Genomic DNA, 229,215 nt, shown 5'->3' with positions numbered 1-229,215 from the left:
CTGCGCGACAGGCACAATGGGTCATATAACGCATTAGATAAACCTTATTTTGGGTGTGCAGGATAAATAAGACAACCTGACGGGTGTACACCGATCAATACTGGTTCATATTGTGTATGCAGATACGTAAAACGTGCAAGAGGGAAACCATTATGTGCTTATGAGAGTTGATGGCAGCAGACTGTATTATTCGTTTCGGACCTCTTGATAAGTATGTAGGTGTGATTACACATGTCAATCACATTGCGATTACGGGGAGCATGGAATTCATGCCTGAGCCTCAGGACGTGCGCTAGCAGCACATGTCGGGTGTTTCAAGTGCCGACTTCGCGTCTCAATATCTCGGGATGTAATGGCAATATTGCAATGCAATCAACACCATTGTGTATGTGCTTTGTCATGCTATGGATTGCTGAAGAAAAAATATAGGAGGTCCATTTAAAAAAAACATAAGTTTGTGTTAAAAAACACATATGCTTTCGTTTTAGAATGTTTCCAAATATGTACATTCATGGGCCCCAGCCCTACATTGATACATTGATACCGGTGAAAGCCGTTTTCCAATAGCTGTTATTGTTCCAGAGATATTTTGGGTGGACAAGATAGCTGGGACACCCTGTATATTCATAAATATAAAAATAAAATAAGTGTTATAAATTGTCTAAGATGGCATACTGTCATATTACAATACACTGTTAGACACATTGTCTAAGAGCCTATATTTCTGGCAGAGCCTACCACTTTGTTTCATTACTGAGTACACCATCTTGACTGAATGGTGTACTCAGTAATGAAACAAAGCAGCAATCTCTGCCAGAAATATAGGCTCTTAGACAATGTGTCTGATAGTGTATTTTAATTTGACAGTATGCCATCTTAGGCAATTTATAACACTTGAAACACTTGATAATGGCACTTTGAAGCTGAAATCATGATTGTGTAAGTGTAAATGTAACACTGTAAATAAACAACAGTCTAATGGCAGTACTGACTTTAAAGAAATATATTATGACTGTGGCCCCACATTATGAAAAACAAAAATTATTAGACTATGGATGTTTTGTTTATTTTTCTGCACATTCTTCCATCTTACACCATCTGCACACACTTCTATCATGGAATGCAGAAGCTGCCGAACTGCCACTATCACATCTGCATGATGTCCTCTTCAGTCGATAAGCATGCTGTTTGTCATCCATGCCTGACCACCCATCCTATGCCCCTTTTTCAATGAGACCATTGACCACCAGTATGGGAGGATGCCCTCCTTCTCTGTTACCTCTCAGAGTTCACTTTTGGCTACTGTTCCAATGCTTAACTTCATGCCACCTGAAGCATTCCCAATGTCACCTTGGCTTTGTGTGGCAGCCCATTTTCATCTTGGACTTCATTCCCTCCCCAAGGACATTACTCCAGATTCAACATATCACTGAAAGTTTCTCAGCTTTTGCTCGCAACTTAGTGATAGCACCTTTATGTACAATGATGGCTCTAAGGAACTGTGTTGGTTGTCCCTTCATCATTGGCACTGACTATTTTCTGTATCGACTTCCAGAACACTGCTCGGTTTTTACAGCAGAGCTTGTCACCCTCTATCAGGACACCCAGTATATCCAGTGAAAAAGGCTTTTTAATTGTGTTGTATGCTCTGATTCTCTCAGTGCCCTTCAGAGCCTTTGTGTGCTGAACTCAGTCCATTGGTTAGTGCAGTGGGTTCAAGAAAGCTTCCACTTTCTTGCTGTTGAGGGAGCCACTGTGATGTTCATGGGGGCACCAGGTCACATCAGTCTGATGGTAAATGAGGCTGCTGACACTGTTGCCAAGGCTTGCAGTCCTTCTACCTCATCTGCTGGCTCACCTAAATCCTTCAGATGATCTCCATGTTGCAATCTGTTGGCAGACTGTGTCACTTTGGCATCACCAGTGGTCTTTTCTTCACGGGAACAAGCTCCAGGGAACTAAACCTCTCTCAATGGCTTTGTTGACCTCCTCTTGGCCCGAGGAGAACTTTTAGCTAGGTTGAGTATTAGGCACTGTCTTTTTTCCCCCACCACGTTTTGCTCATTGTCACCAGTCTTTGACAGTTTGCCATTTCCTGACCCAGTGCCCCTTTTTTTAATCACTTAGGTTCCAATGTATATTTGCCGTCAGAGTTATTGGCCATTTTAGCGAATGGCACATGGGCTGTTGGTCACGTTTTACTTTTTATCCAGCATAGAAATGTGGTGAAGGACATTGGTTAGGGACCTCCGTTTTCCCTGCAGGATATTTTGTGGATCTTTCTCCAAGGGGAAGTTCTAGTTTCTAGCTCTTTTTCCTTCCATTGATTGGGTTTAATGTAGAGTCACTTTTTAACTTCTTTTACTTATTGGTATTCTAAGCTTATGACAAGGGCACTTACGACTTCACTTGTTTTGTGCCCTAAAAAAAAAAGAAAAAGAAAATCCTCATACCTATGATATTCTCACTATTTGAACACTACCACCGAAAGTCCTGCATACTCCAAATCCACTACCTCATTCCTCATATCCTCATGCACAACTACTCTTCCTTTGAGTTCAAGGTATACAAACAGATCCACAGCACAGCCTTGGGCATCTGTATGGAACCTTTATTTGTCACCTTACTTTGGGCCGTCTGGAAGGATCCTTCTTAGCCTCCCAAAACCTCAAACCCCGTGTCTGGGTCAGTTTCATTGATGATATCAATATGATCTGGACTCACAACCAAGACACCATGTCCTCATTCCTCCATCTTAACACCTCTCTCCATCCACTTCAGCTCATCCTCCTCAACCCAACATGCCACCTTCTTGGACGTTAATCTCAACCTGGCTGATGGTTCCATTCACACTTCTGACCATATTAAACCCCTAGGCACTAACAGAACCTGCATTTTGACAGCTGCTACCAAAAAATCACTTCCATGCAGCCTGGTCACCCAAGAAAAGTGTATCTGCGGTAACGAATATCCCCATGTCCGGTATGCTAAAGGTCTCATGAAGGCATTCACATACAGACACTACCCCCAACCCTATTGTGCAAGCAGATTTCCTGTGCCATATCCTCACACACTGTAATCCTCCTCATAAATCAGCATATAAGGAGCACCACCCTCATCACCCAATATCGCCCTGGACTGGAGCAATTGCATCATAATCATCACCAGAAATAAGAGACATCCTACTCAAGATCCTTCCCAACCTTCCTATCCCATTGCCCACCCAACCTACACAATATCCTGCTCCATACTTATGCAATTCCCACTCCAGGCCTTTTGCCACAGGGCCATATCCCTGTGGGAGACACAGGTGGAAGACCTGCCCAATCAATCCACACAGCACTTCCAACTCTAACTTTGTCACAGGCTTATTCTATCCCATCAGTTGCAGGAACACCTGTGAAAGCAGTCATGTCATATAACAACTCTGCTGCAATCACTATGCAGCTTTTATGGAAGCATGACAAGCAACAAAATGAATAGCCACTGCCAAACTTTGGCCAAGAACGAAGTTGACAGTTCAGTGGCACACAACATGCTTAAGTTCAATAGCTACTTCACAACCCCCACCATACGGATCCTTTCATCCAGCACCAGTCTAATTGAACTACTCAGGCGAGAGCTACCCTTGCAACACATCCTTCACTCCCATAACCCTCCTGGCTCCAATCTCTGCTAACCCAATGTCCCCACAGTTTGTATCCAACAATTTTCCCTTCCTCTGTCCTGTCACCCCTTCCCAATCTGCACCTCTATGTCATCTTCATCATGTGCCACATCTCACTGGTTCCAGTACTCATGTATCATGTGCCTAGCTCATGTACCTGCCACCCTTCCTACCGTCAGTCCTAGCCAGAAAACGTGCTGCTTCCCTCCGAGCAGTTAACTACCCATCTCCAACCTCCCTCTCTTCTTTCCCCGTGTGTGTGTGTGTGTGTGTGTGTGTGTGTGTGTGTGTGTGTGTACTGCAGCTCATCAACTCATTTATTTCAAAGCTGCAAGTTTTCTTTCTCTTCCCTGTGTGCCTGTAGACAACTCAACACTTCTACTATTTGGAGAGGGGTCTCCTTTACTCCTAAATTATTTACATTCTGCCAGAACTGTCCTTGCTATATTAAGACTATTTAAATTTGCCAAAAAGAACCCATGCTATAGCCACTCTTCTGTTTATTTCTTTTCCAGTTCAGCCAGTCACTGTATTCAACAAAAGACACAAAAGTGTATTACTGCTTCTATGACTACATTGTTATTATGTATTATTTATTTTATTTTCAATGTGTAGGTTATGCACTAGAATGATTTTAAGGAGTTTCGGCTGAATTTACATATTGCTTACTTTTAATTTATGTTGTAACATATAACCTATTTGATCAATCACCAAGATACTGCAGGTAGATGTAGCAGTTAACAGTAGCTGTTGTGTGTGGAGATTATGTCTCCATATCTATAACTGCATAATACGAATTAGAGTTTTATTGACTGACATAATGGTGTATTTAGTCTGTGTGTCTAACTCTGCCAATTTTTGTCATACAGGCTGTCATCAGTGATCCATGAATTCGTCTCACTGATACAAATAAAAATATGTACTTTCATTTTTGTTAGCATTAACAGTTCATGTGTAATTTGATTTGTGCTAAGCATAAGGGCCAGTCATTTCATAAACTGCGGTCACCAACAGTCAAAGCTACACAAGGCGTTACCACAAAAATGGCCTACAGAACTCTGCCTTCTTATCCCAGAAAGTCCCGCCGTGGAATGCAAATGCTGAAACTCCAACTGATGTATCCACCTCCATTGCACTAAGCCCTGCTTTTAGCTCTGTTGTAGAGTCCATTCACATTTTACCTGAGCACTTTGGTCATCCTCTCATAAAGTGACATAGTAGCTCAACTGAACAAGGATTAGGGAGGAAATTGATCATGCCTTTGTTGAAGAAAGCAAGCTAGCATTCCCCTGAAATGATTTCGAGAAACTTTAGAACAAGATAGTTAAAAAAGGATTTAAAAGCTGCTCTTCCTAGCTATGAAGCCAGAGTCCCGACTAATTTGTCAGCTTTCTCAATCCTGATTTCATCAGTAATTATGGTGTGAAAAAGGGAGAAGTGAACAGGAGAGTTCCTCTCCAGCCTTAACATTCTGTTGTACAAACAAAAAGGAGTAATAGTTTAAAACTTTCATAATTCTGGATGTAGAGCATTTGTATTTGGTACTTCACAGTTGAAGGTAACATTGGAAGAAAGTGCTAGTGCTCAATTTAGTAAGGGTTAGTCTTACACTGAGCAACATGGTGCAGTGGTTAGCATACTGAATTCACATCCTGATTTAGGTTTCCCATGATTTTCCTAACTCGCTTTAGGCAAATTCTGGGTAGTTCCTTTGAAAGGGCATGGCAGATTTCCTTCCCCATCCTTCTCTAATCCAATGGGGCCAATGACCTCGCTGTTTGGTCCCCTCACCCAAACCAACCAAACAGCCTTATCATCCTATCTCTAGTTTTTCTCCACATTACTTTATCCTGTACAAGCCTCTTCACTTCCAAATAACTGCTACAACCTACATCCTTTTGAACCTGGTTATCGTATTCATCTCGTGGTTTCCTGTACAGCTTTTACCCCCCCTCCCTCTTCCCTCCAATACTAAACTGGTGATCTCCTGATGTCTCAAAATGTCCTATCAACCAATCCCTTCTTCTGGTAGGTTGTGCCACAAATTTCTTTTCTCCCCAATTCTATTCGGTACCACCTCATTGGTTACATAATTGACCCATCCACTCTTCAGCATTCTTTTTTAGCACCACATATTAAAAGCTTCTATTCTGTTCTTGTCTGAACTATTTATCATCCATCCATACAAGGCTACACTCCAGACAAATACCTTCAGAAGACACTTCCTAACACTTTAATCTGGGTTTGATGTTAACAAATTTTCGTCTTCAGAAGCATTTTCCTTGCCATTGCCAGTCTACCTTTTATATCAGCTCTATTTTGGCCCTCATCATTTTATTTTACTGCCCTAATAGTAAAATTCATCTACTACTTTTAGTGTCTCATTTCCTAATCTGATTTTCTCAGCACTGCCTGATTTAATTTGACTACATTCCATTACCCTTATTTTGCTTTTATTAGCATTCATCTTATATCCTCCTTTCAAGACATTCTTCATTCCCTTCAACTGCTCTTCCAAGTCCTTTGAAGTCTCTGAAATAATTACAGTGCCATTGGCAAATCTCAAAGCTTCTATTTCTTCTCCCTGGACTTTAATTCTTTCTAAAAATTTTATTTGGTTTCCTTTACCGTTTGCTCAGTGTACAGATTGAATAGTATTGGGGATAGGTTACATCCCTATCTCACTCCCTTTTCAACTATTGCTCCCCTTTCATGCCCCTCAACTCTTATAACTGCCATCTAGTTTCTGTACAAGTTGTAAATAGCCTTTTGCTCCCTGTACTTTACCCCTGCTATCTTCAGAATTTTAAAGAGTGTATTCAATTCAACAGTGTCAAAGGCTTTCTCCAAATTTACAAAAGCTATAAATGTAGGTTTGCCTTTATTGAACCTGTCTTCTGAGGTAATTCATAGGGTCAGTATTACCTCTCTTGTTCCTACATTTCTCCGAGTCCAGATTGAACTTCCCTGAAGTCAGCTTTACCAGTTTTTTTCCCATTCTGCTGTAAATAATTTGTGTTAGTATTTTGCAGCAATGTCTCATTACACTGATAGTTCAGTAGTATTCACACCAGCCAGTACACGCTTTCTTTGGAACTGGAGTTACTACTTTCTTCTTGATGTCTGACAGTATTTCGGCTGTCTCAAACTTTTTGCACAAGAGGTGGAATAGTCTTCTACTCCAGGGGCCCTGTTTCAACTTAGGTCTTTCAGTGCTCTGCCAAATTCTTCTGACAGTGTCATATCTCCTATCTTATGTCTATCTATATCCTTTTCTCTTTCTCTAATATTGCCTTCAAGTTCATTTGCCTTGTATAGCCCCTCTATATATTCCTTTTATCTTTCAGCTCTCCCTTCTTTGCTTAGTACTAGTTGAGCTCTTGATATTCAAATGGCTTATTTTCTTTTCTCCATTGTCTCTTTATTTTTCCTAGAGGCACTATCTATCTTTCCCCTAGTTATATAAGCTCTTATATCCTTACACTTGTCCTCCGGCTATTCCTGCTTAGCACTACCTGTCAATCTCATTTTTTAGACATTTGTATTCCCTTACACCTTATTCATATGCTGCATTTTCTTCTTCCATCAAATAAATTCAGTATCTTCTGTGATACTGAAGGATTTCAAGAAGGCTTTGTCTTTTTACCTATTTGATCCTCTGCTGCCTTCTCTATGTCATCTCTCAAAGCTACCCATTCATTTTCTATTATATTGCCCTCCCCTGTTTCATTCAATTGTTGCGCAATGTCCTCTCTGGAATGCTCAGCAACCTCTGATTGTTTTAGCATATCCAGGTCCCATCTCCTTAATTTCCTACAGCTTTCCAATTTCTTCAGTTTTAGTCTGCAATTCATAAATAATAAATCGTGGTCAGAGTCTACAACAGCAAGCTCCGTGGTTCATGGGGGGAAACACACTGAGTTAATTTTTTAAATTTCATTACCAAATACCAAATTTGATATTTCATATTCAAGAATTAATTAAAGCATATGATCTTAATAACTGATGTATCATGCCGTCACTCATACATGCAATTTGGGTTATGCATTTCATCATCTACCTAGATCCTCTTTATTGTCAGTACATTCCCCCTTTGTTCTTGTTCATTCAGTCATTAAAGGAAGCCTGATTTGACTATTAAAAAACGAAGTGAGTTGAATATACAATAATTTTTGACACTTATCTAGTGGCAGTTCTTGTCCCCTAAGATACGTTCAAGGTTCTTCAAATCAGCAACAAAACAGGAACTCAAAAAAAGCATTCAGAGGCTAAAATCCTAGAATGTGCAACAGATGATCAAATATCAAATTATCTAATAAAGTATGTGACTGAGAAAATAATTGTATCACAGCTGGATTAGCAAACTTCTCATGCAGAAAAAGAATACTTCCACAAAAAATAGAAGTAAGCAAATTACAGCTAGTATACAAGAAAGGTGGCAACTTAATCATAAATCAGTAAATTAATATACAATTGTTTATGGACAGTAGAGTAATTAAATTCCTAGAGAAACACACTCAGGTTTCCAAAAGGCAAACCTGCAGGAGCAATTATTTTTAATCCAATGTAGGTGCATTGGATAAAAGAAACTTGACATGTGCTGTGTTTCTGGATTTTTCTAATGCTTTCAACATGGTCGCCCTCACAGCTCTGACAGAAAAACGTAAAAGTTGTGGTACACTTGGAGATGCAACAGACTGAATAGAATTATTTGTTGGCAGTGGACAGCAGTACATGACCAGAGAGACTGAATGCAGATCTGAAATCAGGACCATAATGAATGGAATCAGGAAAATAATATCAAAGGCAGAGAGAAGGAACAAAAAATACTTTATGCTAATGACATGAGAGTAGTAAGTGTAAGAAAAAATCTGGAAACACTTAAATGAAGTGCTTCCATGTCAAGAAATACGAAGTGGCATCAAAAAGTATTGAACAGTCTTCTTTCTCAAGTAAACCAATGAAATGCAGGAGACTTCCCTCAGTGAAGTGCAGAAAGCATCAGTTGCTGGCAGTTGGCCTATTGGCCTATGATTGAGGATTTGTAATGAGCACTTATTACATTCCATGAAATTGTAAGATGATGGATCAAGTGGAGCAACGATATTGCATCAAATTTTGCCAAAAGCTTCAAGAGGATTTCAGGAATTATGTCATGATCAGCTCATGGATAAAGGAGTAATACAATGACTTCAAAGATGACTACATGGTAGACAGGTGCTCAGCAAGCCAAGTGACAATGTAATTGAGCAAGTGTGTGCTTTGGTCATGATAATAATAATATAATAATAATAAAGATTTTATTGTCTTTAGGCCATTACAGCAATTGACAACGTCAAATGAAGTTACAATTTATAATACAGTGTGATAAGGTATTGACTACTGAAATATTTTAGCTTATATTACAATAAATGTACAGTGGGTCATCTGTTGGATTACTGCATTTTACAGTTGAAGAATTCATTGATATCATAGAACGGGTGGGCAATAAACCATTCATGCAGTCTTTCTTTGGATGTATGTTCAGGAAGATCCTGTATGGCATGTGGCAGCTTATTAAATAGCTTGTGCCCTGTGACTTCATAGCTATTTATTGATTTTGATAGTCTGTGGTAAGGCGTGTATATGTGTTTGATGCTTCTTGTGTTGTAACAATGTACATTTTCTCTATGTTTCACATCTTGTAGGTTCTTCTTCGTAAAGATTAAGACACTGTATATATAGAGGTTTATTACAGTCATAATTTTTTGTTTAGTAAATAAGGGTTTGCAGTGAGCCTTATGTGAAGAATTTGTAATTATCCTAATGGCTTTCTTCTGCAATAATAGGATGTCATGTGTATGACTACAGTTACCCCACAAGATAATGCCATAGGATATTATACTCTGGAAAAATGCAAAATAAGATGATCTGATGTATGTTTCAGGTACACAATTTCTGAGTTGTCTTAATAAATAAATTACTCTAGATAGTTTACTACTAAAATAGTTTACATGTTGGCCCCAGGATAACTTTTCGTCTAAATAAATTCCCAGGAATTTAACAGAACTAGGGTCATCAGATAGTGGCTTGTCTCTTAGAGTGAAGATTATCTGCTGAGTTTTATTTTCATTTAGCAGGAAACCATTTGCTCTGAACCAATATGCTGCATGAGTGAGTGTATTTTCAGCACAGGTTTTAAGATCATTAAGATTGTTACTGCTATGGAGAAAAGTCGTATCATCTACATACAATACAGTGGTGGATCTAATAAACGAGGGGAGGTCATTGATCATTATCAGAAACAGGAAGGGCCCCAGTACAGATCCCTGAGGCACACCTACTTTAACATTTTCTATGTTTGACATTTCCTTACCAACACAAACTACCTGTTTACGGTTGTTGAGATAAGCTTTTAATAGTCTGAGACTGTTTTCTTTGATGCCGTAGCATTCTAGTTTCTCTAGTAGTGGCATGTGCTCAACACAGTCGAAAGCCTTGCTTAGGTCACAGAATGAGACCTGAGCAAAGTCTTTGTTCTCAAAAACTTTGAGGATGTAACTGACTACCGTGTTGATTACATCAATGGTCGACAGATTCTTCCTAAACCCATATTGTGTAGCATTAATTACTCCTAGATTCTCAAAGTGAGATGATAATTGTTGGTATATGATGCATTCTATTACCTTGGAGAATACGGGTACTATTGAAATAGGCCTGTAGCTAGATGGAGAGTCATTATCTCCCTTTTTGTATACCGGGACGATCCTAGACAGTTTTAACTCATCAGGAAAATAACCCTCAAGTAAGCACTTGTTTATGCAATGGGTTAAGGGGTAGAGAATGCGGTCACACACTTTTTTTAGCAGGTTGCATGATATGCCATATATATCTAAGCTATCAGATGATTTCAGTTGTTTTATGAGCCCTTGTACATATCTAGGCGATACTTCGGAGAAGGTTACCATGCTTGTATTTAGTGACTGTCTACCCCAATTTTGGGAGAGTAACTCTGATGGACTAATGTCTGGTTTGATAATTGCGTCTCCTATTTCTTTCACTGAATTAATAAAAAACTCATTGAGTGTTTGTGGTGGGATATTAATTTTGTCTTTTTTAGTATCTCTGGCAGCACTGTTAATTACTTTCCAAGCGGTTTTGCATTTATTGGTGGAATTATGTATGCTGTTGGCATTGTAGGTTTTTTTGGCTTGCAGGATGGCTTTTTTGTATTCATTCCTGCATTCCACATAGGCTGATTTGGCACAGTCAGACTTCATACTATTGTATATGTTGTACAGTAACAAAACTTGTTTCTTTAGATCTGTCAGCTGTTTAGTGTACCATATATTTGGTCTGTTTTGAGATCTGGATTTGTGGCTGCTGTCCATTATTTTGATTTTCTTTATGGGAATACTATGGTTAAATAGGGTCAATAATGCATTAAAAAATCTATCAAATATTATTTTGGCTGGCAGGTCATTACTTGATGTGTAATGTCCATCGACACTACAATGGCCAAACCAGTCTCTGTCAGCAAGGGAATTATGAAATGTGTTAATTTTATCCTCAGTTATGGGTCTGGTAATCACAACTGTTGGGACAGGTCTGTTTGCATTGCTCCTATTGAGGGGAATTTTACTTGCATAATTTAGAGATACGGAGTCATGGTCAGAGAATGGGGACACTACAACTTCGCATATGTTTTCAGTGGTCTTGAAGTTTACAAAGATGTTATCTAAACATGCTTTGTTTCTTGTGGGCCTGTTATTAACATGATGTAAATTGTATTGTCTTAGTAAGTTTTCCAGATCTGCAACACTACCCTTACATTTAGTAACATCAAAATCAGCATTCAAATCACCTCCTATTGCAATATCATAGTGTAGCCATTTAATATTACTTAATTCACTCAATAGCATGTCCATTTTTTGTAAAAATATGTTAATGCTTCCCTTTGGTGATATGTACATAGATACTACTATTAGCTTATGACTATTAATGATTATACCCGTAACTTCAAAGTGCTGTTCATCACACAAGGAATTTAGGTCTAGTTTGGTTATTGTACAATTGAGTGACTGGTTGGAATAAATTGCCACACCACCTATAATGTGCTCTTTCCTACAGTAGCTATTTACTATACTAAAATTGTCAAATTTGGCAACTGCAAGTTCATTCTCATTAGCCCAGTGTTTACTCAGACAAAAAAATATCAAACTGTTTATCAAGACCAAACTCATTTATGATAAGTTCTTTATCTTTCAGTCCTTGAACGTTAAGGTAACATATTTTAAGATCCATGCTCTTATTGCTTACACACTGAACACTATGGTGATTGGTTTTCAAACGTTTTTCAGGGCTTATCTTTTGGATTTCTGCCTCTTGTTGCCTTTTACTAAAAAATTGTTCACTTGGAGTGGTAGCACATCTACTGTTGTATACCTACTCTTCCCTCCTTGTGATGATATTGTAGATGAAGCTGCTACTAGAGGAATTGATGGAACTGCTGTTATGGTGTCTGGAGGCACTGTTGTGGCATCAGGTGACTGAGGAGATAAGGTGGTTGCTTCTTCTTCTGCTGCTGTTGAATCTTGCTGGTGAAGTGTGATAGGTACTGCTGCTGCTGCTGCTGCAGGCGTTGTTGTGGCAACTGGTGACAGTGGAGATTTGGATGTTGCTTCATCTTCTGCTGCTGTTGAATCCTGTAAATGAAGTGTGGTAGGTACTGCTGCTGCAGCATTTGTTATGTGTGCAGGTACAATTGCTGCTTCCACCTCAACTTCTACTGCTGCAATAGAAGTAACCATTTCTTCAGGCTCTGCTTGCGTCAAGCAAGGAACTGGAAGAGCAGCAATTACTTCTTGGTTGTCAGATGCTTTCAGTATCATGCTGATGTTTTGGCACAGAATCTTCTTGCCTCTGTTATTAAGGTGCATGCCATGTCTCTTGTAACAGTCTCTTTGCAAGGAGTCCATACTTATAAAATATGCATTTTGGTAGGCCCTGCAAATCTTTGAGTATTGCCTGTTTGCTTTTATGATTTCCACGTTCACACATGACCATTCCGAAAGGTCATGCCTATGTGGAACTCCGACTACAAAAACTGATTTCTCTCCTGTTGAATTTAGTATTGCCTTAAGGTTTCGTGTTGCACTGTGGAGGTCGTTTTTATATACATTATTGGCTCCAGCTATGACGACAATATGACGATCATTTTCAGTTTCTATGTTTCTAACGAGTTCTTGGATGGGTGCACCTGGTTTGACAATACTAGTTGCTTGTATACAATGACTGTAACATAGTATTTTTGCGATCTCACGTCCATGGCTATCAGAGAATATTTTCACTTTGAGTTTGTCTCCCGGCGGGGTCAGGGTTTTTCTCTGCCTCGTGATGGCTGGGTGTTGTGTGATGTCCTTAGGTTAGTTAGGTTTAAGTAGTTCTAAGTTCTAGGGGACTGATGACCACAGCAGTTGAGTCCCATAGTGCTCAGAGCCATTTGAACCATTTTTTTGAGTTTGTCTTCGCGTTTATTGTGGAAGTTTCTGCTCATGTGCTTGTCACTATATAGATTCAGCGTGTTGTTGTCGTCACAGTTTTCCGTGGATTCCACATTTATATCTGGATCTAGTGCATGAAAACGGTTTTTTTTGTTACCACAGTAATTCTACAGTCACTGGGTTTCACACGACCAACCCTTTTTGGCCTAGTAAACATATGTTACCTTGTTGTTTCTGCCTTTAGGCCTATATCCACTTCAGAGCACTCATTTATTGTAGGTAGGACACTGAAACTGCTTTTATTGCCGCGGTTCATTCCATTCGTTGTATTTATCACCTTTTTGCTTCTTTCTTCCATGATCATGCTAGTCCTGTGCTCCCAGTTCCGTGTTTTACTTGCTTTGGCGATCGGGATATTACTCGCCTTTTTCAGTTCGGAATTTTCATTTTCTAAATGCACAATGTCCCACCTTAGTACTATTTCACTGTTATAATTTACGTATGTTCTGTTTTTCACCACACAACTATAACTTTTGTTCTCTTTCTCACTACAAACAACTGTACCGGACGCCATGTTCAAGACTGTACATTGTTTCATGGAAAACTGCCATATCACAGTACAAGAACTTGTGACTGAGATAGGGGTGAGTACTGAATTGGTACATTCAGTTTTGACCAATGATTCATGCATGAGGAGAGTGTTCTTGAAATTTGTACTCAAACAACTGGCAATGGAGCTGAAACAACACAGTCTAGAAATCATTAACACAACATTCCTGTGTTTAGTCAGGCACTCTACTCCCAAACAATACTCTGTATTATTGTTGAATATTTCCCATGCTGAAAATTAGCCCTGAAAGAAAAACAAGTTGAGTCAAGAAAAGACATCATGTAAAATACAATGGTCAGCTGATCACCATTCCTAAAGATGAGTTTGAAAATTGTTTCCAACAATGACAGAAGTTCTGAAAGAAGTGTGTGCATTAGTAAGGCAGCTATTTTGAAGAGAATTAAGATTCTGTACCTCCAAATCAACAAATGTATTTCTGACAACCAACAGTTCGATACTTTATGAACACACCTTTTAACACAGAGCAGTGACACAGGAATGACATGTGTAAAAATGAAGATTTCATATACATATTTATAGACGAAACAAGTCTGGATGAAACAAGTCTGGAAGGCTTCTACAAAATTTTTAGTAATTACATTACACAATAAGCTCCAATGTTGTTGTTGTTGTTGTTGTTGTTGTTATGGTCTTCAGTCTTGAGACTGGTTTGATTCAGCTCTCCATGCTACTCTATCCTGTGCAAGCTTCTTCATCTCCTAGTACCTACTGCAACCTACATCCTTCTGAATCTACTTAGTGTATTCATCTCTTGGTCTCCCTCTACGATTTTTACCCTCCACGCTGCCCTCCAATACAAAATTAGTGATCCCTTGATGCCTCAGAACATGTCCTACCAACCGATCCCTTCTTCTGATCAAGTTGTGCCACAAACTTCTCTTCTCCCCAATCCTATTCAATACCTCCTCATTAGTTATGTGATCTACCCATCTAATCTTCAGCATTCTTCTGTAGCACCACATTTCAAAAGCTTCTATTCTCTTCTTGTCCAAACTATTTATTGTCCATGTTTCACTTCCATACATGGCTACACTCCATACAAATACTTTCAGAAACGACTTCCTGACACTTAAATCTATACTCGATGTTAACAAATTTCTCTTCTTCAGAAACGACTTCTTTGCTATTGCCAGTCTACATTTTATATCCTCTCTACTTTGACCATCATCAGTTATTTTGCTCCCTAAATAGCAAAACTCCTTTACTACTTTAAGTGTCTCATTTCCTAATCTAATTCCCTCAGCATCACCCGACTTAATTCGACTACATTCCATTATCCTAGTTTTGCTTTTGTTGATGTTCATCTTATATCCTCCTTTCAAGACACTGTCCATTCCGTTTAACTGCTCTTCCAAGTCCTTTGCTGTCTCTGACAGAATTACAATGTCATCGGCGAACCTCAAAGTTTTTATTTCTTCTCCATGGATTTTAATACCTGCTCCGAATTTTTCTTTTGTTTCCTTTACTGCTTGCTCAATATACAGATTGAATAACATCGGGGAGAGGTTACAACCCTGTCTTACTCCCTTCCCAACCACTGCTTTCCTTTCATGCCCCTCAACTCTTATAACTGCCATCTGATTTCTGTACAAATTGTAAATAGCCTTTCGCTCCCTGTATTTTACCCCTGCCACCTTTAGAATTTGAAAGAGAGTATTCCAGTCAACAAGCTCCAATATTTGCTGCAAATTAAATAATGTAATATTTCTTACGAAACAATGTACAATGTGCTTCTGTGCACAGTTAACCAAGGTCTTTTTCAATCATAGTTACAGTATGGGGAAACTTTAGCAGCAATAATATAAAGACAAATTATGTATTACAAGAAAGTCCAGTAGAGTCATTCTAAACAATAATAATAAAAAACAAATTTTCCATTCATGTACATAATTAAAAAATATTTTCATTAATAAAGGGTAACATATTATTAGAAAAAATTCAGATGCCTAATCTCTCTTCAGATTTGCTGGAAATTGTTGTCTCAACAAAACGTTTTAAAGTTTTAACAAGAAACAGAAAAAGAATGAAAGGCACAAGAGACATTTATCTGTCAATGAATCAACTGTCTGTATGAAAATTAATGAATTATGGACTTACTATGAATGTATTGACTTTATCAGCTTCTGAAGTTACCAAAATTATTAAATGTACAAAGCCCATGTTTAACACCACAATGGCAATTTTCTGGAACCTATCTATATCTAAACCTACATACATACTCCACAACCACTGCATAGTTCATGTTGGAGGGTACCTTGTACCACTAGTCTTTTCCTTTCCTGTTCTACCTGCAAATAGACGGAGGTGATAAAAGTCATGGGATACCTCCTAATATGGTGTTAGACCTCCTCTCACATGGTGTAATGCTCAACGCAACATGGCATGGGCTCATCAAGTTCTTGGAAGTCCCCTGCAGATAATACTGAGCCATACTGCCCTTATAGGCACCCATAATTGTGAAAGTGTTCCTGGGGCAGGATTTTCTGCATGAACAGATGTCTGAATTATGTCACATAAATGTTCAAATGGATTCATGTTGGGTGATCTGGATGGCCAAATCATTCACTCAAATGTTCCAGAACATTCTTCAAACCAATAGCAAACAATTGTGGCTCAGTGACATGGTACGTTGTCATGAAGCCCATGAATGGCTGCAAACGGTCTCCAAGTAGCTGAACAGAAGAACCATTTCCAGTCAATGATTGGTTCAGTTGTGCCAGGGGATTCAGTCCATTCCAATAAACACAGCCCACATCATTATGGAGCTAATGCAAGCTTGCACAGGGCCTTATTGACAACTTCGGGTCTATGGATTCATGGCTCTGTGCCACACTCGAATCCTACATCAGCTCTTTTTTTTATCGATTATTATTTTTTATTCTGGATGTATCCCAATATCTGTCTTCCTCTACAGCTTTTACCATCTACAGCTCCCTGTAGTACCAAGGAAACTAATCCCTGATGCCTTAACTGGTGACCTTTCATCCTGTCCCTTCTTCTTGTCAACGTTTTCCATATGTTCCTTTCCTCGCCAACTCTCCAGAGGACCTCTTCATTCCTTACCTTATCTGTCCACCTAATTTTCAACAGTCTTCTCCCTAGCACCACATGTCAAATGCTTGTATCCTCTTCTGTTCATGTTCTGTCACAGTCCGTGTCTCACTGCTGTGCTCCAAACAAACATTCTCAGAAATTTCTTCCCTAAATTAAGATCTATGTTTGATACTAGTAGACTTCTCTTGGCCAGGAATGTTCTTTTTCCCAGTGGTAGTCTGCTTTTTATGTCCTCCGTGCTGTGTACATCATGAGTTGTTTTGTTGCCTAGGTAGCAGAATTCCTTAACTTCATCTATTTCATGATCACAAATTCTGATTTTAAGATCCTTGCTTTTCTCATTTCTGCTACTTTTCATTACCTTGATTTACTCTCAGGCTATATTCTGTAGTCATAAGACTGTTCATGCCATTCAGCAGATCCTGTAGTTGTCCTTCTGTTTCACTTATAATAGGAATGTCATCAGCGAATCTTAATATTGATATCCCTTCCCCCTGAATTTTAATCTGACTCTTGAACCTTGCCTTTATTTCTGTCGTTGCTTCTTCAACATGTAGGTTGAACAGCAGTGATGGAAAACTACATCCCTGTCTTACACTCTTTTTAATCCATGCACTTCGTTCTTGGTCTTCCACTCTTATTGTTCTTGTTCGGTTCTTGTACATATTGTACACTCCCTGTCTTTCCCCTATAGCTTACTCTTACTTTTCTCAGGATTTCGAACATCTTGCACTATTTTAAACTGTCAAATGATTTTTTCAGGTCAACAAATCCTTTTTTCTTTAGTCCTGCTTCCATTATCAACCTCAACGTTAGGACGGCCTCTCTGGTGCCTTTACCTTTCCTAATGTCAAACTGATCGCTATCTAATAGAATCTCAGTTTTATTTTCCATTATTCTGTATATTATTCTTGTCAGCATGAACTGTTTAGCTGATTGTGTGATAATTCTCACACTTGTCAGCTCTTGAAATCTTGGAAATTGTGTGGATGATGTTTTGCTGAAAATACAATAGTGTATTGGCACCCTCATACATTCTACACACCAACGTGTTAATCATTTTGTTGCCACTTCCTCTAATGACTTTAGAAATTCCAAGTGCTTCTATACTCTGATTCTAATACTGGATCCCCTATCTCTTCCCCGTCAGGTGCTGTTTCTTCTTCTGTCATATCAACGGATAAGTCCTCCCCGTCATACAGGCCCTCGATGTACTCTTTCCTCCAACCCACTCTCTCCTCTGTATTTAACAGTGGAATTTCCATTTGACTCTTTAATGTTACTGCCCTTGCTTTTAATTTCCCCAAAGGTTGCCTTGACTTTTCTATATGTTGAGTCAGTTCTTCCAACAATCATTTCTTTTTCAATTTCTTGACATATTTCATGTAGTCATTTTGCCTTAGCTTCCCTGCATTTCCTGTTTGTGTCTTATATTTCTGTATACCTGAATTTCCCTACACATTTTTGTACTTCCCTCTTTCATCAATCAGCTGAAGTATTTCTTCTTTTACCCATGGGCTTTCGACAGTTATCTTCATCGTACCTATGTTTTCTCTCCAAATTCTGTAATTGCCCTTTTTACAGGTGTCCATTCATCTCCAGCTGAACTTGCTGCTTAGCTATCCATTATTGCAGTATCTATAGCCTCAGAGAGCTTCTAGTGTATTCTTCATTCCTTTGTACTTCTGTATCCCACTTTTTTGTACATTATGTCTTCCTGACTAGTAACTTAAACTTTAGCATACTCTTTATCATTACCAAATAGTGATCTGATTCTATATCTGCCCCTGGGTATGCCTTCCAGTCCAATATCTGATTTTGGAATCTCTGCCAAAGCATGATGTAATCTAACTGAAATCTTCCTGTATCTTCCAGCCTTTTAAAGTATACCTTCTCCTCTTGTGATTCTTGAACAGATTATTCACTGTTACTAGCTGAAATTTATTGCAGAACTCAGTTAGTCTTTCTCCTCTCACATTCCTAGTACCAAGCCCATGTTCTCCCATAAAGCTTTCTTCTACTTCTTCCCCTACAATCACATTCTGATCCCCCCCCCATGACTGTTAGATTTTTCTCTCCCTTTACATACTGAATTACCCATTCAGTATACTCAAATACTTCTTCTATCTTCTTTTGTTGGTCGTTTAAACTTTTTCTAATGCTTACCTCCTCCTTGGCAGTCTCCTTCCAGACATCCAAATGGGGGAGCATTCCAGAATCTTTTCCCAATGATGAGATCATAATGCCTGATTTTTTTTTAATAGAGTGGTCTCCATTGCCTTCTGCATCCTCATACCATTGATTATTATTGATTCTTCAACCTTCTAGGGCCAGTTCTGCACCCCAAGGGCAAGAGATTGCCCTGAATCTCTTTCCACTGCTCCATCCTCTTTGACAATGTGGTTGGTAGAATGAGGGTGTCTTCTTATGCTGGAAGTCTTTGGCTGCTAATGCTAATGATATTTATTCAAAATTTAAGCAGTGGCAGGGTTTGAACCTGGGACTGAGAAAATTTTGGTTACTAATCAAAGGTGCTTCCCCCTAGACCAATGACTGAAATCACAGCTCGTCTGACCAGGTCATGGTTTTACAGTTGTGTAAGGTCCAACCGAAATATCCTGAACTCAGGAGAGGCACTGCAGGCAATTTCATGCTGTTAACAAAGGCACTCACATTGGTTGTCTACAGACATAGCCCATCAATGCCTGATTTAACTGCACTGCCCTAACGGATGCATTTGTCATACATCCCACATTGATTTCTGCAATTATTTCATGCGGTGTTTCTTGTCTCTACACAAATACCACTGCTCTAGGTCATCAAGCAAAGGCCATCGGCCATTGTATGGTCCATGGTGAGAAGTAATGCCTGAAATCTGGTATTCTCAGCACACTCTTGATGCTATGGCTCTCAGAATACTGAATTCCCTTAAATGTCCCAAATGGAATGTCCAATGCATCTAGTTCCTATACCATTTCATGTTCAAAGTCTGTTAATTCCTGTTGTGCAGCCATAATCACATCAGAAACCTTTTCACATGAATCACATGAGTACAAATGACAGCTCCACCAATGTACTGCTCTACCCTGTGTACATGATGCTATTGCCATCTGTATATGTGAATATCACTAGCCCAAGACAGAGCAAGGGAGAAACAACTGTTTGTATGCCTCCTTATGAGCCCAAATTTTTCTTATTTTATCTTCATGGCCCTTACACAAAATGTATGTTGAAAGCAGTAGGATCATTCTGCACACAGCCTCATACACCAGTTCTCTAAATTTTCTCTGTAGTGTTTCACGAAAAGAACGTCATGTTCACTCCAGTGATTCCCATTTGAGTTAACAAAGCATCTCTAACATTTTCATGTGGATCAAACCTACTGGTAACAATTATGACATATTTCCTGTGAATTGCTTCGCTGACTTTCCTTAAGGTCAGGGAAAATGCTTTACCAAACTTGAGGAATTTTTTTTTTTTTTTTTTTTTTTTTTTTTTTTTTTTTTTTTTTTTTTTTTTTTTCATGTATCCAATTCTCAATAAAGTGGCCCTTGTGAAAATGGCTCTGGTACCTGAAGAAAACTACAGATGGAGCTAAAACTTGGAAGGAGTTCATGCAGGTCATTTAGGTACATTCTGTACAAATTTCAACATAAGTTAAGGTATTCAAACTGGGAGAATCTTCCAGAGTGGGTCACTCCAAATAGAATGAACTTAACATAAAATATTATGTTTTGTATGTATGTGCTGTAATCACCTGAATGAAAGTGTAAAACCTGAGTACAAATCTACAGATAAATGGATGTAATATTACTAATGATATTTTTCAATTATTCTTTTAAATTATAACATGTAGGCTAAAGTAAGACAGAAGTAAGCTGTTTTCTCCTGTATCAAAAATACACACTCTGTTAATGAAGCAGTCAAATGGGAGAAAATAAAAACCACACGCTCAAAGTCTTAGAATCACTAGAAACAGCATATCATAAGTCATTTAACATTGAGAGACATAAATTGTGATGCTGAAGTTCATGTTACAACATTTTAATGTAATTTCCTGCTGTATAATCACTAAGCAGGACGGCTTGCAATTGTTATAGGAATCAACCAGACAAAGTCTATCAATAAAATAAGTAGGAGGTCCTACCATGAAAAAATGAGCAATCGGATTATTCTGTGAAGCATATAGATAAACATATTGAAAAGGTAATTCTCAAAGAATTTTACGTTTACATCCAAACACAGTCAGTATTCAACTGCAATTGTCACCAATAAAAACTAGTTTTAGATTTACTGAGAAACACATCTTGTGACACACAAAATAAAAGTAATTTTCATACAGGCTATTCATTCTCATTAAGGCTCAGTGTAAATTTCCTTATTACAAAGTAAAAAGAAAAGTAAATTCCTGGGAGGTATAAAATGATAAATAGGAATAATTTCTTTAACAATTTATTTTATTTCATTTCATTTTTATTTATTTATTGGTCCATTTCATTCATTACATACTTAAACAGTACATTGAATATAGGACAAGTCATAATTGCAAAAGGAGCAGAAACACACACACACACACAATGTGGCTTGTCAACTTCTCTTTCCTATTTGATTGCCTGGATTCTGGGATTCAAAACTGTTGTATATTCATAGCAAAAAATATTGTTAAAATTAGCCCAATTTGGTTTAAACAATATTATTATTTTCTTTGATTTGACATTTACCAATATAAATAAATAAAAAAAAAATACTAGCAGAAAAACAGATGTTGATAAGTGTAAGTTGAAAAGTAGGACTGTTTCAAAACAAGTGAGATTTGGTGAATTGAGAATTTGATGTATAAACAATCAAAAGCAAATGGCCCTGATTAATTTTGTGCAAGTATACCATTAATAATGATAGTTAAACATTACTGTAACATACAGAAATAATTAATAGTAAATCATTGCTCTATTCCTGAACCTGCTTCACTGGCCCACTTATGTTCAACCTGCTTGTAAACAATATTGATGTCAGTGAGAAAGACAAAAAAATACTATGTGCGTATGACATGACACTAATGTACATAGAAAAAAATCTGGAAACACTCGAAAGGAATGTGTTTATGTCAATAAATAGCACAGCCCAGTGGCTTATACAAAATGACCTAATTTTAAAACAGACAATGTTCATGGCGTTCACAATTAAGGAAAAAGAAGATCACGCAGATATATTCGTAGATGAAACAAGACTGGAAGAAGTTACCACTATTAAATTTTTGGAGATAATAAGCTTCAATGGACTCAACATATAGGTAATGTTTGCTGCAGTTGTTTGTTATGAAACATCTTGCACATTATGCCAACAAGGAGCTTCTATGTACAGTGTGCCATGCACTATTTGAGCCATACCTACAATATGGATTTACTGTTTGGGGATATTCCAGCAGCAAAAATTAAAAAAAAGAATATTTACATTGCAAAAAAAAAAAGCTGTTAGGACCATCTTGAAAGGAAACAAAGAGACACATGCAAAACTGTTTTCCATAGTCTAAAAATACTGACATTTCCATCTCAATACATTTACAAAACAATAATATCATTAATAAAAGGAAATGCAGTACTAGAAATAAATGCAAATGCTCATGCATATGAAACAAGAAATAAAGGCAAGCTGAGAAGTATACAACACTGACTGAGAGTTGCTGAAAAAGGTCCTCGATACTCAGGTGTTGAATTCATAAAGTGCCTTCCAAAAAGTTTGCAGGACAATATGAGCAAACAGACATTCCAAAAATTTTTAAAGGATTATTTAATGGATAAATAATTTTATAGTGTAGAAGAGTATATGTATCAATGAATGAAAAATGCTAGTATTACTGTTATAGAGGTACTTGAACTAATTGAACATATTATGATATGTAGATTACATGAGAACATGAATAGTGAGGGAAAAATGTAAATATGAGTATAATGTACTCTGTAAATAATTTTCTGGGTCTAAAAAATGGGTAAAAATGTATGCAACATTATTATAAATTTGCCACTTCGATGTATTAAATTATAATAAATAGGTTAAATATTGCAATAAAATAGGTTTAAGTTTTCCTGTATTACAAGTACACACTTGGTACAAGATGTAATCAAATGGGGATAAATAAAAATCAATCTATCACAGAATAAAAACAAAAGTTATGGCATATCAGGGCAGACAACCACTAAGAATTAAAAGAGTCTTGAATAATGAAATCTTGGAGCAGGTAAAACATTTTAAATATTTAGGATGCTACATCATTTACAAATATAACCATGACATGGACCAAAAATTAAATAAATTTACTTCCATAGAGGAACCATCATAAAAAGTTTACAGAACAAAGCCAAGAAAGAAACCTAGCTGAATTTCTTTTAAAACAGGAGCAGTATGAACTACTCATGAAAGTAAAATTTGAGTGACAACAAGACATGAAGAAAGTAGATTACAGGGTCAATAAATGAGATTTCTAAGAAGAATGGAAGGATATAGAAGGGAAGATCAAAACAGAAATGAAGATGTAATGGAAGACTCAGGAATATACAACCCAAATGAGAAAATAAAGGAAAACAGAGAAAATGGAAGGAACATATAGACCATATGGGTGGAGAAAGGTTACTGGTAAAGACTCTAAATTATAAATGCACCGTGAGAAGAAATGTAGTAAGACTATTTAAGAAATGGTATCATAACAGGCAGTTGGGTTAATACATAAAGAGAAGATGAAGAAGAAGAAGCAGCCATTTGAATCATTGTGTTATGTGTGAGTTATTCCTGGCACTCATCTTTATTTCTTTGAATGGAATTGTTTCTCTTTCATATCAAATATACAGAGAGTTAGCAGGGGACAATAAATTGAGAAAAGCTTTGGATTAGAAGCTATTCCACTTAAAACTGGAAGTTATTTCATTTAAGTTTTTAAAGTATAATTTCATTATTTGCCAGCCATACAACAAGCATTTTGTCAGTTGATTAAATATATTCATTTGCTTATATAATATGATGTCATCAACATTTGGATAGAGCATGTACTTTACTGTTGGCCTGGTATTTTTTTTCCTCCATAAATTAGTAACATCAATATGCTTTTAACATACTTAATATTTAACAAAATATGTTAATGAATCTGTGCTTGTGCTTGCCACATTATATTATATTCTGTATGATTTTTTTTCATTTATTTCTATGGAATGATAATGCAATATGTAGACACCATTGTAGCTAAAGCATCTTGTCCTGCAAAGAGGGACTCTTTTGATTCATAGTAGTGGTACCTTTTTTATGCCTTTGGTGTTATCAGTTGAAGCTGAATGTTGTGACTGAGTGCTCAGCTGGCCTACAGATAAAGTCTAGTTTAAATAAAACATGATGAAAGGTCAACTGCCTCAAGCAACAACTGTTTTTCACACTTATGTCAGGCTTTTACATCTGCCTTCCAAACAGCCAAAAGTGAAGTATGACGCTGTCATTGTAGGAGCAGGTTAAGTTACATTTGTTATTTTGTCTTCAAGCACTTTTTCATGTTGCAAACTTGAGATGTCATCATAACATGCAGCATTATGATAGATTTACTTTGTTTTAATGTCTCTAAATGAGGAACCCTATTTTAAGTTTTCAGAAATGGGTCCAATAACAGCAGAGTTTCACATTTTACATGAATTTGACCAGGTTTTTTTGTGTCAATCTAACACTGAAGTTTTCTTAAAACAAGTAAAACTTTGACATGTAGTTTCTTTTTCATAACAGTTTATAATAATTTCAAGAAAGTATCTATGTTACATGACATGTGGAAATCACCTAAACATACACCATATGTTATATTTGTTAAGCAATTCTAACTGTATTTGTAAAGCATTTGGAGGAAAAAAAAAATAAAACATTGCACTTATAAAGATCAAACAGGTATATTACCAATATAATTTCAAACTGATATGGTAAGTCATAATCAGACAAACTGCTGATTGGCTTTATGTATACTTTATCAGTATTATGTTTTTAGTCAGCTTCTTTTTTAAAAACATAAGCTATAAAAGTCCAAACAAAAGACATAATTCGTGTGAAAATGTAAAACTCTGAAGCTACAGAATCCATTGCTGGTTATTTATTTTTCACTTCTTACAGCAGTATGGGACATAAACTAAATTTAGGATCCTAAAAGAAAGTTTCTTCAGCATGAATAAGTTACTCTCATTCCTCATCAAATCAACAAGAATGTAAAAATGACCCACAAAATGTATGAATAACTAACAAACACATTATTTTATCTATTGAAAAACTTAACTTCATTCCACTGCTCAGCTATTTGCACAGCACTGACCAGTATATTTTTCATACAGTGCTCACATGGTAAGTATATAGTAGGAAATAAAATACATACTTTGTCATGGAATGTGATACACTCAATGGTAATGAACCTTTCTAAAAACTGTGGACCACCAATGCATGACATCATATTGAACAGAATTATTAATGATCTCTCCGAACAGTTAAAGGAACTGGACATTAATATAAACTGATGCAGAACAAATAGAAAAAGGTGAACAGATGGTTTAGGGACAACACATTGATTGTGGATGAAAAATCAAGACACAATTTGCATGAACTACAGCCATATAAGGAACAAACTGGGAACCATTCAAGCAATAGGACTTGGGCAGTGTAAGACAGACCTGTCACGTCAAACCATATTTTTAGGAGTATGAGTCAGTGCACATTTAAGTTGGGAGAAACATACCAAATTATTGTTAAACAGAAATATTAAGTCAGTATTGATATTTTCTAAAAAGGCTTAAAAATTACTCTAATATTGAAAAAGTGTTACAAACCTACTTTGCACACAGTCATAGCAGATTAAGATATGATATAGTGTTTGGGGAGAATCCTAATCTGGGTAAACAATCATTTATACTCCAAAAGAGAGCAATAAGAATAATCAAAGGAGTTAAACATAATGAATCATGTGAGTATATTTTCAATGAATTTAAAATTTTTACTCTCCAACCTATCTGTATTTACGGAAGTATACTTTTTTTGGTACAGTAGGAATTCTCAGTGTTCAGCAGAAACAAGGAATACAAATGATTTTCATAGGGAAATATTTGCAAAAGACATGTACTGAGAAAGCACTGTTCAGTGCATTACCAAAATAAATAAAAAGAGTATCAGAATTCATCATACTTAAAAAAGAATTAAAAATCTTGTTATTTAGAAACAGATTTATAGTTCTGAAAAGTACTTGAATCATTGACATTAAAAATAATGCAGCTTATTCCCTTCATTATAATAAGCTGAAGTGCTCAAGTTAAAAATAACTATATTTGCAAAAATATAATAAAAATTATGGCTGTATGCTCATTTTTATTGTGACTGTTGCTGTGTGTGTTCCTTCATAATGTATTGTATTTTTTTGATCCAGGCAATCATAGTATTGTACAGTTGTACATATGATATGGACAGGTCAAGAGAGGATATTTACAAGTAATTTTTACAAATTGATTTTTACATTATTTTGTAGTGAGGAAATTATCTATCTTAAATAAAACAATCAATACAAATCTTAGAATTGTACAGTTGTACATATGACATTGGACAGGTCAAGAAAACATGCAAGTAATTTTTAATAAATTGATTTTACATTATTTTGTAATGAGGAAGTTATCTATCTTTAACAAAACAGTAAATACAATTGTTGTATAGTAAAATACAAACAGCCAATACAAATATAATAGTAAAATAATCCAGTATATTTCATAGACATGCACAGTATATAATTTTCAGACCTAATTGAACATTTACTATAAAATTGTTTACAATTTTAACCGCTTTCAAAAAAATGATCAACTGCATAAAAGCATTGGTCCAAGAGATATTTTTTTAACTTATGTGCGAAGGCTCTTGGGTTCTTTGTTGCTTTGATTTCATTTGGTTAATTATTATACATTTGTATCCCAACATTTAAAACACTTTTTTGGTAGCAGGTAGTTCTGGACTGAATCATATGTAGGTCAGATAGTTATGAATATTTCCATTGAATTTTAATGTGCAGTCATTGTTTAACAGGCATGACTTGACAAATGAGATGATATTATAAATGTAAGCAGAGGGCAGTATCATAATGCCATTTGTTTTGAAATGTTGTCTGCATGATTCATTATGTCTTAGGTCACATATTATGCGTATTGCCTTTTTTTGCATTTTGAAAATATGTCTACCCCCAAGTGAGTTCCCCCAAAATATGATTCCACACGGTAATGTAGAGTGGAAGTAAGCATAATATATATGTATGAGAACAGATTTTTCAAGTATCCTTAAAATGTAACATACAGTTAATAACTTTTTAGAGATATAATTTGTGTGTGTCTCCCACTTAAGATTTTCTTCAAGCCATATGCCAAGAAACTTGACAGAGTCCACACACGTAAGCTCTTGGTTATTTAGAATCACATTGGGCATCTCTTGTTTTTAGGATGAGAGTCTGAAGTTGATGTTCGTTGTTTTCTGTATATTTATAATCAGTTTGTTCTCGTTGAACCATTTGCTGAGTGACGACATAAGCGGTTTAATTTTTTTGTTGTGGTCCTCTGTATCAGTACCTGTTATTAGTATACTCGTGTCATTGGCAAATAGTGTGGTATGTCCTTTAGTAAGCTTTGTGCTTATGTCATCAACATATAGCAGAAACAGCGTGGGTCCCAGGATTGAGCCTTGTGGCACACCATATCTAATAGGCATTGTGTCAGAGGAGTGGACGGTACATTGATGGCTGGTTGTATTCTTTTTTTCAAAATTAATTTCAACTTTTTGTAATCTGTTTGTCAGGTAAGATTCTAACCATTTGCTTGCAATTGTACAGAATAGTATGTTATTAACTGCATATAATTGTAAAATTATTTCACATACACTTATCTGTGATAAATATATCATTGTATCCAAGAAAAGTTAAATCAAGAAAACTAATGAATTATGGACTGTACTTACCTTTGGGAAGTGAAATGTTCAGTACCGTTAATGGATGTATATAAAAGTGATGGCACTAACCTAGCTTTCAGAACTATCATTTCTTCCTTTGAGCGGAGCGAGGGATAGGTTGGGGAAGGTTAAACAGGCATTGTAGGTCACTCAAGCCCCAGGATGACAATGACCCACTTCTAGCAATTACGAGGGTAGACCACATTCCGTGTTATAGTATATAATTAAATTTAAAACCGATGCTTCAAAAAAAAAAAAAAAAAACAAAAAAACAAAAAAAAAAAAAAAAACCACACACAGAGAGAGAGAGAGAGAGAAAGGGGGGGGGGGGGGGAAGACAGACCTCATGCCTCCTATAAAGAGGAATTTTTTGCGTGTAGTTTGAACAGGGGTACATTAAAATACAGTCCCTTTTGTGTCGAGCTTTGAGGTTGAGGTGAACATAAGGATCTTAGCCTGTACATCTTTCTAATGTAGATGTGTATATTTATAGTAATATAGTCTGGATATAATAGAGGGAAACATTCCACGTGGGAAAAAAATATCTAAAAACAAAGAAGATGTGACTTACCAAACGAAAGCGCTAGCAGGTCAATAGACACACAAACAAACACAAACATACACACAAAATTCAAGCTTTCGCAACCAACGGTCGCTTCATCAGGAAAGAGGGAAGGAGAGGGAAAGATGAAAGGATGTGGGTTTTAAGGGAGAGGGTAAGGAGTCATTCCAATCCCGGGAGCGGAAAGACTTACCTTAGGGGGAAAAAAGGACAGGTATACACTCGCACACACACCCATATCCAACCGCACATACACAGACACAAGCAGACATTTGTAAAGGCAAAGAGTTTCGGCAGAGATGTCAGTCGAGGCAGAAGTACAAATGCAAAGATGTTGTTGAAAGACAGGTGAGGTATGAGCGGCGGCAACTTGAAATTAGCGGAGGTTGAGGCCTGGTGGATAACGAGAAGAAAGGATATACTGAAGGGCAAGTTCCCATCTCCGGAGTTCTGATAGGTTGGTGTTAGTGGGAAGTATCCAGATATCCCGGACGGTGTAACACTGTGCCAAGATGTGCTGGCTGTGCACCAAGGCATGTTTAGCCACAGGGTGATCCTCATTACCAACAAACACTGTCTGCCTGTGTCCATTCATGTGAATGGACAGTTTGTTGCTAGTCATTCCCACATAGAAAGCTTCACAGTGTAGGCAGGTCAGTTGGTAAATCACGTGGGTGCTTTCACACGTGGCTCTGCCTTTGATTGTGTACACCTTTCGGGTTACAGGACTGGAGTAGTTGGTGGTGGGAGGGTGCTTGGGACAGGTTTTCCACCGGGGGCGGTTACAAGGGCAGGAGCCAGAGGGTAGGGAAGGTGGTCTGGGGATTTCATAGGGATGAACTAAGAGGTTACGAAGGTTAGGTGAACGCCGGAAAGACACTCTTGGTGGAGTGGCAGGTGATCGGCATGAAAGGAAGTGCTCCATCGCAGCGAGGCCCTGGACATGCAGAATATTTGTGTATAAGGAAGTGGCATCAATGGTTACAAGGATGGTTTCCGGGGTAACAGATTGGGTAAGGATTCCAGGCGTTCGAGAAAGTGGTTGGTGTCTTTGATGAAGGATGGGAGACTGCATGTAATGGTTTGAAGGTGTTGATCTACATAGGCATGAAGCTCTGCCTGGACATCAGGAATGGGATTATCTTGGCAAACTTTGTATGTGGTGTTGTCTGAAAGCTGACGCAGTCCCTCAGCCACATACTTCCGATGATCAAGTACCACAGTCATGGAACCCTTGTCCGCCGGAAGAATGACAATGGATCGGTCAGCCTTCAGATCACGGATAGCCTGGGCTTCAGCAGTGGTGATGTTGGGAGTAGGATTAAGGTTTTTTTAAGAAGGATTGAGAGGCAAGGCTGGAAGTCAGAAATTCCTGGAAGGTTTGGAGAGGGTGATTTTGAGGAAGAGGATGTGGGTCCCGCTGTGGCGGAGAATGGAACTGTTCCAGGAAGGGTTCAATTTGGATAGTGTCTTGAGGATTTGGATCATTAGAAGTAGGATTAGGATCATTTTTCTTCGTGGCAAAGTGATATTTACAGCAGAGAGCACGAGTGTAGGACAGTAAATCTTTGACAAGGGCTGGGAGTGGGGCTGAAGGTGAGGCCTTTGGTTGGACAGAGGTTTCAGATTGAGAGAGAGGTTTGGAGGAAAGGTTAACTACTGAATTAGGGTGTTGTGGTTTCAGATTGTGTTGATTGGAATTTTGAGGTTTTGGAGGGAGTGGAGCTGGAAGTGGGAGATTGAGTAGATGGGAGAGACTGGGTTTGTGTGCAATGAGAGGAGGTTGAGGTTTGTTGGAAAGGTTGTGAAGGGTGAGGGAGTTGCCTTTCCGGAGGTGGGAAACCAGGAGATTGGATAGTTTTTTGAGGTGGAGGGTGGCATGCTGCTCTAATTTGTGGTTGGCCTGTAGGAGGATGCTCTGAACAGCCAGTGTGGATGTGGGAGTCTTTCCTCTCCCACCCTTGTAACCATTGATGCCACTTCCTTATACACAAATATTCCGCATGTCCAGGGCCTCGCTGCGATGGAGCACTTCCTTTCACGCCCATCACCTGTCACCCTACCTAAAACCTCTTTCCTCATTACCTTAGCCAGCTTCATCCTGACCCACAACTTCTTCACTTTAGAAGGCCAGACATACCAACAATTAAAGGAAACAGCCATGGGTACCAGGATGGCCCCCTCGAACGCCAATCTATTCATGGGTCGCTTAGAGGAAGCATTCTTGGCTACCCAGGCCTGCCAACCCAAAGTTTGGTACAGATTTATTAATGATACCTTCATGATCCCCCCCATGAACCATGGACCTTGCCGTTGGTGGGGAGGCTTGCGTGCCTCAGCGATACAGATGGCCGTACCGTAGGTGCAACCACAACGGAGGGGTATCTGTTGAGAGGCCAGACAAACGTGTGGTTCCTGAAGAGGGGCAGCAGCCTTTTCAGTAGTTGCAAGGGCAACAGTCTGGATGATTGACTGATCTGGCCTTGTAACAATAACCAAAACGGCCTTGCTGTGCTGGTACTGCGAACGGCTGAAAGCAATGGGAAACTACAGCCGTAATTTTTCCCGAGGGCATGCAGCTTTACTGTATGATTAAATGATGATGGCGTCCTCTTGGGTAAAATATTCCGGAGGTAAAATAGTCCCCCATTTGGATCTCCGGGCGGGGACTAATCAACAGGATGTCGTTATCAGGAGAAAGAAAACTGGCGTTCTACAGATCGGAGCGTGGAATGTCAGATCCCTTAATCGGGCAGGTAGGTTAGAAAATTTAAAAAGGGAAATGGATAGGCTAAAGTTAGGTATAGTGGGAATTAGTGAAGTTCGGTGGCAGGAGGAACAAGACTTCTGGTCAGGTGACTACAGGGTTATAAACACAAAATAAAATAGGGGTAAAGCAGGAGTAGGTTTAATAATGAATGGGAAAATAGGAATGTGGGTAAGCTACTACAAACAGCATAGTGAACGCATTATTGTGGCCAAGATACATACGAAGCCCACACGTACTACAGTAGTACAAGTTTATATGCCAACTAGCTCTGCAGATGACGAAGAAATTGAAGAAATGTATGATGAAATAAAAGAAATTATTCAGATTATGAAGGGAGACAAAAATTTAATAGGCATGGGAGACTGGAATTCGAGTGTAGGAAAAGGGAGAGAAGGAAACGTAGTAGATGAATATGGATAGGGACTAAGAAATGAATCATAAAAGAAGGTTGTATACATGGAAGAACCCTGGAGATACTAAAAGGTATCAGATAGATAATATAATGGTAAGACAGAAATTTAGGAACCAGGTTTTAAATTGTAAGACATTTCCAGGGGCAGATGTGGACTCTGACCACAATCTATTTGTTATGACCTGTAGATTAAAACTGAAGAAACTGCAAAAAGGTGGGAATTTAAGGAGATGGGACCTGGATAAACTGAAAGAACCAGAGGTTGTACAGAGTTTCAGGGAGAGCATAAGGGAACAATTGACAGGAATGGGGGAAAGAAATACAGTAGAAGAAGAATGGGTAGCTTTGAGGGATGAAGTAGTGAAGGCAGCAGAGGAACAAGTAGGTAAAAAGACGAGGGCTAGTAGAAATCCTTGGGTAACAGAAGAAATATTGAATTTAATTGATGAAAGGAGAAAATATAAAAATGCAGTAAATGAAGCAGGCAAAATGGAATACAAACGTTTCAAAAATGAGATCAACAGGATGTGCAAAATGGCTAAGCAGGGATGGCTAGAGGACAAATGTAAGGATGTAGAGGCCTATCTCACTAGGGGTAAGATAGATACTGCCTACAGGAAAATTAAAGAGACCTTTGGAGATAAGAGAATCACTTGTATGAATATCAAGAGCTCAGATGGAAACCCAGTTCTAAGCAAAGAAGGGAAAGCAGAAAGGTGGAAGGAGTATATAGAGGGTCTATACCAGGGCAATGTACTTGAAGACAATATTATGGAAATGGAAGAGGATGTAGATGAAAATGAAATGGGAGATAAGATACTGCGTGAAGAGTTTGACAGAGCACTGAAAGACCTGAGTCGAAACAAGGCCCCGAGAGTAGACAACATTCCATTGGAACTACTGACGGGCCTGGGAGACACAGTCCTGACAAAACTCTACCATTTGGTGAGCAAGATGTATGAAACAGGCGAAATACCTTCAGACTTCAAGAAGAATATAATAATTGCAATCCCAAAGAAAGCAGGTGTTCACAGATGTGAAAATTACCGAACTATCAGTTTAATAAGTCACAGCTGCAAAATACTAACACGAATTCTTTACAGACGAATGGAAAAACTAGTAGAAGCCAACCTCAGGGAAGGTCAGTTTGAATTCCATAGAAACACTGGAACATGTGAGGCAATACTGACCTTACGACTTATCTTAGAAGAAAGATTAAGGAAAGGCAAACCTACGTTTCTAGCATTTGTAGACTTAGAGAAAGCTTTTGACAATGTTGACTGGAATACCCTCTTTCAAATTCTAAAGGTGGCAGGGGTAAAATACAGGGAGCGAAAGGCTATTTACAATTTGTACAGAAACCAGATTGCAGTTATAAGAGTCGAGGGACATGAAAGGGAAGCAGTGGTTGGGAAGGGAGTAAGACAGGGTTGTAGCCTCTCCCCGATGTTGTTCAATCTGTATATTGAGCAAGCAGTAAAGGAAACAAAAGAAAAATTCGGAGTAGGTATTAAAATCCATGGAGAAGAAATAAAAACTTTGAGGCTCGCCGATGACATTGTAATTCTGTCAGAGACAGCAAAGGACTTGGAAGAGCAGATGAATGGAATGGACAGTGTCTTGAAAGGAGGATATAAGATGAACATCAACAAAAGCAAAATGAGGATAATGGAATGTAGTCGAATTAAGTCGGGTGATGCTGAGGGAATTAGATTAGGAAATGAGACACTGAAAGTAGTAAAGGAGTTTTACTATTTGGGGAGCAAAATAACCGATGATGGTCGAAGTAGAGAGGATATAAAATGTAGACTGGCAATGGCAAGGAAAGTGTTTCTGAAGAAGAGAAATTTGTTAACATCGAGTGTAGATTTAAGTGTCAGGAAGTTTTTTCTGAAAGTATTTGTATGGAGTGTAGCCATGTATGGAAGTGAAACATGGACGATAAATAGTTTGGACAAGAAGAGAATAGAAGCTTTTGAAATGTGGTGCTACAGAAGAATGGTGAAGATTAGATGGGTAGATCACGTAACTAATGAGGAAGTATTGAGTAGGATTGGGGAGATGAGAAGTTTGTGGCACAACTTGACCAGAAGAAGGGATCGGTTGGTAGGACATGTTCTGAGGCATCAAGGGATCACCAATTTAGTATTGGAGGGCAGCGTAGAGGGTAAAAATCGTATAGGGAGACCAAGAGATGAATACACTAAGTAGATTCAGAAGGATGTAGGTTGCAGTAGGTACTAGGAGATGAAGAAGCTTGCACAGGATAGAGTAGCATGGAGAGCTGCATCAAACCAGTCTCAAGACTGAAGACCATAACAGCAACAACAACAACAACCTCCTACCCTTGTAACCGCCCCCGGTATAAAACCTGTCCCATGCACCTTCCCACCACCACCTACTCCAGTCCTGTAACCCGGGAGGTGTACACGATCAAAGACAGAGCTACGAGTGAAAGCACCCACGTGATTTACCAACTGACCTGCCTACACTGTGAAGCTTTCTATGTGGGAATGACCAGCAACAAACTGTCCATTCACATGAATGGACACAGGCAGACAGTGTTTGTTGGTAATGAGGATCACTCTGTGGCTAAACATGCCTTGGTGCACGGCCAGCACATCTTGGCACAGTGTTACACCGGCCGGGTTATCTGGATACTTCGGATCACTCTGTGGCTAAACATGCCTTGGTGCACGGCCAGCACATCTTGGCACAGTGTTGCACCATCTGGGTTATCTGGATACTTCCCACTAACACCAACCTGTCAGAACTCCGGAGATGGGAACTTGCCCTTCAGTATATCCTCTCTTCTCGTTATCCGCCAGGCCTCAACCTCCACTAATTTCAAGTTGCCGTCGCTCATACCTCACCTGTCTTTCAACAACATCTTTGCATTTATACTTCTGCCTCGACTGACATCTCTGCCGAAACTCTTTGCCTTTACAAATGTCTGCTTGTGTCTGTGTATGTGCGGTTGGATATGGGTGTGTGTGCGAGTGTATACCTGTCCTTTTTTCCCCCTAAGGTAAGTCTTTCCGCTCCCGGGATTAGAATGACTCCTTACCCTCTCCCTTGAAACCCACATCCCTTCATCTTTCCCTCTCCTTCCCTCTTTCCTGATAAAGCAACCGTTGGTTGCAAAAGCTGGAATTTTGTGTGTATGTTTGTGTTTGTTTGTGTGTCTATCGACCTGCTAGCGCTTTCGTTTGGTAAGTCACATCATCTTTGTTTTTAGATATAGTAATATAGTCTCTTATACAGATTGTTTAGCCAATGAATGTGGAATGAGAATGATGGCATGGTTCACATTATCCAAGTTACTATATTTTGATGGAAAGGAAAGGAGATTTGTGCTCAGGTAGACATTTAATCACAATCAGCATACTTATTTACTTTTTCGTGTCCGGAGATTTGTTTCAAAGGCTCTCAGCCCAATGTCTGGCCAAGTCCAATATTTTTCTCTTCTCAAGTCATAGTTCATCAAGGGTACACCTTGTGGGGCAGATGGAACACTGTAGAAGGTGTTCCATATCCTGAACTTCACCACAGTCGCATTTGTTGTCTCCTTCGTCCTTAAAGCCCCATTTGACTTAGTTCCATCAACAATGCACCATTTTCCAGTTGAACTGGTTTCCTACATAATTCAGTTTTCTTTTAGTTACTGCCCTAATTATTTTGCTGCTGTCAGATTTTAGTAATTTAAAGTCTTGATATCTCTTTGAAGATTATAATATTTTAATTATAATGATGCAACCCTGATTTCCATTGCTTAATATATTTCACCTCCCCCCCATGAACCATGGACCTTGCCGTTGGTGGGGAGGCTTGCGTACCTCAGCGATACAGATGGCCGTACCGTAGGTGCAATCACAACGGAGGGGTATCTGTTGAGAGGCCAGACAAACATGTGGTTCCTGAAGAGGGGCAGCAGCCTTTTCAGTAGTTGCAGGGGCAACAGTCTGGATGATTGACTGATCTGGCCTTGTAACATTAACCAAAACGGCCTTGCTGTGCTGGTACTGCGAACGGCTGAAAGCAAGGGGAAACTACAGCCGTAATTTTTCCCGAGGACATGCAGCTTTACTGTATGATTAAATGATGATGGCGTCCTCTTGGGTAAAATGTTCCGGAGGTAAAATAGTCCCCCATTCGGATCTCCGGGCGGGGACTACTCAAGAGGACGTCGTTATCAGAAGAAAGAGAACTGGCGTTCTACGGATCGGAGTGTGGAATGTCAGATCCCTTAATCGGGCAGGTAGGTTAGAAAATTTAAAAAGGGAAATGGATAGGTTAAAGTTAGATATAGTGGGAATTAGTGAAGTTCGGTGGCAGGAGGAACAAGACTTTTGGTCAGGTGATTACAGGAATATAAATACAAAATCAAATAGGGGTAATGCAGGAGTAGGTTTAATAATGAATAAAAAAATAGGAGTGTGGGTTAGCTACTACAAACAGCATAGTGAACGCATTATTGTGGCCAAGATAGACACAAAGCCCATGCCTACCACAGTAGTACAAGTTTATATGCCAACTAGCTCTGCAGATGACAAAGAAATTGAAGAAATGTATGATGAAATAAAAGAAATTATTCAGATTATGAAGGGAGACAAAAATTTAATAGTCATGGGTGACTGGAATTCGTCAGTAGGAAAAGGGAGAGAAGGAAACATAGTAGGTGAATATGGATTGGGGCTAAGAAATGAAAGAGGAAGCCGCCTGGTAGAATTTTTCGCAGAGCATAACTTGATCATAGCTAATACTTGGTTCAAGAATCATAAAAGAAGGTTGTCTACCTGGAAGAATCCTGGAGATACTAAAAGGTATCAGATAGATAATATAATGGTAAGACAGAGATTTAGGAACCAGGTTTTAAGTTGTAAGACATTTCCAGGGGCAGATGTGGATTCTGACCACAATCTATTGGTTATGAACTCCAGATTGAAACTGAAGACACTGCAAAAAGGTGGGAATTTAAGGAGATGGGACCTGGATAAACTGAAAGAACCAGAGGTTGTACAGAGTTTCAGGGAGAGCATAAGGGAACAATTGACAGGAATGGGGGAAAGAAATACAGTAGAAGAAGAATGGGTAGCTCTGAGGGATGAAGTAGTGAAGGCAGCAGAGGATCAAGTAGGTAAAAAGACGAGGGCTAATAGAAATCCTTGTGTAACAGATGAAATATTGAATTTAATTGATGAAAGGAGAAAATATAAAAATGCAGTAAATGAAGCAGGCAAAAAGGAATACAAACGTCTCAAAAATGGTATCGACATGAAGTGCAAAATGGCTAAGCAGGGATGGCTAGAGGACAAATGTAAGGATGTAGAGGCTTGTCTCACTAGGGGTAAGATAGATATTGCCTACAGGAAAATTAAAGAGACCTTTGGAGATAAGAGAACCACTTGTATGAATATCAAGAGCTCAGATGGCAACCCAGTTCTAAGCAAAGAAGGGAAGGCAGAAAGGTGGAAGGAGTATATAGAGGGTCTATACCAGGGCAATGTACTTGAAGACAATATTATGGAAATGGAAGAGGATGTAGATGAAGATGAAATGGGAGATAAGATACTGCGTGAAGAGTTTGACAGAGCACTGAAAGACCTGAGTCGAAACAAGGCCCCGAGAGTAGACAACATTCCATTGGAACTACTGACGGCCCTGGGAGACACAGTCCTGACAAAACTCTACCATTTGGTGAGCAAGATGTATGAAACAGGCGAAATACCTTCAGACTTCAAGAAGAATATAATAATTGCAATCCCAAAGAAAGCAGGTGTTCACAGATGTGAAAATTACCGAACTATCAGTTTAATAAGTCACAGCTGCAAAATACTAACACGAATTCTTTACAGACGAATGGAAAAACTAGTAGAAGCCAACCTCGGGGAAGGTCAGTTTGAATTCCATAGAAACACTGGAACATGTGAGGCAATACTGACCTTACGACTTATCTTAGAAGAAAGATTAAGGAAAGGCAAACCTACGTTTCTAGCATTTGTAGACTTAGAGAAAGCTTTTGACAATGTTGACTGGAATACCCTCTTTCAAATTCTAAAGGTGGCAGGGGTAAAATACAGGGAGCGAAAGGCTATTTACAATTTGTACAGAAACCAGATTGCAGTTATAAGAGTCGAGGGACATGAAAGGGAAGCAGTGGTTGGGAAGGGAGTAAGACAGGGTTGTAGCCTCTCCCCGATGTTGTTCAATCTGTATATTGAGCAAGCAGTAAAGGAAACAAAAGAAAAATTCGGAGTAGGTATTAAAATCCATGGAGAAGAAATAAAAACTTTGAGGCTTGCCGATGACATTGTAATTCTGTCAGAGACAGCAAAGGACTTGGAAGAGCAGATGAATGGAATGGACAGTGTCTTGAAAGGAGGATATAAGATGAACATCAACAAAAGCAAAACGAGGATAATGGAATGTAGTCGAATTAAGTCGGGTGATGCTGAGGGAATTAGATTAGGAAATGAGACACTGAAAGTAGTAAAGGAGTTTTACTATTTGGGGAGCAAAATAACCAATGATGGTCGAAGTAGAGAGGATATAAAATGTAGACTGGCAATGGCAAGGAAAGTGTTTCTCAAGAAGAGAAAATTGTTAACATCGAGTGTAGATTTAAGTGTCAGGAAGTTTTTTCTGAAAGTATTTGTATGAAGTGTAGCCATGTATGGAAGTGAAACATTGACGATAAATAGTTTGGACAAGAAGAGAATAGAAGCTTTTGAAATGTGGTGCTACAGAAGAATGGTGAAGATTAGATGGGTAGATCACGTAACTAATGAGGAAGTATTGAGTAGGATTGGGGAGATGAGAAGTTTGTGGCACAACTTGACCAGAAGAAGGGATCGGTTGGTAGGACATGTTCTGAGGCATCAAGGGATCACCAATTTAGTATTGGAGGGCAGCGTAGAGGGTAAAAATCGTATAGGGAGACCAAGAGATGAATACACTAAGTAGATTCAGAAGGATGTAGGTTGCAGTAGGTACTAGGAGATGAAGAAGCTTGCACAGGATAGAGTAGCATGGAGAGCTGCATCAAACCAGTCTCAAGACTGAAGACCATAACAGCAACAACAACAACAACCTCCTACCCTTGTAACCGCCCCCGGTATAAAACCTGTCCCATGCACCTTCCCACCACCACCTACTCCAGTCCTGTAACCCGATAGGTGTACACGATCAAAGACAGAGCTACGAGTGAAAGCACCCACGTGATTTACCAACTGACCTGCCTACACTGTGAAGCTTTCTATGTGGGAATGACCAGCAACAAACTGTCCATTCACATGAATGGACACAGGCAGACAGTGTTTGTTGGTAATGAGGATCACTCTGTGGCTAAACATGCCTTGGTGCACGGCCAGCACATCTTGGCACAGTGTTACACCGGCCAGGTTATCTGGATACTTCGGATCACTCTGTGGCTAAACATGCCTTGGTGCACGGCCAGCACATCTTGGCACAGTGTTGCACCGGCCAGGTTATCTGGATACTTCGGATCACTCTGTGGCTAAACATGCCTTGGTGCACGGCCAGCACATCTTGGCACAGTGTTGCACCATCTGGGTTATCTGGATACTTCCCACTAACACCAACCTGTCAGAACTCCGGAGATGGGAACTTGCCCTTCAGTATATCCTCTCTTCTCGTTATCCGCCAGGCCTCAACCTCCACTAATTTCAAGTTGCCGTCGCTCATACCTCACCTGTCTTTCAACAACATCTTTGCATTTGTACTTCTGCCTCGACTGACATCTCTGCCGAAACTCTTTGCCTTTACAAATGTCTGCTTGTGTCTGTGTATGTGCGGTTGGATATGGGTGTGTGTGCGAGTGTATACCTGTCCTTTTTTCCCCCTAAGGTAAGTCTTTCCGCTCCCAGGATTGGAATGACTCCTTACCCTCTCCCTTGAAACCCACATCCCTTCATCTTTCCCTCTCCTTCCCTCTTTCCTGATAAAGCAACCGTTGGTTGCGAAAGCTGGAATTTTGTGTGTATGTTTGTGTTTGTTTGTGTGTCTATCGACCTGCTAGCGCTTTTGTTTGGTAAGTCACATCATCTTTGTTTTTAGATATAGTAATATAGTCTCTTATACAGATTGTTTAGCCAATGAATGTGGAATGAGAATGATGGCATGGTTCACATTATCCAAGTTACTATATTTTGATGGAAAGGAAAGGAGATTTGTGCTCAGGTAGACATTTAATCACAATCAGCATACTTATTTACTTTTTCATGTCCGGAGATTTGTTTCAAAGGCTCTCAGCCCAATGTCTGGCCAAGTCCAATATTTTTCTCTTCTCAAGTCATAGTTCATCAAGGGTACACCTTGTGGGGCAGATGGAACACTGTAGAAGGTGTTCCATATCCTGAACTTCACCACAGTCGCATTTGTTGTCTCCTTCGTCCTTAAAGCCCCATTTGACTTAGTTCCATCAACAATGCACCATTTTCCAGTTGAACTGGTTTCCTACATAATTCAGTTTTCTTTTAGTTACTGCCCTAATTATTTTGCTGCTGTCAGATTTTAGTAATTTAAAGTCTTGATATCTCTTTGAAGATTATAATATTTTAATTATAATGATGCAACCCTGATTTCCATTGCTTAATATATTTCACCTCCCCCCCATGAACCATGGACCTTGCCGTTGGTGGGGAGGCTTGCGTGCCTCAGCGATACAGATGGCCGTACCGTAGGTGCAATCACAACGGAGGGGTATCTGTTGAGAGGCCAGACAAACATGTGGTTCCTGAAGAGGGGCAGCAGCCTTTTCAGTAGTTGCAGGGGCAACAGTCTGGATGATTGACTGATCTGGCCTTGTAACATTAACCAAAACGGCCTTGCTGTGCTGGTACTGCGAACGGCTGAAAGCAAGGGGAAACTACAGCCGTAATTTTTCCCGAGGACATGCAGCTTTACTGTATGATTAAATGATGATGGCGTCCTCTTGGGTAAAATGTTCCGGAGGTAAAATAGTCCCCCATTCGGATCTCCGGGCGGGTACTACTCAAGAGGACGTCGTTATCAGGAGAAAGAGAACTGGCGTTCTACGGATCGGAGCGTGGAATGTCAGATCCCTTAATCGGGCAGGTAGGTTAGAAAATTTAAAATGGAAATGGATAGGTTAAAGTTAGATATAGTGGGAATTAGTGAAGTTCGGTGGCAGGAGGAACAAGACTTTTGGTCAGGTGATTACAGGAATATAAATACAAAATCAAATAGGGGTAATGCAGGAGTAGGTTTAATAATGAATAAAAAAATAGGAGTGTGGGTTAGCTACTACAAACAGCATAGTGAACGCATTATTGTGGCCAAGATAGACACAAAGCCCATGCCTACCACAGTAGTACAAGTTTATATGCCAACTAGCTCTGCAGATGACAAAGAAATTGAAGAAATGTATGATGAAATAAAAGAAATTATTCAGATTATGAAGGGAGACAAAAATTTAATAGTCATGGGTGACTGGAATTCGTCAGTAGGAAAAGGGAGAGAAGGAAACATAGTAGGTGAATATGGATTGGGGCTAAGAAATGAAAGAGGAAGCCGCCTGGTAGAATTTTTCGCAGAGCATAACTTGATCATAGCTAATACTTGGTTCAAGAATCATAAAAGAAGGTTGTATACCTGGAAGAATCCTGGAGATACTAAAAGGTATCAGATACATAATATAATGGTAAGACAGAGATTTAGGAACCAGGTTTTAAGTTGTAAGACATTTCCAGGGGCAGATGTGGATTCTGACCACAATCTATTGGTTATGAACTCCAGTTTGAAACTGAAGACACTGCAAAAAGGTGGGAATTTAAGGAGATGGGACCTGGATAAACTGAAAGAACCAGAGGTTGTACAGAGTTTCAGGGAGAGCATAAGGGAACAATTGACAGGAATGTGGGAAAGAAATACAGTACAAGAAGAATGGGTAGCTTTGAGGGATGAAGTAGTGAAGGCAGCAGAGGAACAAGTAGGTAAAAAGACGAGGGCTAGTAGAAATCCTTGGGTAACAGAAGAAATATTGAATTTAATTGATGAAAGGAGAAAATATAAAAATGCAGTAAATGAAGCAGGCAAAAAGGAATACAAACGTCCCAAAAATGGTATCGACATGAAGTGCAAAATGGCTAAGCAGGGATGGCTAGAGGACAAATGTAAGGATGTAGAGGCTTGTCTCACTAGGGGTAAGATAGATATTGCCTACAGGAAAATTAAAGAGACCTTTGGAGATAAGAGAACCACTTGTATGAATATCAAGAGCTCAGATGGCAACCCAGTTCTAAGCAAAGAAGGGAAGGCAGAAAGGTGGAAGGAGTATATAGAGGGTTTATACCAGGGCAATGTACTTGAAGACAATATAATGGAAATGGAAGAGGATGTAGATGAAGATGAAATGGGAGATAAGATACTGCGTGAAGAGTTTGACAGAGCACTGAAAGACCTGAGTCGAAACAAGGCCCCGAGAGTAGACAACATTCCATTGGAACTACTGACGGCCCTGGGAGACACAGTCCTGACAAAACTCTACCATTTGGTGAGCAAGATGTATGAAACAGGCGAAATACCTTCAGACTTCAAGAAGAATATAATAATTGCAATCCCAAAGAAAGCAGGTGTTCACAGATGTGAAAATTACCGAACTATCAGTTTAATAAGTCACAGCTGCAAAATACTAACACGAATTCTTTACAGACGAATAGAAAAACTAGTAGAAGCCAACCTCGGGGAAGGTCAGTTTGAATTCCATAGAAACACTGGAACATGTGAGGCAATACTGACCTTACGACTTATCTTAGAAGAAAGATTAAGGAAAGGCAAACCTACGTTTCTAGCATTTGTAGACTTAGAGAAAGCTTTTGACAATGTTGACTGGAATACCCTCTTTCAAATTCTAAAGGTGGCAGGGGTAAAATACAGGGAGCGAAAGGCTATTTACAATTTGTACAGAAACCAGATTGCAGTTATAAGAGTCGAGGGACATGAAAGGGAAGCAGTGGTTGGGAAGGGAGTAAGACAGGGTTGTAGCCTCTCCCCGATGTTGTTCAATCTGTATATTGAGCAAGCAGTAAAGGAAACAAAAGAAAAATTCGGAGTAGGTATTAAAATCCATGGAGAAGAAATAAAAACTTTGAGGCTCGCCGATGACATTCTAATTCTGTCAGAGACAGCAAAGGACTTGGAAGAGCAGATGAATGGAATGGACAGTGTCTTGAAAGGAGGATATAAGATGAACATCAACAAAAGCAAAACGAGGATAATGGAATGTAGTCGATTTAAGTCGGGTGATGCTGAGGGAATTAGATTAGGAAATGAGACACTGAAAGTAGTAAAGGAGTTTTACTATTTGGGGAGCAAAATAACCGATGATGGTCGAAGTAGAGAGGATATAAAATGTAGACTGGCAATGGCAAGGAAAGTGTTTCTCAAGAAGAGAAATTTGTTAACATCGAGTGTAGATTTAAGTGTCAGGAAGTTTTTTCTGAAAGTATTTGTATGGAGTGTAGCCATGTATGGAAGTGAAACATGGACAATAAATAGTTTGGACAAGAAGAGAATAGAAGCTTTTGAAATGTGGTGCTACAGAAGAATGGTGAAGATTAGAGGGGTAGATCACGTAACTAATGAGGAAGTATTGAGTAGGATTGGGGAGATGAGAAGTTTGTGGCACAACTTGACCAGAAGAAGGGATCGGTTGGTAGGACATGTTCTGAGGCATCAAGGGATCACTAATTTTGTATTGGAGGGCAGCGTGGAGGGTAAAAATCGTAGAGGGAGACCAAGAGATGAATACACTAAGTAGATTCAGAAGGATGTAGGTTGCAGTAGGTACTAGGAGATGAAGAAGCTTGCACAGGATAGAGTAGCATGGAGAGCTGAATCAAACCAGTCTCAAGACTGAAGACCATAACAACAACAACAACAACAACAACCTCCTACCCTTGTAACCGCCCCCAGTATAAAACCTGTCCCATGCACCCTCCCACCACCACCTACTCCAGTCCTGTAACCCGGGTGGTGTACACGATCGAAGACAGAGCTACGAGTGAAAGCACCCACGTGATTTACCAACTGACCTGCCTACACTGTGAAGCTTTCTATGTGGGAATGACCAGCAACAAACTGTCCATTCACATGAATGGACACAGGCAGACAGTGTTTGTTGGTAATGAGGATCACTCTGTGGCTAAACATGCCTTGGTGCACGGCCAGCACATCTTGGCACAGTGTTACACCGGCCGGGTTATCTGGATACTTCGGATCACTCTGTGGCTAAACATGCCTTGGTGCATGGCCAGCACATCTTGGCACAGTGTTACACCATCTGGGTTATCTGGATACTTCCCACTAACACCAACCTGTCAGAACTCTGGAGATGGGAACTTGCCCTTCAGTATATCCTCTCTTCTCGTTATCCGCCAGGCCTCAACCTCCACTAATTTCAAGTTGCCGCCGCTCATACCTCACCTGTCTTTCAACAACATCTTTGCATTTGTACTTCTGCCTCGACTGACATCTCTGCCGAAACTCTTTGCCTTTACAAATGTCTGCTTGTGTCTGTGTATGTGCGGTTGGATATGGGTGTGTGTGCGAGTGTATACCTGTCCTTTTTTCCCCCTAAGGTAAGTCTTTCCGCTCCCAGGATTGGAATGACTCCTTACCCTCTCCCTTGAAACCCACATCCCTTCATCTTTCCCTCTCCTTCCCTCTTTCCTGATAAAGCAACCGTTGGTTGCGAAAGCTGGAATTTTGTGTGTATGTTTGTGTTTGTTTGTGTGTCTATCGACCTGCTAGCGCTTTCGTTTGGTAAGTCACATCATCTTTGTTTTTAGATATAGTAATATAGTCTCTTATACAGATTGTTTAGCCAATGAATGTGGAATGAGAATGATGGCATGGTTCACATTATCCAAGTTACTATATTTTGATGGAAAGGAAAGGAGATTTGTGCTCAGGTAGACATTTAATCACAATCAGCATACTTATTTACTTTTTCGTGTCCGGAGATTTGTTTCAAAGGCTCTCAGCCCAATGTCTGGCCAAGTCCAATATTTTTCTCTTCTCAAGTCATAGTTCATCAAGGGTACACCTTGTGGGGCAGATGGAACACTGTAGAAGGTGTTCCATATCCTGAACTTCACCACAGTCGCATTTGTTGTCTCCTTCGTCCTTAAAGCCCCATTTGACTTAGTTCCATCAACAATGCACCATTTTCCAGTTGAACTGGTTTCCTACATAATTCAGTTTTCTTTTAGTTACTGCCATAATTATTTTGCTGCTGTCAGATTTTAGTAATTTAAAGTCTTGATATCTCTTTGAAGATTATAATATTTTAATTATAATGATGCAACCCTGATTTCCATTGCTTAATATATTTCACCTCCCCCCCATGAACCATGGACCTTGCCGTTGGTGGGGAGGCTTGCGTGCCTCAGCGATACAGATGGCCGTACCGTAGGTGCAACCACAACGGAGGGGTATCTGTTGAGAGGCCAGACAAACATGTGGTTCCTGAAGAGGGGCAGCAGCCTTTTCAGTAGTTGCAGGGGCAACAGTCTGGATGATTGACTGATCTGGCATTGTAACATTAACCAAAACGGCCTTGCTGTGCTGGTACTGCGAACGGCTGAAAGCAAGGGGAAACTACAGCCGTAATTTTTCCCGAGGACATGCAGCTTTACTGTATGATTAAATGATGATGGCGTCCTCTTGGGTAAAATGTTCCGGAGGTAAAATAGTCCCCCATTCGGATCTCCGGGCGGGGACTACTCAAGAGGATGTCGTTATCAGGAGAAAGAGAACTGGCGTTCTACGGATCGGAGCATGGAATGTCAGATCCCTTAATCGGGCAGGTAGGTTAGAAAATTTAAAATGGAAAGAAGAATATAATAATTCCAATACCAAAGAAAGCAGGTGTTGACAGATGTGAAAATTACCGAACTATCAGTTTAATAAGTCACAGCTGCAAAATACTAACGCGAATTCTTTACAGACGAATGGAAAAACTGGTAGAAGCGGACCTCGGGGAAGATCAGTTTGGATTCCGTAGAAATGTTGGAACATGTGGGGCAATACTAACCTTACGACTTATCTTAGAAGAAAGATTAAGGAAAGGCAAACCTACGTTTCTAGAATTTGTAGACTTAGAGAAAGCTTTTGACAACATTAACTGGAATACCCTCTTTCAAATTCTAAAGGTGGCAGGGGTAAAATACAGGGAGCGAAAGGCTATTTACAATTTGTACAGAAACCAGATGGCAGTTATAAGAGTCGAGGGGCATGAAAGGGAAGCAGTGGTTGGGAAAGGAGTGAGACAGGGTTGTAGTCTCTCGCCGATGTTATTCAATCTGTATATTGAGCAAGCAGTAAAGGAAAGAAAAGAAAAATTCGGAGTAGGTATTAAAATTAATGGAGAAGAAGTAAAAACTTTGAGGTTCGCCGATGACATTGTAATTCTGTCAGAGACAGCAAAGGACTTGGAAGAGCAGATGAATGGAATGGACAGTGTCTTGAAAGGAGGATATAAGATGAACATCAACAAAAGCAAAATGAGGATAATGGAATGTAGTCCAATTAAATCGGGTGATGCTGAGGGGATTAGATTAGGAAATGAGACACTTAAAGTAGTAAAGGAGTTTTGCTATTTAGGGAGTAAAATAACTGATGATGGTCGAAGTAGAGAGGATATAAAATGTAGACTGGCAATGGCAAGGAAATCGTTTCTGAAGAAGAGAAATTTGTTAACATCGAGTATAGATTTAAGTGTCAGGAAGTTTTTTCTGAAAGTATTTGTATGGAGTGTAGCCATGTATGGAAGTGAAACATGGACGATAACCAGTTTGGACAAGAAGAGAATAGAAGCTTTTGAAATGTGGTGCTACAGAAGAATGCTGATGATAAGGTGGGTAGATCACGTAACTAATGAGGAGGTATTGAATAGGATTGGGGAGAAGAGAAGTTTGTGGCACAACTTGACTAGAAGAAGGGATCGGTTGGTAGGAAATGCTTTGAGGCATCAAGGGATCACAAATTTAGCATTTTAGGGCAGCGTGGAAGGTAAAAATCGTAGAGGGAGACCAAGAGATGAATACACTAAGCAGATTCAGAAGGATGTAGGTTGCAGTAGGTACTGGGAGATGAAGAAGCTTGCACAGGATAGAGTAGCTTGGAGAGCTGCATCAAACCAGTCTCAAGACTGAAGACCACAACAACAACAACAATATATTTCACTTAATTAAGCAATATAACTATTGTTTCTTGTAGAAACATTTTGTAGTAATTTATAAAACACTGTATAATTTCTTTTAAGATTTGTTTATTAGTATCATAAGATATTGCAAAATTCTAGGTATATAGTAAATGAAGTATAAAAGTGCAAAACACTCAAAAATTTTCTCTAAGATTTGTACAGTCATGACATAAGATAAGGGAAAATCCTAGGTATAATGTAAACAATGGCACGTGTAAAGACATTTCACTAAATAGTGATGGTTATTAACATATTCCACAGAATGCCCTTTGCAATAAATAAATAAACAAATACACTATTTTTTCATTAAAATAAAACCTTGTCTTACATGAGTGGCTGAAGCAGTGGTGTGATTCACAGGACATAATGGACTTGTATGTGGAGCATATCTACAAAAGGCTGGCTGTAATGTCTGCATTTTAGAGCGGCGGCATGTTGTGGGAGGTGCAGCTGTAACTGAAGAAATCATTCCTGGTTTCAAGTTTTCACGTGCATCCTATGTTCTCAGTCTTTTGAGACCACAAATATACAAGGATCTTCAGCTTGAGGTTTGTATTCAAATACTCACATATTGTTTGTAGTAATAGAGACTATACTGATATTTGTGCAGACATCCCTGTGCAACATTTGAAAAAGTGGGAGGGGTGCAGAAGTTGCTATTTTCTTTTATATCCAATATTACGTCAATGAACATAGTAAAGCAATTTGGAGATTCTGAAATGCCATAATGCTCATTTTTTTTTAAATTTATTTGTTGGCATACTCCAGTTCTATCAAGGGCTTTTCTTACTTCATCAAAGACAGGGTCAACTGTGAAAAAAACCAACATTGCTGCAACCACTGTGCAGCATTGTACATGAGCATGACATCTAGCAAGCTATCTGTCCATACGAGTGTCCACCACTAAGCTGCGGCCAAGGGGCAGTCAGACCACCCACTTGTGAAGCATGCCATGCAACACAGTATTCTTGAGTTTGCTTCACAGCTCATGACAACTGGAGTCTTCCTACTACCACACTGTCCCCTCATCGTGCCTGCGCTATAGGATCTTTCCCCACACCTACCCTGCTATCCTGTCCCCTCCCCATATCATGCCTTTTCTGCACCCCTACTACCCACCACAGCTATCACTTCTCACTGCACAACACCTGGAGATGACGGTGGTCAGGTGTGTGTGAGTTGTGCTCGGTTTAATACAAACATAAAATTGCATAATTAAACAATGTAATGATAAATGCAGTTTTGGCTAGATAAGGCCAATAAATCCTGCCATCACCTGCTCTAGCATGCTGACATCAATCGAAATTTTGAAGATACCTTGGACTGTATATTTTACTGTAACACTCTGCTAAACACACATCAGTGAACATCAAAATTATACATATACACTGTGCAGCACAATTAAAGGATCCTTTTTTTCAAGATTCTGTAATTTTCTCCCGTTGCAGTGCAGAAGTTAGTAATTTGACTCAATTGTGTGTACACCCTTCCTCTGTAGTGGTGCAAAAATGTGGCACCCTATAATTTCACCCTCATTCTCAGCAATGCTTCAAACAGCACAGTATCTAAACAGGAAAAAAAAGGCCAGAGCTCAGAAGTTCATGTCAGGTTTAAGGTGGATTAGTGATGTCACATTGGCACCAAATATCACCACAGTTCTGCTCAAGGCCACTGCAGATGTGTCACATGAAGCGAAGGTTGTCACACCCCCTCTTACCACATTTCACACCTTCTCACAATGCCTGTGTGGTGGAGGTCAGAACCATGATGCCCAGTTTTTAAATCTCACGGTTTTCTTGTGGGTGGCCAAGGAAAACATTTCAGACATGCCATCACTCAGAATCAATGTGAAAAGACCTCAGGGGGTGGCATAAAGAATGCCAGTGAAACAACCCATTACCTTGGGGGTGTTGATTCCTACACATTTTGCGGTTGAAAACAACAATCACAGTTTGATAGGCAATAAGATGATGTTCTTGACAGTCTTTGACATTGCTGATAACCCACAGGGTGATTCAACTCATCTCTTAGGACATTGTGGAGCTGCAATCCCGTTGAACATGATCCGACCCTTTTGAAGTGTAGCACAACCACAGATTTTGCTCTGGTATACAGGATGGAACCATCAGGGATCTTCTGAAACAATTTGGTGAAATTTGAATGTGACCTGAAGCAACAAGGATGCTTCTGCTGTCATATGCCCTCTTGTGGTGTGAGCACGGAAGTGGTGGGGGGAGGGGGGGGGGGGGGGGGGGGGCTGGTGTAGCAGGCGTACAACATTGAGACATAATGAATAAAACAACGAAGTTCCCATTATCTGGCTAGCAGCTTTTCATGTGATGGCCCCTACTTTCTGAGAAAATCAATGTTGAAGTTTTATATGTTAGACTTGTTTCAGCAAAGTGAGCATAGCATTGCATAGCATCTAAAGTTCTCGACTGCCACACTGGCAGCACATGTTTAAATCCTACCTTTGTATGGTTTTTCCTTCGAATTCATCATATAGAATATCATTAAGTAGTAGGTGTCATGCAAAATTATTAAAAAATAGTCATTTTTGCCATACATGTCAGTAATTACAGCAAACTTTCTTCAAATGTGTGTTCTGTTTGTTACTGGATAGATTACACAATTATTATTACTCACAACCACTTGTTGTTCTAGAACAGAATTGTGGATCATATTTGTTGTAGTAACTGAAACACAAGTTAGTAGAGCACCACACGTCTACTGAAAGCTACTGCTTTGCAGGCACATGGATTTCTCAGAAAAGATAGTGGAAAATACACTTTGTTTTAACTCAAAATGGATACTATTTTTTTGACTAGCTTTGGTGTGACCCATGCATATTTTATCATCCCTGGGAAAGTTGATGTGCTAAATTGATGCAAAATTGAAGAATCTATTTTTATGGAATCTTCACTCAAAGTGATAAAGTTGAGAAAAAAAGTACGCAGACAGTATTTGCACCCATACTGCCAGCATGGTATCCACAAACCTTAGCTGTTGTACTACACTTGCTTTGTCAAAAATTTGGTAATGTTATAAGTGTAGGATGTACGCATCAAACTTCAGCGTTCATTTTCTCGGAAACCATGGGCTGTCACATGAAAATCTGCTAGCTGGGTATTCTGGACAGGACCTTCTATAACATATCTAAGCTTCATCAAAATCCATGACTAACAGGCCTGATAATCCCACTGTAAAACACCCAGTTCAGCAGCACCCTCTGTGTCACCCACACACTTTTGTTGGGCTCTTTAAAATTTTCCTATGCAAAAACAACCATTCACCAATTCCTAGGTTCTGGCATTTTAGATTTTAGATTTTACATGCAGGTAGCAAGTGCTAGTTCAGTGATGTAGTGCAACTCTGCTGAAGTGTGTCAAAACAGTTGCCTGTTGCACCTGCAGCCAAGAATCAGTGAATGGCTGTATCTCTACAGTGACATTTTTAAAGTGCCTGACAAAGCTGCGTGGGTGACACTGAGGGTGTTGCTCAATTGGGTGTCTTAGAGGGATTTTTTGCCATTTTATCCATGTACATTTCAATGTTGGAAGCCTACATGAAACACCCTTTGCTGCTTCAGACTAGGGTGTTCGTAAAATATCGATATATCACTATTTTTTCCAAAAAATATTGATATATATTGGAGATATTTTTTCACTGATACATCAATATCAAAATTGTAGTATTGAATGCCAATATTTTTATTATATATTGTATTTTTTCTCAATTTTTGATAAATATTTGAAGTTGTTCTTTTAAAATTGTAGTAGAACATAATTTTAGTTTCGCTGTGTGAAGGAGTCTCACTACTTTTTGAGCTTTCATCACATCCAGTATTTCTCTTTGACTGTGTGAAGCAAATATAGATGGTACAAAGAAGAAGTCTGATGGCCCTGGGGGGTGGTGGTGTGAATGGAATAACAATATAGCCGATATGAAGAAATAGCACATCAGTTGCATTAAAAAACAATTTTTAATGCAACTAGTGTGGTACTTCTTCACATTGGCTTTCTTCAAAAACAGGTGTTGGAACTGATGAACAAAAATCTAAATGACAAGACGGGTCTTTGCAGCGGACAGAAACATGTGAGAGGAAATGCTGATGTAATCGGCACTCGGCACTACCAACAAAAACTGTAACTTTTATCTCCACCATGTAATTTTGACACTACAGCTGTTAGGTCTCTGGCATTTGAAGAAGTGAAAAAACAGGGAAGTTGACATGAAGTGTTCCAGACAAATCTGATATGTGATGAAACCGAACAATGAACCATCAGACATCTTTTATTGTGCCACTTACCTTTATTTACCATTGTTAGCAAAGTGGTTGTCACCAGGCGTGAAAGTGCATCCTTTTCCTTTCTATACTCGCTCTAAGGGGGATAAGCAGGCTGCCAGCTTGTTGATGTACAGAATATCTAATAATAAATCAGTACTTAAATATATAGCTCTAAATCTGGCAGTATATTTACAATTTTTTCCCCTGGTATGTTAATTTTTTTGCTGTCAATACATTGATAATTTTTTTTATATATCAAGGGCCAATAATGATATTTTTTTAGACACTGATTTATTATATTCCCAATATCTTTAAAAATATTGACAGTCCTACTTCAGGCCACATTCAGATTTCATTGAACATTTTGAAAAGTTCCTCATGGTTCCACCCTGTATACCATATCAGAAACCATGGTTGCTCTACACTCAAAAGGGTCAGATAACTTTCATTGGGAATTGCAACCACCTCAGAGAGTGGTTGAAGCATTCACCATTTATAAGCTGCTTTCTGCAGCAAAATGTACCTAGGCATAATTCAGCAGTTTTTAATAATACATATTATCCAGAAATTTCTGATGCTCTGTGACAATAAGTATATCAGGGTCCAGATTTCTAATTAGAACTTCAAAGCTATGTAGTTTCTTCCTAACTCATCTGCTTTTCAATGAAAGATAGATATAGTTCTCTCTCGTGAGCAATGGCCTTTATGAGGTACATATGATTTACGCAGATTGGGACCGTCTCATTCAAAATGGTTCATGTGTGTTGGTGCCCTAAAACAAACCATTGTTGTCCATTAAAGAAATCACTTCTATGACATGACTTTGCCTGCATTCTTGTCCTTGAGTGAATGACATTTGTGGTAGTATATTGCCTGTTTAGTGTCTTGTACAGTCTATATATAACACAGAGAGACAGAATTTAATTAGCATGTGATCAACTGTAGGAAGATTATGAGTACACAATGAATGCATATAATTGATAACTGGTTTAGTAACAAACAATTTTTATGTTTAGAATCATGGGCTGAAAGTGTATGAGCGCAATCCAAACTTGTACACACCACTGAGACCAGATTTCTGGAAATCAAACAGTCCTCGATCTCTCACACTTGGTCAAGATGACAGCTATAATAAAGAACAAATTGCTAAATTTTCACATCTTGATGCAGAGGTAAGTTGGTTATTGCCTTCACTTATGTGCACATCACTACACAAGTGTTATTTCCTTGTTGTTATTTACATACTGGAATAACTAGCAAATAAACTCACAACTCAAAATATCACAAAGTAATGTAACCCTATATAGATATGAATAATTAATTGTATGCACCACACATCACAGAATGACAGTTGTGATAGGGGAGGTACAAGTGTGCTCCCCTCCCCTCCCCTCCCATCACACATATAGACATACACACACTGACTGTATTTTTAAACATTTTGAAACATATTTTCCTTAGTCTAACAGAGTAAGATGATGCAGTTGTTAAGACACTCATTTCAGAAGATCTGTGGTAGTTTCAAATTCCCATTTACACATCCAGATGTAGCTTTTTCATGGTTTCTCTAAACTACTTATGGCAAAGTTTGCAACCATTCCTCTGAACAAGACGTAACAAGTTTCCTTCCTCATCTGTCCTCAGTCTGAGCTCGTGCTCCACATTCAAAAAATTCATTGTTGACAGAACCTCACATTCCATCCTTCTTTATTTTGATGTGGATGAGGAAAAGAGATAGCAAGAAGACCTGAAAATGTATTAACAGAGAATGAAATACAGTCCAGAACTATTGGCCAAAAAGACATCATCAAATAGATCACCCAACAACATCTTGTTATTAAACTATTTCTTCTGATACTATTGTTACTATGATTAATAATTCTTCTCATTTTAGTGCATTTCTTTCCTTCCAAATTACCTTTCTCTCATACTTCTAGTGAAACAAATACTGAATTTTTCAGAAGCACCAGTTGCAGATCTTTGACCAAAATTGTCTAAAACTTTGGTGCTAGATGTATTGATGAAAAACTAATAACCATCACTATTGGGTTGGGAAACACAAAAGTTGATGGTATTAGCTGTTTACATCCCACCAGCGAGACATTTTTGTAGAATTGAATGGAGAATTGTTGTGGAAAATTAAACATTGATTTTTTGTCAGATAGAAGTGGTTTCTAATGTTAGTAGGTTTGTACACTGAACAAGCTGTGAAAGAAACTAAGGGGAAATTTAGCAGTGCAATTAAAGTTCAAGGAGAAGAAATGAAAACTTTGATATTTTTGTATGACATTGTAATTCTGTCAGTGATGGCAAAGGACTTTGAAGAGCAATGGATGTAATGTATGGTGTCCTGAAACGAGATTACTAGATGAATATCAATAAATAAAACAACACTAATGATTTATTTATTTATTTTGTCATCCATTGTCCAGTTTACATTTAATCAATATCATCAGTGGTTGATACACTGTTTCTTATAAAACATATAACTAATGGACTGTAGATTAATTAAATCAAGCAGTGCTAAGGAAATTAGGTTACAAAATGAGACAATAAAAGTAGTAGATGAGTTTTGTCATTCAGGCAGTAAAATAACTGATGATGGCCAAAGTGGCGAGAATATAAAATGTGGATTGACAATAGCAAGAAAATAATTTCTGAAAAAGAGTGATTTGTTAATATCTAATACAAATTTAAGTGATAGAAAGTCTTTTTTGAAGGTCTTTGTCTGGAGTGTAGAATTGTATGGAAGTGAAATGTGGACAAAAACCCACTATTTAAGACAAGAAGAGAACAGAAGCTTTTGAGATGTGGTGCTACAGATAACATGGAAGGTTAGATGGGTAGATCAAATAACTAGTGAGGATGTACCAATTCAAATTTGGAAAAAAGTTATGACACGGCTTGACTAAAAGAAATGAATCAGTTGATAGATCATAGACTAAGGCACTGTGAAATAGTCCATTTGGTAATGGAGTGAAGTGTGTGGGGTGAGGGCTAAAATTGGAGGGTGAGACTTAGACATGAATACAGCAAGCAGGCTGAAATGGTGTGGGTTGCAATAGTTTTGCAGAGATGAAGAGATTTGCACTGAATATAGTAGTGTAGGAAGCTGCATCAAACCAGTCTTTGAATTGAAAACCACAAAAACAGCACTAATCAAGGACCACTTCTCTTATCAGCTACCTTGTGTGTCACCTGGTTATTCTCTCTGGTTTTGTCTTGGATTTGCCTCTCTGCTGCTCTTGATCTTGTTGCCATCGTTGTGGCAACTGCTTTCATAGCACCTCATTATTGTATGGTTGTTTGTCCTTGTCTGGGTTCTGTTGTCTTGTAGTCTGTGTGTTGTGTTTCATTCTCCATCCTGGGTGGCTCCACCTATTTCTGCATTCATTGACATGCACACTGGTATCCAGCTACCATGTATACAGCACCACTATAGTTGTTGGTGTGTAGTTTTGGGTTATTTGCCACAACAGTGAATTTCCCAGTGTTGGGTTATTTGTCACAGTAAATTTCCCAGTGATAACTGAATGACATACTGCAACAGCCGCTGACACTTTGTCTATAGACTCGACTATCTCCAATTATTTAGATGTAAAAGTGACATTAAATGTTTTGTTTGATCATAATGGCCAATTTTTAACAATTAAATATGTTGAACATCTAGATTCAGATCATAGAAGGAAACCAGGGTACATCCAGTGAGGGTCACACCATCACAGGGAGAAAAAAAAAACAGTCTGAAGAAAGCTAGAAAATGTAACGGATATTGACTAGTAGCAGGCTACCCTAAGCTATTTGTCACAAAATCTCAAACTTAATTTGCAGTTCAGCACTGTTCTTGCAGCTGAAAATACTAGATAGTTCTGATTGTAAGTTTTAAAAGTTTCTATTACTGTTTTACCTTCAGTTTATGATATTTTTCCATGTGTCATCAGCCAGTGTCAAAAACCACTAAAAATGTGGATATAGAATGTACTAACATGTATCTGGATGTTACATGACAGATAAATAATTTGTACAAGTCTCATGCAAATTATACTTGTTAAAGATGCAAGTTATAGGTAGTAGGCAATTATTGAAAAATGTTAACATTAGTATTTTGGTGGAAAATTAATATAGTGTTTACAGTAATTTTGAGTTTTATTTTTTAATAATATGTGCTTCATTTCCTCCCTCCATCACCCTTCAACAAAATAGAGTTGTTTGACTGTACCTCAGATTATGGGTACATTCTTGAAAGGAATGTACTGCATCATACAATCATAAACAGTGACTCAATCATAGTGACTGGACAAAAATTATGAGAAGACTGCTGGGAAAAGATTTATGAATTAGACTGTGCCCACAGAAAATTTAACTCTTTGTTAAACATATTCCTACAGCATATGAATTCTGTTTTCAGTTGAAACACATGTGGATAAAACTAAATGAAAGTAGGGACTAGGATGGATAACTCTTGTGATTAAAGTACTTTGTGCTAGGAAGAGAGAGCTGAATTTGATTCAGAAGAATATGTGTAGTCTAGGGTTGAAATTTGATTATGACTAGTATTGTAAAATCCTTCAGTTTTTATTTAAAAAATGAAACACATGTGCTATGTACAAGAGATAAAACAATCCAAGAATAAATCATAAACAGTTTTCATTATTATTAACAAAAGACAGACAAAAATAGTAATACAAATGAAGCAGAATTTCTTGAAAATTTTTGGGGCTAAGATGATGAAAGATTTCAGTCACAGCCCCCCAAGTTCAATGACTACTTCTCAGGGAAATATTGCATCTGGTAGTAAACAACCAAATACAGATGCATTATATTTACTTTTGGCAAACACTACTTACACCAGCAATATACATTAGTTTCAAAAAATGAACCCTCTAAGAAGATTACAAAATTCATCGAGTCACTCAAATGCAGTATTTCTGCTGGGTATACCAGTGTTTCCAGCATAATATTGCAATGTTGTGCGGACTGCCGTTAAGCTCTCTTTGTACTCAGATGAATTTCCTGAGAGCCTGAAATCTTATGTAGCCATCTATAAAACTGGATTGAAGAAAAAATGTCTAATTAGTTTTTGAGGAAGCGGCCTATGACTGAATACTGACTCATTATTCTGAGCAGTACTACTCAACTGCCTCCCAGATTGGCTTTTGTAAAGTATTCTTCACAAAGAATGCTATACAAGGTGTCACAAATGAAGTCCTGATAGAGATAAATAAGAGAAATTAATCTGTTGGTATTTTCTGTGACCTTCTCCAAACCTTAAATTGTGTGCCACCTCTTCTGCATGCCAGCAATGAATACCCACTGTGCTTTAGAAATAATAGAAACACATACCTCTGTATATGTATTAGAAATTAATAGAAAATGTTCCAGGAGATAAAAAAGTAGCAAAATCAAATGATGGAAACTCCAAGTAGGAATATCAACAATGTAGTAAAAGATAGATTGCTACTTCCTGTAAAGATGACACATTAAGTTGCAGACAGGTGCAGTTAAAGATACTTACACATAAGCTTCCGGCCACAGCTTTCATCAGAAATTGAGAAATATGCACCATGCACTCACACAAGCAAGCACACCTCACATACACGAAACTGCCAACTCTGGTCACTTGGGCCAAAAAGCCCAGGCTGTTGGGCATTCTTGCCTGAGCTGCTCCAGTTGGCAATTATGTGTGTGTGTGTGTGTGTGTGTGTGTGTGTGTGTGTGTGTGTGTGTGTGTGTGTGTGAGGTGTGCTTGCTTGTCTGAATGAATGGTGTGTGTGTTTCTCAATTCCGTCAAAGACTGAGGGTGGAAGCTTGTGTGTGAGTGTCTCTTAATATTTGCTTGTCTGAAACTTAACATATAATCTTTATGATAAGTAGCAATCTGTCTTTTCCTACATTACTAAAAAGTAACAAAAGATCAGAAGTTGCTTGGGAAATTTTTCCCACATAGTTTGTGATTTCTCTTGCAGTACATTCCTGAGGATCTTTCCTCATTGAAGGAACTAAAAGACATGAAGTTTGAATGAATAAAAATAATTTTTGAACTTCATCATCGTCCACTAAAATGAAGCTACTTGAATGGTCTAAATTTAAAATAAATGAGGCTATTGTAATGTTATTATTGTTAAAGTGATTGTCAATGTTTCAGATTTATGCAGAGTATGAGCAGCATTTAATGAAGATTGTTAAGATTGTGGAGCCATTCTTGGACACATCTCCAACAGATATTGGGAAAATATTTAGTGAAAACACGTATATAAAAAAAATTCTGCATGTCCTGTCAACGCCAGTGTTAAAAATTGCTGGTAACTTAATACATGCTTTCAAAAATGAGTAGTTTATATTTCTTTAGACTGCAGTTGAAAATCATTCTGGGTGTTCTGTAATCTCAGCCTAGCCCCCTAATGCTTTCATTGAATATAGAAATGTGTGCACTTCAGTTGGATGCTAATGCAATTTTCTGTACTGTTACATGTTTCTGTACATCACTCAGCAATCACCTGCAGGTGGATGGCTCTCTCCCTTCATTTTCTTATACCTCATAGAGTTATGATAGTATGTTATTAAAACATAAATTTTCTTCTGTATCTAGCCTTGGTGCAAACTTGAAAAAGGAACACGTTATGAAGTTCCTAATTATAATTATCTGTTCCTTTATCTCTGGTAGTAGAATATTGTCATTAGAATCACAGATAACTGAATAACTTCTTTTATACAGGATGAACATTACTAAAACTGAAAAACTGCAGGAATGGGTTCCTGAATGGAAGTGTAGCAAAAAAGATCCTGTGAACATGACTGCAGAAATGGACGGTGTGCGTGCAACAACAAATTGTCCTTTAACACAGTACAGAGCTGAATCGCATCCACATCACAACAAATGTTCAAAGTGGCCTCCATGGGATAAAGTGCATATGTTCACACATCACAACATGGATTTTTGCACTTTGGCTAATGCCATATTGACAGTCCACTTGCCTAGAGCTTGTCCTATGGTTCGTCCCAATACCCTGTAGACCCCAGTCCTCCAATCTGGTGTGCACACTGTCCGATGCCTTCCTGTATGTTCATCTGTCTGAAAGGACTCATGATCACACAAGTGCACAAAAAGGGCCTGAAATGTTGTGTGATGTGGTTGGCATCTGTGAGAGTACTGGTTTTGGCATAGCTATTTTGCCTTTCGACCATTTCCATCTGCTTGGCCATACATGAACATCATCTTTGCTTGTTTGTGACATGAGTATCAGACCATTCTGCTCCTTACACTGTGTCAATCACACAGCCTGCAACACACAAGGAACTCACAGAATGTGGGCAGAGGAACTTTCATTTGTCAGCGCCATCTATCATGGCATTAATGCATTTCTGGACACATGTCCGTTGAACCTTTTTTCCTCAATTTCCAGTAAGGAAACCATCCCTGCAGTTTGTCGATTTTACTAATGTTCATCCTTTATATGTCTCATCTTCTTCAACACTCCATATAATATCATGGGAGCATTTCCCTTCTAGAGCTAAATATTAATGTTCTGAACAAAAATAATTATATTTACGCCTGTATTTCATTGGATGTTTGAAACTCATGGCATCTGCATGTTAGTCATTTGAGTGTACCCATTGATCATGGAGATTCCAGACAGCTACAAACAAAGTGCAAGTTATTAGTGACAAAAAGGCAGCTTTGTCACACAGGGTAAAAGACAAAATGCATTTGAACTTTTTTTTTAAAATGATAAAGACATTTTCTCTTACCACTTCAGGGACCTGCCTCTGTACAAATTCACCCAAGATAAAACAAGATTATAAATATGCCATTATTGATAAAGTTGATTTGGTGGATGTGAAGATGTTTCCCAAGAGCTAAATATTACAGAAGTTACGAGGGGTGTTTGAAAAGCCCGTGTAAAGTCCGAGAGATGGCACAACTGGCGTGTATTGAGGTTATGTTTAGTTAGTAGCATCTTTGGAAAGAACGCAACTAAGTTTCAGCCATATTGGTCTATTTCTTGTGTTTGGCATTCGTGTGAATCTAGGAAGTCGAGTGATTGTGAAAAAAGGACGAAAAAGAATTTCGTATGGTGATTAAACATTACTTTATGAAAGGCAAAACACCTCAGGAGACTAAATAGAAGCTTGATAAGCATTATGGTGACTCTGCACCTTCAATTATAACAGTTTATAAGTGGTATCAAAATTTTCAGAGTGGCCATATGGGTACAAAAGATGCTGTATGTTCTGGACACCCTGTGGAGGTTATGACTCCAGAAATCATTGATAAAACCCATGATATGGTGATGAATGACAGAAGAGTTGAGGTGCGTGAGATTGCTAGTGCTGTGGGCATCTTGAATCAATGGGTACATAATATTTTGCATAAACTTTTGGACATGAGAAAGCTATCCACAAGATGGGTTCTGCGATTGCTCACACTTGACCAAAACTGGAATCATGTGAAGTGTTGCAAGGATGGTTTGCAGCTGTTCAGGAAGAATCCGCAGGACTTTAAGTGTTGTTTCGTCACTGTGGATGAAACATGGATACATTACTATACTCCTGAGACCAAAGAAAAATCTAAACAATGGATTACCAAGGGAGAATCTGCACCAAAAAAGGTGAAGACCATTCCTTCGGCCAGAAACGTTATGGCGACTGTCTTTTGGGATTTTCAAGGGATTATCCTCATTGACTATGTGGAAAAGGGTAAAACTAGTACAGGTGCATATTATTCATTGTTATTGGACTGTTTGAAGACCGAGCTGCAAGAAAAATGCCGGCTATTGGACCACAAAAAAGTCCTTTTCCATCACGACAATGCACCAGCACACACCTACGCAGTTGTGGTCGCAAAATTAATGGAAATAGGATTCCAACTTGTTTCACATTCCCCCTGTTCTCCAGACTTGTCTCCCTCGGACTGCTATTTTTTCCCCAATTTGAGGAAATGGCTGGTGGGACAAAGATTTTATTCAAATGAAGAAGTGATGCAGCAACTAATAGCTATTTTGCAGACTTGGACAATTTCTATTATGCGGAAGGGATCAACAAATTATACAGCGCTGGATGAAGTGTATAAGTCTAAAAGGAGGCTGTGTCAAAAAATAAAAAAGGTTTACCCCAAACACATAAGTAGTTTTTATTTTTGTACGGACTTTTCAAACGCCCCTTGTACATAAACCTTCCTGCATCTCAAAGGAGTCATAAGTATACACTGAAGGGCTTTTGTTAGGGGTGGGGAACCATGGGCAGTGATATATGACTTTGATATCTACGACTTAAGCATGGTTTGTTAAAGTATCCAAAATATATCTTTCTGTATTATTAACATGATTGTGGATATCACCTTTTTGAGTTAATGATTCTAATTATACCTTTTTATGATTAAAGGCATCTCATCCAGTGAGTTAGGAAATAAGGCTAGATAATATTAACAAATTTCTTTATGTGCCAGCAATGTTAAGCTGATGTTAAATATGAAAAATCTGAAATGTGGAAAAAAGAAAAAAGGAATTTTTGGGAGGGGGATTCATATTGAATAACAACAAATATAACTATCAAAAAATTCTATTTATCAACACTTATCATTGTGGAGAACACTTTAAAAAAAGCTTTATTCAACTTTGATGCCATCTATAAAGCTGTTGGTTTGAAAACATTCACATCTGATCATGTTAATGACAGGCTGTTGCTTTTTTGAGGTCAGCTGTCATAATTAAAAGTGAATAAGATGTGTTTTAGAAGCTGCATACCTTATTACACAGTCATGCCAACAGGATTGCCAAATTCTCAACTCTTTTAATTGCGTGAGTTGCTGCATTGCACCCCACAGAGATTGAGAAAGTGCCAACTTTTGGATAGGACATATTTTTTTACCTTGAAATTTCCTTTTTTCCTTTTTCTAATGCATAAAATGACATTTTTTGTTCTTAGCGTTGCATTTGGACCCACAGATGAAACATAGATAAGCATACATACAGTACAACATGACTATTTTTCAGTGTTCCCCTGGGATATAAACTTTAGCAAGTCTTGCTTGTCCTTGGACGAAAAGTAAACTACCATTGTCAGCAAGATATGCAACAGGGGATGGGGGCAGGCGGCGTGGTCCCTGTGGGATTTGGGATGGATGTCAGCCAGATATATTACAACCATGTATGTGTGTATTGTTGATGAGACACGAAAGGAGTATCCTGGCAGTTGGTGCCAGACTTTGAGTTTTAGACCAGTCTTTATCTGCAACTCCATAAGGCCCAGAAAAACTGGGGATAATTTCTGCAATGTTCTCTCAAGGTTCGTCTTTATTTGTAAGAATGAATTTTGCTCCTCAGTTGGAGTAGTGTGAACACTCAAATATATTTACAAACAGAATGTCATCAGCATGTTATGCCCTTAGAGCCTGCCATCTGTGTGTAACAGACAGCATCTTTTAGTTACATGGTATTCATATTTACAGTTAGTTCTTAACTATGGAACTGTTTTCTGGGGAATAAATGAACAAAATCTGACACAGTTTTCATATTTATAACAGAAGGTTAGGCGACTGTGTGTGGGTGGCAGTTCCCTGCTGAAGATGAAGGCACATGTGCAGTAGAAGAAGATCCTGGTGAGGTTACAGCAACTTACTTATTAATTCTTTATTAATTTATTCAGCTTGGACAAACATTCAGGTGCATCCTCACCTCTGGCAGAGTTTGGTGTTCTCACACAATATTCCAGCACTGTAGCAGCCGGGAAGATAGTAGCAATGAGAGGTTAACAAACACTGCACAGGAGGCAGAGCACTGGGCTAGCATCATTGGTATGCTGGACTGAGTCAACAATGATGGCCCAGAACCAATTGTGGCTCTCTGCAGTGCAAATTATTGGTTGTGTCAACAGGTATTGTGGTATGCCACAATGTTGATCAGAGCCTAACTCAGAACCATTGGGTGGAGAGCAGTGGCAGTGGGACTCCAGCATTGGTGGGCTGTCTCATAGAAGTGCCTGTAGAGTGCTGTCTGCCAGGGCATGGGCAGTCATGCAGAGGGTGGATTGCAGCCAGCAGTGTCCTGGTTATAGCAAAGAGTCCAAAACCATGCTGGACACAAACGGAGTGCAGCTATGTTGCCCAGCTGGCCGAACAATGATGGACCAGTTCACTCGGGGTTAAATGCTCCACCTCCTTGCTGACTTAGTGGTAATGGCTGTGTATGTATGTTATACCAAATCATGGCGAACAGAGGCAGTGACTGGTTGTCCTAATTGGCCATGGGTTGGACTTTAGTCCTTCCTGGAGAGTGGCTCAGTGATGGTACGCATGTTCTAACATAGTGGCAGTCGCTTCCGTTAATCACACAGTTTAGTGACCAGCACTGGCTGTCTCTAACTGTGGCCTGACTACCTCTGTGATATTTGTTTCCAAGTACTGTGATAATTTATCCCATTACTAGTTACAGAAAAGAGGCTGTAAAAATAATAACAAAAAATAAAAACCAGATTAAAGATCTGTTCAAAACACTGGGGAATTTAACTACCCCTTTGAGTATGTTCAATCAGATACATTTTTATGTCTAATGTGTGAATAAAATAATCATGAAATACAAGCTGATGACAATTTAAACTTCATCTGAAAAAACATTAGTCACAAGGCTGCACTAGTCTTAAGAATTATCAGGGTTTGTACTTAGTTGCCCCATGTTCTTCATCTCATCAATTAAAAGAAATGTAAGTTTCATTTCATATCTCATCAATGCAACACTCTTTAGAAATTAAATAGCCACCATGAAGTGAAATATTTCCATACAATAAACATAAGCAACTCATTGACAATAGTTTCTTGTGATGAGTCACTATGTTCCAATTCTGCTTCCCCTTCTCTCTCCATCCCTTCCCACATCATTACTCACTATGAGCTGGCCACTTTCTCACTGCTGAGGCATGATCATGAGCCAGCTCACATGAGCAGATCGGAAAAATGGCATGCAGTGTACTTCCAGCTGTCTGGCCTAATGTGGCAGAAAGTCAAGCAGGATAACAAAAATAGGCAGGTAGGCTGAAGTTCTGTAAGTTCTCTCTTCTGACCCCAGCTATACCATTCAAAACATCCTTTTTTGTACTAAAATCCAATTTCATTAACATTTTCTAACTTATTACGTAATATGAGCTAGTTAGAAATGTTTATTATATACATGCTGCACCCTTCAAAAATTATTTCAAGAAACATGAAATGATCTTCATTATAAAGTATTTGTATGATTACACACATGTGAAAAGCCACATTTAACAAAAAAGATGAAACTTATACGTTTGAGGTTTTAAAAAGTTTTTGATAGATGACTGTTTCCCTCCTTTAGCCCTCTTCCCTGCTGCATTATCTCTCCAATTACACAAACAGAAAATATCAGCTGGCATTGTTTCTTCCTGCTCACTAATATACTGCAGTGCCACCTCAATCATCCTGAACCCTTCCAAATGTGGGATGAAATTTCTCCTGTCATCTAAGTTTGCCTCCTCCTTTAGTGTTACTTCCCTCCGTCACCATTTCCTTGATATCATTGTCAGTTAGTTCATCAATTTCATCATTTGCCACCAATTCTGTGATGTCCTGTACATCAACATCCTCACAGCCCTGTAAATTTTTGAGTAATGAAACTATATCATCATTTTCATCTTTGACTTCAGTTTCACACATAGATTCAAAGTTAAAATGTCAGCTGTGATTGTGTAAAAGAATTTTCCAAGACTTTGCAAGTGATTTGTTTGGAGTATCTTCTCATGCTTCAGTGAACCATCTTATGACATCTAGCAAGTAAATCCTCTTCAGAATCGTTACACAATCTTTATTATTATCAACTGCTGGTATCAATAAACAGAGCAGATGGCAGCAATACTTCTTCTTTAGCATTTCGAGGATGCCCTGGTCCATCAGCTGACAAAGAGCAGTCATAATTGGTGGTAAAAATAATGTTTTGTTTATCTTGATGTGTGAGTTCACTATCAGCACAATGCAAAGATGCATTATCAAGGAGCAGCAGAGCTCTACTCAGCAAATTGTTGTGTTTCAAATATTGCTCTACAGCTGGCATAAATTCACTTTGGAACCAGATTTTAAAGATTTCTGAATTTATTCATACTTTCTTTTGGTGGCAGTAATATAGGGTTACTGAGTCCTGATTTTTCAGGTATTTGAAAACTGTAGGTTCCCTATTAATGTAAACCTAAGCCTTGGTTGCCAGTTGCATTACTGTAAGCCAAAAATTGTGCAACTACTTGCCAGAAAATCTCTCCTCATCAATTAACTTTGAAAGACAATCTCTAAACAATGACACAGCCTCTTCATCAGTGGGTAAGGCATCTCCACTAATGGTAATCTGGGTATTACCAAATGTTTTTTTCCACTTATCCAGCCATCCATCACTGGAAGTAAATTCTGAATCTTCTCCTTCTCTTTGCAGCTGAAATTGCAATGCTTTTTCCTCCAATCCCAGTGATAGGTAAATCTTTTCCTCTTATATGTTTACCACAAAAGTAAAGCTTGCTTAACTTCTTTGTGCTTACTTTTATTCCATTTCCATTAGCTTGGGAGGCACACCACTTTTCTATTTCTGCTTGATTTTTCTTCCATACTCCTACAGTATTTTCTCCTCTCCTAACTCCAATAGTGTGGCTGCTCCCCCAGAATCTAGTCAGATTACAGCACAGTTCCTGATGCATAGTCCCTACAAGTTTTTTTAATCACCCATTTTGGATTCTTTGAAAACACAGAAGATGGCACAAAACAAAAATTTAATAATGCAATGCAAACACTTCGAATGTCTGATAATGCAACTGAATAAACAAAGAACACAGGTTGCCAACAGAGCTTCTGTCTACACGTGTTCACTGTCATTTGTGAACTTGGGAAGAGAGCTTCTAAGTATCATTTGTTGAAGAGTGGTTCTGATAATTTGTTCAATATTAACAATACCATATGTACCTTATAATTGTGGCACCTGATGTGCTAGAAGCACAAAAGACACATAAAACATTTTGAAAGGCCACACAGCATTATAGCCAGTACCCACACGCTACAGCTTTGGAAAAGTACAGTATGTACAAGAAATGAACCCTGATTTTATGATGGAGAAATATTAGTCTGCTACTAATTAAGTATGCTGGATAGTATAGAAGCTGGATAGTCACAGGCTAGATAGTCGAGAGCCTACTGTATGTAAGAAAATATTCGACTTAGTTATTTCAGACTGGCCTTCATAAATTCTTCCACTTTAAAGAAGTAATATTTTTCTTTGTCTCTGATTCCTCTTCTATTTGACTTTACACTTCTAGGAACCTTGTTGCCTAGAATGTACTTTAGACTGCCATGTCCTCTACATAGCCATTGTTTAATTATGGAAACAGCACTGGAACAACAGATTTGTTGATAATTAATGTCTTCTTTTTTCTAAAATTATGTAAATTTTCATGAATAAAATACATTGTGTTGTGAAAATGAATAAAAGGTATTTCCAGGATACTGAGCTCCAGAAACAGATGTTTATTGGTGATAGAGAGAAGCACTTATCTCATTACCTTAATTATTCTCTTCTGCACAATAAATAGCTCTCTGTGGAGGATGCCCCATAATAGAATGCAGTATGTGAATATCACATGTACAGGTGCAAAGTGTGTATAATTTAGTATTTCTATATCACAGACTTTACGGAGGGTATTAAATGCATAGCACGAACTGCTCATTCTATTTCCTAAGTATTTTATGTATGTCTCACCACACAGTGTAATCTATCCACACTTTAAGAAATTTAGTGGTTACCTCTTGGTCTATAAATACAGTCCCTGGCCAATTTATAAAATACACTACAGTTTTTAAGCAAATTTTGTTTTATGTCTAACAAAATTTTTTTAAATACATAAATTGTGATAAAAGAATTATGTGTAGTCTGCTTCATAACTAGGGTGACAAAACAAATAAATAAAACATAGTATTTGTTGAAAATATTTTATTTCAATAATTACAACAAAAATTAAAATATTGTGTGAAAGTGAAAACATTAGTTTTACTATCTTGTTAAGCCACCTTTTGCAGCTATGTGGGCCATAATAGAATGTGGCATGCTGTTGATGCAGGACTGTACTGTGTTCTACATTTGTGAATGATGATACCACACATGGATGATCTTCTCTAACAACTGTGTTTTTGTTGTGATGACATCCTTTGCCAACTACCTCTTCATTATTTCCCATACATTTTCTGTGGGGTTCATGTCAGGACTATTACCTGGCCAGTCTAACAGAGGAATATTTTGTTCCTTGAGAAAGGATTTAACTGACCTGGCTGTGTGACAGGGAGCTCCACCCTGCATAAAAATAAATGGTTCCCCATTTGGGAACCATTCTCTGAGCTGTGATATTAACCATTTTTGCAGGATTTCCTTGTACTATTCTTGTCTCATTATGCCTTTACCCATGTAAAGAGATTCTGTACCTGTGCCACAGGTGACAGACCAAATCATTACCTTAGTTGCATGTTTTACAGTCTGAATAATGCAGCTGGGATGAAATTTTTCTCCTGTTCAACAGCGCACATACGAGATTTGTTAGTTAAGATTTCAAACATGCTTTCATCACTGAAGCATACCTGTAAAAATCAAGAAACATAATTAATATACTATGAATAAATGTACATAGGTTATATCATATCATAAATAATAATTTTAAAGTTAAATTACCAATCTTCAGAAGTCACCATCCTTATCACACCACTGTTTAGCCCACTTCATACACTTTGTCTTCATCATGGCTAGCCCACTTCGTATGCTTTGCTTTCATTGTGGCTAGCCCACTTCATATGCTTTGCTTTCATTGTGGCTGTTAACTTTGGTTTTCTAGCAAGTTGACAGGCCTTGAAATCAATAGCCTTCAACTTTCTGTGAACAATGCATTCAGATGCATTCACATTAGCCTCTTCCAGTTGAGATTTTATCTGTTTCATTGTTGAAAATCTGTTTTCTGGGCAAATTCTTTTGAGAAATCTTTCTGACCTTGGGGTGAAAAATTGTTTTCTTCCACATTCATACTTCTTTCTGGGACTCAGGTGAAGAGCTGAAAAATGACAGGATCACTATAATCACAGAAATGAATTTGGATTTAGTGACATTGATGGGTGCCCTATTCACTGTGAATAGTATAATGAGCACAGCCAGTCGTATGAGTGGCAGTGCTGGATTCCCAGTTGTGATGTTTTTTATGGACATGAAAGTTTGTTTTTTGTGTAGAACTTGATTGCAAAGTTAGCATCAGCAACAGAATGACAAGGGTGAAAGAGATGCAGCACAGTGTGGTGCCAACAACCATGTAAGAGTTCTGCTGTTGAAGCGTCATGAGTGGGCATAGTGCAACAGATGTCCAGGGACAATAACAGGATATTTTTCTTCACATGTGAAAGATGGAATTTGGACAGCTGAGTCTTGAAAGCGCAAATGAAATGTTTGGCTTCACTGTTCAATCGAGGAGAGAACATTGTCTTTGGATAAGCTGAGTTCCATTTTGTTGGCAAAATTGTTGAAATTATGACAAAGAAAATTGTAGGCCATTGTCCATAACAATTTTTCGTGGAAAAACTTTTAAGCAAAAGATAGAAGTGAGTGCATTGTTAGTGCTGCCATTAATAGTGCAATGCATTCAAATGACAAAAGTCTTGTGTCCTACATGATAACACACACTCAATAACTGATTGTCCCAGGCTATAGTCAATTGGCATTTATTTTAATTCCTCATAAAATTGCAAAACTACAAAATAATAATAAAAAAAAAAACTATTGACTTAGTGTGCTGCCTGAACTCCACCACAAATTAATGGTTGATAAACAATAAAGATTTTTATTCCCTGCCCTTTGAAAACACTTGAAAGATAATAAGTTCCATAGAAAATCATGATGATGAACTAGTTCACAACAGGAATAAGTCTTTCATGTAAACCAAGCAAGGTGGTGCACAGTGGTTAGCACACTGGACTCACATTCAGGAGGATGACAGTTCGATCTCACATCCGGCCATCCTGATTTAGGTTTTCCGTGATTACCCTAAATCACTCCAGGCAAATGCCGGGATGGTTCCTTTCAAGGGGCATGGCCAACTTCCTTCCCCACTCTTCCCTAATCCGATGAGACCGATGACCTCACTGTCTGGTCTCCTCCTCCAAAACAATCCAACCCAACTCTTGCATGTAGTTAGCACTGGCCCCTATTCAGGAAATGAAACAAAGTCTGTTCAGGTAGTATAGTGATGGAAACTACTGAGCACAGTTGACAGGTTAGTTTCCACACAAGAATAGCAATCTTGGGGCACCAAGTCCACTGGAGGCTAAGTCTGAGGAGGCAAAGTTCCCTGGGTGATGGCTGATTGCTCGTTATGGGTAAGGTGTGATATCCTCCAGATTGGACCAGTGTAGGCACTGTGTGGTGTAGATCCTGGTGGTTGCCCTGCTTTGGAATTTCTCACCGTGGCTCAATGGACTGAGCTGTCAAAGACCAGCACTATCCCAAATACATGCCCAGCAGAGTGATACCCACTCAAAACGTGGGTGGCATGTGATTCACAGAGGCAAAGTAGTGCTTCACATTGTGGTGCTGTTGTTCTGGATGCAAACACTACTGATCTTGGGGCTGGTACCTCTCACGGCAAATCTAGCACACATAACTTCATGGTGCCAGCAGGAGCTCCACTTCAAAGAGATTGATGTGTTTCGGACACAGTCCAGCTTGTTATGGTTGATTCACTGTGTATGTGATACTGTTGCCATCTGAGTCTGTGATGGGAATGTCTCCTGCAGAGCAGGAGCGTGGGCAGCTTGTCGGCTGTTACCTCTGATGCGGGTAGCTGTGGTCACAGGCGAAGGCCTTGGTTACATCATCATCCCCCCCTCGACCTCCCCCCACCTCCCATCCCCAGTGAAAAGAAGGTGGAGCCATCTTGATGTCAGATGTCATCTCCCATGAGGGAAAGGATGGCAGTGCCATCTTGCAGACTGAGGTCCCAGCATTGATGTGGCATTCTTTTTGCATGTGCAACCATGGAGCCAGCGGAATCTGATCAGTGGCCTGTATAGATGATTCTGTGGTGGACCATGTTGCCATCCAACTGAGGAATTTTGTTATATGGACCAAACAGATGTGGCTTAGAGCATAGACTGCAGACCGACAGGCTACATCTTGCAGAGTCTTCTCTCTGAAAGTAATGGAATAACATGAGTTGGATATCATTCACTGAAAAGGAGAAAACTGTCTGCTAGAAGAAGATGAGTGCTCCTAAAGTGCCTATGACTTTGGAAGGAAAAATTAATTACACAAAACACTACTACAGTTAATAACAAAGTCTACATATGTCTATGGTGCAGAGGTCTAGTCTTGGCAAAACCAAGTTGGTGGTGGAAGCTAGATCTGGAGCCTGTAGAGAGATGTCTGCAGAAGGGTGAGCCACCCCCAATCCTAAAGCAATGAAATCAGCTTCTCTTTTATATGAAACAAAAGCAAATATGGAATCATTTACTCCATGCAGTATTATTGCTGTAAACAAATATCAAGCAAAATATGAGCAACATACTTACAATGCAACTGAAAGAGTGCAATACACACAAGTAATCATAATCAGGAACACAATGCACTGAAACTAGCTTTTGTGTCATGTCATGTTAGATGATTTTTAGGTTTTGTCCTGTGCTAGAGTGCAATTATTATCATTCAGTAATGGCCACTTAGTCTAAATTGCGGTATTTGGCTTTACAAATAAATAATTTTACAGTCAAAAGGTGACCATAATGACATTCACAAAATTTTACATGGCTGCCAACCCCAGCTATGAATAGTTAATCTTACAATATTCTGAAAAGGAAAGGTGCTACTCACCATATAGGGGAGATGCTAAGTCACAGATGTTGTTGTTGTTGTGGTCTTCAGTCCTGAGACTGGTTTGATGCAGCTCTCCATGCTACCCTATCCTGTGCAAGTTTCTTCATCTCCCAGTACCTACTGCAACCTACATCCTTCTGAATCTGCTTAGTGTATTCATCTCTGGGTCTCCCTCTACAATTTTTACCCTCCACGCTGCCTTCCAATGCTAAATTTGTAATCCCTTGATGCCTCAGAACATGTCCTACCAACCGGTCCCTTCTTCTTGTCAAGTTGTGCCACAAATTCCTCTTCTCCTCAATTCTATTCAATACCTCCTCATTAGTTATGTGATCTACCCATCTAATCTTCAGCATTCTTCTATAGCACCACATTTCAAAAGCTTCTATTCTCTTCTTGTCCAAACTATTTATCATCCATGTTTCACTTCCATACATGGCTACACTCCATACAAATACTTTCAGAAACGACTTCCTGACACTTAAATTTATACTCGATGTTAACAAATTTCTCTTCTTCAGAAACGCTTTCCTTGCCATTGCCAGTCTACATTTTATATCTTCTCTACTTCGACCAGAGGCACAACAAAAAGACTGTCACAAATAAGCTTTTGACCAACAAGCCCTTTGTCAAAAACAGACAACACACACACACACACACACACACACACACACACACACACACACACACACACAACTTCAGTCTCTGGCTGCTGAAGTCGTACTCTGAGAGCCAGAGACTGCAGTCATGTGTATGAGTTGTGTGTGTGTGTGTGTGTGTGTGTGTGTGTGTGTGTGTGTGTGTGTGTGTGTGTGTGTGTCATCTATTTTGGACAAAGGCCTTGTTGGTCAAAAGCTTATTTGTGACAGTCTTTCTGTTGTGCCTACCTGTAACTCAGCATCTCTGCTGTATGGCAAGTAGCAACTTTCCTTTTCATAATATTGTTACATGCCATGCTGGATTTTCCATCATTAGAAGTAGTTAATCTTAGTTTTTTATGGAGATACCTAGGATATATTACTTTGCAAGGTCACAAAAATGTTTCCAGTCAAACACATTACCTCTAGACTACAAGGCCCCATACAGAAAAATGAAAAATATTATTTAATATTCATTTATCAAAAAGGAAGGATTTTAGCACCATATTTTCCTATATTTGAAGTTCACATATAGGACTCTAGGAGTGCTGCTGTTACTCTCTACTTCTGAATCACAACATGGACAGTACATAACTTGTATTTTGGTGTTCAGTGGCAGCTGCACTAGACACAGTGCCCAATTCATTCATAATGGATCATCAAGTAATACATCTTTAAAGTAGCCAACAGAAGATCTGATCTAGTCCAGTGTACCATCCAGACTGTCAGACATAGCACCTGATTTTGTCATTTGGCTCTTGTTTTTTTGCATGCATATGCCATGCCCGTATTTTTCCAAAATAAATGAGAATTAGCTTTGTGCTGAAAGCACTGCTAGAGTCACCTAATGTAAGAAAAAGAAAGATATGCATTAAAAAATTAATATTGAAATAAAAACAATTTAGTCATGTGAGGTTATTGAAGAAACTGGATAGTGACAATTTTTAGAATTGTCTCAGAATAGGCTACAACAGTTTCATTACATTGCTATGTCAGATGACTCTGTTCATTTTGAAGCAAAACAGTGTCGTGAGAGGAGCAGGTAGTGTTGAAGAAAGACTAATTGACACTTTTAGATACTTGCCTATTTGAAGAAGTTATGCAGATCCAAAATGCAGAACTGCAGCTTCACGGCAATTATTTTCAGAGGTAATTCCTGAAATCATTTCCACAGAAGGACTTAACATGCAAAAGGAGAATTTTTAATAATATATTTTCATGAGTAAAACAAATAGTGGGCAGTGTTTCGAATTTTGACAGTATGCTTCTGAATATTTCAGAAATAAATTATGCTGAACAGGGAAAATGCAGATAAAATTGTCCTAGGATGCTGTTTCCTGCATATTGAGATGGACCACCAATAGGTATATTCCAAATAACTGTGTTGACTACATAATGTTGGCAGCAAAATACACCTTTAAAGTTTAATCCAGCAGCCCAAAGACAACAAACAGAGGATACAAAAAATGTTAGAAATATATTTACTGATTACTTTGATAATGTGAGTAGTGCATCTTTTCCAAGAAAGAATGGCAAATATCCTAGGTGAAATAAGAAGTAGGATGGGAGACAAGCATGAAATTTTTATGTGCCTCATCTTCATTACCACAGATGTCTGCACCACTTCTAATCACAGTGTGCTCTTCACTTGAAAGTTAAATACTCATAGCACCACAGAGATGGAACATATATTATGTTACTGTCGGTAAAATTGGATTGTCTGTAGCACCCTTAACAATGTATTTGGAATCAGTGGGAGGAGGTTGGTTCCTCTGCTCCCCAATAAGAATTCAGTCAAGGCATTGTGAGCAAACTGCATTATGACTGAACTGCCATTACAGCAGAAACTGAAAACAGGTTCAATTGCCATTGCTACACAAATATGAAGTGAATAAATCTTTTAATAGTATACAGGGTGTTACAAAAAGGTACGGCCAAACTTTCAGGAAACATTCCTCACACACAAATAAAGAAAAGAAAAGATGTTATGTGGACATGTGTCCAGAAACGCTTAATTTCCATGTTAGAGCTCATTTTAGTTTCGTCAGTATGTACTGTACTTCCTCGATTCACCGCCAGTTGGCCCAATTGAAGGAAGGTAATGTTGACTTCAGTGCTTGTGTTGACATGCGACTCATTGCTCTACAGTACTAGCATCAAGCACATCAGTACGTAGAATCAACAGGTTAGTGTTCATCACGAACGTGGTTTTGCAGTCAGTGCAATGTTTACAAATGTGGAGTTGGCAGATGCCCATTTGATGTATTAGCACAGGGCAATAGCCGTGGTGCGGTACATTTGTATCGAGACAGATTTCCAGAAGAAGGTGTCCCGACAGGAAGACGTTCGAAGCAATTGATCGGCATCTTAAGGAGCACGGAACATTCCAGCCTATGACTCGCAAGTGGGGAAGACCTAGAACAACGAGGACACCTGCAATGGACAAGACAATTCTTTGTGCAGTTGATGATAACCCTAATGTCAGCGTCAGAGAAGTTGCTGCTGTACAAGGTAACGTTGACCACGTCACTGTATGGAGAGTGCTATGGGAGAACCAGATGTTTCCGTACCATGTACAACATGTGCAGGCACTATCAGCAGCTGATTGGCCTCCACGGGTACACTTCTGTGAATGGTTCATCCAACAATGTGTCAATCCTCATTTCAGTGCAAATGTTCTCTTTATGGATGAGGCTTCATTCCAACGTGATCAAATTGTAAATTTTCACAATCAACATGTGTGGGCTGATGAGAATCTGCACGCAATTGTGCAATCACGTCATCAACACAGATTTTCTGTGAACGTTTGGGCAGGCATTGTTGGTGATGTCTTGATTGGGCCCCATGTTCTTCCACCTACACTCAATGGAGCACGTTATCATGATTTCATACGGGATACTCTACCTGTGCTGCTAGAACATGTGCCTTTACAAGTACGACACAACATGTGGTTCATGCACGATGGAGCTCCTGCACATTTCAGTCGAAGTGTTTGTACGATTCTCAACAACAGATTCGATGACCGATGGATTGGTAGAGGCGGACCAATTCCATGGCCTCCACGCTCTCCTGACCTCAACCCTCTTGACTTTCATTTATGGGGGCATTTGAAAGCTCTTGTCTACGCAACCCCGGTACCAAATGTAGAGACTCTTCGTGCTCATATTGTGGACAGCTGTGATACAATACGCCATTCTCCAGGGCTGTATCAGCGCATCAGGGATCCCATGCGACGGAGGGTGGATGCATGTATCCTCGCTAACGGAGGACATTTTGAACATTTCCTGTAACAAAGTGTTTGAAGTCATGCTTGTATGTTCTGTTGCTGTGTGTTTCCATTCCGTGATTAATGTGATTTGAAGAGAAGTAATAAAATGAGCTCTAACATGGAAAGTAAATGTTTCCGGACACATGTCCACATAACATATTTTCTTTCTTTGTGTGTGAGGAATGTTTCCCGGAAGTTTGGCCGTACCTTTTTGTAACACCCTGTATAGTAATACAATTTGTTATTTTTATCCTTTAAATTTATGAAAGTCTCTAACTACTCTACATAATAGCACTTTAATAAATACCAGCTATTGTTTATGACGATACTACAGTAATTAGTTTTGTTGCCCTAGGAAATCAAACTATTATCACTGCATGACAGTTAATTACTGCAAACATGGATATTCTATCATTTCTACAGTTTCGGATGCACTAAAAGTAACTTCTAACTAGCCATTACTAAATAGCAGTTTTTCAGTAATTACAGTGTCAAATTTACCTGCACTTGCAAGCTCTATCAATGTTTCCTACATTAGTGTTGCTAACAATTAGCAATGTGATTAATGCTTAAGCCAGCTAAATTTAACCAAATAGATTAAAAAGAAAACAGTTTCTTTAAAAGAAACTACTGCCCACTCACTTACACCAAATAATCTCTGTTTATCTCCTACTGGTAGCTTAACATTTACTTGACTGCTTTGGTATGTTCAAAGAAAATCATTCCCTACATGTGTTAGTAGTGAGTTACGTTATTAATTTTCTTTAAAACTGATTGGCATTTATAGTTTATTGCATTTATGGTAAGGGCACTATAGATGATTCGATTTGGTTGAGTCAGGCACAATAACAGGTTGCATGGAATTTTGTCTCACTGAATGCCTGTCTGGTTTTGTCAGAACTTTAATGGCTGCACTATCCAGATCTGGCCATCTGTAGCCACAGTCTTGGATTCCGCAACCTCAGATTCTGCTGTTGTGGATTTCATAGAACTTTGCAAAGTTCTCCTAATTTTTTTTTTGTTCAATCACACACTCAGTATTGCAATGTGGACGCACCAAATCAAGCATATAATAATAATTTAAAAATAAAATAAATTAAATGAAAGAAACCGAGAAAATGAAGGCACTAGAACCTGATACTAATTCAGCAACCACAAAAAAGAAATTAGAGAATATGAGGACTGTATACAAGAGAGAGTGTTTAGTAGCAAGAATAATATTTACAGATATCAGAGATTTTTTCTGAAAGCAGCTGCAGGGAAAATGCAGTGTTCTATTTTATAGTTGCATAATCCTTTCAAGTTGCCATGGACCTTGAAATGGCAACCTGTCTTCCTTTAGCACTAACTGCTTTTCTCAAGACACTGCTCTATTTAACAAACAATGAAGTCATTAAACATAGCAATGTTGTTCATTCTCAGATAATTGTGAAAAATCATCACCCAGTTTCTTCATTAACATCAGATGGGTAACTGATATCTTTTATTAACTACTTTGTAACCCACCTCTTTCTTTTTCTTATATTAGGTGTATCTAGCAGTGTTATTAATTTAGTGCCATTTCACTTCACTTTCCATGCAACAGGAGACAAGATCCATGAGTATGTGTGTTCTTCATGGAAACTGAAAGGTGACTGAGAAAATCAGGCCCTACAGTTGGCAGTCTGTATGTGGAAATGGACTTTGTCAGACTGAGCACACCAGATAGTTGTAGTGCACACTAGATGCAAACTTGTTGAATATCTTTGCACCAGAGTACAAAATCGACTCCGAAGACTAGACAGGGAGACAATGTTTGCATGAAAACTGTGTATTTTTGTGTCTTGTGTTGTGCTTGTGTAGATCACAATTTTACCTGGCACTGATTTTTACTATCAGCAACAAAGCCATTAAGGAGTTGGCCTAAATGTATGTGGAGGTGAAAGTAAGAATTTCAAATCCTTAAAAAAGTTCTTGCAAGGTGTAGGCCTATAGGTGTCTTCTTTATTCAATATTCTTATTACTTCTTTCTGCTAAATAAATTCTTCATTTACTATACGGACACCAACCTAGTTGATAATTCCAAGGCCATGAGAACTGAAAATATGCCAAATGAGCCAACAGTATTAGCCTTATGTCATCACAGAGAGAGATACTTTTAAGGTCCTTCTGAAATTAGCTTGGTCTTTTTAATGTACAAGCTGACTCCAGTTTAACTTGTTGTTCAATTGTACCCCAAGGAATTTTACAATGGATATTCCATTTAGAGTATTTTGCAAATTCACTTCTTAAATAGAACATATTAATCATTAAATCATTAAAAAAGTAACTCTTCTAGTTATGTTAGTATTTCAACCAAATAACCAAAATTTTGTAGTGACTTGATAGTGCTTTTCTGATGTGCCAGTGTATGCAGTAGTAATACCCAACTATAGAAGCAGAAGTGAGTAAGTGCCCTATAACTATACACCCATATTTTTTGTGAAGTAGCCTGTAACACAATGTCAAACCAGTTTTTGGAAATAAAGTGTTCAGTTTGGCTCCTGTAAAGGTTTTCTGCTGTAACAGTATTATACAACTTGAAAAACTAAAATGCAAGTGTACTGTAACAAAACAACAAAAATTAACCTGTATGCATTGCTGTGACCTTGATAAGGCTTTTGATTAGATAGATGACAACATTTTACTATGGAATCTAAAACATTGTGAAATCAAAACCATCCCCCTTACATGGATAGAGTCAGATAGAGTCATAATGACTAGAAAACAAAGCGCTAAATTAACAAATGATGCCATATGAATTGACTAAGGCCAAAGGATGTAAACATTAACTATTAAGTTTCTTATGGTTTAGGACTTGGCCAACACTTGTTCTTTCCCTGCATGGATGATTTACCAAAATGTTGGAGAACCCTTCAAAAACTATTATGTTTGCTAGTGATGTAACTATATTAATAAAGTGTCCAAACATATCCACATTATGCACATTCCAGGTCACAGTGGAACGTACTTAAAATTGGTTCAAACCATTCCAAACAGTTAACCCATGAGTGGGTGTGTCTATGTATAAAGTGCGCCAATCGTAAATCATGTTGGCTTTTACCATTCCATTGTTGTTTTACATTCCTATATTGCTTCAGATTACACAGTGATGTTGTGTTGTCATACATCCAAGTGAACATCAGTAATATAAAATAAACAGATTGATAGATGAAAAAAAAGGTTATGATCTGTGCTAGAAAATGGCCCAGATTAAGAACTAGCAGCACACATGCACAACAAGCCAGTTGTGTATGAGATAATTAGTAATCAGATAAGTAGCTGGATGGGGTGTGACGCAACTGTGCTGTTTAATGCTTCGAGCAGGTCATGCTGTGTGGTAACACTTGTACTTGCCAACAGACCAATATAATGAAAGTTTATTTTATTATTATGTGCAATTCTGCAAGAGGCTAATGTGGTTTTGTGTATTTAATGCTCTGTGTTGAAATCACGAGTCATGCACATTTTAGAGTATTCTAGAAGGTGCAGCAAACAAAGGTGTGTGCAATTCTGTGTGTGCAATTCTGCAAGAGGCTAATGTGGTTTTGTGTATTTAATGCTCTGTGTTGAAATCACGAGTCATGCACATTTTAGAGTATTCTAGAAGGTGCAGCAAACAAAGGTTCAAATTTACAAATTCTATTCATTCCTTTTCATATGATTTCACAAGTAGTAAAGTCCAGGATCCAAACAACATTAACACTTTACTTCTGTTGGATTTGTGCAGAAGGAAAAATAAAAATATGAGAATGTGTAGATTTTGCACATGGCTTCAGATTCAAAAACGTATCCATAAAATATATGTTTCTAGTTAAGGAAGCAGTGAGTGCAAATGTAACTTTGGCCTTTTTTAAGAAATGTTCAAAACATTGAGAATGTGTGCCAATATATTACTGTTCTTCGGAGCTGCAGAAAGAATCCAGCAACCACTGAAGTAGTAGGGAGAGTGGACATTATTGTGGATTTGGCATTAGCTTTATCACCATACTACAGCAAGAACCCAAAAGGAAATAAGCAATTTTAAATACAGAAATATTTTATTTTGTATTATAACAGAAACTCATTTTCAGTCATGTATTCTTATGTAGGAACATTCATTACTTATCAAATAAAAAAGTTGAATGTTTATTGCCAATGATAAAGACTAAAATGATGATGTTGAAGACTTAATATCCTGGGATTACAGATGCAAAGGAAAAAAAGGTGTATTTACACTACTCAAGCTCCTATGAGTATAAAATACAGAATAGCTGAAAACGATTGTGAAAAACTATGCATCTGTGAAATAAAATGAATACCCAGAATGTGAAACAGAAAAATTATCATTAATAACTGTGAAAATTATTGAACATCATTTAAGAGAAAGTTATTTTGCACAATTTATTTGTTTATCTAATTACAAATGCATACGTTTGAGAATGTGAATGATATTGTTACTAATAGGTTTCTAAAGAGAAATGTTATGTGTTTTGTTTATTGGTACATAAAATCACTTACAGACCTACATCTACATCTACATCTACATCTACATACATACTTTGCAATCCACCATATTGGGCGTGGCGGAGGGTACCTTGTACCACAACTAGCATCTTCTCTCCCTGTTCCACTCCCAAACAGAACGAGGGAAAAATGACTGCCTATATGCCTCTGTACGAGCCCTAATCTCTCTTATCTTATCTTATCTTTGTGGTCTTTCCGCAAAATGTAAGTTGGCAGCAGTAAAATTGTACTGCAGTCAGCCTCAAATGCTGGTTCTCTAAATTTCCTCAGTAGCGATTCATGAAAAGAACGCCTCCTTTCCTCTAGAGACTCCCACCCGAGTTCCTGAAGCATTTCCGTAACTTTGTGTGATGATCAAACCTACCAGTAACAAATCTAGCAGCCCACCTCTGAATTGCTTCTATGTCCTCCCTCAATCCGACCTGATAGGGATCCCAAATGCTCGAGCAGTACTCAATAATAGGTCGTATTAGTGTTTTATAAGCAGTCTCCTTTACAGATGAACCATATCTTCCCAAAATTCTACCAATGAACCAAAGATGACTATCCACCTTCCCCACAACTGCCATTACATGCTTGTCCCACTTCATATCACTCTGCAATGTTACGCCCAAATATTTAATCGATGTGACTGTGTCATACACTACACTATTAATGGAGTATTCAAACATTACAGGATTCTTTTTCCTATTCATCTGCATTAATTTACATTTATCTATATTTAGAGTTAGCTGCCATTCTTTACACCAATCACAAATCCTGTCCAAGTCATCTTGTATCCTCCTACAGTCACTCAACGAAGACACCTTCAAAAAAATGGCCCTGAGCACTATGGGACTTAACTTCTAAGGTCATCAGTCCTCTAGAACTAAGAGCTACCTAAACCTAACTAACCTAAGGACATCACACACATCCATGCCCAAGGCATGATTCGAACCTGCGACCATAGCAGTTGCGCGGTTCCAGACTGTAGTGCCTCGAACTGCTCGGCCACCCCGGCCGGCGACGACACCTTCCTGTACACCACAGCATCATCAGCAAACAGCCACACATTGCTCTACACCCTATCCAAAAGATAATTTATGTAGATATAAAACAACAGTGGACCTACCACACTTCCCTGGGGCACTCCAGATGATACCCTCACCTCCGATGAACACTCACCATCAAGGACAACGTATTGGGTTCTATTACTTAAGAAGTCTTCAAGCCACTCACATACTTGGGAACCAATCCCATATGCTCCTACCTTATTTAGGAGTCTGCAGTGGGGCACTGAGTCAAAAACTTTCCAGAAGTCAAGGAATATGGCATCCGTCTGATACCCTTCATCCATGGTTCGCAAGATATCATGTGGAAAAAGGGGGAGTTGCATTTTGCAGGAGCGATGCTTTCTAAAGCCGTGCTGATGCATGGACAGCAACTTCTCTGTCTCAAGGAAATTCATTATATTCGAACTGAGAATATGTTAGAGAATCCTGCAACAAACCGATGTTAAGGATATTGGTTTGTAATTTCGAGGATCCGTCTTTCTACCCTTCTTATGCAAAATACCAACTTTAGAAATATTATATTACTTTGCAAATTAAATATGTTTCTTCAAAAAATATGGCTCTAAGACCCGATAACACTATTTTTAGTTTTAACCATCTTTGTGTTATACAGTGGTCTATGGAAAAACAACTCTGTATACAAGAGTGTGAAATGAATAAAACATTGTTTAAAATGTTTGATGCTCTGTGTCTCACTTTCAATATATTTCAGTTGAGTTTTTGTTCTAAAGAATGCCTCAGTTGTAGAGAAGTAAGGGCAATGTTAAATGGATTACAGAAATTAAGGAAGATGTAAGAGATTCCAAACTACAGCAGGTATATAAAAAAAACATAACAGACAAAACCAAAACAGACAAAACCAAAATACTGCAATACACACAAGCCAGACTACAAATGAAATTCAATAAAAATACTACACAAAGGATGAACTCAAATGAAGAAAGGAAAAAAATATCTGAAAGAATGAAACAACAAGAAAAGAGCCCTGTATATAATAATAAATTATAATAATCCTTTTTATAACCATTTTGTTATTAAATTAAAATGTATTATTGAATAAAAATAATGCCCTATGTAACCTTCTTTATAACTGGCTGTACTGGTCCAATAAAGGCCATAAAATATAAATAATAATAATAATATAGTAGTTGTTAAATATAGGTGTGTAAGAGTAGTGTAAGACGAAGAGCAACAACATTTTTCAATGTAGCTATTTTCCTGATGACACACACACACACACACACACACACACACACACACAATGTGACATGTGCTGTATTTTGTATTTGTTGTTCCACTTAAAGGAATAAACGAAGTACACTGTTTGAAGTAATTATAACTAGCTGCATTTGGAACACATATTTATTGTCACCTAAACTAAGCAGCATGACACAAGCACAGTCAGACCTATTGATACCTCCATTTCTTAATAAAGCGAACATTATCCATAGAGCGTCCACAGAGTCAGTGCCAGTCTTTGAGCTCATACTTAACACTCTTCTCTCCTACAGGACTGAACGTCAAATACAAAATAATATATATACCAGCTCTGCATTCTAGTTCTGTGGAAGCATTCATTGCTGACTGGTCTCCTTGCCATCCCCAGCCAATGGCATCATTTAGATGCAAGGTGGAGAGTGTGGGGTCAGCATAATGTTTTCTCAGCCATTTATAAACTTCTCAGACATTGGAGCCTCTGCTTCTCACTCAAGTATCTCCTTCATTGGCATTGCAAGGCTTAACACACTATTTTCCAGTCCTCTCATCAAGAAAAAATCCATAGTGGTACTAGGAGCTGATCTTGGGTATTTTACATGATAAGCAGACACAGTGAAAACTCAGCTACAGAGGTGACATAGTAAAAGTATACATCTGGTTGATAACACTGAGGAGGACAATGTGGTCTGTAGTCCTGTTGAGTGTCATACGATCTGTGGCTGCTGAGGGGAAGTAGTTGTGAAGAGTCCCAAGTTCCTCCTCTCCGCCAGGGGTGACCTCAGACTTCAACAAGAAACCAATGACATTTAGGAGACACGGGTCAGCATGGGAGTATGGGTGATCACAGAGGTGGAGATAGTGTCTGTAACTCTGTAGAAGCAGATATACATTTGTTGGCATACAAATGAACTTGATGTGGCTTATTCTTCTTCTTGTAGGACATGGCAGACTTAGGCAAACCATCATTCTTTAAATATGGTGCTCTTAGGTTGCTTTGTCCCACTATCTTTAGCGTAGCTGTAAATCTGGTCAATGTTTCTCTTCAATTATTGACCTTCATAATCAAGCTCATAATGAATATGTAGCTCACATAATCTTGTCACAAATCTGTCTCTGATTCATATATGGTTTGTTTGACATAAACAGACTACTTGCTTAGGTTAAAAGTCTCAGAATGAATCAGAGAATATGGCTTATTTTTCTGTAATGTTCATTTATGTGTTAGAAGGTCACACAATTTCTATTCTAATCTTTATACTCTGACCATGGAAACACTGAGCAGGTAGTTGTTATGTTGTGCTTTTTGGTGATTTTCTGTGTTGGTGAAGATTTTTTTAAAAATTTGCTAGTGATGATCCTGATGTGGTGGACATGGCACAAATAGCAGCCTTAATTTTTGCTTGACCATTTTTGCTGGATTATAAGGGTGATCTTTCATGATTACCCAAATAATGAAGAAATTTTAGAGGAGAATATGCATGTCTGTCACACTCACTGCAAGATTTGGAGACATGTTTGATAGCTATTTTGATATGAGGTCAGTAAATGAAGGAACAAACAATACCCTCAATTTTAATAATCCTTACATGAACTAGATGTTGATCATTCATAACTGTTTCCCATAGTGTAACTGGAATACCAACACAATGCTTGAACAGTACACAATCAACTACTAATGTACTTAGTTTCTGGTAGCTTGTTTCCAGCACATGCCATGTTTGTTGCTGCCTCCAGAAGTTATACAATCATCCACAAATTCTGGTTTTCCTGTGCATCTCTATCCACATATTCTGCTCCTATTAATAGTTGCCTGATTTATCACAGTAGAAATTTACTGAATTCACCATGAGGTATTTCTTGTTCAATTGTGATGTTGTGAACAGCTTCTTTTTTTTTATAACACTTCAATAGAAATGTAGTCTGCATTTGTATTTAATTTCATCAGTTTGAATACATTGTAGAAGTGAGGAATATCATCAGAGTAGTTTGCAATTTGACTAATCCATAACACAGTTAATGATTTCTCTGTTGTAGAATTTGTGCGCATTGCTTATGGTCACCTTTCAGCATAAAATGACATGAATGTGTGTAATAGAAGAATTTTTTTACAACCTGTACAGTTGCCAGTGCCTTCTTGTCTGAATGAGATAACTGTTGTTCAGTAGTCACTAATATATGGCTCTTAAAAAGTACTTGAAAGAAATGTAAAAAAATTGAATTACCATTACAATATGAATATCTTCAAACAGAAACTCATTACTACACAAAATTTTCAAGCAGAACACAACTCCAGATTCTGATTGCTATTTAAAATATTTTTCTTCTTTTTCTGCTAACTAGGGTGTCCCCCATTTGTCTGCTTCATACCAAAGAGGTATTGGACCAACTGCTGTCCCATCTCTTTGGAGGTCATCCACTTAGGCATTTCCCTTATAGTCATCCATGTTTACAAATTTTAGCTAGTCTTGTGGGATCCATCCTTTCTACATGATCTTCCAATTTCTTTTCTTTGTTTTCATCCATTTACAGTACCTTCATTGTCACTTCCATTAACTCTTGTTTTATCTTTTTTGTTTCTGTTCTATTTTCTGCTGTATATGTCATAATTGCAAGCACCATTGTTTTATATATTTTTATTTTCTAGTCAGTTGTCATAACCTTTTTTCTCCATACAGTATTTTCCACGAATCTGGCCACTCTTATTGCCCTTTGCCACTTGGTTTTTTACTTCCATGGTTGTCTTTAAAGCTGGTGATAATTGTCCATAGATAGTAACAGCTCATCACTTGTTCAATTGTCACACAATAAGGCTGTGATATTAAACTCTCTAGGTTTCTCCACAATCTGATTTAGAGTGATAATAGCATCAGCTGTGCCCATTTTTTCTGCATCGTTGTGGTTTTTTTCCTATTTTTAATCCTACAAGAAAATTCTCAGCATGTTTGTGAGACAGATGAAAAGAATAATATATGACAGATATATAAAAAATTCTGAAAGTAAAATGAAAACCATTTGGAATATTGTAATGAGAGGAACAGCAGCAGAGCATGCAGTATTGCAAAATGTTGACAGTTCTGAAAGCACAGCTGTGTTATTATACCACAAAAAAATTACAAGTAAATTTAGTTCATATTTCTCACATGTAACAAAAAAATCTCATACCTCAAAATGAACCATGGTTCTTGTTGTTGGTGGGAGGCTTGCATGTCTCAGCAATACAGATAGCCGTACTGTAGATGCAACCACAGTGGAGGGGTAGCAGCCTTTTCTGTAGTTTCAGGGCAACAGTCTGGATGATTGACTGATGTGGCCTTGTAACATCACTCAAATAGGCCTTGCTTTACTGGGACTGTGAATGGCTGAAAGCAAGGGGAAACTATAGCCGTAATTTTTCCCAAGGGCATGCAGCTTCACTGTATGGTTAAATGATGGTGTTGTCCTCTTGGGTAAAATATTCTGGAGGTAAAATAGTCCCCATCTGGAGCTCTGGGTGGGGACTACTCAGGAGGATGATGGTATCACCAGAAACAAAACTTGCATTCTACAGATCGAAGCATAAAATGTAAGATCCCTCAATCAGGCAGGTAGGTTAGAAAATTTAAAAAGGGAAATGGACAGGTTAAAGTAAGATATAGTGGTAATTGACTAAATTCGGTGGCAGGAAGAACAAGACATCTGGTCAGGTGAATACAGGGTTATAGATACAAAATCAAATAGGGGTAATGCAGGAGTAGGTTTAATAACGAATAAAAAAATAGGAGAGTGAATAAGCTACTATGAACAGCATAATGAATGCGTTATTGTAGCCAAGATAGACACAAAACCCATGCCTGACATGTAGTACAAGTTTATATGCCAACTAATTCCGCAGATGATGAAAAGATTGAAGATACGATACGGATTATGTGATAAAAGAAAATATTCAGATAGTTAAGGGAGCTAAAAATTTAATAGTCATGGGGACTGGAATACAATAGTAGGAAAAGGAAGATGAACCACCCTTTCCTAAAATTATCACAATAAACTGCAGTTGACTATTTGCCTTCTCTATCACAGTTTTCAAATGCTCTTTCCATCTAATATCACTTTGCAATTTTATGACCAGATATTTAAATGACTTGACTGTGAAACTTCCTGGCAGATTGAAACTGTGTGCCAGACTGAGACACAAAATCGGGACCTTTGCCTTTCGCGGACATGTGCTCTACCAACTGAGCTACCCAAGCGCAACTTACACCCCATCCTCACAGCTTTACTTCTACCAGTACCTCGTCTCCTACGTTCCAAACTTTACAGAAGCTCTCCTGCGAACCTTGCAGAACTAGCACTCCTGATAGAAAGGATGTTGCGGAGACATGGCTTAGCCACAGCCTGGGGGATGTTTCATATCAGCGCACACTCTGCTGCAGGGTGAAAATGTCATTCTGGAAACATCCCCCAGGTTGTGGCTAAGCCATGTCTCTGCAATATCCTTTCTTTCAGGAGCACTAGTTCTGCAAGGTTCGCAGGAGAGTTTCTGTAAAGTTTGGAAGGTAGGAGACGACATACTGGCAGAAGTAAAGCTGTGAGGACGGGGCGTGAGTCGTGCTTGGGTAGCTCAGTTGGTAGAGCACTTGCCCGCGAAAGGCAAAGGTCCCGAGTTCGAGTCTCGGTCGGGCACACAGTTTTAATCTGCCAGGAAGTTTCATATCAGCGCACACTCCGCTGCAGGGTGAAAATCTCATTCTGGAAACATCCCCCAGGCTGTGGCTAAGCCATGTCTCCGCAATATCCTTTCTTTCAGGAGTGCTAGTTCTGCAAGGTTCGCAGGAGAGCTTCTGTAAAGTTTGGAAGGTAGCAGACGAGGTACTGGCAGAAGTAAAGCTGTGAGTACCGGGTGTGAGTCGTGCTTCGGTAGCTCAGATGGTAGAGCACTTGCCCGCGAAAGGCAAAGGTCCCGAGTTCGAGTCTCGGTCGGGCACACAGTTTTAATCTGCCAGGAAGTTTCACTAACCTGTTCATTCTACGTACTGATGTGCTTGATGCTAGTACTGTAGAGCAATGAGCCACATGTCAACACAAGCACCGAAGTCAACATTACCTTCCTTCAATTGGGCCAACTGGCAGTGAATCGAGGAAGTACAGTACATACTGACGAAACTAAAATGAGCTCTAACATGGAAATTAAGCGTTTCCGGACACATGTCCACATAACATCTTTTCTTTTCTTTATTTGTGTGTGAGGAATGTTTCCTGAAAGTTTGGCCATACCTTTTTGTGACACCCTGTATAGAGAACAACAGTGGTCCTATCACACTTCCCTGAGGCACTCCTGACGATACACTCATCGTCGAGGACAACATACTGGGTTCTATTATTTAACAAGTCTTCAAGCCACTCACATATCTGTGAACTTATTCGATATTCTCATACCGTCATTTAACAGCATGCAATGAGGTACCACGTCAAATGCTTTCGAGAAATCTAGAAATATGGAATCTGCCTGTTGCCCTCCATCCATAGTTGGCAGTATATTACATGAGAAATGGGCAAGCTGAGTTTCACACAAGTGATGCTTTCTAAAACCATGCTGATTCATGGACATAAGCCTCTCACTTTCAAGAAAGTTTATCATATCGATCTGAGAATATGTTCAACGATTCTGCAGCAAACATAAGTTAGGGATATTGTCCTGTAATTTTGCATGTCATTTCTTTTACCCTTCTTATATACTGGAGCCATCAGTGTTTTTGTCCAGTCACTTAGGACTTTGTGCTGGGTGATAGATTCATGATAAAAGCAAGCTAAGTAAGGGGCCAATGACATAGAGTATTCTCTGTAAAATCGAACTGGGATTCCATCCGTGCTGGTGATTTATTTGCTTCCAAATCTTTCAGTTGTTTCTCTACACCAGGGATGCTTATTAAATGATTTCTTGCAAGTAAAATTTAAAGCTTTGGCTTTCATTTTGCTATCCTCAACTGACACACCAAACTGGTCAACAAGGAAGTGAATGGAAGCGTTAGACCCGCTTAGCAATTTTACGTAAGACCAGAATTTTATTGGGTTCTCTGCCAGATATTTGGCTAAGGTGTGATGGTGGTAGCTGTTGTATGCTTCACACATATCTCTTTTAAAAGACTTGCAAATTTCTACTAACCTTCTCTTGTCATCATTTGTGCGTTCCCTTTTGAACCAAAAGTGCAACAGCCTCTGCTTCCTCAGTATCCTTCAAATTTCATTATTAAACCATGGTGGTTCTTTTCCCTCCTTAATCCACTTACTAGCCACACAACTCTCCAGACAATGATTTACAATCTGCTTAAACTTTGACCATAATTCCTCTACATTCATCTTACTGGAATTAAGTAATGCCAATGCACTGTCTAAGTGAGATGCTAATAACCGATTACCTGCTCTTTCTGGTAGAAACACCCTCCTAGCCTTCTTGACTGATTTATTAACTTTTGCAATCGTAGTTGTTATAATGACATCATGAATGCTAATCCGAGTTTTTATACTGACAATGTCAGTAAGGTCCAGCCTATTTATAGCTACAAGGTGTATGATATTTCCAGTGCATATGGGCTGCCAAGCTAGCTACTCCAGACATTTTTCAAAAGTATTTCACATGACTATTTGTCTGTACACCCCACCATGAACCCATAGACATCCCAGTCTATACTCAGCAGGGTAAAGTTGCCTCCAACTAGTATTGACAATCTGGGTATTCATGGGCTATTGACCATAGACTTTCTTTGAATGACTCTAGAACTGTCACAGCAGAACCAGGTCACTGGTAAAAACATCCAGCAATTAACTTGGTTTCACCAACACCACTTATACACCACCAAATGACTTTGATACCATACTCATCTTCAACCTCAACAGGGACAATATTTTTGTAATTTCCAATGAACACTCCCCCTCCTATGACCTCTAATCTGTCTCTCTAATGTACATTCCATGACTCGCTAAATATCTCAGAGCTTTCCGTTTTGGTTTTCAGCCAGCTCTCGGTTCCAAGAATAATTTGAGTGCAAGAACTTCTCTGGAGGGCAGTAAATTTGTGAACTTTATTATGATTACTTTGACAGTCTACTGATAAAATTTTGACCTCAAACTACTGCCTAGCCTACAAAAACCTCATATGCACTCCACAAGTACTCGGCTACCCAAGCAGCTGTTCCACTTGTGTAGTGTACCCCTGACCTATCACGGAGTCCTTCAAATTCCCACACAATAATACAGGTCTAAATATCTGCAACCAAGACTGTCACAGAGTCAATGAAGCTTTTGGTTGAGACCCTCCACTTGGCTCCAAATCAAAGGACTTTGATCAACTCTGGAAATACTGCAAATTGCAAACTCTGCTTGCACCCTGCACATGAGGCCAGCAGTCTTTACCACCTCCACCAGCCACCTGTACAAACTAAGGATCACTTCAGAACCCATGCAACAGGATCGTTGGTGCCAACATGAGCCACAACTTAGAGATGACTGCAGCCTTCACACTCTATAGCCACAGGCAAAGCTGCCTGCACATCTTGGATGAGGCTCCTTGGCAGACATAGCAAGTGGAAATAGGCTTTCTTTCCAGCCCTGAATGCTATTTGCATAAGGGGCTCCATAATGCGTGTTAACATTGGAGCTTCCAATAATTAGTAACCCCCCCCTCATCTCATGTGCCTGCTCAGACCCTTCTGAAGGGTCCTCTGTCCACTCACAGGGTGAATGGGTGAGTCCAGGTGCCCAGTCTTAACATGGGTCCTGGATCCAACGTGTAGGGTGCCCTAGGAGGTGCTTCGGAGACAGAGCCTGTGGGCACAGCAAGCAACACCTGAGGTGTCCCATGTGATTCACCACATTCTTCAATAGACCTCGAGGCAATAGCCTGCAGGTAGCTAAAAGCACATTCAGCTGCTCACAAACTGTGGCCAGCTCTTCCTGCATCCACATGCAGCATGCATACATCATAGCCATCTTAGTAAGACTAACTCAAGAAGCAAACTATAAAAGCAGACAGAATTCTACATATGCAGCTTGCTACCCTCCTGATTTGTCACCAATGGAAGCTGATGTGTTAATGAGCTATGTAACTGGCTGTTGAGTGAGCAACTATTGTGCTACAGAATGAATGAATTTAGACTTACAAAAACGCAAAATTAAACCTCTTCAAAAATGCACAAAATTTAATAAATATACTCTGAGAAAAACACAGAAAAAGATAAACACTTAACTTGCCACTCTGTAGTGGTACTCATTCATCAGCTGAGAGCTGGAGCCTGACTGACTGGCACACTAAATGAATAGACAGTTACTTTCAAAACAAAACAAATGAGCAACTACTGTGCTACAGATTGAATGAATGTACACTTACAAGAACACAAAATTAAACCTCTTAAACACAAACACACACATGAAATTTAATAAATATACTATGGGAAAAAGATAACACACTTAACGTGCCACTCTGTAGTTGCACTTGTATGTCAGCTGAGAGCAGGAGCCTTATGGATGAAGGAAATGGCGTATTCCATATTCCTAAGTTTTCAAAAAGCATTTGACATAGTGCCTGACTGTAGAATGTTAAGAAGGTTTGAGCATATGGAATAGGTTCCCTGATGTGTGAGTAGTTCAAAGGCTTCATAAGTGACAGAATTCGGTACATTGTTCCCAACGGTGAGTGTTCATCAGAGACAAGGGTATTCTCAGGAGTGCCCCAGAGAAGTGCAATATGATTGCTAATATTTTCTGCACACATAAATGATCCGGCAGACAGGGTGAGCAGAAACCCATGGTTGTTTGCTGATGATGCTGTGGTGTATGGTAAGATACTGTCTTTGAGTGACTGTAGGAGGATACTGTACAAGATGACTTAAACAAAGTTTCTACTTGGTGTGATGAGTGGCAGCATGCTTAAAATGTGAGTTAATTCAAATGAACAGGAAAAAAAGTCATGTGACATTTGACTACAGCATTAGTTGAGTGCTACTTGACACAGTCAAGCTGATTAAATATCTAGGCATAACGTTGCAAAGTGATATGATGTGGAATGAGCATTTGAAGATTGTAGTAGGGATGGCAGATGGTTGAATTCAGTTTATTGGGAGAATTTTAGGAAAGTGTGGTTAATTTTAAAGGAGACCACATATAAGATGCTAGTGTTAGTATTTCTTAGGTACTGCTCAAGAGCTTGGGATTCTCACCATGTCGGGTTAAAGGAAAACACTCAAGCAATTCAGAGGTGGGCTGCCAGATTTGTTGCTGGTAGGTTCAGACAACATAAAAGTGTTACAGAGATGCTTAAGGAACTCACCTGGGAATCCATGGAAGGAAGGCAACATTCTTTTCGAGGAAAACAATTAAGAAAATTTAAAGAGCTCACATTTGAAGATGACTGCAGAATGATTTTACTCCCGCCAATATATAGTTCATGTAAGGACCATGAAGATAAGATCAAAGAAATTAAGGATTGTACAGAGGCATACAGACAGTCACTCTTCCTTCATCCTATTTGCAACAGGAACAGGAAAGGAAATGGCTGGTAGTGGTGCAAGGTATCCTCAGCTGCACACCGTAAGATGGCTTGTGGAGTATGCTTATATATATAGATGAAGATTTCAAGGAATCTCTTTGCAAATCTCTATATGCCACTGAAGAGCTTCATTACATTAGGAAAATTTTGTAATACAGTATCCATGCAGTGTTGTGAAATGGTAGGTACGTTTGTTGCACCATAGACCCACACATTCAGGACAAATTAAAACATTTGTTGGTGTATTCAGTGTTAATACATGATCAAATTCTTCATCTTCTTTCAAAAACAAAAGGGGCTATCTGAAGTTCTTGAAATCCCTATACACAATTTCTATACTATTTACAAGTATCTACAGCTGATGAATATTCTACTTTAAGAGCTTGACAATATCCACAACCATGAAAAAGATTTCACATTACTTTCCATTTCCTCCACCTTGCTCATTTTACCAAACTTGATTCTTTCACAAACCAAGCATTGAACTAGACTCTTTTTCGGACTCTCTTTCTAAAGGTGACTGTACTAAAATGGCAGTATAGTACTAACATTCATCTTACCACATTTCATATACTCTATTTTTGTGTATCCTGACCATGCTACAGGATAAATTAAATTGTATTGGAATCCTATCCTTACGCTTATGAATCAACAAATGGCAACCAGAAAATTACTAAAAAAATTTAATCTGCTTACTGGTTTGGTATGGACCATCACAAATTCCTCTCCTGTGCCAACCTCTTCATCTTAGAGTAGCACTTGCAACCTTCATCCTCAATTCAATTATTTGCTGGATGTATTCCAATCCTGTCTTCCTCTACAGTTTTTACTCTCTACAGCTCTCTCTTTTACCATGTTAGTTATTCCCTGTTGTCTTGATAGATATCTTATCATCCTGTCTCTTCTACTTGGCAGTGTTTTCCACATATTCCTTTCCTCTCCGATTCTACACAGAAACACCTCATTTCCTACTTTATCAGTCCACCTAATTTTCACCATTTGTCTATGGTACCAGGTCTCAAATGCTTCAATTCTTCTTCTGTACTGGTCTTCCCACAGTCCTCCTTTCACTACCATACAGTGCTGTGTTCCAAATGTACAGTCTCAGAAATTTATTCCACAAATTAAGGCCTATGTCTGATACTAGCAGATTTCTCTTGGCCAGAAATGCCCTTTTTGACAGCATTAGTCTGCTTTTGATGTCCTCCTTGTTCCATCTGTCATTTGTTATTTTGCTGCCTAGGTAGTAGGATTCCTTAACTCCATCTGCTTCATGACCATAAATACTGATATTAACAATGTAGGAAAAGACAGATTGCTACTTACTATGAAGAAGACATGTCAAGTTGCAGACAAGCACAAATAAAAGACACTCAAATACAGCTTTTGGCTACAGCCTTCATCAGTAAAAGAGATGCACACAGGCACCACTCACACACACATACACACACACACACACACACACACACACACACACACACACACACACACACACACACACACACACACACACACACAACCAAGCATACCTCACGTGCACATGACCACCAACTCCAGCACCTTGGATCAGAAGTAGCAATCTGTCTTTTCCTACATGTTGATATTCCTACCTGGAGTTTCCATTGTTAAGTTTCTCGCTGTTCTCATTTCTGCTACTTTCCATTACTCCATTCTATTAACTGTAAAACGTAATGACACAGTTGTTCTTAGCCACATCGTGATGCCTTTTGGAGTAATGTATTCTGCTGTCTGTTGTATTGTCATTCCAAAGGTTTCAGTTTTACACATGTGACAGTTTCAGAATAGTAATCCCTTGAGACAATTATCCAATCAGTTATGCCCATTCACAAGAGAAAAGATTTTATATACATATGATGAAGGGAAGAAAAGTTCCCTCAGAATGTATGATCTACCAATACTGGGTTTTGAATGGTGCTTCCTCCCTTACAACACCTGTATTTCATGTTCTTTTCTTCTGTTTTCTTTCTCCTAAGAAAATAATTTTTATTGACTCTAAATTTATGTATCCCTGTGCCACTTATTTCTGTTTCTTTTGATGGTAATTTCACATTTATTTTCTCTTGCAAACATTGCTAATACTCAATCTTAACATTCATTTCAAAGAACTCTGAAAGATTTCTTACAATGAGAACTGCATTTTTACTGACTCTTCTTGGTAGTTTTGTCTTTTGTATCACTGATACAAATGAAGAATTAAGCATTATCTAAAAGAATTGTTATAGTCAAACAATGGAAAATCCAGGATAGAATGTAACAATATTATGAAAAGGAAAGTTGCTACTCACCTTATAGCGGAGATGCTGAGTCTCAGATAGCCACAACTAAAAGACTCACAGAATTATAGCTTTCGGCCATGAAGGCCTTCGTCAACAAATGAGACGCATACTTGTACACACACACACACTCATTCAAACGCAACTCACACACATGATTTCAGTCTCAGGCAACTGTGGTTTCAGCTGCCTGAGACTGCAGTTGTATGTGTATGTGTGTCTGTTGTTGACGAAGGCCTTAATGACCAAAAGCTATAATTGAGTGAGTCTTTTTGTTGTGCATATCTGTGACTCAGCATCTCCACTAATTTTTACAGTTAAATCTTCCATTCTCTGAATGAGCCTGACAGAATTTTTTATGTAGTATGAAAATATTATAGTTCATTTATCTAAAAACATTAATTATGTTATTTTGATCATTGCTTCAGGAAGACAACTTCTGTCATCTGCCAATGACTTTCCTGCTCTATGGGACTTCATGACAGCTCCTGCTGGTAAAATTTTGTCCCGCTGGTTTGAATCAGAGCCTCTGAAAGCAACTTTGGCAACTGATTCTCTTATTGGATCAATGGTTGGTCCACATACACCTGGAAGTGGGTGAGAACCTTTTCATGTATTTAATACATTAATGATAATGGTCATATTAACTGATACAAACAAACTATGCATAAAAGTTATAATTGACAGTAAATGGCACAAACCTAAAGGATGAACATGATTATGTGTAACGTTGTTTCTTCAGCTTATATCACAGTGTGTAACTTACACCATTATTTCTATTTGCAAGATAGAGAGTTCTTCTGTTAGGTACAGACAACATATTGAGATGAACTGTGTAAAATATTTCTTGTACAAGTATAGAAGCTCATGCAATATGCCATTCATGGTACACAAATTGTGGATTTCTACTAGAAGTCAACAAGAAAATCATCCTATTAACATTTTCTGTAATCTTGCCAAGGCATCGGATTGTGTAAATCATAAAATTCTGTTATAAAAATTAAAATGGTATGTGGTCTTCTCCTTTCCATGAATGAAGACTTATCTTAACAAAAGAAAATTTATGGTCACAAGGAAATAAGGTAAACCCAGAGTGGGGGAACATGTAAGTGGTGTTCTGCAAGATTTGGTGATTGTTCCACTCTGTGCTTAGTCTACAGAAATTATGTATCTGGTATGTTGGAGGATTCTTCAGAACCTTTAATGTTTAGTGATGGCACAAGTATATTGATAAAGGGCCCAAACCCTGCCAGGGGAATAATGGAACAGTCTTACACATAAAGCTTTCAGCCACATCCTCCGATCCCTGCAATGGAAGCACTTCTTTGCCACTAATCCCTTCAACCAAAACTACCCTAATTCCAATATTGAACCCTGCCACTTTAAATTCATACCACCATCCAACTGTGATCCTACTCCCGCCCAACTAACCACCAGTTGGTCACCATCCAGGAATCCCTTACCTCCAACTTAACCTCACCATCCTTCTCCAGGTTCCTTCTTCAGAACTCCAACATTTCAGTAAAAGAAACAACACTGATACACAACCTCAAACCAAATCCTGACCTACATCCTGTCTGCAGACAAAGATTCCACCACTGTTGTTGTGAATCACAACGACTACCTAGCAGAAGGCCTCCATCAATTATCTGACTCCCCCACCTATAAACTCTGCCAGAGCGACCCCATCCCTGAAATCCAACACAAACCCCAATCCCTGCTGAGAGCCATAGGACCTTGCCAGAAAATCTCCCCTAAATCCATTTCCCTCCTCACCCCTATGACATCCTGCACACTCACCTTCTACAGGCTCCCTAAAATCCACAAACCCAACAATCTCAGATGCCCCATTGTGGCTGGTTATTGTGCCCCCACTGAAAGAATTTCAGCCCTCATTGACAAACACCTCCAATCAATTGTCTGTAATCTAGCCTCCCCTGTCAAAGACAACAACTACTTCCTTCACTGGCTCTCCATCATCCCCACCCCTGTACCTCCTGGATCCCTACTCATCACTGTTGACGCCACACTGACATCCCTCACGCCCATGATATTATAGCTATTGAACACTATCTTTCCCAACATCCTTCAGACTACAAACCCAATACCTCAGTCCTTGTGCTTCTTAATAACTTTATCTAAATGATTAATGGAAAATCTCATATTAAGTAGTGAAACAAATACTAACAAAGAGATAGAGGGGCTGACCAGTACTTACCTCAGCTCAATATAGGTGATAGATTCACAATACAGAACAGAAAATTTACATTCCTAGCTTTCAGAACTTCGTTCCTTCATCAGGGAGGAGAGAGGGGAAAAAAGGGAAGAAGGGAAAGTGGATTCACTTACTCACAACCCAGGTTATGAAGCAACCGGGAAAGGAAAACAGGGAGGGTAGCAAGGATGGAGGCATGGTTGTCAGAGGGAAGCCAAAGATATTCTACTGTTAAGTACTGTGCCAGCTTCAAACCAAAGAGGATGCATACAGAAGTAAAGAGGTATATAGTATAAAGATAAACACAACTATGTAGGATGAAAAGATGCGTGAATGGATAAAGAGGAGAGGGGAAAAAGAGAAGACTGAAGAGTAAATGGGACTGAGGTTGGTTAACATAGGTTCAGTCCAGGGGGATGGCGGGATGAAAGGATGTGTTGGAGTGCAAGTTTCCATCTCCGCAGTTCCGAGGGACTGGTGTTGGGTGGGAGAAGCCAAATGGCACATACATTGTAGCAGGTTCCTAGGTCCCTAGAATTATTATGGACGGCATGCTCTGCTACTGGGTATTGGACGTCTCCTAGGTGGACAGTTCGTCTGTGCCCATTCATGCGCTCAGCCAGTTTGGTTGTCGTCATACCAATGTAAAAGGCTGTGCAGTGCAGGCATGTCAGCTGATAAATGACATGTGTTGTTTCACATGTGGCCCTGCCTTGAATTGTGCATGTTTTACCAGTAGCAGGACTGGAGCAGGTGGTTGTGGGGGGCTGTATGGGGCAGGTTTTGCAGCGGGGTCAGTTACAGGGGTAGAAACTGCTGGGTAGAGAAGGTGGTCTGGAGATATTGTAGGGTTTGACAAGGATGTTATGGAGGTTAGGGGGGTGACGAAAGGCAACTCTGGTTGGTGTGGGGATAATATTGTCAAGGGATGATCTCATTTCAGGGCTTGACTTGAGAAAGTCATATCCCTGGCGGAGTAATTTGTTGATGTATTCAAGGCCAGGATAATATTGGGTGACAAGGGGGATGCTTCTGTATGGTCTGGGGGTAGGAACATTGTTGTTGGATGGGGAGGAATGTATTGCTCTGGAGATCTGTTTGTGGACAAGGACTGCAGGATAGTTGCGGGATAGGAAAGCACTGGTCAAGTTATTGGTGTAATTGTTGAGGGATTCGTCACTGGATTGCCATGAATACCTAGGCTGTAGCAAAGGGAGTGTTTGATGTGGAATGGATGGCAGCTATCAAAGTGAAGGTACTGTTATTTGTTTGTGGGTTTGATGTGAACAGAGGTGTGGATGTGAGCTTCAACAAGATGAAGGTCAACATGCAGGAAGGTGGCTAGGGTTTTGAAGAAGGACCAGGTGAAATTCAGATTCGAAAAGGAGTTGGGGTTATGGAGGAAATTAAGGAGTGTTTCTTCACCATGAGTCCAGACCACAAAGATGTCATCTATAAACCTATACCAGGCCAGGGGAAGCAGCTGTTGGGTCTTCAGGAAAGCCTCCTCCATGTGGCCCATGAAGAGGTTGGCATAGGACAGAGCCATCCTGGTTCCCATGGCCGTTCCCCTGATTTGTTTGTAGGTCTGGCCTTCAAAAGTGAAGTAATTATGGGTGAGGATGAAGTTGGTAAGTGTGATAAGGAACGAGGTTTTTCGAAGATCATCGGGTGGGTGTTGGGAGAGGTAGTGTTCAATGGCAGAGAGACCATGGGTATGTGGGATGTTTGTGTAAAGGGATGTAGCATCTATGGTGACAAAGATTTCAGGTGGGAGGGGAGTGGGAATGGATTTGCGGCGTTCTAGGAAGTGGTTTGTGTCTTTGATGTAGGATGGGAGTCTCCAGGTGATAGGTTGGAAGTGTTGGTCTACCAGAGCTGAGATACATTCTGTTGGGGCTTTGAAGCCTGCCACAATTGGACGGCCAGGATGGTCCTCTTTGTGGATTTTAGGTAATGGGTAGAAGGTAGGGGTATGTGGCTCAGGTGGAGGGAGTAGGTCTATGGAAGCCATTGTGAGGCCTTTTCCTTGTTTTATTCCTTCTTAGTATTACTATTTTAATTTCAGTTATTTAATTTCCCTACCCACTAGTTACCCACTATGAAGGAACAAAGTTCCGAAAGCTAGGAATGTAAATTTTCTGTTCTGTACTGTGCATCTATCGGCTGTATTGAGCTGAGGTAAGTACTGGCCAGCCCCTCTATCTCTTTGTTCGTATTTGTTTTACTAACTTTATCCAAAGCCACAACTACTTCTCCTTTGAAGGGAAGGTATATAAACAAATCTATGGCACAGCCATGGTCACCCACATGGCGCCCTCCTATGCCAACCTTTCTATAGGATATCTAGAGAACTTCCTAGCCTCCCAAAACCATACCCCTAGCCTGGCTCTGGTTCATTGATGGTATCTTCATGATCTGGACTCAGGGCCAAAACACCCATCTTCATTCCATCACAGCCACAACACCTTTCCCATCCACTTCACATGGTCCTCCTCAACCCAGTGTGGCATCTTCCTAGATGTTGAACTCCTACACTCTGATGGCTTCATTCACACCTCTGTCCACACGAGACCCACCAACTACCAATACTACCAGCATTTTGACAGCTGTCATCCCTTTCACACCAAAAAGTTCCTACAATATAGCTTGGCAATATGGGGACATTTTCTTTCTGCAATGTCTGCTTGTGTCTGTGTATGTGCGGAAGGATATGTGTGTGTGTATGCGCGAGTGTATACCTGTCCTTTTTTCCCCCTAAGGTAAGTCTTTCCACTCCCAGGATTGGAATGACTCCTTACCCTCTCCCTTAAAACCCACATCCTTTTGTCTTTCCCTCTCCTTCCATCTTTCCTGATGAAGCAACCGTTGGTTGTGAAAGCTTGAATTTTGTGTGTATGTTTGTGTTTTTTTGTGTGTCTATCAACATGCCAGCACTTTCGTTTGGTAAGTCACATCATCTTTGTTTTTAGATATGAGTATATTGTGTTTAGTTGACAACCAAACGTCTTAACAGAAGCTACCACAGTTACCTATGAATTCTTACACTTTTGTGCTAATACATATATATTATAATCTGTAATGCTATTTGTGGTTAACAACAAGAGCAAATCTGTGATGAACCATGTAGCTCACAACTACAGTGCTGAAACTAAAAATAATTTTCATATTGACTAAGCTTAACTCTCAAAGTGTCGGAATGGAGTTTTATACTGTGGTGCAAAAGTCAATAACAGGTTGCTGGTGGATGTAAGGCAGGAAACTAAAAATCCTGTAATATTCAAAAACATAAATGAATAACTCGTTAGTCATTCCCACAACTCATCAGAATATTTGTTCTCAGGAATGTAAATTCCAATTAATCCTGATATTTATAATGGATAGATCTTGGCTTCCAATATATAGACAACTGATAATGTCCTATATGGAGTTACTTAAATACTTTGTTTGAAGTGTTAGATAAAAGCTGCATCAGAATAGTTGGTCTGTAGGACAAGGAGCAATATTCCCCTTGCCCCTTCCGTCCCCCTACCCAACCTGAAGAAAAAGTAACTCCTCTTCTCCTACCAACATGTACAATGGACCTTTCCTTGGTGGGCTGACTTGCGTGCCTCAATGATAGAGATGGCCTTACCATAGGTGCAATCACGATGAAGGGCTATTTGTGAAGATAGCAGACTAACATATGGTTTCTGATGATGGGCAACAGACTTTTCTATAATAGCAGAGACCATGCAGTTCTACCATGTGGCTTATTTAATTATGTTTATTGATAAAAAATACACTTGAAGACAAAAAAATGTAGAGACAAACAATTACAATTTCAGAAAAATTGAATGATTTTTTCAAAAGAAAGTGCTTCAAAAATTGAGCAAGTCAGTAATGTGTTAGTCCACCTGGGGCAATAAAATGAGGCATAGAGTATCTTCAACATATCACTGTGCTATAAGGTTGCCTTGGATGGCACCCAAAGAGGTCCTGTTATGAAAAGAAATGACACCCCAGACCATCACACCTGGTTGTTGGGCCATATGGCAGACAACACTCATATTGGTATCCCACTGCTGTCTGGAACATCTCCAGATATCCTATGCTGCATTTTGTTGCCCTTCATGGCAAGCCATCCTGGCCTTACATTTCAACAAGATAATGCCCACTCACACATGGCAAGAGTTTCTACTGCTTGTCTTCGCACTTGCCAAACTCTACCTTGGCCAGCAAAGCTGTTGGATCTCTGTCCAGTTAAGAATGTTTGGAATGTTATGGGCAGGACCCTCCGCACATCAAGATTTTGAAGATCTAACACATAACTCGGACAGAATTTGGCATGATATCCCTCAGAAGGATATGTAACAACTCTATCAATCAGTATCAAGCCCAATAACTGCTTGCATAGAGATCAGAGGTGGATTAATGCATTACTGACTTGCTCAATTTGTGAAGCTCTTTCTCTTCAATAAATCATCCAATTTTTCTGAAGTTATGATCTTTTTTTAAGTGTATTAAGAAGGTAAAATAGTCTCTCTTGTTGGATCTCCAAGCAGGGTCTACTCAGGTGGATGTTATCATCAGGGTAATCATATAAGTAGGTTAGGGAATTTTAAAAAAAGAAATGGATAGGTTGAAGTTAGATATACACTACTCAGCCAGAACATTATGACCACCAACCTAATAGCCATTATATCCACCTTTGGCATGAATAATAGTGGTGATCCATCATGGCAATGAAGCCATAAGTCCTTGTTAAATCACTGGAGGGAGATGGCACCAAGTCTGCACACACAAGTCACCTAATTCCCATAAATGCCAAGGAGAGGGGCAATGACATCTGACACTACATTCGATCACATCCCAGATGTGTTCAATCAGGTTCAGATCTGGTGAGCTGGGGGGCCAGCACATCAACTCGCACTCACCACTGTGCTCCTTGGACCACTCCACCACACTCCTGGCCTCAATGTCATTTTGCATTATCTTGCTGAAAAATGCCACTGCTGTGGGGAAATGTGATCATCATGAAGGGGTGTATGTGGTCTGCAACCTGTGTACTCTCATGATGCCTTGCACGAGCTCCACTGGTTTCCTGGATGCTCACATGAATGTTCTCCAGAGCATAATGGAGCTGCCGCCAGCTTGTTTCCATCCCGCAGTACAGGTGTGAAGGAGCTGTTCCTCTGTATGATTCACACCCTCTCATCAGTGTGATGAAGAAGGTATCATGATTCATTATATCACGTGATGCTCTGCTGCTGTGCCAACATCCAGTGCCAATGGTCATGCACCCATTTCAGTCTTAACTGCTGGCATTAACATTGGCACGTGTACTTGTCATCAGATGCAGAGGCCCATTGTTAGGAGTGTTTGATGCACTTTGTGTTCAGACACAACTATACTCTGCCCAGCATTAAAGTCTGATGTTGGGACCACCACAGGTCACCACTTGTCCTCTTTTACCAGTCTGCCCAGCTTACAACATCCAGCATCTGCAATGAGGGGTGGCTGCTCAATCTCATGATGTCAGGACATGATTTCACTTTGGTTTCATCGTGTTTTGAACACACTCACCACAGCACTCTCCAAACACTTGACAAGTTTTGCAGTTTCTGAAAGGCTCATCTCAAGCTTCTGGGCCATCACAATCTGCCCTTGGTCAAACTCAGGTAGATCACACACTTTGCCTGTTCTACACACAGGCAGCACGCTCACTGATACTACATGCACCATGTGTGTGTGTGTCTCACTACAGTAATTCCTCACCAGGTGATGCTGCTATCGCTTGGACAGGTTTATATTGATAGTAGATTATTCTGGCTAATGAATGTGTGTAGTGGGAATTAGTGAAGTCTGGTGGCATGAAGAACAGGACTTCTGGTGGGGTGAGTATAAGATTAAAAATACAAAATCAAATGTGGATACTGCAGGAGTAGGTCATCAATGCTCAAGAAAATAAGAATACAGGTGAACTACTAGGAGGACCACAGTGTACACATTATCATAGCCAGGATAGATATGAAGCAAACACCCACAGCAATAGTACAAGTTTATATGTCACCTTACTCTGTATATGATGAAGCTATTGAAAGATGATGAGATAAAAGAAATTATTCAGATAGTTAAGGGAGATGAAAATTAAATATGGTAGATGACTGAAATTTGAAGGTAGGGAAAGGAACAGACAGAAAAATCGTAGTAGGACATACACTGGGAGAAAAAAATGAAAGGGGTAGCAGTCTGGTCAAATTTTACACAGACCATTACTTAATCATTGCTACCATTGTCATAAGAACCATGAAAGAAGGTTGAATATGTGGAATGGACATGGATTCACTTGAAGATTTAAGATAAATATACTGATTTAACAGAAATTTCGGAACCAAGTTTTAAACTACAAAACATGTACAGGCAGATGCACACACTGACCATATTTTATTGGTCCGTACTGCAGATTAAATATGAAGAATTTCCCGAAAGATAGGAAATTAATGCGAACGGACTTGGATAAGTTGAAACACCCAGAGGTTCTTGAGAATTTGGTAGGGGATGTTAGGCAAATATTGACTGAAACAGGGAAAGGGACTAAAATAGAAGATGAGAAACAAAATAATGAAGGTAGCAGAGGAACAAATAGCAAAAACGGACAAGGCTGAAATCCTACGATAACATTTGAGATACTGAATTTTTATTTAATAAAACTAAAAATTGTGGAGGAAGGAAGCAGTGGCACTTATTATGATTACAAGGAACCTATCCAGTTTAAGGCCAAGTGGTAGGTAATGCTTATATCATCAAGCTCTGTTATTACAATTATGCTACAAAAGTTATCTGCAATTATTGGCAATTTTTGTAGTGTATCTGTAATGACCAAGCTTGATGTTACAAGCATTACCCACTACTAAACCATAAATTGATGGTGTTTTTCTGTAATCATAATAATTGTCCCCAACCCCTTCCTTCCACATTTGTAAGTTTTATATTTATTGAGCTAGTTGTAATTTTTATCTGGTCATATATTACTTCTAGGATTTTTTGTTAAAATTTATTTACTGAGCTATTTCAATTTCCGTCACTTCCTGTGTTCAAAATTTAGTATGGAATGTGGCAGCTGTGGCATTATTAGTACAATGTGAGTGCTTTACTATCATCTACATACATGTGTAAGTTATATAATAGGTGTACATTTTTAATAAGCTTTTTCATATAATCGTTATGCCAGATGTGATAAGCACTACTGTCACTAATGCCACCTACTGGCAAAACTGTTTACCTTGTACCATGGTCACCTGCCTGTGTGAGTTTGGGCACAGATGGTATTATTGAACAGAATAGAAAATGACAAGATACTTTGTATTGATTTTGTACATTTTTCAACTTCACTGCGTCATTGCAGTGTATGCGTTTTAATATCTTATCTTGTATTATATATATTGTATTGTATTGTATTATGTATTGTATATACTACAGATTTGATGATGGAATTCTCCCGAAGCATGTCATGATTTAATAAAAAAATTATTTTGGTCTCCATGACATATGTATTACCATTTACTGCCAAAGGCAGTCACACACCTCCTGGGAGGCTTTTCGTCTAAAGTGATAAAAACACTTCCTTATGAAGATGTGTCATGCAAAAACTACTTCAAAATCATGAGTATTTATGCTTGTTTTCTAGTCTGCACAACTGTGGAACTCCATTGAAAGCCTTCTGGAAACCAAGAAATTTTCATTTCAATGACTGTGTATGTTACGCATTCTTCATGTGGGCCTTCTTAACAGTTGTAACTGTCTGCACTCTCTTTCAGTTACATCAGATGCTCATTATCATTCCACAAAACTTGAACTAACTGTTGCTAAAAGTCATTCATTTTTCTTGAATATTCAATACAGAATCTTGCTGAAGAGAAATTATAACAGATAAAACTTGCTAAAAGCTGAAAGTTAGTGCTGAAAAAGAGACAATACCTGTGAGTTGAGAAAGGTATACATTTTACAACATATGAATGGAATGTGTAATTGTTCCCATACACCTCACATATCTTTATCTTCTCTCAGAAAGAGCCAAAATATATTTCATCTTAAATATTTTTCAACATCTTTTATTTACTTATTTCATGTGCATTTAAATAGAAAATATGCTTCAGCAGCTTTCTGAAAGTCTAAAATTTATTTTGCATTTTAGTTGTTCTTTCCATACTTGATTAAATGGAACCATTTTCTGTCTAAACGTACTTTTTACTTGATTTCAAATTTTGAAGGCTTTTTATTTATATTTTATCTCTTAAATATGTATAATTGTCTCTGATACCTTTCCATATATCAAGAACATCTTACAGTCGAATTTTATTCTTGCAATGAATTATAAGCATTTTATTATTGCTAGGTATGTTTTGATTCATCACATGCTTGGCCAAGTGAATGGGAAAATTGGTGCTTGGGGCTACCCAAGAGGGGGCATGGGAGCTGTCTCAGAGTCACTGGCATCTGCAGCAAAGTCATATGGTGCTGAAATCTTTACTTCTCAGGTACTATGTAGTGCATTAACACACTGATAATTTCTTAGAATGCTTTTATAATTTTTTTTAGTTTTCTGTATTATTCTATATAATGGTAGATGTTATGAAATTTTGACCTAGAAATATTCTTGCATGTTCTATCTGGTATGCAACAACTTCAGTGATAATGTTTTCTCTGAAAATCAAATGTATCATCTACACTAAATGATAACACTTTCTTTTTCTTTCTCTAATAATTTTTAAGAACTGAATCATACTAATGCAGTCAGAATATGAATTTTCTATTGGAGAAATATGGTTATTAAATATTTCAGGTGTTTTTTCTCTCTCTTACCTGGTTTCCATTAGTAAAGCAATATTTGGTTTAGTCCTATTTCCCAAATTAAATTTATCAGTGTCTTCTTCAATTTCTTCATTGATTGTTCTATTATGGCATGATCTACTAATGATGGTCTGTCAGTTATTCAAGATTTTCTAATTATTTCTTACCTTAAGGTAACCCCTTCCTACTGCAGTGAAGTAACAGTATTTTCCTATCTCACAAAATGTAGAAACATAAATGAAACAGCCACATCATGTACACCTCTACCAAACTGAGGCTAACCACATAGCCACTAAAAATGTTGTACACCTCGCCACTGACTTCAAAAGCTGCTTCAGTACCTATCTTGCGTGATTTGTTTGTTTCCATCCTGGACCATCTCCTCTGGATTATGCAGGTGACAATTGTCCCTCCAGTATATGCTTAGTTCTTGCAGCCTTCCCAAACTAAACCTCAGCCTGTACCCTCTCCAAACACCTAACCTCACCCTTTTGTCTCTTCTAATTTTGCACCCCATTTGTCCACTATCTAGACCTTGTGATATATCTCTTTCTGTGGCCCCTTCCCTCCTGCAACCCCCCCCCCCCCCCCTCTCTCTCTCTCTCTTTCTCTCTCTCTGTGTCTTTTTGTTGCCCTAACATTTTACCACTTCTAAGTAGATAAGTAGACACATTTCCTTCCTCTCACATCTGTTAGCCTGCACACCCACCCATAAGGAGTGAGGATCACTTCAGTCACAAGCAAGTGTATTTCAATGTCTATGTGGTTGTGTGTACTTAAACTGAAAACACAGCTGTAGCTCAAAAGCCACTGTACTATTCAATGTGTCCATGTGCTGCACATCAATCCATTACAGGTGAATGGTGTCTACCTTCGTTTTTGCTAATTTTTTGATTGAAGGAAACCAGCATGCACCAGCAGTTTGAAAATCATGTAAACTTTGTTTACCTTGTAGTCTTCTTTTAGCAGTATGTGAAAAAAAAGGTCACCTTCACACTATCTAATGTATTATACCAACAATTGTAATGGCCTATAATTACTTTGAAAAACCCGCTGGTCTTTCTTTAACATCATAAAACTGCTGTTTTTATCTAATATTTCAACAGCAACATATAGGCAACTTTACACAGATTACTAGCTGCTGTCTAGGTACTGGTAAAGTTAAAACTCATTTGATGTGAATGTTAGTGTCTACTGTGACTATAAATTCTATTAAGTTATAGAACAAGCAGATAATAAACTATACTCTTGTTTTGATTATTTGGGGATTTACAATTCCCTATGTGGTGTCGTCTTCTGGCACCTTCTTAAAGATTTTTGTACCAGAGTGTAACTTATTTTTCAACCACAGACAGGGATAAAACAGTAAAGTCAGATAGCATGATTGGCTGGAAACCACCAAGGGACAGGATCAGGCACCTAATTGGAAAGGCCTTTCCTAAGTCTTGTGCACACTAGCATCTTTCCTTCACAAAGTAGTGTGAGGTTTGTGTATCTGATCTGAGTAGGTTACTGTAATTTTGTGTGTGTGTGTGTGTGTGTGTGTGTGTGTGTGTGTGTGTGTGTGTGTGTGCGTGTGTGTGTGTTTGTGTTTGTACATACTGCAGTGACACATTTGCAGTGTGCAATGATGACAGAAGGGAGAGGGTGAAACCTAGTGCACACACATGGCCTTTTCCTCCCAAATAGCACCAATGAGACCACCAAGCTTGACATCCCCAATCGATGGATAGTTCACCATTGACAGTATCATATGCCCTCATTCAGTGAGACACTGTAAGGAAGTTTGGAATTTAATCCAGGAAATTGGTGCAAAATCTGGTGATCAGGAATTTTATGCCACGAGCCCACCTCCCCTTTGCTGGAAAGACAAATGGCAAAATTGGCAACAGCACAAGATGTACCTGGGTGGTTACCCATCCGACTGCTGCCCATGCCTGGCATAGTTTAACATTGTTGATATGACAGGAACTGGTATATTCAATGAAGCAAGGCTGTTGGCCAAACAGGAACGAATGGGCTATATGGAAATAATTTTTGCTTTTAGTGCTGTGGTTGTGAATCCCATATTTTTCTTATATTCACATCAATATTTATAACAAAAATTATGGGCGTAAATGTATTGGAATAAAGTATGAGACACATATAATCCCTGAAACAGTTTTAGCAAGATGTTTAGATCTAAACTCCATGTAACATTCTTACTGTATATGTCTGTGGAGTAAACATTTTTTAGCTATATTTTACAAGAAGAATATGCCATATTACTGAGTGAAAATATGCAAATAATGTCAGAAATCCTGCCTATATATCAGTATAATGAGAGATATTTCTAAGTGCATAGTAGGTAGGTTGGACAATATAATGAAAAGGATAGAAAAAGACTGTTGGAAAGGCCTTTGTCAAAAATAGACAGCACACACACACACACACACACACACACACACACACACACACACACACACACACACACACACACATGTGCAAACACAACTCACACACAGTCTCTGGAGTTGGAGCCAGACTGTGGGGAGCAGCACATTATGGAGGAGACAACCACGTGAGAGTAACGAGGAGGCTGGGGTGGAGAGGGGGAGGAATAGCAGAGTAGGGGTGGGGGACAGGAAAGTGCTGCTAGGAGTGTGCAGGGATAAGGTGGAGAGTAGGGCAGCTGGGTGCAGTCAGGAGGTTAGACAGAGAGTGGAAGAGAGTGGGAGGTAGTGGAGAAAGAGAGAAGTAAAGAAGACAGGGTGCATTGGTGGAATGAGGACTGTGTAGTGCTGGAATGGGAATGGGCTAGATGGATAAAAACAATACCTAATCTTTGTTAGTGATTGGAATGGGAATGGGCTAGATGGGTAAGAACAATGATTAACCTTCATTAGTCACTTTCCTTACTCATCTAGCCCATGCCCATTCCAGCACTACACAGCACTCATTCCACCAATGCACCCAGTCTTTTTACTTCTTTCCTTTTCTGCTAACCCTCTCCTCCCCCCTCCTCCCCCCTCTCTCTTCCCTGCCCACTGTCTAACCTCCTGACTGCACCTAGTTGTCTTACTCTCCACCTCCTTTGCACACTCCCAGCAGTACTTTACAGTCCCCCACCACTACCCTGCTATCCCTCCCCCTCCCTGCCCCAGCCTCCTCCTAACCTCCACCCAGTTGCCTCTCCCATACCGCGTTGCTGTTCACAGTCTGGCTCCAGCTGTCAGGGACTGTGGTCGTTTGTGTGAATTGCATTTGCATGAGTGTGTGTGTGTGTGTGTGTGTGTGTGTGTGTGTGTGTGTGTGTGTGTGTGTGTGTGCTGTCTATTTTTGACAAAGGCCTTGCTGGCCGAAAGCTAACTTTCTGAGTGTCTTGTTGTTGTGCCTTTCTGTGATTCAGCATCTTCGCTATATAGTGAGTAGCAACTATCATTTTCATTATATTGTTACATTCCATCCTGGATTTTTCCATTTTTTGGCAGGTAGATTTGAGCTTTTTGATAAACTTATCACCATTTGCTGATGCCTCCTCAGTCTATTATCCACCTGGATGCCTACTGTTCTAATGCAAGAACACTGTAATTTATTTCGCAAGCAGTACACACACATGGAAGACAATTAACAATACATGAGTGGGTGACAGAGCCATGCACTCTGTCCTATATAAACATTAGTTCCAATAGGGGAGAGCAGCCGGCAGGCTGTGGCACACAATTGCTGTCATATTAGCAGGCCAGATGGCCTCTAGTGGCTGAATCACATACAAATTTCATGGACAAACTACACTCCTGGAAATTGAAATAAGAACACCGTGAATTCATTGTCCCAGGAAGGGGAAACTTTATTGACACATTCCTGGGGTCAGATACATCACATGATCACACTGACAGAACCACAGGCACATAGACACAGGCAACAGAGCATGCACAATGTCGGCACTAGTACAGTGTATATCCACCTTTTGCAGCAATGCAGGCTGCTATTCTCCCATGGAGACGATCGTAGAGATGCTGGATGTAGTCCTGTGGAACGGCTTGCCATGCCATTTCCACCTGGCGCCTCAGTTGGACCAGCGTTCGTGCTGGACGTGCAGACCGCGTGAGACGACGCTTCATCCAGTCCCAAACATGCTCAATGGGGGACAGATCCGGAGATCTTGCTGGCCAGGGTAGTTGACTTACACCTTCTAGAGCACGTTGGCTGGCACGGGGTACATGCGGACGTGCATTGTCCTGTTGGAACAGCAAGTTCCCTTGCCGGTCTAGGAATGGTAGAACGATGGGTTCTATGACGGTTTGGATGTACCGTGCACTATTCAGTGTCCCCTCAACAATCACCAGTGGTGTACGGCCAGTGTAGGAGATCGCTCCCCACACCATGATGCCGGGTGTTGGCCCTGTGTGCCTCGGTCATATGCAGTCCTGATTGTGGCGCTCACCTGCACGGCGCCAAACACGCATACGACCATCATTGGCACCAAGGCAGAAGCGATTCTCATCGCTGAAGACGACACGTCTCCATTCGTCCCTCCATTCACGCCTGTCGCGACACCACTGGAGGCGGGCTGCACGATGTTGGGGCGTGAGCGGAAGACGGCCTAACGGTGTGCGGGACCGTAGCCCAGCTTCATGGAGACGGTTGCGAATGGTCCTCGCCGATACCCCAGGAGCAACAGTGTCCCTAATTTGCTGGGAAGTGGCGGTGCGGTCCCCTACGGCACTGCGTAGGATCCTACGGTCTTGGCGTGCATCCGTGCGTCGCTGCGGTCCGGTCCCAGGTCGACGGGCACGTGCACCTTCCGCCGACCACTGGCGACAACATCGATGTACTGTGGAGACCTCACGCCCCACGTGTTGAGCAATTCGGCGGTACGTCCACCTGGCCTCTCGCATGCCCACTATACGCCCTTGCTCAAAGTCCGTCAACTGCACATACGGTTCACGTCCACGCTGTCGCGGCATGCTACCAGTGTTAAAGACTGCGATGGAGCTCCGTATGCCACGGCAAACTGGCTGACACTGACGGCGGCGGTGCACAAATGCTGCGCAGCTAGCACCATTCGACGGCCAACACTGCGGTTCCTGGTGTGTCCGCTGTGCCGTGCGTGTGATCATTGCTTGTACAGCCCTCTTGCAGTGTCCGGAGCAAGTATGGTGGGTTTGACACACCGGTGTCAATGTGTTCTTTTTTCCATTTCCAGGAGTGTATGAAGAGCCCCACACACAAAATTGCTAGTTACAGCACTCTCCTTCCCTTGCAAAAAAGTGAACAATGTGCTGCTCATTTCTATTTCTTCTGTGGTTGACATAGGTTGTTGAATCATGTGACATGCTGCCACTGGTGTGTGGGGTCGGAAGTGGCGTCAGCACAGACAGGTTCGGCACCTGTCACCCTGTGAGAGGCCATATGGTATGACAGGCATTACTGACACAGCTTACGGTCCACATCCCATGGAGGTTGTGGTGAAGGAGGTGGAATAGGTGGCACGGACTGCAATGGGGGTGGCAGGGGCAGAGGCACCATCTGTGACAGCTTGGGACATGGGGTCCTGCTGTGCCCCTCCCCCAACCCCCCCCCTCCCCCCCCCCCCCCGCCTTCCACAGCTGAAGGGGGCACCTACATGAGAGCATGAGAGGAGACAGTTGTGAAGATATCAGCACTGGCAGCAGAGAAGGCAAGGGCATTAGCCATGACGAAGGAGATGGCCAGGTGGACGAAGGGTGTGGAAGTGGCAGAGGTCATAGCTGGTCTATCTATCATGATGCCCTCCTCTCAACCATGTGGATGACGCAGAGGCAACAGCCATGAGTGCACTCAATTACCCCGACAGCCATAACTGTGAGCCCAGACAGCTGTGCCACGATAGAAGTGTTGTGGTGCCTGGCGCCGTTGCCAGCAGATAGCCTGGTATCTGGGCAGAAGGCTTGGCATCAGCCAAGGCAGATGTGGCAGAGTCTGGGGCTGACAACCACGCAACAACTCTACTGGACTCTTATCACCAACAGGGATGAACCTATAAGAACTGAGTGTCCAGTCAAAAGCTACTTCCAGTGATACATCTAAAACATATTTTTTCATCTGAGTCTTAAATGTTCATACTAGTTATTTTGCTTCCCCATTTGATTGAGAGTGGAAAGGAGGAGCCATTACATGGTGAACACCACTTTTTTTTATAAAGATTTTCAGATTCCTGAGATATGAACTGAGGTTGTTACCCATAACTAGCTTGTATGGAAGACCTTCCATTTCCTGAGATATGAATTGAGGTTGTTACCTATAACTAGCTTGTATGGAAGACCTTCCATTGTAATAATTTTTGACAAAATTGAAATGGTTGCTTCTGTTGAAGCAGACAGACAACACACCACCTATGGGAACTTAGAATAAGCATCAGTTACAACAAGTCAGTAGAAATTCGAAAACGGCCCCTCAAAATCTACATGAATTTGTTCCCAAGGCTGCTGAGGATCTGGCCATGGTGACAAAGAAGCACAAAGAGCTGCCTGATGAGTGGCAAGAACTTATGCTATTTCCCCATCAATACCTGGACAAAAAACATGTCTGCATGCTAATGCTTTTGTACATGATGCACCCCAGTGGTTCAAATGGTGTAAAATAATTTCTCAAAGAATCAGAAGCATGGCCCAGAGGTTTGTCTAGTCAACCATGCTGCACCAAAGAAACAACTTTACTTAGAACAGGATCAGTGGCTGCAATTTTAGTGCTAGTAATAGGAAAACCATAAACAACATTTTGAGCTTCCATGTCTAAATGAAGCGATAGTAATTCCTCTTTGTCAGACTTTGGATCCCGAACAGTCAGCAAATGCAATAAGGTGTCAGCATTTGCCTATTGTCCCATAGGTCAAAAATGTTTCTCATAACTGTATCACAACAGGAAAAGAGCCCACCACTGTAAGCAATGTGTGACTTTGTATGGCAAGGATGCCAAAGAGCTAAAAATAGATGCCAGTGGTTTGAGTTTGTCGTCAACTGAAACTTAGGCCCATATAGAAAAACATGAATTTTTTTATAGTGTACATAATAAGAAAAGTCTCTCTCTCTCTATCTGAGATTAATACTGTTGCACTGAATTCAAAGATCTGGAGGCATATGGAATAGGGTGTTCAGATCCATTCGCATACTTATGAGCAAGTGTGGCACCAAAGCCAAACTGAGATGCATCCATTGCTAACACATGTGCTGGCCTGGCTGAAGAGGGACCACGCAAGAGGATGACTGCAGCTAAGATTTCAACTACATTAATGCCCAGTCACAAGCTGAGGACCAATGGGAAGGAACACCTTAACGTAATAATGCTTGGAGTGGTTGTCTCACAGTAGCAGCATCCAATATGAATTTGTGGTAGTATGCAGCAAGCAACACTTCAAAACCCAAATAAATAATGGATAGTTGAAAAAACTGTGTCTTGTCCAAATTGCAAGTTAAACCTGTAGACTATAAGACTGAAAACAGAGCATGAAGGAACTGCACGTGTTCCTTCATAGAGGCACCAGACATTACTGTGTCATCTAAATAGTTGATGCAGTCTGGAACCGATGCAACAAGTTGCTCTAAAAATCACTGAAAAATAGCTGGTGCGCTTGCTACACCAAAAGGCAAACACTGATATTCATAACGACCAAATGGGGTATTGATAACTAGAAGGCTTTTAGATTCCTCATCAAACACAGCTCTAAATATGCCTTTGCCAAATAAATCTTTGAAAAATTATAGCCCCCACCCCCGTCTCAATAATTTTTCTAGCAGCTCGTCAGGGCACAGCAAAGAATGGGTACAGTATCAATAACTGACTGTGCATTAATAGATTTTTTTTTTAATCACAGCAGAAGTGTATCTTACTGGTATTTTTTTTACTATCTCCAGTGGTTTGACCATTCACTGGAAGAAAAAGGGCAAATAACATTGTTGTTGTTGTTGTTGTTGTTGTTGTAGTGGTGGTGGTGGTGGTCTTCAGTCCAGAGACTGGTTTGATGCAGTCCTCCATGCTACTCTATCCTGTGCAAGCTTCTTCATCTCCCAGTACTTACTGCAACCTACATCCTTCTGAATCTGTTTAGTGTATTCATCTCTTGGTCTCCCTCTACTATTTTTACCCTCCACGTTGCCCTCCAATACTAAACTGGTGATCCCTTGATGCCTCAGAATATGCCCTAGCAACCGATCCCTTCTTCTAGTCAAGTTGCGCTACGAATTTCTCTTCTCTCCAATTCTATTCAATACCTCCTCATTAGTTATGTGATCTACCCATCTAATCTTCAGCATTCTTCTGTAGCACCACATTTTGAAAGCTTCTATTCTCTTCTTGTCTAAACTAGTTAGCATCCATGTTTCACCTCCATACATGGCTACACTCCATACAAATACTTTCAGAAATGACTTTCTGACCCTTACTTCTCTTCTTCAGAAACGTTTTCCTTGCCATTGCCAGTCTACATTTTATATCCTCTCGACATCGACCATAATCAGTTATTTTGCTCACCAAATAGCAAAACTTATCTACTACTTTAAGTGTCTCATTTCCTACTCTAATTCCCTCAGCATCACCTACTTTAATTTGACTACATTCCATTATCCTTGTTTTGTTTTTGTTATATCCTCCTTTCAGGACCCAGTCTATTCTGTTCAACTGCTCTTCCAGGTGTTTTGCTGTCTCTGACAGAATTACAGTGTCATCAGCAGACCATAAAGTTTATATTTCTTCTCCCTGGATTTTAATTCCTACTCCAAATTTTTCTTTAGTTTCCTTTACTGCTTGGTCAGTATACTGATTGAATAACATTGGGGATACAACCCTGACTCACTCCCTTCCCAACCAATGCTCCCCTTTCATGCCCTCGGCTCTTATAACTGCCATCTGGTTTCTATACAAATTGTAAATAGCCTTTTGCTCCCTGTATTTGAACCCTGCCACCTTAAGAATTTGAAGCGGAGTATTCCAGTCAACATTGTCAAAAGCCTTCACTAAGTCTACAAATGCCAGAAATGTAGGTTTGCCTTTCCTTAACTTATCTTCTAAGATAAGTCATAGGGTCATTATTGCCTTAGTCTACAAATGCTAGAAATGTACGTTTGCCTTTCCTTAACTCATCTTCTGAGATAAGGCCTAGGGTCAGTATTGCCTCATGTGTTCCAACATTTCTCTGGAATCCAAACTGATCCTCCCTGAGGTCGGCTTCTACCAGTCACAAATAACATTAAGGATCAAAAATGATCTAATTCTGCTTTTACTTGATCCCCTAAAGTTAATGGTATGGCGTGGGCCTAGAGAAAAGGGTGGCAGGCAGAATGTTTCATTGCATCATGAGCCTGAAATTCTGTTGTTATGGAACTTTATCATAAACCAAATGAACTTCATCATCAATAGAGATTCCAAACAGTTAAAAGCATCCAAACCAAACAGATTTTCAGTGTAAGCATTGTCCACAACTAGGAATGTTAATGATCAAACCACAGCCTTGCAAGTCACAAGTGCAGAAAACTGTCCAAGAATGAGAATCAGTTGTTTTTTATAACTCACCAGACACTGGAGTCAGAGGGGGCAGAACCCAAATCCACATAAGTCTGAGAATTCACCAATGTCTCTGCTGCACCCATGTCCATCTGCATTCTCAACAGTTTGTTAAACACATGTACTTCAATATATAACTTGCTATGCAACACCGTCACTGCTGATACACTGTTCACAGTCATGTTTGCCTCATCCTCACTCAGATTTGGAAAGGAGTTACATACAGAAGTATTGTGTCCTTTCTTGTGGCATCTATTACACATTGCCCAGCACTTGGGACATGCAGTCCATTTGTGTCAAATGAAGCAATATGGGCATGAAGGCAGTGGAGCACGAAGGTGACACTTAAGTGTTGTGGGCAGTTGTTGTCGCAGACAATGAGGACCTATACAATGCCAAGATATCTCTGGACTGCTGCAAAGGCATCTACATTCCCTAGCAAACTGCCTAAAGGCAGGGAGGGATGATAGGAACTGATTTCTTTAACTTCAGACCAGTCTTCTGTCTGATTACTTGCAACCCATGAAACTTCATATTACTAACTTATGTTCAATACTTCTGTAAGTGAAGGATTTTTGCACTCTAGAGCCCACTCTCAAACTTCCCTGTCAGAAGCAAAATGTATGATTGCATCATGAACCACCTGACCTGCATAAGATTCCTTACGAACACTTGTCACAAAATTACAATGGCAGTTAAGTCCATGTAGTTCTTCTGCCCATGCTCTGTATGACTGTTTTGGCTGATTTTGGCAGTGATAAAACTCCATATGAGCAGCAATAATGTGAATACATTTACAGTGATAGGTAGAAAGTAACTCACACAGCCGATCAAAAGAAAGGCTTGCAGGTTCTTGTAAGGGGTGATCTGACACAGCAGCTGATACATGCAAGGTGAAATCCATGACCAAAGAAAAAAGGGCCTTGCACAAGTTTATGTCTATTACCTGAAATGCTGGAAATGTTGCCACAGGCATGTTTGATAAGCATTACAGTCTACTGCTGCATCATCATATGCAGGGAATGGTGCCGGATACGTTGTTTGTGGGGTCGCAGATTGTGCCATTGTAGTCATTAAACTGGAAATAGCAACTGTCGGCACCTGCTGACACAAGTGGTCAGAGGAGCCTTGCATTCCGACCTGTATAGACATTAGTTCCATCAGGGGGCACAGCTGGCAGGTAGTGTGAACTATAAAGAGGCGCACAGACAAAATTAGTAATTAGAGCACCTACAAATTTTGCACACAGGGATTCATGTAGTGTATGCTCATTGATGTCTGCTTCTAGTATGTGTTAATCTTCTTTGTGATCTAGTTGTGAACCTGTTCTCATTATTCTCATGGCTGCTTCTGATGTAGATCAGTCATGAACTTTGAGTATGGATATAAAACAGAAACTCCAAGAGGAAGACAGCAAGTGGAATGCATCCAGCAAATAATTGAGGATGTAGGTTGAAAATGCTAGCCTGAGATGAAAAGATCGGCACAGGAGAACACTTACGGTGGGCTGCATGAAACCAGTCAGAAGACTGGCAGGGAGGAAAAAATAAAAGAAACCACTACAGGTTTCTGCAATATTTCTTGTAGTGCATCTTGATTAAACCAAACCCCCTGTATTAAATGGAACTCTTTTCCTGGTACATGTATTTTTGATCCCAGAATTTCGAGATATTTTTCAACCTCCTATGTATCACTTCCTTGATGACCATGAATATAAAATGAGACTAGTTATAGCATGCACAGAGATATTTAAGCACTCATTTTTCTATTCTCCATTGCAATTGGAGCGGGAAGAAGCCCTAACTGTGGTATAATGGTGAGACTCTCTGCCATGCTCTTCACAGTGGTTTGCAACATATGAATCGAAAGGTAAAAGTTATCCACCCTTTCTCTTGGTATCCACTGTAATTGTTCCTTATTCATAGTGGAGGTAAATGAAAACAGAAGGTAAAAAAATAAAAAATAAATGAAATGAAGAAAAGAAGAAAGCCCAAATATTGAAGCAGATAGAAAAAGTTTTATGTCTCACAAAATAAAACAAAATCCAAGTGTTGTACTGTAATATCAATGAAATACAGGGCTATTACAAATGATTGAAGCGATTTCATAAATTCACTGTAGCTCCATTAATTGACATATGGTCACGACAGACTACAGATACGTAGAAAAACTCATAAAGTTTTGTTCGGCTGAAGCCGCACTTCAGGTTTCTGCCACCAGAGTGCTCGAGAGCGCAGTGAGACAAAATAGTGACAGGAGCCGAGAAAGCGTATGTCGTGCTTGAAATTCACTCACATCATTCAGTCATAACAGTGCAACGACACTTCAGGACGAAGTTCAACAAAGATCCACCAACTGCTAACTCCATTCGGCGATGCATCTGTAAGGGGAAATCAATGGGTCGGCCTGCAGTGAGCGAAGAAATGGTTGAATGCGTGCGGGCAAGTTTCACGCGTAGCCTGCGGAAGTCGACGAATGAAGCAAGCGGGGAGCTAAACGTACCACAGCCGACGGTTTATAAAATATTTTGGAAAAGGCTAAAGCAGAAGCCTTACCGTTTACAATTGCTACAAGCCCTGACACCCGATGACAAAGTCAAACGCTTTGAATTTTTGGCGCGGTTGCAACATCTCATGGAAGAGGATGCGTTCAGTGCGAAACTTGTTTTCAGTGATGAAGCAACATTTTTTCTTAATGGTGAAGTGAACAGACACAATGTGCGAAACTGGGTGGTAGAGAATCCTCACGCATTCGTGCAGCAAATTCGCAATTCACCAAAAGTTAACGTGTTTTGTGCAATCTCACGGTTTAAAGTTTACGGCCCTTTTTTCTTCTGCAAAAAAAAACGGTACAGGACACGTGTATCTGGTCATGCTGGAAAATTGGCTCATGCCACAACTGGAGACCGACAGTGCCGACTTCATCTTTCGACAGGATGGTGCTCCACCGCACTTCCATCATGATGTTCGGCATTTATTAAACAGAGGATTGGAAAACTGATGGATCGGTCGTGGTGGAGATCATGATCAGCAATTCATGTCATGGCCTCCATGCTCTCCCGACTTAACCCCATGCGATTTCTTTCTGTGGGGTTATGTGAAAGATTCAGTGTTTAAACCTCCTCTACCAAGAAACGTGCCAGAACTGCGAGCTCGCATCAACGATGCTTTTGAACTCATTGATGGGGACATGCTGCGCCGAGTGTGGGAGGAACTTGATTATCGACTTGATGTCTGCCGAATCACTAAAGGGGCACATATCGAACATTTGTGAATGCCTAAAAAAACTTTTTGAGTTTTTGTATGTGTGTGCAAAGCATTGTGAAAATATCTCAAATAATAAAGTTATTGTAGAGCTGTGAAATCGCTTCAATCATTTGTAATAACCCTGTATTTGTAATTGCTCTAACTACACAATCCAGTCACATTAATGTGACTACCACCTATGTTTCACATTGACATACAATAACCAATCACAGATGGCATTTAACAGCACTAGCAGTGAGGGTCAATGTGGAAAACACTGCAGTCAGTATCATAATGTGGAAATGGATTTACCTGACATCCAAAAGGACAAGATCATTGACTTTCAAGTCAAGGGTGGAAGCATTACTAAAATGGCTAAGTTTGTAAACTATTCATGTACTGTCTTGGCAAAATATACCATGCCCGTCAAAATGGCACTATCCAAAACCAGCACTGCAGCAACCATGATGCAACACAAGCCATAGATGATAGGGGTGAATGATGGCTATGGAGATATGTATGGGTGAATGGACATGCAACTGTTGAGCAACTGACTGCCCAGATGAACCAGGGGGCTACCAACAGTGTCTCAACAACTGTTCTGCTAATGTTGCTGTGTATGAGCTTCCTCAGCAGGCACCTGGCTTGTGCACCCATGCTGACTGCTGTTCATTGCCGATGAAGGCTTGATTTGCATGCCATTACCACAACTGGATATCTACTGAGTGGTGACAGGTGGCCTTTACAGATGAATTACATTTTGTGCTCCATCAGTCAGACGCTTGTTGCAACATCAGAAGTGTCAAGGATGGAATTTTACAGCCTAAGGAATGTTTTCATGGCGTTACAGATGATTTTGTCATTCTAGAAGGCACAATGGATCAAGAAAAGTACATTTCTATCCTTGGGAACCATGTCCACCCTTACCTGCAGGTTGGAACAGTGGTGTCTACCAGTAGGAAAGTGCAACATATCACACAGCCCCATACTCCCCTGGCCACCAAACTTTCTGGATTTAAACCCAATCGAGAATCTGTGGGACCACCTGAATCACACTGTATGTGTCATGGATCCTCAACAGAGAGACCTAGAACAGTTGGCCACAGTATTGGAGTTGGCATGGCTCCATATCCCTGTGGGTAACTTCCAAAGCCTCATAGACTCTCCATCTTGCAACAGTCCAGACAGCAAAAGGTGGTTATTCAGGCTTTTGACAGGTGATAACATTAATGTGACTGGACAGTGTACATGGTGAATATACTGTACAATCTGACAACCATTCTGCATCTATACACTGCCTATAACTGTGTGTCTCCAATGCACTTTCTGGCTACCCACATGTACCCATCTTCCAACCCCCACTAAAACAGAGTTTTTTACCATACTATCAAAAGACTGCAGTTTCAACAACAAAATTGAAATCAATTAAAATGTAGAAAATATTAAAAACACCTTTAGGAGCATGCTTTCACACATATTGAAACTGCATATTTCAGTTAGGTATCACACCAATCAGTTCCCGAGAAATGATTAATTGTATTTTTTCATTTTCTATAATTATGATAAACAAAGACAACATGAAATGGAAGCTGTCTGGGATGTAATTAACTCTGAGAGGGTCAACAAAAAATACACACAAAAACAAATTAAATAGAAAATATGAAAGTGAATAACATAATAATTACAGACAAAACAAAAATTGCCAACATTCTGTATAATAACTACATAGATACAATGGAAAACCTAAAGCACACAAGCAATAACCGGGGAACTCATCAGACCACAGTGAAAGATAAGCCATGCCACTCAGTATTTCTGAAACCAGTATCAAAACAGGAAGTGACAAAGGTTATAAGGAAAGCTTAAGGGAAAAAAGTGTGCTGGACATGATGAAGTATCAGACTACCTAATCAAGCAGGTGGCTATGGACATAATTACACCACTATTGGATATTGTCAACTGCTCATTCCCAGAAGGAATATTTCCTGATCAATTTAAATTAATTAAAGTAGTACCAGTATACAAAAAGGGAAAAAATGATGAGCCTAATAATTATAGACCAGTATCCTTGTTATCAGGCTTCTCCAAAATATTAGAAATGCTCATGGTCAACAGACTAACTGCTTACCTGGAAGAGCATAATACACTAACTCACCAAAGCATGGATACCAGGAAGGGAAATCAACAGAAACAGCAATTGAATCATTAACAGAATTTATTGTACAGGCCTTAGACAACCAGATGGTAGTGTCTGGGTTTTTTCTTGACTTATCCAAAGCACTTGACACAATTAATCATGCAGTCCTACTCAAGAAACTAGAGTATACTGATATTTGTGGACAAGCAGCAGACTGGATAACATCATATCTCAGAAACAGGAGGCAATATGTGACCACTGACTACACAAACAGATCAGAAGTTATAAGCATTAAGTATGGAGTACCTCAAGGATCTCTTACAAGACCCATCCTCTTCAGTTTATTTGTAAATAACGTACAAGTGTGAAAATGAAAATAAGATACTGTATGCAGATGATATGACTGTGCTAAATTTTTGCAACAACTTAGAAGCAATGGAGAAAAACACTTTCATGTCAGTCAGTAATACAGCACAATGGCTCATGGACAATGCACTGATTATTAATCTGAAAAAAAACTATGGACATGGTTGTCAACATGAAACAAGAGGAAGAACACATAGATTTTTTTCTAGGTGAAAAAGATCTGGAAAAAGAAATGTCAGTTAAGTTTTTAGGCATAACAATAGAGAGTGAGCTAAATTGGAAGCAGCAGATAAATACTGTATCCAACAAGCTAATCTCAGTGATATTTGTAATGAAACAATTGATTCAATATGCACATGAAGACCTCTTGTACACTGTATATCATTGACACTTTGAACAATACATGCAATATGGTATCACAGTATGGGAGAACTCAACCATCACCTGAATGAAAAGAATATTCACACTTCAGAAGAAGACATACAAATTATATTGAAAAAGAAGCAATGAGAATCTTGTGGAAACTGTTTCAAAGAACATAATATTTTGATGTTTCTGTTACTGTATATATTCAAGACCATTGTGACTGCATGACAAGATGCCACATAACTGGAGACCAGTGAGAGCGTTCATTCTCATAACATGAAGAATAAAAAACAACTACGGTGCACTTCACACAGACTTCAAATTTTTGAAAAAGGACCTAAATATGCTGGTATAAAATTCATACTGTGAGTGATAAACATCACGTAAAATATTAAAAGAAACTATAATTACAAATTAAAAAGAAACTAAGCTACTCATGTACAATATATGAGTCACAAAAATGTATTTTTAGCTCTGGTGTAAATCAGTTAGCATTATGTCACACTCTGTAAACTATTGTATGTTATTTCTGTGAAGCATATTATATTTATATTGTCTAGAAGTAATCAAAATGATGTGTCCTATATTACAAGTACTTTATGGAACCAAGGAAAATCACAATCACTTTATCTCTCTGTAATGATATGTGTGCCACATCACTTTGAATCAATCTTCCATTGCCTTTTCATGTGGCGAATTTGAATCTCGTGTTATCATAATAAATTTAAACCATTAATGATAACCTCATGAAGCAGCTAAAAACAGTTTTAATAAGGTTACACAGACTTAACTGGAGAATCATTGTTGTGGAGACTTTGATATTGATTTTTTATCTGATCGTACTGACTGAGGGCACCCAGAGTTGTTGATGTCCATATTTGGACTATTTTACACAGTAAAATTCCCTACAATGACTGGAGGACACAGTGCAACAGCTTTTGGCAGTCTGTTTTTAGACCCAACAACTTACAGTGTTTTAGCTGTAAATCAGGAGTCAGTGGTTTATCTGATCAGGATAGTTAGCTGTTAAAAATAAAATTTACTGATGAGAGAGTTACAGATTGTAGAAGAAACATATTGTATTGCAAAATCATAAACGTTGAATCTATGACAGTCCATTGAGAGAAATTATGGGAAGAAATTTATAAACAAGACAATGTTGATTGAAAATTTAACTCTCTCTTGAACATATTACTGTGGTACCTTCAGTTTTCCTCCCAAACCAAATATGGGCGAAACTGAACAGGAGCAAGGATAAGAGGTGGGTAAATCATTGGAATATACACTACTGGTCATTAAAATTGCAACACCATGAAGGTGACATGCTACAGACACGAAATTTAACCGACAGGAAGAAGATGCTGTGATGTGCAAATGATTAGCTTTTCAGAGCATTCACACAAGGTTGGCGTTGGTGGTGACACCTACAATGTACTGACGTGAGGAAAGTTTCCAACCAATTTCTCAAACACAAACAGCATTTCCTGGTGAAACGTTGTTGTGATGCCTCATGTAAGGAGGAGAAATGCCTACCACCACATTTCCGACTTTGATAAAGGTCGGATTGTAGCCTATTGCAATTGTGGTTTATCGTATCGCAACATTACTGCTCGCATTTGTCAAGATCCAATGACTGTTAGCAGAATATGGAATCGGTGGGATCAGGAGGGTAATACTGCTGGATCCCAACAGCCTCATATCACTAGCAGTCGAGATGACAGTCATCTTATCTGCATGGCTGTAACGGGTCGTGCAGCCATGTCTCAATCCCTGAGTCAACAGATGGGGATGTTTGCAAGACAACATCCATCTGCACGAACAGTTCGACAATGTTTGAAGCAGTATGGACTATCAGCTTGGAGACCATCACTGCGGTTACCTTTGTTGCTGTATCACAGACAGGAGCGCCTGCGATGGTGAACTCAATGATGAACCTGGTTGCACGAATGGCAAAACGTCTTTTTTTTTTTGGATGAATCCAGATTCTGTTTACAGCATCATGATGGTCATATCTGTGTTTGGTGACATCATGGTGTATGCACATTGGAAGCATGTATTCATCATCACCATACTGGTGTATCACCTGGCATGATGATATGGGGTGCCATTGGTTATATGTCTCTGCCACCTCTTGTTCGCATTGATGGCACTTTGAACAGTGGACGTTACATTTCAGATGTGTTATGACCCATGGCTCTACCCTTCATTTGATCTCTGGGAAACCCTACATTTCAGCAGGATAATGCACGACCGCATGTTGCAGGTCCTGTACGGGCCTTTCTGGATACAGAAAATGTTCGACTGCTGCCCTGGCCAGCACACTCTCCAGATCTCTCACCAACTGAAAATGTCTGGTCAATGGTGGCTGAGCAACTAGCTTGTCACAATATGCCAGTCACTACCCTTGACAAACTGTGGTATTGTGTTGAAGCTGCATGGGTGGCTGTACCTGTACATGCCATCCAAGCTCTGTTTGACTCAATGCCCAGACATATCAAAGCCGTTATTACAGCCAGAGGTGGTTGTTCTGGATACTGATTTCTCAGGATCTATGCACCCAAACTGCATGAAAATGTAATCACATGTCAGTTCTAGTATAATATATTTGTCCAATGAATACCCATTTATCATCTGCATTTCTTCTTGGTGTAGCAATTTTAATGGCCAGTAGTGCAAGTATGTTGTGCTAGGAAGAGGGAGCTCTATGTAATTCAGAGAACAAACAGTGATCAGGATTTGACAATCCTTTGCAACCAATCAAAAAATAAAACTCTTCTACTATGCTCAAAAATAAAACACTCCAAGAAAAGACAGAAATTATTTGGAACTTTATTAAACAAGAAACAAACAAAATATTGACCCAAATGAAACTGAGCCCCAGAAAATAGCTCTGGCAGAATTAGTGACACTTTCAAATTATTTGCCACTAAACTCAATGATTACTTCATCACAGTGAGAAAATACAGATGCTTCAGATTCACTTGTGCAGACACTACATGCATCACTAACAGACATTACTTTAAAAAATACAGCCACATCTGCCCCTGGAAATGTCTTACAATTTAAAACCTGGTTCCTAAATCTCTGACTTACCATTATATAATCTATCTGATATATTCTAGTATCTCCAGGGTTCTTCCATGTATAAAACTTTCTTTCATGATTCTTGAACCAAGTGTCAGCTATGATTAAGTTATGCTCTGCGCAAAATTCTACCAGGCGTCTTCCTCTTTCATTTCTTAGCCCCAATCCATATTCACCTACTATGTTTCCTTCTCTCCCTTTTCCTACTCTCGAATTCCAGTCACCCATGACTATTAAATTTTCGTCTCCCTTCACTATCTGAATAATTTCTTTTATCTCATCATACATTTCATCAATTTCTTTATCATCTGCAGAGCTAGTTGGCATACAAACTTGTACTACTGTAGTAGGTATGGGCTTCATGTCTATCTTGGCCACAATCATGTGTTCACTATGCTGTTTGTAGTAGCTTACCCGTACTCCTATTTTTTTATTCATTATTAAACCTACTCCTGCATTACCCCTATTTGATTTTGTATTTATAACCCCCTATTCACCTGACCAAAAGTCTTGTTCCTCCTGCCACCGAACTTCACTAATTCCCACTATATCTAACTTTAACCTATCCATTTTCCTTTAAATTTTCTAGCCTACCTGCCTGATTAAGGGATCTGACATTCCACACTCCGATCCGTAGAATGCCAGTTTTCTTTCTCCTGATAACGACGTCCTCTTGAGTTGTCCCCACCCGGAGATCCGAATGGGGGACTATTTTACCACTGGAATATTTTACCCAAGAGGACACCATCATCATTTAATCATACAGTAAAGCTGTATGCCCTCGGGAAAAATTATGGTTGTAGTTTCCCCCTTGCTTTCAACCGTTCACAGTACGAGAACAGCAAGGCCATTTTGGTTAGTGTTACAAGGCCAGATCAGTCAATCATCCAGACTGTTGCCCCTGTGACTACTGAAAAGGCTGCTGCCCCTCTTCAGGAACCACATGTTTGTCTGGCCTCTCAACAGATACCCCTCCGTTGTGGTTGCACCTATGGTACGGCTATCTGTATCGTTGAGGCACACAAGCCTCCCCACCTACGGCAAGGTCCATGGTTCATGGGACTCTATAGGTACACCCTTAAAATATCTTTGTAATAAATCAATGACTTTCGGCATATTTCCTGACCAATTTAAATATTCTATAGTAACACAGATCTACTAAACTGAAGATAAGCAAACCACATCTAATTACATGCCAATGCCACTCCTTCCTAAGTTTTCAAAAGTGTTTGAGAAACTGACTTATAACAGAATACTGACAAATTTAATTGAGTGAAACTTCATTGCCTCCCAATTGGTTTTTGTAAAAGATTCTTCACAGGGAAAGCAATGAAATACCTCATAAATCAAGCACTGTTAGAACATAACAAGACAACTTATCCTGTTGGCATATTCTTGTAACCTTGCCAAAGGTTTTGTTTGTGAGAATAAAAAAATTCTACCTGGCAGACAAAAGTGTTACAGCATTATGTACTGTAAATAAAAGTCATTTGCCTTGAAAAATAATATAATAATCAAATAACATTTAGCCTCCCTCCAGGACGGGCATGAGTGTTAGCACACCACTTCCAGGATCTGGGCAGGCTTGCTGGCTCCAGATTGAATCCACATGACAAATTAATGATGAGGGCTGTTGTGTAGGCCATCCTGGATGTGGTTTTTAAGCAGTTTCCTATATTAAGTTAGGTAAATTTCAGGCTGGTACCCATGTCCTAACTGATTTACATTATTTGCAAACATTTTGAAAGCATTCACGAACTTTCACAAGAGTAACACTAAACACAGATAGATGGGATACGCAGATTCTGTCCAAGGGCATAAGTGGTGGTGAAAGGAAGGGAATGTGCCCACCGTCTAACATTAACAGTGCCAAATCTAAAACTTAACATGGTGACTCTTTGTCAATATGGAATAAGGACAAAATAAAATATAGAAGAATGTAATAATATTAGACTACAAATAGCAGGCAAACAGTATCTATACAGTATAACTTTGGAGACAACCCCTTTTCTCAGAGTAGCAGCTTTCTTTCTAATCTACCTGATTAAATTTCTGTAACATAAGTGTGAATAGCGCTAAACAGTGTAGTGATAGTTTATTGTTGAGATTGTAACCAAATTAAGTTTCTATAATTTCTTTGCTTTTGCTAATGTCTACCTTTACTTGTTCCACATCCCTGAAGGTTCTCCTTCTTGAAGGGATGTATGGCACGCAACAGCAAAACTGCATAATGGTGCTAGAAAATGTAAAAAATGCTACATTAAAATATTTTAAAAGATATGTACTTTACATGCTTTGCTATTACTAAGATTATCTGCTTGGTTAAAAACATTTACAGCATTACTAATAAACTAAATTATTTGTGTTACTCTATCAGATAATTTATAATTTTTTATCTCATGTAGATAATATATTCCTCATTTTCATATTTAGGACGATATGGTGGTAATCTTAGTACACCTGTGGTCAAGCTACTGTTTGCTCTGTTTTATCCACATATGTTCAAAATCTCTTAACCATCTGAGAAAAACAGCTGCAAAATGTGAGGAACAAAAAGCATAATGAAACTGGTAACAAGATTTTGGCATCCTGAAATGGGTAGACGTGTCATACCATCACCTCACATCCAGTAAGCAATAAAATGGTTCATCATCTTGCTGAATAAGGACAGATTACTAAAACACCAGAAAATGGCAAGCAGTAAATTATTCTCCATATTGTTATACAAGGATAGACTACAATAATAACTCCCAGAAACATTACACTTTTTGTCAGCTTGGAAGACTCCAAACAATTGATAGTGAGTCTCTGCTGCCCACTGTAGACTCAAAAGCTCCTCTTCATGACATGTTTGTGATATTTCAACACTCTCAACAAATATGTCCATGAGATCATTCTTGAAGGATTGAGAGCTGTGGCACTATCACCAATCCAGTTAAGAAAACATCATTAGGTAAGGGATAAAACATGTTGGATGCTCCCTCTCTTATATTAATCAAATGCGAGCAATGCCAGTTTGAGAACATTTCTCCACATATGTGACATATTGGTTCACACCCCTTCCTCTACCCTATCTACAGATACATTGCACTTGGTGCCTTTGGTCCCCTCTCATCTTCATGCCCAAGCAGCGACTTGCGTTGCTTGGGCCTTAAACCAGGCCTGACAATGAGAGATAGAGTCCATATATTGTTGATATGTATAAAAACCATGGACACACATCAGCTGACTTGAGATAGCACTTGAAAAAACTCTTGCCATGGCAGAGGTTACAGAAGTTTGTTGGAAGAGGAGCTACATGGTTACAGTGCAGTCAGAGAACTCTGCTTTTTACCCCAAAATTGGTGCTGTCACACAGACTGAACTCCTGACACTTCTCCTAATGTTGAGATGTGAACAGTTTAATAACTACATTAGAATATTCAACTTATCTCTGTGCACATTTTGTTCTTTTGTAATATACTTGGCCAGTCATTTTTCTCTTATGCTGCTGAGTGAGTAATTTGTACATGAAGTGTTGTTTCTAATATTGGGAGCTCCAGTTTTGTCTGGCATTGTTAGTACAGAAATTTAGTTTTCTCAACAGGTTACTGGCCAAGTCCCAGTTAATTCAGGTCTAACAGTGTGATAGTTAGTGTGTGGAATGCCAAGTGTTTGACATTAATTTCAGCAACTGGAAATCTAGGAATTAAAGCCTGTTCATTGAATTCAAGTTAACTGAGTTTTGTTGAAAGGCTCTACATGGAAATAGTGAAGTTTATTGAAGGTGACACAGTTGAACAAGGTGCACAGAGGAAGGTTCGATTGTAAGGATATCGGAAAAATGGCGGGCAGAGTAACTCACCTTTGATACAATGACTTCACTCAACCACACTGAGTATGCCAAGGACAAAAAGATTGCTTATGATCTGTGAAAATTGTTAACTCAGACTACAACATCAAAAGATATAGCCACAAGAATATTAGGAAAAGTATTACGAAAAGCATAGTTGCTACTCACTGTATAGCGGAGATGCTGAGTTGCAGATAGGCACAACAAAAAGACAGCACAACTCACACAAACATGACTGCAGTCTCTGGCACTGAGCCACACTGCAAACAGCTTCACGAGGTGGGAGATGCATATGGTGGTGGAGGTAAGGAGGAGGCTGGGGAGGGGAGGGTGGGGGATGGTAAAGTGCTCCTTGTAGGTGCATACAGGGATGAGGTGGAGAGAGGGTAGGGCAGCTAGGTGCAGTAGGGAGGCTAGATGGAGGGTAAGAGGAGGGGGGGGGATAGTGTAACAGGAGGTGGGTGCATTGATGGAACAAAGTACTTCGTAGTGCTGGAATAGGAACAGAGATCCTTCCCACCAACAAGAGCTTTCCTGAATTGTACAGATGGGGACTCTCCCTCCAATATACCCTATGTTCCCCTAACCCTCCTTTCCTCAGCCTTCATTAGTCTTCCTTATCCTATAGCCCCAAACCTGTTCCCATTCCAGCACTACACAGTCCTCTATTCCACCAATGCACCCACAGTCTTTTTACCTCTCTCCTTTTCCACTGTGTCTAACTTCCCGATTGCACCTAGCTGCCCTTCCCTCTCTTCACCTCATCCCTGTATGCTCCCACAAGCAGCACTTTGCTGTCCCCCATCCCTATCCTGCTATTCCTCCCCCTCCCTGCCCCAGCATTCTCCTTACCCCAATCACCCAGTTGCATCACCCATCATGTGCAGCTGTTCACTGTGTGGCCTCAGCTGCCAAAGACTGCAAACATGAGTGTGTGTATGTGTGTGTGTGTGTGTGTGTGTGTGTGTGTGTGTGTGTGTGTATGTATGTTCTGTCTCCAACAATGGTCTTTTGGCTGAAAGTTCATTTTCTGACACTCTTTTTGTTGTGCCTATCAGCGACTTACCATCTCCACTATATGGTGAGTAGCAACTGTTCTTTTCATAATACTGTTACATTCCATCCTGTTTTTTCCATTGTTGAATATTAGGAAAGGGATAGATTGCTACTCACCATAAAGATGATACAGTGAATTGCAGACAGTGAAAAGACTCTTTCAATCAGAGCCTTCATCAGCAAAGAAAACACACACACACGCACACACACACACACACACACACACACACACACACACACACACACACACACATTCAAACAAACAAGCACACTTCATGCAAGCATGACTGCTACTACTGGCAGCTCTGACCAGAATATGACTGTCATCTGAATAGTAATCTGCAGTGGGCAGGAAAGAGGGAGGGATAGCATGGTATGGGTGAGAGGAGAATGGAACACAGTCTGGCAGGGTGCGCAGGGAGCAGAGACTGCCAGGCACAGTGTCGTGAGGTCGGATATTGAGGAAAAAGCTTCCACTTCCTATTTTACTCCTATCCCAGGCTTATCTTACCCTATAAAATGCTGGGCCACCTGTAAAAGCAGCCATGTCATATACCAGCTCTGCTGCAACCATTGCACAGCTTTTTATTTTGTTATGACTACCAACCAGCTGTCCATCAGGATGAATGGCCACTGCCAAACTGTGGCCAAGAGCAAAGTAGACCATCCTGTGGCACAACATGCAGCCAAACAAAATGTGCTTGATTTCAATGGGAACTGCACAACCTGGCCCATCTGGATCCATCCCTTCATGACTTGAACCTATGGGAACCTTCTGTCCCCACATCCTTCACCCAACAGTTGCTGCCCCTTGTGGCATGAGTGTGAATGTGTGTACATTTTCTTTGCTGAAGAAGGCTTTGGCCAAAAGCTATAATGTGTAACAGTTTTTTCCTTGTGCCTTTACAGTGATTAACAATCTATCCTTTTCCTAATATTGTTGATAAACCAGGAATTTCCATTATTTGATATTGCAAGCAACTTTTACTATGAGAGACTTTGTTAATACTGATATGCTCAAAAAATCACTTATTGAAGTCTGGCTGGTTAGTATGTCATCTGAAAGCAATAGACCCTACTACTGCAGAAACTGATTTCGTATGCAGTTTGCTGCTAAGAATGCCTGCAGAATTTTAAATTATTGTTGCTTTCTTGGAGACTATCAAGCATGCAATTAAACTGTGATCTGTAAAATATACTATTAGGGAAAGAACCAAAAGATAATGGACTGAAAGGTGTAAAGAGATCATTAAATGAAAGACTGGCTACAGTATAAAGCAATAAACATTACTCAAAGTATGTTTTATGCAAACAATAAATCTCAGACCAAATTCATCTGCTATAGATGTGAAAAATTATGTAATATTAGAGCACAATGTAAAATACTACTACTGCAAATCATAAAATTAACTGCTCCACAAATGTTGCAGCAAATTTGCCATAACAAGTGGACATTAGGTAAGTAATCTTTTGTAGCTGTTACTGGAAGTTATGCAGATAACAATGTGCAGTATTGAAAATGTAGCATTTTGCGTTGATATTCTTCGATAAATGATTCACAGAGTTCTTGCAATATCAGATATGTATTCAGTCTCAAACTATGGATGACTCCCTCTATCATCATCATTGTCAGAAGTTATCCAAAAGCTATGTAGTACTTTATTTTTTTGGCCAAATTATGTCATGGGAATGCCATGACATTACAGAATTTTGGTACACTACCAGGGATTATGTCTATATTTATAAAGGAAGAAAATTGGTTACAATGTTTATTTGTTAAATGGTGAGTGAGTATCTTATTTCTCTGTTACCTTTCAGCATCGAGTTTCCATTTCCACATCAAAATAATGTCCGGTAGCATACTGAAGTTTCATGACTTTTTGGTGTCCTCATCACATAATTTGTCCAAATAAATAAAGTGCTTCACAGCCTAAGTGTTAACTCCTGATGATGACCATGGAGAGGTACTTGCCAAAAGCTTGATATTCAATACATATCTGATGCAAGAAGAACCCTGAGAAGTATTTCTTCAAATGTGCAGTGTTTACCTGGAGGAGTAACAAACTATTTAGTTAATGAATTAGTCCTTCTTACTAATGTAAGGAAACTTGAAAGTCCAATTATAATTAATGTTGCTAAAGCAGATAAGTTTTTGTTAGCACAGTAGGTTGTGGAAGATGATATTGAAAGCACAGTTTGTGGAAAGAAATTTTGAATGAAAATAGAAGATACCTCTGTTGTTATCAAACAACCTTTTGTTCATATGTACTATATAAATGGCTGGCAATTGTTTTAAATTGTGCTTCTAAGGAATTATGGTATAGCTAATTAGAAACCAAGCTATTTAAGTATTTCAAGATAGGTTTTTGTTCCAATGGTTACAGATTATGTTGTCCTGAACAAAATAAAACTGTTTGTAGAAGGGATAGAATTTTTGTAGAAAATAAATTTCTGCTTATGTTTAAAGGCAGAATCAGTGATGACTCCATTGTAAAGGAGGCCATTGGAGTTGATGAGATAGTCCACAATAAAGCAGAATATCTAGAATATTAGAGGGAATCTAACTCCAACAGAGCTAAACAATCAGATTGAAGAAATCCAGATCTAATGACTTCATAACAGATGTAAAAAAAGAAACTGTGCTATTATTTACCAGATTAATAAGAAAAACTTGATACCTGCACTATTAGCTTGAACATAAAAATTAGTGCGAGGAAATTATATCTGAATTTTTAAGATGCTGATAATTGATTTGATGAGGAAATATGGACTCTCTTGCAGCAATGAAATGTGGACATATACACCACTACCATTGAATGAAAGAGACTTTGACAGTCAATGATTGTTCAAAGGAAAACGTGACACGTGGAAATATTGAAACACTCAAGACACATTTAGTTGTCACAAGTTGTGCACATAAACATGAAGTGGCTATGAGGAGACCTGTGCACCAGTTGGTTGACTCATTACATTGACTACTATTTGTATTCTGGTAAATAAACATGACTGTTTTGTGGAACAAATGCATATACAGACTTATTTTCTACATGAGAAAGTAGTGAACGGATTTATATGAAAGTTCTGCAAGATGTAAAGAACAAAGAAGAACTAGTTTGTGAACTTAATAAAGCCATATATTGACAGAAGTGGGCATCAAGAGTGTGGGATTTGTACACATAATATCTTTAAGAAGGAAAATAGTTTTCAGCAGTCTACAGCTAATATATGCTTATAGAGTTGGCAACTTTGATGGCACAGATATTTTTATCTGCTAATACACGTTGTTAATATTCTGATTGCTGGGAATTGTGAAAAACAAACTTGCAGATGCTAAGAATAAACTAAAAATAAATTTTGAGAATGAGTGTACTCAGTGAGTTAAAATCTTTCTTGGGAATTTATATACACAGAAGCAATGGGAATTATTCCTTAATCAATGTACTATACTCCAAATCTCACTGAGAAGATTCAATATAAAAGTCTCAAAACTTATTGGATAGCAATGAATGTCAATTCTAGTGAAGGGGTTCACACAGACACTGTTGAAAATAAACCATACAGAAAGTCAAATACTTATCTGATTTATGCAATTACAGACACAAGACTAGTTATCAGTGAATCAAAATAAAACTGCAGAAAGATATTTGATGATTCTGTAACAAAGGTCCACAACAAGATACATATGACAGGTTTGTGAATTGTTGTATATTGGGCTCCAGGAAGACATACATGTATTTCACTATCTTTAACAAAAGCCAAATGTGTTGCTTTGACAATAACTGTAACATGCATTCATGAATGAATTTATGGATGCATTTCTTGAAGATTTTACAATCTCTGTAGAAACTCAAAAAATAATTTTAGAAAATAATAAGTTGTGCATATGCCTGTAAGAAAACCAGCAACACTGATGTCTGAAGCCTGTGTATATTAAGCTCAATTTTACATGTCAATTTAATAACAGCTGGGTGAAAAGTATATCAACTCTTTTAAAAAAAAATAATGTATAAACAAATATTTTGAGTAAATAATCGAACAGTCTGTTTTAGGTTAGGACTAATGAAACTGGGGGAGAACTGATTTGTGTATCTTTTTGTGATTTCTGTTCAAGATCTTCTAACCACTCATGCTTGTTTTCTGCATCATATGTCTTTGACCACTCATTTTCCTGTTGTGATGGTAAGCGGGTAATCTGTAAACATGTTTGCAAACCAAGCAATTGTTATGTATAAAACAAGAGCTTCAATTGTTACCTGGGAATAGAAAAACAGAAATTTAGTTCTTACAGCAGCTATTAAATGCCTCATTATCTTATTGGGACTGGATTAATGTCATTCAATGTGTCCCTGATTGGTATGGTGCTTGATAGAGTAGTTCAGTTGTCACCAACCCCCAATAATGTGATCAAACATGTTATTGGTATTTCCAGATACCTCTTAGTTGTTGTTCAGTAGGTGTTATGACCAGCTGCAGTCACTGAAAAAAACCTTAGCTTGTAAATTTTGACTGATGCATTTCTGTAATAAAATAATCATATTTTTTGCTCTTGAATACCTGTACATTCATCATAGTTTGTTCTATTATGACAGAATTCTCCTTTATATGAAATAACTTTAAAGTGTGTCACAGGATATCATATCATTAGAAATTAAGCATGTATGAATTTACTGAGACTGAATTAACAGTTTTGACTTGACAATTGTTTGCTCCCTTCTTTTCTCTCTAGTAAAAATTTTAAGAGGTATATTGCGAGCTTTTGTTATATCCCCCCCCCCCCCCCCCCTCTCTCTCTGCGTTATTAATGCTATCACTAATTTGTTCAAGGTGACCAATTGGACTGCTTCATTCATAAAATATTACATATCCAAGGGAAAAAGAGAATCATGACTGCTGTCAGTATATTAGATTTTCATTAGGAAAATATGTATGTATGGGGGGAAGGAAAGTATCAACAGTGCTTTTCTTCTGGTTCACTTCACAATTTATGCAAAACTACTGCTGTACTAAGGATCCTCTGGATAACGTATAGAATGATAAATCTGTATAAAATCTCTTAAACTGTGTAGTCTCTTACTAACAGTTTTGAATATTGGTACTATCTGCAGCAATATTTTAGCCTTTGAAGAGCTCACTGAAAATATTAAATATGCTCTTATTGGGACTGTACTGATTGAATCTTTGGTAACATTACCAGTGATATAATACATAAGACATATCATTGAAATAAAAATTTATTGCAACATGTATTAATATATTCACATATGGCATGAGAAACAATTAATTATGCACACATGATGTAAATACAATATAATTGTATGCAAAAATTTCATATACGTTTGCAACATGAAAACTCCTGTCTAACAAATATCTCCATGGGACACTGTAACACAGATTTTTAAAAAATATCTTGTGTGCAAAATTTACTTTTTCTGTTTATAATCACAAACAAAAATATTATAACAACTTCACTTCATTTACTGATACACTGAATTTACAGTTTTCTCTTGCACAAAATTAAAAGGAGCTGTGACTTAGCCCTGTGAATCCAATGAACACTGCTACATACGTCAATATACTTCTTGTGACAGTTGCCATGGAAATCTTCACACCAGACCAATGACAACACAGCCCTGTACATTAAAAATGAATGTATCAATAATTTGAGTAGATATTCTTTTTTCTCACATGTGGCATGATTACAGTAAAGATAGTTTGAGACATTTTCACCATTTAGGATAGCTGATCACATTCATACTAAGAAATAGAAAACATTTTCACAGACTCCAATGACAAATTATATCCATGTAGAAAATGGAAAAAGCAGTTGAAAAAATAGTTGTTGATCTTCTCTTACATATTTCTTTTTTTTTCATTTTGTTTTACTGTTAAATATTCTAATTTATTATCACTGTCATTTCAGATTTTAAATTGTCTGTGAAAATGGGATAATTTTCTGTGCAATGTAATAAATAAATTAGATTTTGATGAGGTACAGTGTTTCAGACAAGCAGTTACTAGACCATGCACTAAATATGAATACAATTCAGTAACTCATGGATATAAACTCCCTTAGCATACTTCACTGATGAAAAGCTTTTTCCAAATATATTTATAATTCATGAGAATTCAGTAAATGTCAAATGAACTTCATCAACGTATGTTTTCCTCATCTAGCTCCTCTCTTGTGGCCTTATCAGCAACAGCACAATAAACTCCTCCTACAGATGCAGGAAAACATGCATGTCAACTGACATGCAGAAGTTGATCCGTGAGTGATAGCTAATACCTCTTGTGACTAGTTATTGTACACTCTCATACAACCACCTGTTCATCTCTATCAAAACTCACTCAACTCTGTAAAATCTTAAAAACAATCAGTGCTGTAATTCTGCACAACAATCTATAGCATCTACTAGACAAAAAATACACATATGTATATATGAAAGACTGTGGGTGTAATATATTTTTTGTTCAATTATGTTCTCTGCATCAAGAAATTGGAAGTCTTTCTCAAAGCTAGAGAGCATTGTTATAAATTCACGAAGCAAGGTACTCACATGAAATACAAGTACAGACATGATGTACCATATCTCATTGCTTAGATCCACTTTCAGAGTATTGTCTTACTTTAAGGCAAGCATTGTAGAGCAGTTCATTAAGTTGATGCACCTTTCTGCTCACACTGTATCTGACTACGTATTCTTTTCAGTGTTTCCTGCCTACGTTCTAACTCTTCATTTTTTGAATCATATTCAGAAGCTATATTTGCTATATCTTCAACAACTGATTCCCAATCACTAGGTAAAACATTAGCTTCTTGTTTGGCTGCTTCTACACTTTCTGTTTTTTCTTCAGGGTTGAAAGTCGCTTCTTCCAAAGCTGGTCTTCTCTTTTTCTGTTCTTTAAACCGCCCTGATCTTGACACTGATAATCTGCGTCTTGTAGGCTGCTCACTGTTGTCAGATGAGAATGGGGACCATGATTTATCTGTGAAAAAACTTAAGAACTTTCGCCCTGCCATGGTATTGTGTTATGAGCACATATAAAAAATCAAGTTTTTTTCAGTTTCAACTTCACTGCAAATGTAGCACACTCATAAACACTTGTGATTACAGTACTGCAACTACTGATGTAACAAGCTGCAGTATATTATCTTGACAGTTTATCTTATCTACCTGCTGTTGCCTGATAAGATTCACTGAGACAAGACACTTGAATCTGTCATTAATATGTAGGACCTACATCATGGAAGGTCAGATGTCTTGAATATGTTATTTGCAATAGCTCTTCACTTTGAAATCAGTGAAGGCATGAGTGAAAAACAATGTTAAGCTACAATCACACTGTTTTTTTAATGCATTGTAATAACAGCATTAAATAAATTTTTTGTAAATTTTTATATGAATGCTTTACCTTTTTTGTCCTTTAAATATATGCATGAAGGCTGCAGTGCCTACTGTTTCTTCTTAATCATCACCATGATTTTCTTCTTTTTCTACTTCTACTATTATTGCTCCTACTACTACTACTACTACTACTACTACTACTACTACTTCTACTACTATCACTATTATCACCACCAATGACACTCTCATAGGTAGTAGCATCATGTGCAATACTTTCACAGTTTACTTCTAAAATATATATTATATTGTGACCTAAAAGAAATAATTTATCTCTTCTATCTATAATTATAGACTAAATATTAGAAATGAGAGTTTGGTGCTAGCCATACTAATTCAGGCTCATAATCTGCAGAGTAAAGTAGGGAATAAATTTACTTATTATGTTGAGCTTTCACAGAGTGATAAGTACTCTTAAACAAAAATACCATTGATCAATTGATTGATTAAGCAGTTTTGATTATGTTCACATGTCAATTTTCAGCACAAATCTCAATACGTAAGTGCTTTAATTAACTTCCTTTTTACAATCTCTGCAACAGATTAGATGTTGAAAAGGTCTCAAATGACTTTGTATGATCATATATACAATTTTAGTCCAAACAACTGACATGCACAAAATGGGTTTCTGTATTTACTGAACTGTGATATGGTGATTCTTCTAAATCAAAATTATACACTCAGATCAATTAATTTTAGGCTGTTTGTGAGTAAAGGTGTGAAAATACTGTTAGGTAACTGTGAGATATGGTTAAATTCAGTGTGTTTTCAATGGAAACCAGGAAAACTGTACTAGAACACTTGAGAAGGCCAAGATATCAGATTATCTACAGGAGTTATCTTTGGCTACCAGTAGAGGATTTGACACCTGCAATATACATAATAATGTAGGGAACAGTTCGATAGTTTTTGTTGAATGCAGCAAACACTGGCATTAAAGAGGTTTAAAACTGAAGACTGCAAATATATCACTATGTGATAAATCAGTAGAGATGTTGTCATAAGTTATTCAGAAGTGAAAGGGAAGCGTTAGAATTCACAAAAGATGTCTAATGTTGGGGATTCTCCAAGTCCATGGCTGGCATTCAGGGTCATCACAGCAAATATACAACTCCTTTACACTCATCAGTGTATCACAACATGCAACTTTCAGACTGATGGTGCATGCATACATTTTAACTCTCAATAACTTTCCGTATCACTTCATACAGATAATTCTACCAAGAAATACATAACTGGAACATTGTGGATAAAAATTATCAAATGCAGTCATTAAAAATTTCATATAATGGTAGACTCTACCCATAGCTTTATTATGGTGTGAAACTGTGGGGCTGTGCTGCAAACACACATCTCAATGTAATATTAATGCTGCAGAGAAATGCAATTATCCTGAGGCATTATGATAGATAGATTATGGTACAGATAGATATGGGATTCTTACCAAGTGGGGCCAATAGAGGAAATAGAAAATATCTAAAGAAGAGCACAATGTTTCATTACAGGTGCATTTAATAATCATGAAAGCTTAATGAAGATGCTCAAGCATTTCCAGTGGGAGATGCTGCAAGAAAGGTATTCTGCATCACAGTGTGACTTACTGTTAAAAGTTCCAAGAGCATACATCCTAAGAATGGCCAAAAATATGGTGGTCAGTCAAAAAGTTTACATTCAAAGGTTGTACAGTCCAGAATTGGTATGCCAAGCAGGTGAAATCACTGTGAGCATTGAGGCAATCATCCCACCAATGCAGCAGGTTGAAGATACCTATTTGGTAAAACACCATATCCTGCTGCATGAGGATGTCCATAAATGCCTGCTGCACATACTTGTACAACAGGAAACTTTGGCCCTTGAAGGTCTTTTTTAAGGGACGAAGGTGTGATAAATACATGGGAAGGGATCAGGACTAGATGGCAGGTGCTCAAGTTTCAACCACTTGAGTTGGTGTAATGGATGAGGCTGGCCTCCCAGAATGACTAGTGTCTTGTGTCTAATTTCAAATAGCATGGAACTTAGTGCAACATTCCACAATGGTGGTTTTCAACAGACATGCTGCACTATGACATTCTTCATTGTCCAGTGGACAGCTACCAGTATTTGTCCTTTGGCAGTCAAGAATCAGATAACAGCATCTTGGTCCTTTTTGGATGCATTTGATAGTAATGTCATGATAGTACACATTTCCACATTTACCGCAAACACATCGGTGCTTGTATATCCATGTTGGAGTCACACTAGGTTGCATACATGCTGCACCAATGCCCTCAAATTGAAATTTTTGACAGGCCCTTATATAGTACTTCCTCATACATAATCTTGTCAAAATACCATGAAGATAAACTTAGAGATAGTTGAATCCACATGGAGGCCTAGTGGCAATCATTTTTCCTGTGAACCATTCACAAATGGAGCAGAAAAGAGAGAAAATGACAGTGGTACACAGAGTACCCTTTGTGACACATTGCAAGGCAGCTTGCAGAATGTAGATGTAGATACAGATGATTTTTTTTATTGAATTTTCTCTCTGACACAATAAGCCATGTTATACATAAATCATTGAGGGTTGAAGTTGGCTCCTCCAAATTTCTGAGTGTTGTGCTTTCCTATTAGGCTTATTACTGAAAATCAGTACAGGTGCACATCTCATAATATATGATGATGATTTCAAATGCATTGAAAACATCTGAGGAATAGTATCAGTCTTATTGAGTTTGAGATATATAATATACAGTACTTCTTAAGTTTACTATGTTACATAGCACTAACTATTAACATTTTCTGGAGTTAGGTTAGTCATTTTCTTTTGATGTTTCCTAGAAAATTCTGACAACCTCTTGTTCTGATTACAGGCTGTGGAAAAAATATTGCTTGACAGTTCAGGTGAAGCAATAGGTGTCATTACAACAGAAGGAAAAGAGATTTTAGGCAAAATTGTGCTCTCAAATGCAACTCCTCATATTACTTTCTTACAGTTGTTACCATCTGGAGTTTTGCCATCTCAGTATGAATCAGCAATTCGAAGCACTGAATACTCATCACCAGTTACAAAAATAAATGGTAAGCTAGACTACAGCATTTTCTTCTATGTGTGGCCTGATTACTGAGTACTGATTAATGGAACAGTTTGGGTATAAAATTCATGTACAAAAAATTTCATGCTAATACTTATTCTTGAATCATTGTGTTCAGCAGACCCCATGATGAAGAAGAACCTTCAGAATGGGGAACAAATCACTATATAGGTTAAGAAACTGAAGTAGTTATTAGAAAGAGGATTAATGAATTATCTGCCATTATATTGCTGTAACTATTTGTACCAGCACAGGCTAAACTTAACACAATAAAATTGAGAGGAATACTGCTATTGTAAAAACAGCTGCTGTTTCTTCAGTTATATTAAACAGTTGTTGTTTATCTCCTACTGCACCCATGGTACAGGGGTGGCCTCTCTGAATAGTAATCAAAAGTCCTCAGTCTCAAGTTCAAACCCTGCAACTGCCTAAATTTTGAATAAAAATCATCAGCAGTGGTGGCTGATGACTTCTGGCTTAATGTTACCCTCACTCCAACAACAGCATTGTCAAAGAAGGCAGAGGAGAAGACTGAGTTTCAGGGCACTCTCTTGTCCTTGAGGTGGGAAACTACCCCTAAAAGTAGAAGAATCAACAATTATCAAGAGCATGGAGATGCAGAAGGCAATGGAAACCACTGCATTAATGACAAGCAATGTAATTGAAAAAAGTGTCATGATCATCTCTCCATTGGCAAAAGATTCTGGAATACTCCCCCATGTAGATCTCCGAGAGGGACTGCCAATAGGGAGCTGACAATGAGAGAAAGACTGAATAATCAGTGAAAGAGATGCTGGAGTTAATGTTTATGTGAGATGTGTTTGCTTGTGTGTGTGTGAATTGTGCATGTGTGTGTCTCTCTTTTACTAATGAAGGCTGTGGCCGAAAGCTATACATGAGTGTCTTTTAATTGTGCCTGTCTCCAACTTGATGTATCTTCTTTATGGTAAGTACCAATCTGTCTTTTCCTATGATGTTGATATTCCTACCTGGGGTAACATTCTATGAGTTGAGGAGTGGAATGTTAGGAGTTTGAACTTGGTATAGAAGTTAGAACATCTGCAAAGGGAAAAGTTCTCAGGCTAGATATAGTGGACATCAGTGAAGTAAAATGGAAAGAGGACAAGGATTTCTGGTCAGATGAATAGAGTAATATTAACAGCAGCAGAAAATGGTATTACAGAAGTAGGATTCATTATGAATAGGATGATAGGGCAGAGAGCGAGTTTCTATGAACAGTTGAATGATAGGGTTGTTCTCGTCAGAATTGACAGCAAACCAATACTGACAATGATAGCTCAAGTATACATGCTGATGTTGCAAGCAGAAGATGAAGACACAGAGAAAATATATGAGGATATTGAACAGCTAATTCAGTATGTAAAGGGACATGAAAATCTATTGGTCATGGGGGACTGGAAAGCAGTTGTAGGGGAAGGAGCAAAAGGAAGAGCTACAGGAGAATATGGGCTTCATACTATGAATGAGAAAGGAGAAAGACTAATTGATTTCAGATGGTAATAGTGAATACTCTGTTCGGTAATCACAAGAGGAGGAGGTATATTTGTAAAGGGCCAGGAGATACAGGAAGATTTCAGTTAGATTACATCATGGTCAGGCAGCAATTCTGAAATCAGATATTAGACTGTAAACACACCCCAGGGGACAGATATAGACTAAGATCAAAATTTGTTAATGATGAAGACTATGCTGAAGTTTAAGAGACTAGTCAGGAAGAAACAAGGCACAAACAAGTGGGATACAGAAGTACAAAGGAATAAAGAGATACATTTGATGTTATCTGAGGCTATAGATATTGTGATAATGAACAGATCAGTAGACAGTCCAGCTGGAGATGAATGGACACCTCTAGAATGGTAATTACAGAGGTGGGAGAGAAAAAACATAGGTATGATGAAGGAAGCTGTGTAAAGGCCATGGGTAACAGAAGAAATACTTCAGTTGATTGATGACAGAAGGAAGTACAAAAATGTTCAGGAAAATTCAGGTACACAGAAATATAAATCACTTAGAAATGAAATAAATAGGAAGTGCAGGGAAGCAAAGGCAAAAAGGCTGCATGAAATAAGTGAAGAAATTGAAAAAGAAATTATTGTTGTAAGAACTGACTCAGCATATATAAAAGTGAAGAAAAAAACAAAAAAAGAGGAAAATGTAGAACTGAGGAAAATGTTAAAAACCCCCAAAATATTAGAAAAACACATGTAATTGGCATATATGATTAAAAAACGCAATTCTTGCGAATACTTTGTATAAAATCTGTCTAAGTGAAGGAAATTAAATGTACAATATAATGTTTATACAATAATTTGTGGTAATGAATTTCATCAGTTCTTAAAAAATCACAAATGTGTAACAGCAAATAAAAACTCATCAAAAAATTAAAATTGGTATCTGCTGCAATGTAATCAAGCTGTTTTCTGACATGCCATGACTACAAATTACATGTTCAAAACATGTTTTTGAGAAATTATTGTTTACACTCACCCAGAAAAAAGCAAAAATTGATGAACATGAATTACACCAAAAACATCGCAGCAGCTAAGCCATTAAACCATAAGCATAGATGCAGACATCTGCTTAATGACATACTTTGACACCATTGCTATTATTGTTTAATGCTTTTCTTATGAGCTGCACTTCATATGTTCACCACTGTTAAAGTGTTATTTTATACTTGACGAGATAAACAGAGACTGAAAAAATGAGTTTGCTTCCTCAATTGACATTACAAGCTTATTAGAAGTTGGCTCAGTGAATTTTTGTACACTGTGTAAAATGTAAATTTGAAAGAAAGCTCATAATGATGTGCTACAGTTTCACTTCAAGCCCTCTATCACTGCTGCCAATCTTTACGATCCGCAGTGTGTGGTGCAAAGCATATGCTGTATACATGAGTAATGTATGTAGTTGTTGCAACTGTATCATGTCAGATTTGAATGCAGAAGTCTTTAAAATGTAGTATCACAAAATGCTTGTACTATTTCTGTGTGACATCTCTGTCATAGCACGTATCATCTGCTTGAAAAGTATATTTTTAGCACTTCACAAAACTCTTTCACACCTACTTGCACACCCGTTGTTGGAGGGTCACTCCCTCTTTCTACACACCCAGTATGTGAGTTCATTTTAAGTGTGTTAGTGTGGTGTGGTGGCTGCACTACTGGCTGTCTTAACAGGTCACCAGCCAATAAGAATTCACTAGCCGGAAATGGGTGACCTCTTCTTCCCTCTTTTTTTTTTTTTTTTTTTTTTTTTTTTTTTTTTTTTTTTTAACCAAGCATAATCTTCAAGACTCATTGTTGGAATTTAAAAGGTTGATGATTGATTTTGTTGCTGAATACAGTACATCAAAAATATATGCGAAAAGATGAGACCGAGCTATAAGTGGCACAAGAAAAGGTGTTGTCTGGGCCCCTTCACATATTGGCTGGGTCTGGAACACTTCGGTCAACTGCCTTGTTTTTCAATTACCACCGCAACCTTGCACTAGTTGTATCATATTTGCACAGCGAAGCTAAACATTGCAAATTGTATTGGTAATACTGATCATGGCTTACATCAGCATTTTGTCTCTTACATCTCCCATCTCCACAATGGCCTAAAATATTCCCTTCATTGTGCCACCACCTGTGGTGCAAACCATTGTCTTTTGAGTCACTTATAACTTATTCAGTCACATCAAATGTCAATAGGAAGGAAACAGGACAAAGTCAAGCGAGACGTCAAGTAAGAGCTTAGAATTGAGGTAAGCCTTACTAGCAAGAAATGTAAAATCAGGGAATTTTTAGCGTTGATCTTAGGGGTTTTTCACAGCGGCTATGAATTTATGGTGTAGAATCACGAGAAACTTAAAAGATTGGAGAATATGAAATCAAAGTTTTTCTCTGTATTCACATTGGTGTGTAGAATGTATGAGACTGGTGATATACCATCACACTTTCAGAAAAAAATGATCCACACATTTCTGAAGATTGCAAGAGCCAATAAGTGCAAGAATTATTGCACAATTGGCTTAATAACTCTTACATCCAATTTGCTGACAAGAATAATATACAGGAGAATGAAAAAGAAAATTGAGTATCAGTTATATGATGATCAGTTTGGCTTTAGAAAAGGTAAAGGCACCAGAGAGGCATGTCTTATGTCATGTTTGATAATGGAAACAAGACTGAAAAAAAAAAAAATCAAGACACACTCATTGGATTCATCAACCGAGAAAAAGTGTTCAGAAATGTAAAATAGTGCAAGATATTCAAAATCCTTAGAAATTAAAGAAAGGTTCAAGAATGGGATTAACATTCAGGATGAAGGGATATCAATGATAAGAACCATTGATGACACTGCTATCCTCAGTGAAGGTGAAGCAGAATTACAGGACATGTTGAATGGAATGAAGAGTCTAATGAGTACAGCATATGGGCTGAGAGTAAATTGAAGAAAGACCAAAGTAATAAGAATTAACAGAAATAGAACAGTAAGAAACTCAACATCAGAATTGGAGATCATGAAGTATATGAAGTTAACAAATCGTGCTACCTAGGCAGCAAAATAACCCACAACGGACATAGCAAGGACTACTTAAAAACCAGACTATCACTGGAAAATGGGTATTCCTGGAGAAAAGATGTCTACTAATATCAAACATAAGCCTTAATTTGAAGAAGAAATTTCTGAGAACATACATTTGGAGCACAGCATTATATGCTAGTAAGACATGAACCATGGAAAAACTGGAAAAGAACAGAATTGAACAATTTGAGATTTGGTGCTACAGAAGAATGTTGAAAATTAGGTGGACTGATAAGGTTCTCTGCAGAATATGTGAGGAAAGGAACATACAGGAAACATTGACAAGAAGGAGGGACAGAATGACAGGACATCTGTTAAGACATCAGGGAACAGTTTCCATGGTATTAGAAGGAGCTGTAGAGGGTAACTGCACAAGAAGACAGGGATTTAGGCTGAAATTGCTACTCTGAGATGAAAAGTTTGGCACAGGATAGGAATTCATGGTGGACTGCATCAAACCAGTCAGAAGAGTGATGACTCACTGCCCCACAACTTACTGCTCTGTCAGAAATATCAATATCCGAATAACTTAACACTCCTTTTCTCCTTTTCAATCATGTGTACAGCCCTAACAGAGGCTTTCAGTCTGTACAGAAGCCTGAAATTGGAGTACCAACAACACTGGTTAACTTCAGTGGTCAGTTTTCAAGGATACAAGCTTCCTGAAACTTCCTGGCAGATTAATACTGTGTGCCAAACTGGGCCTCAAACCTGGGAGCTTGGTCTCTGCTGGAGAGTGAAGGTTCATTCTGTATACATTCTTCTGGATGTCATAGTCATTCTGATTACTTTTTTGCAGTCAAAACATCTCTTTCTTATGTATAGCTCTGTAGTATGCAAAAATTCTCCTTTAGAATTTTTCACCGTATTATTTCCCTGATTCCTTAAAAATATTGTGCCCACAGATTTTCCTTTCCTCTTTCACTCAGCATCTGTGTTTTTATAAGCTTCAAAAAACACGAACAATATAAAATGTTCTTGTCTAGAACTTTCTCCATTTGCCAATAAGTGCTTTTTCATCATGCTTTTTACTTGCAGGTGAGACAAAATATTCTTCCTCTCTTAAATTTACTTCAGATGTAATATTTCTTAATCCTATGACATTAACAGTTCATTCAGTACTTCTACTTGCATTCTCTTTGCTGAAAACCGTTAATGAATAAACAGGAACTTCAGTGTTAACTATCTTCAATATTCATTTAATGATTGCTGTGGTAACACAAAGGCATGATACATTATTGCATTTCATCTCAAGTCACCTTCTTCTTACTTTGCATAAGTACCGTAAATTAAATAGTTTTAGAAGGTATTAAGATTTGTAGTCTGAATGTATACACATATTAATTTTGGGTCAACCAAAAATTTAACAACCCAGTGATATTTCCTTTGTTAGTATTCTCTAAAGCATTACTCTCTCAGTGTACAACCCTTCCCTTCTTTCCTGTGTTTATTCACCACCTACCAACTTGCACATGCTCTGACTTCTGAGCCACACTGTATCAACAATCTCATCTGCACATAACACATGGCTAGGTGATTGTGCAGATTGTTGGTGCAACATCTAAGGCACCAAATTCTTCCAACCCATAATTTTAATTATTCCCATTGATCACATTTCCTCCCTCATCCTCATGTGCTTCATGTTTTCCACACCTACAAGTGCCACACATACTTGTGAACCTTGACCAAACCAATCAATTTTCCCTCTTTCTTCCCATGTCCCAATGCAGGCATACTCCTATACTTTATCTGTTCCTTTTCTCCCATGATTTTGTTTGTTTTTAGGTATTAGTACAGATTTATATCACATCCCTGAAATTGAAACCCTTGCTTTCCAGCATCTGGAGGAGCATCCCAGACACCACCTCCATAAGTTATCCAATCTGCCAACATCCTACTGCTACCTTGGGCAGTCCTATCCCACCCATTGTGTTGCTCCTTGTCAACCTCTCAGAGCATCAAAATCCTGCCTAGCTGACCTTTTCAACTTGCCACATCCCCCAAAATTCCGTACCGACAATCCACTAAATCCAGAACCGAAACATTCTTAGAACACTGTTGTTAACGTTTCCATCAAAATCATCAGCCCAAAAGAAGTTTAAATCCTATCCATAGGCCTCAGCTTTAGCACTACACCCAAATTTAACCACGTTGGACTTGTCAAAGACCAACTCTCTTTCACCCGATCCCTGTAATGGAAACGCTTTTTTGCCGTCAATCCCACCAAACAAAACCAACCTATCCCAGTATTGAACCCTGCCTCTCCCAGTTCAAACCACCATGCAATCATTATCCCCCTCCTCCTCTTACCTATCACCCCCTTCCAGGAATTCCTTACCTCCAACTTGCCCTCACTATGCTTCACCCAGTCCCTTCTGAGAAATACAATCTCAAAACAATCTGATCTAATTATTCTACATTCAGACAAAGGTTCCACCACCATTGTTATGAAATGCAGTGACTAGCTGGCAGAAGGCCTCTGCCAATTATCTAACTCCTCCACCTATAAACTGTGCCAGAGTGATCCAATCCCAGAAGTCCAAAAACCTCCAACCCCTGCTTAAAACCTCAGCCCCTTCCCAAAATCTCCCCTAACTTCATTTTCATTCTCACCCGAATGACACCCCACACTCCAACCTTCTACATGCTCCCCAACATCCACAAACTGAATGATCCTGGGTGTCCCATTGTAACTGGTTAGTGTGTCACCTCTGAAAGAATTTAGTCGCTATTGACCAACACCTCCAACCAATTGCCCAAAATCTAGCCTTCCATGTCAAAGTGACCAACCACCCCTTTACCAACTCTCTGCACTCCCCTCACCTTTTCCTTCTGGATCACTACTCATCACTGATGGGGTCAATTCCCTACACATAAACATCCCTCATGCCCATGGTCTTGCCGCTATTGAATACCACCTTTCATAACATCCTTCAGACTCCAAGCCCTTTACCTCATTCCTCATACACCTTACCAACTTAATTCCAGCACACAGCTACTTCTCCTTTGAAGGGAAGATGTACAAACAAATTTGGCATAGCCATGGGCACTTATATGGCACACTCTTAGGCCAACCTGTTTATGGGCCATCTAGAGAAAATCTTTCTAGTCTTCCAAAACGCCAAACCCTTAGTCTGGTTCAGGTTCATTGATGATATCTTCATGATCTGGACCCAGGGCAAAGAAACTCTATCCCCATTTCTTCAGTCTCAACATGTTCCCTTCCATCTGCTTCTCCTCAACCCAGCATGCCACCTTCCTGGATGTTGATCTCCTCCTCTCTTGTGGCTCCATCCCCACATTTGTCCATGTTAAACCCACCAACCACCAACAGCACTTGCATTTCAACAGGTGTCACCCCTTCCACACCAAAAAATTCCTCCCTTGCAGCCTGGCCACACTGAGACACCTTACCTACAGTGACAAGAACTCCTTTACCCAGTATGCTGAAGGTCTCAACAAGGCCTTCAAAGACAGGCATTATCCCCCAGACCTAATACACTAACAGATCTCCAGCACCATTTCTCCACACATCCCAAATACTCCCACCAACCTCAAGAACAAACTAAAAAGGAGCACACCCTTTGTTACCCAGACTGGAAAAATTGACCACATTCTTTGTTGGGGCTTTAATTATCTATCATCATGCCATGAAATGAGGGCCATCCTATCTGAGATCATTCCCAACCCTCCTAATGTGGTTCTCCATCACCAGTCCAAATTCAACAACATCCTAGTCCATTCCTATGTCACTCTCGCTCTCAATCCCTTGTTGCTGGGACCATATTCCTGTGAAAGGCCCAGGTGCAAGACATGCCCAATCCACCCATCCAGTACTTCCTATTCCGGTCCTGTTACAGGCTTACCCTACCCCCATCAGAGCTTGCACACCTGTGAAAGCAGCCATGTCATATAGGAGCTCTGCTGTAATCACTGTACAGCTTTTTATATTGGTGTGACTACCAACCTGCTGCCCACCAGAATGAACAGCCATCGCCAAACTGTGGCCAAGAGCATGGTAAACTACCTTGAGGCACAACATGCACCTGAAATATTGTGCTTCATTTCAATGGCTGCTTCACAACTGGGGCCATCTGAATCCAACCCTCCACCACTAGCTTTTCCAAACTGTGTGGATGGGAGTTATCTTTACAACACATTCTCTGCTCCCAAAATTATCCCAGCGTCAACCTTCAGTAAGTTACCATTCCCACATCCCCCACTCAACAGTTTCCAATCCCTCTGTTCTATTACCTCCTTCCTATTCACATCCTCTCACCCTCACTGTGTATTACTCTCTGCCAATGCCTGTCTTTCCCCATCCCTGCTCCTTTCTTTTTTCCTGCTCTGCTACCAAATTTCTGTCCCCCTCACATCATCCTGCCTCAAGACTCCCAATGTTGTGCCTAGTGGCAGTCTTATCATGCCTGCACCTAGTCCCTGCACACTTCACCAGACAGTGCTCTTCTCTCCTCCCCCTCCCTCCCACCCCCCTCGCCCCTACCCTCCCCCTCCCCCTACCCATACCCATATAGTGCTACCTCTCCCTCTTCCCTGCCCCACTCCATATTGTTACTTTCATTCAGTATGACTGTTACATTCTGGTACAAGCTGCCAAAGATGGAAAACACGTGTGTGTGAAGTATACTTGCTTGCATGAATGTGTGTATTCTTCTCTGAAAAAGGCTTTGGCCAAAAGTTAATTGTGTAACAGTCTTTTTATTGTGCGTGTCTCAACTCAGAGTGTATCTTTATGGTGACTAGCAATCTATCCTTTTCCTAATGTTGTCAAGTACGTTAGTAAGTCATTTGACATTGTGTGTTGCATGTGTCAAGTTGTTACTGGAGGAGTTTGTGACAGTTTGATAGTGAGTTACTTTGATGTTGTGAATTATGACTAGTGGATTCAGTCTTGTGGTTAAGGCTGAAGACATGTTGTCTAAAGTCAAGTACCTTCAGTTATTTGGACATCTGGATTTATTGCAGAGTATGTGAAGTGTCAGGTATGTGGTGAGGATATGAAGTTCACCAAAGTTGCTGTGTCTCAGGGCAGGTACCAGTACATGTGGCATTGTTGGTGGGATAACATCTGGCACTACATCCATGGGGGTTCCTTGTTCAAGAACACTAGGTTGGCCATACATGACGACATTTTAGTGAAATGTAGTTCTTGCTATTGGTCATCCACTAAGTCCTGTGCTCATGAGGTGGGTGTTGGTAAGCATTGTGGTTTAGACAGCTTTTTGTTTTTTTGAGGAAGTTTGCTCAGAATTCATTAAGTTGGGGGAGGGGAGGTTGCAGTTGACATACATGACTGACACTTCAGAAAAATGAGGGGTGGCCCTCAAGTGGATCTGTGGCTGTGAGAGGTTGTTATGTCAGGGACTGGGTGTTCAGACATTGTTTTTGGGTTGTTGAGCAGTGGACAAAATGGATAATAGTAGATTTAATTGAAGATTACATTGAAGGGGATTCACCTACAGTTTCCAATGTATTTCCTCCTTATGGGGATTTAGGGAACAGGAGGTATCAACATTTAGTGGTTAATCATTGCATTGAGGTTAATGATTAGGTTACTGGGGCACATACAACTACAAAAGTGGGGACAGAGGGACTGTTAGATCCATGATAGGGAGAAGGAAGAGGCTTCCTTCCATCTCATAGTCTCATTTATATGAGTACTTCTGGCAGAAGAGTGAACTGGATAATTTTTCATTCCTTTTGCTGTTTCTTGAGGGCTGTGGGGAAAACATATAGGATGAAGGTTTTTAGTTGATCAGGTGTTTGATGGCTGATGGGGGCATTCAAATGGTTCAAATGGTTCTAAGCACTATGGGACTTAACATCTGAGGTCATCAGTCCCCTAGACTTAGAACTGCTTAAACCTAACTAACCTAATGACATCACACACATCCATGCCTGAGACAGGATTCCAACCTGAGACCGTAGCAGCAGCAGGGTTCCGGACTGAAGTGCCTAGAACCGCTCGGCCACAGCGACTAGCGGTGGTGGCGTTGTTGGTGTGGTTTGCTGTGGGGGTAAGAGGTGTTTAGAGCAGTTTAGGTTTTTTATTTGGACTCTTTCCCCCCCCCCCCCCCCCCCTTAGGCATGGGTGTTGTTATTTTTTGTTGGTTATATTATGGTTTGGGTATTGTGTTTAACATGGATATTAGTTGGGGGGTTGCTGTTTTAAGGGGGGGGGGGGGGGGGGGGGTGAGTGAATTTTGTTTGCTCACACATTAGACTTCATGTTAGTTAGAAGGTTGGATAACTGATCTGACGATTTTAGTCTGTTGGTTTTCAGTATTGTGGGCTTCATTTTAGCCATATAGTTCAATTGAAATTTGTGTTTCTGGGTTTTTTGGAGTTGTGAGTGTATTCCTGGTGTCAAAGTCTTCGTATGAACTATATAGGTCAAGCAAAATTTGTGATGCCTATGTAGTCTCTAGGCTTCCATGTGACTCATTTTTGGGTTAATATTTGTTCTTGCATTGTGTTGTCATTCTTATTGTCATATATTTATATTTTCTCTGGCCAAAACCCCCTACTTCACGTGGTTGTCATGTTAGTTTCATTCTATTGCCACAGTTAAATATTTTGCTTGTGGTTTATATTTGTTTATGGATGTAAGGGATTCCATATTATAAACACTTGAAATAGGTGTGTCTGCCATCATGATCATGTCTCAGGTCAAGGTCAATGGGTGCTGTTGTGATCTTCAGGTTTGCTACTATTTCTTTACCTATGTTGAGGATTCCTTGGTAGGGATGGTGCTGCAGGTTATATCGCACAGAGAGTCTTTGACAGATGTGAAAATAATTGCCGGTGTGTCCTAGGGAAATGTGTTGAGATCTTTAATGTTCATGTTGGATATTAATGACAAGGTAGACAATAGTAATTTGTGTTTGAAAATGATGTAGTTATCTGTAATGAAGCAATCAGAAAAAAAAAACTGCAGTCAAATCTTAGTAATGTTTCAAAGTGGTGCGTAGATTGGCAACTCACTTTAAGTGTGTAATTGTATACTTCACAAAATGCAAAAATTTTAGTGTGCTATAATATAAGTCTATCTATAATCTTATTGACCTGTATTCTGCTCTTGGTATCTGCTTGTCCACATTGTCTGCTCCTGAGCCATTATATGGTACACTGATCAGTTTTTAAATGACAAATACAACACTGTACAAGTTAACTTGAAATCTTTTCACATTTATTGGCACCAGTAATATTATGATAATCACCTTAATTTGTGGATTTATATAGTTTGCGTATTACAGGTCAGCACATCACTTCCACAACAAGTGATCTGACAGAGTGGCAACATTTTTACATTCCATTTTCACTATCGAATTCTAACTAATAAACAACATGATATTAGTTTCAGTATTTAGTCATTACACATAGTAGCTGTTCACTTTGTATATCTGGACAGAAATTATCTTGTAACATGAAGTTTAGAATTTGATAACTAATTGCATACTGGACCTCAACATATTTGTACATTATGACTGATAGTGGCCAAGATGTTGGCACATAGGCCTCTTAATACAGACTCTACACACTTTAATGTGCAACTGACTGCAAGATTTTAATAATGTGAATGAGTATGACAGGCTAATTGAATCATTGTCCTGCTTAAGTACTTATAGATGTGCATAAGAATAACAATCAAATTCTGTTGTTATATTTTTTATATCACTATGAAAGAGAGGAAAATCAGAGGACACAAATTATAGTAAGCAAAACAGCAGGTCTGTTTAACTATGAACTGCACGATTAGGAAAAAGATACAGTTATAAGTTATTATTTACGCTTCCATGTGGGTTGGCAGAGTTCATGAAATGTAACCAAAAAATGAAATTTTCCAGATGTTATAACTGTATCAGCAAACCATTGTGAAAAGTGTGGTAGACAGTATGTCCCATTTTACCAGTTGTTAGTGCGTCCACCACCGTAGCTGAGTGCACAGTGTGCTGGCTTGTCATGCCAGGGGGGGGGGGGGGAGTGGAAGGGGGGGCAGGGGGGAAGAGCCAGGTTCAATTCCTGGCTGGGTTAGAGATTTTCTCCACTCAGGGACTGGGAGTTTGTGTCATCTTCATCATGATCATTTCATCTTCATCTACATACAAGTCACCAAAGTGGCGTCACCTCAAAAGACTTGCACCAGGCAATCAGGTCTACCCGCTGGGAGGCTCCTGCCACACAACATTTCATTTCAGTTATTAGGACTTTTTCCTGTTCCATTGCAACGAAGCCAAACTTTATGCCTGTGGGAGGCCACAGATTTTTTCCAGTGAGTTGTCCAACATGATGGGTGAAGAGTGTCAAATGTATACCAGTAACACTGATGCTGGAAGATCAGAGGAAGATGCAAATGATAGTTGCCCTGATTCCAGATGGTAGTGGCATCCAGATTCACATCCAGCCCATAGCAATAGACATGCAGTGACTGCTGATTGCCTCATGATCATATCACAAATTAACATTAATATTGTGCACAATTTCACATTTGTAACAACCAGCTACCATTTTCTGGAAGCTGTGCTATGTAACAGGGTGTCATTTACGAGACTTCCTCTCATCCCTCTTCACCAAACAGCATGTTTCTAATAATGTAGTGACTGTTGCAAGTTGAGGAGTGAATTAATAATGAGAGACAATTCCCATATGACATCATTGACAGTTGTTTGTGAATGTCACTTTGCCAGTAATCAACACATAGGATCAATTGTGGTCATCATGCTGTTACAAAACTAATACTTTCTTTGGTACAAATGGGAATTTTTGGAATTGGAAAAATCTGGGCTACAAAAGCTATGGAATTGAATTTCAAAAATAACCATTAATTATGATTAAAATATTCTGCAATGTGAGTATTTGAAATGTGAGTAGTTTCTCAAATAAAATGGTTTTGGAAAAAGTAAAATGTTTATGGACAAGTGGAGAATGAGGGCTTTCAGATGAGCCATATAAACAAACAGCTATATGTTCAGTGACCTCCACATGCTCCTTACAAATCTTAAATTATGAACATTTGGCCCAGAGAACAGTGTCACAGAACTGCTGAAAAACCTGAACTGGCAGATGCTTAAATACAGATCCTGAGAAAACCTGCTTACAAAGTTACAAGTAAATGTATTAAGTGAGAAATATAGAAATATATCAAATCACTCTTCATTATTCCAGAGACCTTTTCACATCTCAAACATCAGTGCTGAGGTGCTACCACCTCTGTAGTGCTGTTTGAGTTTTGGGGGAATACCAAGTGGGCCGAGGCGTGACCAGGAATTTGCACTGAGGAGGGATTTGTACTAGTGTAGTCTGTGCAATTATGCAAAGCCACTGTGCAAGGGTGGCATAACAAGTAGCACATCTACCTAGTGAGCAGGAGACCCAACTTTGAATCCTGGCCTTTGTACAAATTTTTGATCGTTACTTCAGACTGCTTATATACATCATACAAATGTATTACATCCCCTATTATTGCTCCCATAGTTGCTGCAAAGACAAGTTAGACTAGTTGCTCTGTGCACAGAGGCATTTAAGTAACCATTTTTCCTGTGCTCCTACAGTATTCCCCTGTAAATACATGTGTATGCAGAGTCAAATTTGTTGCCATCTGGCAGCTCTGAGCCAATGCAACCATAATTAAATTTTCTTCTCAGATTGTGCTGGCACAGCTTGAGAGACTTCATTACTGCTGCAGTTGTGCTTGTGCTCAAATATTATCAGCTTCAAACAGTTCACAATTTTATATAGATGAATATGAAATACTTCTTCTCTCAATGGTAACAAGGGATATTGCTTGCCCATGCACCTTGATATCAGACATCAGATTGATGACATTTTTGACTGTTCTTTAGCCATATTGTTCTGTCATGATGTTATTTGGCATTGTCACAGCATGTGCATTTATTTGGTGGTGCTCCACATTACTCCGAAACCAGGAGGCTGCTTGTAAAGGTTACACAATGCCCACACAGCACGGCAACTCATGGTAATACTGTGACTGCCATCCCAGCTTGAAGGCTCACTCTGTGGGAGTGATATGTTACCCCATACTCCATACATGAATGGAATAGAAAGTAAACATAACATAACAAAATATTATGTGAAAAAAAATTACTTCTTCAAGATAATACATAGGTACACTATATCTGTATGGTTTACTAGTAGAGAGTAGTAAACAAAGGCACTTTGCTGTGGATAGAGTAAAATCCCCATACTGGGCATTAAAATGTTATGAGCCCATAACAGCAATATTCCATGTGTAGACAGAGTAATTTATTGTAAATAGTCTTCACGGGTTTGCCACTGGATGACGTGCAAATGCCAAAATAATTCCTTGGAGCAACTGTCCAACATCTTCAGGTTGTTGTACCTTGCTGGTGGGTGTATATAGAACAGGTGCACGAAGAATGCACAGGCGCGGAAATCATGGATGTGCAATGATCTGCAGATAGATGGCACCATATTCAAATGCCCTCACAGAGTAGCCCTCCTGCGCTGTGTGTGCTGTACTACACTATGTTAACTAACACTGCAGCCAGATGTCACTCACCAAGGAAAAAAAGAAAAGAGAAAAAAAAAAACAGGCCAATGTTATGACGGGCCTGTTATCAAAAAAATCTGCAGGTCATTGTGCATGCATTATTTCCATGCCTGTGCATTCTTCGTGCTTGTGTTCTATGTTCAGAGCGTCAACATGTGGATACCGTTGGTTGTACCTAGCCACCAGCAAGGTACAATCACCTGAAGATGTTGGACAGTTGCTCCAAGGAAATATTGTGGAATTTACACAACATTATCCAATGGTAAACCTGTGAAGACTATTTGCAACATATCCACTGTGAAAGCTTGAATAGTCACAGAGTAGTGTATTGTTTCAAACATAACATTTTTTTAATAAACCCTGTAAATATTTCATGATGGCATTGATATGTACAATTTGTGCAATTACCTTTATTTCAACGAAGCCAAACTTTATGCCTGTGGGAGGCCACAGATTTTTTCCAGTGAGTTGTCCAACATGATGGGTGAAGAGTGTCAAATGTATACCAGTAACACTGATGCTGGAAGATCAGAGGAAGATGCAAATGATAGTTGCCCTGATTCCAGATGGTAGTGGCATCCAGATTCACATCCAGCCCATAGCAATAGACATGCAGTGACTGCTGATTGCGTCATGATCATATCACAAATTAACATTAATATTGTGCACAATTTCACATTTGTAACAACCAGCTACCATTTTCTGGAAGCTGTGCTATGTAACAGGGTGTCATTTATGAGACTTCCTCTCATCCCTCTTCACCAAACGGCATGTTTCTAATAATGTAGTGACTGTTGCAAGTTGAGGAGTGAATTAATAATGAGAGACAATTCCCATATGACATCATTGACAGTTGTTTGTGAATGTCACTTTGCCAGTAATCAACACATAGGATCAATTGTGGTCATCATGCTGTTACGTGAGGAGCCATAAAAAACTATGACTGTACATTTCTGATCGTTAACAAAGCAGGATACATTCTTATCATTATCCAGTCCATTTGTTACCATTACTATATAAAGCCCAGTAGAACAAAGCTTGTACATACACTGTGCAGATTGTACCATGCACATTCCAAGTGTTTTTGATTTTGCCAGTGCTTCAAATACTCACATTTCCAGAATAACGTCATAATGAATGCACAATGTCAGAGTATATGCTTAATAAATTGTGAGATATATTCTACTAACTTCATTCACTGCTCTGGCAGTTTGCAGTGGTGTATTGAACATCATGATTTGGGTCAAGAGTAGAGTGGCCAAGGAGAAGGCAGAGGAAGAATCACTCTTCTAACAAAGTCTGGGTAATAGCTGGTGTGTGACGAGTGCAGAACACGTTACGATGCTCAAAATATAATGAACATAACAGTAAAGGTAAAGCAGACTTATAGTATGTTCAGTTAACACAATCATTATGATTCCTGAAGTTTTCCTGGCATAATGAGTATTCCATGGGATTTCATTGTTGCAGCTGGATGATGTCAATATCTTGCCACAGCATTTTGGCTGAATGTAATAGCACAACCATTCCAAGAAAATCACTACATATCTTTTTAGTGCAGTTGATAACAGGGAAATTAAGGACTTGTGGCCTATAATTTCCATGATGCAATGCCCTCTAGTTAATTTTGTTTGACAATGCCTGTCCCCACACTGATGAGGCACTGGACAGTGACAACGAGTAGAGTAACCAACAAATTTTACAGATTTCTTAGAACATTTATGTTATATTCTGCATTCTATGTGAAAACTTTGGGACCTGCAAATCTCATTGAGAAATGAGTGAGACAGATACTTACAAAAGTTCTGAGCTGTCTTGTGGAGATCACTCCAAATGGATGCAAATTATAAGAGGATACTTCTAAAAGTAAATAACATTTACTTTTCCAGACATTTTTACTCAAAATAATGTAAAAATCTTATTTTACACCATGTTTTTGTATCTTAGCAGTTTTTCTACGTAGTCATCACTCATATTTAAACATCTGTCATTTTCCTCCACAACCTTTCCTATGGCTTCTGCATACCCATTTGCTACCAGGTTGTTGAACCAGTCACTGGCATCCTCTCTCAGTTTCTGGTCATTTCCATAGTGCTTAACACCCAAAAAATCCTTCCATTTAGAAAAAGATAGTAATCACTGAGGACTAAGGCAGGGCTATAATATGGATGTTTGGAAACTTCCGACTTAAACCATTGAAGCAAATCCTTCATCGATGCATCAGAATGTGGTTGAATATTATCATGAAGAAGCACGATGCTGTTGGACAACACTTCAAGCTCTTTGTTTTGAACAATTTGGCATATTCAGTGAAATATCTGATGCTATTCCACTGCATTTATGGTCTTTCCTCTGAGCATAAATTTGACGAGTAGGGTGCCCTTCTGATACCAAAACACTTTGGCCGTAACCTTTTCCATGCTCTTAATTTGTTTGGCTTCTTTTGCCTTTCTCTGTGGTCATGAATGATGTCATCTCATTCACTGGCACTTTGTTTCTGAACTTTTGTGCAAAATCCTGGTCCTGTCTCCAATAACAATGTGGGTCAATAACTCCTCACCGCCCTTGTCATGCCTAATAAGAAAAGTCAGCACTGCTGCCATTCAACACTTTTAAAGTTCATCTTTCAAAAGTTGTGGAACCAACATGATCCACACTTTTTGACAGCCCAAATAATGAGTACAATTTGGTAGAGAACTGACAATGAAATTTCAGGAAAGCACATATTCTGTTTATCAATACAGAATCATCTGTCCTATTTAACTTCTTTTTCAGTCCTTGACATGGGTTTGTCGGTCACTGTTTTTCATCATGAATATTCATTTGTATGTAATTAAATCTGATGTATCATTTTCAAACTGAAGCATCAGTCATCGTATTTCCATAAATTTCAGTTTTCTGCGCGTAAATTCGATAGAGTGAACCTTTTTAGCTTTCAGAAACCATACCACTATATAACTGGTGGGACTGTTAAATCTGCCACACTTTTTAAAATAAAAGAAATAAAAAGTAAATAACCACTCCTACTCACTGTTAGCATCATACTGTTGCCATCTATTTGGAAGATCTGTGCTGTGGCATAGTGGCAGGGGCTGGGGGAAGGGACAGGGGGAGGGGTAATTGTGCAGCTCTTCAAATCAAATTGTTCTTAGTTTTAGAATGACCCCTCATACTCTGTTGTCCATGATGGACAAACTAGCTGCCAATCTATTAGTACACATAAGATGATGCAATATCTACCTACATAGACACTTCACAAACCACTTTATGGTGTGCGTCAGAGGGCACCATGTACCACTACCAGTTTTTTCCTTTCCTATTACACTTGTAAATGGATTGAGAGAAAAATGACTGTCTATATGCCTCCTTATGAGCCATCTCTTATCTTGTCTTCATACTCATTATGCAAAATGTTCATTGGTGATGGTAGAATCATTCTGCAGACAGCTGTGAAGACCAGTTCACTAAATTATTCCCCTTCATCATATTGTTTCTATTTTTTGTTGTGCTGTATATATTAATGGCTGTGTGTTTCTGTATCACGTAAATAATGCAATGTTTGCAAGATGTTGGTACTGTATTTTTAGTGTCTCAGTTACATGATAATAAAAACTACACAACATGAGTCAATATCTCAGCAATTGTCAGGCAATCTGTTTTGGTGGTTTCTGGCAAAACTTGTACAGACATAATAATTTCATGTATATTTGTAGGTATTAAAATTTTGTACAAAAGACATGAAAGCACTCTATGATTCGTAAAATTGGTAACTTACATCTTATTAATGCAACACTAAGAATCATGTAATATCTCAAGTGTAATTTTTTAAAATATTACATATCTTAATGTTTCTGTTTCTCAGTGATGTCATACACTGAAATGTGTCTGTATTGTTGTAGTGGCCCTCAGTCAATTGCCAGAGTTTATCTCAGATCCCAGCACAGTTGGAAATAAGCCAATGCCGTTCCACAGATGCACGATTAACCTTAACTGTGAAAATCTGGACGTTCTCACAAAAGCATATGAAGCAGCAACAAAAGGAAAAATTTCAGAGAGGTTAGCACTGTACCAAAATAATACAAACAAGTTATTTGCTTTAAATTCAGTACTAATACTAACCTTCATAAGTGTGGTTGTGCACATTAAAAGTAAATTGGAGAATACAAACTGTGTAGATTTACTAATTTGTTGAGAAAGCAGGCTTTCCTGGCAAATTTCACTAATGCAATCTTCTTGAGTTGTCAGCTAAGTTGCTATGTTGTCTTGTAGCACTGCTTCAAGTTGCCTGAAGGTGACCTAGGAACAAGGAAGCATTTAGCAGCAGAGAGCCACAGTGGAAGAAGACTGTTATAAGTTATAAGCTATCAGAGAAATTCCTTTTTCAGATATAGAAAAACTCAACTTACACATTTATACACACACAGCTCATGCATACATGAGACAGCAGTGGCTGTGTGTGTGTGTGTGTGTGTGTGTGTGTGTGTGTGTGTGTTTGTTTGTTTTTCCTACATCTGAAGAAGGACTTTCTCTGACAGCTAATATCTAATAATCTTCTATGAGTGTGACTGTCTGCCACTCGATGCCACCTCTATGTCCATCTCATACTGGTGTTATTCCATTCTGGATTTTCCATTGCTTAAACTTGTTGAAACATTACTTTCAGAAGACATTGCCTCTCATCTAACTCAAAAGATTTCATTTGGTTATCATTCAATTAGGCTACAGAGACATGTATACATAACTACATACACTGGGCAATTCATGATATTCACAGCATGTATGATTACCTTGTTCTATTTGTGCAATTTAATTTATGCCCAAAAATGGAAGGTTTCCTCTTTTACTGCCTGCAAACAAGTTATTTAAATTATCTATCCTCCTGTTTAGCTTTTTTCTGGAATTTCTTTGTTGTATGCTCCTTGAGTTCTAAATGGGCATTTTTGCTCCAAAACTCTTCTCTTTTATGTTTGTAAACACTGTCAAATCATAATACAGCCATATTTCGCTTGAGTGTTTTGATAATTAAGATTTTTAATCTTTTAGTTTCATATTTAGCTTTTTTAGAATCTTATTTTCAGAACACTCTTTCTGCAATAAAACCTGTGGTGTTTCCATAAATTCCTATTAATAATGGAAATACATGTTATGAAGAAGAAAGAACATGATTACTTACTCAGTGGTCAGAATGAATTCTGTTGGAAGTCTTATTTATGGTCTACATTAAATTGGTTCACTAGTTGCATGAAACATGCTGCCAGGTGGATCTATACATAAATATGAAATGAGAAAGTCATTTGGTGGTGACTGGTCCTTGTTGTCAACATTGATTCTCTGGGTATACTGAAAACAACTTATATCAAAAATGTATAGGGTGACACAGAATGAATCTTTCACTCTGCAGCAGAGCATATGCTGTTTTTAAACTTACAAGCAGACTAGAATTGGGTGCTGCACTGGGACTAAAACCCAAAACCCTGCCCATTATGTGCAACACTTCCACTGATTGAGCAATCAAAGTATAATCCATGACCTGCCCTCATAGCCTCACCTCCACCAGCAACCTCACCCGCCCTCCAAACCCACGGGAACTCCCTTGCATCCTTTGACATAAATTATAGAAAAATTGAATTACTGCAAGAACAATGCCCACCTACTGAGTATCAATTTACTTTTTGAGTGTGATCACTGTGCATGATGGTCTTTTGTCCTGGTAATAGGTATTTAAATTTCTTAAACATCCATACTATTGCTAATATCTCTTTTTTGAGTTATGCTATAATTCCTTTCAGTATGTGTGAGCATACGGCTTGCAAATGCTACAGGTTTTTGTTCCACTACAACACCAATAGTGTTTCTTCATACAGTTGGGCCCCAAGGCCATGATCTGAGGCATATGTCATGAGATGAAACAGTTGGCTACTATCAGAATGCACCAGTAATTTTGCTGACACCAAACTGTCCCTGACAGCTAAGAAATTGGCTGTGCATTCTTTTGTCCATCACCACACTGAATATTGTTTCAATATATTTGCCATATGTGGCACATTTAGAACTGATTTGTTAAAAAAATTTTTGTAAAATTCTGCCATCCTTAAATATACCTAGTTGTTGTTCATTGGATGGTTCCAAACACTTGCGAGTTCTATCTCTCTTACTTAGGTCTGGTCTTATTCCTTCTCTATTTATCAAATGTCCTAAAAATTTAACGTCGGTCCTACTGAATAGAGATTTGGAAAATTTCAGTGTATTTTCCCGTGAATATAACGAGATATGAGTTTATCCAATAAGTAAATGTGATCTTCCCAGATTTATGTTATTAACATTATGTCTTCTACGTATACCAAGATATTGTGTTTCAGATCATCTCCAATTGCCTTATTATGAACGCTTATGAAGACCAATACTAAGATGTTCAGTCCAAACAGTAGAACCCTGAACTGATAAGCTCTACCCTCAAACAGAATTGTTGTATATTTGTCTAACATCTTGCATACTCCAATTTGCCAATATCCTAATGTTAAATCCATAGTAGTAATGTACTTCACCCCTGCAAACCTTGTCAACTGCTCATGTATCATGGGCAGTCTGTCTCTTTCTGGTCCTGGTAATCTACTTAATGTTCTTGGGTCAAGTGTAGTCTGCTGTTCAACTGGTTTCTTAATGACAACCAGTGAGTTATTATAACAACTGTTAGATACTTCTATTACATCCCAATCTATGATCCTATTAATTCAGTGTGCATCAGACCATACCCTCCTCTGGTTTTAGTTTATGCATCTCAACCTGGGATGTTTATTTCCCAAGCACTGGAGTAAAACTTTACATATAATTTAAATTTGTGGAGCCGAACACTGAAAGTTTTTAATAAGTCTTACTATTAATAGTATTAATATGTTTCAGTTTTCTATCATCAGAATAAGTACAACTTTTCACAAATGTGCCTCTACTTTTTGAATTCCCCTCATATATCTGTACCTGTATGTAGATGATTTTGTAAATAAGCTTTACCTATAATGTACTTTTAAAGATATAACAAGGGATGGCTTTTCTGATAGTGCATACGCATCAATAGTGAGTTTCGGCATTAACATCTATTTATAAATAGCTGTTTAACCATGCATAACACCACGGTCCAAGCTAGTAACATATTTAATTCTACTAACCCCCTAAGACATCCCCCCCACTGGTAAAAGCACAAATCGCACCCTGTATTAATTTCATGTCATGCCATGTCCTTTAAAACTACTGATGTCTTGTATGGTCCCACACATAAAGGATCTTGAGGTTTTATCTTTAATGTGCATGTAAAATCTGTAATTGTTCCTGGTTTCAACAAAAATATCCCTTTTTGACTGGTTAGCAACTGAATAATGTCTACGTTCTCCTGTGCATTAAGTCCTGATGATTTATCAATATTAGCTGCTACATCTTTCACTGATATTGTTCCTACATATATAGTGCTCACATGTATCTCTGTTAGATATATCACAGTTTCTATTGTGAGCACTACATTCTCTTGACTAGTTTCCGTGCAATCGAATGACAAAGATTGTAGTTGCTGATCATCACCATGTGGAAAAGTTATTATCCCATTTATGTGTGCCAACAGAAAACTGAATTAAGATTTCCGCCAGTACTGATTTACTATTTGTCCTGTAATTCCGATTAACTTCACTCTAGCGAACACCAGCCTCAAGAATACATACATCAAATTATAAATCATCAAAAAAATTCTGGTCCACAAAGCAAATTTCACTGCCTGAATTCATAATTACACCTACTGATACCTTGCCTATCATGCCATGTCACAATACATTTTTTAAAACAAACAGTTTAGATACAGCTGTTATAAATTTATGTCATATCTTGCAAATAGAACAACATGAAGATCAAGCACTTCTTAAACACATTCAATGGTTAGGAAATAGGATCAGTGAATTAAACATCAGGTGGAAGCTCCACAGAGGGATACTGTTTCACAAAAGTCACTTTTTGAGTAACAGGTTGCTATGTACTGAATTAATAACATGGCACATACATCTAGGATATGGCTACTTTGGCCCTAAGAAATGTACCATGCACTTTAGAAAATATTATTACTTTAAAAATGTGCACTGACAAGTTAAAAATTTTACGACAGTTTAAGACGTCACAATGTGAAAATACAGATGATGAAATTATACACCTTACTTCATCCCATAATACCCAGTGAGTTATGGGGTTTAGAAGCAGAGGACTTCTACAGTCTAAAACAAGTCGGGAGACTGGAACATTTATTATTGGATAACAGTACACTGTTTATGCCAAGGTAATGTAAGGAGTTCCTAGCATGGGAAAAAGTCAGTCATATCCTTATATCCCAGTACCAACCACAGGCTAACCCCACCAGAAGTGTGATGCAGGAATTAGGATGGCTAAGTCGAATGTATTGTGCTGGTAAACTCTCCCAGTGGATTTAGATGGTGACTGATTTTGAAAGATTACTGAATGAACTCCTCCAGTTCATTACCCAGTTGCCACCCACAGAGATTTTATGTGAGCAAATCAGAGGTGAACCTTTGCCAAAAAAAAAAACCAACTGGCCCAAAGAGAATGTGTTGATTACTCCAATATCGCAGTCAAATACCAAAAAGACATCAATTAAAGCAAATAACATGAGAAAAAAAGGATGGGAAAAGAACCCCAATAGTGTACAAATTAGAGGGCTTGGTATTAGTAAAGAAGCATAATAGAAGTTCAAAGAATGAAGGACTTACTTCCAAGTTTCAGCATCTCTACAAAGGGATACATAAAATAACACAGGTACCTCAGCCAAAAGAACTGTACTCACCAACCCGATTACAAGGAAAGGAAAAGGGATGTTTAACGAGCAAGATTTAAAATCCTTTGTTGTCAGTGAGAGATAAATTCTTCATTACATTATGTTAAAATTTAAGGCAAAGTGGAATTCAGTGAAACCCCACAACCTATTTAGGGAAGATTAGGTTAGAGGGTATGATGTCAAATATAGGCAAGGGATATTCAATGACAGTCCATAAGTAAAGGAATGAAGAGATGAGTTACGGAAATTAGATAGTAATCAAGTGATGAACTCTTACCTGAGCTGAATGAGATGACGAATATGAAAGTCATGGTTGATATTAACCCATGAGGTGCCTCGTAAAGGAGAATTAAGTACTAGTGTTGCAGTTATTAAGAAAAATAGTTAAGTATATGTCGGTAATATGCTAAATGATGACACTATTAGGATCAGAGCAATAATTTTCTGTCGGTTGTTCTTTTAAGACACGGACCTTCTAGACTTTTTTTGTTAGGATATTAATCGAATAGAGGATAATATTATGTTATCTGCTCAATCAATTTTGATTAAAGGTACACTATATTGGTATTGACTGGTGAGCATAAAGGAATCATTAGTGGATGAGAAGGTGTAATCTAAGACTATCAAGAATAGTATCCCCTGGTTTCTATCTGAAAGAGTCTACAGGCCTGTATATCATAGTTCAAATTTCATGAATGGAACCCTTTGATTACAGTAATGACAGTGATAAATGTGACTAACATAAGTGACCCACTAGGTGTGGATATGTACTAAATAGTGAGAACATTATGAAATAACTGTGTGTCTAAGAACCAGGGGATCTTAGTTGTTGGGGACTTGAGGGATAATGAGCTTATATAGGCTGTTACATGAAGAGTGGTTTTATGAACATATAGTTTCTATCTAGAGTAATGTATGATGTAATTGGGGAGAAAAGATGTAGGGGAATATGCATATGTTATGCATAAATAAGAAGTAATTGAATAAGTTACAAGATACCTTCACTTATTATCAACAAATACTTAAGTAGACATGATATATATAAAGCTGAGAGTTGACTCGCGAAAAACTAGGTGTAAGTAATAATGAGCTGTAGGTAAAAGAAAATTAGGTTCTGTTCAAATTGGTGTGGTGATGATTTATGCTGGAGACTTTTTTCCTGGAGTACCCAACAGCTGCTTGTGACATCAGAGCAGGCAGAGGCTCAGAGTCTGCAGAGCAGTGCAGTGTGACATGGAACTCCATCCATGGTAAAGTTCTTGGATCTTGGGACTCGGTAACTAAGGAGATCTACATACAACAAGGAATAAAATCTGACTTGGAACTGTAAAGAGAGTCAGTTCATGTTATTATCTGGTCATACGAACTTATTGTTGATTGAAAGTTAAAGTGATTTGTAATTGGGATAATAAACCCTGTTTTTAAATCTACCAGCACCTGTTACTACATAATATTAGTTATTTCACAGGAAAAGTCTGGTGGAAGGTGGGTTTCCTCTGAAATCAGCAAGAAGATCACTTCAAGAAGAAGAAAACTCTTGCAATATGCTCACAAATATTAACCTGCAGTCATTGAGCTAAAAGTAGCTTTAATATGTTCGCTGTGAATAAACAGCAATGCTTATTCAACAACTAATGATGAACTACTTCCTTTTTAAATTATGAGTTCATGTTTCATGAACTCTTCAACTGAGTAGCAACCTGACTCACTCTGTCAACAGTAATTTATCAACTTCCTTCATCTTCATAATGTGCAGTAAATCTACAACATTTTTTATCACAGAAAGAATGAACTGGAATTAGGAATCTGTAACAGGCAAATATGAAGAAGTTAAAAGATCAAAATATCCTAGTTATCAGTGTCTAAAAGGAAAATATGGCTGTATTCATATTTGACAGGGATTATAACTAGAGAACAGAAAAGTTATTGAATAAAACATTGTTACAGATCAGAAAAATCTGACAAAGAAGTTAAAGAAAGGACACTAAATAATAGCATACATAGTTTAAATTGCTTGTTTTTGGATAGTAAAAAATGAAATCTTACTGTAGTCTACTTTATGGGTGGAAATGAAGCTGCATAAACTCAATAGGGCAATGCTGCATGTTGTGAATAACATAAATTGTCCAACGTATAAAATGTGTCCTGTACCCTAATGAAATGATTAACAAATTCATGAAATCTTTTTGAGTTTTCAAATGAGGAGCTCTGAGAGTTTCCTACTCATCATCTTCAGATGACTTGATACATTGATTCAAAACAACTGTGCCACGTGGCTGATAACCCAAGATTTCATCAGTGAAATTTTCCAAAAAAGTCAGCATTCTTGTTAGATCAGTAAATGTATCCTGTGTGATATACCCCTCTTTTCGAACCTCCCATAACCTGACTCTATTCCTCAAAAGGAAACCAAAAATTTTGAATACTAGGATAGTTGCTTCTATTTTAATTGTGTCTATTTCAACTCCTGGAGGTTAGTACTGGTCAGCTGTTCTGTCTTCCAGCAACAAAGGATGGAGAGAGAGAGAGAGAGAGAGAGAGAGAGAGAGAGAGAGAGAGAGAGAGAGAGAGAGAGAAGGAGGGAGGAGGGGGCAGTGGGGGGAAGGGTATAGAGGGGGTGAGGCAGAGAGCTTAGCAAAATATTTATGTAATTATTGTTGTTTCTCTTGTACAAATATTTTAATATGTGCAGTACACATTTTCTTAAATGTTCTTTTCTGCAGGTTCATAGTCATTTCCAGGTTTAGAATAGTACAACGTCTGTTACAGAGTAGGGTTGAAATTGTTGAGACTAAAAGTTGGTGTATTATAGCTTCCCGTAACAATGGAAGACATAGCTGTCCTGTACTGTTGGCCGATACAACATCACTTCACATGTGGCGCCAGCGTAGAGTGACACGTGCAGTCTGCATTGTGTATTTTGCTGCTAGGAAATTATTTAAATTTGGTATTGTAGGTTGTGCTAGTGTATTCCATTGGATGCAAAACTCTGAGGCCTTCCTCATGCATACATTCTCATATGGCTCAAGACAAAAATACAGTAAACTCAAACTGATGATGTAATTTGTGCAGAAATATCAAATCCTGAAGAAGATTGATTGCTGTTTGATATTTTTACCAAAAATATGATGCATGGTCTATACAGTGCTATGAAGCCACAATCACCATCATGCATCGCAGACAAAAAAAAAAAAAAAAAATGATCAAGAAAGTATCCCAGAGAATTCATTCATGAAACTCACACTGTTGATGATGGCTGTCCTCAATACAGACACTGCATATCAGCTCATGGAGGTTGCACAGCTACTCAGAATGAGAAATTCTGATCTTAAATTGATGATGGATTGATTGTGCCACATTTACGTTCGTTATCAAAAACATTTAAAGTGCATATCAATGTGGAACATTGAAATTCCATCAAATCAATAAAGTACATACATGAATATGTCAAAAAAAGACAGTGGTATGGCAGCATTCATGTTGATAACCCCGATGTGTGCACGGACGAAGTTGTTCACTTTCTGACAGCTTGATGTACCAGCAGTAATGAGTCTGTGTGAGGCATACTGAGTTTCCTGATTCACTGCCAGTATCCCAATATTGTTCATCTTAGTGCTCATCTTGAAACTGGACAAAGAATCTGTTTCACAGAAGAAAACACAAGACATGTTGTTGCTGCACCAGTGTACACAACACTGACTGCATTTTTTTGCACTGTGTGAAGATCTATTTTCTAAAATGTTATTGTACTATACATGGAATGTGACACTGAAAAACTTCTGATGACTTAAACAAGGCTGAAGGATTAAAGGCTGCCAAAATCTGTATTCTTGTGACACATTGGGTCCTATTTAAATAGTACATCCAAATAATGCCAGATGCCTCTATTTGAGGATGCTGCTGATTAATATCCAAGGTCCAACTTCATATGCAAATTTGGGAATGATCAATTACCTAAAATGCCAGATGTACAGAGAAGCTTGCAAAAACTTTAATTTGCTGAATAATGACAAACAATGGAAAATTACATTGAAGGACCCCTCTGTCAGCAATCATCTGCAATAAACATAAACATTATTTGTTATCATTTAGACCATGTGCTCACCATCAAACCCCAAAGATCTGTGGAAAAAATTCAGAGAAGACTTGAGCAAACACATTTTGCACTATATTCATACAATTAGCAATGATAATCATCTGGTTTCCAAACTACATTTTCAATGAATGCTGATGAATTGCTTGCATTTGTCAAAGCTAATAAACAACTATTAGTTTCAGATCAAAAATTGGCCTATGATACAATTACGAATTCAGTGGTGGCCTGTGGTAGATGCAGTATGTTTTTCCTTGAAGCAGCTGGCAGCAGAAGGAAAATGTTCCTTATCAGCTTGCTACTAGCTTAAATTTGCTCTCAAAATGTGATTGCTTTGGCCCTTGCATCATCATGTATTGCATCTACATGATTGGATAGTGCCCAAATTGGCACTGGATATACAATTTTCCAAAGCTCAAACATAACATTTCCAAAGATGGCAAAAGTGCTGCGAACTTACAAATTAATTGTTTCCTGGGATAAATGCACCCTGCAGTGCTCAGTTTCTAAAATTTTAGGTGGCAAATCACACTTCTTCAATCATACAACCACTCTCCCTCCCCCTCACCATCCACCCATAAAAATCACAAATTTCATTTTTTTCAAATTTGTGGTAAAACTTACAATGAGAAATCATTTTTTACATAATACTGTTCTGAAATTCATGTTTTGGTCAAAGAACAAAACAATAAGATTTAATATAAATGACAGGTGCTACCATCTGTCCCAATAGCCATGTCACTTTGCTCTCTAGTTCTGCTTGATACATGCACAAGTCTGTAATCTTCGTAACTACCGAGTCATGTTTTCAACTGCTGCCAGTTGAAAAGTTCAAAAAGTTTGAGTTGCAATGTAGACGGTTGTTGAATGTGTCTTTAGTATTAATTATTTCTCATTGGTTTTCATAACATAAGATGTCGCTACGCTGATCACTGAGGTGACTGACACAGTCAGAAACAAAAGGCAATACAAACCGATGACAACTTCCGAATGCAGCTCAGCATATACTACACACACACACACACACACACACTCTCTCTCTCTCTCTCTCTCTCTCTCTCTCTCTCTCTCTCTCTCTCTCTCTCTCTCTCTCTCTCTCTCTCTCTTCACTGGTGCTGATGCAGCAGGAAAGTATGGTTACCTTGTGATGTAATAGGTGTGTATCAATGAGTTCAAAAAATATTCTCTTGGAGGTGCTGAACTGCCATTCCAGAGCATTCCAGCAGAAATTAAGCCCCATCACCATGGCACGTAATAAATTGCTTGAAGTGCTTGGTTAGACTCTTCAAGATCTATGAGCAAATGCAAACTCAGTTGGTGGAGCTCTCTTTTTATTTGCAGGCAACTTCCAGCAGACTCAACTCATCAAAATTAACATCCGCTGGTTAATTCAGCACTTGCCTCAAAGCACTGGATCTTTGGAGACATGCAGAGACACATATTAAAGACTAATATGTGCATAAATTTGCTGCACAACACATCAACTATATTTCCAAAATGGCTACTGGGCATTGGTAATGGAAAAATACCAGTTGATCCAGAGACGAAAAAATATCTATCTTTTTCATTGAACTTTCGTGTCATTGCTCCATCCCTCACACAATTAATTCAGAGAGTTTTCCCACAAATTTCTTGCAATTACAAATATCATCAATGGCTTTGTGAACATGCTATTTTTGCAGCAAAAAAAACACCAATGTCAATGCAATCAACTACACAATCTAAGAACAAATGTACACAATGCTCCATGCTGTGTACAGCAGAACACGGTTGGTTCCATATTATTCCCTTATACTTTTATTGGCCTAATGATGATAGGATGATGTTTACTAATAATTTTTACCTTAAAGCCAAATGTTTGCATTAAAGGATGGATGTTGGCTCACCACGTTACTTCTTATGTTAATCTGAAGATGCACCACAAGGGCAAAACATATAATTGCCAATAAATGGATAAAACAACTACCAACCAATACTGTCTTATTTCAACAAAAAGATCAACATCATGCCTTTCTTTTTGTTTGACCCTTTCTTTGCATGTCCCTTTTCTAATCCATTATATATGGAAACATCTCTATATGTCTTTCTTGCATCCACAGTCCCAGATTTGCACCTGGTGGCCAAAACTGGAGCTATTTTTTTTACCAGTGTGAATTAGTTTTACATTAACAAGTTATAATATCTACCAAGTTTCAATGGCATACAACAATTTCAGCCCACGCTGGACCTCTGCGAGGAACTTCATTTGAGTTATAAACAGCCGGTATAACAGAATTCTGTAATTAACTATGCTGTTGTCATCGTGATATTACTGTGGAAAGGTCAATGTTCCTTCCATGCATCAGATTCTATAACATCCATGGGGTACATTATTTTCAGAATAAAAGTGCTTTATGTCAATATTGTGTAACATGGATTGAGATGCCTGCTCAGTTCTGTATTCAGAAAGTAATAGTTCTCCATAGTGCACTGTCACGATTGCTCCACAAGGTTGTCATTGAGAAGGGATGCCAACTCACTGCACTCCCAGTTATGAACATTTTGAAGTTTTCATAAGAATGTCTGGACCAACAAGGCACTAGCTTTCTTATAATATCTAGTCCATACAACAAATAGAGCTGATTATGGATTCTAGTCAGCCCTACTTTGTGCATGTTTGAAGCCCATGATCATAGTTGGGCAGGAATAAGTTCGGTGGACACATCTTCAGATGCAAAAATACTATGTGTAACTGGGAAGCATCAACTGACACTTATAAGGGTTACATCCTGAGTATCTTTCATATACCTGTTTCCTGTCACAATGCATAGCCAACCATAACTGGTTGGTGCAAAGAACTTATTTTTATATAACCATAGTATACACTAAATCATGAGAATAAAAAGAACATAGCTAAAGATTTCATATAATAGACTCAGTTAATCTGAGAGTTCAATAGGAAATTAACAACAGTATATACCAAGTGGTGCAAGAGGAAAGGAAATGCCTCTGAATCTCGTGTCAAAAAAAAAAACAAACAAAAAATGGCTCTAAGCACTATGGGACTTAACATCTGAGGTCATCAGTCCCCTAGACTTAGAACTACTTAAAACTAACCAACCTAAGGACCATTCCATGTAGGCTTTCACCTAAGGACATCACACACATTCATGCCCAAGGTAGGATTCAAACCTGCGACCGTAGCAGCAGTGCGGTTCCGGACTGAAGCAGCTAGAACCACTCGGTGCTTAGGACATTTGACTACTGTCATTTTCCATTTTCATATATTTCAATTCTTCTCAGTTGCTATTCATGAAGTATTGGATCTGGTAATTCAGTGGAAAAGATCTTGCACTGTTCAGTGTTGTATACTTCTAATCATGTCAGTGCCATTTCCAAATCATTATAGAAGCTTAGACTCTGAAAAAACACTGTTTCATTTGGTATTTTCATTCCTAGAGTGCAATTTGTCTTTCTTTTGCACTTTCCTTCACTTTCAAAGTGCTTCTGTGTCACAAGCATATAAATTATGTGATGCAGATAACAAAATGTAATTTAATAGTCCAGAAGCCAAGTGTCATATTATGATCTAATAGAAATTTTAAAAAGTTGGGTAGTTTCTACTGTGTTTCTTTCTTTGTCTTAACTATGCAAAGTTTTCAAAATTTTGTCAACTTTAGAATATTTAATGAAGTACCTGTAAATCTGATTCTCTTAAATGGACTAATTTCAATAATTACAAATTGTTTGCAGGCCCTTGATAGAAATGGTGATACCATCAGTTCTTGATGACTCCTTATGTCCAAAAGGCAGCCATGTTTGTCTGCTGTTCACTCAATACACTCCGTATCACCTAGCTAATGGCCAAGTGTGGGACAACACAACAAAGGAGAGATATGCAAAACTGGTAAGGGCTGTTTCACCTACTACTGCTACATCTCAGTAAACACATAGCACTTTGATTGCCTCAGTAATCACATTGTGCCACTCCAGACTCCACTGAAAATATTATGTAGGAAACTGGATCTTGATTTAGAAAATTTTGTGCATTATAAAACAATTTTAAACTATTCCTAAAAAACAAAAAAAAAAATGCGTTGGAGTTTGTAACAGGCTGTCAGACAAGAAAGTAAAAGTTTAAGCAGTTGTTTTAACAATTTTTGGTGTTTCTATCAGCCTCATAATCTGAAATACTGTCAACAATGACCTGGCACTCTATTGTGACTACCTGCTTCCCTTTAATGTTCCCTCCCAATTCTCTCAGCATTCTGCTCTCATCTTTTATGCTTCCTGATTTTAGTTCTTTCTACTGTTTTCTTTCAAGTTAAAAATCATACATTCCCTTTTTCCTTCCACAGAGATCAAAACTTCTGTTGCTAACCCAGCCTGGTAAATTACTTTCATGTACATCCAGCATCTAAATCTATACTCTGTTGACCACTGTGAAGCACATGGCCAATATTGCTTCCAATTATACACATATTAGGGTTTCTTCTTGTTGCATTCATGAACGGTGAGTGCAAAAAATGACTGCTTAAATGCCTTTGTGCACACTGTAATTAGTCTAATACTGCCTTCATGGTCCCTTTGGGAATGAAAGGTAGGGTGCTGTTTATATTCCTAGATTTATCTCAGTGCTGGTTCTTGAAACTTTCTATGCAAGCTTTCACTGGCTAGCTGATGTAAATCTCAAGCTTCTGCTAGTTCAGGTTTCCCATTCACACTCTTTGAGAATCAAACAAACCTATGACTATTTCTGCTGCCCTTCTTTTCACATGTTCAGTGATACAAGGTGCACAAGAGCTTTGTAAACAATCTTCTTTATAGACTGACTGCATTTTCCCAATGTCCTTTCAATGATCTGAAGTCTGCCACCTGCTTTACCTATGATTAAACTTGTGTGACCACATTATATACCCAAAAATTCTTACATCCAGGTATTGGTATTTATTGACTGATTCCAATTGTGCCTCATTGATATTGTGGTCATAGGGTACTACATTTTTAATTGCGTGAAATGCACAGCCGTCATTCCTGAACATTTAAAGGAAATTCTCAATCTCTGCACTACTTTGAAATCCTATCAATATTTGACTCATTACTTGAGCAGCATTTTGCATATACAGCAGAGTCCCATTAATCCAAACACTGGTAAGCCGAACATTCGGTTAATCCGAACATGAAAAATGTTAGTCTAAGTATGGAAAACTGTGTGATAAACTGCTGTACACACACACTATTTTAGTTTACACAGTACAGTAAACATCTATTAGAAAAACTGGCAAGAAAACATTAGGGTTAAACATTGCATAACAATGAAGGAAAAGCTGTCAAACTTACTAAAATATAGCGGACATTTTATCCCTATTTTTTTAAATGACAAAACCTCAGTCATTGTTTTTTTGGTGTAATGAAGATTTTATATGATGCATAGTTCCGCCATCATCTCATAAACATCAAATCAGCAGGTGTAGCAGTGGGCTGTTGCTCCACTTCTTCCTGGTCTTGAGTCACAGCAGCAACTAAATCAGCATCAGTGATGTTCTCCACACATGCCCCATCGCTGTCATCCACTCTAGCTGTCACATCCTTCACTAGTTTCTTCACATCCAAGGACTGTCTCTCATTTGTAATAGATTTTCCTCTGCATTTTCAACTAAGTTGTTCTGAAATTTAAGAAATGACCACAGTTTTCACCATGATTTTCTCAGAGTATTTTCTGAATATTCTGCCATGCCTCAGCAGCCCAATAAATAACATCCTTCACACTGGACTTTTTCATTTTTTCCACTAAAGGAATGCTATCATCTTGGATCATCATTCTCAAAAATTGTTTCTGTAAATCAGTTTTAATGTTTGCAGTGTGCCCTAGTCCATCGGCTGTAAAAGTGGTGTAACATTCAGTGACAAAAATTTTGCCACAATTTCTCCATCACATAATACCTCAGTGCTGGGGTTAAATGGCACATTATCAATCAAAAGGATTGCACGGGAAGACAAATGATTTTCCTTAGGAAACCATTGAACAGAGGGAGCAAACTGGCCATGAAACTATTCTCTGAACAGCTTACCATCCATCCATGCTTTTTTCTGGTTGCGATAATATACGGACAGGGACTTTGTGTTGCAGTTTTCAAAAAGTCTGGGCCTAGCAGATTTGCCGATCAGCATTAAAGGCAGCTTGTGATTACCATCAGCATTGCTGCGTGCTAATAAAGTCACATGATCTTTGAACATTTTAAAACCAGGAACATGGTCTTCTGCATTTGATGCAAGGCTTTTTGTTGGAAATGCCCTAAAATTAAGGCCAATCTTGTCAGTGTTATAAATTTGTTGAGGAGAATACTTTCCCTCTCTTATCATTTTTGCAAACTCACCCAAGTATTCCTTTGCTGCATCATGGTCAGAAGAAAGCTTCTCTCCAGTAATTGTTAGTTGACGGATTCCATGACATTTTTTGAATCTGTCCAACCAACCTGTACTCGCACTAAAAGACTGATCACCCATTCATTAACTTGTTCAGGTGAACAGCCTTCTCCTGAACCAGTGCTCCACTCAAAGGAGTTCCCCTTCCTCATTCCTGTGTCAACCAAGAGCTTCATCCACTTTCTCGTACTGGGACTGTTTCAAAGTCTGCCGAATTTCTAGTGTTTTTCCCTAAGACATTGTACAGGCCTGTTCAAGCTTTACTCAGTTCTTCTTCCAATCACAAATGGTTGCTTTACCAACACCTAGTTCAGTTGCCGGTTTAGATACATTCTCACCATTGCCTATCCACTTCAAAGCATTCAGTTTTTCTTTGAGAGTTAATGTTGTATGTTTCTGCTTACTCATGATGAAAATATGTACACCACTACACCTGATCGAATACAACTGTTACTCATGCCAGTGATAGATAACTAACATAACCAAGCACTTTGTGAGCCAACTGCCAGTGCACTGACCTCAGACACTACAAAGGTCTCAACAATGCACAACAACAAGGGCAGGGAGTAAGAGTGAGCCATCATTCCCACACTTGTTCCCATTTGTTACCATGGTGTACCTACTTATCTGCTTGGTATACTTCATTCTAGAAACTCGTCACCGTAATTCCGGCTAATCCGAACAAATCGGTAATCCGGACAAGATCCGATCCCAATTAGTTCGGATTAATGGGACTCTGCTGTAGTACTACAACACATGTGAAACATCTGAGGTTAGTGTTATTATTGTTTTGCAGGTCATACATGCATATCCAAAATTATGGGAATTATATATAGTATTATTTAGGGCTCTGTACTTGTTCCATTATTATTAAACCCATTTTTCAACAATATGAAAGGTAGTGAGAATTAACAATGAAGTATTGTTTGCTGACGACAAGTTGTCAGTAAATGTAGAAAGAGATCAGGAAATGATTGAAGGAAGCATGTTTATTTCAATAAATAACACCAAGTGATGGCTCATAAAGAATGTCTCAGTTATGAATCTAAAAAAAGATTATGTTCATCGCACTCACCAGTAAAGAAAAGACAGATCACATGGATATATTTAAACATAATACAATACTAATAGGTAGCCTTTCAAGAGTTTTGTATATTATGTTACAGAATAAGCTCCAATGGACACAACATAAGGATAATGTCTACTGTACATTATGCATTGTAATGTTTATTATGTAACAGCTTGCACATTGTGCAATAAACAACTTCCATGTGAAATAGTCAGTATTCTTTTTGAACAATATTTACAATATAGAATTACAGAATAGGGACTCTCCAACATCAATAATACAAAAAATTTTTGTTTTGCAAAAAATGGGTATTGTCCTGTCGGAGTAACAAACTGAATGAACACTCTGGAACACATAATACACTATAGAATGATTAAACACCTCAGTGTCTGCTGCTTCACTCATGTTTGTGTAGTAATTACAACAAAAATAATTTTATAAGCATATATTAGGCATACTGAAAAATTAATATACACTCCTGGAAATTGAAATAAGAACACCGTGAATTCATTGTCCCAGGAAGGGGAAACTTTATTGACACATTCCTGGGGTCAGATACATCACATGATCACACTGACAGAACCACAGGCACATAGACACAGGCAACAGAGCATGCACAATGTCGGCACTAGTACAGTGTATATCCACCTTTTGCAGCAATGCAGGCTGCTATTCTCCCATGGAGACGATCGTAGAGATGCTGGATGTAGTCCTGTGGAATGGCTTGCCATGCCATTTCCACCTGGCGCCTCAGTTGGACCAGCGTTCGTGCTGGACGTGCAGACCGCGTGAGACGACGCTTCATCCAGTCCCAAACATGCTCAATGGGGGACAGATCCGGAGATCTTGCTGGCCAGGGTAGTTGACTTACACCTTCTAGAGCACATTGGGTGGCACGGGATACATGCGGACGTGCATTGTCCTGTTGGAACAGCAAGTTCCCTTGCCGGTCTAGGAATGGTAGAACGACGGGTTCGATGACGGTTTGGATGTACCGTGCACTATTCAGTGTCCCCTCGACGATCACCAGTGGTGTACCACCAGTGTAGGAGATTGCTCCCCACACCATGATGCCAGGTGTTGGCCCTGTGTGCCTCGGTCGTATGCAGTCCTGATTGTGGCGCTCACCTGCACGGTGCCAAACACGCATACGACCATCATTGGCACCAAGGCAGAAGCGACTCTCATCGCTGAAGACGACACGTCTCCATTCGTCCCTCCATTCACGCCTGTCGCGACACCACTGGAGGCGGGCTGCATGATGTTGGGGCATGAGCAGAAGACGGCCTAACGGTGTGCGGGACCGTAGCCCAGCTTCATGGAGACGGTTGCGAATGGTCCTCGCCGATACCCCAGGAGCAACAGTGTCCCTAATTTGCTGGGAAGTGGCGGTGCGGTCCCCTACGGCACTGCGTAGGATCCTACGGTCTTGGCGTGCATCTGTGCGTCGCTGCGGTCCGGTCCCAGGTCGACGGGCACGTGCACCTTCCGCCGACCACTGGCGACAACATCGATGTACTGTGGAGACCTCATGCCCCACGTGTTGAGCAATTCGGCGGTACGTCCACCCGGCCTCCCACATGCCCACTACACGCCCTCGCTCAAAGTCCGTCAACTGCACATACGGTTCACGTCCACGCTGTCGCGGCATGCTACCAGTGTTAAAGACTGCGATGGAGCTCCGTATGCCACGGCAAACTGGCTGACACTGACGGCGGCGGTGCACAAATGCTGCGCAGCTAGCGCCATTCGACGGCCAACACCACGGTTCCTGGTGTGTCCGCTGTGCCGTGCGTGTGATCATTGCTTGTACAGCCCTCTCGCAGTGTCCGGAGCAAGTATGGTGGGTCTGACACACCGGTGTCAATGTTTTCTTTTTTCCATTTCCAGGAGTGTATTAAAGATCCGATTCTTTTTCTATGCAAGTCTAAGAAAGCTGCTTTGTCATGGTGACTGTTAAATACCTTTCTTTGATTCAGTTCACAGATTGCCACACCTTCTAAACTGTACTTCTGACCAGAAAGTGATTCAGTTAACTGGAGCAAAGGTTTTTGTTAATTCTGCCTTTTGAATTCTCTTGTTCATACTTCCATGGAAACTTTAATCCCAAACACATGTTTCTCTATTTCTAACTGAGAAGTCACATGTCAGTTTTCATAGATTTAGATTTAAAAATGTTCTAATATAATGAAATATTTTCATAAAAATTTTCATGCTCTTCAGGTTGAATTACCAAAAACAATGAAATACACATTTTATTATTTCTAACTGAGAAGCCAAACACAAGCCTTAGCTTCAAAAATGCTTTCATAACGAAATATTTCCATAAAAACTTTCATGTCCTATTTCATCCCCCTTATGGACTGAATTTCCAAAACGACCGAAACACATATTTTTTTTACTTTTAGTTGACAAGTCAAACACTAATTTTTATAGATGTAGCTTTAAAAATTCTTTAGGAGTTATTTAATAATGATTTATTTTTTAAAAAACTTTCACCCACTATTTCATCCCCTCAGGGGTTGAATTTCCAAAAATATTTTTTAATGTCTGATCTAGAAACCAAATATCAATTTTCATAGATCTAGCTTCAAAATTGTTTAGTAGTGACATTTTTTTAAAAAGTCTTGCATCCTCTATTTAATCCCCTTAGGTCTGGAATTTCGAAAAATGCCTTCCTAAACAATGTCTACAGCATAAGATCAACAGCCTCTACAAATTTCAAGTTTCTATCCTTCACGGTTTGGCATGGTGCAGATGAGTCAGTGAATCAGTCAGGACATTTCTTTTTATATCTTCTCTGCAACTCCCCTTTCTGTTCCATTACTACTGGTTATCAATACTCATAGCAGTCAGAGCAGCAATAGTGTCCTGTTATTTTCATAAAGCCTCATTGGCATCATGTTGGGTAGATAACACCTCACTACACTATCGTCTGTAAACTCAGTATGAACTGGGGGTAGTGTGAGGATAATCTGAAATGGAGCTTTTGAGTGTATGGGCTCAAAACACACATGGACCAGTCACAACTGTTGGCAGTGAGGTGACGCAAATTCAGTGTCCTCTGGTGGCGTCTGTAGCACAACCTGGGAGTGTCTGGCAAGCCTTCTATAGCTGCAACTCATGACGACTGGTTTAATGTTACTCCTGGGAGATACGAGCAGCATGTGACATGCTTTGTGTGGTCAGTGAAGACTCCAGCAATATCAAATTCTTTCTCCCTTAATTGCACACTGTCATTGTATAGTATGGGTGTGGACAATGGGAATGATATCTGTGCCATGGTGCTGTTGATGGAGTTGGCTGGGATATGATGACAGATCATTCCAACCCACATTCTAACATGCATCTTGCAAAACACCAGACATCTGCCAAGAAACTGAGAACCTCCATCCAACGGCATAGGCGGGTGCAGCATTGGCGCTGCTGAGAATCCTGAAAGCTGTATGGCTGATGCAAGCTCAGTATCCATGAGTGATGTCACTGTGAACAGGAAAATATGCTGTGGCTGCAGCAACAGCTGCATAAGTAGCAGCAGCTGCATAGGTGGGCAGGGGTCAACCTCCACAGCAGAGCCATCTGATGATCCATGCACCTGAATGTCAGGCAAAAACAAGGGCTGCTTGGAGAGACAGCAGTTTGTGATGCAGGCATAAGTTCTGAAACATGAAAATCTAAGGCAGTAGCACAAAATCATAAAAATGTAGTTGATTTTCATGCAGTCAGGAGGTGCCTGTTTTGTTGCAAACAGTTTGATGAGCCAGATTTCCAACTGTCAGGCTTGTTAACAATACGAGAGAAAACTTTGACCTTTCTGTGGAACTTTGTTGCTAAGTTAGCATCAAAAACACAGTGCCAAGGCTGAAAGAGATGCGACCAGAAAGAATTCTGCTGGTGAAGCATCATAGTGCAATAGGTTCTGAGAAACAACAAAGCATTTTCCTTTGACTGCAAAGCATGAGGTTTAGACATCTCAGCCTTGAAAGTGCGAATGAAATGTTCAATTCACCATTCGACTGAGGAGATAATGGTGCTGTTTGGATATGATGAGCCCATTTTGTTGGCAGAGCTGTTGAAATTCTGAAGAAGAAACCTGCGAACCATTTTCTAAATCAACTGTTGATAGCAAACCTTCTAAATAAAAGCTTTTATAGCACTAGCACTATTGTTTAATTCACTGGAATGACAAATTAATATCTACTATACGAGGTGCATTCAAGTTCTAAGGCCTCCGATTTTTTTTCTCTGGACTGGAAAGAGATAGAAACATGCGCATTGTTTTAAAATGAGGCCGCGTTCATTGTCAATACATCCCAGAGATGGCAGCACCATACGGCAGATGGAATTTTACCACCAGTGGCGAGAATGAGAACTGTTTTAAATACTTAAAATGGCGACGTTTTCCTTACTTGAACAGCATGCAATCATTCGTTTTCTGAATTTGCGTGGTGTGAAACCAACTGAAATTCATCGACAGTTGAAGGAGACATGTGGTGATGGAGTTATGGATGTGTCGAAAGTGCGTTCGTGGGTGCGACAGTTTAATGAAGGCAGAACATCGTGTGACAACAAACCAAAACAACCTCAGGCTCGCACAAGCCGGTCTGACGACATGATCGAGAAAGTGGAGAGAATTGTTTTGGGGGATTGCCGAATGACTGTTGAACAGATCGCCTCAAGAGTTGGCATTTCTGTGGGTTCTGTGCACACAATCCTGCATGACGACCTGAAAATGCGAAAAGTGTCATCCAGGTGGGTGCCACGAATGCTGACAGACGAGCACATGGCTGGTCGTGTGGCATGTTGCCAAGCAATGTTGACGTGCAACGACAGCATGAATGGGACTTTCTTTTCATCAGTTGTGACAATGGATGAGACGTGGATGCCATTTTTCAATCCAGAAACAAAGCACCAGTCAGCTCAATGGAAGCACAGATTCACCGCCACCAAAAAAATTTCGAGTTACCGCCAGTGCTGAAAAAATGATGGTGTCCATGTTCTGGGACAGTGAGGGCGTAATCCTTACCCATTGCATTCCAAAGGGCACTACGGTAACAGGTGCATCCTACGAAAATGTTTTGAAGAACAAATTCCTTCCTGCACTGCAACAAAAATGTCTGGGTAGGGCTGTGCGTGTGCTGTTTCACCAAAACAATGCACCCGCACATCGAGCTAACGTTACGCAACAGTTTCTTCGTGATAACAACTTTGAAGTGATTCCTCATGCTCCCTACTCACCTGACCTGGCTCCTAGTGACTTTTGGCTTTTTCCAACAATGAAAGACACTCTCCGTGGCCGCACATTCACCAGCCATGCTGCTATTGCCTCAGCGATTTTCCAGTGGTCAAAACAGACTCCTAAAGAAGCCTTTGCCGCTGCCATGGAATCATGGCGTCAGCATTGTGAAAAATGTGTACGTCTGCAGGGCGATTACGTCGAGAAGTAACGCCAGTTTCATCGATTTCGGGTGAGTAGTTAATTAGAAAAAAAATCGGAGGCCTTAGAACTTGAATGCACCTCGTGTGAATCAATGATAATCAGCCACTGTGTGTTCCAGAAAAGACTGGCAAAATCGTTGTGCATGAATTGCCAATGACCGTCAGATCAAGACCAATTTAAAAATTCCAGATACTGTCTGGTTACCCACACATGCATGACAGTGGGCAGTCATCTGTTCTACCTGCTTGTTAAACATGAGACACATGCAACACTGGCATGGTAGCTGCTTAGTTCAAATTATCACCCAATGTCCTCTACATAACAGTTCCCAAAAATGTTGCTGAAATGATGTAGGAATCATGACTCACATTTGTTCTTTAGGAGTATGCAATAAAATTACACCATTCTGAAGAAAAAGACTGTTGCAATGCACACAGTATTTATGTAATTCTGCATCTGAAATTGATTTCAGATTACAATGCCAAACCATTCAAATGTAATACTTGAGCAATCATAGTGATTGATCAGTGAAGTGCAAGATCTGCCAACAATCAATGGAAAAAGCTTTCAGTGCATGTGATTCAGACTGATCTATTTGAAGACAAGAAGCTTCTGATGCCTCAAATTCCAGATCATTTCCCTTAAGTAAGAAAGCCAGAATGTCTGCTTCTGCATGTTCTGCCATAGGTCAATTAAGAATTTCATATTGGTGTTCTGAAAGAAATATTGACCAATGTTGCAGCTTATTTGCTGTGTTATCAGTCATATCTTTCATCGGATGAAAAAGAGCAGTCACCAAATTGTGATCTGTCACAAGAAAAAATTTTCTACCATGCAGATATTCATAAAATTTCATGACACCATAGATGATAGCCAAGGCTTTCTTTTCCAGCTGACTGTAATTGACTTGGGACTTGTTCAGTGCTTTGCTCATGAAAGCTATCGAACATCAGTGTTTCTGATACTGTAAGATAAAACTGCTCCCATTCCATGTGAAGATACATCAGTTGCAAGCACTACTGTTTTTGCAGATCTAAATGAATAAAGTAAGGCTGACAAAGCAAAGCATTTTTCAACTTTTGAAGTGACTGAATTCTCCAGTCCATTGGAAATGAACATTTTAATGCCAGAGGTGGTGCAAGTGGGCAGTAATTTGTGTTGCTTTCAGAATAAATTTGATATACGTAGTAGGTCAGTTTTCCCAGCGCTGCCTGTAGTCCTCATACATTTTTAAGAAAAGGTAATCTTTGGATGGCCTCTGAATACTTTAAATGTGGGACAAATGTTGTGGGCTTCAGTGAGATGTCCCACATGTTCAATTTCAGTATCGATAAATGAACACTTCTGTAGAGTAAACTTAAGACTTGCAATGGTTAAAACTTGAGAAACAGTTTCCTAATTTTTGAAATGCTGTCCCATTGTTTCCAAATAACTTGAATGTCACAGGATTTGTTCAAGAAAGCATTAAATAATGAATGATCAGATATGCTTCCACAAGGAAGATGCTGGTATTGATATAAGTCGATGTGTGTAGTGTGTACTGACCACCATAATTTCCTTCATTTCCTCATCCAGGGGACGCTGATGGAAAGCACTGGCTAAATCAATTTTTGAAAAGAGTTGCCCACTTAATAAATTATCCATAAGCCCTTCACTACATCCATAAGCCCCTCAATACATAGAAGTGGGAAAGAATCAATGACCATTTGAGCATTAACTGTTGCTTCAAAGTCAGCACAAAGTCTGATTTCCCCATTCAATTTCTTTGCAATAACTAGAGGAGATGCGCACTCACTTGCAGAAACATGTTTCATGACACTAATTTGTACAAATATGTGAGTTCAGAAGCAACTTCACCATGAATAGTATGAGGCACTGGATGTGTGCAATTAAACTTTGGTTGACATTGTTTTTGAGTGCAATCTACACTTGAAATTCTGTGCATGTCCCAATGTACAGTCAAACAGACACTGATATTTTTCACGCAACTGATGAGTGCTGGCATGGAAAACCTGCATATCAATAGCATTCACATTGTCCTGAACATCTAATGCAAACACATTAAATGCACCCATGCTGAAAATATTGGGACTCAAGCACGATTGAACTACTGTGAATGGCACTGATGAAGTCATATTTTTATATTTTGTTTTCAAAGTGCATGTCCCACAACTGCAAGGTGCAGACATGATTTTTGTAACTGAGGGTGTCCCAGTCACTCATAAGTAGTTTGATTAATCAGTGTAACTGAAACTCCAGCAGATATCTGAAATGGTATGGATTGTTTGCAAATCTGTAAATAAATGAACAGTCTGCAGTTTATCCTCTGAATATGATTGTCATTTCTGATCTTTGGAAGACTACTTTTATCTGTTTTGTGAAAGAGAGAACCATTTGCTGTCTGTCCATGTGAGGACATGATTTGAAATAGTGAATTTTGCACTCTGCACATTGCTTTGCAATTTGTGTGCTTGTGTCTACGGCTCCAGTGACTATTGCCAGGAGGAGCAGGTAAAGATTCAAAATGTGAAATCATATTAACCTTCATTTGATCAAATATAGACTGAAATGGAACAGAGTTTGCTCTATGCTTCTTTTGCAGGCACTGACTTGTGTCAGTGTTGGTATTCCATCTGCCTGAAGAAGCAATTTTTGTGATAATGCATGACATAAGACTTGACACAAGACTTCAGAGTGCGCATATTTGAAGTATAAGTGGCTGGGCACCTCACGCCCTGCTTATGTAATGGCTTGCAGCTTTTTTCAACTGTAGTTGTGGTGAGTGTTGCAATAACGGGCACATTTAGGTCAAGTTCCACAAAGTATTTTACTTCCACCGTTTCAATTACTTTAAGTACATCATCGAGACAGGAATTGTGAAGCATTAGAATCTCAGTTCATATTCTGTTGTCCACAAGGCTCTGAATAATAGTGCTGTGAAGAATTTCATCTTAAAAAGAAGCTACACAATTGCAGTTAAATTTACAGTTCCTAGTCACACCCTTGATCAGTTTCTTGTAAGATTGATTACACTGCATACAAAAAAATTTGAATTGAGCAACAGCTACATGAATATGCACTTCAAAAAATTCATCTAGCTTCTGGAGAACTTCCTCATAGGGTAGGGTTTAGGGCTCTATTTGAAGGAACAAATTCCTACACAAATTAAGTAGTTGCATGCCTACCCCTTACAAAAGAAAGAATGTTGTCAGCCACCCGTAATTTTGTAGGCTGTGACATGTCTGTCAAGCTGCATGTAGTACTAAATCCAGAAGTCTTGTTTTTCATCAAAAGAGTAGAAGGGAAGAGGTGGGATTCCACCAGTTTACTTACTCTGTTTAGCAAAGATTGGATTTGTCAGCTCTGAAACTGAATAAGTGGAGTGACTGTTTGCTCTTCAGAAGTTACCATTGTGTACAACATTAAAATCACTTTGTCTGAATAGATATAACAAATTTAGAAACACTGTAATAATGACAATAATAATAATAATAATAATGCAAAATTGGACCAATATAGACACTTTCTTCTCCTGGCCATTTCTAGAAAAGAAAAAATATTATTAGTTCTGCTGAAAATAAATGAATCATTGGTTAGTTCAATATGCAGAGATGTCATATCCTTTTCCATGCTTCCAAGTGATCACCAATCACAAATTTGTCACCAAAAATGACTGTTGCTTCCATTGGTCCAGCAAGGTAAATGAGCTCTCCCGAACACATCAAACAAAACAGAATGATTGAAACATAATGGCATTTATTTACAATACACTCAGTATCAAGGGCACATAAGTTTGTATCCTTAGTCTCTTTGCATCCTGTCTCTTTGTTCCATTAGTACTGGTTATCAGTATTCACTAGTAGTCAGAGTAGCAGCAGCATTTCGCTTGGTTTGTAAAATTTCATTGGCTTCATGTTAGGTTTGTAAGATCTCATTGCACTGTCATCCATATGCTCTGCATGATCTGACAGTAGTCTGAGGATCATCTGAAGGTAATTTGTAGGGGAGACTGAATGTGGTGGTGGCTCAAAAAAAGACACCCAGGTCAATGAAAATTGCTGGCAGTGAGTTGATCCACTGGAGCTGCGTGTAGCATCACTTGGTGGCCTGTGGTGTGCCCTCTTTAGCAACAGCTCACAGCAGCTGGTTTAAATGTCTTCTGTGGAGATACGAGTGGAGCATGACACACCCCATGTGGCTGATGTACTGTAGATACCATCAATACCACAGTGGGTGTTAGGACCATCTTGAATAAGAAGTACACTAACTAATGCATAATTGTCTCCAAAAACTAAAAATATTTTAATTTCCATTTACCCTTGCAGAACAAGAGTTTCATTAATAAAAGATTATGCATTAATAGAAAAAAAATGCATTAGACACCAGCTGTGATGTATACCAAGCAGACTGAGATTTGTTGAAAAAGATTTGCATTTCTCAGTTGTGGATGTGCATTGTTCTGATGGAAAAAGTGCATCACCTTCCTATCAAAGAGATGTCAGAAGACAGAGATAACTGCCCGTGCAATGTAGTGGGCACTGGTTACTTTACCCTGCAGAAACACCAAATGGGACTGTGATCTGTAACTTATAGTCCACCACACCATGAAGCCTAAAATAGGATGTGTTGCTGCCTGTGAATACACTTTGGAATAGCCAGCTCACCAGGTCTATGCCACACACAGTTACATCCATCACTCGCATACAGACAGTTCCTATTCTCATCAGTGAAGAGAGCAGAGTGCCATTCCACTCTCCAGTTAATTCTTCAAGACACCGGAGTAGCCATGCTTGATGCTGCCATGGTGTCAGTGGTAGCCTGGACAGAGACACATGTGATCATAATCCTGCTGTGAGCATATGGTTCCCAATGGTCCCTGATGACTCAACAGGTGCAACATGTGCCCATATTTCATCTCTGGATGATGCCCAGGTGACCACTGCTGCTCGGACAATCCTTCGATCTTGACATATGTATGTACTACATACATGCCCAGAACCCAGTCTCCAGGAGTGGGAATTCTCTACAGATGTACTGCCAATAGCAGCAATACACAACTGATAAATTGTGCTCAACATGTGCATAAATTTGTTGGTACAACCACCAGCTTCCTGCAGGCCCACAGTGCAACCTTGTTCAAATGGCTGAAGCTGTTCAACAGGAGTACATACTCATTGGTGGAGCTTTGTTGTATCCTTGAATGAGCGTTGTAACTCAGTGCAGTTACTGATTGCAGGGTCAAAACAGAGAGTACACAGATAGAGTGTGCACAGACAAGTGTCCCCTGAGGTGCATTTGAGCACTGATGATCATTACAAATGAATCACTAACACTACATCTCCTCACTATGCCCATTTATACCCTGTTGCCATTGAATACAGTCCTTGATGGTGATGAATTTTTATTTTGCATTGTATGAAGAAATTATAGTAAGCTAAGTTGTCCTGTATTATAAGTAAGCACTTTGTGCATAATGTAGTCAAATGAAAATAAATAAAAGTTAATCACTCAGTGTGCATAATGAGCAGCAAGGGTCCCAACAAACTTCCTTGGGGCACAAATGTAGTAACTTCTAAGTCACTCTATAACTTTCCATTCAAGATAACATGCTCGTTGCTAACAATAAATCCTCAGTGTATGCACAAATTTCATTTTATACTTGATATGATCATAGTTTCACTTAAGAGAGGTGGTGTGGTACAGAGTCAAATGCATTTCAGGGTCAAAAATACTACGTCCATCTGACTGTCTTGATTCATGGCTTTGCATTAAGCTTGAGCTGACAACGTGTTGCAACGTTCTACAACAGATGGGTATCAGTGATAACAGATGATAGTTTTGTGGGTCACTTTTATTACTCTCTTGTATATAGGCATGAACTGTGATTTCTTTAGGGACTGATGACCTCAGCAGTTTGGTCTGTTAGGAATTCACACGCACGCGTGCGCGCGCCCACACACACACACACACACACACACACACACACACATTTTGAGATTTCTTCCAAACACTGGGCACAGTTTTTATTCATGGCATCTACAATCATGGTTATGAGAGGGATTAACTAAGCTACAACTTCTGTATAGAATCTCAAAAGCATTCCATTGGAGCTCAGGCCTCATTCAATTGTGTGATTTTAGCTGTTTTTCATTGGCACTGCCACCAATATCTCTGCCTCTCATATTTACACTGGTGCAAAACTTAAAGTGGGTCAGTAAGCATGGATCTTCCTGCATAAAGGAATATATAAAAAAGGAGTTCAACATATCTGCTTTTGCTTTGCTACCATCAGTTTCATATCATGAGCCATCCATGAGAGTCTGGATGCTAACTTTTATGACAGTCTTTGAATATAATGTGAATTTCTTTGGGTTTTGCAAGAAGCCTTTCAATAAGACTCTGCTATGATAATCACTGAAAGCGTGTTCCAGGAAGATTTGTTTGGATTCCGTAGAAATATCGGAACATGTGAGGCAATACTGACCATACAACTTATCTTAGAAGATAGACTAAGGAATGGCAAACCTACATTTCTAGCATTTGTAAACTTGGAGAAAGCTTTTGACAATGTTGACTGGAATACTCTCTTTCAAATTCTTAAGGTGGCAGGGGTAAAATACAGGGAACAAAAGCATATTTACAATTTGTACAGAAACCAGATGGCAGTTATAAGAATCAAGGGGCATGAAAGGGAATCAGTGATTGGGAAGGGTTGTAGCCTATCCTCGATGTTATTCAATCTGTATATTGAGCAAGCAGAAAGGAAACAAAAGAAAAAATTGGAGTAGAAATTAAAATCCATGGAGAAGAAATAAAAACTTTGAGATTCGCAGATGACACTGTAATTCTGTCAGAGACAGCAAAGGGCCTGGAAGAGCAGTTGAACGGAATGGACAGTGTCTTGAAAGGCGGATATAAGATGAACATCAACAAAAGCAAAATGAGGATAATGGAATGTAGTCGAATTAAATCAGTTGATGTTGAGGGAATTAGATTAGGAAATGAGACACTTAAAGTAGTAGATGAGTTTTGCTATTTGGGGAGCAAAATAACTGGTGATGGCAGAAGTAGAGAGGATATAAAATGCAGACTGTCAATGGCAAGGAAAGCATTTCTGAAGAAGATAAATTTGTTAACATCAAGTATATATTTAAACATCAGGAAGCCATTTCTGAAAGTATTTGTGTGGAGTGTGGCCATGTATGGAAGTGAAACATGGACGATAAATAGTTTAGACAAGAAGAGAACAGAAGCTTTCAAAATGTGGTTCTACAGAAGAATGCTGAAGATTAGATGGGTGTACCACATAACTAATGAGGAGGTATTGAACAGAATTGGGGAGAAGAGAAAGCAGTAGATTCTGGGAGATGAAGAGGCTTGCACAGGATAGAGTACAATGGAGAGCTGCATCAAACCAGTCTATGGACTGAAGACCACAACATTAACAACAACAACAATAGATGGGGAATGACGACCGTCCAGAGGGAAAGTTCATCAGTACAATTACAGATCACATTCAGAAAGTGTTGAGTGAGTATGGTGTGGAAACTACCTTCAGACCAACCAGGAAGATAAAAGAATGTTTATGATCAGCAAAAGATATAAGACATCCTTTGGCTACACCAAGAGTATATAAAATTTCTTGTAGTTGTGGACTGCTTTATAATGGTGTCACAAAAAGAAGTGTTAATACCTGCCTGGTTGAACACAAGAGGAACTGCCACCTGGGACATACAGATAAATCATCCCTAGCAGAACATCTTTACAAAGAGAGTGATTGTGAAATAAAATTCACTGACACAAGTGTCATATTGAAAACATCGCATTGTCATCCCCATATGTCCAGAGAGGCTATTGATATTTATAAACACAATAACAATTTTAACAAAAATGAGGAAGGTGTTAAATTAGATAAAATTGGGATGTCAACATTGCAATGTAAGAATGACAATTAATGACCTTCAATCGAGAATTTTGGCATTACCAGAGATAATCTTGTAGCTGACATCATGTGATGGACTGTGGTATCCTCTACAGTGCCCATATATTCTGTTGCAGTTCTCCACTTTACCCCTGAAGATGTCTTCTGCAGTCAGAGAGGAAATCTTAGGAGAATGTTTTATACATTGGCCACAGCCTATTAGCTTGGAAGTTTAAGGGATGACAATTGACTAACTTGTTAATGAGTCTGAATGCAGAAGGATTGTAGCTACAATCTATTATGTTATATAGGTCCCTATATATTTTGCACTAAATTTCTGAGCAGATAAACAATGTGAGTGAAACTGAGTAACTTCCTAGAGCACTGAACAAAACAGGTTGCAATACGTTACTAACCGTTCACACACAGCTTCTGTAAACTTCAACACAGGTTGTCTGTGTGCTTATTAGTGGAATCTGAAAGCATGAAAGCAGTTCTCCATATACCAGCAGTTAAAGTAAAGAAAAAAGTGTGTACAAACAACATAACATACAAATTTCAGTGTTTAACATTTGTACTTCCTGTGACTGAGTGCAAAAAAAATCATGAAACACTGTAGCCAATGGCTGTACACTGAGGTTATCACTGCCCTTACACATATTAAAAGAAACAAATGTGGATAAAATTACTAAAATTGTTGTCAGTCACACAGCTAGGAAGAAACCTATAAAATGACACTCATTCACTCACTCACACTGACCTACAAAATCACTCTGTCTCACAGGCCCTAATGCAACAGAGAAGGGTGAAGGGTGCTATACATGGGATTACAACAGACGTAAAAACACAGAAGAGTTAAAAGAAAGGCACAGGCAAATGTGACTGGCTGACCACTTACAAAAAACATGGGTGAGCCAGTCACCTTGTTAACACATTAAGAATGTCTCCCGAAAATTTGTGGAAACGAGTTGGACAGATCATAAAACCTTAAAATTCTAACCACATTTATTTCATTGTTACTTACAACAGAGGGTAGATCTGCTGGCAGATCAGCTGCTACCCTCTGGTCTGAAAATAAAACACAATCTATAAAATGTGGCACACAGTGATATGTACACCACAAGCACCACACATTGGAGAGTTGCCACACAGTCTTCTTATACTGAACAACAAACAATGGTAACACTTGTCAAAAATGAAGGATTAGACAAAAAATTGTGAAAAACATTTCTTTCCCCAGATCATTACACGATGGCCAAAAATGTTCATGCATACTCCGGTTTGAGAAGCTGTGCTATTATGTACAATCTAGCCAGTGCTTTGTCAGCTAATTTTCTAAACTTCAGCCTCAGTTCCTCTACATGCTCCTGTCCAAAGTTAAATGGTTTCAAGTTTCTCTAGTTTAACAAATATGTAAATATTTCTTCTTGCCTCAGGTACACTTTGCATGAGAGAAGTTCAAAAAAATAACATAACAGGCTCTCTGTGGAAAGGTTTGTTCAGGAAATTCAAGGGGTACACAAAGTTTTTAAGGTACTGGTACATTTCTGTGTAATTGCCACAGTTGTCTAAACAAGTAAAGTGGCTCCTAGACCCCAGGTCTAGGAGCCACTTTACAACAACCTCCTGAACATTAGCATTGGTATTGAAGACGCGGCTGTCGAGGAACCTACCTGATGGCCAAAGAGTTGAAATTCACTTTGTTTTTCAAAATATGGGCTGCATGGAAGGTGTTCTAATACAGTCTATAGCAAACATGGTACCAAATCACATGTAATTTAGACTGTGTGTGTTTGGGCATTGTTGTGCTGCAAGTGTTCCAGTGTGGCAGGCAGCATTCATAGTCTCTGCAAGAGTGAGGAAATCAACCAGCAGCACACCCTGTGTGTCCCAAAAGACTATGTCATAACTTGCTTCATGGATAGTGGTATTTTGTACTTGTTGGTGCTTGCTGGGTGGATGGGGGTCAGCATGACATTCCTGTTTCCTTGACTCAGGTTTCACATAATTCAGCAACATTTCATCTCCTGTGACTGTATGGTGGAGGAATGGAACACCCTCTACCTGTAACCACATTAAGTTCTTGAGAAGTGACACTTTTTGCATGGCTTATCATCTGAGAACTGCCCTCACATACAATGATAACAGATCTTCTGGTAGTCCAGTGTGTTTTGCACAATATTTCAACTCTTTGACATGGCACATATTGTCATCTGAGGTAAATGTACTTTGTCAATCTGACAGTTACCCATCTCACATGTCTGTTCTGCCCCAATCAAATTCATGGCATGAAAATAACACCTTTTCTCACAACATTTCTCCTGTCTGTCAAGTTTCCACTATTTAGTGATGAATGGCAGCTGGGGGCATTCATTTCCTTAAAAATAAAAATAAAAAAATTACATTTATACTTCACTTGTCAACCACATACCTGTAACTTGAAAATGTTTTTCTAAGTGCGGTGGCATAGTTGCATGTATCAGGGTGTTTAAAAGCTTTGATAATATCTTCTATTTAGACACGGTATTTAATTTTCATGGGGTATATACACACTCATGATAGCTCGTGTTACCTTACTTATTGAACCATTCTCATAATTTGGTAACTGCCTTATGGTCTCCAATACTAACGTCAATTTGGACTACCCCATGAGGTCAGGTATATTTGTTGCCATTAGATGTAATGTAATTCCACCATGAATGGGCTTCCAATCAAACTGTTCTAAGGAATTTTCATAGAAGTATTGTTTCACAGCCTGTTTTGCCACACTAATCATGTACAAAACTGTAATGATCCAAATCAGTTGTTAGATGATTAAAGTCTCCTCCAGTGATGACAGTGGGACTGGCAAACACCCTCCTGTAACCCAATACTATTTTCACTAAGCGTACTACAGCCACCTTTGACTCAAACTAACATATCCACTAGACATCCATCTCCTTCTTTACCTTCTATTACCCTACAAAAGAGAGTATTTAGTAATGAGTTTGGGTGAACAGCATAGCTTTCTCTCTCCATAATCTAGTGATTAAAAATAAAAGATGAATTCTGTGGTTGATCTCTACTTTTTCTTTAAACATTGCTTCATACAATTGTTGGATAATGAGTTCTGCTCTCACCCAATAAACATTAAGTAAATGTCAAGTGCTGTATATTGAGCAAGCAGTAAAGGAAACAAAAGAAAAATTCGGAGTAGGTATTAAAATCCATGGAGACGAAATAAAGACTTTGAGGTTCGCCGATGACACTGTAATTCTATCAGAGACAGCAAGGGACTTGGAAGAGCAGTTGAATGGAATGGACAGTGTCTTGAAAGGAGGATATAAGATGAACATCAGCAAATGCAAAACAAGGATGATGGAATGCAGTCAAATTAAGTCGGGTGATGCTGAGGGAATTAGATTAGGAAATGAGGCACTTAAAGTAGTAAAGGAGTTTTGCTATTTGGGGAGCAAAATAACTGATGATGGTCGAAGTAGAGGAGATATAAAATGTAGACTGGAAATGGCTAGGAAAGTGTTTCTGAAGAAGAGAAATTTGTTAACATCGAGTATAGATTTAAGTGTCAGGAAGTCATTTCTGAAAGTATTTGTATGGAGTGTAGCCATGTATGGAAGTGAAAAATGTACGATAAATAGTTTGGACAAGAAGAGAAAAGGAGCTTTTGAAATGTGGTGCTACAGAAGAATGCTGAAGATTAGATGGGTAGATCACATAACTAATGATGAAGTATTGAATAGAATAGGGGAGAAGAGGTGTTTGTGGCACAACTTGACTAGAAGAAGGGACCGGTTGGTAGGACATGTTCTGAGGCATCAAGGGATCACAAATTTAGCATTGGAGGGCAGTGTGGAAGGTAAAAATCGTAGAGGGAGCCCTAGACATGAATACACTAAGCAGATTCAGAAGGATGTAGGTTGCAGTAAGTACTGGGAGATGAAGAAGCTTGCACAGGACAGGGTAGCATGGAGAGCTGCATCAAACCAGTCTCAGGACTGAAGACCACAACAACAACAACAACAACAACAACAACAACAAGTGCTTTTAAGCACAGCAGTCACTGTCACAAAGAAACAAGTACTGAATGAAACATCCCATTTGCCTAAAATGATTTAAAGTATATGTAGTAATAGTTCTGTGCACTTATGTTAACAGGTATTCGACAATATTGAGGAATATGCTCCTGGATTCACAAAGAGTGTGATTGGGAAAGAAATTCTGAGTCCCCCAGACATTGAAAATGAGTTTGGACTCACTGGTGGTGTAAGTAACAATCCTTTCATAATTATCATTTTGCTTTTCTTGTTGTCATTTTTGTCTTATTCATATCTACATTTTAAAACAGAAAAAATAAAGCAACTCATGCCACACAGTCATTACACCATGGCTTGATGTCTGTTGTGATATTACTTAATAATCGTGTTAGTAACAGAAAAGGAATGGCTCAGATGGGAACAGCTACAGCAGGAATAGCAAGCTGAAAAAATCATAAAAGCTTAAAGACCAAACCTCCAACAGCGTCATTTGGGAGAATAATAAAACAGAAAGAGGAAGTGATTGTATGTGTGGTTGAACACTGTGTACATACTTTTCCAGCCCAATAAACCATTTTTGTGTATCCTACACTATGAGTTTATGAAAATAGTTTAAGATTTCTTTTGGTTAAAATGAAAATGAAGTAGTAAGAGTAAATTATAATTGCAAGTGTATTACAAGAATGTAATGATTTACAGCAATTATTGAATTGTCTTAGACTCATGATACATGAAACTTTTGATTAGATATTTTGATAGCCAGTTGCAAATAAAACAAAACAGTGCAAAAACTGAGGCAATACAAAAATAATAATAGAGGTAGGTATAAGTATAATAGAGGAAATAAACATTTTCACAAGGAACTTAAAATGACCTATAGTCATGAGATATGAAACCTATCCTTGGTCAGTCAACACAGTAGGGAGATTTAAAGAGAAGGCAAAAATGTGATGATAGTAGAACATTCAATACAAGTGACTTACTGGATGGAAGCATTTTACAACAAGCACAGGAAATGTCTCAGAATCTGATCTTTCTGCTGTACTTTGTTGGGGAGCAAATGAGGTCGTATAGTCATTACTAGTTTACCTTCAGGTACCATATTAATCAACAGAACAAAAGTACTGTTTTTGTCATTTCCATTACACTGTTCCCAAAAGTAGAGGTTTTGTTTCTAACAAATAGGAGTAGCTGGTTGAAGAGTAGGCTGTCTATCTCACGCATCATGACTTCTGCTCAATCTTTGGTTCATGAGACAAATGTTTTGTGTAATACTTTGTATTCCTCAGTTTAATGCAAACAGGTCTAATTTTTTGTAACAAAAGGAACAGTTTCTAAATTGTAAGCACAAGGCCCTGTTATATATTTTGAGCCCCATGTACAGTGATGTCTGAGCATAAAGCAAAAAGTGATGCGAAGGAAATTTGAAGTTTTCCTTGTGACGAGTTCCATAGCTATGCTTAAAAGCTCCGTTTTAAGCACAGCTATGGTACTCATCACAAGGAAAACTTCAAATTTTCTTCACATCACTTACAGCTTTATGCATTCCAATGATGTAAACTGTACAATTTTTATTAAAGTGGCTCTTCCCACATTTATTGTGACTGCATATGGTATGATCATCAGGTCCAGTTCTCAAGAAAATAAAATAAAGTACATAATAATAATAATAATAATTTTAACATGTGGGTACCTTCACTGTACTACTCATCAGTATGGTATCGACAAAATATTTACAGTGCACATTCATAATCGAGTTACAACACAACCTTAATGTTATTACAGTGGCTTCACCTTATTTAGGCAGTGGACAGAAAATATCTCTCAATATGTAAAACAAATAATTGAAAGTTCACATTGGCACAATACATAACCAGAGTACGGATTACTGACTTGAAGAAAAAGCTCATAAAAGTTAATACCAGTCACTAGTTCAGTTTAATATATTAGGTAAGTCACATGGATATACTGAGTGTGTGAATACAGATGTATTTGTCCATAGATGTTACCCCTAAGATTTTCGAACTCAGACTTTCAAAGAGACGTTAGCAAGTTAGAAGCAGGAGTCAGACTCATTACATAGATTTTACTTGTGTATCACTAAGGTTTCTGGGGCCAGACATTCACACTGATGATAGCATGTTAAGAGCAGTAGGCAGACTTATTTCATAGATGTTACTCATATATCAACTAGCCCAGAACTGCAGGTTTTCTGGTGGTGTTTGCCTATAAAGACTGACATATGAATATTTTAGTATTTCTGAAACTACTTAGGGTTTGAAAAACTGCTAGGTTAGATTTTTCCGGTTGGCTGAGCTGTATTTTCCAACAAATAATTTGGTTTATAGAATATGTAGTTGTTAGTAAAGTTAATGTGAATTCTCTAATTACAGGCACAACAGCCATACTTATAATTATTAACAATAAATTAGGCAAGTTCTTAAATAATGGCTTAATTAATTACTGGAGGGTGTTATTTAATCCAGGAAAATTAGAGCAACAAAAGTATAATGGTAGATGCAAGATTTTAACAAGTACAGTGGCTAAACTTACAATAGAAGTTTTGGGTGTGTTCAGACTTTAATATTAGTTATCTGGTAAATTAATTGAAACACTGTAAATTCTGGATGCTTGTATTTCTAATGAGTAGAGTCAATATTTCTCAGATTTAAGTATTAGCTCAGTCCATATCTCCTATTACATGCTATAGTAATAATTTCAGTTGTCAATTACTTTTAATTAACATTAGCAAAAATAAATGGACTATTGGGATCTGCACATTGAAAACTGTAGTTTGCATAATTATCCTACATGAAGCACAGTCTGACTAATATTTTGAAAGATTCAGGTGCCTGTTATACAAGGTGAATGGTAACAAAACCAACAAACTGCAGGGACGGATTCCTGACTGAAAATGGAGGAAAAAAGTCCGGTGAACATGTGTCCGGAAATGCATTGTTGCCACAGTAGATAGCTGATAATGACAGTTCATCTAATCACATCATGTTTTCCTGGAATGCTGCAGGCTGTTTGACTGACCCAATATACTGTAAGCAGTGGAATGGCTGAGTATTCATGTTGGGAACAAGCCAAGGTAATGTTTGTGTACGACCAAGCATATGGAAACAGTTGAAAGGCAGCACAGCTATACCAAAACAAGTACCCTCACACACACCAACTACATCACACAACATTTCAAGCCAGTGATAAGGATAGTATTGGTTGTCATGCAGGATGCACATAATCGTACACCATGTTGGTGGGCCAGTTGCCTGGAGCTTGTACTAGAGTTCGTATAAATATCCTGCAGAACTTGGTCCTCCAGATCTAGTGTATGCACAGTCTACCACCCCCCTGCATGTTTGTCTGCCTGAAAGGACCCGTGATCATGCAAATGCCCAAAAAGGAGTTGAAATGTTGTGTGAAGGGGTTGATGTCTGTGAGGGTACTTGTTTTGGTATACCTGTGCTGCCTCTTGACCATTTCCATCTGCTTGGCCATACTCAAAAACCATCTTAGCTTGTTCTCAGCATGAATACTGGACCATTCTGCTGCTTACAGTATGCTGCGTCAATCACACACTCTGCAACATACAAGGAACACACTTCATTTGGTCAGAGGAACTGTCATTCATCAGTGCCATCTACAGTGACAACAATGCATTTCAAGACATGTTTATAGGACCTTTCCTCCTCCACTTCCAGTCACGAACCCATCCACGCAGTTTGTCAATTTTATCGACATTCACTCTGCATAACGGGGAAAGGCTGTTACCAAAAATCTCTGAAAGTTCTTGCCCAATTTGCTTCAAATTTCTACATTCAGATGAAACAATGAAAAAAGTTAATGAAAAATTAAATACCTAGCAAACAAAATACTTCATCAGTACAACAAAAAACCAGCCAAAGCTGCAAATTTCACGTTTTTTTAATCACTCAATGACCAGTTTCAGGCCAGGCCCATTTTCAAATAATCGTAACATAGTCAAAAATGGTCTTTCTGAAAATGCAAAACCCATGTCAAAAATGTGCAAATGAACAGTTACAGGGCTTACAGATAATTATAGCATGCTGGAAGTTCAAAAATATTTCATAGTAAACTGACTGTAAATCCTATCAAGAGTATAAATTATTATAGCAGCTATACCCATCTTGAAGATACTACCATTAGAATTTGCTAGATCGGGGATGAGTGAACGCTTGAGAATTTGACAGAAAATGATTGCAAACTCTTATTTTTTGCTTGGGTGGTGCAGTGGTTGGGAAGGGAGTAAGACAAGGTTGTAGCCTATCCCCGATGTTATTCAATCTGTATATTGAGCAAGCAGTAAAGGAAACAAAAGAAAAGTTCGGAGTAGGTATTAAAATCCATGGAGAGAGAAATAAAAACTTTGAGGTTCACCGATGACATTGTAATTCTGTCAGAGACAGCAAAGGACTTGGAAGAGCAGTTGAATGGAATGGACAGTGTCTTTAAAGGAGGGTATAAGATGAACATCAACAAAAGCAAAACGAGGATAATGGAATGTAGTCGAATTAATTCGGGTGATGCTGAGGGAATTAGATTAGGAAATGAGGCACTTAAAGTAGTAAAGGAGTTTTGCTATTTGGGGAGCAAAATAACTGATGATGGTCGAAGTAGAGAGGATATAAAATGCAGACTGGAAATGGCAAGGAAAGCGTTTCTGAAGAAGAAAAATTTGTTAACATCGAGTATAGATTTAAATGTCAGGAAGTCATTTCTGAAAGTATTTGTATGGAGTGTAGCCATGTATGGAAGTGAAACGTGGACGATAAATAGTTTAGACAAGAAGAGAATAGAAGCTTTCGAAATGTGGTGCTGCAGAAGAATGCTGAAGATTAGATGGGTAGATCACATAACTAATGAGGAGGTATTGAATAGAATTGGGGAGAAGAGAAGTTTGTGGCACAACTTGACTAGGAGAAGGGATTGGTTGGTAGGACATGTTCTGAGACATCGAGGGATCACCAATTTAGTATTGGAGGGCAGTGTGGAGGCTAAAAATCGAAGAGGGAGACCAAGAGATGAATACACTAAGCAGGTTCAGAAGGATGTAGGCTGCAGTAGGTACTGGGAGATGAAGAAGCTTGCACAGGATAGAGTTGCATGGAGAGCTGCATCAAACCAGTCTCAGGACTGAAGACCACAACAACAACAACATTTTTTGCTTAGTTGACATTGTTACATATGAAATACACCCTGAAGATATTTTACTCTTTTTTTCAAAGTTACTTTTATTATTAGAGTCCACAGTGACATACAAACACTAAGGCATGTCGTGGATATAGTACCAACAAAAGTCACTAGATCACAGGCTCATCAAGAAATTGAACAGAACCTGAGATTTTCTAAACTGTGACATAAACTGCTCAAAATTTTGAGTCATGCTCAAACACAGCCCTACTTGACACAGTGAAAACTGAGCTGAAACTTTAGAAAATGAATTTTCCAAAAACACAATGAGATACTTATCGCAAAATGCAAAAATACATGGCACAACTAGTTGTATTTTCATACAGGGAAAATAAAAGTTTGTGAAAATTAGTTATTACTAAATATTTGGTTTGAATTGGTGTATGTTTGCAAAAGTCAGAGTCCCAGACTCTCATTTTTATGAATGCCAAAGGTGGGGATGTATTCATTTGTCACATTCCATTGATACTGAGTGATTGAAATATGCCCTTTGATTTAAAGTGATTGCAGGTTCCCATGTGGCTTGCAATTGCTATGAGTATCAATAAGGCACATGGTCAGTCACTTTGTGTTGAGGATATTAAACATCCCAAGCACAGCTGGGTATTGCAGCTAACAAAATATAAAAATATGTTGTTTTCCTTAAGCCATTATGGTTCATTATTTTCATGTCATAATAAATATAAAATTTAAATAAAACTATAGAAAGTTACTAGACCTTACAATTACTAGACCTTACAATTACTAGACTTCTACACTACACCCTCAGCTACCAGCTTCTTCATTAGTATGACAGAAATGTTTTGTTCTTTAACAGCACTCAGAACCATTATAATCTTCAAAAGCAACTTCCTTTATGTATTTTGAGAATTACTTTGTACTGCTTTAGGAAAATGAAGTCCAGGTACTCTCCTTCTAATCCTGTAAGTAGGAAATTGAAGACAGCCAGTCTGTACAGCCCCCATGTTAGGCCAAAAATATTGAGGTAGAAGCTAAAATCTTCACATTACTGTAATTCACGAAGTAGCAATGATCCATCACTGCTGATCTGTCAAGTTGTAGCAAGTGGGTGTACCATTAATGTTCTGATTTGATACATATCTCATGAACAGTTCAACATTAATTCTCAACGAAAATGTGTGTTCTGTTACTTGGGCTCCAGCTGCATAAAATTAAGATGGAGTCCACACATAGGTAAACTAATCAAGAAAGTCAGTGTAGAATGTTTCGCTCTTAGAAGAATCTCTTAGTGTGTTGCCCTAAAGAAAAGTTTTATTTTGCACATTTTCCCTCTCCATCATCTCAAGGAATTATTGGCCATGTCATTACCTACTTTACATATTATTTTTATTGCTGACTTTCACAGCATAAATGGCTTTATTGACTTCAATAAAATCATTTACGCAGTGGACACCAGCAGTAACAATATTGTGCAAAGTAAATGACCACACATTGTCAACACTTCTTCACAGATCGTGGAATTCTTCTGCTCATTTTCCAGTAAATTTACTTCTTAGTGATTTTCATTTCTGATGACAGAAATCAGTTCCATCTGAATTGTGATCTACACAATCATAAAGCAAGACACAAAAATAATATCAATGTAGAATTTGTCTCCCTGTCTACAGATATATTTGCAGACACATCTGATGTAAATGTATTCATCAAGCTCCCTTCAAACAGAAAGCAATAATCTGAGAGTCCTCGCAGAATACTTAAAAATGCAACATTAGCTACTCCTCCTACAAATTATCAGATTATCAGATTCAAGGACTGAAAATTACTTTTAGCTACATGGCACATAGCAGTGTCCATTGTAAAGATTTGTGTGTTGCCTCTATTGTTACAGCTGTAGGTAACAAAGTTATTTAAAAATAACGATGTATGCAAGCAAATATTAAGCTAAAATTAGAAGATGCTCATCAGCTATGTAATATAACTTAAAAAGCTGCAGCTTCTTCAAAAGTAGCGATTTTCCTACAAATTAGTTACATTACATTTAGCTGGCATAACCACAAATAGTACTAGGCAGTATATGTTTACAGTTATTACAATGTACTGATTAAGTTTCCACAATTTGATTTTTTATTAGTGGTCGTATATCTCGATTTGTTTCTCATACTGCGTGAGGTGGTGCAGTGTTTAGCATAGTGGAGTCACATTTGGGAGGATGGTGGTTCAAATCCCTAATCTGGCATCTAGATTTAGGTTTCCCTTAATTTTCCTCAATCACTTCAGGCAGATGCCAGGATGGTTCCTTCAAAAGGGCATGGTTGATTTCTTTCTCCATTCATTCATTCTCAACAGAATATTTATCTTTAATCTTTCTTCCTTCACTCATTTCTCACCCATGAATGTTCCCCTTCTTGATAGAATCTACAATCAATGAATGAATGAAAATATGAATGAATGAACATATTTTTGTGTTCTTTATTGAATTCAATGACTGAATGCAAAGAAAAATAAATAAAAACAATAATAAAAATTATCCAAAATGCCTTTGGAAAACTACATAGAATTTTCAAAATGAAGTTTGCAATGTGTCTGAAAAGTACAGTCTGAGATCAGTGAGCATTACCAGTTCTGACTTGTGGCAGTGAAACATGGATTTTCAATGTGAAAACCACTTAACAACTGAGGGTTGCTCATTGGCTACTGGAGAGATGCATATTAAGCTTTAGTAAGACACACAGAAAAGTAAATAAATGTGTTAGGGAACAGACTGGAGTGGATGATGTGACTATGATATATGAACCAAAAATATTGCTTGCTGGATTCCAAGAGATAAGAAAAATCGATGCAATGACAGATCAGTCTGTTCATTCAAAATTCACTGAAAATTTCACCAGTATTCTCATAAACATTTAGTGCTGAAATGCATTCCTTTATTAGAAATTCCACTAACAGAGCTAATATATAAGGAGCATTCAAAAAGAAAGAAGCCAGAGTCTGGAATGTGCAAACCAGTGACAGGAGTGTAATATCGTGGTGTGTGTAAAGAGGTGTGGTTCCAACCAGAGAGTGGAAGTTCACAGGCCATCATTAGAGGGCACGTGTACACATCACATGGCTATACAGACCTAGCAGCAGCATGCATCAATCATCCAACCCTGCCAGTTGCATTGCAAACAGTGACATGGAGGTGTCAAAAGAAGAGCAAAGAGGTGTTCTTCGTTTTCTGGCAGCGGAAGGAGTAGGAGGAATGGACATTCATCGACGAATGTCACAAGTGTACAGTGAACATTGGATGTCCCTTGCAAGGGTCAAGGCACGACACAAGCACTTCACGGAAGGGCAAGTGTCATTAGCCAATGATGCACAGTCTGAAGCACCACACTACATTACTGATGACATCATCCAGCTGGTGGATGCACTCATTACCCAGGACTCCCAAGTGACAGTGAAAGCCATGGTCACCATGGTCAGATTGAGTGTGGAAGTGTTCACACCATCATGAAGGAACGACTGCACATGCGCGAAGTGTGTGCCCAATGGGTGCCCCACAGTCTTCAACCACACGAGGAAGCATGTTGAATGGCCCACTGTCTTGCTCATCTGCAGTGCTATGCTCAGGAAGGGAATGCATTCCTGGCACAAGTGGTGGCTGGACATGAGTCATGGTGTCGTCACTTCAAACCAGAATCAAAACGACAAAGTCTCCAGTGGAAGCATCCAGGGTCACCACCACCAAAAAAAGCCACGGCCATCCACATGAGTGCAGGAAAGGTTATGCTGACATTCTTCTTTGACCTAGATGGCCCCCTATTGATTCACTTCCTGTCGCACAGGACAACAGTGAATGCCCAGCATTACTCGCAAACCTTGACCACCTTTCGTCAAGCGATCAAATCAAAATGACCAGGCAATCTCACCTGCTGGGGTCATTCTGCTTCATGACAATGCAAAGCCTCATACGGCTAACACAGCTGCGGCACTCCTGCAGAAATTCAAATGGGAGGTTCTTGGCCACCCTCCATACAGTCTGAACCTCTGCCCCTGTGTTTACACCATTTTTGGTCCCCTTAAAGAGGCTCTGAGGGGCAAATGATTCACCTCGGACGACGACATCCAGCTGTATATGCCGAACTGGTCGACATCGCAGCCCCGGGAATTTTATGAGACAACTATTCACCGCCTTGTGTCAAAGTGGGACAGGTGTCTCAACAGCCACGGTCAATACTTCTAACATATAGGTACTGGTTTCTGTAGTTATGCCGCCGGTTCATTTCTTTTTGAATGCCCCTTATAACATTCAGAAATAAAATTATAAAACCTATGAAATAAACCACTCATTACTTTTATGTTAACCATATTGCCATTGACAAGAACACAATTAATATACTGATTAGATAATTATATGACTTTATTGGAAAAGTCTTGACATGTGATAAGAAACCAGTATATAGAGCAGATTAAATTATATGAATAAGAACTAGCACACTCAACTCTAGAAATAAATCTATTTTTAAAGATTTATATCTCCTGTAATGCAGGCGCCACTGGTGATGGTCATGCAATCGATTCTAGTCTAGCAATAATAAATAAAACAGCGGAAACTCTGGTAGGAATACCTCAGGCCAAGATGTTGGATTTGGCAGTCATGAGTGCATGAGGTGTGCTTGCTTGTGTGTATGAATGGTGTGTGTCTCTCTTTTACTGATGAATACTGTGGCTGAAAGCCTTATGTAATTGTCTTTTAATTGTTCCTGTCTACAACATAATGTGTCTTCTTTATGGTAAGGAGCAATCTGTCTTTTCCTAGATTGCAAATAATAAATAAAAGGAATCACCATTGGGCAGCTTAGGTAAAATAACATATTTCCATTTTTTTCCTGTTCTCTGCTCTTTTAAACAAATACAATAAAAAACAACCAATGCTTATTTATCTTTCAGAATATCTTCCACGGGGCATTATCACCAGATCAGTTACTGCTAGGGAGACCAGCCCCCGGAGGAGGTGGGCCCTCTGCGCCAGCAGCACCTTTCACTCCTGTGCCGCGCTTGCTGCTCTGTGGCAGTGGATCCCACCCAGGGGGAGGCGTAATGGGGGCTGCAGGGCTCATCGCAGCCCGCAGTGCTATTCGCCTTCTGAAAAAGTCTTAAACTGATGGATTAAAAGATTTTACAGCTTTTCTGTTGTCATACATGTGGGTCTTGCTTACAGTCAGATACAATGAATCATATTGTGGGCAGACAAGAACTGAAATACACGGTACATCTGAGACCATATAGCTTGAAAACAACTTTTAAATGCAAAGTTGCTAAATCTAGTTGCTCTTAATACCTAGTGTTTCTTGAAGGCTATTTATTTAATGAAAAGCTGAAGACTGAACCTCTATATTGTGTAGAAAATACATTCATGATGCAAAATACATCTGTGTGCAAAACTTTACATATAATGTTACCTTAGGAAAGAAATAACAGAGTTTCAACTTCTTTCACCTTCATATTTCCAATTTCCCAATAGTGCTAGATCATCCAGTGAATTTGAGTGTGGAAGCTTAACAATACCTTCACAAGCCATATTATTTCCTAGCAAGTGAAACAAAAACTATTCAAAACTGCCATCCCAATGATAATTAATTCCTCTTATTGTCTATGATTGTATGTTTTCTTTGAAAGTTCATTCTGGTTAAAATCGCTGCACATGTGATAATGCTCAATCAGAAAAAAAAAAGAAAAAAAAAACAAAAACAAAAACAAACAAAGGAAACTTATTAACAAGTTTCAAAGGCAAGAGTGCTCTACCAATAAATGACTGTCAATTTGTGAATCATTTTGCCAGCATACAGTAAATCACCACGTGAAAACAAATTATAATTCAAGGTATTGTAATGCTCACTCTAGGATCAACAACATTTATTGAACACAAATAAACGTTCAGTAACAACAAATTAAAATCACTACTACAACTACTACTACTGCTGGTGCTACTACTTACTACTACTACTACTACTCCTCTGTATGTATATGCATTGAAATTATACCATTACATAAAGTTCCACTTACAACTTGTGATGGTGGAAGTGACACACTCATCAGCTGAAGCACTGTGCAACAGTGGTGATTGTGACTCACTTGTGGAGGGGAAGTTGGATAACTGCAATTGGAGTGCATCCACTGGCAGGTGGCCTTGTATTAGCTCATTGTGGATGTTCAGATGACAGGACTGCATTAGTGTTGGCTTTCCCACAGGAGGCACACATGGGACAATGTTATGCCTATCAGTACATCTGCATCTTCCACTTGCAGATCTGTTGGAGTTACTACATCACCCCAACCCCAGCCCCACCCCAAACCCCCTTGAACTGGCATGTAGGACCATTACCTACCCAGCCTGTGCAGGGAAGGTGGAGCACCTTGCAAGGATCTGGAGTCTTATAGAAGTGAGGCAGGTCCTGGGCAAGTCCTTCAGCTCTTGGGAAGGAAGAGACAAACCATCAGCCTCTGTGACCCAGGAGTAGAGAGACCTACAGTGTGTTTGCAATGGTGGTGAATGTGGACTTCCCAACAAGGAAGGCCGCAAAATATGCCCCTGATAGACTGATTTTAGAAACACATTTGTGGCCTGAAGATTTTGAAAAAAAAGTTCATCTGGATGATGCAGTGGATAAGAATCAGTGTTCGTTTCAGCATTAATGGTTTGCTAAAAGGCTTCACTTGACCAAAGACAGCTCCCAAGCTTCCTAACCACCACTAACCAGGTTAAATAAATCAATAAATACATAAGAAACAGTGAAGCCCACTGACTGCAGGAAAGTGGGCAACGTAACTACTTGTTGTTTTAGCCTGTCTAATCCAATCTTAAACTCAACCTTAATGGCCAACAGAATCGGGCGGGCCTTGCAAAATATTAGACTTACCGATGACTATGACAAAGAAGACCTAAAACTGAGCTGCCTTCCTCAAATATGATTCAAACAGCATCACATACGAAGTGTATCAATGGCTGCACAGGGTACTAACAAGCCAATATAGTTCACTTCAAGATGTAATGGAATTCTAAAGGCTGAACACACATGACCAAAAATGTACTTGGCCAGAGGATCAACCACAATAAAAAGTGAAGACACATGATAATAAGTCACCATCAACTGCACACCACCTAAGAATGGCTTCTCATGGTGGCTGTTCACCCACAGTTTTGATTATACCTGGCTGAACAAGGGCGTGCCCACACTAAAGTACACAGACTGGTTAATGACTGAATAGAAAAACCACCGGAATGTCTTGTCCTGTTGAAGGTAACAACATTTTATGATGTGCCAGCACATGATTACTGCTTGAGTTTTATTAATTTGAATTGGCTGGGGTCACTGCTTGGCATCACTTGTGAACCAAGTGATATAACAATGGATTCACAGACCGCAAAAAGGCCCATTGATGTTCTGGACATTTGCCTGAAAGTGAAGTTATAGACATTATTGATTTACTTCTTGAGCTTCATTGAATGACTGGCACCTGCAACTGCTGCAACATTGAACTAAAGTGCTCAACCAGTTCCCAGCATTGATTCATATGGTCCTGCCAAAGCTCAAGAAATTTTTCATGTATGGTAGCACTTGACAAGCTAATACTGGAATCTTCTCATTGCCAATACAGTAACCCTCACTCTAAGGCAAACAACATTTACTGAGCACAAATAAACATTCTGTAACAACAAATTAAAAGTGCCTTCGTGGATGGATCACTTAGGACCACGTGTAATCAACATTTGTTGGCCTTCCTTTTCACCCAGTATTCTTTCATACACAACGAATGGGCTATCTTTCATTGCATAGACCACGTATGTCGGTTAGTTTTTCTGTCTTCTTCCTCAAAACCCCATGTGTTTGTGATTTTTCTGATTTCATTTCTGTCATGTAGATTTGGAGACCCTAATTCTCTCAGGTCTTTTTCCGTCTGTTTGTACCAGTTCAGTCTTGTAGTTTTGTTCTTTAAAAATGTATGGAATTTGTGCATCAACCTGTTTGAGTCCATTCTTTTTAAATGACCCATGAATTGGATTCTTCTCATGTGCATCATGTCTGTTATTTTGGAGATATTTTTATATATTTCTGCATAGGGTTTTGGATAACGCACACCATCTTTAGTTCTTGCTCCTAGAATTTTCCTCATTCTTTTACATTCTTTCACTTCCAATTTCCCTTTTAGTGTTCTGTGTTGAAGATTTCGTGTCTCAGATGCGTAGAGAGATTCGAGTTTAATTACTGTTGTGTAATGTTGTATTTTGCAGTTCCATGAGAGACTCTTTTTGTTGTAAAAGTTTTTTGCTAACTGAAAAGCCGTCTCCATTTTCTGGACTCTTGATCTGACAGATTTCTTTTCATTACAATTTTCTGCAATCCATTCACCAAAATATTTAAATTCTTTTACTCACGAGATGTAGTTATTACCAATTTTGAGATCAGAAGGTGTCTCTTTGATGTCAGCCACAAATTTTGTTTTTCTAAATGAAATTTCTAATCCTATTTTTGCTGCCTGCTCTTGTAATAATTCTAGCTGTTTCTGTGCATCAGTAATGTCTTGGGCAATCTTTGCCATGTCATCATCAAATGCTAAACAGTCTAATTCTATGCCCTTATGTTTTGGTCCCAGTCTGTGTGCTGGTGAACCTCCTTTTCTCCATTCTCGAACAACTTTTTCAAGAGCACAATTGAAGAGCACTGGGGACAGTCCATCCCCTTGTCATACTCCTGTGTCTATTTCAAATTCTGTGCTGAATTCTCCCATAAATTTTACTTTGAATCTGGTCCCCCTAAGTGTTTCTTTTATGATGTTTGTTGTCTTTTGATTTAGTCCAAATTCTGCTAACACTTCAAAAAGGGATTCTCCATCTATACTGTCATATAATGTCTATTATTCCACAAAACCAATTAATAATAGTTCTCAGAATGAGATTTTCACTCAGCAGAGTGTGCGCTGATATGAAACTTCCTGGCAGATTAAAACTATGTGCCGGACCGAGACTCAAACTCGGGACCTTTGCCTTTCACGGGCAAGTGCTCTACCAACTGAGCTACCCAAGCACGACCCACGCCCCTTCCTCACAGCTTTACTTCTGCCAGTACCTCGCCTCCTACCTTCCAAACTTTACAGAAGCTCTCCTGTGAAACTTGCAGAACTAGCACTCCTGAAACATCCCCCAGGCTGTGGCTAAGCCATGTCTCCGCAATATCCTTTCTTTCAGGAGTGCTAGTTCTGCAAGGTTTGCAGGAGAGCTTCTGTAAAGTTTGGAACGTAGGAGGCGAGGTACTGGCAGAAGTAAAGCTATGAGGACGGGGCGTGGGTCATGCTTGAGTAGCTCAGTTGGTAGAGCACTTGCCCGCGAAAGGCAAAGGTCCCGAGATCGAGTCTCGGTCCGGCACACAGTTTTAATGTGCCAAGAAGTTTAATAATAGTTCTTTATGGAAAGTAATATATGTAATAGTTCCTGATTGAAATTGACACAAGTCCAAGCACTACCACGTCCACTGCTTCACAACCATAAGACTGAAATTACATTAATAAACAAAGTTCTGCTTATTTCTTGTGGTAACGGAAACCCTACATTCAGCAGCCAGATCACTGTTTTGCACAAGCCTAAATTGGTCCAGGTAAACATCAACAGCAACTGTAGTTGACCCCTAGAAGTGAAGTTGGATATAACAACTGGGGGTGAGTCTGCTATTGGGCAGCTTTATATTACGTTGGAGCATTAGTTCATAGCATTTTCCATAAGTTTAATAAACACAACAGATACAGATAACGGAGACTTTAGTCATCAATAATATATTCTCCTTCACTACAACAGTTTGCTAATGCTGGGATAACTTTTCAATGCAGCGATTGTAGAAATCACATGGTTTTTAGGTGAAGAACTCGTCGAGCCATGTTCAGAATGCATTTTCCTCTGGAAAGGTAGTTTCTTGAAGGTTGTTCGACAGTGGAAAAAGTGAAAATCTGAGGGTGCAAGGTCAGTTGAATACGTAGGGTGTGAAACGACTTCCCTACCCAACTCCTGTATAGTGTTTTTTGTCAGTCTCGCAGAATGCAGGCGGGAGTTATCGTGGAGTAGCATCACTTCATGCAGTGTTCCTGGTCATTGTTTTTGGACTGCCTCTGTATGACATCAGAGTTGTTGACAACAAATGTCAGCACTGATGGTTACACCTCAGGGAAGCAATTTGTAGTACACCACACCATTGCTGGTCCATCAGATGCATAACATTTGTGGATGCGCTGGTCTTTGTTCGTGAAGCTGCTGCTTTATTTGGTCTCAAACATTTCTTGCTTTTCCTTATGTTAGCATAGAGACTCTATTTCTCATTACCAGTAGGACAGGAATGGTTGGTACTGTTCACAAACCAACTGATGACAAGCAAGCAGAGATACACTTATGGTCCCTGCTGATTTTTGTGATTTTGGCTTCAAGCATGCAGTAACCATACACCCAATTTTTGAACCTTCCTCATTGCATGCAAATGTTTCATGACAGTAGAATGATCACAGTTCATCACATTTGCCATTTCTTGAGTACACTGATATGATCATTGTGGATTAATGAGTTCGAATGATCTTCATAAAACATTGAAAACTAATGTCAAAACAATCCTCCTTAGAATGAGAAAACAATTTTCTTGCCATGCTCTGTCCAATGACATTATCACCACACACAGCACAAATGTTTCTGGCTGCCTCCGCAGCTGTCACCCATCTGTTGAATTCAAACAGAAGAATATGTCAGAAATGATCCAATTTCTCCATTTGACACTCTATTTTCTAGCACTCATAGCTCCACTCACTACATCCAAATGACAAACGTAAACTCAAATAGCAATAGTGAACTACAAATAAAAAATGACGATAAATTAACCCATAGTAACAGGAATACCAACACCCAAAACAAAAATGCTACCATATTATGCACCAACCTAATATTTGCTCACAATGGAATTTTACATGATCGGCCCACAATAACGTTAGCTCTCCCACTGAAGGTGCCCTCACCGAATGTGGCCAATGTTAGTCACGTCATCTATATCTTTCATTTGCATCTCTGGCAGCGTTACCAAACAAGAGACATTCTGAAACTTTTGAGATGTAATGCAAATTCCTGCTTTTCTGAAAACTTATCTTGAAAGACTCCTTAACATGATTCCCTGAGAAAGTCTTTTCTTAAATAATGCTTCACAGACAGGCAAGATACCTCCAAGACTCAAAATTACATTCGCAAAGTAATTGTCTCACTTTTTTCTTTGATCTATGACTGCCTCTCCAAAATTGCTTTCTAAACCTAAGCATGAATAACCTCATATTAATTATTCTCCAGTTTGATTATAGCAATGTGTCCTCCATTCTCAGCAAAGAAAATGAACAAGATTATTTCAGCCACACTTGCTGCTTTTCTCTCACTTACTGATTGCCACTTCAACTTTGCTTCAAAAGTTACAATCTTAGATATCATTACTAATTGACCTAGATTAAATGCATTTAGCATCTACAGGGTGTTTCACAATTCATGTTACACACCTCTAGAGGTTGTAGAGGGGACTTAGTAGAACAAGTTTTACATAAGAACCCTTGTCCAGAAATGTCATCCAACAATGCTAAAGTGCATCAAAGTTTTAGGTGTCTGCACCTGTAAATGTATGTATGTACAGGGTGATCCTGGTAAGGGCACCTATACAGGTAATGAATGAATTGAATGTTACAAGCAAAAATTGTTACAATACCTCTACAGTGGAATACATGTAGTGATATTGTTGTTGCAAAGATTGTAGGGTAGGCAACTTTTAGAGTTGGTAGTATGGACCAAAACAATAAAAAAGTCAAGTAAATATAGGCTATAAAATGCACACCATAAGAGCTATGTGCACTTGTTCCGTAGAGAAGATGTGTTTCACAGTAGTGAAGGTGAACAAATAATCATAGCTCCTCAGATATGCATTTTAGAGCTCATGTTTACTGGACATCTTTTCCTTCTTTTGATTCATACTACCTCCTCTGAAAGTTGTCTACCCTACAGACTTAGCAAAAACAGTACCAGTACATGTATTCCACTGTCAGAGGCATCAGAATGGTTTTCACTTATAACTTCACTCATTCGTGTCCAGTGGTTACCTCAAATTGATACATCCTACAAAGTTTGTAGCATCATAATGGAATCACCCTACATTCATTTACAACTGCCAGTGCTATAACTTTGATGCTCTGTAGCATCACTGGGTGACATTTCCAGACATGGGTTCCTATGTAAAACTTGTATTAAGTCCCCTCTACAGCCTCTAGAAGTGTGTAACATGAATTGTGAGGCCCCTGTATATACTGAAATGCATAAAATGCATTGAAATGCATAAAAAAATTTAATTTCTTGAAAAGAAGGGCACTAAGTGGCTGAAACCAGTTAAGAAATTAAATTTCTTTTATACAGCTGAGGATGGATAAAATATTAGATTTGGCATCTGTTTACTGAATCATAAACATTAATTACATGTATTTAGCATCTGTTGATTGAACCATAAATACTAATCCATTTCCTGGATTAGATTCTATATTATACTACACAGCTAAAATGGTCACCAATTACAGATGAAGAGACAAGTTGCCTATATAATGGCTTCCAGGGGCAAAAAATTACATTTTCACTACTTTATATAATTATTGACCAAATTTAAAATGCTGATATAATCTATTCATTGGGGGATGTAATCTTATATCAAAGCATTAACACAATAAGCCAGTTATTAAAGTTAGAAGCTGTGTATATGACTTGATGCAGCATAACTCAGAACACACAAATTACTCAGACTATATTCACCTAGTATCTAAGAACAGGAGCACTTAGCAACTTCCAAAAACCTTCACACATAATTTCACACCTTTTCAAAACTTTTTCTGACCGACACCCTCCACAAAACAATGAAAGGAAAAAAAGTTCATTGCTAAATATATTTTCACTGTTCATGCAGTGAAACTTCAGCAATGGACACAACATTTTAAGCTTTTACTTCTTTACTACAAACTATTTGCAACACATTTTGCATATAGTATCTACACGTACCACTGAATACGCCCGCAAAATTATATCATTGTATGACACATATTTCAGAAGACATGATATCATGAATACTGAGATGGATGAAAATCTAGCTTTTTAAATATGGGTTTGGGGGGCTTCCGATATCAACTGATTGCAAACCTTCCAGAAATGAATACTGTCATGAGGTCTTAGATATGACCACCAATTGAATCTCAGAAGTACACACAAAATTAACTTTGCAGATCTTCTCTTTCATCATTTCAAAAAATGAAACATGTTTTCTTTTTTATCTGTCAGGATGGGTCCCTGGACCATCTTACATAAATTTCTCTTAGGTGACAATTCATCTAATTAATGAAAGACCACACTGACAGAAAGAGAATTGTCCAATATGAAATAATAAAATATTATTACCCCAAAACATATGGTTGTTGGCAGCTGAATACAAAGTGAGCAAGGCTCCCTTTAGTTCTAACATAATGAAAGTTGCAAAATAAATTTTTGGGATGCCGCTACTCCATGTCTTCATATAAAATATAACATTGGACCAGAACCTGATAGTGATACAGATACAAATAAAGGAAAAAAATTCTTACCTATATTAATGGAAAACCATAAATAGTGCAATCAGAATCTTACTTCAAATCTAGTACATCTAAAAACCTGTATACACTGCATCTAACCAAACCAATGGACTTTATGTTACTGTCTTTAATACTACTTCATAGCAAACTTGATAAGAAAATGTACACAGTAGTAAATCTGAAATCAAGTCACCAATGCGCAAAGCACACAAGAGGTTCACAATAAACAGTGAGGAAATGTACAGCTGCCTGGAGAGCAAGTAACCTGAGGTAAGTAGTGAAAATGTAAAATGCATGGACCAAATCTTCTAACATATTAAAAGCATATTGTCCCCATTCCAATTAAAAATTTCTTATGATGATTTTGAAACAAAAGTATGTAAAAATTTGCAAGTTGAGAAGTATACATTTGTTTAAAAAAAGCTACGCAGATATCATTTGATATTTCTGTGGATAAAAGCTATGCTAGTTTCCTGTTCATGAGTAGAAGGCAGAGGCCTAATTTTCCAAAGACAGTGCAGAGAAAATATACGTCCATGGACTTGTATTTCCACTCACAGATACACCTGTGATGTGTTTTTGTTATTGTTCTTATCAACAATGAGAGTATTTAAGGTGGGAACAATAGTGTAGGAACAGGGAAGTTAATTTTTGTGATGGTTTCCACTTTTGAACACTACAATTGATGGCTTCCCAGCAGGGAAGTTCCCTAGATGTTTGTAATAAATATTGTATTTCCCTTTGTGATATATAGACATAAATTCCCAGACAGAGCAGGCCTGTGGACAATTTTTGTTACACTTTACAACTAAAATTTCTTGTGAATATCTACAGTTGTCTTTACATAATGGTCTCCTTTTATTGCTTTTCTTTTCTCCGTAATATCCGACTTCCTCTCTGGAAACTTTAATATGTCAGTGTGGTGAAATAAGTTAAAAGAAATACCCACCACTGATCAAACCCACTATATTTCAGCACCTCCTCCAGCTGCTTTAAACGTGTCTGAATACTGCTGATACAAAATGTCACAGTCCTCAGTTGTTTTCTCACAGAATATACCTCATTTACATTCAGAGGTCTGATAATAGTGTTCCTGGATTTGGAGAAAGCATACGAGAGTGTTCCATGGGCTAAAATAAGGGAATGCTTGAGAAAACATAATGTTCCTGCTTCATTAATTAAAGAAAAGTTCAGATACTGTATGAAGGTTGTGAAAGCAGTGTACCAGTGGGAGGTGAAAGATCAAAATACATTAACACAACAAGAGGTGTTCAGCAAGGCAGTTCACTTTTCCTGTCACTCTTTACTACATTTAGGAATACAATCATGAAAGAAATTAAGAGTAGTAGAAAATGGAGACCTCAAAGCTTTTGCTTTTGTTGATGACATCACCTTCTTAGGAGAGATGGAAAGGCTGAAGGTTCAGAGAAGACTGGACTACTGAAATAAAAAATTTAAAGAATTAAAGTTGACTGTGAGTAACAGCAAGACTTTGGCAATGAAGAGGGGTAACATCATACCGCAAGGAGAGAAGGTTTGGTGTGTGAAAAGTTTCAGTTATCTCGGTAGTGTCGCATCAAGTGATGGAAATGCCAAACTAGAAGTTTTAAACAAAGCAATAAAAGGATCCAGGTACTTCCACCAACTATGAAACTTAATCTGGGAAAAAGGAAACCCTTTAAGAGCTAAACAGACCAAGTATAACACCTATCACCTGCCAATCATGACACATAGTCTAGACACCTGTGTTATAAATAAGAGAAAACAGAGTCAGATACAGGCATGTCAAACGAAGTGCCTTAGGTCAGCTCTACAAAAAAACCAAGAGAGACAGAGTCAGAAATGAATATGTAGAGAGAGAACTGCAGATGACACAGACAATGGAGGAAAGAATTAGCACTGCAAGATTAAACTGGTTAGGTCATGTGAAGTGAATGCACCCAGCTCAAACTCCACATCAGTAGTTGCAGATGGAGATACCAGCAAATAGACCTATTGGGTAGCCTACAAAGAAAAGGACATATCAGGTTAATGATCTCAAGAGGAGAGGGGTAACATGGTATGCACTGGAGTGAGGCAACGTATCCCAGGACAGAAATCAATGGAAGCACACTGTTCACAAAGTTCCTAACCAGCTTGCAGGAAGGAAATTCTGATGATGATGATGATGATTATGATGATGATGATGATGACATTCAGAGGTGTACACTGCATGTTGTCAATTAATCTCAAAAATTACTCTGGGGAGCAACAAAAAAACAAAAGTATTTCTTGGCAGTCAGTATAAGAACAATAAAAAAACTGAAGATAATCACTCATCTGATGTACAGGATACACTTGACTGCACATTCACAAGGGCGGGGATGTGGGCTGTTGCACAATTCATGCAATGCATCAAGATGAATATAGTTACACACAGTAAACAAATGAAACAAAGAATCAATAAAGTTCTTAAAAACACACAAATACAGAGAGAGGGAGACTGGGGGAGGGGGGGGGGGAGGGGGGGGGGAGGGAGAGAGACAGAGAGATGATGTGCACATATTCTATGACAGGTGTTAAAACTTAAAATATAAACAACACTCAATAACAATAAACAAAAAATTACAGCACAAACGTGTGACTGGTCGATTGCTAATTGCAATGTATTGAACTAAGCACTTACCCTTACAAAATATTAAACCTTAAACCTTTCAGGGTGGAGTCCAGACAAGCGACAAAATGCTAAAATATTTATCACTGTTGCCTTGTTGGCTGCCCCCTTGCCAGAATATAAATGGATATGACACACAGAATCAAAATGCCCTAAAGCACATCATCACTGATTTTGAGATTGTGGCATGTAAGCATGCTCCTGACGTCTGTTCACATTATGACGAACTAGATTTATCTATATCTATAGCCTGACATTGTTTACACAAACATTCACAAAAAGCAGAATATCCAATTTCTCGGATATCCTTTACCATATGGGCCCAAAGCACAAAGCATTATTTGTTGCTCTGCACTGCGTATTTGTCACCTAGGGTTGACAACAAGATTTAGTGTGTACATCATGTAGACAGAAGTAATACTTCATAAGCAGAGGTGTATTGGCAGTTTTATCTGAACCTCAAGCCACAGAATGTGCTTAATGAAAATGGTGATAATAAGGACAATGAAGAATTGGAATCAGTCATAACTGAGTGCGTGCCACATTTAGCATCAGTTCTTTATGTTCTGATTCGAGTTTCATATTAATTACAAACTTTACAACTGTCAAAAGACACCAGTGTCACTAGCTTATATATGGAAATTTTGTGAATTAACAGTAATAACAAATATAATTTTAAATATTAATTAATGTTTCATAACATACAGTGCATACATTTTTTCATAGGAAGTATAGGATGTTGAGACATGATTAAAAAACAATTCAGACCTATGAGATTGGTGGTAGGTCTATAAATTTTATTCTCACAAACATCTACTTTTCTCAAAACCTTGTTTCCGTGCTTTGGGCCCTTATGATTCCCATTGCCTCATGTACAATGTAAGGAACTCAATATGTCACAGGTGCCACAGAGGGGATCACTGTTCTGCTGCATACAAAAGCCACGTGTGAAGGCACTACAACCTATATGGAGATGACTTGAATGAGAAGGGCACTAAAGAGCTTGTGGTTTAGTGCCCTAAACACCCATAGTGTCACATCACTGGAATGAGAAACACCTAATCCACAAGGCTGCTTTCATCATCTGCAATTTGTTATTCCTCACCTTCAGTCACTTTTCCTCCCACTGTTGCATGACTTTCTACTCAACAATATGTTAGACATTTACAGCCCTTCTAGAGCAGTGGTAGTCAAACTTTTTGCTCAAAAGCCAATATTGACATTTTGGAGTGGCACCTCTCGCCGCATGTGTAACAATCTTATCATTAATTCGTAACCTACAGTAATTGGTATGTTATTAGCCCCCAATAGACTAGCTACAGTAAGGGTGTGAGAAGTTGGGGACTGGCATCCAAGTACTGATCTTTAAAAGTTGGCACCATTCAGAACATGTGCTGAGTGTTATCCATTTCACATTGCTGCCACCCTCGGCAACACTGTTTGTATGACTAACTGTTATTGTGTTGCCTATGAGCCAGTGAGTAATAACAGTATCTGTATTTATATTTAAATGTATTTTGCAATATGAGACATGATCACACAGGTTTACTAAATGTTTTGAATATTATTTTTCTTGTACTCAATGCATTGTATTACAACAGCTTCAATTCCTTCCTATAAATATGTACCACACCTGAAGACGATCATCTCTATAATGTGCATTCACGAAGTGTTCAGTACTGGAAGACAAATGATAAAACATCCCCCTCTGTCACATGCTGCATACCCACACTGACTGCACTACTTTTCTTACAGATTCCAACCATCTTTTAGCTTTCCTTTGTTTGCTTAGAATAGACTTGCCAAATGAGCTCTTGATATTCACACAGATGCTTATTTTTCCTCCAAAGTTCTCTTTAATTTTCTTATGGGTAGCTCCTACCTTTATCCTAGCCATACATACTTCTACAAATATACATTTTTCCTTACCTGCTTAGCCATTCTGCATTTTCTACCACACTCATTCTTTAGACGTCTGTATTCCCTTTTGATCTGCTTCATTTTATACTTTCTTTCATCAATTAAAAGTCAATACCTTGTGTGTTATCCAAAGATTTCTACTGGACCTAGACTTTTTTGCCTTTTTTATGCTCTACTGCCTTCACTATTTCTTCTCTCAGAGCTATCCACTCATCTTCTATTGTATTTCTCTCTCCAGGTTCATTCATTCATTCATCCATTCATTCCTGTATTTCCTTTGAAATGCTCAATGTTCTTTGATTCTTTTAACTTATCCTGGTCCCATCTCCTTAATTTCCTACCTTCATGCAATTTATTTGGTTTTAATCAGCTTTTCATAACCAGTAAATTACAATCATAGTCCACATCGCCCCTGTAAATGTTTAGTGTTGAAAATCTGGTTTCAAATTATCTGTCTTATCATTAAATCTTCTGGTGTCTCCAAATCTCTTCCACAAATACAACCTTCTTTCACGATTGTGAAATGTGAATTTATAAAAGAAAGATTTAAAAATCAAACTATCAGCGGTTTTGTTTCTAAAATTTGTCAAATTTAAAGCAATTATAGGCCTCCTACAAGATCAAGATAAAAATTCTAATCTTAAAGGAAACAATATTTGCTATAACAGTTTTTGGAAGGTAGCACTAAACAAGTCACAAAAGGACTTGATACTCACAAACAAGTATTGATAAGTTATTCCACGGAACAAGCAGGCTACAAATATTTTTGCAGATACCAAGAGTAAGGAAATGTGTTTTATATGCTTTTGTGTGAGCTGGTGGTTCAATAGCTTCAGTGCAGAGACTGGGAATGGGTGTCATCCCAAATGCCCCTTTTACCGTCCTAATTCAATCATAGGGGACCGTGTCCAATACTTTAGTGTATGATCATCTGCAGATAAATACTCTGTGCATCCATAGACAAGCTGGGACCATACAAAGGCGCAGTGACAAGATACAGTTCCTGTCCCCCACCTTCCCACGAAATTCACTTAGAGGTGAATACGACCTACAGATGAAGCCAACAATAAAAATTAAACTTGTATGTCAGTAAATATAAAATTAGCATTTTGGTTGGCAGCAATTTCTGCTTATAACTGAAGCAAATTTTTGCATCCTTGAAGTTGCTATCAGTCATGTCCTGTCCTAAGTTTCCGCAAAGGACTGGAATGTCTTGTAAATTGAAAAAGTTCATGGCATATCCTCGGCTACATTAAGAATGAAAGAGTGACAGTGTTCTCTGTTATGGCTGAATTAGGTTCATCCACACAGTGAATAATAGAAAATCAGAAAAAGAAACAGGGGTTTTTTTTTTTTTTTTAATGAGGGTTTCTGTTAACTGGAAAAAAATCTATAGAAAATTTCAAAATACATGAGAAGAGCCTTTTTTATCTTGAGTCTGCCACAGTTATTCAGAATCATCTTTGACAGCCAATGGGTGACCAGAAGGAACTTGAACTGCATTACTAGTAATTATCAGTTCATTCAGGCTCCTGTAACAAACAGGAAATGGAAATGCATTCAGGTGTCATGAAACACTCACTGGAAATGTCATGATGCTTCTCAGTCAACAGGAGAATGGTGTAACAGAACTGAAGATCTGGCAGAAGCACCGAGACACTTCATTGGCACTAGCAATGTAAAACAAAATATTGGAAATTATGGCTCAAACTACACACGGGGCAGTAAATAAAACTTTCTCCATTTTATGGAATGGTGACAGACTCAATGACAGACATGGCTGGCCAGAGACATTTCACCCTTTTTGTGCAAGTTGTGTTGCCCATGAGATGAAATAAAAGGATGTTTTCTGGTTTGATAGTTTTCTGTCCTCTAAGGCACAAATGTGGCAACACATACATCCTTCCAAGACTTTCAACTGGAATTTAGTTTCTGTGCACCCACTGTCTTGATGGTGCAGCTAATATGTATGGGCACAACAATAGTGTGGAGGAAATATTTTTCCAAGACCAGCCTCTGCAGTAATCATTGTTTGGCTCCATCACTAAAGGAAATTTGAAGAAGCTATTATCAATTGTGCAATGTCTTGTTAACTGTGAAAAACATCTCAAATGTAATTCTGGATTCCACAAAAAGGAAAGATGTGAATTCAGATATTGAGCTACCACATGGCGTCAACAAGGCAAATCCAAACCCTAAAGTTCAATGGCTGACACCAACTTGTCTGACCCAATGAGCTGTGAGGGTAAAATCTGACACATTTCAGGGACAATTATGATGTGTCCAGAAAACAGTGACAGAAGTACTACTCTCACAGTCCAGGCTGGACACTCGACATGCTAACTGATGGGAGCAACACTAAAGGAGTCTGCTATTTACAGTTGCTCCCATCAGGCACCACACTGAGTGTCAGCTTGAACTGTGGGGATAGTATCTAATGCAGCTAATATGTATGGGCACAACAATAGTGTGGAGGAAATATTTTTCCAAGACCAGCCTCTGCAGTAATCATTGTTTGGCTCCATCACTAAAGGAAATTTGAAGAAGCTATTATCAATTGTGCAATGTCTTGTTAACTGTGAAAAACATCTCAAATGTAATTCTGGATTCCACAAAAAGGAAAGATGTGAATTCAGATATTGAGCTACCACATGGCGTCAACAAGGCAAATCCAAACCCTAAAGTTCAATGGCTGACACCAACTTGTCTGACCCAATGAGCTGTGAGGGTAAAATCTGACACATTTCAGGGACAATTATGATGTGTCCAGAAAACAGTGACAGAAGTACTACTCTCACAGTCCAGGCTGGACACTCGACATGCTAACTGATGGGAGCAACACTAAAGGAGTCTGCTATTTACAGTTGCTCCCATCAGGCACCGCACTGAGTGTCAGCTTGAACTGTGGGGATAGTATCTAATGCACAGAGCTCACTTGGAGATGAAAGATAGTCAAGTCTTGTGGTGCTACATGAAGCAGGCTGAACTGTTTGAGACTATTTTTTATATGGCAGTCTATATCAAAGTATTTGGACTACGCAAAGCATAGGCCAAATTTCTAAATAATTCAGTCTTAATTCAGCTGAAAAGAAGTACCCCGTAGACATTACAAAAGCAGTGCTTCCAAATCTTAGGACTGCAGAAGCATAAAATTTTATTCGTGGCTGTCAATCCGCAGATGTGAAGCATGTTTTAAGAATGGAAATAATCAGTCATCAGCTGCACAAATTTTTATTAAATTTACTTCTTTATTAGTTCTGGGAAATGAATTTGCTGTCCTCAGAAGATCATACAATACATCACAAAGCAATCATCAAGCAAACTCTGGATGGCAGAGTCCTACAAAAAGTGGGAATACAATAAGAATTTAGAGATCACCAGGGCTGGATCACAATTAACATCAGATTAACAAAAATAAGTGTACAGTAATAAACCTTCAATAAAATTTTAGATAGTACTGTCAAGCACTTAAAAAGTAACATAAAAATGCAAAGATATAAAAAAACCACAAGACACATGATAGTTTGACTAAAAGATTTCACTTACATAAGTAGCAATGAGTGCTAGTGTGCCTAAAAGCTTATGGAGACTAGGCACAATGAGGGCACTCATGTATGTAACATATGTCAAACATAATTGAACATCAATCTTAAAGAAATGAAACACCATTGAGACCTTTGCCACACACTAATCAAGTGTATAAATTTTTTTACACAAAAATGACATAGCTTGTAAAAGAAGTTGAAGGATGAGTACAATGATCAGGTTTACTTAATAATCAGTTGATGTTGGTGCTGCTAGCCAATGGAGAAGCAGTGCTTCCCAGTACCTTTACATAGATGCATCCATTGTTTGATCATTTTTTCCTCAACCTTGTTATCTAGTCAAGGTGTCTTAGTACTTTTTAATGTAATTTATTTTTTATATATTTTTTAAATGTGATGGCTAATCAGAGTCGCAGGCCACCTATTTGTATAATGATCTGTGTGCCTAATACATTTTTCCTACATTATGCCGTTATCTGGCTAAGGTTTTGAGTCGCTAACACAGATGTGCTGTATTGTAGCTAGTATTTATAAGAGCTGTAGGCAGAGGTCCTAAACAGAAAGGCAACTTGTAAATAAGCACTGGCACTTCATGCTCGACATTGAGTCAGACATCTCAGCCATGGCGGGCCCACTTACTTGTGTTGCTGAAGACTCATAACCAGCGGCTGGCCTCTATGTCAAGATATGGAAAGTTCAATGTACTCCTCTTCTCCATTGGCCCATGGTGGCACCATTAGCTGATTTTAAATAAACCTGATCATTGTACCCATTCTTCAGCCCTTTTTACAAGCTATGTCACTTTTGTCTAAAAAAATTATACACTTTATTAGCATGACATAAGGTCTTAATGGTGTTTCATTTCTTTAAGATTGATGTTCAGTTTCGTTTTACTAATGGTATAGACACAAGCGCCATCATTGTTCCTAGTCTTCATAAGCTTTTAGGTGCACCAGCGCTCGTTGCTTCTCATATGATTGAAATCTAAGAGTTAAACTATCAGTCTGAGAGTTAGTTTCTCAGGATGGGGCAGGATAAGGTTACGATTGTGGACGGCGCCCTAATCAATTCCTCTCGGTTGCACAACAAATAGGTACACTTTATTTACAGCAATTAAAATTTTAAAACAATCTCTTAAAAAAACACAATTGACTGTATGACGGCTGAAGGCCCTATCACAGAAAAAAAAATTTCACAATTTTAGGGCCGAAGGCCACTAACAACAACCTCACACAACAAATGGCTGAAGGTCTGAATTAGAAGTCAGAAGAACAATTCCAAATAGCACATATTAAGATAAATACTTCATTTAAAAACAAACTGTAACATGGCTGAAGGCCTTATTATAAAAGAAGTGAAATTATTACTGGGCTGAAGGCCACAAACAATTTCAAATAACAAACGGCTGAAGGCCTGAATTAGAAGTCAGGAAAAGAATTCCAAATAGCACACATCTGAACAAATACCTTGCCTTTAAAACAAGTTTGCTTTTAAAAACTTATTGTAACATGGCTGAAGACCTTATTATGAAAGAAGTGAAATTATTGCTCGGCTGAAGGCCACACACAACTTCAAATAACAAACGGCTGAAGGCCTGAATTAAAGGCTGAAGAAAAATTCCAAATAGCACATATTAAGATAAATACTTCATTTTAAAACAAACTGTAACACGGCTGAAGGCCTTATTATAAAAGAAGTGAAATTATTACTTGGCTGAAGACTACAAACAATTTCAAATAACAAATCGCTGAAGGCCTGAATTAGAAGTCAGGAAAACAATTCCAAATAGCACTTTTAAAATAAATCCCTTGCTTTTAAAACAAGTCTGCTTAAAAAAAAAAAAAAAACTTACTGTAACATGGCTGAAGGCCTTATCATGAACAAAGTGAAATTATTGCTCCGCTGAAGGCCACACCAACAATAATTAGAAAATTACAAATATCCTTAAAACAAACATCACAATGTAAGGAATCAGGACAAGCGATTCTCAGCAAGTGTTCCACGGGTTGGCCTGGGAAGGTAACTCAAACATAAGGTAAGGTGAGACAGGCAGCCAAGAGCTGTACTCCCGTAACAGGATGGCAATTCAAACCAGAGGCAGCTTAAGTGTTGACCGACCGACTAACCAATCTGCCTAACATCCGATCACCAGTGCAACGATGGAATATTTTTAAGCCAAGGGAGCAGAGACAGGCAGCACTACATCTTCAGAAAACACCCAAGGCCGAAGGAAACACTAGAACCAAGGTAGACCTCCCCCCCCCCAAAAAAAAAAAAAAAAAAAAAAAAAAAAAAAAAAAAAAAAAAAAAAAAAAAAAAAAAAAAAATATATATTATGTACAGTATAATACAAGAGGCTGTCGAACTACATGCCATGTCGGACAGCATCAACATGATGAGGAAAGGTACACTGCTGGAAAAGTACACTAACCTCCAGGGTAGGTAACTGGGGCGTTAGCAGCCAGAAGGCAGAAAATATCGCTGGTTGCATTTCACTAATAAGAATAATACTAAATTCAATGATGAATAACAAACAGAGAAAGATGGCTGCAATATTTCAAAGCCTCAGAACACTTCGCTCGTTGCCATCAGGTTCAGCGGCCTTGGGAGCAACAACCCACCAGCAATGGTGAGATCTCAGAATAGTCAGGGTTGCATTAGCAGTTAACACATCACTCAACTTAAATGTCCAGGATTCAGTGTGCAATGAAGTTTACACTCTCGCAGCTACCCCTACTCGATCTGGCAGTAGCAGCACGTCGCCAGCGGCCCCGGCTTGCCATTGCACTGCACGGACCTGCTCGCTGCTGCGCCCCACCTGAACTGATGTCCATTCACAATCCTCACCAAATCCAGTACGTAGACAGCATTAAAATAACTGCTCATTCAAAATAACAAGATACACACGCATCTGGGAAAACAATTCCAACAACAACTCACAATACCAAAACCAGTTACTGTGAAAGAACATGGACAAATTATAAGTCGGCACAAAAACAGAGAAGCAAGAAGCGGTCGGGAGACCAAATGCACGTCGTCCGCTGCGACGACCGATCGAACGACCAACCAACGGTCATCCCCACTCAAGTCAGGCATGGGAAAGATCCAAGTACAAATTGTCGACTGACAACTTATTGCCATGAGGGCACTTCGACAGGCGAACACACACACACACACACAGTGAAAATTGCACTACCCGAATATCACGGTCCATTCAACTAAAACTCGCTGAATCCAGTCCTTGATGTGGTCATGCACTCTCGTGCCCACATCCTTCCACCGGACAGTACATGTGTGTCACCAGCGGTCGGGTGAGTACTGGCTGTCCGGACCTCACTGCTGCTCCGTCTCAACTCCCCTCGCTTGACACACGATGACCCGGAAATACTAGAGGCCACTCCAAAGATGGTACCACAGTTCGTGCTATCGATAAGTGCTGGTGCTGCCACTCACGGACAGACAAGATGAGCAAACGTAGTGGCGCCAGTGAACACACTAAGAAAACAAGACACCACTATTGCTATTACAAGATGCCAAGCTCTGAACAGCATCAACACGAGCTGCACTCAACTCACAGTCTTTTGGCGATAATCATCATATGTCTCGTGGGTTTTTAAGATCTCCACATTTTTTATGTTACTTTCTAATTGCTTGACAGTACAATGTAAAATTTTAAAGAAGGAACATTTATCATCTGTTTATTAGTGTACTCTTATTTTTATTAATCTGCTGTTAATTGTGATCCATCCTTCGTAATAACTAAATTCTTATTTTGTACCCATATTTTTGTGGGACTCATCCAGAGGCTGCTTGATGGTTGCTTTCCAATGTAAGGTTAATCAAATGATCTTCCGAGGATGGCAAATTAATTTGCCAAAACTAGTCCAGAAGTTCCTATTCTTAAAATTGAAGAAGCATTTGAGACACTCTTAGAGAAAGCAAAAGATTATTCCAAGAACTTAAATCTGGAAGATCTAAAAATTTCTCATGAACAAGTAAAATACCAAGAAGAATGAAACATTGTCTGTTCCTTGAGAATTGTCTCACAAATGAAGATTTAAGAATAGTGTGTTTGAAATTCTTGGCCTCTTTCTGAATGAGATTGATTGATGGTACAACAAAGGGGATCTAAAGTTACTATCCCATCTCAAAGAATAACTTGTTACACTCTCTTAAATAAATCCTCCAGCTACACTATGTTTGGAAGAGTTAACTGCACTACACAGACAATACACAGACACACAACAGACTTTATCCTACAGAGGCTCCACATACAGCTCAAAATGCTGTATATCATTAGAGCTAGTATACAACCATGTAATGTATCCTCTATTGAAAGACAACTTATTGCTGATCATGGTAGAGTTAAAGAACTGTTTCACAAAGTTATTTGCCTGATGATCCTCATTATGACAGTTCTGCTACTGTCGGCATCCTCTGAGAGGTCATCCAGCACCTTGTGAGGACTTAAAACTTGCTTCAGATTAACAATGACACAGCTGATACTCACCCAGCCAGTCCTCCTCCTTGTTCATCAAGACAGTGCTGGGGAAATTTATCTTATGGTTGTCATGAAATAATAGGTTTCCCAAACTGTGGAAAAGAGAGATATGTTTGGAAATATGGATGCAAAATGGCATTAGAAATGTCAGAAAAGAGAGAACGAAGAACTTGTGAAAAATATTATTTCCAGTCAAGAACAAACATGCCAATTGGGTTTTGAAATGAAGTAAGGAAATGTACTCATTCTGCACTAAAATAATAAAAAAAGACCAGGAAAAGACGTGTTACATTCTATGGACGTCTAGAGAGAATGAAAGATGACAGTTTAACAAAGATCCAATGCAGGGAAACAGACAAATCAAATGGGTAGGGACGCAAGACAAAATGGGACATATTCAACAAAGACAAATTTAGACTAGTAGTCAAGAAATTCAAAGATCTTCAGGTAGATAAAACAGTCAGAAAAACAAATGCAGTCAAATGGTCATGCAAGATGGAAAGAACTTATTTGGAGAAAATTAAAGTGTTTTGAGGTAGAATGAAATAAAAGATAAATAAATAGCTATTATTATTAATAATAATAACGATAAACAGGTTTATTGATGGCTGATTGTTACTGTGGTCTACAGTAAATCTGAACTATGGTCCATAAGTTGTCTCAGAGAAAGGTAGAACTGCCGTGTTTCCAGCTACTTGATGCCATTCTCAAAGTTAAAGGAATGAAATTGTTCCCAAAAACAAAAAAAAACAAAAACTACTCTTTCCAAATAAGCCTTGAAGGCCCAACAGTACCGACCAGCCGCCATATCATCCTCAGCCCTTAGGCATCACCAGATGCAGATATGGAGGGGTATGTGGTCAGCACACCACTCTGCTGGCCTTTGTCAGTTTTCATGACTGGTGCCACTACTTCTCATAAGATAGCACCTCATTTGGCCTCACACAGGCTGAGAGTAGCCTGTTTGCCAACAGCACTCGGCAGACCCGAACAGTGACCATTCAAGTGCTAGCCAAGCCCGACAATGCATAACTTAGATAATCTGATGGGAACCACTGTTACCATTACAACAAGGCTGTTGGAATTTCAAGAAGCAGGACTTGTACAACTGGGCTCATATTTATGACTTATAATGAATTTTTTCTCTTTCTGCAACAACAAAACATCGACTGCCTAATCCCTTTCTACATTATCGATATACATATTTGATTCCCAGTTTTGCTGAAGGATGTCTGTTTAATTCACACTAAATGTAATCAGTGAGTAAGATTGCTTGTCTCCTCTTCCCCAACAATCAGTGAATAGGTTTGTTTGCCACCTCCCCCCCCCCCCCCCCTCTCCCACCCTGCAATGAGAATAGGTTACCTTGCCCCCTCCACACACACACACACACACACACACACACACACACACACTCACTCTCTCTCTCTAACTCTCTCTCTCTCTCTCTCTCTCTCTCTCTCTCTCTAAGGAAAGGGTTGGTACACCAATGGCACCATAAAAAGGACAGTAAGTGGAAATATACCTGCAATATAAACTGAGCCATCAAAAAACAGTGCAATATGCTTGGAGCAGTTCTCATAGATACAAACCAAATTCTAAGTGACAAACTGCTTATGAAACGATGGTCTACACTTCAGTAAATTCAGTTCTGTAACATTCAGTATCGTGTTCACCCATTTCTGCACAGTAATCATAAGGGAAACAAAAATGACATTATGTAGGTGAAAAATCAAATACACAGCTGAAAAGGCCATACATAAGCACCATCCTAAAAATGATGGTCTGCAGAATATGCTCTCAGAAAGCATTCTACTACATTGAAGTAATCACATATAATGATAATACAGTTGTTGTTGTTGTTGTTGTGGTCTTCAGTCCTGAGACTGGTTTGATAGAGCTCTCCATGCTACTCTATCCTGTGCAAGCTTCATCATCTCCCAGTACTTACTGCAACCCACATCCTTCTGAATCTGCTTAGTGTATTCATCTCTTGGCCTCCCTTTACAATTTTTATCCTCCACGCTACCCTCGAATACCAAATTGGTGATCCCTCGATGTCTCAGAACATGTCCTACCAACCAATCCCTTCTTCTACTCAAGTTGTGTCACAAGCTCCTCTTCTCCCCAATTCTATTCAATACCTCCTCATTAGTTATGTGATCAACCCATCTAATCTTCAGCATTCTTCTGTAGCACCACATTTTGAAAGCTTCTATTCTCTTCTTGTCTGAGCTATTTATCATCCACATTTCAATTCCATACATGGCTACACTCCATACAAATACTTTGAGAAACGACTTCCTGACACTTAAATCAATACTCGATGTTAACAAATTTCTCTTTTTAAGAAACGGTTTCCTTGCCATTGCCAGTCTACATTTTATATCCTCTCTACTTCGACCATCATCGGTTATTTTGCTCCCCAAATAGCAAAACTCCTTTACTACTTTAAGTGTCTCATTCCCTTATCTAATTCCCGCAGCATCATCCAACTTAATTCGACTACGTTCCATTATCCTCGTTTTGCTTTTGTTGATGTTCATCTTATACCCTCCCTTCAAGACACTGTCCATTCCGTTCAACTGCTCTTCCAAGTCCTTTGCTGTCTCTGACAGAATTACAATGTCATCGGCAAACCTCAAAGTTTTTAATTCTCCTCCATGGATTTTAATACCTACTCTGAACTTTTCTTTTGTTTCCTTTATTGGTTGCTCAATATACAGATTGAATAACATCGGGGATAGGCTACAACCCTGTCTCACTCCCTTCCCAACCACTGCTTCCCTTTCATACCCCTCGACTCTTATAACTGCCATCTGCTTTCTGTACAAATTGTAAATAGCCTTTCGCTCCCTGTATTTTACCCCTGCCACCTTCAGAATTTGAAAGAGAGTATTCCAATCAACATTGCTGAAAGTTTTCTCCAAGTCTACAAATGCTAGAAATGTAGGTTTGCCTTTCCTTAAACTTTCTTCTACGATAAGTCGTAGGGTCAGTATTGCCTCACGTGTTTCAACATTTCTACGGAATCCAAACAGTATAATAATGATGATAATAATAACAATAATAATGTATGGCATTTTAGATTATACACATACATATACAATATATTTACAAGATAATGTTTAAATTTGGCAACCAGACTGCAACATCTGGTGTCACTTCATGCAAGTCTTTCAGACCCCTTTAAAATCATCTTTGCAGTACCTACACCTACATACGTACTCTGTAAAACAGTATATGGTGCATGGTGGAAGGTAGCTAGTTCTAGTACCAGTCATTTCCATTCCTGTTCCTCTCCCACTCGCAAATGAAGCAAAAGAAAAATGGTTGTCTTTACACTTCTGAACAGGCCCTATTTCTCTTATCTCATCTTCACAGTAAGTTCTGGAGAATCATTTTGCAGTCAGCTGCAAGTGCCGGATCTCTAAATTTTATCAACAGTGTTTTGCAAAAATATCACTGTTTTACCACCAGGGGCATGCATTTGAGTTTACAAAGCAACTCCATAATACTTCCATTCTGATCAGACCTATTGGTAACAAATCTAACAGTATGCCTCTGAATTGCTTCAAGGTCTTTCTTTAACCCGGCATGAATCAGGTGAGAAATTGTTATACCAGCTATAAAGTGGGTATGAGATACCTGAGTCTCTGATAACGAATTTCTGATACTAGAATCATATTTTAAGTATTTTTTTTACTTGGGATTTTAATAATGGTGCCTATTAAACAAGATGAGTAAGTAAAATACTATGTTTAAGACATAAAACCTTTTTTTGGATGCAATACAAAATTCGAACAAAATTACAGTTTTCAGAATGAGATTTTCACTCTGCAGCGGAGTGTGCGCTGATATGAAACTTCCTGGCAGATTAAAACTGTGTGCCCGACCGAGACTCGAATTCGGGGACTTTGCCTTTCGCGGGCAGAAGTAAAGCTGTGAGTATCGGGCGTGAGTCGTGCTTCGGTAGCTCAGTTGGTAGAGCACTTGCCCGCAAAAGGCAAAGGTCCCGAGTTCGAGTCTCGGTCGGGCACACAGTTTTAATCTGCCAGGAAGTTTCAAAATTACAGTTTCTTTGATTAATTACCATAATGACATTATCTTCAAGTTATAAAACAGAAAAAGAAAATAAAAGGTCTTATGAGATCAATTAGCTCAGTACCAACATTACACTTACCAATCAGTACATTCTTCGCACACAAAAATCACACGCTCCATGCGTATTAGCTTACCGCACTTCAAACAACAATATTTCGTTTTCCTGCCTTTTTTTCAGTACAGTCACCACACTTGACATATCTACCAGTCATTTCTTTTGGAACTGGCAATGAAGTTTCTTCTAGCTGATCAGCAATCCTACTTCGAATTTCCCTTGGAAGACATACACCTTCTTGTCTAGTGCGGAGACTATCATTTATCAGATTCAGATCCAAATTATGAATGAAGTCTCGGCGCTTCATGCGTGTTTTGACATCTTTGTTATTTTCTCTATAGTGATGGCATTTATGGCAGCCATATTGAGTATACCACAAAAAATTATCATAGGCCAACATTTGCAGTTGCAGGCAACCTTATAAGTGGCACTCAGTTTCAGTGTAATAAGTAATCATTCCCAGTTTTCTTTTATCACCTGTTGATTGGTCTATGTTTTTATAATGGTGTAAAGTTGACATGACCAGCACAACTTTATTCTTTTAAGTACATGGGATGCCAATGTAATGTCACTCAGGAACCCAACTTCTGTTCACTTTTTGAAAATCTCAGGTACACTTGCCTTGTTTTTACAGACTGTGCCAACAGAAGTCAGTGAATGTTCTTTCAAGAGATGGATCAGAAGGGGGTAACTAGTGAACCAATTGTCTAATGTCAAATTTCTATTTGTTTTCATTACTGGCTCCACTCAGGTTTACAATATCATATGCTTTATTACTAATCTGGTATGATCCTGGTGTTTGTTTTCTCAAGTATCTTCCAGTCTGAGGGTATAGAATGTCTTCACATCTACAAGAGCAAATATTTTTATGCTGTATTTGGCTGGTTTGTTTGGCACGTATACACGAAAAGGACACCTTCCTCAGAAAGATAACAGCATCTCATCAATAGTAAGTTTCTCAAATGATGTATAGTGTTGTTGAATATTTTCAACAAAATTATTAAAAATATCCCTTATGTCAGTCTTTTCCCTTTCATCCAGGGTATTCTTATCATCGAGTCTCAAACATTTTTGGAGAAAGTAAAATCTCTGCAGTGACATTGTGGTCCGAAAGATTGCAACTCCAGTACCATCTGTGCCACAAATCGTTCAAGTTTTGTCTGTTTGAATAGATTAGGCCCGCTATATTCAAAAGTCCCATAAATGCCTTCAAATCCTCCAAAGTTGCATCATTCATGTGGTACTGCTCTTTATTTTATGGATATTTTCCCTTGATATTCCTTACTTGATTATTTGTGTGTGTACTTATAGTGTTCAACATACTGTTTGTTATAAAAAGACTCCAACATTCAGTCTCTGTTTTGGTGTGTTTTGCAGCACCTTTCATGCCTGGAGGATTGGTAATAATATTCTCTGAACGAATACAAACACTTTGCCTAGGACACTCCTTCAACCATTTTGTACCACCTGTGAATGTATAAAAAATCCCACGTACCTCAGGTGACTGACTAGGAGCCGCTAAAGCAGATTTTGGCTCTTCCGAATCATCCAAAATACCCTCTTGCTCCAAATCACTTTCTTCACTTCTTTGAGAAACTTTTTCTAGTAGTTCTTGTAGTCGACATTCATTTTCTTCATAAGACATCTTGAGAAATATAAAATCTAAAAATAAATCAAGGGATACTATAAATAACTACACATCTCATAAACTTGCTGACAGCTAAAAAATGTAACACCGACTATCAGGTCGGGTGTGATGTACCCTGGCCAATTTTGCACACTTGTATCTCCCTCTGATGCTGAGGCAATGATAAACTCAACACTGCATCTTGACCCCCCCTCTCTCTTACCTCCAGCAACCATGACAGCAAGATTTGTGTGACAAAAATAACATTCAATAGTCAGCACTTGAAAACACCTCGGGTATGACATACCCGACCTCACTCATGCCGGGTTAATCCGACCTGATAGGGACCCCAAACACTCAGGAATGGGTCACAGTAGTGTTCTATATGCAGTATGCTTTGTAGATAAGCTACACTTTTCTAGAGTTCTCCCAGTAAACTGAAGTCTACCATTTTCACTCCCTACTACAAACCTTATGTGCTATACCATATTATATTGTTTTGCAACATTACGCCTAGATGTGACTACATGGATTTTCCCAGGGTATTAACTGATGGTATTTTTCTCAGGTCTGCAGTCAGATAATGCAATCATTCAAACACAACATTTCGAGAGTCCATCTGGCAGCCATCTAGGTGAGATTGAAGTACACTAATCTCACTGGAACTGATTGATACTGTGAATGGTGGCCCCTTTCTATATCGTGGAAGGCCAACAGCATGTGTGCCAGAAATTGTCACTGCGGCACTCAAGCACAAGTGATGGTCAGTGCCACAGTGGTGAAAGCTGGTAAAAAAAAACAATGAATTACTATTGAGTACCACAGTCAATATATTCTGCCGCATGAGTCAATGACTGTTGTTTCTTAAATGTCAGATAAAACAGGGTTCCAGATCTTACTTAATGGGTAACCCCTGCCTTTATTTATATAGTTGTCCGTCAGTATAATTTTGGTAGCATCCTATAAAAGACAGGGACAACAGTTTGTGTCTTACTATACAACATTCCGTGTCCCTCGGTAAGACGGCACTCCATCACCACAGATTTCTCAGGCTGCATTAAACATCTGTGGTGATGGTGCAAAAGTGTTGAATGGTGCAAAGAGTATGGCCAATGTATGATTTCCCACAATGGCAATGGAGTTTATAAATAATTTGCTTCCTCAGTACTAGGTCACCTTTCACCGAGTCATGGAACATTCTAATCCTGGTTAGCAGACAAAACACAAATTTTATATCTTTCTAAAATTCAACCTACTGTCGAAGATATGCCCCCAACATATGGCAGAAAAGCCACTGATCTACATGCATCTTCTTGTGGCTCCTGACAGACCTAAACTCTAAGGCACAATGGATCTGTTTTCTGTGTAGCCCTACTGCTTGAACACGAGCTTAAGAAGATAAAACTCTTGTATCATGCTTTCTGCATCTGAGATGGCATAAGCTCTCTTTGCCAATGT

General features: G+C 38.8%; 1 protein-coding gene and 1 non-coding gene across 2 annotated transcripts; both read left to right on the top strand.

Moving 5' to 3' along the window:
- Window positions 1-24,120: 24,120 nt before the first annotated feature.
- On the top strand, window positions 24,121-201,139 carry LOC124788266 (pyridine nucleotide-disulfide oxidoreductase domain-containing protein 2-like). Its single transcript, XM_047255471.1, has 11 exons — window positions 24,121-24,323; window positions 47,163-47,350; window positions 52,107-52,262; window positions 57,236-57,392; window positions 92,905-93,073; window positions 103,069-103,210; window positions 137,384-137,591; window positions 156,650-156,806; window positions 169,397-169,550; window positions 190,655-190,762; window positions 200,641-201,139. Exons 1-11 carry the CDS (start codon window positions 24,209-24,211, stop codon window positions 200,848-200,850), a joined length of 1,764 nt encoding a protein of 587 aa, XP_047111427.1. The 5' UTR covers window positions 24,121-24,208; the 3' UTR covers window positions 200,851-201,139.
- Window positions 201,140-225,936: 24,797 nt separating this feature from the next.
- On the top strand, window positions 225,937-226,011 carry Trnal-caa. The gene has a single exon. It is a non-coding gene; the product is annotated as a tRNA-Leu (tRNA).
- The last annotated feature ends 3,204 nt before the right edge of the window (window positions 226,012-229,215 follow it).

The sequence above is a fragment of the Schistocerca piceifrons genome, chromosome 3, assembly GCF_021461385.2.
Source record: "Schistocerca piceifrons isolate TAMUIC-IGC-003096 chromosome 3, iqSchPice1.1, whole genome shotgun sequence".
NCBI lineage: Eukaryota > Metazoa > Arthropoda > Insecta > Orthoptera > Acrididae > Schistocerca > Schistocerca piceifrons.
Note: the sequence above shows the minus strand (reverse complement) of the source record. Positions and strands in the feature narration are given on the sequence as shown.

What these genes read in the sequence shown, in the direction of transcription:
- LOC124788266 (XM_047255471.1), top strand. Translation starts at nt 24,209, where the DNA reads ATGATGAAAGGTCAACTGCCTCAAGCAACAACTGTTTTTCACACTTAT. An exon ending in CGCTGTCATTGTAGGAGCAG is followed by an intron (nt 24,324 to 47,162) that starts GTTAAGTTACAT and finishes TGTGATTCACAG; the next exon opens with GACATAATGGACTTGTATGT. An exon ending in TTTCACATCTTGATGCAGAG is followed by an intron (nt 52,263 to 57,235) that starts GTAAGTTGGTTA and finishes TCAATGTTTCAG; the next exon opens with ATTTATGCAGAGTATGAGCA.